The 264,450-nt window shown below is 49.2% G+C and overlaps 2 protein-coding genes across 4 annotated transcripts; one reads left to right on the top strand and one right to left on the bottom strand.

The window, feature by feature from the left end:
• The first annotated feature begins 28,054 nt into the window (after positions 1-28,054).
• Positions 28,055-35,766, top strand: PSMG4 (proteasome assembly chaperone 4). The gene is made up of 3 exons (XM_069493122.1): positions 28,055-28,361; positions 32,490-32,565; positions 35,584-35,766. Exons 1-3 carry the CDS (start codon positions 28,188-28,190, stop codon positions 35,703-35,705), a joined length of 372 nt encoding a protein of 123 aa, XP_069349223.1. The 5' UTR covers positions 28,055-28,187; the 3' UTR covers positions 35,706-35,766.
• Positions 35,767-36,986: 1,220 nt separating this feature from the next.
• SLC22A23 (solute carrier family 22 member 23) lies at positions 36,987-201,562 on the bottom strand. Of its 3 annotated transcripts, XM_069493639.1 has the most exons (11): positions 200,829-201,562; positions 166,433-166,536; positions 160,875-161,029; positions 85,783-85,951; positions 65,151-65,278; positions 57,104-57,206; positions 54,250-54,482; positions 52,858-52,890; positions 52,714-52,737; positions 51,603-51,726; positions 36,987-41,375 (listed from the first exon to the last, which is right to left on the bottom strand). In XM_069493639.1, the coding sequence occupies exons 1-11, from the start codon at positions 201,480-201,482 to the stop codon at positions 41,018-41,020; spliced, it is 2,085 nt and encodes a 694-aa protein (XP_069349740.1). In that variant the 5' UTR covers positions 201,483-201,562; the 3' UTR covers positions 36,987-41,017. The 3 variants fall into 3 exon arrangements, with proteins under 3 accessions (XP_069349740.1, XP_069349741.1, XP_069349742.1); XM_069493640.1 differs by lacking the exon at positions 52,714-52,737; XM_069493641.1 differs by lacking the exons at positions 36,987-41,375; positions 51,603-51,726; positions 52,714-52,737; ... (3 more) ...; positions 65,151-65,278; positions 85,783-85,951 and adding an exon at positions 156,237-156,325.
• Positions 201,563-264,450: the final 62,888 nt, after the last annotated feature.

Below are 264,450 nucleotides of genomic sequence, written 5' to 3'. Positions count from 1 at the left end.
AGCTCCGTATTCGAAGTGTGGGGAGGGGCGGTGGAGGGCTCCTGGGACCCACCAAGATCTGTGCTTTCTTAGCTTTGTCGCTCCCCGGGTTTACGTCCCGCTGCCCTCCCCCTTTCCTCGCAGGCTCTCCCTCCTCCGCACGGGAAGCAGCAGCGCGGGGCAGAGGGCCTCAGTGCTCTCGAATCAAGGGGGGTGCCTGGGTGGAAGCCTCAGAGCCCTTGTCCTTCGCAGCCGTGGGGCTCTGTAGGGACCAGCCAGCCCAAGTAACGAAAGACTGGAATAAGCAGAGACAATTCCCAGTCCCCAAGTGCAGCGCAGTGGGAACACCTACTCTTTGTTTCTCAGTAAGGCTGGGTGTTTTTCCCACTGCCGGAGGTCGTGAATTTGGGTTAGAATGACCTCAGTTCAGACTGAGAGTGCTGAGCTTTCACGCAAGAGATTTGCTTTCTTTGTCATACAAATTGGCAGAGAGAGTAGAACCCTGGCTTTCCAGGGCACCATTTCCCTTTTATACGCAGCCTCCCCTCCCCCACACTATCAATGATTTGTAAGGTTCTTAGACTGGTTGGGGGAGGGCAAGCGCAGGGAGTGCACACTCTGTGAATAAAAGGCATTTCACGGTGCTGAGCCACACTGGGTAGAAAGCAAGTAGAAGAGAAGAAGTACTCATAAATGGGAGAATTATAGAAGACTAAGACTGACAGTGTGCCCCTTGCAAGGTGCAGCCTGTGAAATCCACAAACTTATAAACAAATCCCTTATGAGATGAACGAGTACACACAGGAAGACAAGATGAGGGAGACATTTTAAGCTCAGCAGCAGACTGCTATAAAATCAGTGTGATTGTAGGGCTGTCCCTCTGCCTTAGAAACCATTCCGTGTCTCTGCAGCTCACCATTTCTTTTCAAAATCTGCTCTAGACCTTTGTTTGGCATTTAAGTAAAATCAAAATGTGTATTCAGGTGGATACAAACACATATACGTAGCAACACTCGCGCCTCTTAACTCCAGATGGCGGTGGTGATTGCCCACCAGCCTCACTGCAGACACAGGTTAGCTTCCCAGCAGAAACTCTTTTGGCTTGACATGACCAGCCTACTTTTAAGTGGCCACCAAATATTCGCAGTAGACTTTCAAGAAAATAAAATGTTAAGAGAACCTCTGGGAGAACTCACTGCCTTTTTCAAAATAACCCATAGAAAAGGAAACTTAACAAAAGGTTTACTCTTGCACACGCCCAAAAGAATTGAAAGCAGTGTCTCCAAGAGATGTGTATACATCTGTGTCCATAGCAGCATGATTCACAATAGCCAAAAGGTGGAAGCAACCCAAGTGCCCACTGATGGATGGATGTATAAACAAAATGTAGAGGCAAGGCGTGGTGGCTCGTGCCTGTAATCCTAGCACTTTGGGAGGCTGAGGTGGGAGGATCGCTTTAGCTCAGGAGTTGGAGACCAGCCCGAGCAAGAGCAAGACCCCATCCCTACTAAAAATAGAAAAAATTAGCCAGACTTGGTGGCACATCTATAGTTCCAGCTACTTGGGAGGCTGAGGCAGGAGGAACCCTTGAGCCCAGGAGTTTGAGGTTACTGTGAGCTAGGCTGCACTCTAACTTGGGAAATAGAGTGAGACTCAAAAAAAAAAAAATGTGGTATAGCCATACAATGGAATATTATTTAGCCTTAAAAAGGAAGGAAATTCTGATACATATACAATATGGATGAACTTTGAAAATATTAAGTGAAATAAGCCAGTCACAAAAAGATAAATAGTGTGTGATTCCACTTGACCACTTAGAGTGGTCAAATTCATAGAGACAGGAAGTAGAATGGTGGTTGCCAGGGGCTGAGGGAGAGGGAAAGGGGAGTTAGTATTTAATGGGTACAGAATTTCAGTTTTACAAGATGAAGAAAACTCTGGGGATGGATAGTGATTATGGTTGCATAATAATGTGAATGTACCTAATACCACCTGAACGATGAAAATGGTTAAGATGGTAAATTTTATGTATATTTTACACAATTAAAAAAAACTTTCTTTCCAAAAAAAATTAGTGTCTTAGTATCTCCTAAATATTGAGTGGCATTTTCCATCTTGGTGCTAATATAGTGCTCCAGGTTTCTTAAAAATAGATAGAGAGTAGATGGAGAGAGAGAGAGAGAGAGGAGTAGATATTGATTTTTTAAACCAATATTAACATCACCAATTATTGCTTCTTGGAGCTGGGCATGGTGGCCCAGCGTGGTGCCTGTAGTCCCAGCTACTCCAGAGGCTGAAGCGGGAGGATGGCTTGAGCCCAGGAGTTCAAGGCTACAGTCTGCAGTGAGCTATGATCATACCAGTGCACTCTAGCCTGGGCGACAGAGAAAGGCCCTGTCTCTAAGAAAAAAAAGTTATTGCTCCTTCCCCTGGCTAATTTACCATTGAAAGTGTTGAAAGTATTGTCAAAGATCAGAGATACGTAAACTATAACTTGGGTAAGGACGTTCCCTTGTTCATACATCTCCATCAGCTCACTTTCACTTATAGTGTGTGGTCCACATTCTTAGTATAGAATTTCAGTCTTTTAAATCTGGATGTGATCCACCTTTCCAATGTTATCTGCCACTCTTCTGGCTAGACACCGTGCATTCTAGGAGACATCAACCTGGCCACTGAGCTCCAAAATGGACATGGTCTCTGAAGCCTCTGGGTCTCTCTGCTCAGACTTTTCCATCTACCTGAAATGAGCCTCTCTTCTTCCGCTGGCAGCATCTCGCTCATTCTTCGTGATGCAGCTCACATACCTGTGATTGTCTGCCTCCTTGCCAGGAACAAGGAACGGCCTGTGCTCTGCTCCCCCAGTTTTCTTCACAGGGCCAGCACAGGTTCTGCATTTATTACATCAGACTTTTCATTGCACACCTCCACCAATAAAAGAAAAAGGAGGGTATACGTTCCCAAAATATGTATACTTATTTATTCATAAATTACATATATGCATTCTCACAAGCCAATATCTTAAGGCACAATATACTTAATAAGAAATGCATCATTAATGATGTCAGACATTAATCAATATTTCAAATAAACTTTTCTGTAACTTCTAATTTTATTTTGGCCAATATCTGGCCAGACTTGGGTTCTTCATGACTTTCTTACCTGGGAATGATCTTGATAAAGAGCTTATAGAAGGAGCAGAGTGTCAGCTTGGCCATTTCCTTTTTTTTTTTTTTTTGCATGTGTGTTTGCATCACGAATGTCATCTACATTTTGCAATCTCTTTGCTGTAGCCTTTTAAGCTGCTTGCCCAGTTGTGAGGGTCAGTGGAGCAAACACTAAATATTACTAATATACCAGGCAAACCTACTGCCAGTTCCTCCTTTAGGGACCTCTTTTTCCAGGAAACAATTCATGACACATGACCACAAGACGTAAGCATCCTGGAGAGCACATTAGCTGAAGTGTAATTTCTTTATATTTATATGAAATAAGAATAAACAGAACCTCTCAGAGTTTCTTCCCGTACTCCAAAGGATGCTCTTGCCTGCCCCATTCTGAGACCTCCCAAATAGATTAGAGTTAGTTCCATAGATGCCTCTGTTTTCTACCGATTTGTGATCCCTTGATGACGGGGACCCTGTCCTATTAGACTTCATATCTCACACATTGCCTGAAACTAAATACGGGCAAATAATAATGGAACTTGGGTCAATAAGATACCACAAATATATGGGAACTAAAGACAAAAAACCCCAGCTATTTCTAACTGGAAGCAGGAGCAGATTGTTCTGCAGGTAAGTACAAAGGAACCCTCTTCCTCTGTCTTCAACTCTCTTGTCTTGCCCAGGGCACATCCCATCCTCCCGAGACTGCAGCTCCAGTGGGATGGTGGACACTGTAGGGCCCGGAGGATACACCCTCCTCCAAAATTGTCTTTCAATTCCCTACAAGTAGCTACCCAATCCCTTTCTTGCATTTTCTCCCTCACTCATCTGTATTGGTAACACATGACTAAAATTTCTGGTTAAGACAGAATGGAAGGAGAGAAGGAAAGAATTTATTAGCAATCAGTATTGAATTACTACTCTGTGTCTTATTTTTTTGGCATGCAAATCCGGGGAGTTAAGCAGGCAGCTATTTTGGTAATGAGGTTTGGAGATGACAGAACAAACTGTCTTCTCCTCTTAGAAATTGCCCAAAGGAGGAGGAGAAACAAAAGCAAATCCCATTTTCAGGAAACCAGGGGAAAGATAAAACGGTATTGACTCCTTGGACCTCATTAATAAAGGATCTTTGGGCAACCAGAAAAAAGATTGAGTCACTTTTATAAAAGGGGTTTGGGGGTATCATGTTTGTTGCAGACTTTTCCAAAAAAAAAATTCAATGCTAGAAGACAGTAAAACAATTCCTATACCATTTTCAAGAAAAGTGTGCCCCAATATTTTTATATCCAGCTACATTGCCTTTGAATTTTAAAGGTAACATATATTTTTGAAAATGGAAAAACTCAAAAACTATTGTTTCTGTGAGTCCTTTTGAAGAAAAATTTAAGAAAGAACCCCAGAGAATGGAGAAATAAATGCTAGAATGCAAGTGCTGGAGGAAGGTTTGCACACGCTGGACCAGGCTGGCTGGCCTGGGAGCCAGGGAAGGGAAGAAGTGCGGCTGAATGTGACCTCGGTCAGATGCAGAAGGCCTGGGCTCAGAAGGCTCCACCCTGAGGAAGGATGCTCGAAACCCTCCTCCAAGGTGGCGGGTTGGGCTGCCAGGGCTCCGTCAGGCCCCGGGAACTGGAATGTCATCTTGCAGGGGATCAGTCGGCTGTTTGCCAGTTTGTTCTGGAAGCTCTTCCTGCCACAAAGCATAGAAGGCACCAAGGGACGGGACAGCAGACTGCACAGACGTTTGAAATACCATGGGTAAAAATGAACTCTTAAAAAATTGTGAGATTTTAGACAGAAGATCAAAGCAACAAAGACTTCTTCTCAGGAGCCCAGGGTGCAGAACTGTGTGTCTGAGGTGAGTGGGCTGAGGGTCCAAAGAAAGGAATCAGATTCCAGGAGAAAATAGCCCCTGACTTTGGCTGCTAAGTACAAATATCATGTAAAAGAAATAGGATAAGCTATCAGACAGCTAAAACTCTATGGGAAATTTCATGTTTTTATATAGAATTTTGTAAAAGTTTTAGAGGCAAAAATGTATCTTGATAAAGTTAAAAAAAAAGGATGAAGTCTAAATTTCACCAGACTTAAGAAAAAGTAACCAAATTTCAGAGGAGTAAGGAAGTTACCAGGAAAGACTAGTAGAGTAAAAAACACACTGAACTCAGTGAAATGCCAAAAGTATATGGGAAATCTTAGAAAGCTCTATAAGTAGCCCTTGCTCGCAGAGAAGGAAATTTTAAAAGAGCCGAGAGGCTGGGATCCATTCAGCTTTGCAACTTCACTTTTTCCTGGCTATCGCTATGGCAGAAAGGCGTAATTTTTTATTATTGTTACAGATGGCAAGTGCTGTTTAATTTGGGTTTGACAACATAATTTGGTTTTTTAAAATTTAAAATATTTTAAAAAGTTTTAAATCATTGCACTTTGCAGTTGAAGCAGAGGCAGATCACTGGAGTGAGTTGTGTTTTTTAAAGGGATGAATTTCTTCTTTATTATGTGCCTGGAGTTTAGCATATTTTATTACTAAAATTGATAAACATTTGACTAAATTATTGAGATACTATCATTAAATGTCCATTTTCCCCAATGCTGTGTTTTTAAAATTTTGTTTTTAATTTCAGATATTATGAGGGTATAAACGTTTTGGTTACATAAATTGCCTTTGCATTGCCCAAGTCAGAGCTACAAGTGTGCCCATCCCCCAGACAGCACACACCATACCGTTAGGTGTGGGTTTACCTATCCCACCCCCCCCCCCCCCCCGCCACCTGCCTGACACGGATGAATGTTACTTCCATATGTGCACGTAAGTTCTGATTGAATAGTGCCAATTTAATGGTGAGTACATGTGGTATTTGTTTTTCTATTCTTGTGATACTTCACTTAGAAGAATGGGCTCCAGCTCCATCCAGGATAATACAAGAGGTAGTTCACCATTTTTTTTATGGCTGAGTAGTACTCCATGGTATACATATACCACATTTTATTAGTCCACTCACTGGAGTGAGTTTTGTTTAAGAAATCAGAGAAAGGTAAGATGACGCACTGATAGACAAATATTTGCCAAATTCTTTGTTTTCTTCTTGTTTTCCTTCTCTTTCTTTCTTCTTCCTCTTCTTTTTTTTTTTTGAAATGGGGTGTCGCTCTCTCTGTGGCCCAGGCTGGAGTGTAACTTTAGCTCACAGCAACCTCGAACTCCTGGGCTCAAGTGATACTCCTGCCTCAGCCTCCCGAGTAGCTGGGACCACAGGTGTGCACCACCGTGCTCAACTCAAACTCCTTGTTTTCAATATAAACTGACTGATAAGGAGCCATTTAGGTGTGACATTCAGCTGAACTTCTGCTGGGAAACAAGTGAAAAAAACCTCACAGCAGAAAGTGGAGATCCTTAATGACCTCCGTGGAGAGAAATGCATGGTTCAGAAAAAGAAGCTGATTCAGGACTGGTGTAAGTGGGGAAAGAAATGACAGAAACTAGCAGCTGCAGAGGAAGTGAAACTTAGAAGCAGAGGGTGAGGAAAAGCAGAATGAATTACGACCAACAGAGAGACTTTACACAGCCCCACATTGCTCCTGGTGGTGAGAAAGCTCGAGACAGCTGGCCCACTGTTCTCGCTGGAGTGAAGGGTGAACTATGCCAGCCTGGGACAGAAATTAATACATTGACAGCTGGGTGCGGTGGCTCACGCCTGTAATCCTAGCACTCTGGGAGGCCGAGGCGGGTGGATCGTTTGAGCTCAGGAGTTCAAGACCAGCCTGAGCAAGAGTGAGACCCTGTTTCTACTAAAAATAGAAAGAAATTAGCTGGACAACTAAATATATACATATATATAGAAAAAATTAGCCGGGCATGGTGACACATGCCTGTAGTCCCAGCTACTCAGGAGGCTGAGGCAGGAGGATCCCTTGAGCCCAGGAGTTTGAGGTTGCTGTGAGCTAGGCTGACGCCACGGCACTCTAGCCCGGGCAACAGAGTGAGACTCTGTCTCAACAACAACAACAACAAAATAGAAAAGAAATTAATACAATGAAACCAGTGACTTCCAGAGTGAAACCCTCTTCACCAAGGCTCCCCTGCTCTGCCCACTGACACTGGAGGGACACACAAGCTCTGTCCAGTATCCACGTGGTCACCAGTCACTCCCATGGAGTCCACTTGGACACCTCCTCGCTGTGGGGCTTCCAGACCTCTGTACCTCCTTCAGCCCCTCATCCCTCTGGGCTCCTCTCCAGACCCAGAGAACATCGCGTATGTGAAGCAGGCGGTCCCGCGGAGCCAGGACCATGTCTCCTGGCCCTGGGGAGAGCTCAACCTTTAGAATCAGAAGCCCTCAATGGGCTCTGCCTCTGACCTGAGATTACCACTCCATCCTCATCCCATCCTCGCTCCAAAGGACTATTTGTCTACCTTTTGCAAGAGTCGAGAATGTCTTCACGCTCCATAGCTGCCCCTTCTCTCGTGGCTGCTCACAGGCGCTCCCAGACCTTCAGTGTGACAGTGGATGGACCACTGGAACATCCCTTATGCGTCAAATCCATTCCCGTTGTACCATTTTTTATTGCATTTTTTATTTGCGTAGGCTGACCTGAAATTGTGCATTTTGAGGCACAATGAAGACTGAAGATGAAGCCATCTGCAGTATTACCTGCCTATTTTATTTAGTGTAAACTCCAGTAACTAACAAATTATTTTAAACATTATGAAAACATTGTGAAAATGAAATACCTTTAATAGATATTTTTTAAGTTCAAAAATACTGTCAAGGTACTCCAAGATGGAGGCAGGAAGCTGCGCGGCCTCACTGTACTTGGAAGTGTCGTAAGGAGGTCCCCACCTCCACACCATAATCATTTCCTGGCGCAGGAATCAAGTGATCCGGAATGCTACCACCGGGACTTGTTCCTTTGTGCTACATGTGGCCTTTATCCTAGAAACCTATTTAATCATGTGTGTTCCTGAGTGCTGGCCTGTCAGTGCGCCCCAAGCTGCCGTGGTTCTAGGTGCTTTCCCTGGATGCACAGAGGGAAAAGTCCTGGTGGACCTTCCCAGGACCATGAGGGTGGCCACTGTCCCCCACACGTGGTGGGCCCTCGGGGCTTTGGAAAGTATTGTCTTACAGCCACGCACGCTTAGCTTCATCCTTGCAAACGGCATTAGAGGCCGTGGGATTCGTCAGCAAATGTTTACTGTGTGCCGAGCACTGTTCTAGGCATAGACAGACAGCAGTGGGCACATCAGACACAAATCTTTGTCCTCCTGGAATTAATGCTGCAGGTGATGTAAATTTACAGTTAGAAAAGTGTGATTCCTCAGGTCTGTAGTTTCTGACTTGTTATTTCTTCCTTATTTCCCTTTATTGGACTTTTTATCCTGGTTTTATTCTTTTCCATACCTTCCTCTTCTCTCTGCTAAATAGTGTGTGTGGTGAGACAGTAATTATAGGCTGTCGATGACTTTGATGACACTGTAATGAAAAGGTCTGTGATGACAGGTTAGACCAGGTGCCATCAAGGTTATCTGAGTCACACGACACTCAGTAATGACACTATTCCATCCCCAATCTGGCTTCCCTTCCCCTTTCTCCTGTTCTCTGAATGATTGTAGATTACCTGGTATAAGAAAATAAGTGACTGATTTGGGGAAAAAACAAAGAAACAAACTCTCAGCCTAAAAGTTGGTGTCTTTAGTCATTGTAGGATCATCACTATGGTGATCACTAAATCAAAAGACAAATTTTGTTGGAAAACCCAAATTAAACAGTGCTTGCCATCTGTGACAACAAAAAATTACTCTTTTATACCATAGCTGCAGCCAGGAAAAAATGAGGTGTCAGTGCCGAATGGATCCCAGCCTCTGGGCTCTTCCATGGGTCACCAAGAAATACTGCACAGGAGGACAAAGTGACGTATTTTCCCAGACATACTTATCCATGCCAAGTTAGCCGGCGGAGGTTTGGAAGGTAGGCCCTCTCTTAGGGGGCCAGTATTTTTACAGCGCAATTTGATTTTAGAACCCAGCAAGAGGCAGCTTAATTCACTCAGAGAGGAGTTGTCCTCCCAAATTTGCTTTCTCAGCCAGTCCCTGACTTGAGCTAAGAGGACTTGGACAGGCCACACCCCACCCTTGCCATCTGTGAGTTGCTTCCTTCTTTCTCACTCCATACAGGAGCTGTGAGAAGAGATGAGATAAGGCCACCAACGTGCTTTGAACTCTTCTGAGGCTGGCATCTGTGCACCCAGCCGGTTATTACGGTGATGGAGGTAACGCATCACAGGTGGATTAACGTGGTGTAGTTGCACCTTGGAACTTGACTTTCTTAAGATCGCATATCTTTTCATGCTCCTTGCCTGCGCAAGGTACATGGCATCGGAACAAAAAGTTGTCCATTAAGTCTTACGAGCTGTGATTTTTTCCTTTTCTTTCCATAATTGTCAGTCTTTAGTTACTGAGTGACTGACATGGCAATAAAAGGGCAAGTATGTTGCTTCCTCAGACCTGCAGTTCTGTCGCTGATGCTTCATTCTCCAGCCAGAGCACTTGCTGTTGTGGTCTTGGGCAGAAATGGAGCTTGGAAGTTGGGTATTTTTTTTTTTTCTTTTGTATTTGAAACTTGGAATCCTGGACTTACCATTCATTGATACTGATGACATTTAATGGGAGTCCAGTTTTCATGAAAAACATCAACCTTGCCACTTGATCACTGGCATTTAATGTCTGGGTCTCTCTCAGGTCGATGAAGCTGCCCAGTTGGTCTTGACTGGGTTGCTTTCCAGCTCTTTCTCATGGTATGACTGCAAGGACCCAGGCCTCGAATCCCTGGGGCTTGCTGCTTACATTCACAGCAAACCTTGCCTTTGTTTTGTTATGCCCTCAACTTTCCCCGTGGGGCTGATTTGGAAATGGCTCCATGAAGATGCATATGCCCCTTCTGCTGAAGACATTGTCCATGTGGGTGAGCTTTAGCCAGGGACATATGGGACCGTGCTCTCCACAAACACACTGCTTTGAATATGTTTGCCAGTTAAAGCACACAAAGGCTGTCCCTGACACATTGCACAATGGCGAGCTTGAGGTACCCTTATCTTATTTTCCTTGTGATCATGGTTCAAGTTCCATAACTATGACATTCCAGATTTCAGATATCTGACGTTCCCCTGCCACCACCTTTGTTTTAAATAATTTCCTATCTTTGACTTTTAAGTGTCATTTTGGGGTGGATGTTTTCATTTAAAATTGCTTCATCCTTCAGTTTCCCAACCCCAATATTATCTTCTGGTTTTTAGGTTCCTAAATATTTAAAATAGGCAACCACAGACTTTGTGACCATTCGATCTCTAAAGCCTTGGCTGTCACCTCCTTTGGCTTCCTGGTTGTTCTCTCCTCAGTACTCACTTATCTGACCTTCTTCCTCTCACTTTGCCCCCGCCCTCCCTTCTCACCGCCCTCCCATTTTGTAAATCTGTGCAGTTTCTCGAAAAATTATCTTTCAGTGTGGTACGTAAGCCTAGCCACGGAAAGCACGCCACACAAAACCCAGGCGAGACTGAGTGTAATCGCAGGCCCATTTCTCTGCCTTTGCCTGTGTGTGTGTGTGTGTGTGTGTGTGTGTGTGTAACAAGCAAGCCACACATGGTCATCTTCAGTTCTGCTTGTCCCCAGGCCTGTTTTCGGCCATGGAGCTGCCCTTCTAATCTTTTCCCTCCTTATTTGTGTGAAGTGTTTGTACTGTCTTTCCTTTTAATAAACCGTCACCCTAAATCATACTGCCATAAGGAATAAATATAAAACTTAATACCGTCATCCCACCATGCTTCTACACATAACTCAGCTCCCACCTTATTTAGTAAGTGATGGTGATTTCCACATTTCACAATGATTCCCACCAGCTCTGCCTTCCCGCACCCCACCCAGCATGTGCACTTCTCCCCGATTGGCCCACCCAGCTCCCAGCACACTTTCCGACACTCTCAGCATGCCATTCTGGTCAAACTCCAAGTCCTTTCTCCATCCATAAAAGGTGTCCTCGAGCTCTAAGAGAAACAGAGGTTGAAGCGTGGAGGCTGACGCTGACTTTGACTCTGGGACAGAATTGGCCTTGTCCCTTCCACATCACTCCCTAAGTTCTCTTCCTCTCTTCGCTTTGTCTCCTGGGACTCAGGAGCAATTTATTCTTGAATCGTCCCTTGTGTGATGCCAGAGAGTTTCCACTCCCTGGAGCGATGCCTGCAGTGAGCTGCCAGGCGGGGAGAGGACTGCCTCGCTCCTGCGCAGCAGGGCAGGGGTGAGCTCGAAAGGGCCCTAGGAAAAGGTGAGCTCTCAGAGCAGAGAACATTCTCGGGCAGAGCACTTCTATACCGGAAAGGCACTTGTGCAAGTTTTAGATCTGGAAACAAATCCCTGAAAGCTGCTCATGACTCTGCACGCCCGGATCGTCTTCATTCTAAAACCATAGTTAATTGTTTTTGGTAGATGATGTTCCCCGACTTTTAACTCATAATTAATAACCCACATAGTAAGAAACATTAGTCATACTTGGTACATATTTCTTAAATTTCTTAAATAATTTAAAGAGTTTCAGAAGTAGCATTGCTAAAATCTGGTTCTTCTTTGGGTGCTTTTTTGGGGCTTGGGTTTGTTTAGACTGAGAGAGGTCTTCAGTTACACCAATTTTTTCATGCTAACATTCACTCAACTATGGAACAGAAATGTTGACCCAGATCATGTATTATATCAGTAGATTCAGAACAGTTTTTAAAAGAAAATTTTGGCCCTGGTGGAGAGTATTCCTTGGACTAATCTCTGAGCAGGGGTTGTATGGCCTCCTCTTCAAATGTATAATGTTATTAGGATCCTTAATTTTTTCAAGAGAATGCCACTCAGCTCAAAAGACTAGTTAAAACACGTGGTTCATTTCTAATTGGCAGTATGGATTATACTTGTAATTACACTTATCATTTCGAACCTTAGCTGAAATACTATATAGGATTACCTGGAGGATGTGCAGCTCATTTGCTTCCCTAGATGTTCTAAAGTGAGCTAATCCAGAAGAGCAAAAAGCTATCAATATATTTAGACTAAATGGTATTGGTTCCTTTTGGGTCGCCTTTACTGAAGCGCTCTTTGTTTTATGTTCCCTTCCATTTGTACTAAGAAGAGAACAGTCGGAAACAGCCCTCTGAAAACTCATTGATATTTTTTTTTGAAAGGATGTTGTTGAGAACATTGTTAATTGCCCTCACATTTTCTTCTTTATGAAATCTTCAAAGAAACTTCACTGTAATTTTGGTAATAATTCAGTAACAGCAAATCAGTAATTATACTTCCTTTGAGCTATTGGTTTGTTGTTTTCTTACAGACACTGTGACTTTATCTAACTGATCAAATTTTTTATTTCACATTGACCATTAGAAAACTTAAAGCTAAAGCTATGATCTACTCATAGCAAGTTTTTAGATTTTTTTTTTTTAATTGAGACAGGGTCTTACTCTGTCACCCAGACTGGAGTTCAGTGGTGCAATCAGCTCCTTGCAACCTCCAGCTTCTGGGCTCAAGCAGTCCTCCCAGCTCAGCCTCCCGAATAGCTGAGACTACAGGCACCATCATGCCAAGCTATTATAATTATTTTCCTATCTTTTGGAGAGATGAGGTCTCACTATATTGCCCAGGCTGGTCTCGAACTGCTGGGCTCACTCAAGTGATCCTCCCACCTCAGCCTCCCGAAGTGCTAGGATTATAGGTGTGAGCCACCACACCCAGCCCAGAGTTCTATCTTACAATAGCCATCAGACCTGTTCCAATTTTTTTTTTTTAAGAGACAGGGTCTTGCTCTGTCACCCAGGCTGGAGTGCAGTGGCTCGATCATAGTTCACTGCAACCTTGAACTCCTGAGCTCAAGCAATACTCCTGCCTCAGCCTCCAGGGTAGTGGGGACTACAGGAGTGTACCACCACATCCAGCTTATTTTTTTTTTTTTTACTTTTTTGTGGAGATGAAGTCTTGCTATGTTGCCCAGGCTCGTCTCAAACTCCTGGACTCAAGCGATCCTTCCTCCTCAGCCTCTGAAGTGCTGAGATTACAGGCATAAGCCATCTCACCCAGCTCTGTTCCAATATTTTACCTATCTATTGTTCCTTTTTTTCATATTTCCTTATAGTTTATTTCATCATCCTGTATTTTACATATCCTGATAAGCCACTTAACCACTTATGCCCTTTTTGAAACAAGGCCTAAGAAAGTAAAAAATCAGTAAACACAGAGGACACCATCAAGAAAGTAAACAAACATCGTAAGAATGGGGAAAAATTTTTGCAAATTACATATCTGATAAGAAATTTGTATCTAGAATATATAAAGAACTTTTACATCAATAATAAAAAGAGATAATACAATTAAAAATGGACAAAGGTTTTGCATTGGCATTTCTCCAAGATGATATACAATGGCCAATAAGCACCTGAAAAGGTGCTCAATATCATTAGTCATCGTGGAAATGCAAATCAAAACCACAATGAGATGCCACCTCACACCCACTAGGATGGCTATAACCAAAATGACAGACAATAATGAGGATGAGGAGAAACTGGAGCCCTCATACACTACTGGGGAAAATGTGCAATGATGCAGCCACATTGGGAAACAGTGGCAGTGCCTCAGAGATTAAATACAGATTTGCCATACGACCCTACAATTCCACTCCATTTTTACCTAAAGAGAAATGAAAACATAGCTTGTCCAAGTCAAAACTTGTACACGAATATTCATAGCATCGCTAGTTATATTAGTAATAGCTAAAAGGTAAAACAACCCAAATGTCTGTCAGCTGTTTAGGCATAAAAAGGAAGGAATTGCTGAAAAAAAAGGTCGTCTGCCGGCCTCACTTTGAAGCCCACTTAGCCACAGCCCAGCTGCCCACTGAGAGAGGTGGAATCTCCCTGGGTCCCCAACGCGAATTCCTGGGAAAGTGATCCTGCCTGGCTCCCGTCCTGGGGCTGAGCGTGGAGTCTGCAGAGTCCACTGGATGGGCCCTTTGGGAGCCCATCGTGGTAAACGTGGGGGTGGAGAGAGGGGCCTTTTCCAGGAAAGTGTGTATGGGGGACAGACAAGGTTGGGGTGCAGGCGGGTGGATGCCAGGGGTAGGGAGCTTTCTGAGCACTGCAGAGTTTTCATTTCCAGCTGTGAGAAGACAATTCACCACACCATAAAGCCAGATTGTAGATCATTCAGCTTGTGCCTTTAACAGCTATCAGAGTTTAAAGATTCTACTGGGACTTTATGAGCCTCTTCTCTCTGCCCTCAGCCCTGTCTCAGCCATGCAGTTTGTAAAGATACAAGAGGAGTCGGTGAAGGTGCAGCCTCTCCTCTCCTGTTCCCTTCCGCTCTGCTGCAAGAATTTCCATGGCAGAGAGAGCCGGCTGGAGGCAGAATTCAGGCAGTGACTTGCTGCAGCCTCAGATGGGCTTTGCTCCAGGTACAGCGCCGCACCTGGGAGGGTGTGGGAGCTGTTTCCGTCACATAGTCAGCAAGTGTGTTGGGGCACGCACGATCACATTCAGAGGTGTTTTGTTGCTGCTGTTACTGGTGTTGATGTTATTGTTGTTGGACTAGAAACCCGACCTTCTAGAAGGCCCAGATGGAAGGGGCAAGCCGGGAGGGACATAAGAGAAGCAGTAGGTGACTGAGGTATGTTGTCACAACTTTCAACCAGAGGTGACCTTAAACACACTTCCAAGACAAACCTAGATTACGCTGTCAGGGGCCCAGGTGTTTGGCCAAGGGTTTTTCTTAGGATCTGGTCAGCTGGGAGCCTTTTGCTGAATTCAGCTCCACCCTTTTCCTCTGCACCTGCTGCCCTTCCTTACCTTGTTGCTGTCCCGATTCCTGAACGAGCTCCTAACCTGCTCCAGCCTGTGTCCCTGCCTTCTGGTCACCTTGTGGTTCCCAGGACTGACCTCTGTCCCCCTTTTCGTGCCTGTGTCCCCCACCTTGTCCATCTGACTCCTCATCCTCCAGTGCAGCTCTGCCCTCACCTCTTCCAGGAAGCCCTCCTGACAGCCCCATCTGCACTTGGCCAGCCTCCTAAGCCACATTTTATTTCCAGCACTTGCTGTGCTATGTTGTAGTTATTTGCTTGTCCATTTTTTTTTTCACTAAAAAGAGTTTCGTCTACTTCACTGTATTTTTGTATCCCCAGTGCCTGGCACACAGCAGGAGCTCAATAATTGCTTGTCGGATAAACATCTGCATGAAAAAGTAAAAAACTGCTTGGCAGCTCACCGTCTTCAGTATAAAACCAGGTACCGTTGTTAGACTCAGTGGGCATGATGGACACACTTTATGGAGTGAGGTTAGCCATAAAGAAGACATTTTTGGCCGGGTGCGATGGCTCATGCTTGTAATCCTAGTACTTTGGGAGGCCGAGGTGAGAGGATTGCTTGAAGCCAGGAATTTGAGACCAGCCTGAGCAAGAGTGAGACCTCATCTCTACAAAAAAATAATAGAACTATTAGCCAGGCATGGTGGCATGTGTCTGTAGTCCCAGCTATTTAGGAGGCTGAGGCAGGAGGATCACTTGAGCCCAGGAGTTTGAAGTTGTAGCGAGGTATGATGATGCCACTGCACTCTAGCCTGGGCGAGAGAGCAAGATTGTCTCAAAAAAATAAATACATCAAAAAGAAAGAAAGAAGACTTTTTTTGGTAAAGACACCTTAAAGTTTAGACTGAATGCTGAAGGGGCCAGATTAGATATGATCTGTGTCAAGGTCATGTGTAAAATAACTGCCTTTAAAGTTCCTGCTCTCTAATTCACTGTACAAATACATATACGAACACATATAAATAGATTCTTAAGCCATTGAAGTATAGATTTTAAAAAGTGCTCAGACCATAGGTGTCCAGGTCCATGAATGTCCTTGTGAACACTCCAGCATTCCAGAAGCCCCCACGGGGTTTTCCTCCCTATGCCCCACCTGTAAAGTAAGCCCTGCCTGGCCCTCTAGCCTGAGAGCTTAGTTCTGCTGGCTTTGGGACTTTATAGAAATGGAGTCTGACAGTCTGTGTTCTGTTGCGTCTTGCTTCTTTTGCCTAACTTTTTTTCTTATTTTTTAAATTTTAGCATATCACGGGGGTATAAATGTTTAGCTTACATAGATTGCCTTTGCCCCACCCGAGTCAGAGCTTCAAGCGTGTCCATCCCCTGCCTAACTTTCTTTCATATCTACCTACGCATCCCACGTACTCTTGGTTCCGTGAGATGCCGTGGAACTGTGGCTGGGGAACCGAGCAGTGTTTATGTCCTCTGTCTGCCTCCCCATTCCAGCTGAGGGGAGGCGGGGGGCGCCATTCTCCAGGGCATCTTTGTGTCTTCCCAGCCCTCGGACAGTGCCTGGCACACAGATGCTTCAGTCAATGTTTGCCGAGGGAGCCCAATAAATGGGCATTTTGTCACTGGGCCTTTTTATTTATTCCTTGGCTTACTCCCTGACTCCCCTTGAAAGACAGCTGCTTTCATCGACCGACCGAGTCTTTATTTATTCGGTGAATGTACTTGTTTTCAGTGCCAGGAAGGAAAAACAAGGACAGCAGTCGCCCCTCCCGGACAGCCACATTCTCGGCAAAGCAGCCTTCCTTTGTGCCAAGAACAGAACCGTCTGTAGCTGGATGGAGGCTCCTAGTCTGTTCGGACTCAAAAGACCCAGTGGCTGGGCTGCCGACAGGCCGTGATTCATGCAGCCGATGCGGCATTCTCGGAAAACCCCCGCAAGGTGCTGGACAACCAGCCTACCTGCCCCTCCCACCCACGCAGGCCTTTCAGATGAAGCTGCTTCTGCATCATGTGACGGGAGAGGGAGAGGGGAAGGGGGAGGGGAGGAGAGGGGAGGAGGAGGAGGCGGGAGCAGGAGCGGGAGAGGGAGAGGGAAACAGTCTTTTGTTCTGCCGCCCTCCATGATTGCGTATCTCAGGCAGGATGCTCTGAAGTCAGGCCGAGGAGTCTCATCAAACATCAAAAGATTTACCCAGAAGACAAGGTGGTCTTCACTGGGCACTGCTCTGGGCTCAGGGATATAAATTCCTTCTTTTGTGGGACAGCAGAGTGTGCCTTTGCTTATCCTTGGTGAGTCTCACTGCTCTGCACTCGTTACACGCGAGTTCCAGAACCTTCAGGTGACACCCTTCACAATCACACATATGTGCAGCCACATATTTCCCAACCCAAATAAGGGTACACGCCATCTGGGAAAGGATTCCCCCTTCCCATATGTATGAGTTTGCTCAGCTAAAAAGCATTAAGGAGGACAGGCATGGTGGCTCACACGTGTAATCCCAGCACTTTGGGAGGCTGAGGTGGGAGGATTGCTTGAGCCCATGAGTTAAAGACCAGCCAGGGAAGTATAGTTGATCTTGTCTCAACAAAAAAGTTGTAAATATTAGCTGGGTGTGGTGGCGCAGGGCTGTAGTCCCAGCTGCTGGGGAGGCTGAGGCAGGAGGATCACTTGAGCCCAGGAGTTCAAGGCTGCAGTGAGCTGTGATCACATCATTGTACTCTAGCCTGGGTGACAGGTCAAGACTCTAATCTCTTAAAAAAATAAAACAAAAAGCATAAACAACCACAAAATAAAATCAAATTGAGACGGACACTTAATTGAAATATTGAATCTTGGGATTGTATTGGGGATTCCAAGGTATCTCACAAGAAACCCAGAGTGAGAGGGCGGAACACAACTCCCACTGGCTTTGTTTGGTGACACAGCCCCAGGACTGCTGTCCACCCGCAGGGCCTGCTTGGGGGCTGACTCGGGGGAGGTGGTGACCACTGCGGGCATGTCATCTGGCCTTGTCTGGAAGCCTATGTGTCCTTTAAAGTCAGCTCCTTGGCTAGGGTGCCATAGCTCCCTTGTGGGTCCACACCTCCATCCCCCTCAGATGCCCATCTTCCAGCTGGGGACAGGAGGCTCTGCTGTGGGTGTGGGATCCAGGCTCAGCTCCACCCCTCAGAGACTCAGTGCCTCCCAGTGCTCATTTCCTTGTTTGAAAATGTGAGTCCTGGCCCCTCCCTCCTGGGGCTTCTGTGAGGCTCTTCAGTTATGTGACTACCGTACCCCATGGGCCCGCTGCCCGAGGGCTCTGCTCACACCTGTTTCCCTTTGCCCAGCGCACCCCCTTCCCTTCCTCCCACCTAACCGATCAGTCCCCCTATCCGAGGCCCAGCTACCTGCCCAGCCTGCAATGACTCTGACCCGCCTGGTGTTTCATGCCCTGCTCTCTGTTGCTGGTCATCGTTTTGTGTTTGCTGGTCCTGTCGCTGCAGCAAGTGGTCTGTGCCTTGAGAGCCAATCAAGTACTGTTCATAGATGGCTGCAGAGCTCAGTGGACGGGAAGTCTGCTGGTAGGGGCAGGGGTCTGCAAGGTGAGGACCACCTGCCCAGCCACACCTGTGTTGGAAACCCCTTTCTGGCTTTGCTGCACTCAGTCTGCAGCTCTTGTTGCTGCCCTTCCTAGAACAAGTGGGTGGAAAGCCAGGCTGACTGGGGAGGAATCTTTTCATTAATCGCTTGTGGTTCATCCAGAGCCAGAGGCCAGGGCTGGCCCTGTGTGTGGGGGCGGGGGGCAGGGGAGGGTAGAGCTGGGGCTCCTGCCGTCCCTGCCTCCACAGCAGCAGGGGTCTGGTGGAGTGAGGATGGAGGGTGCCCAGAGTCTAACCTCCGAGCTGTCCTCGGGGTAGGGGCTGTACTGAGGCTTCCTTGGTTAACAGAACTGTATTGACATTTTAAGAAGAGTTATAGAAAAAAATCCCATCGAGTTTGATTCTGCCCGTGAATCACAGTGATGTGAGGTTTCCATCCACTGGAAGCTTTTCCCTCTGGATCAAACAGATATGATTATCCTGTTTATCCTTCTGCACCAGGGCTGGATGGTGCTAGAACTTGGGCGGGGGTTCTTTTGTGTGAAATAGAAAGTGGCTGCTGGCCAAAGTGTTCTGTCTGTACTTGGGAAGAGTGAGGGGGACAGCTGGGACCAGGAGTTAAGGAAGACGCTGAGGCTGTCGGGCTGAACATCTGGAAGAATGCAGGTGCCGCGTTCTGAGATGGGAGGGCTGTGGGAAAGCAGGCTTGGTGGGGAACACCCGCAAGTTGGAAGTTTCTAGCACATTCAGATGGAGATGTCGGTAGGCAGCTGACTATATGCACTGGAGTTCAGGCAGGAGGTTGGCTCCAGAGACACAAGTCTGGAGGTCACCAGTGTGCATGGGCTGGGCAGAGCCCCCAGCGGGGGGGGGGGGGGGGGGGGACAGGGACGTTGAGCACTTCCACAGCAGAGGCAGGGCTATGACCAAGGGCCAGCTGAGGAGCCTGAGGAGGGGCCTGCGGCAGCAGGACAGAGTAGTGTCCTGCAAGTCCAATGCTGCAAGGAAGGGACTGAGACGTGGCCACAGCCAGGGTGTTGTGACGTTGGTGGGACCGTTTAGTGAGGTGTGGGGAAGAAAGCTGATATGACAGTTTAAGACAGAAAGGGAGAAGAGGAACTGGAGACAGCACACATAAAGCCTTTCCCAGGGGTTTTGCTGTAGAGGGAGGCAGACATGTGCGGGCTGGGGAGGTGATCAGAGTGAACGTGGAGTCAAAGGAGGATGTTTTTAAGATGGGAAAATATGTCTGTTCACCCACAGCAACAGTCTAGCAGAGAGGCGAAACTCACTGACACCAGAGAGAGGGTTAGCAATGGCTCGTGTAGTGCCTTTGAGAAGGTGAGGGATGGGAACTCACACCCGGGAGTGGGTTTTACCTTCCGACTGGAGCACAGACCGGTCACCTACAGTCACGGAGGCAGAAGGAGACATCGTGGGTTCTGTTGCAGATAGCTCGGTGGGTTTGCTGTAGGGACAGATTTGGAGCAGAATGTGAATTATTAATACCATATGCTCTTAAGATTAGAAAAGACTTAACATAGTTCGATCACTTGGGGTGGTGAACACAGCTTTGGGCACTATCTCTTGGCCCCAGGCCCTTAGGGTCTCCTCATGGAAAATCTGGAGAACCATTGCTCGGCAGATGTAGTAACTTGCAGTGAATCATAATTGTCATTATGGTGGCAGGGACAGCGGTGTTCCTCAAACATTCCATCTGCTCCCCACAACATCTGGCAGCTCCCCCTGCAGGTAGGAGGTTACAGGTGACCATTTCTGGCTAATGGGCTACTAGTGGATGTGCCGTGTTGCTTGTAGGTCAGGACATAAAAAGGCCGGGCCCAACACTCCAGCACCCTCTTCTGCTGCTCTGACCTGTGGTGTCAGGCGGTGGGGGCACCGTCAGCCTGGGTTCAGAGGGATGACATGAAGTAGAGTCCCCCACCTCACCCCCACCCCCCTGCTCCCACCCCAAACTACACATTCAGCATGAGCTACAAATAGTCTTTGTTCCATCAGAGCATTGACATTTCAGGGTTAAAATGTTACCATAGCATAACCCAGTCTGTTACTAACCCAAACACCATATTACCGACCATAGCATATAACCGAGTTTGGGTTCGATCTTGGATTAAAGGCCCAAGGATCTTGTCCATGAGTGACTCCACAGTGCTGTAGACATCCCAGAAGTTCTTATTAGAGCAAGTGTTACAGCGGGTGGTCCCGAGGACAAACTGAGCGGCACACGGCGAGTCGGAGAATCAAGGTTTATTTGCTGGTGGGCTCAGAGGAGTCTCGCCACCAAATTCTGAGCCCCATCTACCCGATTTTTCCCACTTTTATTAAGTTGGGGTGGTGTCTCAGGTGGCTAATGCCTGCCAGGTAATAGGTTAGTTTTTTGTTGATGCTCCAGGTAATAGGTTTAGTGTTATGCTGACGCGGGTCTTCTGTGAGGGGTGGGGGTCTCAGGTGGCTGCTGTGCCAAGTAATAAATAGATGGGGGTTTTCCTTAATTATGACTCACTGACGGCACCAGGAGCAACCCCAGGGACAGCTCCAAATGCAGACGGCAGCATCATAAACCCGGACTTGCTTCTCTATACCTGGAAGGAGGCTGACGGAAGTCGTCCCCACAGAGCAGTTTTCTTATCCATCATCTAAATCCCTGTAAATCTTGTTCCTAATGAAATTCACACCACAACCCACACTGGTGGCAGAAAGAGGAGAGGGATGAATCAAAACACCCAAGGCCAGCTTCCCCTTTCTCTTTAAACTGGCCTGTCACCTTCTGCTGCTGGCTGCTTCTGCATTCGTGGGCTGTGGGCTGCCCAGGGAACAGGACCCGCTGCTTCATCTGTGTTCTGCAATGGCAGAGCCTCCAGAAAAGACTGTCCCTGACCCAGGGCTCTGGTTAAGGGTAGGAATCCAAGGACTGAAAGCGAAATCAACTGTGCTCCCAGCCCGCTGCCTTCCCACCTGCCGCCCAGCGGCTCCCTGCAGAATTACACCCTCCGGCGTAGGGCAGGGTGGAACGGAGGGATCTTCTTACCAGTCTGCGCTCTTATCTGATCTTCACAGGGTATCAGCTCTGCAAGGCGCCTTGGGGACAATCTAAGCCAATCGTCTCAGTTTATAGCTAAGGTAGCAGAGACCTAGAATAAAGGCATAGGGCTAATAAGAGGTGGATCCAGGACCAGAGCCCAAGGCCCTGTGTACTCTTACTCAACCGTGCAATCAGGATTTGCGTTATGCCTGCCCTGCACGATGCAAAGGCTGAAGGTGAAAGAGCCTGTCGCTATCCTTAGCCGCTTCCTGGGAAGGCAGGTGGGCATGCAGGAAGGCATTCCGTGAAATGGTTATTCTACAAGAGGTAAAAATCCAGGCCGGGCAAAGCTGCAGCCGGCCTGCCTGCAGCCAGGGGAGGCTTCCCTAGGGGGTGGTGTTGGGGCGACCTTGAGGGCGAACAGGCTCTCAGGCAGGAGAGTCCAGGGCAGGCCCAGGCCCAGGAGCGCTGTGGGGGGTTCTGACGGCCTCTCAGAGTTCAGAACAACAATGAGTGTAAAGTCAGGAGGTGAGGGAAGGGGCAGACACGAAGCGGACTCATAGCTGCGCGTGTCTGCAAGGGTGTAGGGTTAGACATCACTGAAGGATTTTTTTATTAGAGGACATAGCATGATCAGATTTACTGGTTTGACAGATCTCTCTGGCAACAGTGAGTGAGAAAGACACACTGGAAGCCTGTGGAACAAGGAGACCAGTCGGATGCCGCGGCAGCAGTGCAGGCGGGAGCCCGCGGGCGTGTGTGGCCGCGGACGCGCAGCGCGGGGGAGCGGTGCGGGAGCGAGAGCAGGCCGCGCTGTTGCGCTACCGGAGAAGATTCCACGTTTGTGGTTTCGGAAAGGAGTGGGTGCTGCGCCTTCGCCGCTGTAGGTACAGTAAGGCAAGCGGGCCTGGGGGCGGGACGGGGGAGGGGCACGGTGGGGCCCAGGTGCTGCTGACAGTTGGTGGGGACGCCAGTAGGCAGCTGGGTGCGCCTGCAGCTCTGAGAGCAGGGCTGGGCTGTGGATGACCACTCTGGAGAACAGGTCAGAATCAGGCCATGGACGAAAGCGCACGGGGATGTACAAAGCGAGGTCAGAGCAGGACATGGAGGGAGCCTGACCCCAGCTGGGGTCCCCAGAAAGCAAATCGGGGAGAGTTGATTCTGAATATTTATTATATTTACTGAGGAGTATCCTTGGGCAGGGAGGGAAAGGGAGTGGGGTTGGGCAGAGGGAGAAGGGCAGGTGCCATGCAGGCCTCGAAGCCTCAGTGGACTGCACTGGAGCTCCAGAGCTGAATGGCTGTCAGAGTCGACCGCCCTGGGCCCAAGTGGGGTCTTTATGCCTTGTCTCCATCAGAAGCCCCTGCAGGCAGCACCCTTGGGCAAGGCAGTTCTCAGTAGCTCAATGAATCCCTACAGGGGATGTTGCTTGCAGGCCCCCAGGCTCCTATTTCCCTGGAGGGAGAATCTGCCCTTCTTTGGCTGGAGTTGCTGTTTCTTCCATTTACTGGCACAATTGGGCAAAGGAGTACCTGGTGGCACCCAAGTAGATCACCTGGATGCCAGCCGTTTTCCTCCCTGGCCCCACTAGGGGCCAACAGCCCTATCTCCTCCTGAAGACCAGGACGAATTTCCCCTACCAGGATGGTGACTCTTCTCAGCTCACTGAGCTCTGGGCACAAGGAGCCCAAAGTGCCCAGTGGCAGCCAAAGCTTATTGCTCAGTGAGACTTGTGCTGTGTCCCCTGGGAAATGGGACTCTGCTCCTTCAGTCCACAGTGCAGGTTGGGGGAGCACAAGTCCCGCAATTGGCCACTGGGAGCAATGGTGAATGGGCCCTTCCTGCTTCCACTACATTTCCCTGTCTCAACTAGTCTTCCCGCTGTAGACCAGCACTATAGAAGACGCTTCCATTCAGGGTGTACGCAGGTGCCTGGGGGTGGCTCCGTCCTCATACATATCATCTCCCAGCTGGCACTTCAGCTGTACCCTCAGTGGGCAGGCAGCTTCTGGGTGGTGCAGAGTAGGTGATATGGCCAGTGGGTCTTGTGGCCTGGGTCCCTCTCCACCTCTCTGGCTAACTCAGATGATGTTATGAGGGACCCCTGAAACACTTCCTTGCAGCCCCTAGCCCTGACCCTCTACCCAAGCCCAAGTTCAGCAGATAAACCTGCTTCTGGTTTTACAAAGAAAACAAGTGATCAGGCTTGATTCCTACAACTCCTCCTCCCTTTCCTCAAATCCTTATCTTCACTGGACCCCGTTCTTACCTCCTACATGCCCTGCTACACTGAGGGCTGCCCTCCTCCTCTGTCCACCTGCGCTCCAGCCATCCTCCGCAAGTCCTCGGCAATCTCCCTCATTAACTGTGATGGCATCTCCAAAGATGCTCAGATGTGCTGCTCATGTAGGGGTAAGGCAGAAAAGCAAGGTCAAGAGAGCCTAAGTGCAGCCCTTTTGACTGATACCAGACCCTAACCACCCTGAACAAGGAAGTCACCGGCAAGTCACCAGCCGGGACCACCGAGGACACCTTATAGACTGTCTGTGTTTACCTTTCTGTGACGGCAGTTTATGATTAAACTTTATGGCCTGATCTCAATACAATGCTGGTAATGTATGGGTTTTTGAACATTTAAAAATGTTAACATTCCCCTGCTCGGGGAAGGACCCTTACTCTGTCTGTAGAGTAGGATCTGTTGTCTGTCTCTGTCTCAATAAAACTAGTTCACTCACTCTTGAATTCATTCCCTCGTGAAGCCAAGAACCCACGAGTTCAGGGGGCTTTCCTCCCTTCATTGGGACACCCACTGCATCACTGCCAAGGTCTCCTTCAAGGAAAGACGTGCATGGTGTGAATATGAATTGAAGTTCTGAGCAGGAAAAACAAACCCAATTTCTCCTACTATGTTCTCACAACAGGTTGAGGGGTCAGCCCCACAAGATTGCCCCCACTCCCGATGCTGGTTGCAAGCCAAGTTATTTTGTCAGTGCTTCTGACTGACCAGCTGTAAATCAGGGTTCCCACAACTCCTCCTTGGCTTCAATTAATTTGCTGAAGTGGCTCACAGAACTCAGGACACAACTGTTTACAAAGCATACAGATGAAGAGATGCATGGGGTGGGGTATGGGGGAAGGGGCATGGAGCGTCCATGTCCTTCCTAGGTGGGCCACCCTCCAGGAATCTCTGTGTATTTAGCCATCTGGAAGCTCCCCAACCCTGGCCTTTTGGTTTTGATGGAGGCTTCATTGCAGAGGCATGATTGATTAAACCACTGGCCATTGGCAATCACCGGAGGTTGGGGAATGGGGCTGCAAGTCCAACCTCTATTCTTGTCTTGGTCTTTCTGGTGTCCAGCCCCCATCCTGTAGCTACCTAGGGGCTGCCAGCCACCAGTCAACTCATTATCATACAAAAGACACTCTTATTACTTTGAAGAATCCAAGGATTTTAGGAGTTGTATGCCTGGAGATGGGATGAAGACCAAATACTGTATATATTTCACAATATCAAAGACTCTTCATTAGTCATTAAGAAATGTAAATAAAAACCACAATGAGATACCACTGCATATCTCTTAGAATGGTTAAAATGAAAATGACTGACGGTATCAAGTAGTTGATATGGTCGTTGCTGTTTGACAAGGATGTGATGGACCTGGAACTCTCATATGTTTCTCCTGGGAATGTACAATGGTACAATCACTACGGAAAATAGTTTGTCAGGTTCTTAAAATGTTAAACATACAACTGGCATATGATACAGTCAATATTCCTAGGTATTTATCTACAAGAAATGAAAGCATATGTCCATACGCAGACTTACTTGTACACATGTTCAAGCAACTTTATCATGTTATAGGAGGCCATTATTTTGTACTAGGCTTCTGCACTAGGCATCAACAGACCAGATTAAAGTCAAATGGAAGCACCCATGTTAAAGTTCCCTGTCACCAAACCCAAACTAAGTTGTCATCTCATCCACCAATAAATCAGGAGAGAGATAACAGCCAATTTCCCAAACAGGCCAGTTTCAATCTTCAACGGCATGATAATGACATTCCCTTTGCTTTGGCCCTTACACAAAAGAAGTAGCCTGAAGTAACTTGATGTCAATCAGTTATTTTCTATTGTTCTGTCTCTCTGTACCCACCTTACAAGAAAGTACCTTTAAAACGACTAATACGTTCTTTCTTCTTTGCCGAGCTCTCTTCAACCCATCTCTGTCCATAAAGCCCACCTCCTCTGCTCAGCTCATTGGGACACTTACTGTATTTTATGGAAAGAAGTGTTGCCCGATTCTAGAATTGCAAATAAAGCCAGCTGAGATCTTTAAACTAAATTTGTTGTGATTTTTTTTTTCTTCTGGAAATTATCCCCCAAACTGGAAATAGCCCAAATGAGCATCAACACGTGCTGGGATGAACAGGCAGTGGTATAGCCATGTAGTGGAGCACTGCTTACAATACGAAGAAATGAACTACCGATACACACAGCATGGATGGGTCCCAAAATAATTATGGTGAATAAAAGAAGCCAGACGAGAAATAGTACAGACTGTGTGATTCTACTTATATAAAACTCTAGAAAATGCAAACTAATCTGTTGTGACAGAAAACAAATTAGTGGTGGTGGAGGCAGACAGGAGTGACGACTGTAAACTAAAATGACTATCCTAAGCCCCCCAACTGACTGAAACCAGAGAAACCTAAAAACTGAGTTCCTGGCCATGACTGGACAGATGGTTGGACGTGCCTCATTATACCCCCTCCCTTTTGGAGTTTAGATACAACAACTGACCAGTATTAATGTTAAAATAGATATTATGAGACTGACAAAACAGATTCTTTGTGGGAATAAGATACTAAATTATAAACAGGACCTAAGGCCATGCTAAGCAAGGGTTAAGTCACACCTGCAGGCCATCAATTTGCTTAACAGGTCACTTTGACCCCAGTATATTTGGGCTTGTTCTATGATTAGCAGACGTCCTTATCTTAACTTAAATATTCCTTTCTGCTAACTTCAGATTTCTAGACTAAATTTTGTTCTTTTAACCAACTATGAATTAAGGAATCTCTGAATCCACTTATGACCTATAAGTTCCTGCTTCAAGATACACCACCTTTTTGGGCCAAACCAATGTATACGTTCCATGAATTGATTTATGTCTTTGCTTATAACTCCTGCCTCCCTGAATGTATAAAACCAAACTGTAATTTGACTGCCTGGGGACCACTTACTCAAGGCCTCTTGGGTTTGTGTTTTCCCCAGGCTATAGTCACCCACATTGGCTAAGATTAAACCTCTTTAAAATATTTTACAGAGTTTGGTTTTCCCATTAACATTACAAAGGGGCATGAGGGGGTATTGGATGTGTTCACTATCTTGATTGTAACTATGGTGTCACAGGCTATATATGTGTCAAAACTTCAATTTGTACATTTTAAATATGTGTAGCTATTATATATTGATTATACTTTAATAAAGCTGTTAAAATACTGATCTGAAAATTAACTATATTATTGAATCATTGATAATTAGCAAATAGAACAAAACTATGAAAAAATACCCTCTTAAATTTCAATTTAGTCAACTTAGACCTATTAGAGATTTAAAAAGCAGGCCTCTTATAGTTTTGACTTAAACCCCTGAAGTCAGTTGTAACGTAACAGAACCTGACAAAACGGATCCTGCTTTTACCACATTCTCTCTTAACCCATTGAAGTCCTCCTCATGTCAAATCTGTAGTGTCTCGAAGTGATTAAAATTAAAGGGTCCCTGAGGAAGGATGATAATGGGACGATTCTTGGTGCTTCCCCTGTAATCTCTCATAATCCTTCCCACGTCTCCGAAAGGTACCCATTCTTATTTCCACTTTGCCTGAGGAAACTGAGTGTCAGAGACGGCAAGGGGTTAGCCCAAGGCTGTGCTTGGACGCGGCTGCAGCCGGGGTCCGGGTGGGGGCCTGACCCCGATTCAGTCCACGTAATTTTCCCTTTAAAGGCTTTCTCCCAATATCGTTGCCGCAATTAATTAAGGCTAGCTACGTTGAAGGCCTCCCTGGAGTTAAAAGGCTGCCAGGAGGAGGGATGACGGGAGGTGGCTGTTCTCAGAGTACTTAAGGAACTAGTTAAAAGTGCGCGTCTTTGTAGGGAGACGTGTCAAGGCGTGGGAGGACGCCGCGGTTAGCTCTAGCCCGTTAGTGCTGCTTGTCAATAACTGGGAACAAAGGGAGGGGGAGCTCTGGGCGCCCGTGGGCTCCCTGGGGTCATCGTGTCACTCCGCGAGTACGGCGGGTTTTCTTGGCGCGTCCAAAGCGGTGCAGGAGTGCGGGGAGAGGCGGCGGGACCGCCGGGGACCTCGAGGCCAGGCCCCGCCCACACGACGCGAAACCTGTAGCCGGCCCCGCCCGCCCTCCGGAACCGAAAGCGAAGGCCCCGCCCGCCCTCCGGAACCGAAAGCGAAGGCCCCGCCCGCTCTCCGGAACCGAAAGCGAAGGCGCGCTCCGCTTTTCGGCGCGCGCTCGCTTGGTGTGGGTCTCGGCGGCAGCGGGGCCCGGGCGGCCGGACACTGCGGCCGGGGTGGCCGGGCGGCATGGAGGGGCCGCTGGCCTCCGCGGCCGGGGACGTCTCCCTGCACAACTTCAGCGCCAGGCTGTGGGAGCAGCTCGTCCACTTCCACGTCATGCGGCTGACGGACTCGCTCTTCCTGTGGGTGGGCGCCACCCCGCACCTGCGCAACCTCGCCGTGGCCATGTGCAGCCGCTACGTGAGTGCCGGCCGGGCCGGCGGGGCCGGGGGCGGGCGGCAAGCTACCTCGGGGCGCTGGGGTCCCCCGCTGTCTCTCCCGGCTTCTCCCGAACTCTTCCTGTGATGTCGCAGGGAGCCTGCGCGTCCATGTCCGCTCCAGGAGCTGTGTGCGGCCGGGCAGGTGCGTGGCCCACGGGAGCCCCTCTCCCGGTCCGCTGGCCCTCGGCTGCCTCCTCCTCCGGGTCTCTGTAGGTTGGAGTGTCCTGGGGCTCCTCTTCTAGTCACACTCGCGCGCTGGCGGCACCATCTGCCTCTTAGCTTTCATGCCATCCGTTTTGACCACGCCGACATTTATCTACGTCTCCTGTACAGACAAGTTTCTCCAAAACTTGGGACACCTGCGTCTCCGCGTAGATGTCTGCTAGGCATCGCTCACTAGGCACATTCAGGAACAGCTCCCCACAGCCAGCCCATCTCTGTAGCGTACCTCCGTTCTCCTGGGTGCTCAGGGTCAGAGCCTCGCAGTCATTCTCAGTTCCTCTTTCTCTCAGGCTCCACATGCCTAATGTCAGCGAACTCGTAGGCACTGCTGTCTTGAAACATACAGAGATCCAGACCCCTCGCCCCCTTCACCCTGCCACCCTGGGCCAAGCCTGCAACCTTGTATCTCTCCTCTACTTGCTTCCCCTTTTGCAACCTGGATTAGTTTCCTAGGGCTGCTGTGACAAAGTGCCACAAACTGGGTGGCTTAAAACAACAGAGATTTATTCTCTCACGGTTTTGTAGGCCTGAAGTCTGAAATCAAGGTGTTGGCTGGCTTGGTTCCTTCTGGAGGCCCTGATGGAGAAACCATCCCGTGCGTCTCTCTTGGCTTATGATGGTTGCTGGCAGTCCTTGGTGGGCCTGGGCTTGTAGATGCATCTCTCCAGTCTCTGCCTGTGACATCACGTGGCTGTCTTCTCCCTGTGTGTCTGTGTCTCCTCTCTTCTCTCTCTTTTTTTAAATTTTATTTATTTATTTTAGGCTAGTCAAGTGGAGCAGTGGAAGTGGAGAAGGAACAGAGAACTCTGTAACTGGTTGTGATCTATCAGTTGTAAATGCCACTTGGACCAGCCTCTCTTCTTCTTAAAGGGTGTCAGATTAAGGGCCCACCCTACTTCAGTGTGACCTTATCCTACATCTTAATTACATCTGCGAAGACCCTATTTCCAAATAAGGTCAGGTTCACAGTACCCAGGGGTTAGGACTTCAACATATCTTTTTTGGGGACATAATTCAACCCACAACACTACCTTATAACCAGGGCAGCAGAGTGATAGTTTTAAGAATGAAGTCAGGTATTTTCATTCCTCTGCTCAAAACTTTTCATGAAATGAACTCAGAGCACAATCCCAAGACCCAGCAGTGACCTGCCAGGCCCTGTTGCCTCTTCGTGCTCCTCGCTGCTTACTGATAGCTGCGCTGGCCTCCTGGTGGCTTGAGCACTGCCACTCCGTGCAGTCGAGTGTTCCATGGGTTCTGTGAGGTTTGTCTGTTTCATGACCCTGACAAGCTGCTCGTTAAGTCCTTGGTGAATGAATGAGTGAGGCCCTTTCACCAACGGCTATTCCGAAGCTAGTCAGGCAGTGAGGACTGCGGGCACCGTGGGAAGTCATGCGGTGAGTCCTAGTTGTACACAACAGCACCCGGAAATGCCTAGGGAAGGAGGTAGAGTCTGTGTTCCTTTCTTTTCTTTTCTTCGGTGTTTTCTTTTCTGGAGGGTCCCAGCCTGTGGGCAGATGGCAATTTGAGGCCTTTCATTGGAGGAAGGGGGCGGCCTGGGGGGACCAGGGTGATGGGCAGGGCCATTGCTCTGGAGCCACCTCACATTCTGTCTTTCCTCATCTAGTAATAGACAGTGCTTGGGGGTTGGGGCTGTGGGCCACCTGGGGTCAGGACCGTGCACTAGGAAGACTTGGTGACACTTCCTTGAACTCCTTTCAGGCCCATTATGTGGAGCTGGTCTGGACTAGTAAGTTAGTAAGTAATCAAGCTCCTCATTGGACTGCTTTGGTGGTCTGACCACATCGTGGTTACAGCTCTCAGTGGGGTGTATTTTCTCAATTGGAAAGTCACACTGTACCAAGATCAGGCGGGAAAAGGGACAAGAGCCAGTCTTATGTTACCTGATCTGTCAGAAGTCCAGTCCCACTGTCTGGCCATATCGTGTGCCTGCGTGTTCCCTCCTGAGGCAGAGGGCCAAGTCATTTGGGAAAAGAGGTGCAGCCTTAGCTTCAGGCAGGAAACCCAAGGTTCCTGTGGCCTGTGTGTCGACCCTCTGTCTACTTTTATATTAATAGTAAAGTTTTACCAGAACACAACCATGCCCGTCCGTGCAGGCAGAGTCTGTGGCAGCTTTTGCACTTTGGTGTCAGGGTGGAGTAGTTGTAATAGAGACTTTGTGGCCCATAAAGCCTGAACTGTTTACTATCTGGCTCTTTCCAGGGAGATTGCCAGCCCATGTGTGGAGAATGGCACCAAAGGGTCTGTGAGGTCTCTTCCCTCTCCGTCTCCTAAACCTGCACGCGTGTGACAGGACCATAGAGATCAGAAACCACAAAACCCTGCTGCCCCTCTAGCCAGCCTGCCTTGGGTTGAGCAGGGATTTTTGGTGCCCAGAGAGGCTGCAGGATTAGATGACTAGATGATGCCAAGTGCCACCATCTTGAGGGAAGCTGGCCTGGGACCTGGGCTCCTGCCTGCTTGGACACCGTGGATGCTGTGGGGAGGGGAAGGTAGTGCTCCAGCTGTAGTGGAGCTATCTGGGCATGTGTCTGCTGGGAGACCAGAGTCTAGTGTGATTTGGGAAGTAATGAACTATTAAGGATAATATGATGGGGGTTAAAATTTTATTTTTGGTGGAAAAGGATAATGTTGGTAAGGTATATTTTCTTTTTCCAGGAGGTTTATCGGTAAATATTATGACCGTACAGCTAAATGTTGAACTTGGAATCTGTAAGCAGCAGGTTCATGAATTAAGATCATATTTTTGTATCTTTTTCAACAAAAAAGCATGCAGTTAATGCTTTCATCTTTCTCCTGTGTTTTTTTTTTTTTTTTTTTGATCTCCTATCTTTTATAGACCTGAACAGATTCTGTCTTGCCTGGCAATGGCTTTGAACCGTTAGGAGATGAGGAGCAGTCCCTTTGGTCTGTTTGGCACACGGCAGGCATGTGTTCAGTTCACTGGTCTCCACCAGGACAGGGTAGCGGGTACCAAACCCTAGAGCCTCTGTCGCTCTGTAAACCTTGCCACTTCCGGAGACTCCCGGCCCCCGTACCCAGGCTATTTCTCCTAGACGTCTGCTATTTTGATGAAAGCAATTTAGGCCATATTGCAAGTTAGTGGGTTTTTTCCTTTTAAGCTAGGCCTTTTCAATGTTGAGAGAGATCACTTCCAAAGTAATTGGGAGTAAGATTACTTCCAGATTTCAAAAGTGCCCCATTTATTTATCTTAACATCATTTATACTGCTTGTTTCTTTTTATTGCTTCTTACCAGAAGTGAGATTGGCCAAGTGTACTCAGAAATTGTTGTTTTCGCCATTTGGATGCTGGTGACTGGTGCCCTTTCTCAAAGTCACAGGGCACTTACCGACCTTAAAGCACCCCGGTGAGCTGCAGGGGACTGGAGCTGTGTGTTCCTCTGCAGGCTGGGATGAGGAGACCAGGCGTCCTGCCTTGGCTGTGGCTGCTGTGGCCTTGAGGCCCAGGGCACACAGACCCTGGGATTCGCTGTCTTTTCCTGTGGCTGTGATGATCTTGTTTGCTTCCCCCCTGGCTGTATGTTGCCCTTCCGCATGCTTTGGAGTTTCCGACACCAAAGTGAGCTCTTTATGTGAAATCAGCCTTAAAACTTATTAACAGCACTGTGGTTCCAGCATCAGGTGACTTCTCTTTGTCCCAGCTGTACTGACCTTATATGCATGGGGCGGGAGGGGGATCCACCTCTTGGCCGTTGGCAGATGCCAGCTCCTTTTTCCTTCAGCACCTGTGTCTGCCTTCTCAGGACCTGCCACTGCCACCCTTGTGAAGAATCGGAAGGTCAGCCGTGTGGCTGGCCCACTCCAGGTGGAGAAGCCACAGTGTACTCTTTGTTTTTCTTTCAGGACTCCATCCCTGTGTCCACCTCCCTCCTTGGAGACACTTCCGACACGACTTCTACTGGCCTTGCCCAGCGCCTAGGTATGTACCTGTGGCCAGCCAGGGAGCTCCACTGTGTAATGGATCCACGAGGCAAGTCGCTTCGGAAGCAAAGACTCTATATCAAATACAGTTACCTCATTACTGCTGCAAAGCACAGACCTTTGCACACTGTATCTTTACAGGGGCACATCTGTGCTCACGTGTCACCACCACTGTCTCAGGGTCGGCATGGTCCCAAGGGACTCCCATGTAATCCTTGGCTGTGTCCTTGCGTCAATAAGCTGATTTAGTTCCCTCCCGTAAGTGCATTACCTCCTCATGGGAGGAGAGAGTGAGTGATGCCCATAGCACTCCGTGGGCTCAAGGTAGCCTCCCAGGGAGTTGGTGCACCTGTGGAGCAGGTGTCACCACTATGCGGGAAGGTCCCTTCACTCACAGTGTGACACCCTTCAGGGCTTGCAAGGGAGACTGGCCTGGTCTGTGAATGTGGTGTAGATTGGGGGTTAAACAAAGACCATGAGGTTGAAGGCTCCATCCTTCTCACACGTCAGCGTACACTTCCTACAAATGCGCAGGTGGACAGGCAAGGATGGCACATGTTCTGCCTTCCCCAGCCCCGAGTGCCATGGCCAGTGTTTGGATGCCCCGAGACCACGAGCAGGAAGGCGGCCCTGCTTCCTGCTCGGTCCTCGTGTTCCCCAGTGGTCCCAGCTGCCTCCGTTCTGCAGTCAGTCACAGAGCCCCTCTGGGTCCTGGGCAGGGGATGTTCCTGATCCTCAACAAGCAGGAATCTCTGTCTCAGGCACCTGAGGCACACGGCAGAGGAAGGACACCAGCCAGCACAGGAGGCAGGGCGGGGCGGATTGTCACCAGCAGGCTGCCCCAGACTCACCGCACCCACGTCTGCACAGAGGTCAGCATTTTAGGGACTTGCAGGGTACTTTTTGTCTACCCTGGAATTAAGAAATACCTGACTAGTAAGTTATTTTGGTAACTTTATAAGGAAGAAATTTTAAATTTACAGAAAAGTTGCAAAGAATGTACAAAGAATTCCTGTTTAGCCTTTACCCAGATGTCCCAGTTTCTTTCCCTTTGTGTTTGTTATCATTTTTTTTCCTGAACCACATGAAAGTAAGTTGAAGACACAGTGCTCCTTTGTTTCTAAGTGCGGCACTGTGTGTCTGTCAGTGTGTGAGGGGTAACACACTTGTACCCAACAGGTTACTGTGTGCTCACGCCTGGTCAGGTGAAGGCGCAGGCCGGCGTTCATGTTTATGGAGGCAGAAAGCGGGTGGGCTTGCTGAGACACACTCCAGTAGAGAAGGACGGTGGGAGCTCGTCTGGCGAGTCATGAGTAGATTTTATGCCAGTAAGGGACAGTAGGCTCCAGAACGTCTATAAGGTGGAGACCTCATACCAGTTTGCTTGCAGAAGGTGGGCGGTTCTCAGTGGCTAGATGTCAGTGGTGTGTGGTGGCTGCCGGCATCTCTGCAGGGACTGGTGATGCACAGCACTCGGATCAGGAAGGCATCCAGCAAAGTCCTGTGCTGTGCCAGTTGTCTCGAGCCTGGGTCTGGGCCCTCCAGTTGAAAATGCTTTATTAATGCATTATAGTGAAAGGGGAGAGGTGTTCTGAAATAGTGTCGGAGGCAGAAGATGAAAGCAAGTTGGAAAAGAGAAGGCCTGGGAGCAGGGTAGGCTTCGGTGTGGACGAGGGGACCTGGCCGCATGTGGCTCTGGAGGGCAGAGCTGGGTCTGTGGGAGCTGATGCCAGTAGACACAGCTTTGCTTCCTAGAAATCCCATCTTAGCAATTAGAGCGATTAGAATTGTAGCGGGTCCCCTTGGGGGAGAGGGGACCTTCTTGCCCCTCAGAGAGAGCAGAGTGTGACCTGACAGTCTCTTCCTGGCCAGCCTTGGCAAGTCCCAGTGTGGGGTAGGGAACCTGCGGCCTTGGGGCCACATGTGGCCTTCTGGATCCTTGAGTGCAGCCTTTTGACTGAATCCAAATTTTACAGAACAAATCTTTTTAATAAAGGATTAATTCATATAGCTGAAAAACATGTCTCTGAGATTCTATCTACCCTTCCTTTGATTAACAAATGAAGCCCAAAGAGGTTTTGGGGCCATGGTAGGGCCTGGGCCGCTCCCTGGAGCCACTCTGCCCCCCGTAGTTCCTGGTGGTACTGCAGGTAAGACAGCAGCAACTGGGACGTAATTGTCACCTGGATGGAATCCGGTGGCCTGGTGTGCCCAGCCTTACCGCACCGCCCTTCTGCATTTTGGTTAAGAGGGTTGTGGGCCTGTGACGTCGGCTGGGGGTGGGGGGCCCCACACAGGTGCGGCCAGCAGTGAGCTGCTTTAGGATTTCTGCCCACTTGTCCTCAGGACATCCCCTTGCCCTTCAGATTCCGGCCATGTGACTCTACCTGAGTTTTGCACTTGGACCAACGCCCCTCAGCTATTATTGATTCTGTAGAAAGGGGCTAAAACTTAATTCAGTATCAGAAAATCACACGTGCGTATGTGGCATCCACATGTGTGTATGTGTATGTAATATATGTAAATGTGTAGAAATACAGGATTGCCTTTGGGCGGGAAGTGGAACTGGTAGAGTGGTGGTACTGAAGGAGAACTTTAATATTTTAAATACTTTAATATTATTGTGTTTTTAAAAGTTAAAAAAAAAAATACAGAAACACCAAAAAAACCCTCCATGTAGACTCAGACTTTAGTGTGTGGGTCACCAGGTGGGCTTGTTAACACAGAGTGCTGCCCAGACCCTGCCTTCCTGATTCGGGTCTGGAGGGGCCTAGGGGTCTGCATCTCTGACAGGTTGCAGGTGCTGCCACTGCTGTGGGGACCACACTTAGGAACCGCCGTTCTGGAGACGAGGACAGGGTCAGCAGCTGTCTTAAGGGTCAAAAATTGGAACTTCCTTCTCTCCCTACAACCCCGTTCTCTTTTTCCAGGCGTTTCCCAGCCATAGGTAGGTGTGAGGAACATAGGACCTGCAGCGTTTTGGTCACGGCTGTGTCAATGTATTTTTTCTTTTTAGCCAGGAAGACCAACAAACAGGTGTTTGTCAGCTACAACCTTCAAAACACAGACAGTAACTTCGCATTACTTGTAGAAAACAGGATCAAAGAAGAAATGGAAACTTTTCCAGAAAAGTTCTAGCTGAGTAGCAGAAGTGAGAATTTGTAACTTGTGTACAATATACATTTAAATAAATGGATTGGATTTCATTTTGCCATCAGCTTGCGTTCACGTTTTGTTTTTAAAGGGTTACTCTTGTGAGTTTTCCTTCTCACCAGCACGTAGGCCAGAAGGCCTGTGTTGATCACCTGGGGAGGAGGAAAGCCACGTGGGCAGTATACACGCCCTCATTTGACTGTCAGCGATAGAGAAAAGCAATGGAAATGGGATTTTTGTTGGGATTGAAGGCTATAATCTAATAATCCAAGAATTCAAATCAGTAATGACTCTGTTACGTTCATTCCCAGTTAGAATTAAGGCAGTAAGCCTTTATAAGTATGCTTTAGGTTTATGTGGTCCTGAGGCTTCTGTCTGCCTTGGGAATGGATGCATTTATTTCCTTCCCATTTCAGCTAAACTCTTCCTGCTGTGTTCTCCCTTGGGTAAACTTGTGGGCCCACCCTGTGCTGCCGACTACACTGTGCTCTTGGTGAAGTCTCAGACCTCTCTGGGCCTTGTGTCCTCGTCTGTGACATGGGAATAATCCCCATCTTGATGGGTTCTCGTTAGGACTGAGTGTGTGGAAATACTTTGCAAACTCTAAGTGCCGCGGCAGTTAGATGCTAATTATGGTTTTATCTCCTTGATTTTTATGAATTCAAAGACTTCATGTCCTTCTTGCTCTTCCTGTTACCATTTCATTATCTTCCCTTCACCTTTTTCTTTTCTCCCAAGTCCCAAGTATCTCAGGTACCTGTTTGGGTCATTTTTAATCCTTGGCCTTTTTCTTTCTACCACGTGAAGTGGATTCCAATCTTGGCCCTTCCCCAGAGGTTCACAGGGTCTGGCTTTGGCAGGGTTGAAAAGCTCGCCCAGTGCTTCTCTGCGGAGGCAAGGTTGAGGACCACTGGCAAAGAATTTTCTAGTCTTTGGGGTCCATCTGAACCCTTTAGTTGCTGGAGGCAGATAGCTTAGGGCCCTGAAACATGTTTCCTGCAGTGGCAGAGGTTTTTCGTGGAGGCAGGGGTGGCACTGAAGGAGGTGACGCCGGCTAGACGCAGGGGCCTTCAGCGGGGTATGTCTGGGTCCCAGGCTCTTCCTTCCTTTGCAGACGTCCCGCAAAGGAGGACTCGGCGGCACGATCACAGCTTACAAAGCAGAGTGGACACCTTTCTAGGAATAGAATAGTAAGTGACACAAAATCAGGGCTATGGAGAGAAGAGTTTGGTATAAATACTTTATTAAAGAAATATTGTCTCTTGGTTAAAAAATACTACATTAGCGAAGAGAGTTTTGGGCAGTCAGTCTTTCCTCACAGAGTCACAGTGTAAGACACTCGTTTCTTGACCTCTCTAGGAGCCTTCAGGCCACGGATCAGCAGAACATAAGTAAACAAGAGAAAAAACGCCTCTTAAATTGACTGATGACCCCTCCCCCATCTTTCAGGTGGTCTGAGAATGGCACTAAACATCCAGTCTCTGCCTCTGACTACCTTTTAAGACTAGGACTCTCACAACAGAGTGAGAGGCCACCCCCCGCCCCCCGCGGGGCAGTTGGGGACCCAGCTTGCAGAGGCAGTGAAAGCAGCGACGCGGCAAGGTCTGCATAAACATGGAGGGCTTTTGTTCCTCGTCGTCATGGTAGTGAAATGCCCTTCGTTGGAGACCGCCAGGTGAGGTAGGGAAGACATTCCAGAGGAAATCTGTTAATGGGGCAACACTTTTATTTCTGTACATTTACATACAAGTTTTCACCAGAGTTACAACAGATGTGACACCATGCAGACACGTAGCTGCGAACGACAGTTCAGAACTCAGTGTAAGCTTGTGCTATGAAGGAGCACCGTCAGAGGAGTCCCATCGACACGTACAGTAACACGGTTCTTCTAGTAAAACTCGACTGGTTGGGTTGCAGAAAGGACAGAGGGAAGTATTCCCTGCTAGACATAACACACCATACTGCTTTTCCAGAACACACACAGGACATTAAAGTGAGGTGGTATCTTTTTAAGATAAGAAGACAGAGTCGAGTGCGGCCCCCAGCACGTGTGCTGCCGCGGGGCTGGGTGATGTGAGGTCACACCTATGGCACTTCCAGTTCAGCGCTTCTGTTTGGCCCGGGAAGTCGTAGTGTCAGAGTGCAATACCTCCCTTGCTCGTGGCCAGACGAGCTTACCAGCCCGTTCTCCAGTTGCAGGTGACTTTACTCTTAGAATAAGAGAAAAACATTTAAAACTTTTTCCTAATTGTCTCTGGTGCTAATAATTAAGGTACTTTATAAGAGTAACTCATTTCTGGAAAAGAATAAAATGAACAAATATCCAGTTCTGTCTCGAGTGTTCACATTTGTGCATAACTTTTATTGAGAAGTCACAGCTCCCTGACAGGTTAGGCTAGCAGGGTGCAGGGGTGGGTGGAGGGGAGTAGCAGGGAGAACACCGCTTTCTGTGTTTCCCCGGGGCTGGGAGGGCTGAGCTGAAGCAGCAGGAGCCTGAGAAGTGTCTCCCTATTGACCTCGAAGGAGGCGGGACCGAGGGGCTCAAGCTCCACAGACTGGTGCCAGGGAGCTGGCGGCCACAGCAACCTCCCCCCGCCAGGAGCCAGGCAGCCGGGACGTGTGTCAGGCCTGGGTGTGCCTTGCTCCCTTGGGACTGGATTTCATGGGGCTCTGCCCACATTTTCTGCTTTGGCTACATTTCGTAAAGGTGTTCCTCAAGAGCTGCAGATATCCCTACGCCCAGGCGGCAGCAGAGCAGGAGCAGGCAGCCCCGAGAGGAGAGCTGTGGGACCCGCTTGCCGGCCGGGAGCTGTCATCTGCCGGCCGTTGGCAAGTCGGCCTCACGGCTGCTAGACTTTGCTCCCAAGAGCCCAGGCCTCACAGCTAGCTTCTCTTCTAGTCATTGAGATCGGTCCCGATTGCTGATGTGATGAGCCGTGTTTTTATTGTCATTTAAGGTGGAGATCAGAGACTGTGGACCAGAAGCTTGTGAGTGCCGTACCTTGCCCGCACCTTCGTAGAATTTCTGGCAGCACTCTACAGCTTCGATACATTTCTTTAAAAAGGTCTACATGACCAGTGTGAGGCCGCTCACAACTTGCATGACTTAACAAGGCCTGCAGTACAGTAAGTGGGTTGCAGGATGGCCTCGTGCTTGGGGGATGGGTGCGGACGCACACCTGTCCAGGTGCAGGCTCAGGGGCCTCGCTGGCTCCTTCCCACCTTCCCCAGCTGCCTACTGGCCTGGCCGCTGGATTTGTCCTATCCTGTACTTAATGGGTTTGCTGCCAAATGGCTTTGTAGCAAGTACTCTAAAAAAGGTAAAAGGTATCTCACAAGTTTGGCACAAGAAGGCTGCATGGATCTAAAGAAAGGCCTTGCAAAGGTGAATGCAAACTAGCATTGAAACATGGAACAAAAATGATTTAAAAAAAGAGACCAGGGAAGGTGAGGATGAGCTGGAGTTGGATCAGGTGGAGCTGGGGAGAGGCCGGCCAGAGAGCCTCCCTTCGCGGGCACTGGGCTTTGTGCAGGGCTCTGACGCCCCAGGTGTTGGTGGACGAGATAGCGTGGTTCAGCTGCTGGAAACACACCTGGCTGTGGGTCGTTTGCCCCTTACCATGTCTTTGTGAGTCAGTGGGCTCCTACCGACGTGTGACCCAGACGTGGAGGAGAGGCAGGCGATACAGCAAGCAGCAGACCAGGTGGGACGCTGCAAGGGGAGAAGGTCGACCCCTTTTCTGGCCCTTTGAATCGTAGCAACTCTCACCTAATTGCCTCACCCAAGCCTGAGACAGCGGTTTCCCCGGAAGGATACAACCTGCAGCGAAGATGCTCTTCATAAAGGGGCGAGGTGGACGATTCTAGTAAGAGGCCAGGTTGTCCAGGAAAGCTGCTGCGGAGTGGCGCCTGCGCACCAAGGAGGCTTGTTTCTTAGTGGCCCTGAGTGTCCTACAAGTTTCCTCTGAAAACACCAAGAGGAAGAAACCTTCGCTGTCTGGGGCAAAGTGAGGAACACCATGGAAACCTTGGAGAGTGGGCTGGGGGCTGACTTTGGTGAGTTATTGCTTTCTCTCCGTTTGCCTTGGTGCTCTCGAGAGGCTGGAGGTCGTGTGGACTCACCTGGGAGGAACCCCCACGCCTTGCGCAGGCCCCAGCTCTGTGCTGAGTGAGTGACAGGAAGCAGGGAGCAGACCGAGGAAGGCGTGGGGGACCAGCGCCCGCAGGTGCCCCCTGGCGTGACGTCGGTGGGAGCGACAGCCGTCCAAGCTGGTGATCTCCGTGGTGTGTGCTCGAAATGTGGGTGACGGGCCGTGCGTGGGAGAGCAGCCCTCCCTCCTGTGGACTGGCCTCCGTCATCGTGAGTTATTTTCCTGTTGTTTGGAAAGTAGCCACATTTTCAAGTAGTGCTGGCAAAAAAGCTGACTGTGAAAGAGGGGACTTTTCTGCTGGAGCCAAATCTGGGAAAGAGTAAAAACAAACATGTCTCAGACCTCAGCACATGTGCTAGTTGTGTATTTAACGAAGCAAACCTGGTGTCAGAAAGCTGTGGCGATGTTACCATTGATCATTTAAGATTCTGGTGAGATGTTTCAGCTTTTCCCCAAGAGCTTCCAGCATCAGGTACAAAGGATGATCCAGAAGATAAAACTAAGCTGGTTTTAATGATATCTGTGAGCTGCTTTCCCTCAACACATAGAACGGAAGCTCTTACTGTACAAACAGAAAGAAAGAAAGGCTTTAAAAAACCATACAGACTCTCGAAAGACCTAGTTCATTTACATTTTGCTGTCTAAAATGCAGTCCAGAGACGCTGCTCGATAGCGCCCTGTCTCTGCGCACAGGCAGGCAGCCGGGGCGGGCTCCAGGCGGCCGAGGTGACCTCTGGCTCCCGGGTGGCGGGCAAGGAGCAGCGTCCCGGCCTCCAGGGAGGAGACCGGCCCCTGTGGTGGCCGCTTCCAGCATGTCCCCTGGAGTGACTGCCTCTTGTTTCCAAAGGAGGTGGTTCCACTCTGTGATCAGCGAGAGGGAAAAGGAATAAAGTGCTTCTCGTAAAAATGACCAAAATAAATACAAATATTTAATGGCAGAAAAGAAAGTCATTGAAGGATTATTTCCAAAGAGTTTGTCTCAAGAGAATTTCCCCACACCAGTTGAAAGTCTCGCCACTGGCTGGCGGTGGCCACAGAGCTGGACTCTCCCACCCCGGCCACCGTTCGGTCCCTGGTCTGTAAACCTGTGCCCAAACCGCCCAAACCGTTGAGCCTCGGGGGCTCCCTGCGGGATGGCGCCACCAGCTACATGGCCTTCATGCCGTTGGCCGTGGCACCCTCGGGCAGCCCGTCGCCCGCAGCGGCCGCGTCGTGGAGGCCCGAGTAGTCCTTGAGCTCGGCGTTGGTGAGCAGCAGCGGCTGTTCGCCCTTCTTGTGAGGCAGCAGCGGCTGCCGCGTGTAGTGCTCCCCGTTGGAGATGTTCTCGGGCAGGTTCTGGTCCCTGCTCTCGGGCAGCAGGAGGATGCAGATGATGCAGATGAGCGTGCAGCAGGCAAAGATGATGTGGTGCAGGAAGTAGCCTTTCTGGTTGTGCAGCTCGATGATGGGCGCTGTCAGCATGCCGAAGCCCGCGCTGGCCAGCACCAGCCCCAGCCCGCCGCACCTGCAGGAGGAGGCACAGCGCACAGGGTCAGCGCCCTTTGGGTCCACCCTGGCGTGCAGAGTGCCACCCTGGAGGGCTCGGCAAGTTCATGTGGGACCGGGGAAGCCCCACCCCTGCAGGGCCCCGGTGCATGCCCCGTCTCAGATGTCTTAAGCTGAGCCCTGACGAAGGCAAGAAAAGCTTCATCTTTCTCTGCCACACCCCTTTTAATAAAAGGATTTGTTCCGCAAAATTTGCAGTCAGTCAAAAGGCCGCACTTAGAGACCTAGAGGGCCACATTTCACCTTAAGGCCGCAGGTTCCCCACCCCTGGAAGGGTAGTGAAGACACATCAGCACTAACAGAGACTGTCTCCTTGTCATAACTGGACAGATTGGAATATATATGCTAAAGCACAATAATTTCGTCACTGTGAGTTGATGTCCCATGTATCTCCTAAAATTGTTCTGCATACCCCCAGTGGAAACTGTCCCACCTCCAGGGATTGTGCCAGAAGTGTCCCCAGAATGAGGCTGTGCACTGAGAGGAACCCACTGCGGTACCGAGCTCAGGGAGCACCAAGCCCAGAGCACGAGTGGTTGTCTCTGCGCCTCTGCCCTGTGAGGAGCCTCCCAGGGCCCACAGGGCTCGGCAGACGCAGCACTTTAGAAACCCCTCGCAGCACTGGCCACTCTGCTTTGGCCTAAAGACACACTCCTGGGGCCAAGGTGCTCTGTGGCCACCGAGAAAGCAGTGCTGTGGCAGGCTGCAGTGGGACCGTGTGCTCGGGTTACAGGCCAGGCCAGAGGGGGCTGCCTGGTCCCCAGTTCTGGGGCCTCACTGACGGGGGACAGGTGGAGGTGGTCTTGTCTAGAGGAAGGGGGAGTGGAGTTGTTTGCCCAGCCCCCGAGCAGCCCGCAGGGTGGACAGGGAGGTGAACTTCAGTTGGTGTCAGGAAGAATCTCCTAAGGGAGCTGGCTCGAGTTAGGCAGCACCCTTAAGTGAGGAGACCTTTGTCCTTGGACTGCTGAGGCAGAGAGCGGCTGAAGGCAGGTCCCTGCAGTGGGTAGGAGGCAGGCATGTAACTCTACTTCTGACTAGTCTACGGTTCTCTTGGCTGGCACCGTAGGTGGCTTCTAACTCACCCAAAGACTGTCCTACAAGGTCACAAGATACAAGATCAACATTACAAAAGTCAATGCATGTCTACATGCTAGCAACAACCCAAAAATGAAATTAAGAAAATTCTACTCACAGTAACACCAAAAGAATAAAATGCTTAGAAATAAATAACAAGAGATACAAGACTTATATGCTGAAACTACAAAACATTGCTGAGAGAAATTTACAAAGATAAAACTAAATGGAGAGATGTTCCATGTTCAGAAATTGGAAGACTCAATGTTGTGAAGGGGTCAGTTCTTCCCAGATTGATCTATAGATTCAATACAATCTCTATCAGAAGCCAAGCTCATTTTCTTCTTCTTTTTTTTTTTTTTTGAGAAAGTGATAAGCTGATCCTAAAATTTACGTGGAAACGCAAAGGACCCAGAATAGCCAAAAACAATTTTTAGAAAGAACAAAACTGGAAGGCTGTCTTTCCAGTTTCAGAACTTACTGTAAAGCCAAAACTTACTGAAAGCCAGTGTGGTAGTGGTGTGTCAAAAGATCAGTGGAACAGAACAGCGAGTTTGGAAACAAACCTTCACGTTTATGGTGAACTGATTTTTGACAAAGGCAAATTCAATGGCGGGGAAAGGTACAGTCTTTTCAACAAGTGGTCCTGGGACAATAGGATATTCACTTGCAAAAGAATGAGGTTGGACTCTTGACATCACGTACAAAAATGAACTCAACATAGATCATAGAACCTAAATGTAAGAGCTAAAACTATAACAGTACTGGAAGAAAACATTAGAGAAAATCTGTGACCTCGGTTTAGGTAAAGATCTTTTACATATGACGTCAAAAGCAGGCTCTGTAGAAGAAAAATCTGATCAGTTGGACTTCATCAGAATTAACAACTTCTACACTTAAAGGCACGTACTTAAAGAAAAAGAAAAGCCATAGACTAGGAGAAAATTTTTGTGAAGCAATGTATCTGATAAAGGACTTAGATCCAGAATACATAAAAAAGTCTTAGGCTGGGTGCGGTGGCTCACGTCTGCAATCCTAGCACTCTGGGAGGCCAAGGCAGGCGGATTGTTTGAGCTCAGGAGTTCGAGACCAGCCTGAGTAAGAGCGAGACCCTGTCTCTACTACAAATAGAAAGAAATTACATGGACAGCTAAAAATATATATAGAAAAATTAGCCAGGCATGGTGGTGCATGCCTGTAGTCCCTGCTACTTGGGAGGCTGAGGCAGGAGGATCGCTTGAGCCCAGGAGTTTGAGGTTGCTGTGAGCTAGGCTGATACCACGGCACTCTAGCCCGGGCAACAGAGTGAGACTCTGTCTCAAAAAAAAAAAAAAAAAAAAAAAGCCTTACAATTCAAAGAGAAGACAGATAACCCAAGTAAAATTGGGCAAAGTGTCTGACAAACAGTTCTCTGAAGAAACGACAGAAACTGCAAACGTCCAACAAGATGAGAGAAGATGTGCAACGAGCTTAGTCATCGGAGACATGACAGCAAAGCCACAGTGAGGCAGCACTTCGCACCTGCGGGGAAGATGGCTCAAAGGGACAGAAAATCATAGGCAGGAGTATAAAATAGTGCAGCCACTTTGAAACACTGGTTGGCAGTGTCTTAAAAAATTAAACATAAACTTTTGTACAACCCAGCAATACTACTCCTATGAAACATGTGAAAAATACGTTCGTACAAAACCTTACAAGCAAATGCTCGTTGCAGCATTATGACTTGGAAACGATCCAAATGTGTATCGTATGTAATGGAATGTTACTCCTCTATAGAAACAAACGAGTTCAGGCAGGCTCCAACACAGATGGCTTTCGAACCCTGACGCTAGGGGATCGTATGTTTCCATTCATATGAAATGTCAAAAAGGCAAATCTACGGAGACAGGAGGCAGATCTGCGGTTGCCGAGGGCTGGGAGCAGGGACAAGAGCCCCACGGCAAAGGGGGACGGGGAGTTTTTGGGGTGCTGGAAAAGTTCTATGACTGGATTGTAGCAGTGGCTGCACAGCTTTCCACATTTGCTGAAAGTCATCGAATTGTTTGCTTAAAATGGATGAATTTTGTGGGGTGTGTAAGTTATGTCTCAACAAATCAGTTATAGAAAACCCTAAAACTTGCCACCGTGGGAAGGGGGCTGGGCTTTCTGCTGGCACAGATCTCGCAGCTTCCAGGCGGGCAGCCACCCAGAAGGGCCCTGCCTTTTCCTCCCAAGCCCCCAGGGCCGGCCGCGGGTCCTCTCCCACCGCCACGCGTGGCTGCCCCAGGGCCTCCGCCCTGCTCTTCCCACGGTGGGCCCGGGGCTGCTCAGGGCTTTGCTGTCAACAGGAGGGTGACAGAGAGTCCTGCCTTCAAGACCTGCGGCCCTGCCCCCACAGACCCTCTCAGACCAATCCTGGGGCTGGGGGGGAGACTGGACTGGAGGGGGACCCAGGCAGGGGTCCCCGGGAAGGGAGGACGGGGACAGGCATCCTGGGGCCCCCAGGTGGCCATCTTAAACTGGACATTCTGGTCTATGGGAACCACAGCAAGAATTATAGATTCACAACCCTTTTTCTCACAGAATGGAATGTAAGAACGATAATGGTGTGTGTGTGGGGACAACGGGTGGTCTCCCACCCCTGCTTGGTCATGTTTCTTAACAAAAAAATAGAAGACACTTCTCCCTCCCCTTAGACACAGCCCCCCACCTTTGTAGACTGCATTCAGCCGTCTGCGGCTGCACCAGGCCCAGGAGGGGAGGGGCTCCCCTGCCTGCAGGCCCAGGGCCGGTGGGCACAGGGCAGCCCCACCAGGCACACGGCCCTGCGGGACACTGTCGGGGCCTGGGGGTCGCCGGACTCCTCCCTTCCCCAGGCCCCTTCCCGTCCAGCTGCCTTAGTTCTCCTCTCCTAATTGGTACACGTCCCCCACTTAGACTTTGCCCACTATGCCAAAGCGGTTTCCTAGGACACAGAACTAACCGTGTCACTCGCCTGCCCAGAGCCCTTCGATGGCTCCTTCCTGCCTGCAGGTCCTGAGACCGCACCTTCCCTCCCGCTACTCCTGGCCTAGGGGACCCTCAGCTCACTCGGGCTCAGCCGCGCTCCCGCCAGGCCGTCTGGCTGGGGAGCTGCCTCACGCGTTTCCGGAGGGAGACATGCTCATCTTGGGGTCCCCATGCCAGGCATGATCCCCGCCACAGGGGCTTGATGGGTGTTTCTTTGATTAGATGACTGTTAAGACAGGGCCGGTTTGCCACGGGGCCTCCCAGCCTCGAGCAAACCCAGACATGTGGGACCAGCCCAAAGCGAGCTGCAAACGACTTCTACCACTCAGGAGGGGGCGCGCAGTGGCCGGGAGCACGAGTTCTGGAGCCAGCCGGAAACGTGGCTCCACCACCGACCAGCTTCACCTCTGGAAGCCTCAGCCTGTGCCCGTGAGTTGGGGGTGACAAAAGCTCTGACCTCCAAGTGCTGTGAAGGTTAAAGAGCTAACGTAGCCATTAATAGCACGGGGGCAGGAAGAGCCATGGGCTGGTTCCAGGGACTGGTGGTGTGGAGTGAGTGCTGGGGGTGGGCAGACAGCAGGGGCCACACCCGACTGCAGGAGGATGGCCAGGTGTGGGAGGAACTGGAGCTCAAGAAGCTCAAGAACTGGGAGGTGAGGAGGATGAGCCTCTCCCGTGGGCCCAACGCCTCCAGGCATGACATGGAGGCCCAAAGGTTGGCAGAGGGTGCCGCAGCCACTGCAGCCCTTCTTCCGCCTCCCCGGCCAACCCCGCGCTCGCTGAGCCCTGCAGACACTGCCTCCTCACCCTCTCGCTCACTAGGTCCTTTAAAATCTAGCCTCGCTCCCTCCAGGTGCACACTCAGTCCCTCCAGGGCCGCTGTGTGTGGCTCTGGGCCACTCCCTGCGAGTCCCCAGTCTGAGTCAGGGTTCAGAGTCCAGGCTGAGCAAGCTGCAGGTCCCAGCCAGCTGTGCCCACCCTCCCTCCCTCCTGGGTGCTCCCACCATATCCCCAGGACACTTTGCGATAGCCCAGAGACACTCCCGAGTTGCATGTCTGTGTGTCTCTAACAGACTTCAGAGGTTTTCAAGGCCAGGGCCAAGTTCTACTCAGGCTGCTCTCCCCAGCACCAGCACAGCCACCGCCTGAGACCACTGCGCACGTGCTTGGCGCTGCAGGCAGATTTCCAGGATGGCCCAGTGATGCCCACCTCCCAACACTCACACCTTTGTGCCTTGGGTGTGGGCTGGACCTCAGGGTACAGGGTACAAGTAACTTCCTTCTTACCGGTAAAATACAGCCACGGTGATGAGATGTCCCTTCCATGATCAGGTTACAAAAGACTGTGACTTCTAGCAGACTAGTGCTGGCTTTGATGAAGCAAGCTGCTATATTGACTTGGGCCGTGTGGCAGGGAACAGAGGTGGCTGCAAGGAACTGAGACCCTCAGTCCAACAGCCTGTGAAGAACTGGGTACTGCCCATCGCTGTCTGAGCTTGGTGGTGGGTCCTGTCCCAGTGGGTGGCAGCCTGGCAGGGACCCTGAGCAGGGGGCCCAGTGAGCCGTGCCCAGACCCCCGACCCACAGGAGCTATGAGATAATGAATGTGCGCTGCTTTAAGCCACTAGGTTTCAGGGCGATTTGTTATGGAGCAGCAGACAACTAACGCAGCCAGTGAGTGACAGAGTTCCCTAGCCGCGGAGGACGACAGCCAGCCACCTTTCCCCCAGGCTGTGGCAGTCACGGGCACTTTGTATTAGAAAGTCCTTGACCAAGGACCGATCTCAGCATCGTGCTGCGGGGCCCTCAGGCAGACAGGTGAGGGAGAGAGATGATCCTGCGGTGTCCCCAGATAACCATCCCTTCCCAGGCAGAGTCCCCGACCACCTTTCAGAGACACTCGCATCTTTCTGTCAGTGCTCTTTCTCATGCCTGTCGTCCTTACTAGTCTATGAGCCCTTTGAGGGTAAGAATTACTTTCCAGAACGTCAACAGGCACACACTATCTGTGCTTAATGAACACTGGATGCTTGCGGCTCACGCCGGCTGCCCAGGTAGGAAGGTCAGCTTGCCCAAGTGACTAGGACAGGTTAGATACAGACGATCACTACAGAGCAGTGACATCCGATCCATTGGTAAGATGAATAATGTGAACACCTAAGATAGCCCGTCAGTCCTGCTGATATACTTGGCCCCTTCAGGAAGCCACAGGCTGTTGCGAGCCTGGATCAGATGCCAGGAATAACGGACGCGTTTGCTTGGGGCCTTTGATACCAGTAAGACATCATTTCCCCCGAAACCTCCCTGGTTCCCCCCCGACACTCGATGACAAGCAGCGAGAGGGACTCCCTCGCTCGGGTGGGGCTGCTGCACAGGACGGCAGATGCAGACCTCGGGGAGGGCACGCGTGGAGCCGCTGCTGGAGGGCGAAAGTTACTCAGGTGGTGCCAGGTGAACTACGTCATATCCATCTACCGTGTCAGTCACGCCAAATGCAATGAAATACATATAATTCATAGCTTATTAGAAAAATACCTACATAGATCTATATGTGTGCATAATATGCAACATATGTACACATGCATATATAGTATGGGATATATCTTTATATAGTTCATTTCTTTACCCCCAAATGCAGGCTTTGTGCATTTTCTGCTTTTCTCCAGATTGCCACGAGAGGGCAGCACATGCCCACGTTGGCGAGTCAGGGACCCTCTGTTCACAGATAAAGAGTTGAAGGTCTGCTTCCACGTGCTTTAGGAGCACAGAAATTTTAATACCCACTGGATATCTTTATTTTACTAGTAATAAGATCTAAATAGGGGTGGGAAGACTGACGTACAGGCAGACTATTAGAAATAGCAAGCTTGAATTAAGAATTCCAGAACCTTCACATTGTTGTTAAATGTGTGAACGTCACCATCTAGCATTTAAACACAGGAAACAAACCTGTCGTTTTTCATTTCCTTTTTTATATTACTTAATTTGTCCTTACTACATGTCTGTGAAGTCAAAGATGAACAAATATTTGTACCAATTCTTTACAGAAATAAATGTGACTGCTAAGAATATCCAGATAGGAATAATGACGTCCACTGTCATTGACGGAGGCCGGGCCCTTGACACGTTCCCTCTCCCTCTGCCTCTCTGTTCACCACCACGGAACAAGGCAGGTGTGACTGGTCTATTTTAAGGCAAGGAAACTAAAGCTGCCGCACGACCCGCCCGAGGTCACACCGGGAGGTGGCCCCGGGGTCACGGCTGCTCCATGTCTCTCCTCCCTCCGCTGGCGCCAAGGCCCCAAGCCCCAGGCTCTTGGCCACTTGTCCTGCCCGGGGCTGTCCCCCATCCTGCACGGTTCCTCGGTGCGGCGATGTCACAGGTGCGGCCGCGTGGAATACGTACTGGCTTCTTGTCTGTTCTCTCACTGCTATCAAATGTTAGATTTTTTTTAAAGACATGCATTTTTAAAGAAGTTAAACAGGCTGGAAATGCCACATTAAACACGATTCATCTTGGCCCTCAGGGTGCCTACTCTCGAGGCAACATGAGAGCAGAGGACACACATCAGGACCCGGTTCAGGGAGGCCAGTCTGACTGGGACCTAGAAAGAGCTGGGCCACCGGCAAGGGACGGCAGAGGGCCCTGGGGCCCCTGGGAGGCATCATGTCGGACAGTGACACCAGCACCAGCACCTGCTTCCCCCCCACCCGTCCCCTTCCAGAGGGGACAGGAAGCCAGTGCAGGCCTCAGGGGCGCCCGCCTGCAGCTTCCAGGACAGTGGGCAGAAGATGTGATCTGCCACAGAGAAGGCACCAGCTTCTAGATCCACCCAGGACCCCAGGGCACTTCTGCCCACACCAAGGGCAGAGATGGGTGCTGTGGGACACAGGCAAAGCCAGCCACCTCCTGAAGTGTCAGCAGTGGATCTAAGCAGCAGCTATGCATCGGCTCATGAAGATGCCACCTGGACCGCGCCCAGGTGGGAGGCAGCGGCTCTCTGCACCATGAAGCCCGGGCAGAGTCTCACGAGACAATGTTTAGTTTACTCCGCTTCCCCGGGACAATGGATTTCCGCAAGCTTTTGTGCAGAAAAGTTCTTGTTTGTTACCAGTCCATCCTGGCATCTTAACCTTTGCTACTGTTCTTATTCGGAAGAATTGTTTTTAATACAGCATTGCAGAAAAAGCCTAGTTTTGCATTAAGCAAGATGGAGCTCACAGCCCCAGGCCGCCCAGGCTGGCTTAGCTTGGATTTATCTGTGTGAAGTGGGGGGATGGTAGGAAAGCCCATTTCCACCCGGGGGCTCCATGGGAATTGTGCCTGAGTGTATTCGCAAGGAAGAGCCCTGGCCTCCCGGCGCGGGTGAGAAGGGCTCACGGCAGGAAGAGTGATTCATCGGGGCACTAGACCTTCCTCCAGCCTGGCTGGGGGCCCCTTTGGACTCGGTTTCCTTTCATCCTCTGCAGGTACAAAAACATCACCAAGGGTCAAATACTTTTTCTAGTTTGTCATCTTGGCAAGCTGAATCTGAGAACGTATTTGTTGAATTTCTACCCCCAGATCTTTCCAGGTTTGCATCAAAGAGGAAAAGGACAACACATCTCCTTCAGTCTAGCTTGCTAAGCAAAATCTAACAAGGAATAATGAGGCCGCCTACTGCCAGAGTGCCAGAGCTGGGGGGTGCCCCCTGCCCCGAAATGTACAGAATCATGCAAAGGTCGTGGAGACGGGAAACGCCGGAGGTCTGACTGCGACTTCTACTCTATTGAAAAAAACCATTTTTGCTGTATTCTCGTATAAAGGAAGGAAATTTAACTACGTGAAGGAAAGACAGAATGAGTTGCTGTCTGCCTGAGCTATCTTTCAACTGCAAGGACCACGAAATAAGCTCTGGACTCATCTCTTCACTGTGGCTTATGCAGAAGGTAGAAACAGGACGAATTACTTGGCACTTAATTGCTTTTTTTTTCTTAAACACACAATACCTTGGCATTTTCTTATGGGAACCCAGTAGCTGCCAGGCTTGGCTTGCGTTATAGAAATGCAGTAGAATGAATCAAAGAGAGAACGTGTGAAGATGCTACTGTCAGCTTGAGCACGGGAAACGGGGAAAGGACAGAAGTCTGCGAGCTGCTGGCCTGTCCCCCACAGTCCCCCCGGCACCACGGGGGCTAAAACATCAGCCTTTGCACATCCGCCTCGGCGGGAACGGCCTCTCTGAAGCGGTCGTCATGCTGACTTCCAGGTTTAGCCTCACGGCTGAGTGACTGCCGCACTCACAATTTATATTTTACAAAAGCATGTGCATTAGAAATGCTAATGACATTCCTATAAAAAGCTCAGTGTGGCATATAAATCAAGATAAGCTCTTCAATAAGTCACAAACAATGTTAGGAAAATGACCTGACTGCAGCTGAGTGATGCCATCACATGGAGGCATGTCCTTTGTCACGCTACCATCGTAGTGACCATACCGGCTGTGTGGCATCCGTGAACCACCACCCAGCAACAGCACCAGGGAGGACTTAGCCTCACGTTACACACTAAAACAAAAGCCGCTACGCACCGGTCAGTCGCGGCCTTCAGGGAGGTGCGGACTGACGGCAGACGCAGTGACGGCCGGCTGTGCTGTGTCCCCACCTGGCCCGGCGCCCAGCACAGAGCGGGCTCCCAGACACGCTGCGATCTAGCCGGCTGGGCTTTCTCTCCGTGAGCCCTCCTTTGGATTAGTGACATCAACTTCTCAGGCCAGTAAAGGACAAGGCTCTTTCCACTTCCTTTTTGATTTTGAAACAGCTGTGTGACGAAGCCTCGCGGAGGCGCTGGCAGCACCGATCAGGCTGAAGCGGCCCGAGCGATCTGCTTACCCTCCCACTTCCCAGCCGCCGCCACATTTCCTGGACTCTGAAAAGCTCCGGGAGGGAGCCCGGGGTCAAGTTCTCACCTAACTCTCAGGTGCCTCGGGGTCAGGGCGAAGCGGCCATCTTGGCTGTGGGTCAGGAACCCCACGTGCCCAGCACGCTGCGCACCTGGTCCAGGAGCCAGGGCGGGCTGCGCGGCAGCCAGGGGCTCAGCTCCGAGTCCTGAGAAGAAACGCCCGTGGGCGCCTCCCGTCACTCACCTTATCACCGTGGGGGTGATCTCTGCACAGAAGAACACGCTGAGGCTCCCCACCGCGTGGGAGGCAAACATGCCCACGATGGAAAACGCGATGGAGAATTTGTCCTTGACACTGTCACTCATCCCTGAGGGAGAATGGGAAGAAGGGGCAGTGAGCGTGAGCAGAGGGAGAGAGGAAGCCAGGCCGGGTGGGAGGGAGGCCTGGGGCTACACCGAGCCGAGGGGCTCCGTCCTCCCCACTGCCTGGCTTGCAGCGCGTTTGGGTGTGCAGGTCCCTGGGGGGACTGGCAGCACCTCCGGGGCTGGGAGCCCACAGCCCCCCGGCACAAGGCGTTGTTGGGCTCCTGCCAGGCCCTCGTGTGTCGCGCATGCCCGAGCTCACAGCAGCCCCTGGGAGAGCTCCTCAGCCGCGGCCATGCCTGGCAGGAAGGCAGGCTGGCGTCCCCCGGGCCACAGCACATCCCTTTGCCTGGCCTCCGTGCTTGCTCCAGAGAGCCCCAGCTGCTTTAGCCTCAGGTTTGAGCAGTCCAGCACGGGGACAGGGTATCTGAGTCTGTGTTGATTTGAGGAACAAAAATCTCAAAAGCCCAAACAGAAGAATTTACGGGCCTGGAGGGAAAGTGCTCCACTGTCCAGCACCTTGTCAATGGCGCAAGGGCGCGACCTCGCAAGAAGGCGGCGTCTGGCGCAGTGCACAGGCATGCCATTGGGCCATTCAGCTGGGGCGCCGCTCAGCTCCCCCGGGGGCACGGGGACGGGCTTGGGGCAGGCCAGGCAGGTGTCACAGCAGCATGGAGGCATCGAGGTGCAGGGCAGCGGCTCTGCTGTCCCCTGAGGTCGGAGAGCAGCAAGCTGGCGAGAGTCACAGTGGGACAGCGGCTTCCCTGGCAGCCAGACAGCCAGGCCCAGCATGCCCCGGCCCTCTGATCGCGCCCAGGCACTGTCCAAGAGACAAACTGCGTCGGCGCTGGGCCAGGGCCCACGCTGACCGCTGGTGCCAGGGAAGGGGTGAAGGCATGCGAGCCAGGCTGTGCAGAGCGGGAAACACCAGGCGCCCCTTCTAGGGGCAAGAGGGAGTCAGGGAATACAAACGTATCCTTATAGTGTCCAACCTACGGCCAACTTCAGCTGCAATTCTGGGAGGGCAAGGAGGGGAGGAGAGAGAGGAGATGGAAACCACAAGTCTGTGAGTCTTTGTGAACACGCCCGCGGGGACGCAGTACGCGCTGGGACGCACAGGCTGTGTGGGGACCCACCTGAGTCTGGGTGCTGGCTGTACTTCCCGATCACTGGGCCCGCGGAAACATGGCACGACACAGGGAGAGAAGGCGAGAGGGGAGAGAGCACGTTAGGTATGGAGTTATTACAGCCTGTTCCCACGTGACTTGTTTCCAAGCAAACTCCCTTCCGTGTCTGGGTTGGCGCCAGCCGCCTGGGCAGTGGAATTCACACTGGACTAAACAAAGATCTTTTTGTTAGGAAGGGAGGCCTAAAACCCTTCTGGCCTCAGAGCCTGGGGAGAAAATGGAACCCTTCACAACAGAGACCCCAGCAGATCCAAACGGTACAAATTTCCTTGCACACAAAGCTATTCGAGGGTCACCGCTGGTCTGCGCTTAGGGAGCCCTGCAGGGTGGCCCCAGCAGGCGGCGTCTCTGCCCACCCCGGCTCTGGTCCTCGCAGCCACTGCCGTGTGCCCAGGGTTCTGTGGGGCTCCTGCTCGGGGCCTAGGAGGGTGCTGGTGACCCCAGCGCCGAGGCACCCTGCCCACCAGGGGCTCAGGGGTGGTGAGAAACAGACACCGTTTCTGTTATTGGCTACAGCTGAACGTCTCCCGGCAAGGTGTGGAATGCATAAGAACTTTGCCCAAGCTAGAAAAATTGTTCCCGAGTTTGAAACTAGCTATTCTATGATCCCGTCTGCATAGAAAGGCTGCTGTGGTCTGGGCTGTGACAGGACATTCATCAGTCTGGGGCTGACGGCCGGGGTTCACTTTCTCCGTGAAGGAGGGGAGGGCCCGGTGGCTTCGCTTTCCCCGCATCGTCCTGGGACCCTGCCTGGGCAGGGAAGGTGGCCCAGGGGTCCTGCTCGCTCGTGCTGTGCTCTGGGCCAGCCCGCAGACGCCACGGTGGCTTTCCACACACAAAGGCGGGGGTCTGTCGGTGAGGAGCTACACGGAGCATGCCGGGGGGCTAGACGGACCCTCTAGTTTTGCCTTAGGTTATTTTTAACCCTCACGGAGAAATTCTTTGGTCCGAGAGAGGCTGGTGAACTCGGGACCATCTGCTGAAGAGCAGTGTTCCAATGTGAGGGCGTCAGAACAGAGCTATTTCCCTCTTAACGTCACACGCAAGAAACAGTCCTTTGTTTTTCTTTGTCATGCGATGAATCACACGGAAATAGTCTGCCATCAGCAAAGTCAGGCCCACCAGGGCTCCGGGGAGTCAGGTGCAGCGGGGCAGGTGGGGGGGGAGGGGGCAGGCTGCACAGACGCTCTAGTTCAAGCCTGGTCCTCCCCAAGGCACTTGGTCCTCCCCAAGGCACTTTCTGCGAGCTGCTGATCTCGGAACGACCACTCGAGTCTCACCAGCCCTTTCAAACACCCTGCGGGGTTCGCCAGCTCCCCTCCCCGGCACCCGGCCACTCACGGTTGAGGAGCCCGAGCTGCAGGAGCGAGGCCAGGGCGGTGAGGATCATGAAGAGCAGCAGCCCGCCCCTGCGCCCCAGGAACCTGACCACCACGCACATGGCCAGGCAGGACGCCAGCGCGATGCTGGCCACGGTGTAGTAGTCGGCGTAGAAGTTCTCCAGGAGCGGCACTTTCACCTCATGGCCCATCATGCTCCTGGCGAAGCAGTGGTGGATCCCGAACCCCGTCAGCCTGTGGAGACACACGGAGAGGGCGGTGGGTGGGCTGCGCCGACTGGAGGGCCGCCCACCTCCTGGGGGCTCCCTGTGCCGGGTGACCAGGACACAGAGCAGCAGCTCAACGTGCCACAGAAACGCAAGCCGTTACCATGCACCGACCCGCCACAGGGCAAAACGCAAGAGAGAAGGCGTCAGAGAAGCGTGAGGCGCACGGCCCTCGTGGGGTCCACCTTCACGCTCTTCCGCCGTCGCCTTAGCAGAAAGGTGTGGGCACAAGAGTGATGGGGTCTTTTATCCAAATTCGACCTGTCACGGGAATCTAACATGTAAGATGAAGCACTCTCCATGTGCTCACTCAACCCCACGGCAGCACCGTGACAGCCACCGGCACAGCCATGTCACAGCCACGTCACAGATGGGCAGAAAGGCGTAGAGGGGCTCGAGGTTCTCAGTGGGTAAGTGACACCCGCGAAGACATGCAGCCTGTCTGGACCTCTGCCTCTCCGTCGGGCACTCAGGCTCTGGAAGGCTGGCGACCCCTCCAGAGAACCACGCGCTCCGCCCACGCCTGCCACCCTCGCCAGCGCGGCCTGCCAACGCCAGGCAGGAGTCAGGCCACTTGGTCTTCAGGAAACTTCGTCTCCGTTCTTAACTTCTCCCTGCGCCCTCCCCCTTCCCTGGGCCAAGCCTCTTCACTGCCCCACAGGAGCAGATAAACCTGCTGGGAACATGTGTCCACTCTGGAAAGCAGGACGGAAAATGTGCCCGAGCACGCGCTGGGAGGCTGCTGGTCCCCCGCCCGCGGGCATCTCCTGTCTGCAGGGTCCTGTCGGGGTGGCCGCGTGTGACGCCCTGGCTGTGCTGAGCGTGCTTGTTACGTCCCTGCTGGTGCACATCCCAGAGCTAAGAATTCCTCTCTGTGCCCTTTCGTGCTTCAGGGAAATCTAAGTACTTTTCATCCAACCTTGAGGATACATCAAGGTCAGCTGCAGCAGAGCCCGCCCTGCAGGAGGAAGCCGCCCCTCTGCCGGACGGGCGCCTCTCCACTGGGGAAGCACTCGGCACGGCCCCGCAACGCAGTGAGGACTCCACTCGGGGAGCCTGCGAGGGTCCAGATGAACCCCTCTTCCTCCCGGCCTGCTGAGACTGCAGGTCAGTTTCTACCTTTTTGTTCTGGTAGAAATGAAGCACTCTGACCTCAACAGGTAATTTGAAGATAGCAAAACCAGAGAGATTGATTCCCTCTGCCCCCGACAGGAGTCGTCCAAACGGAAACCTGCCGTCTTGTCTATGTCAGATCTTTGTGTCTGGAGCAGCCATTCAACTCCTAATCGTGCCCTCAGCCCAGCCAGTGTCTGCCCGTGCCCCAGCCTCGCGGGTGGGGAGGCAGGGCTGGGGGCCTGGGCCTGGCCCCCGTGCGGCTGTGGGGCCTGGGTCTCCTCATCTGTAGGGTGAGGCTGCACATTAGATCCAGGCCCTTCTATCACTTTGGCAGTAGAACCCTTTGCACCCATCCCAGATGCAATTCAGTCTGGAACCCCAACAGGAAGAGCTGATTACGTGGAGCAGCTTTGACAGAAACGGCCTCTCTCTTTACCTGGCAGTGGCCCTGAGACCTTCCACGAACACGTGCAATACCCCCGTGACCTCAACCCCAAGTGAGGGTAAAATCCCTTCCCTCCCCCACCTAGATGACTCCTGACCCTGGTCCACCTTGCGCCGTCAGGGAGGGCCAGGGTTATTGAGCTGTGAGACAGGAGCCACCTTCCAGACACACACTGAGCCCGTGACAGGGGCTGCCAAGGAGCTGCATGAGCGATGCCGCCCTGCAGGGCCCAGCAGGCCGCGTGACTGTGAGCAGCAGCAGGGGAGGGGCTTCTCGAGGACAGGGGCTCACCATCGGGTTCAGGCAGAGCCACTGCAGCCTGACCCACCACAACCCGAGACTGTCCTGGGGTCAGGCCTCTGGCCAGGCTGGGCTGCGGGTCTAGGGGGACAGGGCCTGCTGCAGGCAGAGGGCACAGCTACTCTGCAGCCTGGGTTGAGGGGCCGGCCGAGGCCTGTGGGCCTCAAATCCCCTCTCCCCAGGTAGGGCCTGCAAATTCCCACCTTGGAGCCTCCTCCCACTGTGCACCCGAGATGGTACAGGCATGGGTATCTTGGCTCCCTCTGGACTAAGTGAGAGGCACGTGGTGAGGAGGCCCTGTGCACGGGGCGTGCTCAGGCTGGGGTACACGAGACCATTGAGAGCCGCTCTCCTGACATGCAGAGAGGGTCTCCTTCCAAGGAGGTCTCTGTGTGACCCAGCTTGGCCTCCTGCCTTCTTCCTGCCCTTGCACTTGGGGCGTTCCTGCCCTGTGCAGCTCCCAGGCCAGGTGGCCAGCCGCTGCCCTGGGCTGGGGTGCCTGACCAGGGGTGCCAGCTGCTGAGGCTTCCTGGAGGGGGCCGATATCTCTAAGCCCACGTCCCCCTGCAGACCCACCGTTAGGAAGTTCCGACAGGGTCTATCACCCTCCCAGGGCCCTGCCCAGGCTGTGATTCCAAGTCCAGCTGTGGGGGGAGCGGGGCCTGTGGCCTCCCTGCTGCCTGCCCTTCCCGCCCTGCACCCCGCCAGCACGTGGCCCCCCAACTCACGAGTTCACACACAGGACCACGATGTTCTTCCACAGGTTCCGCGTCCCCACCACCTTCACGATGCAGACCTTCTTGGGCCTCCGGGACAGCTCCTTCTCCAGCTCTGCAGAGAAATAGAGCCGTGAGCCCGGGCAGGCGCAGCCACAGGCCTGGCTCCCCGACTCAGGCACCACGGAAAGGGGAGAAAGTCTTTTTTTTTTTTCCTTTAAGCCAGGGGACAGGGTCTGGGTTTCCAGGACAGAAATGTGCTCACAGGAGCCCGGCTCTGCGGTTCAGGTTCCCTACGATCCGGGGAGGGAGCTGAGGCACAGCGTCGCGGCAGTTTGCATCGCAAACCCTTGTTTTGGAACCAGGCAGGGTACACACAAATAAACAAACGGGGTAGACTCATTTCACTCTTGTCTGAGTGCAGAGCTAAATGATATTCCAGGTTCCTGAGGCCTGAGTAGGCCCCGGGCAAATCTAAACAAGCCTTCCTTTCCTTACAGAGTCTGCGCCCGTGTGGGAGAGCGGGTCTCTGATGTGTCCCTGAACCCTGCGGGGCAGGACTTACCCAGCCTGCAGCCACTTCTGATGGAACTGTCCTTAGAGCACATGAATCTTTGACAGACAGTAAGTAAATGAGTATGTACACGTATATACACACATATACACACATTCACATGTGTGTGTATATATACGAATGTTTTAGTTAACAGTCAAAAGTATCTGGGAGCAGAACCAGACAGACAATGTTCTGGCTCCAAGGGACGTGCCCAGCTGTGAAGTTGTGAGACCAAGTTTCTTATAAGGCTCAGACCAGCTCTGAAAGCCGCTCTGAGCGGAGTCCAGCAGCACTCCGGTGTCGCGGTAACCAGGCCAAGGAATGTACGGAAGTGCTGGTGTGGATTTGACAATTTCACAGGGAAGATCAAAACAAGGAAAGGCCCAGCCTCCAGCAGCTGTCTGCCTGCACATCTGGGACAGGAAGGCCACACTCTCAGCCCAGTCCCCTCCAGTCCCCTCTGTCCTCCTAGCCTGGCGTGTCCTCGTAGAATAATCCCTGACTGAAGAGTTAAAGAAAAAGGAGGGCCAGGCACGGTGGCTCACGCCTGCAATCCTAGTAATTTGGGAGGCCAAGGCGGGAGGATCGTCTGAGGCCAGGAGTTTGAGACCAGCCTGAGCAACATAGTGAGACCCTGTCTCCACCAATAAATAAATAAATAAATAAATAAATAATTGAGAACTCTTCAAGACTGTCAAGTCATGAGAAACGGGAGAGGCCAGGGAGAGTGAGGACTGACGCAGTCCTGGAGGGGCCCAGGCTGGGGAGAGTCATTCACAGGGTGCCCGTAAGGGCTGGAGTTTGGTTCGGAGCAGTGTTCCAGCGTCAGTTTCTTAGTTTTGACAAACATATGGCGGTGATATCAGATGTTAATGGGAGACACTGAGTGAGAGGCACATGGAAATTCTGTGTGATCTCAGCAACTTTCCTGTAAATCTAAAATTATTCTAAGATAAGATATTTATTTAAAATAAAAAAGCGGTGGCAGTGGGGAGCCTCGGCCTGCTGAGGAAGCCGTGAGTTCTTGGAGCCGTCCAGTGGCCTGGGGGGCTCCTGCCCCGGTGGCGGGGGCTGCGCAGCTCCCTCCCCCACCCCCTTCCTGCGATCCAATGGCAGGGGGGCCACAAACCTCACTCCTTATGGTTTGAAGGAAACACATGTTGCTTAACAACAGGGGTTTAGGAATTTTTTATTTAAACACAATTTTTTTGGACTCAGTATCACCAGCCAGGCCATAAAAGGGAGAAGGAAACCTTTCCTTTGTCTGAGTGACACTGTGCCTCCTGAGTTTCCAGAACTTTTCTGCCTTCCCATATTTCGGTGCAAGACTGAGGTCTCTGTGCGAGCCGGCGTGCTGGCATTCTGTCGGTCCACGGACCCTCTCAGGGCCTCTGAGGTCTCGTGGCCTCGAATTCCCTTCAGCAAAAGTAGGCTGATTTGACTTAGACATGTCTGTCTATGGTTAAAAGGACTAAATATTCTTAAGGACTTTGGAAATATTATGGTTAACAGAAAATCCTGGATACAATGATCTGAGTATTTTCCCTGTTATAAAACTAATCAGAAAGCAATTATAATAGCCACCCTTTCTCACCATGGAAATTTTCCAAGAAGAAAATTTAAATGTCCATTAGCCTATTTATGTAAGTTTAATGTCATTTTTTTTTTTAAAAAGAGGCTCAAATTTAACTTCTAATACTTATTGCATGTGAAATGTGATGTTAAAGAAGCTATAGCAATCGCATGATGACTTGAGTTTTTAAAATAACATTAAACCCTAGAGCCCAGTCTAAAGAATTGACTGCAGTCTACAGAGGTAACTGCATTATTCTAAATGGAATGAAATTAACCTTTCCAGGCCTATTGATAGGTTCTCAGGGACTCTGTTACTCACGTCACCAGCCCAGGACAACACCATGAAACTCCCGCAGCCCCAAGTCTGCTCCTGGATACATACAGTTGCCTCCTACAACAAGCTCTGCCTTGCAAGAAACATGATTTTGAGACCCCCTAAGGCAACTGAATCCAAGAGGCCTTTTTGCATCTCAAGTGGTCCCATGGAAATCTAGGGAGTTTTCTAAACTCCCCGTACATGGAAATGAAAGGAGCGACGGGGAGCCGGGCGGGTTGACCAGACCCGGGTCCCGGGACGACACCGCTGAGCACATCCGCCTCCCACGTCCCTTCCCAGATGCTTCAGCCCTCTTGACTCACAGCCGTTAGAAAAATTTCTGACCAGAAAACAAATAGAGCCTACTTAATGTTGATGGGCCAGGTATGTCTGACTCCGCCCTGGGCCCTGCTCCTTTGCATTTGCACGGATCCCTGTGGGGTCGGCCAAGGTCTGGGTGCCGTGGGGGCCTGAGCAGCCCAGGTGGAACCCACTTCTTGCTGGGCCCTCAGGAAAGCTGTGGACTTGCTCGGAGCCCAGCTTCCCTTCTGGCAGGCGGGGCAAGCGTGCTGCGAGGACCAAAGAACACGGCCAGGCATCCCAGAGCGTTCGGGGCGCGCAGCGAGCATGTGTCCCTCCAGCCCCGGGCCTGGCAGACTCAACACCTGCTGGCTTCCAGCCACCGACTGGGGGAGGGAGAGCTGGCCCTGCAGACCCCCTGGAAGGGGGGCACGGCCGCTCCGTACCTGCAGATCTGGGGGTGAGAGGACAGCGGTGGGAGAAGGCAGGACCGGGACCAGGCTTGGGAGGAGCAGAGGAGACACGCAGAGGAGAATGAGTTTGCGCGAGTGGGCATGGATAACCCGGCTTTGCTGCTGCCCTCGTGGACGACACTAGCGTGTTAGGGGTGAAGCCGCAAAGCATCAGTTACAGAGATGAAAACCAAGAAAAGACAAAAAGAGGAGGAGGACAGAAAGAGAAAGAGGAGGAAGAAGAGGAGGAGGAGAGCCTCTGTCTTTGCCACAGTCGCTGAAGGCTGCCAGGAAGCAGCTCTGAGGCCCCAGGCCGTGTGCGGACGTAGGGAAGCCGCCTGTTCCAGGCAGCCCTCGCCCCCCAGGGCCACTTAGAAGGGGGCGCCTGGTCACTGGAGTAAATGTGCTTTGAAAGTGAGTGTCCACAGAGACCTTATCATAAAGTCACCTCAGACACCGGTCTTCAGAAGCTAGCCACGTTTCTGACAACCAACCCGGCACTGCCGATTTCGGGTGCTGTCCCTGGAGGTCCAGCCTCCACCTGACGGGCTGCAGCCGTGGGCGTGGCAGTTGCATGCAGAGCAGTTAGGAGCAAGGACGCTGGGCCGCCCGCCTGTGTGCAAATCTTGGTTCTACCACTTAACGAGTGGCGTGACTTTGGGCAAGGTACCTAATGCTGGGGACGTTGAGGTGGCCTGATACACAGACTCTCTTGTCACCTCAGGTTCTGAACAGATTGGCAAGACAGACTTAGGCAGGTGAGTGCAAAACCCAAGCTCCATTACGGCTGAGGGCTGGGGGAGCCCCAGGCAGCCTGAGGCAGGGGCACCTGAATCATGCAGACTCACCTTGCGTCCCGGCAACTCGGCAGCAGGCTGGCTGGGGACAGAGGACACCTGCTCCCGCACCTGGTTCCTCCCCCGGGAGAGAAAGAGGGGAGCAAGTCTGCTCTCTCTCCCCTGGGGCTGGCTTGCCACTGAGTGCTCCTTTCCCACAAAGGGGACATGGGGAATCGCTGTTCCCCAACACTCGGTCTGTCCGGGCCCCTCTTCCCCGCTTACAGTAGGGAGAACGGGGCTCTTCCTCACAAGGCTCCGATGTGGGTTAAATGCACGTAGTGTTTTCTCCCCAGGCCTGGCAGAGTCACTGCCTGATGACTTGCTGCTTGTCTTACCACAGGCTGAGCATCCCAAATCCCAAAATCCAAAATGCTCCAACGAGTATTTCCTTTGAGCATCATGTTGGTACTCAAAAAATTTTGGATTTTGGAGCATTTTAGATTTCAGATTTGGCATACTCAAGTGATAAGTATAATGCAAATATTCCAAAATCTCCAAAATCTGAAATCCTAAACACTCTTGGTCCCATGGATTTTGGATAAGGGGATACTCAACCCGTATTACTAACAGCAAGGGGCTGAGTGTGGCTCTTGTTCAGGGCGTTCTTTCTGCAGTGGGCTACCGTCTACACGGCCACATCTGGAACCAGCACGGCTCCCACTCTGGCTATCAAGGTTTCAAATCTCGGGACTTACGACAGGGGCAGGAGAGCTGTTAGTACTTGGGCACGTCATGAGATGCTAAGGCTGCAAGACGGGCAGTGTGAGAGTCACACTCAGGAACACACTCATAAAGATTTAGCGGTACATGCTACTGAGAACATCAGACATGCCCCAAGGTAAACCAAGGATAGCTTTAAAAGAGGAAAGGAAACAGAAAATTTGAGAACATCGTGTTGTCCTCCAGCATAAACCCAAGGTTAGGATGCCTTGACAGGGCCATGAGTAACTGCCCCCCACACCTACAGCCAGGCCTGAGACACTCACCCACGCAGAGGTGATGCAACTAGCAATCCTAACCCTTGCTGCCTACAGGAGCCCTGGATTCATTTCCTCCATAAACATTCATGGAAGGTTTGCCATGAGCCCTGCGGGTCTCTCTGGAGCACAGCAGTGTCCGGATCTACAGACAGAGGCTCTGCCTTGCCGGCCTGGTAACTGCAGGGCGACAGGCACTGATAAGGAGTGCACACTCCCTTGTCGCAGCCGGGACGGGGGAAGCAAGGGGAGGTGCCGCAGCTGTAACGGTGCGTGACCGGAGGGCTGACCTGGTCTCCGAGGAGCTGGCCAAGGCAACAGTGGGAGCTGAGAGGACAGGCCCCTGCAGGAGGAGGAGGAGGATGGCCGTCCTGGGAGCCAAAGGAAAGCCAGGGTGTCTGGAGAGGTAGGCAGAGATCAGACATGGTGTCCGAGGCTGCCTAGGGGGTCTGGGGGTCCATCCAAAAGGCCCTGGGAGGACACTGAAGCATTTTTAGGCAGGTGGTGATGTGATCGGATCATATCTGATCTGGATGCAGAGGGGAAGGGACTGTAGGGAGGAGGAGCAGGGCAGGGAGACCAGTTAGCAGGTCAGCGAGCGAGCAGAGAGGCCACATGGCCCAGGCCAGGCGTTGGCTGGGCAGCCCGGTGTGGCCTGGGGAGGGAGAGTCCAAGCAGGAAAGCCAGTCTGGGCCAAGGAAGCTGGGGTGACGATGCAGCCCGGTGAACAGACCTGCTGCCCGCCCCCGAGTGAGCGGCAGTTTTGCCACGATGCTCCCATCAACGCCTCTGACAGATGGGAGGTGGCAGAGAGCCAGAGGCAGATGAGGAGGGTGTGCCCTGCTCCCTCCTCCCGGGGCTCCTGGGTGGAGGTGACGCCTCTCTCCGCTGCTGAGGCTGAGTCACACGTACCAACGACCTCTCACCCAGCTCCTGCCTGGGACCTCGTCGGAATAGAAATATGCACCAGCAAAACTCATAAGCAAAGAAATAAATTACAAAAAAGATTTAATACCACTTTCCAAAAATAGGAGGGAAATGAATCAGTGTAATTAGATGGAGAAAACAAGCTTTTCCCAGACAATATTTTAATGCGAAGGCAGCAGAGTGTGATGACTTAATCAGGGAAATGCCACAAACACATTGTGCTGTAAGACTGGAGAGCATTAACCTGCCGATGACGGAGGCCTGGGGGTGCGGGGACACTATCTGGATGTCCCAAAGGAGCAAACGTGGCCCCAAGGAGAAGCCTTGATTTGATGCTCCCTCCTCCCTGTATGGCAACGTCTGTGTCCCTCTCCAAGCGCTCTCTAGTCTCGCAGAGCAGCAGTGAAGCCACGTACGCTGGACTTCGTGGGGTCAAGTCCCAGCTCAGCTGCTTAGTAGCTGTGTGGCCTCTAAGGCGGGCCACTCAGACCCTCTGTGCCTCAGTTTCCTCGTCCACAGATGGGGACAGCTATAGCACCTCTCTCATAGGACTGTCCTGAATAAATGTGTTAATACGTGTAAAGCACGTAGGATTAAATATTAAACATGGTCAATATTGGCAGATCACTCAGAGAAGGGCCCAGCACATAAAGACCATGTGAGTGTGGTGCTGTTCGCCATCACTGCCCTGGCAAAGAGCCCTTTGCTAGCACCGCCCTCAGTGCTCTTCAGGGGCCCAGACCGGGCGTGGGTCCTCCTTTGTTCCAGTGAAGCAAGAGCTGCAGGGCTCTCTGGTAGACCGTGCCCTGCCGTCCTGACTCTAGGGTGGCGGGCACAGGTCGAGGCAGGGACGACGGCCGGGCCGAGCGGCAGCAGCACTGGGGAGCCTCTGCTGACACGGGGCCCCAGTCTCCTGCATCCAGAGTCTGATGAGAAGCCGTCTAGGCCCTGTGGGCTCCCCTGATCCGCGTTGCCCACACAGCCGTGAGCAGAGACCTACAGGACGCATCCTCCCACCTCGCTCAGGCCCCGCTCTCCTGTCCTCGGAGCCAGGCTCCCTGGCCACTCTGCCTGCGGCCACTGCCCACCACCCTCCAGCCCTCAGCCCCACCGTCTCACGCCTGCTGCCGCAGTGCACGTGTCGCTGTCCGCTGTCTGCTGGGCCCCGCCTGCCTGCCAGCTCCGTGGGACCACGGCTCTGCTGTTTTCTTCTCTGCTCTAGAACAGCACCTGGCGCACAGCACGCATTTAGTAAATAGCTGTTGGCTGAGCGAGTGAATTGGGACCACAAGAATTTCCCATCATGGGGGAAAGTGAGCATGTTCTCTCTCGGACGAGGCCTGGAGATTATGTTCCCAGGGAATTGATCACAGCAATCTATTTCTGGTCTTCAGGTGAGGGCAGCGGCTCAGAGCTTGGAATGGGTCTGCCAGTGATTTTCAAAAGGAGATCTGCACACAACTTGCACCAGAATCTCTTCTAGTGCTCATTATAAATGCAAATTCTCAGAGTTTACTCCAAATCTACTAGGTTAGAATCTCTGGGTGCCAGCGAGGGGCCCAGGAATGTGGATTTCCACGACTTCCTGGCGATGCTTCTGGCGGCCAGCTTGCAAGCCCTGCATACCACTGCACGAGAATACTCGACTTCTCCTGTCCTTCGTTACCCAACAAATACATCATGGCCAGAAACAGACAACAGCAACTCTCTGGAGGTCACTCTTGGGAAAAGAGAGGTCGAGAAGGCCACCCACACCCTGAGCCAGGGCTCTGGCAGCATTTAAACCTGGCAGGCGGTCACCTTGAGGAGCGGGTGTGGGTTAGGCTCATGCCTTGCTTCTGGATTCGGACAGGCGGCGTGGGGCACCGCAGTGGGCTGGACTTGACCATGAAAGGAGTCAACACCCAGAAAGTGGAGAGAATCTCAATTCACTCCCATAGCTGGACTCTAGCTGTCACGCTGCCCTAGTGTAGAAAGTGTGGTCACAGAAGAATAGGGCCATGAGCTAGGACAGTGGTTTGCTGCAACGGAACCAGCGCAGGTGTCAGGCAGCTGCTCTGTGAATCCTCCCGGAACCCAGGATGGGCTGGTGCTCCGGCCGCCGTCAGAGTACTCACCCGGCATCACACCCTTGATGTCGCTCTCGGGGCTCATGCAGTTCTTCTGTGTGAAGTGCAGGATCAGCCTCTTTGCAGACTCAAACTGCTGCGTAGCCATCAGCCACCGCAGGGACTCGGGGAATATCCTTCAAAGACAAAAGGGAATGGGTGAATGCCTCCCAATGCCACGGGGCACGGGGACCTTTGCAGGGAGTGGGGGGTGTCAGTCTCTGCCCAGGGGCCAGGAAGGGCTCAGCATGCTCATCGGCCCAGGAAGGGGAGTAAGACTGCGCACGCTGAAACATCTCCAGTTTTCTTCTAGAAAGTGTAGAAATTGAGACTTTAAACGTGTTTAACAGAAAGTTAAACATTGCAGGTTCTCACTCATATGTGGAAGCTTAAAAAAAGTTGATCTCACAGGGGTAAAAGGGAACAGAGGAACTAGGGGCTGGGGAGGGGAGGGGAGGGGTGATGGGGAGATTGGTTAAAGGATTCAAAATCGCAGCCAGATAGGAGGAAGAACTTCCCGGGTTCACAGCATGTAGGCGGCCAGGGTGGGTGATGATCTAGTTCCAAGTTTCGAATAGCTGGAAGTGGGGTATGGAGAGTGCCCAGCACAAAGAAGTGATACACGTTTGAGATGCTGGGTGTGTCACTGCCCTGATCTGATCGCTGCCTTGTACATATGGAAACATCACTATGCACCCCACGAACATCTGCAATTATTAGTGTTGTTTGGCAATTACAAAGTAAAAATAATAAAAATTTAAAAAATTGGCAGCTATGAGCAACAATCTACCAACTGTGTTAAGAAATCAATGTACTCCTTTCAAAATAACCATGGACTTCTAAAGCATGTATAAATAGTTCACTGAAGGCTGCTGTTTTTGTTGTCTTTTGTCACCAAAACAATAGTAATAGAATTATTTCAAGTGTGAAAAATGACCGCTGATCCGGTCGACCTGGACTCACTTTCCGTCTTTGAACACTTTCAGGCTCACCCTCGCGGGGCTTCCCTCTGAATGATTCCCATTGTGCTGCTAACTGCGCGTCACTTCCCCGAGAGGACACCACAACACAGCGGCTTTCAGCAATGGCATTTGTTTTTTTTTAAATAAAATCTCGTGAGGAGCCCCAATAGAAAAATAAGTCTAGTGTTTTATTATCAATTCATTTTGTAAATTTACATTTATGACAGTATTTACAAGTCACTCAAGAGAACAACGTGACGGTTAGGAGCGGCGGTTAGCGCACTGTCAGTGCCCGAGTAGTCGGTGTGTTAGCCTTGGTGGGGAAAGGGTCCCTGTCGTCACTCCCCGGCTCTGCTGAGCAGCCCAAACAGGCACAAGGGTAGCCGTGACCATGTGCCAATAACACCGTATTGCCAGACAGGCAGCAGAGCCCTGACCAGGAGAGACAAAGTGGAAATCAAAGTCTGGGTGACCGTCCTAGCCTCCTGTAGCCCTTAGCGTTCCAGTGACATCTGGATCTTATTTTGGTTATATGGGAGCAAGAAAATCATGATCGACACTGGTAAGAAGTTATTGCTCACTACCTAACATCTGCCTTGCTGGCCCAGGACGGTCTTTTAACCAAGTGAGTCCACAGATAGCAAAAGTATTAGTGGTGCTACAGTCTGCATGCTGCCCGCCCCATATGTTGGAACCTAATCCCCAGTGTGACAGTATATTAAGAGGCAGGGCCTTGAGGTGACTCAGTCCTGAGGACGGGATTAGTGCTCTTATGTAGGAGGTTGGAGGGGCTGCCCTGCTCCTTCCACCGTGTGAGCACACGTAGAAGGCACCGCCTACAAGGAATGGGCCCTCATTAGACACTGAATCTGCGACACCTTGATCTTGGACTTCCTAGCCTCCCCAACTGTGAGCAATAAATATCTATTATTGGCCGGGCACGGTGGCTAATGCCTGTAATCCTAGCACTCTGGGAGGCTGAGGCAGGAGGATCTCTTGAGCTCAGGAGTTCAAGACCAGCCTGAGCAAGAGCGAGACCTTGTCTCCACTAAAAATAAATAAATAAATAAATAAAAATGTCTATTATTTATAAGTTACCCAGTCTATGGTATTTTGTTATAGCAGCAGGAACAGACCGAAACAAGAGGTAAATCTTTATTTCAAAGTCACATCACTAGTGATATCTAATAACTACTGCTTTTTCCTTACCCATCTGAACAAAACTCAGGTTTCTACTTGCCTATACTGCATTTTACAGAAAGAGCTGGGCAGGTTCCCACTGAACTTGGTGGTACAAATTCAGATGGTCCGATCTGAATGTCAGCTCCCTCTGGGAGACGTGGGGGACTTCTGGGAGAGCTGGCATCCCTCCTCCTGCGCAGCGGTGTGGAGGCCCAGGAGGCCTGTGCGGCGTGGACGGAGGACTCGGCCGTCTCACGTGGGCGCCCCGGCCGGGGAGCCACAACATGCGCCTCAAATTGCAGGCACTGATTTTTTAAAAAATAATCAATGTTTGTTTTACTGGCCTCTAGCAATGAAAAACTAATTTTGAATAATATAATTCAAGCAAGCAGAAACACTCAGATACAAGGTAACAGATATTGTATAGATATTCACATTTTGCCATATTTCTTATCAGATCTTTGCTTTATAATGAAATAACCATTCATATTAAATGCCAACCCCCTATAGTTTAAGTTCTCATCTATATTATTTCCATCTTTCTGATGTATTTGTATTTAGTGTCTTTTTCTAATTTCTTAAGATCAATGTATATCATTAACATTAATTTTTCTCATATATGTATTCAAGACTTCAACATTTCATCTAAATATTATTTTAGCCATATCTGTGATTTGATTCTAAATATTTTATAATTTCTATTAGATTTTTTTCCCTTACCTATGGAAAAAATATAAATATATATAATCTGACAGCCCATGTGATTTTGTAGTTGGTCTCTGAAGTGCTTAAAATACAGTATACAACATGTGGAGGTTTGTGTCCTGTCAAAAAATTTTAAAATTATTTATATCGAATGTTGATGGAACTCCACGGCAGGAAACAGAGTTTGAGAATTAGGACCATGAATGGAGAGTAAGGACTGGAGAACAAAGGTGGGGCCGGGGGGAGCACCTTCCAGTGCCGGGACCGGGATCCCAGCAGCGGTGCCCGGGGCTGAGGGCACGGCGGTGGCACAGGGAACACGGCGTTCTCACTGCCGAGCTTTCCCACAGGGCGGGACGTCTGAGGCCTGGGTGGGAGGTGAGTGACAGCTCAGGGGACATGCAGAGCGACTCAGTTGGAGTAGTGTCCCTTTGTCTTCAAGGTGAGACCTGCGCTATGCAGACCAGGCGGACGTTTTTGTTACGGGAATCCCAGCGAGGGCGCAACTCCGCAGCTCCTGCTCCCCCTGGACGCGGAGCCCTCAGGAGAAGATTCTCTCCGCGCCCAGGTTTCAAAGCCACAGGCAGAGACCAGAGCGGCGGCGAATGGGCGGACAGGCCTCCGGGACGCTGCCCGCTCCCTGAGTGGACACTCACTCTCTAGCTCGTCATGTCACCGCCAGTCGGGTCTAAAGATGGCAGAGTTTGGATAGCAAACGGCTGACAACAAATGAACACCCCATGAGAAGTGACCACAGCAAGTGCCGTTCTAGCACAGCTTCAGCCCAGGCTTCAGGAAGGCGCTGTCTACAAAGGCACGGTCTGACCCTAGGATTGAAGAAGAGGGTGTGGGCCTCTTCTGGAGCTCCAGCTCTCCCTGGGTCACCGAATTAATTTTTTCTCATAGGTACTGAGCGTTATCACTACAAATCCATCTCAAACGGATACACTGCTGACCTCATGTCTTGTACAGGGAGATACACAGAGCACACACACACGCCCAGACTTAGGAGCTATCTGGATGGATGTGCAGTCTGGGGCACGCAGGGGGAGACCCTGGGCAGGCGGTCCAGGCTGGTCGGGGACACTGTGGAGAGGTGGCGCTCTGCCCAGCTGTTCTAGAAGATGAGCGGCGGAGGGGTCAGGCCTACGTGTTGTGTTCAGAGAGCTGCCTGCTGGTACCCCAGAATGCCGGGGACAGGATGAGAAGAGAAGAGAAGGGGAGGGGAGAGAGGCAGGCCCAGGCGGCGGGGGGTCCCCAGTGTTATGGAATCGGAGGAGAGCAGCCATGGGGCGGGGTGGACTGAAGCACAGAAACAGCTCTCCAGCGGAGCGGGGCACGAGATGTCGGGCTACCCTCGTCGCCACACGGCTTTGTCTCCCACGGCAGGCGGCACTGCAAACCTTCCCGCAACAGGGCTTATGGTCAGCGGGCACTGTTCTACCAGTCTCCCGCGTTTCCTTCTCTCAAGCTCGTTACGTGGTAGCACTGTTATTAAAATCGGGCAAAGAGAGTTCCAGCACACTGCTCAGGATCACACAGCTATTGCACGGTGGAGAGGGGACCTGAACCCAGCCTAACCCCCGGGTCCTCAGCCTCCGTGGACACGGCAGAGCAGCAAGCCCAAATTCCTAGGTGGCGCTCGGGGACTGGCGTTGGGAGCACTGCTCCAGCGGTGCCTCCTCAGGCATCCAGAACCACAGGCCCAAAGGTGCTTGCAGGGAATACTTAAATTTACGTCCTCTCCACAAACTTAAATTTGCTGCAGAGTCATAACAAACTCGTTGGGCTGTTGGCCTATAAGTGAGCCCAGAGAGGGTTGTTTTAGTTTGGATAATATGCAGTATGGCTGCATTATGGGAGCCTAATGAAATATCTCCTGACAAGTACATAATGTAATAATGCCATGCAAATTAAAAAGCCAGGCGGTGGCCCAGGACCTCAGAAGAATGGAGCTGAACCTCAGAGAAATTGATTATTTTTAACAAAAAATCAGAAAGCACAGGAGGTAGCTGGAGGCCAGGTCTGCCTGGTGCACTCTCACGAGTGGATGGCCACAAAACGACCTTGAGGGTGGCTTCTGCAAATAGTATAAAAGGTGACCAAGTATAAAAGTCACAGTGGCTCCCAGAGGCAGCTGTGGCCAGGATGGCAGAGCTTTTTGTTTTTTTCACATCTTTGTAGTTGTCAGTTATGACGACGCATCTATGAGGCCAGGGGAGAGGCACAAGCCAGGGGCGTCCCAGGCACGGGAAAAGGAAGTCAGTGCCCAGGGCAGACGGCTTGTCTGGACCCACAGGAGTGGAATGGGACGTTTCCAAGGATGCAATATTTAATTCTTTACAATGTGGTTGTTTGGTTATTATCTCCATCTAACAGATGAGAAACTCCGACAAATAAAGTTCAAGTATGATGCCTGGGATCACACAGCCATTCGTTGGCAGAGCTGGGACTTGAACCTGACAGTCTGACTCGAGAGATTTTCAGGCCGGGAACACCTAAAGGAGCTCAGCCGCCCCTGCTGACAAGCGATGGCTCGGAGCCGGCCAGGCACTGAGTGCGCAGGGCCCCTGCGGGAAGGGAGCGGGCAGACTCGAGGTCCCCACTGGCTCTGCTCAAGCCCGAACCCCATGCGGGGTGGAGGGGCCCGGCAAGGACAGAGAGCCCTGCCGCATGCAGGGTGGAGGGCCTTTTTCTCTTTGCTTCTAAAGAGCTGCTCAGGACAAGGACACTCCCTAGAGCAGAATGTTTGTGCTGAGGTCACCCAGGACCAGGAGGGAGCAGGCAGGGGCACTTCCGGGCTGTGTTTGCTCACGGTCCCCCAGGGGGAGAGGGACAGAGGCAGATCGTTGCCGTCCCACCAAGCACGTCTCACAGTCCCCGGGCGCAGTGCTGACACAGCCACGGAGGGGCCCGAGGATTTGCCCCCTAGTTTGTGCAGCACACTTGCCCATCTGGAAGCCCTCCCAACTGACGTCTGCTGATGGCCCGTGAGCATGCCGAGCGGGCAGCTGGCAAGACGCGCCGTGCCTGCCTGTGTGCGAGGCCCGTCGAGGCTGGGCACAAACCCAGCTCCAAACAGCACACCCAGGCAGCGGCCCTCACGGGCCTGGGTCTCAGCTCGACTCAATGCTGTCACCCACCTCGTCCCAGCAGAGCTTCTCTGGGGGCCATGGGCAGAGGCTCTCTGCTCCTGGTGACACGTCTAGCAGACCTCTCGCCAGAGAGGAACGAGGGCCTGGACCTCAGCCCTTTTCAGAAACATGCTCAGGATGGTTAGAAGGTCCACAATCCCTCATTCACAATTCTAGACTCAAAAAGCCTTTTCACTGAACTTGGCAATGATACCTGCACAGGCCTGAACTCCGTGGCGGCAGAACCTGGCAGGGACGTGAGCGTCTTTAGCCTCTGCTCATCTCTCCTCATGGTGCCCACAGACATGTCACTGCAGAACATTCATGTGCTGGGTGACAGTGTGGCCGCGGACCCCGATGGCAGTCAGCACGGTTTGGTATTTGGGTAGGTGATAGAGCTGCCTGCGGACGTGACCACGGCTTGAGCCAAGCCCGGGCTGGTGCAGGCCGTGCTGCGGGTGCCATGCATGGCTCCCTCGCGCCACCGTCCCAGCAACAGTGGGAGGCGGGGACCAGTGAGTTACAGTCGGAAAAACCAAGATCAAAGAGCTCAGCCATGAAATTAATGCTTATTTAAGCAAATCACAGATAAATTGGTTCTCTACTTAAAAATTAAAATATTACAGATTCCATCAATGGACGAATGGTCAAACAAGATGTGGTCTGTCCACACAGTGGGATATGATTCAGCCTCGAGAAGGAAGGAACTTCTGGCACAGGCCACAACGTAGGTGAGCCCAGAAGACATGACCGGCAGTGAGATAAGCCGGTCATAAAAGGACACACACTGTATGTTCCTACATGAGGAACTTGGAGGAGTCAAATCTGCAGAGACAGAAAGTAGGATGGGGCTGTCAGGGGCGGAGGGGAGGAAAGAATGGGGGTTCGTATTTAGTGGGGACAGAGTCTCAGTTTGGGAAGATGGACAAGTTCTGGAGACGGATGGTGGCGACGGCTGCTCAGCAGTGTGAGTGTGCTTAATGCCACTGAACTGCACACTTAAAAATGGCTAAAGTGGCAAATTTTACGTGTATTTTGCTGCAATTAAACTATTACAGAGAAGACGAAAGCCCTGCTGGACCTCTCACCGCATCCAGGTGGCCCAGTACTGCCCTCCCCGCTTCCTGTGCTCCCCCTGTGCCTCCCCCCCAGGGCTAACCTCTCCCTGCTGGGTGCACGCCCTTCCAAATTGCATTCCAGGCTTCCTCTGCTATAACACGCTACCCCCACGTTTCAGGGAAAAACACCAGTTTCACTCTCGAATATTCTCTTCCTTCTAGATTGTACGCATTTGCCCACCTGGTGCCCCAGAGACCATCCCCACCAGGTGCTGTGCACAGCGGCTCATATCTAAGGTCTTGGATAAAAGCACGTTAGCTTCCTACTTGTGAGCTGAGGACGCCAACGCAAGGTCCACTGAACCTCGCAGCAACCCAACGCCACTGGTTTCCAGCACGTACTTGGAACACAAAACCCAACATAGAAACACCATGCAGACTGACAGATCCTTACCCCGCGGTTCAACTAATCTAAAAAAAGCCAAGGATCAGTAATTAAGTGAAAGGGGTGGGAGGTTACACAGTCCATTCACTGAAAACACAGACTTGCTTCACAGAAGAGCACTCAGGGTCTTAACTCAGACAACTAACTCCAGGTGACAGAACTCCAGGCAACAAGCTATGGGCAGGGACCTCCGAGCAGAGTGGGCACCTGAGGGCAACGGGGACTGCGTCTGTGGCCAGACAGTGGCGGGACGATAGGCCAGTCGCACATGGCAGTCCAGGAATGGGGACACACAGGTGCTCCACCCTCCTCTGGGGGTGCAGAGAGCTCACATGCTGCTGTGACGCAGCCGCACCGGCTGCCACCGTCACAGCCCTTCACTCGCTCACCAGGGAAAGGCAAGGTTACAAAACAGAACTGCAGTCAGAGGGGATCTCGGGTTTGCACTTGACCCTGCCCCTCACTGTTCTGCAGGTGAACTGGGCGCCCTGCCAGGGCTGCGTGAATGGCAGAGGCAGGCCCGGAACCTGGGGCTTTAAACCCTGGACCAGGGGAACTTTGTCTACATCAGACCATGTTTACAGTATTGCTTAACCAAGCTGCGATCAAGCATTGGCTCTTAAAGAGTTATATGGGAAATTTATTTACGTGGAACTCTTTTTCCCAGTGGTATCACGTAAAAGATGTTACTGTATCAAGGCATAAAAATTCCTCTGCATTTTCTTAATGAACACAACTGCTCTGCTGCCCCTCAGAGCCGAGAAGGCAGTTGGGACGCAGGGCACCTGCGCTCTGTCCTCCGTGCCGCCACGCCCCGTGCGCCCCTCAGCCTAGGGTACCCTAGAGTCTAACAGCAGTGCCTGCTTCTGACGCACAACCCCACCCTCCTCTTTCCGGGAGGAGCCCGGCTAAGTCTTGAGCCCGCGTGATTTGCATTCTGCGGACCTGTTTTACATCCTAGTCCCTGCAACCTGCATATCACTCAGTGCAATCAGGCGTAAAACTCCATCCCGCGATCCTTCTGTCCTAGGAGGTTGATCATTTTTCCTCCATGTTTCAAAGTGAATTATTCCTCTAAGGAACTGGAGAACCTGACACAGACAAGTGTACCGAGCGGCTGCCTTCTTGCTGACTCGTTTAACACCCGCTCTGGTAAGATGCCGGCTTGGCAATTCTCCGCATGAGAAGCACATCTGTCCTCTTTTACACACTGCACTGGCACATTTACTCATAAAGAAAATACAAGAAGGAAGGAAGACTAACCTCTAATGCTTATTAAATTAATTTTACCCTCAAGGCACTCCTTTATTTGTGTTTCAAAGTATTTAGCTTTAGGCGACACCTGTGTACACAGGCACACCCTCCTGGCGGGGTTCCACGCGACATAACTCACGGGGTCGGCGTGTTCCGGGCACCGTCCACCTGCCAGGGACGGGCTCACGTGGAGATGAACCACACGGCGTCTGGGCCCCAGGGGCTCACTGTCTAGTTGGGGGAAAAGCATGTAAATTAATGAATGCCTGACAACGGGGGACTTCTGTCAAACAGGCCCCTCCGACACAGGGAGGGACGCACGGCCAGGACCGGAGGTGGGAGAAGGACGAGGGCTCCGTGGAGGGGGGTGTCCCTGCGTGGAGGCGAGGGGGGCTGGGGACGGTTTTAAGGGTGCTTCTGACCAAAAGAGGTGATTCTAGATGCTGACGCTCTGTGGTGTTACCAAGTATCAGAATGCTATGCGATTCTGAAGAGAGTATCAAAAAATTCAATTAAAGGCTACAGTTGAATTAGATAACAGTTGGGGAAATACTTCAGTTTCCGGTTCAAAGCTTTTACAAAAAATATAGGCTTGGATCCTGTACATAAGTTTCCACTTGGATTCCTTTTTATCTTTTTTTCTTTTTTTTAACTTTAGTTCTGTTTGGTGTTAAAAAAAAAATAAGGTGAGACGGTTTGATTCAGGATATGGCAAATGTATGAATTTGCTCTTTTAGAAAAATTCAAATTTATAATTCTCATTAAATTATAGGAAGATGGTGAAACCCTAAGGTTTTTCTAAGGCAAATGGACTCCTTGCAAATCTCTTGGTAGAAAAGTTCTTTTATAATTTAAATAACCATCCTACTAATTTATCTGTCATATAAGCTCAGAACTTTGTGTCTCTATTGTTTTTCAAAGTGATATATGCCTAGGCTCCATAATGCTACAAATTTCTGAAAAATTATGGAGAGTACTTATCAGGAACCCAGAGTTTGTCTATCAGTTTTGAAACCTTAGGCAAGTCCCTTATTCCTTTGGGCCTCAGTTTCCCCACATCCATAGACAAGGGGTGTGGAACGGCACCAAGGCCTTGCCTGGCTCCAATATTCTCTATTGAGATTTGGAGCTTCTGGTCGCGGCGGGCTCGTCCTGCAAGGCGAGAAGATGCTGGCTGAGGCAGCATGCTGGACACACAGGCTTCCGCTGCTGTAGGTTTTTGCCAGGCAGAATGAATGAAGTCAGGACCTAAAATGTCTTTGGAGCGAGCCCTTTCATAATCAACCAACTCTGAATTTACAACAATTGGGATAAATTTAAAATCTTCCTAATATTATAAGCAAGTGCATACTTGGACTTCAGCTAAAATACAGCTTCACTCACAATCTGTAACCCTGGATGTCGCTGGGTTAACTTCTCCACCTTCTGCCTCCTACTTTCTCCCTCCTCTGCTCCTTGCACTCATCCGTCTACCTAAGCCGTTATCAGGCTGTAGAAAAGATAAGGCACACAGGACGTTCGAATTATAGTGCTGTCGGGGAAATTAATCTGGCATTTTGCAAATGATAAAAGGAAGTGTGATGTTGCAAAAGCACGTGAGGGGCAAGTGGGCAGAGGAACGAAGTTCTCTGGTGCTTCTGCCTCTGATGCACTTGGTCAGCACCTCTGCACAGCAGCCCGTCCTGGAGTCCAGCTACCTCCCTCCCCGGAACTTCCCTCTGCCCACTGCCGGCTCCAACCCTGGATGCCAACAGGGCCTCATGGCCACAGCATCCACTCACAGTCAGGGTGGCTTCCCTGCTGGGCCTGCCCTGACCTCACGCCTGGCTCTCGCTGTCACCATACACGCCTCTCCCAACTCCAACCGAGTAAGTTATGACTCGTTAGCTGATTCCAATGGCTGAGTGAGGCCATTCTGATCGCCTGTCTAGGACTGCCACTCTTTTGGTACTGGCCGTGTACTTTGCCAAAGTCCCCAAGGCCAACCTGATGGGTGGCTGGGTACCCTGGTCTCACTCTATCCATCCACGTGCACATTTGCCAGCTGCAACCACCTGGCAGCCAGAGCCTGGTCACCAGAGGCCTGTCCACCTGGTTCCTGCCAGCTGCCAACAGCTCAGCCCTGCAGAGCACGTGCAGGGGCACGTCCACGCACGCACACGTGTGCACACACACATGCACGCGCTGGCTGTGCTCGGCCTGGTTTCTAGGCTGCACAGACCCTCAAGCTGGCTTGAAGCAAACCCAGTTTCCTGGGGTGGGGGCAGGGTGGTGAGATGGACCCCGGGGCACATTCTCAGCCCTCAGTAAGGGCAAAAGCTGGCACCGGGTGGGGACAGCAACACTGGCCTTCAGAGCAGAGGCTGGAAGCTCTGGTACGGTGAGGCTGTTCCACGACCACATTCCCTACCTTCACGGGCCTCTCTTCACTTCTTCTTGGAAGCAGGGGTGTTGACACGTGGATTCCTATTATTTCACACAATCTCTGTGCACTCAGAAGTTGAAAACAGGGCAGCCTCTTGCCTGAGGGCTCCCTAAAATTCCACGCCGTCAGCAAATCACAAAACACTGACTTGGAGAATATTTTGATCTCACTTTTAATTGCTCGATTTTTACAACTGAAATATGGGCTGCCATTGGTATTTTTACATTGCCTTTTGTCAGAGTATTGCCTAATCTTTCCCCAGTCTAGGTAGTCTGTAGGCAAATAGAACTTGCCTAAATTTTTTTCCTCTTTAAATTTCCTATATGTGCCCCCAAATTAACTATTTGATAACTTACAAAAATAATTGCCTATTTATTCACGCTCCCAGAGACTATATGCTTTTCTGACTCCTCTCTTTCACTCTGCCTTGAGGAAAGTGCTTCTGGTGACGTGACAGCTGGCATGACTGAGTCCAGGCTGCTCACGCCAGGGGCTCCCACAGCTCTTACCTCCCCTATAATAGAGTCTCTTGCACAATGTGGCTCTTGACCCCCTTTTTGATGGAGGAAGATGCTGTGTCTCTCAAGTATGTTTTGGCAAAAAAAAGAAAGTGGTTAATACCTGCTGGATTACATGTATATGAAAAATTTTAAAGGGTGTTTTAACATCATTCCAACAATGATAAGAAGCAAAATTCATTCATCCACTTAACAAATTTTTACTGACTCCCTATTAGGGTAGGTGCTGATCCCTTAATGATTTTAGAAATGAATGTGAAACAATATACTAAATAAAAAAGAGGGCATGAAGAACTCCCCTGAAGAGAAGCGAAGCTGTGCCAGGCACAACGCTGCTGGCGGCGCCCAGGGGACTCTCCCCGGCCTGGTGTTCCGGGTCCAAGGGGCCAGCAGCGAGCAGCGTGGTGTGTGTGGCTGGGCCGGGCAGCCAGTGGTCCCCATTCTGGCCCCGGGGTCCACCTGCTGGACTTTAGACCCCAGTCCCACTGCCCAGCTTCGGGGCCTTAGCAAGTCATCGACTCCCTCTGGGCCTCAGTTTCTTCATCTGTACCGGAGGCCATCCTAGTAGCTACTCCAGAGGGTCTTCGGAGGATTTAAGGAGCTAGGTTATACAAAGTGTTTAGCAAGGCTTAAGAAACAAATCCTCAAGAAAAGACAAAAAATCAGTATTATGCTGGCCAAAATATTTCTCCCATCCAAGTACTAACCAGACCCAACCCTGCTTGGCTTCCGAGAGTAAAATATTTCTAATGATATTCAACAGAGCCAAGAATTAGGACCATTTACATATTGGAATTGTTGGTAATTAAAAAAAAAACTATACGTTTATCTAATCTGAGGCCATTTAAATGTTTTTATAATGGCTTTCCTCTTCAAATTAAAAAAATTAAAACTCCTTTGAGCATGTACGTTTTTTCCTAAGGGTTTCTGCAAGACCAGCCTCTGGCCGCTTTCCTCCCCGGCGCCCTGCCGAGTGACCTCTGCTGCACGGCTTCTCTTTCCATCTGGGGAACCGGCTATTACTTACTCATCAAAGTTCCACAGTGCAGCTTGGTCTTTCACTACTTTCCTCACTATTCCCCTACGGCTTATTATCTTCTGCCGTCCCAGATGCCTTCGACGATCGTGCTGATTGCCGAGGGTGCTTTTCTCGCATCATGAGATTCTAGTTCACAATTCTCCGTCTTCGCACATCTCCAGTCTGTCTGCTGTGCTTTCTCCAAGGGGCTCACGTGAAACACCCACGTTAGGCGAGTCCAAGATGAGACTCTCGATTGTAGGTGTGCACTTTGGTAAAAGTCTTTGGAGAGAGTGCAAGCAAACTGCACCCACGTGCTCCCCCGAAGGGTTGGAGGGAGCGTTTGGGAGCAGAAAGCTCTGAGGGGAAACGCCCTCAGGTGTCTTAGCCGCGTGGGGGAGCCTGCCCTTCCCCTACCTGGAACAGGGCCATGACCGAAGACTCCAAAAGGTACCTGCACCCGTGCATGTCCCCACAGTGCAGATCCAATGGGGAGATCCAGGGCCACCTTTTTGTTTTAACTTTCTCTCATCCCCTCCAGGAGCACCTATGACTTCCGCTGTCCAAGAGGGTCAGGACGACATCTGTCTCCACGTAGGAATTCGACTGGCAGTCGGATTGCGCTGACTCTGCTAGGGCGGCATCTGTTTCATTCACCGCAGAACCCGAACCCTGTCACTTATGAGTGTGTGCCCTGCACAGCTGACTCAGAGGCTCTCCCGCGCCTTCCCGACACCTTTTTATCAAAGAACATCAGCCCTGTGTTCTGCAGGCTGGAAGTTCGGCTTGTTCTTCTCTAGTGGTAGCCTGATAGGTGACTGCTTCTCAGACTCAGGGCTCGCCAGCACCCTGGAGGGCTTCTTAGCACGCAGACCGCAGGGCCCCACCGTAATCCTCTCGTTCAGCAGAGGGGCCGGGCGGCTCTCAGAATTTGTGTTTCTAACAAGTTCCCAAGTGAGGCTGATGCACCGGCCCATGGACTGCACTTGGAGGACCACTGACATCTGAAAACCAGTTTCTAATGATTTTCCCACTCTTCTGAGTACTTTAGTGACGGTTTTTGATTCCTTGGTTTTGCCATCTAGAAACAGGAATAAACCTGGCAACCACCTGCTCCTTCGATCTAGGAAGATCTAAGGGATTCGAGAGTACTATGGTCCATGCATCCTCACACCAAAGACACTGGCAGCTGCTTTGAGAAAAGCACACCCCTAAAATTTTAAAATACACTTAAATCAGCAAACATCGCAGTGCATGGACCTGCCACAAAGGGGGCACATGTGTGACCTTTCCCTTCCTTGCTGAGCTGCTCCACAGGGGCAGGGCGGTGTCTGCCTTGTTTATGACGACACCTCGACATTCAGACAGCACTGACTGGAGCCCAGTGGGTGCTCACGCCACGGGCCGAGGGTCACACTGGGGAGCTCACGGAACTGGCAACGCAACTGTCCACCCGCCCAGGCCGGGCACGAAGCAGAGGCGCAAATATGTGAGCTGCCAGTGACAGTGTGCACTCGGCGCTGCTGCTTTACCCCGTGGGCACACAGCGATGGCACCAACACTGCGGCACGGCGGTGCTCACGTCTTCGTGACCTCTTCCTCTGCCCCACTTCGGATGGACAGCACAAGGCAGCCTCCTCCCGGTGTCACTCCTCGATAGCGACTCCCGGCAGGAAAACCGATGCCACCCTGTCCCACGTCTTACCTCCCTGATCTTCCACCCTGCCATCTTCCGAGAAGTTCTGACATAACAAGGACCTGGGCCTCTGAATGTAGTGACCAGGCTGTGCCTTCCACAAGGGCTCCCAACCAAGGAAGGCGATGTCATCAAGTCACGCACCCTGGTGCAGGCTGCGGCCACCCAGAAAGGGCGGCTTTCCCCAATTTGTACAATTTGAAAGCAGCGGCCCTTCCACCCAGCTCCCTCTCCCAATCTGGCACCACTTGCCCCCTGTCTTCCCAGCACATCTGCACAGAGTTCCTCCTAGAGGCCTCCTTCCGCCCGTGGTTTGGATCTTGAAACCCCATCCACCCCTCGTCTGTTTGCTGTGACCCTGCAAGAATTCCACATTTCTTCTGGAAAAAGGACCAGGTATGACTTCCTTCTAGATTAGCATTGCAGGTCTGCTGTTCTTTCCTAAGTGATAGTCATTATAAATGCCCAATAAAAACGACTGGACATACATTTGTTTCTTCCCAGCATCCCAGTGGCAGGCGTCTGTGTCCATCAGTGGAATTGCCAACCATTTTCGACAAGATTTACATTCAGGTGAAAAACACTCCCAAGCACTCCCTCTGCTCTTGCTTCCAGGCCAAGTGCCCAGGTTTGACTCTGCAAAGCACCCGGAACACGACCGCCCGAGTGAGCGCGCCCTTCCATTCTCTCCGGCTTCTGCAGCTCTTCCCTCACCTGAAGCCCACAGGAAAAGGACAGCGGTCCCACCTGGGCCTGGAAGGCAAACGTGTTATGAGCTCCCCCAGGCAGCTCATGTGATGACACTAGTCTTCCTTGGCTCCACTTGCTGGGGCACAAATCATTCATGTGTCACACCTTCCCGTCCCCAGAGACTACCTGCGCTCATTACACCCCCTGCCAAACCCCTGTCCAGTCTCTGGGTGCACCACACTGCTGCCGCTGCCAGTCCTTCCTGGCTGGTGACTCTACCTTTGGGGGCACTTCATGCCAGAACATTCCGTAACCCTGTAGCTGCAGAAGAATGGCATTTTAATCAGGCCTTTATATTTTCTGTATTTCCTGATGTTTTGACATCTGAGGCCTTGCTGATCCTGGAGAGAATGCCCGTCTCAGGATTAGCTAATTCCTAGAGAGAGTAACAGATCCACCTGCGAGTGCAGGTGTCACATGCAAGCCAACCGGTCCAGAGCGCACACCCCGACCACGTCCTGTATCAGGTTCTCACACTCTGAGCCACCAACCACCTACCCCAATCACCATGGGACCAGGACCAGGTATCAGACAACCAGGGACAGGCCCTCTGGCTCAGAGTCTGCTGACACTATCCAAACGGGCCAGCCCTGCCTCACCCCTTCCCTCCTGCAGAAACCACAATAAAGCCTCCTGCCCCCGTCTCCCCCGCCCTCTGCCTCCTGCCCGACCCTGGGGCTTCCCCATGTGGCCCTGTGTGGCGCACCCCCTCCTCTTGGGAACTTAATAAATGACATTTCCGATGGCTGCCATCTCCTGCTCTGTGGACCTCACTACACCTGGATAATAATAAATCCTACATCTTAAAACAGGCCATGGCTTCAAGTGAGTCTCTAGGCTCTGCTCAGCACCCCCCTTTCCCTCAGATGGAAACCCCCCTTCTCAAGGCAGGACAGGACTTTAGTTCCATCCCTCCTGGGCCTGCATGTGTCATAAAGCTCTGCTCTCCCCATCCTAGGAGATGGTCACTGCTTCCTCTGTCACCTTCGTGTGCCACATCCAATCCAGCAAGTCTCAGTGGCACCACTTGTAAAGCGTTTCTCAAATCAGATTCTGCAGGTGGCACCCTGCCCATCGCCCACACTCTGTCCCTTTGCCACACCGCAGATGACAGATCCTCTCAGAGCACGCACCGGAGTTATTCCTCTGCTTAAAACCTCCTAATGATAGCTTTGCAGAACAATCCCCTGGTGTTCAGGCCCACGGGGTCCAGCGTTCTGAGTCACCTGTCCCCACCTTTGTCCACCATGCTCCAGCCACTCCGGCCTTCTCCCTCCTCTTCCAGAAAGAGCCGAGTGGAGGCAGCTTTTGCCTAGGCTGTTTTGTTCCCATCTTCCTGGAACACTTTTCTGCCCAGAAATCTGTGTTAGTCGTCAAGACGACTGTCACCTCCTCAGAGGGGCCCCTCCTGCCCACTCTGCTTGTTACTCCCTGCCCTCTCTTCTCGGCTCCATTCCATGCAAGCATATGACCTGCTTGCTTACGGGCTCAAGTCTCTGTACTTCCTCCCACCCCCCACCACCCCCCGTAACGCCTTTTCCTCGCGAGGAGGGGCTTGCTCAGGTGCGTGTGCAGCATCCAGAATAGCACTGGCCTGGGGGACTAAGTCAACCAGCCCATTCACTTCTCTTTCCCTTGCTTTATTTTCTATAGTTCCTGAGACACAAACTCCCTGGTCTATAGTTTTTGGTCCTCATATTTCCCATGGGTCTGTGATTTTTGCCTGTGAGCTCATCTTTATTGAGAATTTTCTTCCACGTGAGTCTTGAATGCCGCTGTGGGAAGCTCTACTTTTGACCCTGAGGGGTCCAGTGAGCTTCACTGGTTCTGACATTGATGCTTTGGCCTCAGCGGAGGTTGGAATTAGGAACGCACGGCCACGTGTGGTGCCCCCTTCCAGGCTCCGATTGCTTCAGGGTGACTCTTTCTCTGCCCACGGTCCCAGGCAGTCAGCCAGCTTTGGGCTGAGTCCCTGTGGCAGGCTATGATTTTCTAGTCCTGTTGTCACAGACGGTTTTGACTCCTGGCTTGATTCAAGGAGCTCAGTTCTAACTGCATAAGAGGCTTGAGTGCTCAGCTCCAGTCCCCAGGGCTGGTGTTCAAACCCAAGCTCCTCGGGCTTCTTTCTGATTCAGATGCCCTGTGAGCTGCCTTGGTGTCTGTTCCTGCTGGAATTCTCCCCTTGGTCTGGTCCTGGGGAACTTCCCTTTGTTGTGCTGGAGCTCAGCGTTGCATTTTAAGAGATGTCATATTTTACCCAGCATTTGTGTGCGTGTGGGGGTCCCTGTCTGCTCGGTCCACCACTTTCACGGGAAGATCCCTTCTGGCCAGTCCCCACATTTTTGTCTTTCCTGCCTCTAACCCAAGAACCTGCCCCTCAGGGACTTGGCCCGTGCAGGTTGTTTCCTGTCCCTGTTAATGCCCACACTCCCACGCCTGCTCTCTAGAGTTACAGTGCTCCGAACTACGAACTGCGCTGCTGGGCGCCCGGGGTGCGTGCAGTACATACTTGCTCATTAAAGGACAGTGAGCGACTCAATATTTTGCCGCCAACAGCTGGTCATGCTGGCTGGTGCTGCAGCTCACCCCCTCGCCCCAGAAGCCACTTCATCCTGCCGAACGACAGAGCCACTGCAGCAGATGGGAGGAAGGGTGGAAACGAGGGAGAGGATAAAAAGGGTGGCAATTACTGGCTTTAAAGCCAATCATTCTAGCAGAGCCTTTCGGGGCTGGGAGGCAAAGGTGCGATACATTTCTCACCACCGATTTTTTTAACCTGCCCCATGACACCCAGACTCCTACATATATTACAAGGTGATATAACAATGATATAATAGTAGCCAATATTTAATACTTATGAGCACTTATAGACCAGACATGTGCTAAGCACCTTAAATAATATAAATATAAAAATAATTATGATTATCATAGCAGTTAATATACACATATTGTAATAGATGCCAGGCACTGTTCTAAGTGCTTCTCATGTTATTCGTTGACTCCTCCTAACCCCACTATTGACCATTATGACTCAGAGAGGTTAAGCAACTTGCCCTAGGTCACACAGCTTTTAAGCAGCAGAGCTCCAGGCCCTGTGCCCAGGCCTCCCTTCCACACTGCCCCCCGGTATATTATTTCAGTCTTCAGAACGACCCCTGAGATACGAACTCTATTGTGACCCACTTTTACAGATATGAGAAAACGGGGGCTCAGGGAGGCACGAAGCAGGCTGTGGAGGCGGCACAGCCAAGTGTGCGGCCATAAGCGGGCGGGCAGCGCCTCGGGACCTCCGTCCGCGCGTGCACACGTGTGCACACGCACATACTCCTTCAAGGCCCCTGGGTGCCTTTTCAAAAGCGAAACAATTTTGTTTTTAAATTTGTGTATTTTAAAGAATTTTTCTTAGGTTTTATTATGTATTTAAATAATGAACATCTTACCTCGCCTGTCATTAGACCTCAATATGCTTCTAAAATTTAAATTAAAACAAAAGATACTGGAAAAGCCCTGCTCTCTCCCACATGGGCCAGCCCTGCAGACCTGGAGCTGCTCTGGGAAGCCTGTCTCTGCCACTTTGTCCCCGTCAAGTGTCCTCCGACCTGGGACAGGCAGGAGCAGAGCCAGCGGGAGGGACACAATCCTGTCTGCCTGTCCAGGAGTGTGAGTCTCAGAGAGGCTGCCCCCCACCCTGCAGGCCTCCAGCCCCTCTCCCCGCCGGGAGTGCTCATGGAGGAGGCCGGGGCAGAGGTGGCTGGGGGACCCGCCCGGGCAGGCTGGCACAGAGGCCGAGGGAAGGCAGGGACCGGGGCAGGCGTGTGGTGAGAACGGGTGGCTTTAGGTCCAGGCTCTGATCCCAGCCAGGGGACTGCAGTTCTGTCCTCCGATGAGACACGAGGGCTGAACCGTTTACTGTTCGTGAAGTGCTTGCCATCTGTGCTGGGAACAGAGGAGAGCACAGAGCCAGCATTTGTTAGATAAATCAGTGCCTTTGGGTCCTGAAACAAGTGAAGCCCAGCGACACGTGACGAAGGGAGGGGACAGAGGGCTTCCTTCAAAGATAAAAGGGAGAGAGCGGCCGGCTCCATCCCGCTCTGGGGAACCATTTCTCATTCTCTGCCTCTTAAGACCCTGCTGGGGGAGAAGGTGTCCTGGAACATTCCTGGCTCCTGTGCTGCGGGAGGGGTGTGGGTGGCGACTGGGGCACAGGCCGGAGGCGCCTGGCAGAGGAGCTCAGTGCTGGCAGCTGCAGCTGCAGGGCGGCCTCCCTGGCCGGTGGCCTTTCCCCATCTGCTGCTGGCGGCTCCCCACGGCCGCCGAGGCTCCCACAACACAGTAAGGGTAAGCAGGAAGCCGGCTCCTGAGGAAAATGCACCTGCACCCTCCACTCGTGGCTGGATCTGCCACCCGCTGGGCTGGGCCAGTCCTATCGAGCTGGGACGCAGGTGCTTTCTGGCCTCCCTGCCACCTGCAAAAGGGAAGCTCAGCTCCGGTGAGCCCTCCAGGCAAGGGCATAACCGACTGCGTGGGCCAGAAGCTGGGTTTCCAGCGCAGACTCGACCACAGCAAAGCCGCGCAGCACGTGTAGCCCACCCCACAGGAGACCGCGCCGTGGGCAAAGCGGGGCGTCGGCACGGGGTGGTGTGGACGGAAAGGAGAGAAAGAAAAGAGTTATTTGTAAAAAGGTCAAACAATCATTCTTTTTCATAAATCTCTCTCTCCATAGAGCAGTGGTTTTCAACCTTAGCTGAACATTAATCCCCAGGGGAGTTTAAAAAAGTCCAGTTGCTCAGGTCAAACCCCCTATGTCAGTGTGTTTAGTTGCATTTTTTCCCAAAGTTAGCACAGCAAAAAATGAAAGTTACACACGGTTCTAAAAGTCTTGAGCAAGGGCGGGAAAACTATGTTCTGTAAAGGACCAGACAGTAACTATTTTCGGCTCTGTGGGCCACGCCGTCTCTGCTGCATCTGCGGGACTCGGCCGCTGTGGCATGGCAGCAGCCGCAGGCAACGTGTGCGCACAGGAGAGGGGACATGCGCAAGGAGAGGGGACGCGTTCCAGTAACACTTTCCCTACACAGTGGGCCGGATCTGGCCCACAGGCTGAAGCTTTCCCAGCCCTCACCTAGAAGAGATAAGGGAGCTTTTCTAAACCCTTTAGCATCTCCAAACTTCCCCCTCCCAATGCAAAACCACCACCCCACCCTGGCAAATGCACACATAAAAATTCACATCCAAATGCCTCTGTGGAGTGAGGCGTGAGGCCAGACGGACCAGGAGCAGGTGACCGGAGCTGGTGGAGGGCACGTGGGCTCATTCCACTCTGCTGCCTACTTCTGTGTATATTTTAACAGTTTCCAAGATAAAAAGTTAAAAGAATGAAATTTTTAAGAAGAGAGGAAAACCTGCTCAGAAAAAGCCACGAGCTGAAACGAGTGGGAGTCTGGGGACGGGGCCTGCGTCTGCCCGGGGCCGGGCACGTGCGCGGGATACTCACGACCAGTAGAGCAGCATGAGCAGGAAGGGGCAGATGATGAGGGCCTGCAGCACCTGCCAGTCCCGGCACAGGGCAGCCAGCCCGGGCATGAGGAACTGCCCCGCCATGGCCACGAAGCTCGCCACCATCGTGATCATGAACCGTTTTCCCGGCGGGCAGAGCTCTATTCCTAGAACACAGAAGCGACAAGAGAGAGATGAGGGCCCTGCCCGAAAGCCGGGCGGTCCTGGTGCACCAGGGCCAGTGCACCGCGCCACCAACCAAGAACCGAAATCGTTTTCACTTGCTGCCCAAGTCCAGAGCCCCGCGGGGTGTGCCGGTGTCTCACAGGCAAGGGCAGGGAGCAGGACCGCTGCCCAAGGCCACAGAGCAAGTCGGTGGCAAAAGGACCTTGGAAGCTCAGAAACCAGGAAATGCTGCTTCTTGTAGGGATAGAGTTTTGCACCCCCGACGTTTCCACTTCCTCTGCTCTGTGATGTCACCAAGCTTGCCATCCTCGCGTTTCTTCTCAGGGCCATCTGTGGCAGTGTCCTGTCCGTGACACTGTACCAGGGGACTCTCGACATCTGGACAGGACACCAGGCATGTCCCCCTACACACTCCCACCCGCCTGCACTGCCCACCCTCTGGTCCCGGCTCCAGGGCTCCCTGAGGACTCAGTTCCAGGCAACCGACTCACACTGGGACAGATGGAGCCGAGCCGCAGCTCATTTATTAAACAACACAAACACAGACAATGGCGCAGGCTCAGATCATACAGTGATCATCCAGCCAGAAAGCTCCCTCTCCATGGGGACTTCTGTGGCCCCCTGTCATATGTGCGTCCCTTTCTCTGTCCCTCTCCGGGCAGGGGCCACGTCTGAGTCATCTTCATAGCTCCACACAAAAAATCAGCGCCTATCTTCAACACATGCCCGCTGAACGCCGCAGGGAGACCTCCAGCCCTCCTGGTCTCACAGAGGGATCTGTTCTCTTCATTTCACCTCGAGTCAGAAAGACGGTCACAAGATTTTAATTGCTAGCACCCACGTGACAACTGGTATAGACCTACTACATGAATCCCTATAATAAAGATCCTTTACACTAGAAAATGCACCTGGGTTTCATATATTTTTCCCTCATAGTGCATGTAAATTTATTTGCTATTCTTCTACAATATGCAGTTTTCCCTAAAGTTTTCTAGCTTTTTAAATTTAATTTTTTATTTCAAAATATTTCAAAAATTACAAATGTTTTTGTTACATGGATAGTTTCTATAATGCTTCAGTCAGGGCTACAAGTGTGCTCATCACCCAAACAGTGTTCATTGTACTTGTTAGGAGCATTTTTTTACCCTCCCCACTTCCCCACCTGTCCTCTTCTTGATTTCCCGACGATTTTTACTTCTTTCTGTGCCCATGTGTGTCTATCAGCTTGCTTGCTTGTTTTAAAGTGTAGTAGGAAGAAGAAGGAGAGGAAGAAGGAGAAGGGAAGAAGGAAGAGTGGAAAGACCCTCGGGAAAGGACACTTTCCACGCTTTGGTGTCTGCACAAAGGTTCAGGCGGTGGCTTCGTGGATCACTAGCGACAGATCACCTGCTGGCTGTCCAGAGACCACAGCAAAGGCAGGGGGTCAGAAGGCAGTAGGAAGGAGAGCAGATGAGGAGGACAAGAGATAATTATGTGTGGCCACAAGGATACTGCCAGCCCTAACAAGGATAGGGCACTGTGCCAGCCAGTCCCTATGCTAGCTCATCGGCTAGAAACAAACCACAATGCCATCACAGTTTCCATTCCTGCTCCGCCACACACAAACAGGTCTCCATCACGGCCATCGATGAGCGAGGGAGAAACCAGGTCTCACTGACTACTGCTCATAAAGAGCTTTTCACCGTTTCATTAGGAAAACAGGATCAAACAGCTCACCCGTGGCCACTTGCTGCGATGTTGTTCCTTTCAGTACCAAAGGCCGGGCTCACTGAAAAGATCACTTCCTAGCAGGGCCTAGATCTGGCATTCTGCTCTTAAAAATGACAGAGAAAACAGGGTCTTTCTTAAGAAACGACGAACAGTTGTAGATTTTAGTTTTCACTTATTGATCACAAGGCATAGACTTGCTGCAACGGGAACCAGAAATCTGCATTAGCCTCAGCAAGTTGAGTGTTTGAAAGCGTGCCACAGGCCAGTATCAGAAAGGAAAATGTAGCATTTGGCCCCCAGGTAATCTTTAAGCAAAGAGAGAGAACGTGGAAATCGTGAGATGGTTTGCTGGTACAGCAGACCTCGCACGTTGCTTGTGGTTTTGCGCTTCCTCACCTCTCTTTAACTTAGTGACACAAGAAGTATGAACAGATCTGCAACTACACTTCCTTCTCCACAGTCCCCCTGTGGGATGTCTCCCTTCACAGACTAGTCTACACTGATGCACGTGAAGCTACTTGCCAGACCAGTGTCTATTGGCAGGTGACTGAGGATAAACGGTTCCTTGCTGGGCCAGGGACTCTACAGTCTGACTTCAGTCTCCCCTTGCTGCGAGTGAGTTGCTGTGCCGGGCACATCTCTAAGTTATTATTAAACTGTCATGGTTTTTCTTCCAAAGGTTCTCTCATTTCTCTCCTGTACACAAGCGGTCTGAGTGGCCCCCTAAGTCCTTGCTACCTGAAATGTGGTCCACGAATCTGCAGTGTCAGCATCACCTGGGAATGTGCTAGAAATGCTGCACCTCGGGCCCCACCCAGACCTACAGAATCAGCATCTGCATTTTTAAAATCTCCAGATGACCCTCGAGCAGCACTGCTCACTGTACTTCCCCAAAGCCATAAGCAGATCTTGCCTCCCAGATGTACCTACGGGAGCCGAAGAGGTGGAATCATTTTCTGATCTCTTCACTCCTTCTCTTTGTGCCAGGAATCCTAGCAGAGACTTTATTTCATCAGGGAGAAAATGCAGAGCCCTCCGGCAGATATCCAGTATTTTAGCACCTCCCCCGAGGCCATGGATACACATGGCGCCTTGACATAAGGACACAGGTGTGACCATTTGTAGATAAATTACTTTTTTGCCTTGACTCACCAGAAACTCTTTCCAAACTGCTCGAATCTAACTATGTTCTGAAAGTGGCTATAAAGATTTTTTTTTTAAAGCAATTATTAAGGAACTTCAGGTACTTTAGGTTTGCCATTAATCACAAGTTCCTTTGGAGAGATGAGGAATGAGTTTTCTGAAGTGGGAGAGGAAAGAACACATCAGAATGTTAAAGCCTTCAGTCCTGGCATCTGTCAGGAGGTGACAGGCTGCGGGTGGACCTCTCTGCGCAGTTCGCAAACAGGTGCAGTTGGCGCAGCGGCCCTCACACCTTCAAGGTGGTTCCAGCCACCTGACCAGTGCCACTGGCCCTGGTCTTGAAAGGCAGGGAATGCTGTCCCCAACCCAACTGCCCCCTCAGGGCCTGGCTACTGCGGAGGGTGAGTCACTTGCAGGCACCCATAGCACCTGTGGCCGACCCTGGCTGGCAGCTGTGTCCCAGCACTTCCTAGGGCCGATCTCCTTGCCAGTGGAGCCAACCCCACATCATCTCAGTAGATTTTCACTTAAGGGCAGCAAGACTCCTGATTATGTAAAACAATTAAGGGTCACAATAAGCTGTCATCTTAGGTGATGCATCAAAGATTCAAACATTAAAATACCTCACGTGTCCAGTGTGTAGTGCTTTCACTGCTATGGTTAAGAGACCAGACGCTGGGTCAGAGTGCCTGGGTTCAAATCCTGTCCCTGGTACCTATAAGCTGTGCCTTTGGTTCAGTCATTTAGGAGTTCTGTGCCTCAGTTTTGTTATCTTCAAAGTGGGGTGTTGTGAGCACAGCGGTTGTGCCTGAACACAAGTGCTGTGTGTTAGCATTTAGGGGTCATGATATCATGCATTAGACTTGGGTCCCATCCCCATGCATTATGTAAATGCAAATATTCCAAAATCTGAAATTGGAAACACTTCTGGTCCCAAGCATCTCAGAGTAACCTGTTTAGAGTAGTAAACATGAAATTCATTTATATTTCTTTAAAAAATTTTTTTTTTGTAGAGACAGGGTCTCACTATGTTGTCCAGGCTGCTCTCAAACTCCTGGCCTCAAGTGACCCTCCTGCCTTGGCCTCCCAAAGTGTTGGGATTACAGGTGTGAGCCACCACACCTGTCCACATTTGTATTTCATGTACACCTTATACACATAGCCTGAAGGTAACTTTATATAAGATTTTACTAATTTTGTACATGAAACAAAGTTTTGACTGTGATTTGACTGCAACCCATCACATGAGGTCAGGTGTAGAACTTTCCACTTGTGTTATCATTTAAGTGCTCAAAAAGTTTCAGATTTTGGAGCATTTTAGATTAGGAATGTTCAATCTGTGTAATAATAATTATTCCCAAGTCACTGTTTGGGCTCAGTTGACACAGTGAGACCCTGTCTCTTAAAAAATTAAAAAGAATTACTTTTCCACTAAAGCCTTAGTGGAGAAGGCTCATAAGCTGCTCCTGGCAGCTAGATACACTTTGTCGATCAGCAGAGAAATTACGGAAGGCTGTGAGAACGAAGCAGCATGTAATTAAGACTGCACTGAGGCATCTGGTCAGTAAATACACAGGGGCCAGACCAGCACAGCCTGAGTGCGCAGGTGCAGGGCAGCCCCGAGGCTCTGTTGGAAACGTGGCATTGTTCGGAGGCTGCGACTCTGGGCAGATTTGCTTTTCCTAAGTTTGCAGATTCTTACAAATTTTCTGGAGGAAAAGAAAATTGTGCTGCCCAGAGCGGTCACCTCAGGTGGCAGAGGAGGAAGGCCCGAGGGAGGGAGGCCTCAGAGCCCAAGTGTCACCCCCCCGCACAGCAGCCGTTCCTCGGGAGGAGGGTGTGAAGGTGAGCCTGACGTGCCCACGAGGCCACGGTGCCGGGTATTCAGTCCAGCCCTGGCCTCGGGTTGCTGCGGAGATATGTGATAGATGTGAGTAAAGCCCACAATCTGTTGGCTTTCATAAGAGAGATCATTCTAGATGATTTGGGTAGGCCTGACCTACTCCGTTGAAAGACCTTGGAAACAGAGTTGAGGCTTCCTTGAGGAAGAAGAAAAAATTCTACGATTGTGTGAGCCAATTCCTTGCAGAAAATCTGTTAGTATATATCTCCTGCTGGTTCCGTTGCTCTGGTTGAACGCTGACTCTGCAGGTAGGGCATCCTGCCCTCACGCTGGGTCCCAGGGGCCTCCCACAGGCCTGTCTCAGAAGCTGCCCCCTCGGCTTCCTTACAGTGTTGGGAACTGTCACTCCCCGCGGCATCCTGTCCCTGCTTCCCTCCCCAGGCCAGTCTGGCCCAGGGTCCCAGCCCCACAGGGCACTGCCAGGCTCAAGGGGCGTCTGAGTCAAAGCACCGGGGCACGTAGGGAGGGAGCCGGGGGGAGCACACAGCTCCGTGCTGGCCTTGGCCGGCAGAGCCCACCCCTGGCTTCCTTGTCTGAGGTACTTGCCCACTAGAAATACCAGTTAGAGAACAAAGTTTTAGTGTTCTCCTTCCAACTCCCGCACCCCCGACAAACACACACACTTACCCACCTGTTCACTGGGTTTGGTAATAATAAATACTTAAATTAAAAAAATCTTTCGGAACCAGCCTTAAAAAAAATATGTTTCATCCTCCCATAATATATATACATGACTAAAACAAAACACTTATTCTTTCTCAAATGCCTTTTAAAAAACTCTGAATGCTTGGTGAGGTGGGAGAAAGACATATTTTCTTGGGATTGCTAAGTGTTCCCGGCTTCTGAGAAATGAGTCTATAGGATTTTTCTGGATCGCAGTTGGCGAGTAACAAAGGAATACATTGAGTTGACTGGCGACATTTAAACTAGAGAACCGGGAATCCCCAGAACGGCCGTGCTGGGAGCCAGATACGCCCGGCCAGGCCAGGCCGAGGGACAGACATGGCCTGACTGCCGGGTTAAATTCCTCCCCTGCCTCTTCCAGGCTGTGTGGACTTGCTCAACCTCTCTGTGCTTCTGTTTCCTGGTGTGTAAAGTAGGTAACAGTCGGGCCACCCCAGACGGGAGTCGTGAGGGAGCTCGCATGGAGCAGTCGTGTCTGGCTCACGCCTCGTGGGCACAGAAGGCTCCTTATTTGTCGCTGTCCTTACAGATTTGAGGTTGAGTGTTGGGGTGGGTGGATGTTGCTAATAGATTAACTCCAGCGATTCGAGTTCTTCCGTTTGGGACCTAAACCATGCTGTGTTTTAGGCAAAACTTGGTCAAAATGCACTCATGTAATACAGTGTACAGGATTCTTAAGTCTTACGGCGTCTGCTACCCAGGGACAGCTGGCCAGGCTACTTGGAGAGAAGAGTGTCCTCCGGGGAAGGGTGGAGGCTGTGAGGGCAGAGCTGCTGGTGGCAAGGCCCCCAAGCGCCCCTTGCTCCTGCCCCCATGTCTCCCTCTGCGGGGCTTCGTGTTGGTCAGGAGGCCACACCCAGTCCCTGTCCTCCCCTCAGTGAGTCACACGGGGGATCCCGAGGAAAGCGGGAGAGGTCTGAGTACCCAGCCTCTCAGGAGAGAAGGCGCACACGACTCCTGATGAGTTTAGCAAGGACTGAGAAACATTCTTGACGGCGCATCTACTTCCAAAGCCCTTTATGAGAAAAGCCAGCCCTTGCGACTTCCCGCCTGCGCAGCCCCCGGTCACTGTGGCTGGGCCCACGACAGGCAGAGTGTGCACAGCTCACCGGCAGAGGGAGGCAAGATGGGCTAGGGAAAGGACAGCGTCTCCCCAAACTGTGCAAATTAAACACGATTCTTGGAACAGGCCCTCAGAATGAGAAATCCATCAAAACAGAGGCCACCGCTGAATGGCTCAGCTGTCCCCTCCCCAGGCCGAGCCTTCACTAAGGCCAGCTGGGCCACTGGGACTGGGGGCTTGGAGACCTAACTGCAGAGCCCAGGCCCAAGGACACACAGGATTCACAGAGGCTGCTTTTCCAAACCTACTGTCCTTAAATATGGACCACTCCCCTCCTCTCCTCCATGACTGAAGAAACCAGAAGTCTATCTCAACCAGTGGAGGACGAATGTGGAAAGGAAGGGGCTGCAGATGCCATCTGCCTTGCTGGGCACTGGCTTCCTCCATCCTCACCTGGAGGCCCCCATGTCTCCCCTCGAAGGCAGCCCCATCATCCTGGATCCCTCCCAGCCTCCCCAGCAGGGCAGAGAACTCCAGGGAGCACCTTTCCTCTTTCCTGCCACTCCCCAAACAGGCCTGGACGTGGACATACCACCCAATAATTACTACCTGGGCAAGGACGCAAGGCCCCCAGCATCCTGGAAAATAGACCCTGGGACATGAGATTGTGCAATTCCTTATTATAGCAAGAGGGCCTGAAATTGCAAGTCATGGAGACCCAAACAGCATTTGAGGGTATGACTATAAAAGGTGGCCATTATCATAACAGTTCCACACCTTCCCCCCACCATGGAAGACTTCCTGTTTCCGCTTAACTTAGGCCCTGCCAACCCAAAGGAATGGCCGAAAGAATTTGGAAGAGTGGTTTTCTCCATTTAGAAAAACAGAAAATAAAAATCAGGGGAATTTTAAGTTTTTCCTACAAATCACATTCAGTGCCTGCCAGGAATGTAGACATGAACATTTAAATGCTCAAGTGCAGAAGTACTGAATTAATTACCAATTGAATACCTGTTATGTCTCTGGTACTAGGCCAAGTAACCGTTCCCGCTTGCTGTGAGCCAAACGCTTTGGCGGGTTATTTTCCATGCATTAAACTCATTTTGTCTGCACAACTCTGCATCATGTACATACTGTTTTTAATGCTCATTTTACACAAGAGGACCCTGAAACTCAGAATGATTAAGTGACTTGTCCAAGATCCCACAGCTAAGGAAGAAACAAGGTAGGTGTTGAAGCCAGGATCCCCCATACTAGCCCACATCTCTGCCGCGGGCAGATGCTGTCTTCAGATGGAGCTCCCGGTGGCTACCGCCCCTCGCCGCGCCCCACCGGAATCTCAGCTCATGGGGGCAAGGGCTTCTTAGGCTTTGTTCCTCGCTGCTCCTTAGAGCCTAGGACTGTGGCTGGCACACACCCGGGGCTCAGATAGTTGTTGAATGAATAAACATAGTACAGTTTCTTCCCCTCTAGTTCAGATACTTTACCTGTGTCCCCCTTTCTTAGATTTCCGTAACAGAATCAATTCTAGTCATGGTGAAAGAGGCCAGTCAGTGAATCGGTACAGCCAGGCTACCGTCTTCCACGGGAACTTATCAAAGTCCACATCATGGTCTACATATTCATATGCCGATAATTATATGAGGAAATACCAACCATAAAACTCAACATGAGCCATAAAGTTCAATTTCCTTTCCAGATAATAAGTTATTTCCACCACCTACTTCTTTTCTTTAAAACTAACATTACAATGACTCAAACGAGGAACAGAGATTTAAATGCTCAGCAATTTCTTCTATTTAAAAACAATGACCGATATTCCACAGCACATGCTTAAGAATTTAAATTAATGACACTTTTAGTTTCCTAATATTTAATAAGAGGAGAAAAATCCAAGGAGAGAAGTGACTTGAACCATCAGAACAGCCTCACGTCCACCCGAATTCTTGCAGTTCGTGCCTGCTGGGCATCTGCAAGCCGAGTGAAGGAGTAGAGGAGACCGGGTGGTTTTAGGGTCAAGACCACAGTTTAGAAATTACCATCCAGTTTTCCAGCAACCGGTTCCAAAGTTAACAATTTCCAATCCTCGATTCCTGTGGCGCTATCCGTTCTATGGCTGCGTCACTCAATGACTGAGCGTGCATGCACAGGCATATCACGCATCTGAGCACACACGGCCTCACAGGCCTTCACACTCAAAGCCTCCGAGGAGTGTGGCCAAACGGAACAGCCCTAAAGTCCTCCCAACTCTGCCCCATAGCAACATGCGCTTAGCTCCCCAGCTGTCAGAGGGCGGGGAGGATTGCCTGGCTTTTATTTCTCATCATCAGCGTTATCGTCATTGCTGTTATTTTATGAGCTTGGCAAACAATCAGGATATTACGGGGCTGGGCTTATGGAAATAGAATATATCTCAACACCAGTTCATAGTGTCATTACCGTGTAACATCTAGTAATTGTCAACCCATTTCACTCTGGCACAGGGAAAAATTATTAGCAACTTCGTTTTTCCAAGCAGGGCTTTTCTTTTTTCTCCTCTCACCTTCCCAGTTCTCTTGAATCTGCATTTAAAAAAAAACAAAAAACTTTCCTTTTGAAAGTTCATACATTCACAAAGAAGAGAGAATGGTGTGTGTGTCCCCATTTATCATCCGCTAGGTCAGCGATTATCAATATCTTGCCCCTGTTGGCTCTTCTGCCTCTTTCTCTCTTCCCTGTAACATTTTAAACCAAATTCCTGACATCTTGTCATTTCACTTCTAAATACAAACATCTCTCTAAAAAAGGACATTTTCTTATATAAATACAATATTATCATCGCATCTAACAAAATCAACAATTCTTTAATATCATTAAATAACCAGTCTGTGTTCAATTTACTCCCTTAAGAAAAATTTATTTATAGTTTTTTTTTAAAATCAGGATCCAAACAAGATTCACATATTCTATACCTCTTAAGTCTCCTTCAGTCCAGAACTGCCCCCTCTCCCTCCCCGCATGCCCGTTCCCCGGGGCCCTGCCTTATTGAAGGAGCAAGATGGGTTCTGGTCTGTGACTACTTGCCCACGGCGTTGTTAACTCGCTCCTTCATGCCCTGTTTTAACCTCTACACTGCGAGTTCGACCTGACAGTCTGATTAGAGTTGGGTTCAAGGTGTTTGGTGACAATATTGCATAGGTGGCACCTGAGCCTCGTGTCCAGGAGGACACCACGCTGCATGGGACTGAGACTGCTCCGCGTTCCCCAGCAGTGGCCCCTCCGCCTCCCACCCCAGAGTTGTTCACCAACATCTTCCCTGTTGGTTTCAGCATCCTGTGCTGATAAATGCCTTTAATGATGATTTTGTCTGGGAGTGCAAATGGTGATTTGATTTTCTAATTTCATCCTTCACTGTGTATTGTTTTCACCCTGAATTACTTTGTAAAGAAGAACCTACAGTCACCCACAAGGGCCATGTCCTTCCTCTGAAACACAGTCGATTCAGAAGGGGCAGCACCTATAATCGCAGTCACTCTGGGTAACTTCACATAGCATATCCCCCCTCCAAGGGCTCCCGTCCCGCTCACAGCAAAAGCCAAGATTCCACAGTGACTCGAGAACTCACGCCATTTCCCCTACTCCCATGTCCCTCAGACCGTACCATCGGCCACGACCCCCCATTTCACCCACGCTGGCCTCCCTGCTGCTCCTCAGACCCAGGGAACATACCCCACTTCTGGGCTGTGCACTTCCTCTCTGTCCCCAGTACCTGGAATGTCCTCCCCAGAGACACGGCTCCCTCCTCCCTTTCTCAGGTCTCTGCCCAAGCACCACCTTGCCTGGAAGCTTTGTCTCCACGACCCCATAGCCAATGGCAATCCCTCCCCCTCTCACTTCCCCATGTTCTTATCACATAGGGGAGAATGTCTCCAGAACAGCAGTTCCAAGTATGGTTCCAAACCTGCAGCAGCCGCCTCACCTGGGGCCATGTCAAAAACACAGGTTCCAGGCCCTTCCCAGATCTACTGAATCAGAAACTGGGCCTGGGTCCAGCAATCTGCGCCAACAAGCCGTGCCGTGATTCCGATGCAGGCTCCGGTGGAAGAGCCGCTGCAGTGCGCTTTACAAATACTACGCCACTGAATCCTCCTAACAACCCGATCAGGTAGGTCCTATTGTATCATCCCATTTTAGAGGTGACAAAACACAGATTTCTGGGCACCACCCCCAGAGTTTCTCAATCGGGACAGAGGTCTGGGGCAGGGACCTGGGTCTGCATGTCTAACAGTTCCCAGGTGATGCTGCTGCTGGTTCAGGGAACGCCCTTCGGAGACCAGTGTTCTGAACACTGCAGGTAGAGTTTGACACATCTTGACCCCCAGGTGCCATACTTAATTTTCCCTTTGTAGCATTAGCATATTAAAAATAAAACAAAGCTGCTTCAGAGCTTCTAGCACCTGTTGGCCTCTCAGCCTTGGAGTAACCAGATGTTTGCTTTTTATCATTGCCAGACATGTGACTTTTTTTTTTCCCCACTGAAAAAATATTTCTTCCAACGCCCAGAGGGCAAGGCAGGCAGAGCATTAGAGACCTGGAGTTGTAAAGAAATTCAAAATTTCTAAGCCCATTTCGGATGAAAGGCGGCTCAGGGAACACCCACCAGGGCTGGCAGAGTCAAGTGCCAGGCAGATGGGGGACGTGAACTGGCCCGCTGTGTGGGCGGAGCCTGTGGCACGTTGCCCGGGCTCGCCCAGTTTAAAGCCTTTAAATTCAATTAGAAAATAAAACACCGTCTGGGTCACACAAAAACATGCCTGGGGTCAGGGTCTTACGGCAGGCCACCAGGCTGCTGCGCGGATCCTCGCCCAAACTGCTCATTTCATCCGGGGGAAAATAAGGTCACAGAGTTAGCTGGTAGAAAAGCAAATTGTGATTTCTACGCCTGGGGTTCTCCGGCCTCCCCGCATTGCCTTTGGAGAATACAAGTCCCTAGGATTGCCTTTGACTTTTTGTAAAAATGGAAATTACAATAAAAACAAAAATATAAAACTTGATGGGACATACCGCAGTTAAAATTAGCTTCCACCTCCTCTACCAAATCAGAAAACCCCCTTGTGCTATATATCCAGCCTAACAGCACCAGCCCACGAAACAAAGGGTCAGCCAGGCCAGCAACGAGAAAGGGGCAGGCTCCGACGGAACCGGTCCGTAGCGGGAACGCGCTGGCCGGCAGGAGCATAAGTGGTTTTCTTCCCGCCCCAAGGGAAATGGTGCGTCCTCAGCAGCAGCGGAAGGTTCTGAGACATTCTAAGGTTTGGCACCATCTTGTTTTTGACAGCACTTGTTCAACACAGTGTCTGCCTTTGAGCTTCCTGCACGTGAGGACTGGGCTGCGAGGACTTTGACACTATGGAGCTCTAGTTCTCAGCCACGTCCTGCACGGGGAATGTGGAGACCACATTCTCCCTGAGTCCCGGACTCCGTGGTGAGCTCCTCTCGCCCACGTGTCCAGGTGCGGACTAGCCTCAGCGCGCCTGGCTCTCAAGTCCCATGTGGGGGCTCCACAGGTCACACTGGGTGCATCGCTGCGTGCATAGCGTGGGCTCAGTGAGTAGATGCCATGTAACACTTTTATGACATCCAAGTAATAAAATACTCCCCTGCACAGCGACTCTGCTTACTCACAGCTGTGTGGCCTTCCAGCAGCACTTGACCTCTTAAAACTGTAGGTACTTTGAAGATGATCATGTATATTTCTTTCTTCCCTTCTGGAAGTAGGGGGCTTTTCTCCCCTGGGGGGCAGGTCCATCCATCCCTGTATGTGCTTATAAATGAGCTGACTCAAATCTGCACTGAAGTTACAGAAAATGCACACACAGAGATTTGCACCTCACCCAGCGCAGCAGTTAAGCAAATGTTTCCCAGAATCGTGGGAGGCCGGGAGTCAGAACTCACTGACTCACTGACTCCGGGCAGTTGGAAGAATCGCCACACCCACATTATTTTCACCTGGACTGCTACAGTCACCTCGGATGGGGGTTTTCACTGCCAAAGCTTTTCCTTTAATTCATGGGCCACGCTGCTACAGGTTACTGCCCCTAAAGCGCAGCTCCGTTCTGTTTCCGCACTGCTAAAAATGCTAAGTCCAGGGTCTGAGAACACCAGCCCTGGTCTCCGTGATTGTGTCCCAGCCCGCCTTCCCTTCTCACGCAACTCCACGCTCCCCACAGCAGCAAGCTCCCCGAGAAGGGAGACCCGGTTCCCTCGTCTGTGTCTTTCTTAAAGTCTACTTTCGTATCCAGCACTTATCAGATGCTCAATTTACATGTGCTGAATTAAAACCACACAAACAATTTCCAGGGGAGCTAACAAATTAAAAAATGACTGTAGCTTTTTTTTAAACACACTTACACAAGGGCACGAGGGTCCGTCACGAACATAGGCTCTGAGGACTCTGCACCAAAGGAGAATGCAGTGAGTCCCTCAGAGCTGCCCCAACCGCAGGAGAGCTGGTCGCCTGTCTGTGGGAGCAGATCCCCACCCCACAGCCCACCAGAGCTCTCCGGGACATCTGCTGCCTAAGACAGAAGTGCCATGTACAGAGTTGCCCATGGTGCTGATGGGGACGCAGTTATCATTCAGGGAGGGCTTGCAGGTGCCAGGCACTGGACATGGTGCCTTTTATTTTTATTCTTGGAGGGAACCTATGAGGGAGGTAATTACGATCCTTTTTTTTTATAGATGAGATGGACAGGCTTTGATGGGTTCAGTAACTCACCTAGGTTTATATTTAGCTGGGCCAGGCGCTTCACACACATCTCATTTAAATTTTATTTGCATGACTGCCTCCATGGTAGGTGTCAATGTTTTTTTTTTTTTTTTTTCCAACCTGCCCTGTCCCACCCCTGCTGCTAACATTCTGATTTGAAGCTCAGGAAGTCTAATTCACTGACTCCCATGAACACAGCTAGTCAAGGGAAGAGCCAGATTTCAAGCCCAGGAGTCCGGGGTGCCCCAGGGGGGAAGGTAACAGGAGGCCGAGGGGATAGGAACCTGGGTGAGTATTTCCTACGGACTAGTTTGGACAGAGGGCCCAGTGTGCGAGAGAGGTGTGGCAAGGCCCCAGGCCTGCCCGGCCTCAGTGACCCATGAACACTCCCTCTGGTTCTTAGTTTCCTCATTTGTAAAAGGAATGTTGGACAAGATTACAATGTTGTGAAGAGGATCAGAGTATGTCACCCTGAAACATGCCACTTTATTTTGAGTTGAGGGCAACTGAGAAACAGCAGACACAGGTAAAGCTCTCTACCCTCTACCTTGCTGCCTGCTTTCCTTTCGCAAAGGTGTCCCCTCCATCCTCGCCCTCCTCCCATCTGGGGAATAGGAGACTAGGTGACTGCTGTCACCGGGGACGGTACCAACTCGAATCTGCATAAACAAACCTCAGTGAAGTAACCCTTATCTTCCACTAGTTCCCCATATATTTGCCTTCCCACAATTTACTGTCCCTAGAAACCCAAACCTTTGCCTTTGTCTTGTTCTTTCTCAACAAATTTACTACTGTTTGTTAAAATGGTATATGAGCTCTCAGGCTTAACTGCTTCTTTGGGTTTTCACTTCTTTTTCTGTGAGATGTCCCTCTACATGTAAAAATTAAAACATTGACATTAAATAAAATTAGCATGCCCTTTTCTCCTGTTAGTCTATCTTTAGTCGGTTTAATTTGCAGGGTTCCAGGTACTGAACCAAAGAGGGTAGAGGAGAAAGTTTTTCCTTCCCTACAGTTAGTTGCACCCTTAGAATTGTAACATTTTACAATTATGTGATAATTTTTGTAATGAAAATAATGCTGTTAGAGAATTAAAAGCCTGTACAAAATTAAGAATGGTAGCACTCAGATGAGTTCGGTCTTGTCTGAGGATGCTGCCCGTCCCAGTCCGGAGCCTCCGCTCCACCGCGAGTGGCCGGGTGGCCGGGTGGGGAGTGCCGGCCCTGCAGCGGGGCTGGGCATTCAGGAGGGCCCAGCACAGAGAGCGAGAGGAGGGGGAGGTGCCAGATGAAGGGGTGGAGGGTGGAGAGAGCCCCTCAGCACAGAGAAGGGCAGGTGGAGGGGAGGGAATGGCCAGTCTTTCCTTAGGGGACGCCACGGCTCTATGGCTGTGATTCCCAGGGCAACAAAAACCCACGTCCACCTCCTTTCTGCCAATTGGGGTTTCTGTACCCTTTAAAACTCTTCCCCCAACTTTGGTAAGAAGAAAAACAAGTGCTCCCCACTCTCCCCCCACCCCACCCCGGTGAACCCCCACCACGCGCACAGGCCTGTGATGGGGACGGGGTGATCCGCCTGCAGAGACTGTGTGGAGCTTTGCATAAAGCGTTTTGCTCTCTGTTCAGTCCCGGGTTCAGCGGGTTCCCAAAGCCCAGCCCCGGCCCTCGGGGGCGACAGCCTCAGCTTTCCAATTCATAAACACTTGAGCATATCTGAGCCTCCTTATGCTGATGTGTGAAATTAAAACTGTGCCTATGCGGATACACCTTCCCTCATCGTCCCTGCCCTCTGGGGCAGTGTTTCCCAGCCTGGAAGGCTCCCCCAGAGACGGCGCCATCTGGAGACAAGGCCTGCACAGGGCAGTCCCGGGCAGGGGCTTTGAAACTGGGAGGCATTCCCGTGTGCTGATTGCCAGCTATATGGCATCCTGTGACTCTTATGAAATGAGGACAGGCACTCACTATCTGGAAAAACTGGTTCTGAGAGTTAAAGAAAACAATGATGTGAGGCCTTGAAACAGCACATTAATGTGCTCATTCGGGGACATGGCTGAAGAGCCCACGGGCTGGCCTGGGGACCCATTCACAACCACAACAGAGTCTATGATGACAAATTGCTCCTTTAGTTTCAGGTGACCAGGATATAAATGAACTTTTGTAAAAGTTTATAACTCTTGCAAACTGTTGGGGACTTTTTGCATGGGAATGGCAACTTGCAAAATGACCAATTTCTAACCACAGTGTAAGGAAGGACCTTTCTAAATGATCCTTTGTGTGAAGGCCAAGAACGATTTTCAAGGTCCCCTGTGAAAAAGTGGGAGACAATGGCCATAGCAAATTTATGAAGTGACAGAGCAGCAATCCTTATGGAAAATAGACGGGGCTACGGGAAAGGGCGGCCCATGGTGTGCTGGAGACGTGAGAACCGAGAGACTGTCCCAAGGGACCTGTGGTTTTTGATGGGATCGGTCTAGAAGGGATACATTTAGCATTTGGGAAAACAGAAATGGAGGCAATACAGTTTAGAGTAACTCTATCGAATATTTAAAAGAATCATGTCTTCACACTACGTTCCTTCTTTAAGGATCAAGTTGAACGTGAGGAGCCTATCTCTCACGTTCTGTGTACATGTGTGTTGGTGTCACCATCACACATGCACACTGCGACCTGTCGTGAAGTCAGGGATCACACGGCTTCTGCGAGTTCTCGGCTGTGATGGAAACACATTCACAAGTGCAGAACTTGACAAAGAGAAATAAATACTCCTCATGCCGAGGCTTGTGAGAGGCTGAGAGATGCTCTCAGAGGCCCTTTTGAGGTTCAGTGGAAAGAGTTTCTCAGAAAGCATTCCCAGGTGTCAGGGTGAGAGGGAAAATGCTACTAAATATGAAGGATCGAAACGTTAGAAAAGTCATGCCATTGAAACACAATTCTTGTTGCTATTGTCGAAAAGACATTATTCTAAAAGCTTAACTTTTATAGAGTGCAAGGGGCTGTTTCAAGGTGAACTTTAGAGGACACACTTGAAACTCATTTTTAGTAAGACAAATGTCAGACCTCACTGGAAAGCTCCTGGAGTAGATTGGTTTTGTTTTCTCTTTCTCTCTCTCTCTCTCTTTCTCCCCCAACCCCTCTGGGTCCAGAGCATGAACACACACAAAAAATCATAGTATTACATTGCTCCATTTAGGATGTGACTCTGCAGTTACTGACTAATCATTGCTATAGTACTAGGTGACATTCCAATGTAAATGCTGTCATGCCAAACCACCCCAGGCATGGGGGGACGTTCAGCAGGCACTTCTGCCTTCCACACAGTTGACAGAGAGAACCAGGCAGGAGAGAAGAAGGCACAGGAGCAATTCATTTATCATCCATGGTGATCACAGCTTCCCCGTCAAGTGTGGGGGTGGGGCGGGGGGGGGGGGGAGCTGGAAGGTGGTAGAACACAAGCCGAAAATAATTCCAGGCCAGGCCTGCTTGCTCCACACTTGGTTTGGGAAAAATAAAATAAAATTCAGATGATGTGCTTAAGGTAAAATAAATAATTAACGTAAAGTCTTTAAAAGAAAAGTTAACAGATTTTTAAACAAAAATCATATAACTTAAATCTTTTTGCACTTCTCCCATTTCCTAAACAAATCCTAGGGACCAAGTGATTAAATATATTTCAGTTCGTGGATAAGAGGAAGCAGTCTGTTCAGTAGTGCTAAGAAGATAATCCAAGTTTAGTAACTCCTAGCATTTTGTTTCTCTAGGTACATAATATGGGTTTAAATTCTAGGTGTGTCTCTGTGAAAACTCATTTTCAGTTATCATTTTGTTTCAAGATGGAAGCCTGAATTTCGAATCAAACACAATCTGGTTTGATATTTTACGTATATGTGTCTCCTTAACATAATTTTACTCCTTCAAAAAGTCATTATGTGGCCAGCAAGTTGAGATAAAGTAAAATTGAAAGGAACACCTTATTTCATTTAAGCAACCAAATACTAAAAATTGAAATTCATCATGGAGTCCGGCCCCAGAAACTATGAAAATGAGGCTATCCGGGCTCATCTCCTCCTCCCCCAAATACTCGCGTGCTTTTTTCTATTCCTGTCTGCAGACGTCCCTGAAAGCAGTGTCGCAAAGTGTGGCTTCCTCCACCCTCTGCATGGGACTCCCCTGGGCCCTATGCCCAGGCCCATAGAAACAGGTGCTTTCGGGATGGACCCCAGGAAGCCAAGTTTAACAGGGAGACTCTGATGCACGGCAAAGCCTGGAAACCTTTTCCATCAAGTGTCAGCAAAATTGCTGGGATTCTTCATCTGCCTCAAACCACCATTGTACAAATAAAACCTTCACATTAGTGTGGAGGAGGAAAAACTTTTCCTCTGCCCTCTCAGGTTCAGTGTTTGGGGCCTGTGAATTAAACTGACCAAGGACAGACTGGCAAGAGAAGTGACAGGGTTTATTCACATACATATGCCTGCAGGAGCTCACAAAGACAGTGGCTCAAAGAAGAGGTTAGAATTTGGGGCTTTATATACCATCTTAACAGAGGGAAGGGGTTAGAGGTTTAAGGGACAACAAATGGTGGGAAATGACTGAGCAATGGGGGAAATAATGAAAGGTAAGGTTTCTTTTAGTAAAGTATGTTTGTGCAATTTCCCATCCTGGCACCACATTCTCATCTTCGGTGACAGGAGTGTGACTCTTTGGTAGGGGAAACCTCCCTTCAAGGGGGATTTCAAAAGAACAGTTGAATTCTTTTGGAAGGCTCTGCTTCTAGCTAGATGAGGGCAGTGCAGACAAAGCCTCTTCCTGCATCTGTTGGTTCTCAAACACCTTCAGCCCAAAAGCATCCTTATGCCAGAGAGCCCGGTGGCATATTCTGGATACTTCATCGGCTAACACAGTCACCTGCCCCTCTGTGTTTATCCCTAACCACACGCTTGCCACGTAAGCAAGTGCTATTCCATTTGTCAGGGTGGCCCTGAGAGGCTGCTTACCTAACAGGCCTCAGGTCATATGGTTTATAGTATCCAGGGCTTGAATTCGGATCTTCTGATTTTAAATACCAGATTTATCCTTCAAAAACAAAGCAAACACTTCCCCCACCAACACACACACACACACACACACAGACACACACACACACACACACACACACGCACATCCCCATCATCTAGACAGGATGTCTTCCTTTTAGACATATTTTTTCAATAAGATTAGCACCATTTATCACCATGACCATGAATGAAACTGGCCCTTAATAAGCCAAGCTTGCCAAGGGGGGCTTGCTCCAGGGTTTGCTGAGACATAATCAAACACCCAGCAACCACCCAAGTGTCAAAGGACCACAGGCTGCTCTTGAATTGTCCATCCACTTCCAAACATAATGATGATGATTGACGACCTTGGGGAGCAGGCTGTGGCTAAACCTAGACAAGAGCTAATCACTGTCCAACACTGGTGCCTGCTAGAGAGCAGTCCACACACACACACACACACACACACACACACACGAATCTGGAAAAGGACAAGACAGAATGCACAAGACGGTAGAAGAAGGAACTTAAAATTCTATAAATATTTAGAATATTTGCCTTCAGTGAATTTTAGACTTGATTCATTCATCCCTAAGTTAGAAAATCTTTTAAGAGGATTTTTGCTAAGAGAATGGTACATGAATTAGAATATACAGACTAGGCTGTGTGTATACAGATAGCCCTGGAGAATATCTTCATTTATCCAGTTTTTTCTTCCAGAACTACACTGTCCAATATAGTTAGGTTATGGTTATTTAAATTTAAACAAATTAAAATTAGGTACAATTAAAAATTCAGTTCTTCAGTTGCACTAGCCATATTTCAAGTGCTCTGTTGGACGGAACTGATCTAGAATCTGATGTTCAAGTATCGAAATGAAGACATTTTCCCAGAATTCTCAAGAATATGTAAGTAAGAAGGAAGAGAAAACTGAAACTAAAAAACAATTTTTTAAAAATTATGTAATATTTCACACATTGAAAAAGTATAAGAAATAAATAGAGAACACGTGTGGACTAAATATTCAGCTGGGGCAAATCTCTACATGTGTTCTATTTTCTTCCCTTCTCCTCCTCCTTCGTTAGTGGGTATAAGAAAACGCAACAGAAATAGTGGAAGCTCTATAAGATCCCTTTAATGAGTCTAATAAATGCTCTATTGAAAAGTTCCAAGGACAAAAGTGACAGACACCATTGTGAAGTCAAGAACCTGGGCTCTGCAGCCAGACAGCCTGGGTTCTAAGTTTCCTGGAAAACTGAAAGCAATTCTAAAATGTTTGGGGAGTCCACTTGCTCAAGGCCTCTTGGGCGTGGCTCCGGGTAAAAAAAAAATAAATAAAAAATAAAATGTTTGGAATTCCTTTGAAGGTTAAAGTGAAACTAATTTGAATGCATAGAATGATGCACAAAGATTTTTCATCTAAAGGGAGAAATGGAGAGCATGTCTTGAAAGAACCACTTCCAAATTTTAAGCATATTAAAATAAGTAAGCGTTAGGCAATCACAACTCCTTCAAGATCACCTTTTGGTTCTTATGATTTCAGAAACAAGTTTCTTGCAAATTATCCACCTGCTTCCTCCTTATGATGCAGTAACAGTGCTTCTGGATACAGACGTAAACACAGGAGAAAACTGTTTTCTTGGCAGCGCTGGGAGCCTTCGATGAGGGGACCAGCTCCCTGGTCTTGGTGAATTGCTCAATAAATTTTAAATATCAGGAAACAGGTGGACTCCTTACAGTGCAAGCTTCCTTTATACAAAGAAAGTGGCTATTTATTGTCCAATACTTGACTAGACAAAAGACCTATTACTAAGGCTGTAATAAACATGTCCCTCTGTCTGAACGCTAAGAACATCTGGCTCTGTCAGAATTCCTTACACCCGTTCATCTTCGTGTCACTCCTACTATGTTGTTGAAACCAGCAGACTTCTGGCCATAAGGATTTGGGGAATTAGCACATGGAGGTATTTCGATGGGTACAGAGATTCAAATGACTAAGAAGCAAATGCAAAGACATGTATGACTTGTGTATAGTCTGTCTGCATTCACGCCTCTAAGGAGGCATTTTAAGTTCTAGAGAATCAGTTGCTTACATTTCTAAAACATGGTGCCGTTTGCAGGACAAGGGAGGATAAGAGAGAAACAGGGGGCTTGTATTTATACAGAACCAAGCTGGCATGCTCTGTAGGTCCAATGCTTGCTGACTACCTAATACATTTCTATTATTACATAAAAGCAGTTCTGCCCCAAATCATCATATAGTAAAACATATGCCTACCTGATGCTAAAGAGATTTTTTTGTTGTTTCTGTTTTTGTTTTATATTTATAACCTGCCGTACACACAGCCAAGCCCATTCTCTGTGTCATCTGCCGTGGGCTTCCTTGGTGAAGAATACACCAAGTGACGTGGTACTCTTGCTGGCTGTCAGCTGTTTCACTGCTCCTACAGGGCTTCCACTTCCGCATTTAAAATGTTCCACTTACAACCTATGGGTGATCCAGCCTGGTCGCACTGAAACTTCTCCCCACTCGAACTGCGCAAAGCTCAGACAAGCTCCTGTCCTTTGGAGGGCACTGACCTCTCCACTGTGGGTGATGCCAGCTTGATGCGCCAGTGTGGTCTCCCACCATGTCCCAGCTCAGCATCTCTGCTGACCTGCTCATGTGCTTCCGCCACCTCTAGAACCCAGCACTGCATATCTCAAACTAAACTCACCACTGCCCCTCCGCACACAGAAGTTAGCCCTTCCACCAACTTCTTTATGTCTGCTAATGGCCTATGCATTCCCTCGGTCGCCCCAGGTTGAGAGCTGGGGTATCTGACCCCTTGCATCCCTGCACGGACACAGTCCCCGGATCCAGCAAACCTCCTCCTTACAAATTCTCCCAGTGCTGACTGGCCTCCCCATTTCCACTGCTCTGCTCCAGGCCGGGCAGGGTCCCCTCTACATCTGCCACCACACTGCTTACAAGGTCATTCCTAACCAAGCCAGAGCCTCGTGAGCTCCTTCTGTTGGCAGCCCACCCCTACGCCACCACATCCAAGTCCTTGGCTGGAATTCCAGAGCCTCCAGCTACTCTCCAGCTGCACCCTCCCGCCACCACTTCCTTGTAGTCACAGGAGCCGAGTGTACCCCTTATCGCCCCTCCAACACACCTTCACTTGACTCTGTCATGCCTTTGTGCAGCTTGGTCCTCCTGTTAGGAATATTCTGCCCTCGCTGACGCCCGGGATGAATTCTAACCTAGGACCCAGCGAAGCTATCTTGGGTGAGGACATACATATGACACACAGCATGTTGCCCCAGTAGCATTTAAGGAACAATACACACACTTTAACTTTTCAAATTAAACAAAGATACCATAAGGGTTTTTCCCACAATCATCGTGGGAAATTTCTGAAAATACAGAAATATCTATTAAGGGAATTACCAATAACCCAAATACTCGGCATTCATATTTTAGTATCTTTTCTCCCAATCTGTTAAAGAGTTATTTTTTTAAATTGGTTATCAGCTGGCTTTTGTTATTTAGCATTACACTGTGCACATTTCTCCAAGCCATTAAGTATCCCCCTGTGTGGCTACACGATTTATGTAGCCCATGCTTCACTCATCCCATGCTTCACTGTCGGACATCCAGTTGCTTTCCACTTCATATAGTTCCATTATCATATACACACACACACACACACACACACGTATCTATTTCCCAAAGGACCCAAACCTTCTTGTGGGCCAGGGCCTTTTCTCACACCTCCTCTTAACCCCCAGGGATTGAATAAGGAGCTGACACAGAGCAGGCTCTGGGTAAGTACTGGTTGACTTGAGCAACTTACTTCCTAAAGTCTGCGCTTCATTAACACTTACTTCTATAAACAGTAACAGGACTGTAAAGTGAGTGTGGACTTTAATGACAACAGAAATAGCCATTTATTCCACTGGGTAATGGGAAGCAGGACCCAACCATGTCACGGACTCCCAAATGCCCTGGATCTCTGTTTGGGTCTCTTGTGTCTCCCAACCTGCTTCTCCTGGTCTGCGCCTCTCAGGAAGCAGCATCTGCCTCCCTCACAGCTCATGTTGGACTTGGACACCTTGTGGTTCTTCCCAACCCTGCCCTCATCCTCTTGATCTGATCCCTTGCAGAGTCTGGTCATCCTCTCCCCCTACAACTCATTTGCAGTCTGTCTCCTCTTTCTCTCTTCCTGTCCCCACCCTGGTCTGGTCTGCTCTGCTATCACCTCTTGCCTGGACAGCTGCAATGGCTTCCTTGTGTTCTTCCCACTTCCCAATTTCCCAGCTACACTTTAGCCAGGATAATCTTTTTAGGACACAAATCTGATATTATCTCATTATTCCTCTAATCCCCACCAGAGACTCTCGTTTTATCCATAAGACTCCAAAGTCTTTGGTGTGACACACGAGGTCCTATATGGTCTGCCCTGCTCTCCTCAGGCTGCGGCCAAGAGCCCTTCATCCTACTGCTCAAAGGTCAAGCTCTTCCCAGCTTCAGGAAGTGTGAGGCTGATGCCCCAGCCGGGATGCTCTTCTCCTGTCTTTCTCCTGCCCAGGCCTCCAGGTCTCTGCATGGGTGATGCGTCCTCATGGAGGCTTTTTGTCTCCACTCCTTCACCTAACTCAGGTCTCCCCATGCTCCATCAGATCACCTGAGATTCCTCCCTCATAGCACTTGTCCCAACTTGGTGGGGCAGGGGGTGTCACACTTAGGTGATTATCTGCACGCCATCTATCTCCTGCCCTGGACCTAAGGCTCTAGGAGGAAAGAGACTTTATTTTTGTCTTCTTTAATCCCATATTTCTAATCTTCAGTGCCTGCACGTTACATGGCTCCATGCTTGTGGAAAGAAGGAAGGAAAGGAAGAAGGGGGCGGGGGGGAGGACACTGGTTTCTGATTACTGCCTGGAATGACTACTTCAACTTACGGGGTCCTGCTTCTGGACCAAAGCCTAAGGGCCACCTTTCCTGGAGCAGGGGCTGTATTTTCTACAAGCTCCCAGATTTTCTTCTTACCTCTGCAAAGGTGTGCTTTGGTTGATTTGTGGCCATCTGCTTAGAGTGACAATAGCAATCTGCATTGTATTCATCTTCCTCTCAGATTCTGTATGTAGCAAGGCCACTGCCTGGTCACTAGGCTCCTGTCTGTGCATCTAAACAAGCACACACCACGGGACGCGTCGTGGATGGATCGATGCAGCCTGCCATTCTGCACTAATTAATCTGGCCCTCACATGAGAGTCCACCACGTTCCAGACACTGAGCCCAGCGTGGTACCCTGCCCATCTCCCGGGACCCGCCCCAGCCAGCACCTGGGGCCGGGTGCTTCACCCCAGGCTCTGCTCACTCATCCTAAGATCCACCTAGGAAAATGTGCAGGGAAGATGGGGTTTCCCATGTTCCATCTGCAGACAGTCACCGAATTTTACAGCAGGTCCTCCATCCTGAGGAGACAAGCCCTTTCCAACCAACTATGGGTCAGAAGTCACCATGACCAGAGCCAGGGCAGGGCAGGGCAGAGGTGACTCGCATAATTTAGTCTTTGTTCTGGAGGGGAGTCAACTGATAGTCTCTTCTCCTCCACCTGTTTCCTCAGCCTTGGTCACCACCCTGGAAATAGAAGCCAATCTTTCATTATCCCTTCAGAAGGATAAACAGTTTCTCCCTCTGGGTAAACAAGAAAGCCACGGAGCCTCCTCTAAGTAGGGTGGTAAGGAAGGGTCACGCTCCCCTGCTTCCGCCCTCGAGGACAGCTGCCTTTTCTCCAAATAGCCAGGAGACGGGGGCTTCCCACTGAGGCCAGCTGCCCCTGGGCCGCTTCTCCCAGCTCTTTGCTCCTCCCTAGGAGGCTGCAGAGCCCTCGAGGAGCCCACCCTCAGCCACCACGTGGGGGCCTCAGGCTGGCCAGTGGGAAGCCCAAACACCTTCCTCCCCACGCACGGGCACCTAAGAGTCTATCTCTTTCTCCCTCCCCATCGCTATCCCCCAAATTGGCCCCCACCACCAAAACACAAAGCCAAATCCTGCAGCAGCCCTGTGCCCCTGGAGTTTCAGGAACCTCTCTAAGATGTGGATCACCCACGGGGCATCCCCTGCAGGCCCTGAATTATGGTACTTTTCACACCTTTCTCCTCCTCTTCCTCCTCCTCCTGTGGCCTGGCTTGCAGTGAGGCTGTCACGGTGGGCACGAGATGTTTTTATCAGATTAAAATGCATCACCCCGGCCGGGCGCGGTGGCTCACGCCTGTAATCCTAGCACTCTGGGAGGCCGAGGTGGGCGGATCGTTTGAGCTCAGAAGTTCGAGACCAGCCTGAGCAAGAGCGAGACCCCATCTCTACTAAAAATAGAAAGAAATTATATGGACAGCTAAAAATATATATAGAAAAAAAATTAGCCGGGCATGGTGGTGCATGCCTGTAGTCCCAGCTACTCGGGAGGCTGAGACAGGAGGATCGCTTGAGCTCAGGAGTTTGAGGTTGCTGTAAGCTAGGCTAATGCCACGGCACTCACTCTAGCCTGGGCAACAGAGTGAGACTCTGTCTCAAAAAAAAAAAAATGCATCACCCCTCTTCCCACACACTATTGTGTTTCTGTTTGGTGAAGAATATTGATTACCCAACCAACCAAGTGCTTTAAATATCACTGAGTCTGGGGAGGTGGAAGAGCAGAGGGGAGGAGATGCATTCTTTGAACTACTTAGAAATAGGCCACACATGAAAGCAGGAAATTCATATTGAGTGGGCAGTGCCCTGAGCAACCTAATATCTTCGGGATACACATTTGCTTATTGCTCCCACACGCCCTGATCACAGAGCTGGGAGAGAGAGCCTGTGCTAGGGGTCTTGACTCCTTTGACACAGCAAGGAAGACGACCACAGTCACCTCTGTCCCCTCTTGTTGGCTAACAACATTCACACTCCATTGATTCTTAGTCTTTGTGTCTTTGAGGCACATACAGGTCCAGGAATGAGGAGGGCCATGGTTGATACAGAATTCTTCCTAAGTCCTGGACAGCACAGTGACATAGGACAGACACACACACAGGCTCCAAAAGCTTCATGAAACAATACTTAACTCTTATTATATGTGATGCACTAAATTCTACTTTTTTTCTTTAAAAATGCTGGGTGGGACCTACCAAATGGACTTTATAGCCCTTACCCCAACCCCTAGCGTGCTATGAACTGCAGTTTTAAGAAGCTGCTCTAACATAGGGTCAGAAAACTATGACCCTTCGGCCAAATCCCAAATCCCTGGGGCTGCCTGTTTTTGTGCAGCCCACTGCCTGTTTTTATTCAGCTTGTGAGCTAACAATGGTTTTGACTTGACTTTCCCCCCTAGAAACTGTGCCAGCGTAAGTTTTGACATTTTAAAATGGTTCAAAACATCCAAAAGAAGAATAATACTTCTCGTGTGAAATTCTATGAAATTAAAATTTTAGCGTCTACAAACAACACTTTATTGGAACACGGCCACACTCGTCCATCTCTGGATTGTGATGGCGACTGTGGTGCCGGCACAGTGGCGTCCAGTGGCTGCAACAGAGACCGTATGGCCGGCATGGCCCAAAGCATGTCCATGCTGCCCCTTACAGAACATGTGACCACATCTGTCCCGAAGCTCTGGTAGCCGCAAACTGGATTATCTGATCAACTTGGCGAACTGGCTGTCAGAGCTAGGATATTTTAGTTTTACTTCAGCTTCCAACAGGAAAATCCGCACTCACTTACTAACTGTAAATAGTGATTTCTATTATGAGAGCAGATTCCTCAAGGGAGGCTGGGTTACCCCCACGTCAGACAGAGGACAGGATCAGAGCCTCTTGCGGGTGGCTGTCCCCTCTGCCGCTCACTCCCGCATTCTGAGGGAATAGTCTAGTATCATTAAAGGGTACTTTAATTTTCTATGTTCTCTTACCTAGGCTTTTAATTTGTGGTGCAAGAGATTTTTCAAAAACCGTCCCTTTTGAATTTACTGATAATCCTGAGCCTGCATTTCCTCTGCGAGAAAGGCTGATTTGAACAAATTCCACTTAAAATTCAAGAAACCAACGTGAGATGAAAAGTACCCTCTGAATGGCTGCAAACAAAGACCTCATAAAAGGCTAATGCCATTTGTATAGAATTACAGGAAAGAAAGTAAGAGCTGGACAGCCCCCGAGCTTTTGTGAGGCTCACACGGGATGGAAAAGAAATCTCCCATTAGCATTCTAGCCGACGACGCTCTTTGTCCGGCGTAATTGGAGTACGGTGGAAAACGCCTGGCGATCCAGCCTCTTGGGGTGGACAGCGGGGGCGGGGGTGGGGGGAGAAGGACAGGGGAAGGGGGAAGGAACCCGATGCTGTCAGCTCCTGTGGCACAAAGACAGATCTTGAGGTTTTCTGGGGGTGGGGGTGGCTGAGAGCCGGGCAGGGAACACAAACCCGGGGGTTGCCCTGAGCGCCAGGCCAGGCGGGCGCTCGGCCAGCAAGTGCTGCATGGCCAGGACGAGTGAGCAGCTGTCGGGCCAAATGGCCGCCCTCGCTGTGGCCTGCCCGCTCATGCCTGCTCTGGAAGCCCCTTAACTCTGGGCCTCTCTTGGCTTTAGCCTCAGAACGTACCATCGGCCACTGTGAAGACTCGGTAGCACGGCTCCTCCCCCACCGCACACGGCACCACCGGGTGGGCCTCACACAGGCCGTATTTCTGCGGTCCGGTACCAAAAGTGTCCCCAGGGAGACTTGTTGCTTCCTTTGGACTGAGCCAGGAAACGTGGGTTCTAATGCATTCTTGTCGGACACACATGCCCCCAGATGAGAAGTGAGGAGAACAGGGCCAAGGCCTGCAGCGAGCGCCATGCAGACAGGGGCCACCGTGAGGCAGACGGAGCGTCGCTGTGCCCAGCACACAGGAGCGCAGGGAGGGAGGCTCCAGGCGGCCCAAGGCCCACATGGCAAGGCTGCTCCCTTTCTGAAATCTGAGTCCAGGGCAAAGCACCCAGCCTCCCCTCCCTGGGCAGCGGGTGGCAGAGGCCAAGGGCACAGCCAAGCCCATCAGGACCACCCCCAGAGAAGGGAGGGAGGAGCAGGGCAGGTTGTATAATAGGAGATGTGTGAGCATGTCTTGTCCTGCTGCTCTGACAGGGAAAACCACACACATGGACATGCCCAGACACGCAGATGTGCACATACACACTCACACAGTCGCAGACACACACAGACACACTGACACGCACACAGACATACAGAGAGGGACAGAGCACATGCCATGCTTCCGCCGTAACAATGGTTTAAAACAAAAAGGAAAGAAAACCTGCTGAAAGGGTTTAATTTCTCCGGGCTCTATTCTCCATCTCATTCTTGCGTTTCCATCAGAAACCTGCTACTGGGACTCACCTGAGCCATGGAAAATGGACTCACTCAGGTCCTTAAGTCATATTCTCACAGTACATGAAAATTGCCCAGTTTCTGTGACCTCTGAGGATCGTTAGTGTTGCTTACCAGTGTTCAAACAGAAAAAATAATACAGTTCTGTCAGTAATCTGCGTGCGACTGTGGCAAGAAGGAACGGCACATAGTAAAAGACAGCAGGAGTAACAGTGTGGAAACAGACTCCGCGTAACTCGGGATCGTGCCAAGAGCCCTGCGAGCCCCGGAGGCCGCCAGACAGCCCCACACCCTTCCCGCTGCTGACGGAGCCCCCGGAGACCAGCTTCGCCCCCACAGAACTTGGCCGCGGAGGAACAAGGTGTAAGTCTCACTCCAGAGTGGAGGCGCAGAGCACAATCACTGTGCAGGTACGGACTGGTCCCTACCTCGCCAGGTGCAGAGCCACCAGTGTTCTGCTTCATCTAGAATCACATATAAGCCTTGTTACTTCCCTGTTCAAAAGAATAATTTTTTATTCTTGGAGATTTTGAAAAAAAGACAGAAGAAGGCCACAGAAAGCACACAATTGGGGTCTTTCCCTGGCTGCCTCAACCGAAACCTGGTTCTCCGGTATTTGAACAAAAACTCTGTTAGATTTCCTACCGTGGCCAGAGCCCAGATTGAGAGATGCCTCCGTTCTCCCGGTTGCTACTCTCACCCTCCTCTGTGGTGTTTAGTTTGAACAACTTCGCGTGTCTTCTCAACAGCTTGCTCAAGCAGTTTCGTTTCAGGCCTGGGTCACACCCAACAGACAGCACTGAGACCTTGGCGCTGGGTGACATCATGCTGCTCTGATTCAGGTGTTTCTTATGCGTTACAAAATCACAAGTACACGAACATCAGGAAAGGAGCTCAGCCAAAAACCAGAAGACTAGGGCTACTGGGATTTTTGTTCTCAAATCACCAAATCAGTCAAGTGCTGCTTCCCCATGGGGCGGCTGTGCCCTCTTCTTCCCCTCACCGAAGCTCTGATGTGGCTCTTTCTGTCCCTTACACTGCCACCCAAATGTACTTGCGATTTCTGGCTTCCAGGGTCACTGTTCCGGAGGGCTCCCCCATCAGGGTGCCAGCCCCTCCCCCGCCCCTCCACAGCCAGAGTTTCCCAGGATCCCAGTTCTGGCCCAGAGCATGATGGCATCAAAGAAGCCACATGCAGAGGCTTCTTCCAAATTCAAGGCCATCCACTTTCCCAGGTCTCCCATGGGCGGTGGGGGTGTGGGGGGGCTGCTGCTTTGTTTTTTCTAGGAAGATGCTGGAGAAACACACTATTCCTTGAGCAGGGTGACAGAATCCTCTGATGTGTGCCCTGGAGTGACAGGGAGCCAAACCCCCTTTCTGATCAGGTAAACCTCCTTGGCAGACTTGAATGGACTGTGGGAATTTCAGTGATGATCAGAGAACGTATTCTCTCCTTAGAGTTGGCACCGCCAAGAGCCACATGAAAGGCTCGGGGAAACTTCCAAGCCAGAAACACATGCCAGCTCACACACAGACCCACAGCACGATCCATCCCCTGCCCACGGGTAGGCAGGCACCACATGGGCAGGGACACTCCTTTCAAGACACCTGAGCAGTAAAACAGGAAATGCACATTTACTGAGGGGTGACCAACTGAGGGCACTCAAAGACTTTTCCTTCTCTTGCCTCATTTTCCTTTATAAGAGGTGGGTTTGGTGAACAAAAGGAAATCTCAGAGAGATTCAGATTCTCCTCCCACGTCCCCACTGCACTTAGCACGGGCCTCCATCTCAGCGACCACTGTCCTGCGGTCAGATCCACAGTTAGAGCAGGCCGCGTGCCGCCACGGCAAGACGGTGTCTTTCCACCCTTAGAGCCCAGCACCCAGCAAGCACTCTATAACTGATGGATGAACCTTTAGTAGTCAGTGAACTAATGAATGAACTGAAACATGGTCTCTGCTTTTCAGTAGATGCCACAATAAGAGTATTAGGGAAAAGTCAAGGGCTTGGAGGGCTGTTCTAGATTCCAGTTATCAACACCATCTCTAATGTTTTACTAATCAATCAAGTAATTAGTGAATGTCTACAATGGGGAAGGTACTCTACTGGGCCAAGTGACCATGTAATTAGCAGCTGAATCTCATAATTCAATGTTATCTTCCTAATTAATCTTTGTCCTTCCATGTCAATTAAGAAGGTGGCCTCATTAGTTCATGGGTAGGCAACGCAACGGAATAGACAAAGTGCTCGTCTGAGGGCCAGAGAGTTACAGCGTCAACTTGCCCCTAGAAACATGAAGCATTCAGATATCTATGTGTTGTACCTTTTCCTTTAAACAGGCAACAGGAAAAACGGTGAGGCTCCTATGATCGAGTTTCCAAAAACACAAACAAAAAACTAGTGTGCTGCTCTACATGACAGTATTCAAATTCTTATCTTTGGGTTCCCATACTCCACCCACTTGGAAATGGTTCCCTGTCTTTGTGGTTATTTTCCTCCCTGATTAAAAAAAATAAGCTCCCTCCAAATACTACTTAGCAGCTCTCAAATAAGATGAATAGAAGGGCCTTGGTACCATCAGTTTCCTCACCTTCGAACAGAAAATCAGAAATAAGAATATCAGAGGAAAGAGAATGACATATTATGCACAGTAAGAAGCCTTTGAACTCAAAAGACAGGAGGATGACAAGTATGCTGTTCATCGGTTTCGCATACCCTGTTCTTGGCAACATAGCAACCCTTCTCTAGTAAAAAAAAATACATGTATACATATATGTGTATATATAATTTTTTGCCCTCTTACCATTTGTATAAGAAAGAGAAAGAGACCAGGAGGTGGCTGGGCAGAGCAAGGTTATTGTTCTTCTGAGTTGGGATTTGATCTGGGCCTTGTAGCCCAGGCCCAGTGCCAGCCCTCCTCACAGGCTCAGAGCTAGGCCATCAGGTGCCTGCTCTGTCCGCTTTGTGCCTTCCAAAATTTGATTCCAACAGGCAGGAAACAGACCACATTGTTTTCTGGCTCAGCTACTATCTCCTTTGCTGTGTCTTAAGGCATGGGCCAAGGGACCCTAAGGCCTCGTTCAAGCCTGAGCAAACCCCAGCTGTCAAAGCAGACATTCCTTCTACCCACACCAACGGAGAGGAATCTCCCAGCGTAATGCTGAGTTATTAAAAAAAGAAAAAAGGAAGTTCACAGGAACAAATACAGTATGATACCATTGTATAAAGTTTTTAAGAGATGAAACGGTATAATGCAGTGTCACTGTATGGGGACAAGCGCCATTTGTGGTAAAACTGAAAGAAATTCACGGGGATGAGGAACAGCATATAGGGGCAGTGGAGACTTCTGGAGAGAAGAGGGGAGGGGGGAGGGCGGCGGGCGGGAGGGTTGGGCTGCATTAATAGGGCTTTGTTCCCAGTCTGAGTGGTGGACACATGGGATGTCAGAAATATTTCCTAGTTAACGACCACGGGAGCCACCAAAGCACGCATGCTGCCTCCGAGTCTCTCCCGCAGCATGCCGGCCCTCGGGACCAGGACTCCTGGCTGCCGAAAACATTCAGGAGGAAATGGCGAGCGACTCAGCAGCCGACAGAATTGGATCATACAACAGTGTCTTAAGCCAACCCTGAAGTCTGCAAGGTTAAAGGGCCACGCCCCCACCTTGGAGACGGCAGTGACCTTCTCTAAGGGGAAGGGGAAAGCCCGGAGGAGTGATTTTGGCACTCTTTCACTTCCGCGTTTGCCTCTGAGAATGAAGCTGGCCCTAAACTCAGCCACTCCTCCCTACTCTCCTGCTGGCTTCCCTGTCGCACTGGGCAAATCTTCAGCTCAAGGGACAGGAGTGTTTATTTTAGAGCCGCGCCCACTGGCCAGGGCACCATCGGTGCGGAGCATTTCTTCCTGAGCTGGAGTTTTGCTGTAACCGTCTTCTCCCTCCTCATCAGCTCAGCAGGGAAGGTGGGCCCGCCTGGACCTCCGGGTCTTGAAATTTGCATGGACATATCACCAAACATCCACGATACGGTGCGTGATCACGCCCAAGCCCTTCAACACATTTGTAGATGTGTTACCTCATGTGCCCTCACCAAATCCTATAAGTAAGGACATCAAATATCATCCCCATTTCCAAGATGGGAATGGCACCTTCGAAGGTCAGTTCACAGACCCAGTGATGCAAGTGGTGCAGGCTTCTAGATCCCAGCTGCCGCGGTTGGCTCCAAATGCTATGGCAACCTGGGCCACGCAGACAATTTTTAAGCAGTAAACCTGGCGATACAGCCTGGAGGAGAGAACCAGCACAGAATAAACTGGAAACAAGGCAGGTGCCGTATGGAAAGCTCAGGGTCACTGCAGCGCCCACAGCACATTCCCAGAGTCTCCAGCCTGGCGCATTGCAATGGCCACGGGAATATTTATCATTGTTTTTGACAAACAAACCCTCCCATACCTTAAACAAAGGTCAAGTGCACTGTAACACTCCCAGAGCAAACAGCCAGCTGGAGGACTCATCATGGCCTCTGTAAAGTCTTTGCTAGTAATTATCCACACAGCTTTCTTAATTTCTAATTGTTGTAACTGCAGGTGTGGCTCAGCAACAGTTATGCCCCTATCAGTTCCCCTACAGCATGAGAAAGCAATTTCAAATACAGAGCAGTGTGCTCTTCCTCGCTTTCTACCTGCCCGACAGGCCGAGATCTCAACTACGTCTAAAACTGAACTCCCTCTACCGTGTTTACCTCATTCTGAACAGCACATCAAAAAGACACCAAAAGTACGTCATAAAAGAAATTTAGAATTAACTTTCTAGTTATCAAGTAAAAGCTCCTTGGGTTTAGGAGCTGTGTCCTTATTCAACATCTCATGCCCACAGAAGATGCTGAATAATGACCAGTAATGGAAACAGAAGGACACTGTGAGTAACAAACGCAAGCATTCACTTACTCAGCAAGGACTCTGCAGGAGCACATGCCAGGAGAGATGCCAAGATGAATAAGCCACACTGCTGGCCTCAGGGGCTCACAGTCCTTGGAAGAGACACAAGACAGGTATGATCCCTGCTGCAGGAACGCAAAGGAAGGGACAAGATCCTCGGAGGACTTGCCAAGGAAGCAGCGTTTGAATTTGGCCCTAAGGGAGAAGCAGGGCTGTCCTGCCACGTGGGCGGTGCAAGAGGGAAGGGCAGTGGGAAGAGAGTTGTCACCAGAGATGACCAAGGAGGCCTGTGCAGAAGAGGCTGAGACAGGCTAGGTTCTCGGCATCAAAAATTCCCCAGGCTGTGGAGAAATAAAAACCTTTCCACACTGTTGATGGAAATGCAAAAGGTGTAGTGATCACGGAAAACAGTATAGATGTTCCTCAAAAAATTAAAAAACAGAACTGCCATATGATCCAGTGATTCCACTTCTCGATGTTTTTCCAAAAGAACTGAAATCGGGATCTGGAAGAGCTGAGCACTCTGGAAGAGCAGCACTATTCACAGCAGCCAGGCCACGGACACAGCCCCGGCATCCACTGACGGATGAACGGATACACGGAATGTGGTAAAAACATACAACGGAATATTATTCAGCTTAAAAAGGAATGCAATTCTGACACATACTGCAATGCGAATAAACTTTGAGGACATGATGCTAAGCGAAATAGGCCGGTTACAGAAGGACAAATACTGCATGATACCACTTACATGAGGTATTTAAAAATAGGTAGAACCATAGAATCAAAGAAGGGGACCGTGGTTGCAGGGGCTGGGGGAGGGGACATGGGAGCTGCTAATCAACCAGTGTAGAGTTTCAGCCGAGTGGGGCAGTGAGCTCCAGAGAGCTGCCGTGCGACACTGCACCCACAGTCGACAGCCCTGTGTTGCACACTTGAAAAGCCACTAAGAGGGCAGATCTCATGTTTGTGTTCTTACCACAACACAGGAAAACCTAAAATAAAATGTTCCCAGGAGAGTTTCTGTTTCATCAACCAAGGAAAACACCAGAAGGGGCTGGAGAGGAAGCAGGAAGCAGGGACTGGCCACCACGAGACTTCGCCATTCCAGAGGGAAGCCCTGATTCTCCTTGGCGAGGTGTTTGGGTGCGCATCTGCTTTCTGTCACCCAGCGCTATGTGAGCTGCCACCCACCACGTTTCCACGTCAGTGTGCTCCCCAGATACCCAGTCACATCTCAGGCATTCAGGATGAAAGGGAGAACAGGGAGCCGGAAGTATACAATCGCTAAAAGGAAAACTCCTTTGTCAGTTTAGTGCAATATGGAGACAGGCCAGAGACAACACAGGTCACATCCAGAATCACAGATCGTTTCAACTGAAGGATGGACGCTGAGAAGGGGAAGTGAGGAACACGCCGGTTAACGCTCATTTCATTCTGGGACAATTTTGCTAGAATGAGCACCACTGGGAGCTCACGGCTCTCAGGCAGACCGCAGACGCTGCTAAGCTACGCTGGCTGGTGTTGGCATAGTCATCCTTCATCATCGAGAGGCTCTTCTCAGGCCACACACGTAAATGTCCATCTGAATAAGTATCTTGAGTGCAAACTTAAAACAAAATGGAAACCAAAGAGGATACACAAATAGCCAATAAGCATGTGGAAAGACACTCAACATCACTAATCATCAGGGAAATGCAAATCAAAATTACAATGAGGTAACACTTCAGATCCATTAGGATGTTATTAAAAAAAAAAAACCACAGAAAATAACAAGTGTGGGCAAGAATGTAGACAACTAGAACAGAACCCTTGTGTACTGCTGGTGGGAATGTAAAATGGTGCAGCCAACTGTGGAAAACAGTATGGTGGTTCCTCAAAAAATTAAACATAGAATTACAACATGATCCAGCAATCCCACTTTGGGGTATATACCTAAAAGAAGTGAAAGCAGGAACTAGAAAAGGTATTTGTATACATCTATAATCACAGTATCATTACTTACAACAGCCAAAAGGTGGAGGCAAGCCGAGTGTCCATCAACAGACAAACGGATAAACAAAATGCGAGAACACATGCAATGGAATATTACCAGGCCTTAAAAAGCAAGGAAATTCTGACACATACCACAATACGGATGGAACTGGAAGACATTATGCTAAGTGAATAAGCCAGTCACAAAGGGCAAATATGATTTCACTTAAATGAGGTTCCTAGAGTAGGCAAATTCATGGTAACGGGAAAGTAGAGTGGTGGCTACCAGGGGCTGGGGGAGGGGCAATGGGGAGTTGGGGTTTAATGGGGACAGAGTTTCAGTTTGGGAAGATGGAAAGAGTTCTGGAGAGGGATGGTGGTTGTGGCTGTACAACAATGTGAATGTACTTAATGCCACTGAATTTTATAATTAAAAATAGTTAAAATGATAAATTTTATGTTATCTTTATTTCACCATGATAAAAAATTGACCCCCTTCGGGAAAAAAAAAAAAAAAGAAAACTCAAACAAAATAGAAAACAAGTAGCATTTGCCTCTGGGAGCTCTGCTGCCCATCTGCGTCCCCTGCCCCACCCTAGGTCCTCATACTCGGGAGGATCAGACAAGCTCAGTCACCAAAAGGTGGAAGTGATTCACAGAGCTCATTGCGTCACCATTCTCAGGGGTCACATCTCCTATGTGGCTTAAAATAGAGGACGGCATTCTCACGGTCAGATTTCAAGCCATGGCTCAACAGCAGAGGGGGGTTGTTTCGGGGCCTTTGCTTGTGCCTAAGATTAACCTTGATGACCTTACTCCACACATCTCCACATTTCTGTCATTCCCATGTTAATTGCTCATCTAAGCCCCAGCCGTCTTAGTTACTTAGGAAACAAAGAGGTCCATGAGCCGGCCTGAGCCCCTAAGGGGCCCTCAGTGATGTAGCTGAGACAGATGAGTCGACGCCCCCTACGCAGGTGGGCTCCTCTGGCAGAGACCTGTCAGGATCAAGGCAGGCCTTCCTCAGGCACGGATGCTGGGGTGGGAGGGTGGCAGCGGGGCCAGCAGGTGCTGAGGTTAGTAAGAGGCTTGAGCACCTGCAGCTGCAGAGGGCCTGGAGAAGACAGGAGACTAGGTTCAGGCCACAGAAAGTGTCCTGGATTTTACATTCCCATTGTTTCCCATACATTGTCTGTTTATAGCCTCCAAATTGTGCTATACCCCAAGTTAAACTGCTCAAATGACTTAGGACCCCAACCAGCTGCAACTTAGATCAGGGCTTCCCTCCCAAAGGAGCCCTGCAGCAGTGACACACAGAGCACACCCTCCAGACTGCCTTTCTACCTCCAAAAAAGAGAAAAAGGTGCTTCAAGAGAGAGGCTGCTGGGACCCCAACCCCAGCACTTATGTCACTTTGTAGCTTAGTTGGGCAGATTCCATCTGTGGCGATGACTATTCTCCCGCATCCTGCCCCCACCCAAGAGCTGTCCTCCCTCAGGACCCAGCCGCCTCAAGCAGCATCAGACGGCCAGGTAAGGACTGGGATGTCTCAGGGAGACAGGCATCTCAAGTTCAGCAGCTGGGACAGGCCACATAGACTGGGGTCCCGAGACGGTGGTGACCCGCCTGCCACTGGTTCCATTTCCACAACTCTGGGGTTTGGGCCTCTAGACTTAAACTTCTGTCCCCAGGTTCATGGTGGGCCAGACCCGTGTGTCTTTCTTCATTCTGTCTGAAAGCAGACTCAAAAGTACAGTCTTAGTGGAAAAGAAAGAAAGAAAGAAAAAGCGCAGTCTTGACAACAGCAAGCCCTGTGGTCGCCAAGAAAAACTGCTCGATGGGATTATTACCCAATATTGTTTCCTGTAAAATTACATTGTTGGGGCAAGAAGAAACACAGGCCATTTCAATAGATCACAAAGGCATTTGTGCCATAAGCACTTATAAAGTGGGAAATATGTGCCCATTCCATGCTGGTAACTAGGACGACAAAGACACAGTCCCTACCCTGGGGGAATTACATCAGACACACACAGTACTGCGAGCCACACAGCACAGGTGCGCCCACGGGCAGGCCAGGGCTCCACAGGGGCCACAGAAACGCCAAGGAAACACGTCAGGACCATTCCACACGCTTTTCTTGGAGACTCATTTGCTTATCAGCAAATTAAAGGCTCTGTGAGATTCTCTACTGAAAAAAAGTTATTAGCTTAAAGTATACTTTAAAAAATAAAATTTAGTATGCAATTGAATCAGGAATGGAAACACCTACCAAGGAAACCCTTTCCTGGCCCACATGGTTGTTAAAGATGCAAAGGCCATGATCTTTCTGGGGTCTCTCTGTGGACTGGGGCTCCGTGGGATCAGGATTAATGAGCACGGTGAAGCCTCCCTCCACCTTTTCAGGAAGGCGGTATCGGCTGGCGGAAGCCCCCAGTCGAGCGCCTGCAGCCCCGCCTCCCCACTGAGCGGTGCGTGCGGCAGGAGCCCCGCCTCTCCCCCGGGAGGAAGGCTGCGGGTCCCAGAGCACGCAGATCCCGGGGCCCAGGACAGGAACCATGGATTGAATGTGGACATTACGGACCATCAAATAAAGATTTTGAGGGCCAAGGGAATGGGGCGGTGGGGACAGGGGAAAGTTCCGTGCCAGCTTCTGCGCCTTCCCCTTTCCTCGCGTGTGTGGCTGAAATATTACACAGGCTCAGCCGATCAGCAGCCTTTCGACTCGAGACGGCCCGGCGGCCGAGGAAGCGCGTTCTGATCTGCATCCGCGCTTGACTCGCTAGGCGCTCAGCAGGCCCGGTGTCCTGTCCCGCCCGAGCACCCTGCTCAGCCCGCTTCCTCGGTCGCTGGCAGGCCGGCCCCTGTGCCTACAGCAGGTGACATCCCTGCCTAAGAGCGTCTACCCAGGGCCCTTGGTTGTGCCGCCAGCACTGCCCTGTAGCCCACGCGTGTCAGAAACGGGCTCTCCACTCACCTAGGATGTCAGGCACAGCGCGCCCAGGCAGTGGCATGTTTTTTGTGGCTTACGTTCTTGCCATCTCAAAACCAAACCAAATGCAGAAGCAGATGCATCTCCCCTGCACCGGTCAGTTCCCTCTTCCTGCAGCCCTGGCCAGCCTGTCCTCACCTAGCACAGCAGCCTGGATGGGCTTGGGCAGCGCAGTCCGAGAGCCACCAGGACCAGACAGCCGGCAGTGGCCCAAGGGGCTCTGCCAGCGTCCAGGCCTCCGGCCAAACCAGGATGTAAGACAGGGGCCTCGACCTTCCTCCTCAGCAAAGACACAGGCTGAGGAGAGGCGGGGAGGGGGCAGGGGAGTGGACAAGAAAGGAATAGGCAGGAATATGGCTCATGGCTCAGTCCCAGCTCATGGACTGGCTGTCTCACCTTGATGGGACAGCCTGGGGCCTGCAGAGAGCCCCCAGCCCAGCGTGGGCATCGGCAGCCTCAGCACTGAGGGGCCTACCTGCAGTTCTCCAGAAGGCACCACTTCAGAAAGGAAAGTGCACGGGACCCCAAGGTCGGTCCTTGCTCTGACCACCCCCTGCCCCAGGGAGAAAGAAGGGTGCTTTGCTGGGGTTGGTGGCAGGAGCCACCCGTCCTGGCCTCTGCTCGGCCCTCCACAGGATGGTCACTCCAGTGCCCTGCCCCCTGCCTGGCACTGTCAGGGGCACATGCTCTACATTCTGAGAGGACACAGGACACGAGGCAGAGCCAGGGACCGGCTGACCCCACAGGCATTAGCCACCTCTGGGCATTGCAAAGGGCATGAAGGATATTCTGGTCTAGTTGGTGGCCCAGACAGGTGCTGACTTGATCCGGCTGGCCTGTGTAAAACCCTGGCGTGCCCTGACATCTGCGTATCTCTCTGCCTTTCTGCTCTCCTGGGGCACTTTCATGAGCCTCCTTGGGTTGGGACAAGGTAAGAGACAGACAGAAAAGAAAGCTAATATCCAATCTGCACACAAATATGCAATCCTGTCTTGCTTAGAAATGAACACCAAGTGCCCTTACAGTGCCACCAAACACTTGTATGGTTTTACAGTGCACAGAAACCTCTCCACGCATACGAATGCACCTGATTCCCGCAGTGACCAGGGGAGGCCAAATAGAGTTCCCATTTTATGCTTTACAGTAAATTACCCAAGCTTACACAGCTAATAACGTCCTGACATGAGGGCCAGAATCCAAGTTTTCCAATTCTTAGGACAAGGATTTTTTTTTATATTTGTTCCCTCTTTAAAAAAATTTTTTTTTACCTTCTTAAAGAAAAAGTGAGGTCACACCTGGCCCAGGCTCCCTGCACACACTGCATGATGAGGTCACATAGGGGGCATCTAAATTCAACACAGAAGGGAGGGAGGGCGTCAGGAGGCGACCCTACTGCCGGGTTTTGAGGGCCAGTGTGAAGTCAACAGCAGGAGCTGCTGGAGGGAGAACTCACTCCTGGCTGCGGCAGCCCTGCAGGAGCAGGGAGACCCCGCCTGCCCCTCCTGGGCGTGCGCCGCAGCACAGGGCGTGCAGGGCAGGGGTCGGGGGTGCCCGCCGTCTGGGATGTGTGGGCTGAGACTTGGAAGCTGGCACGAGGACAGTCAGAGTCACTGAGAGGACAGGAAGCAGAAGAGTAATGACACGGGTTTGGGTTTCCAAAGGTGGCCCTGGCAGTGGAGTGGAGAGGGGGTTGGGGGGAAGGTGCAGGGGACCCCAGGAGCCAAGCTAAAGGATGGAGACAATGAGGCACAAGTGCCTGCCCCAGCTCCAGACGGACGTGACCTCTGGTTCCTTGCTCTGGTTTGGGAAAACGCAGGGGGGACCACCAGGAAGCTGTCTTGGCATGCTGCTTTGACAACAGGATCGGGCTTCCTAAACATAGCGGCTTTAGATCCGGTCTCATCAGTCACTAAATACTTGCTGAGCCCACCACGTGCCTGGTGCTGTTCAGGTGCTGGCGCATGTGCCCTTGGGCAGCACACGTTCTCCATTTAATAGTGTTTCTGGCGAAGAATTTAACACTAAAGAACATCTGTAACTGTGGGAACTATCCATCTGGGATTTTCCAGGATAATACCATTCAAAAAATATTCTTTTCTGTTGTGATCATAGACAAGGGTTGTGTCATGTGTTCAGTTTTTTTTTCCTAAAATTTTTAAAATATTAAGAAAAATAGTCATCATGTCCATAATGCAAACATCCTTATCCTTAAGTCTACTGGGAATATCAGAGGCAGAAGGAAAAGGGAAACCAGAAAATTTTATTTTCTAAACACATATTAATTTGTTAGCCAAAGACATTTTGGTTTCTTATCCTTGTATTCACTTAATTGCTCTCTGGTCGCTTTAACTGGCCACAGTGATGACGCGATATTGGAGTGCAGATGGCATCGCAATGGCAGGAGAAATGGCCCGAGGGCCTTGGGTGTCTGAGTCAGAAACGGAAGGTTGGGAGGCACGAATCCACCACCGCAGGGCCGTAGGGCCTTGGGCCACCTTGTGAGACCGTATTCCCCTCTGTTAAGTGGTGTCAAATGTCTGAGGCGCAGTGCTGTGAGGGAGATGGGCTATTGCGTGCTCAGCGCCTACTATAGCTCCTGACGCAACAAACTATTACTTTATTATTACCCCCAGCAGTGTACGCACACTAACTTTTCCTGAGTTCTTTGCTCCACAAGATATCTCACGTGGAAAATACTTCTGCACAATCTATAAAATTGCTGAAGTCCACAAAACTTGCTCAGACCTCTCCCATAAGCAAAATGCCAGCCCAAAATATCAGTCGCAGAGAGCTACTAAAGCACAGAGCTTAGTATTTCACCTCCCAAGCTCCTCCCCAGCAGAAGGCGCCACGAACCCTAGACAGGAGGGATTTCAGTGACAGTGGGGCAGACCTAGTTTAAGCAAGTGGCCTCTGTCCGCCACCCCCATCCTCTAATCAAAATTAAAACTTTGTTGAGATTTTTCAGTGTTACTCAACTCACCTCCCTGAAATTGGTTTCCTCCAGAAGGAAAGGGCAGGGGATTAGCACCGTCGCAGGCGGTGAGCAGGTGAACAGGACTTTGCTTACATGCAAACGCGGCAATCGATCATTCCAGGTGCGCCACCAACTCCTGAGAAGGTGCCTTCTGCCTCCACCACACATCAGTTAGCAAACCTTTAGAGCAAGTGCATGTGTATCTCAAAGGAAACGCTCTTTCCCATGGAGCTTCCTGCTTCCCTGAGGTTACAGCTGTATCAGTGGCAAGAGCACCAGTCTCATGGCCTTTAGAAGGTCAAAGCACATTTCCAAAACAGTCCAGAAATCAAAGTTTTAAGGCAGGATGAAGGATCAGCCTGGTACTGTTAGTTGGATATTCAAAGCCTTGTCCTTTGGTCGCCATTGGAAATATCTATTTCTTTTTTCACTGCTTGATGGAAATGTCTATTTCTACACGCCATCATGTTGGGCATTAGTGAGCCAGGCATTTTGGCACCTACAGGGTGTCCTCCCATTGCCCCAGAACGAGGCCTCCACAGTGCCTGCAGATGGCTCTGCAGTCATCTCACTCCTTAACTGCTCCCCAAAAGCCAGTGCAGGCACATGGCGCCCGGGCTAGGACGGACAGCACCTGGATCTCAGAGCGTGGGGAGACAGGGTCAGGCATCCACTATGTGGCTTTGCAGTACGGGCTTATAACCATCCCCAGAAGAAAACACTCCTGTTCCCATCTCACAGATGAGGAAACTGAGGCTCAGAGAGGTGAGTTAGGTTGCCCAAAGTCACACAGCCAGTAGTGGTAGTAGAAGGGCCTAGAGTGAATCCTAGGTGAGGTTTTCTAGTGGCTTCTGTGTTGAAGAACTCCTATGTGTCAGCCATTAAAGATTAGTCCCATGAAACAGAAAGGGGATTAGATTCACTCCCGTCCCCACCAGTGCACCCAATGACCCTGTCTTTTCTCCTGCTTAGGGCGGGGCAAACGCCGGCACTGGACTCTGCGCTGTTCTCGCAGGGCTGAGTCACGTTTCCTGCCACGTCCCACTGTGCTGCCTCACCCTCGTCCAGAGGCCCCGGGGCTCAGCATCTTCACCAGAGACTGACAGGGCTGTCACCTCTCACTGGTCTTGAGTGAGGTCCAGGTGGCCGAGGCAGAGGGAAAGATGGGCAGCCCTTGGGCTGGGAAGTCAAACTACTCACTTGCCACCCTTTTGAGCAAAAGGTATTTTCTGGAAACAAGGCTTGTTTGAACCCTTGGTTCTGCAGGACAAAGGACTTGGTGGCATCTACATCTTGGAAACATGCTCCCCTCTCTGCCCCTCACACGTGTGTTGTCCACACGGTCCCAGGTTGGCAACGGTGCGAGTCACGCTTCCCCTCAAGGCCTCGCCCTGTGCTCAACCCAGGCTGCTCCGTGGCCACCTACTTTCAGCCTGGCATGGAGATCCAGGGATGGATAGCCATGAATTTTCTGGAATTTTATGTGAAAATTTGTGTGTGTGCATGGGTGCACATGCGTGTGTCAGAAATACGCATTTTTCCAGGGGAAGGACCCATAGCTTTCATCAAATTCTGGAAGGGGTCTCTGACCCAGAAATATTCAGAGGATTCAGAAGTACTACTTTAAAAGGAGCTTTCATTTCTGTCAAATTGGCCAACTTTCAACATAAAGTGGGTCAGAGTGGTTACAAGTTGAAAAAAGTCAAGGGTGGGCAATTTAATCTGTAAGATTTCAGGGAAATGAAAACAAATCCTCCAATGTACTAAGTTATGCCAAAGGATTCCAACAGGACAGGGAATTGCTAGCTGTGAAAGGGGTGGAGGACCAGACTAAGGAGAACAGGGCAGGGGAGCAAGGATTAGTGCAGATGCCAAATAGGAGAGGAGCCCGAACAGGCCGGGCAGCAACGGCCTGTTTCCAAGATGCACGTCGCTCGGAAGCTGGGTTCCATATGCAGCTTGTTTAGGCTGCACACCAGTTCCTATTTTTACTTAAACCTATGGAAAGAGATGTGTATATGGCACAGAAAAACCTGCTGACACACCAGAATTGCTCAGAGTGATGAGCTAATTAAAATTCTATGGTCTTTCCCAGAGATGGCTCTATTTTTAACCTAATTCTAACTGTCACTAGGGTGTGAGGTTTATATTTTTTCTACTAAAATAATTTTTTCCTTCTTAATATTCCCATGAATAATTTAGCCTACCTGATAATTCCTCCAGTCTCCTTCAAGCATTTCCTCTAAAGACATGCAGATATTTCCAGGCAGAAGGGGACAGGACAAAGGGTAAAAACCGTGAATTCTTGTGCCCCACCCACCAGGGCCCCTAATTAAATCTAAGCATTCAAAAAAATAAATAAATAAATAAAACAAATGGTGACACAAAACAGACTGTAGCCCTGGCATTCTAAAAATCATCATCACCTCCCCGTAATTTTTCTCCACTTATGTGTTCTAGTCAGTATCTGTGTCCACAAATGTTTTCTAAAAGTTCATGGGTAACTTATTAGAAATAATGGTATAAATGTCTGTTTAAGTTCTCAACTAGAAGCCACAATTTTTAGGGGCCCTGGATTAGCTCACACAAATGTTTTAACCAAAAAATTATTGAGGTGGTTCATGCTTACAATGTGTGCATGCACATGTGTGTATAACCACAACATGGCTTCAATATTAGAAACGGCTTTCAATAGATCTCTTTTCTTTTTCTTTTTCTTTTTTTCAGCCTGTTCTGCTGCCCAGGCTGAAGTGCAGTGGTGCAATCATAGCTCACTGTAACCTCGAACTCCTGGGCTCAAGGGACCCTCCTGTCTCAGCCTCCTGAGTAGCTGGGACTACAGGAGCTGGCCATCATGCCTGGCACATTTTTTAAATACTTTTTTGTAGAGATGGGGTCTCACTATGCCCAGGCTGGCTGTCAAGTCTTGAACTCCTGGTCCCAAGTGATCCTTTTGCCTCAGCCTTCCAAAGTGCTGGGATTCCAGGCATGAGTCATCTCGCTTGGTCTCAATAAATCTTAACCATTAATTTTTTTTCTTGTGAAAATTTCCCATATGTATATCTCCATATTCAAGAGAAAAAAATACAAACTTAGTACATTGTAACCATAATTAATATTTGTTGAGCATCACAACTTTTCTTTTAGGAGAAAGAGGCAAATTATAAGAAAATAGAGCCAATTTTATCAGGATGCCTGTTAGAAAATGGGCCCTAACAGACTCTGCTGAACTTCATTGAATATATACTTCCCTTTAAAAAAAATGTCTGGTTGGGAATTTCTTTTCCCCTAAATTTATGTTTTTCATTGATTTTCTTTATAAAACTAAAAGGGTTATATTAGCCATATATAGGAAGGCAAAACAAATCTTTTAAGAATTATGCTTTTGTGGGAAATGACTTAAAGGGAAATTATTTTTAACAATAAAATTAAAATGCTTAAAACAAGTTTTGGAGAGCCCTGAGTATGGGTCCTTGGGGAACTTCGAGTCTCACCAGGAGAGCGGGGATGCATGGGGCCTCCCAAGGGCCGGCTCTTGGTTCTAACGTTGTGCGAAGCACACAGGTGTGGAAAGCAGAGCTTTCCCCCACAGGAGCAGTAAGCTCCAGACAGAGCCCCCGGGAGAGCTGGCAATGGCCAGCCATGCTGGCCTCGGGCTGCTGCAGCTGCAAAGGCACACGTGGCTCCCCAAGCTGCTGCCAGGAGGCCTGAGGGGCAGCTCCTGCCCGTCCCCTTCAGCACACAGTGGTGCGAGCTCCTCTCGCCTGACTGTGGGCCCATGTGCCCAAGGCTGGCTCAAACTCCAAGTTGAGCAAGGCCCACAATGACCTTGAGTGGGCCTATGCTTGCTTACCTTGTAAACATTCAAATGCAGGCAGAACATCGATTGTGGTTTGGTTTCAATAAGATAAATTGATCTCTTGAAACCAACAGGGCTTTCAAAGCCAGGACGTCACGACTCACTTCTCTGCAGACACGCTGAGGGGTCTCTGACAGCTGAGCCCCACTGCCACCTGCACCTGGTCCCACCACGGCACAGTGGGCTTCCAGGGGCTGATAAGCAGGGAACTATTAAGTGCTCAATTTCCTGAAAACATCTCGTACCTGAGATTTATTTACCCATTCAGCTGCTCCTGGCAACATGGCCTTATTCTTCAGGAATCACTTTATTTTATTTACTCTCCAAGAGATACTGCAACACAAATAGGAACTTATTTCAAAAAGTGTCTTGGAGAGCCTCTGTAACCGGCTTTCCTCTCCTTGAGCTGACGGGCGCTTTAATTTAATGTTGATCCGGTGCCATGGTAACCAGCATGGCTTGAGATTTACTTCTCAGACTTAGCAGCAATTACAGAAAGTCAATTTAGAAACACTTATTGAGTGCCTACCAAGTGATAAAAAGGTGAATGAGACATTCCCTTTCCTCAAAAGGGCCCAAGTCAGAGTGCCAAGGATTAGACTAGAAAGTGGCAAACTTTTCTAGAAAACAGCCCAATGGCAACTATTGTAGGTGTTTTGGGCTATGTGGTTTTTGCCACTATAGAGCAAAAGCCACCATAGACTCTCACTGAAAGAATGAGCAAAGCTGTGTCCCAACAAAACTTTATTTATGGACATTGAATATTAAATTTCTTAAATCTTTATATGTCACGAAATATTAATCTTTTGCTTTTTTTCAACTGTTGAAAGATGTACAAAGCTTTCATAGCTCACAGACCATATAAAAACAGGCAGCTGTCCACTGTGGCCAGTCAGAGGTGCTGAGACTCCTGGCTAGACCCTCCGGTCTGCCCCTCACCTGCTCTGTGGGTGGACATGAGTTGCCTGAACTTCCTGAGGCTCAGTTTACTCATCTGTAAAATGGGGATGAGAATCTGTGTCTTGTGGGTTTTAAGAATTAGATACCAAAACAAAGAAAACACTAAATGTTAGCTGATCTTCTTCCCTGTTGATGATGATGACATTGACCTTGATGCCAGCAATAACAACTAACCTTCCTGAACATTTATTTCCTGCCAGGCATTGTGTTAAGTGCTAAGTACTTTTTATAGTATTTTATGTAATCTAAGATGCCATCGATTTTAAGATGAACCATCATTGAATGTACCACCAAGGAAGAAAAAGCCGCCAGTTAAGCTCTGACACATCATCAATTGTAAGAGCCTGACTCACGAATGCTAAAATGTGTGTGTGGGTGGGCAGGGGGCGCTGCATGTTAGAATCAATACAATCTCTCATCTCCTTTAATCCCACAACCACCCCAGGAGGTAAGTACTAGTATCATCCCTCTTTACAGACGAGGAAACTGAGAAACAGTTTCTAGTCTGCACTCAGGAAGCGTCCGTGCTGAGATTTTGAACCTGGGCAGCCTGGTCCAGAACCTGAGCTCTGCCTCGAGGGCGCCGAATCCTGGGCGGAGCTGGGACACTGGGAGCTGAACTGAAGGCACGGAAGTGCGGCGCCTCGGGGACACGCAGCAGGCCAGTCGGGCGTCACGTCCCTCTGGTGTTGCAAAGCAGGGTGTGAATGCGGTAACAGGAGACGGGGATTCGAAAAGGTGGAATAAAAACGGAAAGTTGCACTGACACCTGGGCACGCAGGCTCCTCCCGAGGCGGCGCCGGCAGGAAGGACGGAGTGACGCTAAGAGCACATGACATGGACAGAGCGGGGCATGAGGAGGAGGCCGGGGAGGCAGCTCTGATGCTTAAGCTCTACTTTCTCGAGTGACAGCAATGTGTGTGGGTGGCATCCAGCGAGCTTTCCCAGTGGGGGAGAGTGAACACACCCTGTGTGACTCCACTGCCACACGCTCTGGGGAGCTTGGGCCTGGTTTCCTCCGGACTTTGTCCCATCTGCCTTTTCCCTCTGCTGGTTTTGCTCTGTGTCCTTTTGCGTAATAATTCATAGCCATGAATGTAACTGTATGCTGAGCGCTGTGAGTCCTCCTAGTAAATCAGCCAACCTGGGGTGGTCGGGGCCCCTGACATAGCCAACCCAGCCAGCTCATTCTGGAACACTGTTCTCTTCAGCGGTGCTGTGGGAGAAATAGGGAGGTCTGGGGAGAGGGAGGCCCCTTACTGTTCTGATCCTGAATCACAGGTGCAGCAGAAGCCAGGCCGCGGGTCACCCGTCCCTCCAGCACCCATTACGCGCCCAGGGGTGGTAGCACTGCGATCGCTGCCCTTCAGAGCCTCACGGTCAAGTGAAGGAGGCAGCAGTGGAGACGATGATGACGACGGTGAGAATGTGAACATCTGTCTGGGGCCTCCTGTGTGGCAGGCACCGTCGCGAGCACGAGAACGTTAACGCTCGCAATCCTCACGGCAGCCCTGGGGCGGGGCCTGTTGCCGTCTCCATCTTTACAGCTACAGATGAGGCAAAGGAACTGCCCAGGGTCACACGGCTGGTTACAGCACCACGTCCCACTACACCACACGACTTCTCTCTGGACAAGAGGTAGGCCTGAACTCGTTTAGACACAGGCCCAACTTTACCTACATCTTTTTTTTTTTTTAAATAGAATTTATTACATGCTGTCCAGCACCAGAATGATTTGTGTGCAAATTTTAATGCCTGTGCCAGGCTCCAGCCTGTGAATCTTTAGGTCCCTTCACAGCGCTGTGCACACAGTCGGCGGCTGGTGCCAGCTGGGCGCAGGAGAATAACCACCTGGCTGGGCGCTCAGCACCGTCTAGAGCCGTAACGATAGGCTGCAGGAACACACAGACTCCGAGGCGGATCTCAAAGGGAAATTCTGGATAGATGGAAAGGAAAATGGGCATTTTATGCGGCAGTAGTAACATGAGCAAAGTGCCTGAGCCCGCGATGACCGTGATGAGTGGAGGGGCCAGGAGAAGGCTGGCTGGAATAGAGGGTGGAATCAAACGCTGATGCCCCTGAAGTGACAAGTGAAAAGTCTGAAAGCAACGGCCGCCAGGGAGAAAGAAAGTGATCACGACAAAAGTAGTGACTTGAAAAGATGAATCCAGGGACAGAAAGCAGGGAAGGCTTAGGAGGGCCGGGGCCCTGGAGCAGGGTGAGCAGGTGACAAGCTGCTGCCAGGGTCCCAGCACGATGTCAGCCGGCACAGCCAGCACAGCGGACAGGCCCGGCCCAGACCGGAGGCAGCTTCAGTGCTAGATCTGTCCAAGTGAGACTGTGGAAAATGATCTCACACATTTCTCCCCACTTTGTCCTTTTAGGATTCTCATAGATTTGGGTTAGAACTAGGGTGGTGGCTGTGGTTTTTAAGAACCATTTCTAAAAAGGAAATTGACGGGCTCTGGTATCTAATTAATAGCGGCAGGAGGCTTTAAAGGGTGAGTGGAGAAAACCGAATGAATATTGGTGCTAATGGTGGGAGTTAGGAAGCCTGGGAAGAAAATTTAAAGATTCTTTACTTCACACAAACATTATGCATAAAGGAAAATAATCACTTCAATAGCTATGAGAAGTAAGACTTTAAACGACAATAAGCTACAGGAAAAAAGAAAAATAAGCAGAAAAAAATTAAAAACAAGCCCAAGAAAAAACTGAATCAGTTGATAGTTGGTTTATCCACCCCTATTCATCATTTAACATTTTCAGTGCTCCCGGCTTCAAAACAAACCACCCCCTGTCAAAATATTGCTTATAAAACTGCCATCGAGTTGGATGAATTCTCACGATTATCTGAGCAGATTCAGTGTTTGGAAATGGGACATCAGCTACTGACCCTCAGGAAGCTAATTGCTTTTCAATATATTCAGCACAGTTACCCCTTCAACTAAACCATTCGCTTACCACGGCGGCAGTGCACTACAGTGAGCTCTATTGCCAGAATCAATACAGGCCAGTGGGCTAGTGCTGAGGCTATCTCTGTGGGCAGAGATATGAGTTCTGGGGAGAAACTGCTCGATCTATTTTCAGCAGATGTAATCTACTGCTTTGTGTATAGTCCCTCTCCCCAGGGAGGGGATTTAAAGCCTCTAATGTGTATATCTGTATCGAATATCCAAGGCTGGTATTAAATACGACAGTATAAGCACTTCTGCAATTGGCCCCCCTCCAGTTAATTATCTTGCCTTGGACACATATACTAGGTCACTGCTGGCAAGGGCCAATTTCTGGTTTAATGGGGCAGAAAGAAGAAGTCCGGATATGAATGTCTGTCAACTGTCTCTATTCTTATTAAAACATTCCCCTTAGAGGAAAACACATGCCTATTCTGTTTACTTGAAGTTGACTTTTAAGTAGTGGGTAAACTAGGAATTTTGATAGTAGAAATAAATTCATTTGATGCAATGTATATTTCAATTCCATTTCTGGCAGGCATTAGGAAGCTTCTTCAATATTTCATCTTTGAATATTTTATAGCTATGTGCATTTCTTGGGAAAAGCACATTGCCTTTAGGGCAAGGGAGATCCTGAGGATTTCATTAAACAACTGTGCCAGTAAGAGCATATCGGCAAACACTGGTTTCAGAATACAAAGGTTGATTGTGCAATCATTTCAAAGCTGCTTCCATTAGTGGGAAACCAGACCAAAGACTGGACACCCAGCCGCCGCCTGCCTCTTCATGTTGCTGTCTGATTTGAGCAACTCATCTGACTACTGCTGTGCCTTGGCCAAGAGGCCAGTGCTAAATCACTGAGTGAAGGAAATCTTCCTGCTGCCCTCTCGTAAGCTGCCCTTTCTGAGCCGGGTTAGAGTCCCTACCAGCCACCACCCCCCGATCCTGTAGCTCCCATTTCAGCCACTCTGTGCCTCTTTTACCCTAGAATGTGCCTTCTTGTCCCTTTGCCAGACCAAATACCTCCCTCCCGAGCCCTCCCTTCCACAGGAAGACTTCCCTATCTCTCAAAGCTCATGCTGTTCTTTCCCTTCTCCTAAACTTCCAATGATTTTCAGCCACCCTGCATCAAATCCTTAATTCATTCATTTAGTTTGCAAATATTTTCATTCCTATTAAATACTGTTCAGTGTATTTAGGCACAGTTTCTTGTTTTAGATCATTTGGACAAAGATCCGTGGGACACACGTTTATTTACCTTGTAGACTAGCGGAGAGAGAAGGCATCACATAAGAAAAGCAAGAGTGAGGTCGTGCAGGGGCTCAGGGCAGTGGGGCTGGTCCCTAGCTTGGGGGTGGGGGACAGGGGAGAAGATCTGTCAAGAAAAGGGCCTTCTGAGTTGGCCTGACGAGACACTGACATAATTTGGATATGTGAATGGCAGACAGAGGACAAAGGGCATTTCGGACGGAGGGAAGGGTACAGATGAGGGCGGGGGTAAAAGGTTGCGTGGAGCAGGTTAGCGGAGGGAACGCGGATGGAGACGTGGGGGTTGATGTGGAGAGAGCCCACCTACTGCCTGGCCTCCCGCAGGCCTCCCGGGCCCTTCCTTCTGGGGTGGCCCCCGGTTGCGCCTGAACAGCGCAGCGACCGAGTGCCCACGCTTCCCCCCAGTCTGTGAGCGCCCTGAGGGCAGGGGCCGCCTTTCACGGCCGTAAGGCCAGTCAGCTCCCGCGAGGCTGCAGAGACCCTGTGACCCTCACAGTCTCCCGCTGAACACGGTCAGGACGCAGGGCCAGAGTGACGCGGGCTGTGCCAGGAAGGACATTGCACGGCTGAGCGTGGCGTTGGGCCAGGCAGAGGGCAGCCGCAGGAAAACCGGTGAGGACACTGTTGGCAACATCCAAGCAGGATGGAGTGAACCCAGCACAGTGGCCTGGGAGGGGAGTGTGTGCCTCACATGGGAGTCTCATCTCCTCCAGAGAACGTCGCTCCTGAGCCGATGGGGTCCCTTCCATGGCCTGGCGGCCACCGCAGGAACAGAACATCAGCAGTTCTGCCGACTGGCGAGGCTGCAGTTGCGCAGCTGCTGGGAGTGATTCCTCCAGGGAGCAAGACACGCACCCCAGGAGCCCCGGGTGCCCGACAGGCCGGGCAGCATCGCTGTGGAATCTGTTTACCTGGAAACTGGCAGCGACAGCACATGCCTAAGATACTCGTGACTAATTCCTACATGCCCTTGACTCCTCCTTTAACATTTAATATTTTCCACAGCTCCTGACACTTTGTACTTGTTGCTCAGCTGGCCTGGGATCCGTTCCCCCTAGCTGAGGCCACGCTCGTCAGGTGGGTGCGCTGTGAGGCCAGGTCAGCATGGCCAAGAGTCCACCAGGCATGAGCAGTGAGAACCTGGACAGTTCGCCCAGGAATAAAAGGCTGAAAGGACATGGCAACCTTGGCCCTCGTCTCAGCACTTGCACCCGCAGGACGCGGCCATCACTGCTGTTGCTGCTTCAGCGATAGGTGCCACTTCCCCTTGAAAAGCTGTTTTTCCCCTGTTTTGTATATTTCCTATCTGACAGTTGTGATGTCCCCTCACCACCTGAAGGGCACTAGATGGCTACTCAGGAGGTCCAGACACCATCTGTGTGGCCTTTGGTCTCTTAACCTCTCGCAGTGTCAGATTTGAACACGGAGGAGGAGCCGCACTGTGGCGCAGGCCGTACGTCGAGGCTCAAGCAAAGCCGTCCTCACAGGACAGCCTGGCTGGGCCCCTGCCGGCCCGTGCTCTCCATGGGGCAGGCCTGGCGCCCTGACAAGCTCCGCAGGGATGCTCCCCCACCCCTAGCCGGCCTCTGAGGCAAGTTGAGTCCACCGGAGCAGCCGTGCTAAAACGTCCTTCTCCTCCACCAAAGGGCCTTCGGCTTTCCCTACCAAACATGCTCTTTCCTGTTCGCAAAGTAATTTTAAAACCTGCCCGATTGGAAGTTCTTTGAGGGAATGGTCTACATCTTTAATAACAATCTATAGACTCTGAAAATCACCAAATGCTCTCCAAGAAAGTTCAGGGTGTGCTCTCAGCCTCAAGGACGAAGCTGATCTCTTCGGCTATGGGTCGCTGTCACAGAACTAAAGAACACCACGCAGCAAAAGTCGAGCCACCACGCAGCTTTCTACTTGCAGGCCTGGGGTGCGGGATGGGGTGGGAGGGGGAGGATGGACAGCATTTTCCCCTTGGTTTTGGAAAGTTTAGCTTAAGTGACAGAGAAAGGCAAGCACAGCTTTTGGGCACTGGAATGCTGCCATTTTCCTTTCCCCAGTACTGAAATTCCCCCACTAAGTCTACCCTTGTTTCATATCACCTTGAAAACAAATTGAAAACCAACTCTGGAATATATGCTTAAGCAGAAACGTATGCAATTCAAACAGAAGTCATGCAGCTGGGGTGGGCAGCTGACCCTGAGACCGCCTGAGGACACTCAACACGCCTCCCTCGGCTCCCAGCAGAAGCTTCAGAGGGTTCCTGCGGTTTCATTCTTGGGAGATGAATAACGTTTCCCCAGTATCAGGGATCTCAGGATAGGACCAATTTAAATCTTCGGAGAGAAAGAGTGAGAGAGAAAGAGAGTGTGTGGGGGTGGGGTGGGGTGGGGGGTGGAGGATGAGAACATGACAAGGGATGAAAGGTATAGAAATCCCAGATGATACCTGTTTAGGACATAATAGAAAACGGGTTCTAAGCCAGAGCAGTGCTTGATATCAGAACAATACCGACTCTAGCAGGGGTGAATGGTTTGCCTAAACTCAACAAGTTGAGCAGGTTTTAGAAATGTTTAGATGAAAGTTTCAAACTAAAAGGAATCAGTTTGAGCAAAGCGAAAAATACTTTTGAATATGACACCTCCACTAATCTATCCTATAATATCTGGCATAGTTGGGTAAGAGATACGCCCTTTCCATAAAGCTATGGCACTGGTCTGTGGCCTGTTAGGGACCGGGCTGCAAAGCTCTGCTGTGCCCCACCTCCCCCACCCTGATCCGTGGTAAAGTTGTCTTCCATGGAACTTAGGGAACGGGGAGGGGTGTGGGGGGGGCCCCCCCCCGGGGTGCACAGCAGAAGGTGAGCAGCAGGCAGGCAGAAGCTTCATCTGTGATTACAGCTGCTCCCCATCACTCGAATCACTGCCTGAGCTCCACTACCTGCCACCATCCATGGAAAAATCATTTTCCATGAAACCAGTCAAACTGGTGCCAAAAAGGTTGGGGCCTGTTGCTATAAAGAGCTATTTCAAACCACAATAATAAGCAATTGCAAGAAGAATATTCAAGGGAATAACTAATTTGGATGCATCAAGTAATAGTATTTACATACATTTGAGTGGCCTAATAATGGCCTGACCAATGAATCAAATGTTTCTTGACATTATCATGAGACTAGCTATTTTGGCAGATTTAAATCAACATATACAAAATCTTATGAAACTGGACTCTATTTTGGAACCTATTTATTGTCTAAAAAACTCTATACACTCAAGGTCAACACTAACATTCTTTTATGCTATTACTAACTCATATCAAGTCATAAAAAAGTGGTATAAACAAGCTGTTTGGAAGGACAAGAGAAAATTGCAGTGGGTTTGTGTACCAGCCACAGGTACACAATTTGTCTCTTACAAATCTGAGACTTAACACATCAAAAGTTTGTTTCTTGTTCACAGCACAAGCCATTGAGTTTTGGGCAGCGGGCTCTGCTCATCATTCAGCAGGTTGAAGGTGCAGCTGCCACTGCAACTGTTGCTGGCAGATGTGCAGGAGGCCTAGGGGGTTTCTCACAGGTAACTACACACCCCAGTCCAGAGGGCACAGGTCACTTCCACTCACAGCTCATTGGCCAGGACTAGTCGCATGAACCTGCCCAACCTCAAGGGAAATACTGGCAAAAAGTACCGATGTTGTCCATGCTTCATTACCTGGAGTTGAGTCTTCAACCTTTCAAAAGTGTTTCAAAGACACATCATGTGAAGTCACTGACCCCATTTCCTGGGTGCTTTGTGTTCTCAGAAAAATGGCTGATGTCTCTAGACCACCTTGATCAGAGCCTGAGAACCACTACTGGGACTGACCGCAGTCCCTTGCAGTGGTTGTCTCTGTCGGGCATGGGGCACAGCCCTGCCTTAGCAGGGTCTACCTGGCCATTCACCACGGCACCCACGCCGCGGGGGAGCCTCAGCTGCCTTCACTTTCACACCCTGATCTTGCCCAGGGACCTCTCACCAGGACAGCTCGTCTATTCTGCCATAGCTTGGACATGATCAACTACAGGACAGCAGAATAGGACTGACTGTGGTGAGGGGTTTCAGGACCAGTCCTCAATAAAAAGGTACCAACAGCCAACAGTGGGGACTCTCCAGCCAGGCATGCTGTGCTCTTAATCCTGGACCTACCCACTTCAATAATGAGAAGACCAAGACTGACCCAGATCCTGATCCATCTGCCCCAAGCTCGTGCTCTTTCCCTGCCGTGTCCCACCTCACTCACTCGATGTCATGACCACAGGGGGGTCCACTTTAACATGAGGAGAAAGACTCAGCAAGGGTCAGTCCTCCTCTTGTACTTAGAGCTCTTCAAAGATGCTGCTCTGCTCAATTCAACAAAGATAAGTCAACATTTTCTCCACGCGAATCCATTCTGCGTGCTCCCCAGAGTGACAGGTTTGAGCCGTCAGTTCTCGGTACACACAGCCAGCTAGGCTCACACCTCAGATGCTGGAGATGAATCAGGGAAGAACGAGTCGGGATGAAAGACAGTGAGATGAATATGACTAAACTGTGTCCCAGCCTGGCACAGATTTGAAACCCCAAACTTAGAGTAGTATTTTCATTCACAGCTTTGTAATGTAGTCTATAATGCATAAGATATTGACCTTTAAGATGCATTTTGGCCCTAGCCTGAAAATTGCTACCTTGACTTTTGGTTTTGTTTTTGTTGTTGTTGTTTTTTTGTTTTTTTGAGACAGAGTCTCACTCTGTTGCCCTGGCTAGAGTGCAGTGGCATCATACCTCATTGCAACCTCAAACTCCTGGGCTCAAGCAATCCTCCCACCTCGGCCTCCCAGAGTGCTGGGATTACAGGTGAGAGCCACAGTACCCGGCCACTACCTTGACTTTTATTTTGCTTTACGGCCTTATGAGGTGCCATGAGCCCAGCTCTACCTTTGTCTGTACCAGGCTTAGGGAGACCCCCTGGACTCTGTGATCAAGGTTTCCTGTCTCTGACCCAGTAGTAATCTTGTCCTCCCTTCCAACTAGGTGAGTCATCCAGAGCAGAGATTGGCAAACTATAGCCTGTGGGCCAAATTTGGCCCACTGCCTGTTCTTATAAATAAAGTTTTATTGGAACATCCATTTGTTTACATATAATCTATGGCTGCTTTCATGCTACAGTGGCAGAGTTGAGTAGTTGTGACAAAAAACATATGGTCTGCGAAGCTTAAAATATTTTTACCATCTGGGACATTACATAAAAAGTTCGCTGAGGCCTGGTCTGGAGTACAGTGACAAGGGAAGGTGTAGGGAGGGAAGAGCTCTTGCCAGACAAGCGTGGTACTGCTGCTGATTACTGATGGGACGATGGCATGGTAACCCCCTGGCTACTCACAGGCAGACCGCAGACCAAAATTTCATTTAGCAAATATTTTCATTTCATGTCAGATCCTGGGGCACGACAAATGAGCAAGATAAACTCTATTTGCCCTTTCAGAGTTTAAAATTGTGTGTCCAGGTGAAGACGAGGGGTAAGGGAACACGAAGGAATCGAGAGATATGGAAAAGCAATGACAGCCCAAATAAAAACAGTGGCATATTGAGGCCACAGAGAAACAAATGAATTCTAAAGCTATGAGGATCGACACCGATGGCATCTCAGGAATAATGCAAGCGAAATAAAGTATAAAGGGGAACACACACTTACTAAAAGTGCAAAAATGTGCAAAACTAAATGATATATTGTTTATGGGTACTAACAGATGAGGTAAAGTTACAAAGAAAAGTATAAAGGGAGTGAGTAACACACAGTTCAGGCTCGTTGTTATTCTGAGGGTGGGGCTGGGGAGGGACACTCAGGGTACTTCAAAGGCACAAAAGCAGGGTGGTGAGCCCACAAATGTACACGGCGCCAGGACCCTATATCTAACGTATATCTCGTTAGCATTTCCGTATCTACTCCCCAGTTAATAAAATAAAATTAGACAATTTTGAATGTGGACTCAATGGAATGGGTGCTGATTCTGCCACTGCGGCAGCAGAGACTGCTGTGGGCACAGAGAGGAGGGGCCTCTAACTCCTATGCCGGGGGGGGGGGGTGGCAAAGGAAGATCCCTAGAAAATGTGGCACACACATCACTTAAGGACCTCACGAGCAAATTTCACCCTGAGAAAAAGTCACAGGAGAGTGGTCTAGCAAAAGTCCGGTGATGACACAGATTGCAAGGTTTCCAAGGAACTGAAATGAACTCAGTAAAAGGAGCAGAGCAAGTGAGGTGGGCGGAGGAGGAGGCTGAGAGGCCCTGCTGGGGCCCCCCTGTGCGCTGGACAAGCCACAGGAAAGACTTTATTCCAAAAGCAATGAAAGCCTCTGACAGATTTAGGGTCTGGAACAAAGTGACACGATCAGAGTTGCTGTTCTAAAAGATTCTTCTGGCTGTGAAAACATCAGCTTCTTCTACTATCCCCAAGTCCCCTCAGGTGTCTGCTGGGTTGACCTGCGGCCGAGAGGCACACCACCACTACCAGGGAGACCCGACTGGTGCCGGGCCACACTGACGCAAGGCTTCTCCGACCCAGCAGAGGCTTGGAGACTACAGGCTGCTATAAGCAGGAGGAAAAAATTCAGTGTAAACTGATTTTTTTGTACAACAAATGAAATATCTGTGCACTAGGAGAGCTTGCAATTGTAAAGACATTCCTCAGTGAATCTTTGCACGGCAGTTGCTCCTTCTCTAAATTAAAGAAACTTGTATCATAAGTGAACTTTATAAAAACAGATTTTTTTTTTTTTTTTTTTTTTGAGACAGAGTCTCACTCTGTTGCCCAGGCTAGAGTGAGTGCCGTGGCGTCAGCCTAGCTCACAGCAACCTCAAACTCCTGAGCTCAAGCGATCCTCCTGTCTCAGCCTCCCGAGTAGCTGGGACTACAGGCATGCACCACCATGCCCGGCTAATTTTTTCTCTCTATATATATTTTTTAGCTGTCCATATAATTTCTTTCTATTTTTAGTAGAGATGGGGTCTCGCTCTTGCTCAGGCTGGTCTCGAACTCCTGAGCTCAAATGATCCGCCCACCTCGGCCTCCCAGAGTGCTAGGATTACAGGCGTGAGCCACCGCGCCCGGCCTAAAAACAGATTTTAATCTGTGACACTCACTTTAAACAAGCACTTCTGTGTAAAAAATACTTTTTAATCCTTTAAAAGTATAGATAAGTAAAAACTATGAATGTTATAAATATTTTATAAATACTTCTAAATCCTATCAGTGGAAAAATCACTTAAAAAACACATTTCCTGGCAGCAAGAGTAAACATGGAGATAACGATGCTACAAAGGAAACAAAACATGAAATGGTGCTACCTTCTGGGTTCATCATTACACCACCTAGCTTGAACCTGAACCTTAATTACCAAATAATTAGCACTTTCGCTGCTTACGGTTACTTCTATTTTTAAAAGTGTTAATGAAAACTTTTATTTATTAATTCTTGTAGTCAGTTAAACCAGAACCTCAAAGATAGTCCCCCTAAAATACAGTGATTTTACAAGGCCTCCAAACCATATGATCCAGCATCTCCACTCCTGGGTATGTCCCCCAAAAGAACTGAAAGCAGGAACTCAAAATGACATTTGTACACCCGTGTTCCTAGAGGCATTATTTGCAATAGCTGGAATGTGGAAGCGACCTAGTGTGTGTGGGTACACAAAGTGTAGTATATATTAACACATAGTATAGAATATGATTCAGTCTTAAAAAGCAAGGAAATTCTGACACATGCTACAACATGGATGAACCTGGACATTATGCTAAGTGAATAAGCCACTTACAGAAGGACAAATAAGATTCCACTTACATAAGGATCCCAGAATAGGCAAACTCACAGAAATGGAAGGTAGAGTGGTGGCTGCCAGGGCTGGGGGAGGGAGGAACGGGGAGTTGGTGTTTCATGGGGACAGAGTCTCAGTTTGGGAAGATGAGAAAGTTCTGGAGACGGAGGTGGTGATGACTGCACAATGATGTGAATGAATTTAACTCCACGAACTACACACGGAACACACTGACTACCACACTAGAAACAACAATGTTTCCCTGGGGCCATGGTGTTTTATTATGAAAATAGAATAAAAACTTCAAAAACAAAATGATGCCTTCTAACGTAATGAAAAATGTTATTTTTATTGCTTTCTGTGAGTTACATGCACCTCACGTGGCACTAGAATCAATTTTTTTTAATTTATTTCAGCATATTATAGGGGTACAATAGAATAAATTTTTACACTGCACGCCAATTGGGTTGTATGTGACTCATGATATACTTACTGGGTTTGTTTCGGACAATTGAGTCTTCATATGCTTCATGAGGCCCTGAGCTCAAAATTAGCGTGAGTTAAATACAACTCACATGGCAGTTAATGTGTTAAAAATGGTTAAGATGGTAAATTTTATGGCCTGTGTATTTTACCACAATAATAAAAAAAGTTTTCAAAACACGAGTGTCTTAACTGAACCACACAACTGACAAGTTTATTACAGACTGGCCACGTCCCTCACTGTTGGGCCTAACCATCTTAGTCCCCTTAAAAGTCTGTAGGTTCCTAGGGGAAGTCCTCTGAGGTCACAGCCTGGGCTCACTGCCAGCCATGCCTGACCAGCGCTCAGACATCCCTGCCCACAAACACATGTGCCTGCAACTGGCCCATAGGAAAAACAAAAACTCCGTGTCCTCAAAACAAACAACATTCCTGAGAGAGGACTTTGTTGCCAGGACAGAGAGATGTATTAGAGCTGGAATGCTGCAAAGGGAAATTTGGTCATCTCATTTTTTTTCAGCTCATATTCTATATAGAATATCCACAGAATAGTCCATTAGGCTGCCAAGATGCCGCACCAAGTGGCCCAGCTCCGAACTCAAGCAGGATGTTGCCAGATTCCAGGAGTCTCACTCTAAATGGCACAGTTCTCAAATTCCCACTAAACACTCCTCCCTCCGGTCACTGAAGAGGAGATTTCAATGGGTTTTAAAAACTAACCCCCTTCCATAGTCCTCCCAGGGCTTTAATTACAAGATGGATTTATTAAATGACCCAGCTGGACATCAGCTAGAGATGTCACAAGGAAGCCACCATGCCGTGGCCCTGACAGCACACCATGCGGAGTTTAGAAATAAAAGGGGAGGGAAGGTGAGAAAGGGAGGCAGAAGAGGACGTTGTGGGTGGCGGGGGCCCAAGCAGGCTCTCCAGGAAGGCAGACAAGTCTCAGCTCTGCAAACAAGAAAAAGGGAAAATTCGCTCCTTCTGCATATTCCCTACACAAAGTCATATACACAAAGCCAAACACCGGGAATTCTGTAGGTGGGCACCAGAACTCGTTTTCCTCTTCCTCCCAGAGAAGCTAGCCTGTTTGGAAAATGGGGGGAGGGCTCCAAATAAAAGCAGCCGCCAGGAGGCTCATGGTTCTTCTAAGGCAGCCTTGTTCTTGGACCCACAGAGGAGACTGGCACGGCCAGGCTCTGAGACTGCCTGTTCCTCAGTAGCCGTGCCAAGTGTTGTCAGGACAGCCGAGAGCTCAGAGTGGCCTTCCAGGGCCAGCCCTCTTGCTCAGCAGATGAAGAAGGCGAGTCCAGGACTGCTGCCCACAGCTCAGTCACCCGGGAGGGGCAGGAGCGGCAGTGGGATCTGGGTCTCCCACCCAGGGCACCGGAAGGACACCTGGCACATCCACACACTGCACTGCTCACACAGGGACCTGGTGGCCACACAAAGAATGAGGACATGCTTCTACATGGGACGGGCACCCTAAAGAGATGGGGGACAGGCCTTTCTCTGGCTCATCATTGAAACCAGCATTTAGCCTTTAAAATCAACAACAATAACACACACACACACACACACACACACAGAGGCCCCTCTCCTCCAACCACACCCAGTTCTTTACCTTAGTTTCTCTTTAAAACCTCATCAACCTTTTTAAAAAAAACATATGCATTTGAAAGAGGCACTGCTAGCAGAGGGGTGAAGAATTAAACAGCAGGTTCCTGGCAACACAGGTCTCTGCCCTTTGTTCCTGGGAGTCCCTTCAATGAACAAAAGGTAAGCGACTCACTCCTAAGGGACAGAGTGGGGAAAGGGAGCATGGTGACTGTAGAAGGAGAGATTGGGCAGACACCATCTTGGCTGACGAAGGTGAGCTTTGCTATCAGGGCCCCCGATACACATGATGAGCCGGTGGTGCTCTTCCCCAAAATGGGTAGCCCCAGTCTGATCAAGAGAAAGTATCAGACAGACCCACTCGGAGGGACATTCTGCAAGAGACCGGCCCTGCACAGTACTGTCCTCGCCAGTGTCCAGGTCACGAGAGACAAGACTGAGGAACTATCACAGATTGGAGGAGACCAAGGAGATGTGACAACCAAATGCAATACAGTATCCTGGAATACAAAAGGTGTTAGAGGAAAAGCTGGTGAAGTCCAGATAAAAGTCCTCGGTTTGCATAGCCGTTGTGCCGCAACGTCAGTTTCGCAGTTTGGATAACCATAGCATGAGCACGTGAGATGCTCACATCAGGGGAGGTGGGTTTACAGAAAGTCTCTGCACTACCTTCAGCCCTCTCCCCTAAGTCTGAAATTATTTCAAAATGTTTTTAAAATGCAACTAAAAAGTAAGTATATTGTCTTACACTCAAACAGCTACAGAAACTTGGGAGTTGTGGGCTTCTCTGATTAAATTCTCTCGGGGTGGTGCTGGCAGGAAAGGAGAAGTTGTCCTGGGCACAACCCAAAGCTGGAAAGTTTTGGTGGTCCACCAGTCCATGCCACTCCTTTGGGGGACTCTTACTACCTGAAAGAGAAGCCCAACAAGGCACCCCTGGCAAATGCAGTTTTTCTTACCAGTTGCTCTAAAATCAAATCAAAACCTGACGCAGTCTACGTCTAAGAAGACAGATCATCTTTCCAGCTCCTGACTTGGTATCATTTTGTAAGTGATCAAAAGGGCTTGCTGACCAAAAGCAGGGAGAGGTTAAGCCCTCCCCAGAAACACGGAAGGGAGTCATTCAACAAACGAATGAAGGAAATTCATCCAACAAATACATTCAGTGCTTGGAGACGTGAGACTCAATCGTTCAGTTGAAGGTTCTGGTGTCACAGAGCTCATATGTGTGTCCCCACGGGAAAAACACAACAAATTAAAACAGTGAAAGCGTATGTAGATCACATCCACCAGCATGGCGGCTATCACAAAACAAAACCAAAAATAACAAGTGTTGACGAAGATGCGGAGAAATTGGAACCCTCTATGCACTGTTAGTGGGAATCTAAAACAGTGGTAGCTGCTGTGGAAGACAGTGTGGTGGCTCCTCAAAAATACAAAAATGAAATCACCATGTGATCCAGCAATCCCACTTCTGGAAAGGAACGGAAAGCAGACCTCAAAAAGATACTTGTACACTCAAGTTCGTAGCAGCATTATTCACAATAGCTAAAACGTGACAGCAACTCAAGTGTCCATCAACAGACACATGGATGAGCAAAACGTGGTCTGTACGTAGAAAGGGACATGATTCAGCCCTAAAAAGGAAGGAAATTCTGACACAGGCTACAATGTGGATGAACTTTAAAGACAGTATGATCAGTGAAATAAATCAGTCACAAAAGGACAAATAGTATCATGATGCCACTTGTATGAGGCACCGAGGTGTCAGATTCATAGAGACAAAGAGCAGATGGTGGTTGCCAGGGGCTGGAGGGGGATGGGGAGTTAGTGTTTAATGGGGACAAGGTTTCAGTTTTGCAAGATGAAAAAGTTCTGGGATGGATGGTGGTGGTGGCTACACAACAACTTGAATGTGCTTAACATTATTAAACTGTGCACTTAAAAATTGTTAAGACAGAAAATTTAACGTTATGTGTTTTCTACCATAATTGAAACTTAAGGGTACGCGGAGAATTAGAGCAGGAGGCTGTGGAAGGAGAAGCGAGCCGGTAAACTCTGAGTGGGCAGCGGGGGCCGCTCTCAGCAGGGAGACGGGGCGGAGGGCACCCTGGCGTCTTGCCCTCTCCTGTTCCACTGCCCCGCTCACCACGTTTTCAGCCGCTTTCCCACAGTCCCCCATTGGGTGCTGGAGCCACGCATGGCCATCTGGCCTGGGGCCGTGCAGGAGAAAGTACGGGGACGTGGCTGTGCTTCCTGACTTGCCAAAGGATCAGATTCAACGCGTGCAAAGCAGGCATGAGAGGACAGTGCTGGTGTCTGCACTTCACATTGTTCCCAGCTGCCTGGAATCCACCCGCACAGCGCCGTATCTGTCAGTGCGGAACACCCTGCTGGAACCCATCTCAGAGATCTGCTCTCGTTGTTGTCTTTTTGCCAACTTTGCAAAGCTGATGCACCCATCCTCAAAAATTAATGCTCAGCCAGGCAAAGGATGGGTTAAACTCTGAAAGTGACATCATCGCTTTGCATTTCAAAAAATGGCCTGGTTTGAGGTGAGGGGCAGACTTCTCCTGGGGGCACAGCGCTAGGCCAGGTGCCACCCTCTGTCTGTGGGCTGGTCTGGAGCAGCGGCCAGCTGTGAGCCCGGCTCAGGGACAGGGGCGGGGCCCTTTCCACAACTCTGGGTCCACACTAACCCTCAGGTCCAGGGATGCCTAGGAGGAAAAGGTACTGAAGAAAGAAAGGCAGGATTACCTGGAAATTTTACAAACACTCAGCCACCTCGAGTAATTGGCCTCAAATCACAGAATACCTTCCATCAGATTTTAAAAGATGCCCCTCGCCCGCTAAGAATGCGAAGATAGCTATATTCTGCATCCCTCTTCCCTGCCCCACTCCTCTTTCCTCCCTCCCCAAAGTCTCACCAAGTCTTGGAGCAAACCTCACACGTGAAAGTTAAGAATTCCCTTCACGTCTGCAGGGACCTCAGTCCACAGGATTTCCCATGAGGAGCCGTCTGTGGCCAGAGGGGGCCCAGTGCTCCTAGGGGCCCAGAGTTCCAGGGTGCACTCCGGGCCTACCTGCAGGTTTAAACGCCATCTACGGAAAGCCTAATGCTCAGACGTACACACTGGGGCCACCTGGGCTCCATGTCACCATCAGTCTGCTTCCTGTGCCCAAAGCTGGCCGTCGTGCAGCATTCCGGAGGCGGTGAGTGTAAGTGGGTGCCCCGTGAGGCTATGGAATGTACGGGACCATGTTTCTTTCTTTCCGAAACACCATATCCAGCTCCCGCAGGCTTAAATGACATGCTGCCTACCTGCCAGACCACGGCTTGCAGGATCGAAGCCAAGGACTCCAGCGCTAGAGCCGCGTCCTGCCTGGAGCCCCACGCGATGATCTGAGTGAACCGGGACGCTGACTGCTGACGTCGGCGCCACTCTTGGTGAAGTGCACAGATGGAAGGCAGCGAAGCCGCACCCTGACTCTTTCCAGAGATGCAAAATTTCTCAAACTTACCAAAAAGCCCCTGATGAGAGGATATAAGATCAGCTCCGTCCCTGCTCTCGTGGAGCTACATGAAGGTAACAGCAGGGCCTCAGGGGTGGTCCGTGCACAGTGCCGGTCCGCGCACAGTGCCGGGGTGGGGAGAAAGGGGGAGAGGAGCCCCACGTGATCATTCGTTATCGCCACCCCCATCAGCGCCCATTAAAATGTGATTTGCTCACAAATGTTATTCTGATTGGTATTAATCAATCACCAGTTGTAAAATATGGTTGAGCAATCCGTTTTGAATCCAACCATGTTGGCATCCAGCCCAAATCCATCCGGGTCTCCAGGCTTCTGTGGGAAACCTCAGCAAACTCCCTCTCCTTTTCAAAACCACCAGCGCGACACTGGTTGTCCTGCTTCCCCATCTCTAACGTGGGAACTGGACTTCCAGCTTTAACATGATACCCTCACACACACGTATTTATTCTGTAACACTGCTGCAGAGACTGCCGTCACGCTCCGTGCACCCATTCAATTCACTCATCCAACTAGCACCCAGGCACCCACTAAATGCCAGGTTCAAATCTGGGCGTGAAGAACAAGGACGATGAGGTCTCTGCTGTCATGGCATTTACTCTAGAGTGGGTGAGGGGCATTCAGGGGATGCAAATACGCAAATAAAGATATTTTAAGTAGCAGGGTGAGTCTAAAGAAATTATTTGAGTACTGATTAGACTATGTAGCCTGAGAAAGCATCACAAGTGTAACCTGAACAGAAACCACAGCGATAAGACACAGCCAGGCCTGCAGAGGTCTGGGGTGGAGCCTTTCAGGCAGAGGGCAAAGTGAGTACCTACGACCTGGGGAACCCGTCAGCCGAGAGGTCAGTTAGGCTGGAATGCGGTGCCCGATCAGCAGTGTCAGACCGTGAAGAATCCCACGGGCTGCGGTGAGGAGCTTGGAGTGTGCAATGGAAGCCATTGGGCAAAGGCCACCAGCTTCCCCCCAGACCCATGCTCCCTTCTTCCTACAGGCTGTGCCTGCACAAAGTGAGACTACGTTCCCCAGCCACCCTTGCAGTTGGAAGTGGGCAGGTGACTGAGTTGTGGCCAGCAGGATGTAAGAAGTGGTACCTATGCCTTCTAAGCAGTGACCTCAATGAGAAAGAGTGTTCCCTCCTCCTTCCCACCTCTCTGCCGGCTGGATTAGCACGACAGAAGGGGCCTGGGCTCCCCATGTCATGACCTGACACAGCAGCCCAGACTGACTATACTGATGGTAGAAATAAACTCTCTCTTTCTTGCTTTGCTTTTCAATGCTTCACAAATGCGGCTCTTGTTAACTACTACAGAGGGTTCGAAGTAGGAGAGCGTAAGGTCTGATTCACACTGCGGGAATATCACCCAGGTTAGAGGTGAAGAGTCAGCCTAGAGGTTTGAGTGGGAGGCGGAATGGCAGTCAGGAAGCCGCTGCAGTTAGCTGTCCAGGCAAGGAGTGAAGAAGAGTTGCTTCAGGGGGTTGCAGTGGAGGCAGAGAGAAATCGAAGGACCCAGAATATAATTTGGAGGAAGAGCTGAGAGGACTTGCTCATCAAGGGAGAGAGAGAAGAAAGAAGGATGACTTTTACACAATTTGGGCTTGAGCCACTGCACGGATGATGGTTCTACTGACTGAGATTGGAGAGAGTAGGGGGAATAGCTCTGAGGGGGTAGAAGGAAGCGGGGCTCTGTTTTGGCCACACTGAACTTGAAATGCCAAGTGGCATATCCGTGAGGCAGTTGGATATATGAGTCTGGGATTCAGCAGGGAGGTCAGAGTTGGTGACAGAAATCCGGGAATCTCTGGCATATGATGTTGGTTTAATGCCATGTTTTTCCAGCACAGCAGACATGAAGAAAGCATAGATGGAGAGATGCTGGGAGCCTCAGATCCCACTTTCTGAGGGATCGCAGAGGGAGGACTAAAACCAAGCAGATGTGGTGTCGTGAAAGCAAGGAAGAGGGCGTGGTCAAGCGGGGCCAGATGCTGCTGAGACGCCAAGTTAAGAGGAGAGAAAATTACGGTGTCTTGGCAGCGTGGAGGGTGGGTCATCTCACCAAGAGCACTTGCAGCAGCGCGGGGGGTCCTGAGAGCCTGAGGAGACTGAGGAAAGGGTGGGAAACGAGGCCCTCGGGACAAGCTCGGGGCTCGTGCTTTGGGGAGGTTTCGCTGCGAGGGGAGAATGAGGCTGCTGGCTCTGAGGCTACTTGCTGCCTGAATGGGGCTGCCCGACATAGTGCCACCAGCCACATGTGTCACTGAAATTTAAATTAAGTTAATTAAAATGAACAAATGGTGTCCCTCAGTCACTGTGGCCACATGTGCCCTGCGTGGACCACTGCGCAGCGCAGGTAGAGACGTTGCCACAGTGGCTGCAAGCTCCCCCGACGGCTCTGCCGGAACAGCCCCCCAGGTTCCTCCTTAGCTCGCCTTGCCTGGTAGGATGATGTGAGAGAGAGAATCGAAACACGTTTACCCGTTTGATTTTACTTTTTCTCTTATAACATAGACGTGTGACAAACATCGGTCTCACCCTGTGCCCGGATTCTTCAGGTTCACGTTGATAAGCTGTTTATAGTAACTTTCAGCACCTGAAGCGACCTGAGGTCTGCGTACCTTCTCAGGGGTCATTATCCCCAGGTCTTCAGTTGTTCCTTCGTCCAGAGTTGCCTCCTCAGCCTTTGGGAAGGGGGCGGGAACGGACGACGGCCTGTCGGCACCGTGAGGGCGCAGCTCTCTGCCCTTCTCTCCACGCAGACACCGAGAATGAAAAAGCCACCGCGCAAACACTCGCCTGCACCGTCACGAGGTGGGAAGGGAAAATGCCAGAAAGGAGAGCTCGGAAAAACAGCAGAAAAGCAATCACCCCCTGAAGAGAACATGAAATAAGACCCTGCCGTGACCCCACAAAGGAAATGGAAAATAAGATCCAAGCAGGAATGGGTCAGAGAACACCACTGTGTTTTCGGGTAACGATTACAAAGGCATATTGCAGCGCCAGGACCACGGCCTGGACTCCACGGGTGGCGCATCCTGTAATTCAGTTACATCCTTTCTTTCAGAGACAAGGTTCGTGTGTCACAGAGCAGGAGATGCTCCCCGACCGCTCTGGGCTCACAGGGGAGTTCTCCCAGTAATTCCTGCATGTGGTCAGCAGGCTCTGCACACACGGGACTCGAGGAGCCCAAGTAAAACGTGAGGAAACAGAACAATAATTCCGAAGAAGGCCATCTTTTCAGGGGCAAAACTGCCAAGAAGAGGAATGTTTGGGTCAATTTCATTTATAGGAAATGCAGATTTGGATGATTACTTCTCCACTTAACTTTTCCCAGGGGGGCCTTCTGCATCAAAGAGAAAATTACTGGGTTGAGCCTGTTAAGCTGCACAAACTAGGACTGTTCTATGGCAGCCCATGGGATAAGAAGGGCATGACCCCCACGATCATCTCCCTCCAACACAAACCTTTCTCCCTCAGAAAGCTGGCAGCGTGGGGGCTGGGCAAGGGAGGCCAGAGAAGGGCCCTGGGCCACAGAGGGACGTGGCTGCCATCAGGGTTTGGCTTTCACCCTGCGGGCAGCGGGAAGCAGGTCACGTCTTCACCTGCCGCCTGTCGGTCTCGGCATCGTGATCTCACACAGAGAGCAAAGCTGCACCGCGAACGCAGCTCAGTCGTACACCTGAATAGCCAGGCATGGAGTCATGCGAATACAATGTTTCAGGTGACTTCAAGGAAAAATAATCATTACTGACTTGCCTTCCAATTCAATCTTTTCTACCCAATAATAATAAATATTTACTACTCTGAAAAAGTTGTTTTCTTGCACAGCATTGGGAATATATCACTAAATTGTGCATACATAAAAACGACTGAAATGGTAAATTGTATTTTATGTGTATTTTACCACAGTAAAAAAAAAAAAAGTAACTTTCTTTCTTAAATACTTGACATAAGGACAAGATGGTACTCTTCTCAAGCATACATGAATTAAAACCCATGCTTGAAATAATTCATATTACATTGAAAAACAGAACCGAAGTCGATCTTGCCAGTTACCTCTGTGCTGCTACACTGTCACTGGCCTCTGCCTTGGGTCCCTGGTGACCAGCCTGCTCTGGCTTTCCACTGACCACCCAGGCATTCCTCCCTGTCCTCAGCTGGTTCTTTTACCCGCAACCAGTGGTTCTCCCGCTACGCAGTCCCTCGGTGATCTTCGCTATTCTGGTAGCCTTCGGCTGCCACCTTTACACTGAGAACACACAGACCTTGCTCCCGAACTTCTGAATAACAAGTCACCTATAAAATCAATCCCCTCAAGTACCCTAAGGCACCATCAACTCACCACATCTGAAACAGAAGTCATCATTCTCCTGCCAAACTCGTGAGAGGAAGGGAGTAGTCAGTAGCTTTAATCTCCATGGGATTTGGAATCAGAACGCCTGGGCTGATTCCCTTGCCCACCATACCCAGAGTGCACCAGGCTCCAGCCAGGACCCGATCCCCACAGTACCCAAGGTGCACCAGGCTCCAGCCAGGCCCCGATCCCCACAGTACCCAGGGTGCACCAGGCTCCAGCCAGGCCCTGATCCCCACAGTACCCAGGGTGCACCAGGCTCCAGCCAGGCCCTGATCCCCACAGTACCCAGGGTGCACCAGGCTCCAGCCAGGCCCTGATCCCCACAGTACCCAGGGTGCACCAGGCTCCAGCCAGGCCCTGATCCCCACAGTACCCACGGTGCCCCAGGCTCCAGCCACGGCCTGATCCCCACAGTACTCAGGGTGCATCAGGCTCCTCCAGCATCTGAGCACCCACGGCATACTGTAAACACCTATTCTTCCTGACCCCCCAAAAACTTACAGCTCAGGAGTCTCTTTCTGATGCCCTGAGTCCAATCAGAGCCTATCCCTGTATCTTTACTCACTCAATTCTGAGTGTGCTAGAGGGCAGGAACGTACGATTGCCTCTGTGTCTTCAACACTCGACAGTGGCCAGGGTTTAGTACGTAATCAAGGTAACAAACCATTGATCCTCTGGCACCTGGTGGGCCCTCAAATGTTTGTCAAGCAGATGAGCAAAGGAGAGAGTTTTCTTATGTTTCCATGTGGATCACCAAAAAACAAAACTTAAACTATGTGAAGCAGAGCTTATCTGGCATGGCATGCTGATCTGAGTAACACAGTCACTGATAACAGAGCTCCGTGGCTCTGCACTGTGTGAGTTATATTTCTCTCTGTGTTCTCAGCCAAGACCCTGTCTCCTCACTAACAGTGACTCTTGGCAAACCAGCAATGATTTTGCTTTCCACAAGATACACGCTTGGATGTTTTCAAGAAGCCTAGTGTTCTTTACTTGCTTTCAAGGTGACTGATTTATTTCTTCTTTTTATTTTCTTCTAAGAATTTAAAAAAACAAAACCAAAAACCAAAGTCAGTCCAATATTGCTCTCTTACGTTCCCGAACCCTCTCTTCCAGTCAGCCTAGCTTTCTGCTTCAGGTCCCATCCTGTCTTCACAGGTGGGACAAGAACGTCGCAGGGAGCGTGATAGGGTTCCAGCAGGCAAATGTGGCAGGACAGGAGAAGGGAGGGAGCAAGAAAGGGTTTCCCAGCAGGGGCCACCAAGGGCAAGATTGTTGACAAGAGGGCAGGGTCTGGAGCCCTGGAGAAAGGGACGCTGTTAACCATTAATCCTACCCTAGCACTTCCCCTCTTCTCAGATCACCTTTGTGGACACTTGGTGTGGCAGCCACACAGACAGCGAGGACGGAAGTCCAACAACTCGAGTGGTTAAGTGTGCACTCGAGAGGGGGCAGCTGGGGGGCCAGGCACCCACGGCTTCACCACCTCCCTGCCCCCTGTGAAATCTTCCACAGCGCAAGAGGCTAATGGTTAGGCTAAGAATTCAAAAGGAGAGAGAAGCTCAGAGAGATCAAGCAATCTGTACCGGTCAGCCAGTCAACTGTGGAGTCCACAGTACAGCTTGGACCTCTTGACTTCCAGATCTTTCCACCTCTCCTTTTAGTGTAGCGAACAGCTTTGTTTTAAACAAGGCACACATGCACCACAAAAATTCCAGTCTGAGGAAAACCTAGTCCTTAAGGATATGCACAGTTTCATGACATTTCTCACGGCGTGGAAACGCATCCAAATACTCTAATTTTAAAACACCCAGATATCTCTAAATATTTATTGTTTTTCTCTCTGATTTTGAGACAGGTCTACCTTCACCAAGTTCAAAACACCCAAAGAAATATGCACTTTGAAGCCCATCTGTATATTTAGGCAATATCTACACATTTTCTTGCACTAACTTCTGGACAGAAGATGAGGCCAATGGGTCTCAGTGATGCTACTGGTCACCTATTCTTTCTCTCATGCCCTACTGGCATTTGCATTTTTTTCAGAGAAAAGCCTACTTTTAAAAAGTCCAAGTTTTGGATAACATGTAAGTAAGGACAGAGAGAAAGGTTTGAATAATTTTTATTTGAAGGACTGGTACAACTTTGAGAAAAATTAGTACTTGTGGCTCCCTATTGGGCAACTCACCGCTTCAGTCTCAGACCAGTAACCAGTGGCCCTAACCGGCCACCACAGTGTCCCCACCTCCCGAGGTACTGAACTCACTCCCCAGGGGCTTCTACTCCCACTCACTATTCCAGGGTGAGGCCGGGAGCTCCGATTGCTCGGAGGTGGGACTGGGGGGAGACAGGCGGGGAGAGGGCAAATGCCCCCTTACTTTTTTGCTTATAAATTTACTCCTCTGCTTTTCACAGTTTGCCTGCAGGGTTAGTCATGTGTTTCCAGTGAGGAAAACGACCAACAGAGAGACCTCAAACTGCTCTGATGTCCCAGGCATGCCTGTCTGAACCTGGATAAAACCAAAAATCTTTTGAAGCCTTAAAAAAATAAAATAAAATGGTTTGTCAAAGGCCTTCAGTAAACTCTGACTCATTTCCTAGGTGGAAAAAGTCTTGTCAGTGGCGCCAGTCCCGCCTTTCGCCCCAGGGCTTGCTGCCACCGGAAGGCCCAGGATCTGAGGAAGGGGAGTGGAGAGAAAGCAACCAGCCAAGCTTATGTTCACGTGAAATCTTCCCTTCACCCAAACGCAATGCAAATGTTTCTCCCAGAAGTCAGCCTCAAAGTAGTGGAAGCCACTCCTACGTGACATGGGCAATCTCCACTCTGTGCATTCCACAGCTGAACAATCTCTGTTCTCTTCATTCCACACTTCAGCAAGTAGTCATGGGGCCATTTAGTTCAGTCAATTTTCTTTGTATGTATAGCATAGTGGTGATGCTTAGCAATCCTGTTGACTGAAATATGTTGCAAGGGATATTAGTTCAGAGAAACATCAAAGTATAAAAATATGTGAGAGAATGAGAAAGAAAAAGTTATTCTATACCAGCACATTAGAAATTACTCAACCACTTCCAAGAGAGCCTAAGACCATTAGCGTCATGAGAGGAGAGCACCCGCCTAGAGCAGACGCAAGTTTTCTCCGAGTCTATTTACCAGTTAAGTCAAGACTTGGCTTCTAATTTTGCAAAGTAATCCATAAGTTGGTCAGCTGTAAAATTTCTCTTGCCTCCTTTACACATGATCCCTTGATCATGTGTAAAATTCATCCAATTATTTAGGCTGTCTGGGTTTAAGGAGAATTATTATACTAAGAACATCTCTGAGAAAATTGTTCCTTGTTGATAGGGGGAAAAAGTTACTTTCATTTGCCCACAGTAATGACGGTTTGGTCTCTGTCAGCAAAAGGTATTATTCATTCTTTCAAACAGGGAAAGTGCGGTTGGAGGAGGTTGTTAGAGGTGGGGAGGGAAAAGGTAGAATCAAATGAGGAGAGAAACTAAAAAACAGTATTTATATTAAAAAATGTATTTCTCTCCCACAGGGCTTACTACATCCAACATCAAATCAACTTAAAAAATAATAATCTCTCATTGGCTTTATTTGGAGAAAGACACTTCTTAATGCTGTGTGTTTGTGTTGTCTGTGATCTTACGACTCCTGGCTGGGAAAAGGATCACACCACAGCAGTCATGTCTGCCCACACTGAGAAGTGACTAGTCTTTGATAAGACTTTATTTTCACAAACAAACGGGGAAATGTGATCTACTACTTCTTTTCTTGGTCTGTGTCCCTTGTCTAGTGAAGTTTTTTTTGTTTTGTTTTGTTTTTTCACCACGTGTGTGTGTGTGTGTGTGTGTGTGTATGTTTGTGTCTAGAGGTAAAGATTAAATTAAGCCACTAATACAGCCCAATGCATTTAACTATTTCAGTGTCTTGCGATGGGCTCAGGGGCTGCTCCTGTGGCCCTGTGTAAACCCATTCAGCTTGGCTTGTTCTGTCTTGCTCTTGCCAACACGCACTCCACTTCCAGGTAAAGACTCTTTGGGAAGATGCCAATAATCTCTACTTTATGTCCTAATTACACAACCACTTCTTCCTTTGGCAACTTGAAGGAAACAAAAATGTAAAGGGTAGAATATTTAACCAGAATGTACCTTAGAAAAAAGCCAGAGCAGGGAAAAATAAAAACCTCCCAAAACCTTAAGTAGCCTTGCAAATAAAGCAGAAAACTTTCCCAAGTCAGCAGCATTTCTCAAAAGGAAGAGTCCACCCTTATGGCAAGCTACACAAGAAACTGAAACTGCAAAAATCATTACTTTCCCAACTTACATTGCCAAGCACCTGCAAGGCTAAAAAAAGCACGATATCTAGTTCTGTTCTGAGAAAATACAGGCCTTTCCAGCAGATGCATTAAGTGAAATAAAAACCTTATGGTTGAAGGGGGAAGAAAAGTTGGGGCCATTAAAAATATAACTTCCAAATAATCAATGCCCCAAAGTTTTAAACTTCTCTTTAGAGTCAAAAAGTATTTCAACCCGGTGACCCAGCTTATCAATTTCTTCAAGAAAACAAATTTCCAAGCACTACCTAAGCACATATACTACTTGTATATAAAGGGCTACCAAGTACACTAATTTGGACATTTAGTCATCCTGTCTTATTCACTGGGAGTTCCTTTCTTAACTTCCTGTCACCAGCCACTGTCTTCTCCCAAGACTGCCACATGTGCAGAGACACGGGCCAGCCCGCCCAGCCCACCCATATCCTGCCCCAGTCCCACCTGCCCACTACAGCTTTATTTCCTTTTTGCGATTCTCTTTTGCCGAACTTGGCTCTTCTGCCATCTCTCAATCAAATCCCCCAACTTTCAATGTTTAGATATTATCTCAGCAAACTCCAAGTTGTCACTCACATCCTTTTGCTTTATTTTAATTGTGCTACCCCAGATACTTTATTAGGTCAGACAGTGGTCACAGGTTGATACCCAAACATTGTCACTACAATGGCCTTTGTCATGATGTTTGATTTGTAGGCCCCATCTAAGAAAATATGACCACTTATTTATGCCTCGCTTCATTGCAGAAACAATTTAAAGCTGCTTACACAAATACATACAACAAAATAACACAAGTTATGGAGATAGAAAAATGGGACAAAAGAGGAATTAAAGTAGGAAAGTTAAGATGAAACTAGGAGTGAGGTCAGAATTGAAGGCTTGTGTGGTCAGGCCCACACATGAATCACTTACATCAGTGGTGGAAAACTTATGGCCCACTGGCCAAATCTGGTCCACCACCTGTTTCTATAAATAAAGTTTTGCTGGAATACAGCCATGTCTGCTTATTTACGTATTATTTATGGCCACTTTCATGCTATAAAGGCAGAGTGGAGTAGCTGCAACAGCCTAAGACATTTACTACCCAGAAAAATTTCCAAATGCCTGGGTCATACAATTCCATGCCTAGGAGGTAAAAGCAATGCAGTTTCCTAGGATAGGCACACTCTTTGTACGGTTCTGAAGTAGAAGAGAACTTTCTACTATAAAGAGCTCACTATGTAATCAAATGAAAAAACATCCTCAGACTCATTATTTACAGTAAATACAGCAATAGGTTTCACAGGGCCAATATCATGATATCACAATGCAAGTCAGTCAAATAATTCTATGTGAGGCTGAAACAATGCCACTCAGGTACAATTCACTCCTGGTATGGCTTAATTCAGGGATAGCCCCTCTAGATGGCGAATGACAGCTACATGTGCAGCCCTTCCCTCCCCTCCTTCCTTAATACTGGCAGACATGGCTAATGGATCAAGGAGTTCTCTTCTGCTGAGCCCCCATGTGTCCTCAGAAGTCTTCTCCCAGTTCTCTGGCAGCCTCAACCAATCATCAGCAGTTGGCAGACAAGATAAAACCAATATGCCAACTTTGCAGTAAGGCAATTTTCCATGAACACGCTCTCACCTGGGGGTGATGAGGTTGAGGTTATACTCTCTGCAGAGCCCTTAAAGCACAGCTATTGTATTTTGTCAAAGTGCAGAGCCGTCCCTATCAATGGCTGTCCATGTGGAAGGACAGGACTGCCACCCTCCCAAGAGAGCCAGAGTCTGGCACGGACGGCTGCCTGGGGAGAAGCCCCTAGCATTCCCAGCACTCCTGCACATGTGTGGGCAACAGCCATCTCCTCTGCGCAGACAGACAGGGGTCAGGGCCACAAAATGGCACGGGCATTTTGTCTGGGAACGTTCAAGTCCAATACCCATGTTATTTGTTCTAAGAAACAAACAAACCCCCAAACATCCAACACCTAGACCCGCCAATCTTGTCACACACATGTTCCTAAGTGATAAGGGTTCCAAAATAAATGCAAATAAACTGGAAAAGATGATCTCTAAGAAATTACAATCTAACTAATGTTGGAGGAGGATGACAAACTGCAGACTATGGATTCAGAAGAACATACCTGTAGCTATTTTCTATACCTGTGTTTCTTCCCTGTGGCTACAAAACTATGTCATAAATTGATTACATTTCTAGTGGAACAAAAATTTTAGCTATCTAAAAGAAGTCTTTAATATGCATATTTAAGAGAATTATAATTATTCTTATTTTATCACACTGGAAATTGCTACTTAACCTGTACCTAACTCCCATGTTGTCAAAGGAAAGAAAAAGACAAAACCTATCACAACCCATCTTCCAGTATTCCCAACAGATCTTTCTACAAGGTGATTAAAAAGTATACAACTAGTAAATAAATAAAACATCTATGCCTAAAACTTTCCTTCTCATGGGCTTATGGTTGTGTTCTAGAAAACACCAACTACAAAAAAGTGAAACATAACCATATTGGACAGCAGAGTTAATGTGGCCAACAAACATGACAGATTAATGGAAGAAATTTCTCTTCATCCTAAAAAGAGCAAATACTACCAAATCTTGCCATTTATTCTTCTAGTATCAATGCTTAGGGTTCAGTTCCAGACCACTTAAGGTCACATGGAGGCGCATGAGAATGTGGAAAATTTGGACTCTGTATGGGCTTAGGGAAAAGAAAAAAAGGAGAAAAACTCTTAAAGAGTCAATGAAAACGCTAAGTCCAGAGCGCATGGTAACAGGTACTTGGCATGTTCTCCTGGAACCATGTACAGAGATACCCAATTATGCACTGGATAGAAGGGCACAGAATGTCAACGCAGAAAATTCTGGAAGAAAGCAAAAGCTGCTCCAAGCCAGCAATGGGCTGGCCGCCACTTCTCCAAGCAATTACACAACCTTCTAGGTCCTTTGATGTGCACTGAACCCAATCTGGAGATCGGGATTGCGTAAACGTTGTGTGGCATTGCCTGAAAAGGCTCTTTCACAACAACTCTTCAAAGTTTGTGCTTCCAAAAGATTGCCATCCCAAACAAGCAGCATGCACAATACCTTTCCCAGAACCTCGCAGGTAATAATACTTTAGCTAATTTTTTTCAAGAGCATTTATGAAGGTTCCTACTTACGTAGTGCATACAGCGTGAGAATTATTCCGGCCAGGCAAAATCCTTCAAAGAACCTGAGTGTGCTGAACATCGTCACGTTCACTGATAGTGCCACAGTCAGTCCAAAGATCAGAATGAAGATGATAGAAAACAGTAGCACAGGCCGCCGGCCGACCCTGCATACGGAGAGGGAAAAAGTCAGGAATTGTTATGAAATAAGACAGTGATGTCAGCTGCTGAAACCCAGTATCCAGCAGGCACTCAATATATGCTGAATAAGTACTACTTTGAAAGTCTTCATACCAGACCCACTACATTAGATCATAGAATACTGCGGGTATTCTATGGGTAGAAAGGCCCTCAGGGAGATTTAGCCCAACCCTCTGCTCTAATTCTGGAGACAAGGACCAGAGATCAACCAGCCATGAACATAATTCCTGTTGCTGAGTCTATTTCTGAGTATCTACAGGGATAATTCAAGGCAAGGGGAACAAAATCAATAATAACGTCCCAAATGTGAACCTTGATGCACTCGCATAAAATGTCTTGGGAACTCGCTGCCCTTTGGAACGGAGCGAAAGTCCACATGGCCCTGAGCAAAGTGGCCTTCTGTCCTTTCTCTGGGTGGTCAGCTAAGTCAGGGACCTGATTCTATGCACAGCCTCAACAGCTGGGGCCAAGCCTCCTGCCAATTGTTTCAGCTACATGACAAGAAGTAATTTTTAAGGGATCACACACTAAGATAAGAGAGCTTGAACTTTAAAAACCCGGCGCGGACCTGATGGTGAACTAACAGTGAAGCCCACAGAGCAAGGGGTTGGACGGAGGGTGCCCAGGCCCTGCGTTTCTGGCAAGGGCCACAGACGGGCTAAATTCAGTTTACGGAGCTGGCCGGAGTCAGACCGGTGACCACTAGGGGGCGCTGTGCTTCTAGGGGTGGCTGGGAGGACTGGCGGGTGGTCCTTGGGAAAGGGAAGGTCACCAGTCACCCATCCTCCCACGCTAACTTTCCATCTTTCCCCTCATTACCTCATTAGGAATAAAACTGCAACAATAACTCTCCATCAAACACCCAGCTTGGTCTAAAAGGATAACTCACAGCAAACCGGGGCAGAGTGGATGTTATTAATACTTGTCCAGAGAAAAAAGGGGAAAACATCCAGACCTAGTAAACCAACACCACAAAGGGCAGCTGACTGGCTTGAACTGTCCTAGATATGGTTATTACAAGGCATCTACATACAAGCAACATGCCCAGAAAAGGCAAACATACAGAACCAGAAAGATTTGAGGCTGCCCAGGGCTGGGGGTAAGAATGCGGAATGACCAGTCATGGGCACATTTCCGTCATCCTTTTAGGGTGATTAGAAGGCCTTAAACTTGGGGCGTGGTGATGGCTGGATAACTCCGTGAATTGAAGTGTGCACTTACAGCGTGTGAGTTTTATGGTGCTTAAGTTATCTGTTAATTAAACTGCCATAAAAAGGCATGGCCTCACCCTCTCAAGGATTGGAGGTTATTTTAAGAAAATTCATGGAAAGGAAGAACAAAGCAGAATTTCACTCAGAACTTTTTAAGGTTCCAACCATCCGCATCAGTCACTCTGGTTTAGTGAAATGAGGCCAAGGCTACGATCCCGCTGCTAATGTAAGTCAGTTACCCCGTCCAGAGGTTTTAGCTGTTACTGCCTCTGACTGGGGCTGGGCCCTGGAGCCCTCTCCAGGAAAGACCGTGTAGATGATTTTGTCCAAACCCAACTCATTTACAGAAGTAAACTTAAAATATAGCTTAGTCATTCTCCCAAAATGAAGGAAAACAAAATCTAACTTAACCATTTTTAGTTCCCTTTACTTGCCTCGTCTGTACGGTGGGAATGAGCACCCTCCCTCGCGGAGCTGTCGGGATCACTCACTGAAACGGATGACGGGCAGGCACTAAGCCGAGACCTCAGTGTTCCAGGCCCCACTCCTGCCTGCGTTTCTACATTCCTAATGCCCACCAAACACGGTCTGCCCTGTTCCGATACTTTAAAAAAGATGCTGGATTTTTCTTTAAATCTTGTAGAAACTATCCTAAATCCCTCCCTCCCAAATGACTGCTAGAATCAGTGAGTAAAACTTATCATTGTGGACTATAGGGCAAACATGGTCTTTGAAGTCAGAGCGTCCTGGTTTGAATCCGGGCTTACTACTTCTGAGCTATGTGACCTTGGGAATGGCCAAGCCTGCTCTGGGGAGCCAGCTAATGCCCACCTGATAGGCCTGTGGACAGCTGTGGACAGGTGTGGGCATCGGCAAGTGCTTCAGCGAGCATTCGGTACACATCAGTTACTAGCATGGAGTTTTGGTAAGAACTGGCCCCCAGAGCAGGACCCTCTCAGTGATGACTAATAAAACCACATTCCTGTCTGTAAGGTAGAAGACTTTATCACTGAGGATCTGTGTGGGCAGAATAATGGCCCTCAACGATGTCCCTATCCTAATCCTCAGAACCTGTGATATTTCACCTTTCATCATAAAAGGAATTCTGCAGAAGTGATTAAGCTTAAGGACCTCGAGATGAGGTGACTTTCCAGGGAGGTCCAATCTAATGACAAGGAGAACCTCCCTGGCTGCAGAGAACCAGAGGAAAAGCAGCATGAGGCCTCGACTCGCCACTGCTGGCTCTGAGTGTGGAGGAAGGGGCTGCAAGCCGTGGATGCTGGCAGCTTCCAGGAGCTGGAAAAAGCAGGGAAACTGATGATCTCCCAGAGCCTCCAGAAAGGAATGCAGCTTTGCCGACACCCTGATTTTAGCCCAGGAGACCTTTGTTGGAGCTGTGAACCACGGAACTATAAGATAGTTAATTTGTGTTGTAGAAGCCACCAAGCATGTAGCAATTTGGTAGAGCAGGAGAACTGATACAGGGTTTCAACAGGAAACAAGAGGTCCCACTCAAATGAAGTGACTGGAGGAGACTGTAATAAAGGGACTATTTACAAAAGAGTGCGCAGGCTGTGCGAGAACCCAGGAGGCAAGGGGCTCCATCTTGCAGCTCCTACAGCAGGGAGCGTGGAGGGAAGGAGGGTCCGGGGCCCCAGAGAGAGAGATGCGGTGTGGAAGGGTCCAGACAGAAGGCAGCTGGCCTTCTGGCCCTGCAGAGACCAAGCTGGGAGGAAAATGCCCAGCCTCACCCTCCTGTCCCCTGGGGATCTTCTTACCCCTGGCTGTGCTCGGCCAGGAACTAGAGGGCAAGGGGACCTCCAGGGCAGCCCACCGGGGCCAGCTGCCCAGGGCGGCTGGACAAGGCTGAGAGAGCTGCCACCGCGGCAGACGCAGTGAAAGGGGGCGCATCCGCGGGAGACACTGGCCAGCAGCCCTCTCAGACATCTGAACAGATTCTATAATGATACCCAGTGCAAATCCCCAAACAAAATTTGGTGCTAAAAAGTCACTTTTCAGAGAAAGAAGTGTACCACTTAAATGTTATCCTATGCTGACTGCAGTCGTAGAAGGCCTACCGTGTGACTTGATCAACTTCCCCATGCAGCTATGAAACGAGCCAACAGCTGTGAGGTCTGGAGTTCCCTTTAAATGGGTTTATTTCCTTTTAAGCAAGGCTTAAGTAGGGAGCAAAATGCCAAAAACAAGGTTGGAAAACACCAAACTTTCAAACTGAAACGGAGGCCTGCTCAGAATGTTGAAACATCCACCACCTCGAGCAGCCTGCCCTGACTCCCGGGAACCGCCCCTCGCCCATCTGACGTGCACCCTGGGAAAAGCCACTGCAGGGAAGGGGACTTGCGGTGTCAGACTTCTGCCTACTTGCAGAGCAAGACCCAAACTCTCTCACCCTCTGTCCCCAGGCCTGGTGTGTGATCAGGGAGGCCACACTGCATGTATGTGCAAGAGTAAGTCACAAACAACCTTTAAACAATTTAAACCTTTACAGACTGATTCACTAAAAGTCCATATTTACTTTCCTGTTAGGTCAGTTATTGAAAAGGACACTAAAACTTCAGTCAAGCCTGCATTTTTTGAAAGAAGGTGACATGGATTATATTAGTGTACCTTCCTCACCTTTTTCAACGCAGACTTCTGGGAAATGGTATCTTTTAGACCAGTAGAGCTCATGTTGAAATCCTATGAACTCATGTTTTTATTTAAAGAAAATAAACAAACCCTAAGCACCCCCCCCCAGGGGGCTCAGCATCGGTCTCCAGAGGTCACTGACTGCTTCTCTGTTACTGTCCACAGGGAACGTGTCCACAAGCAGCATTTACAGTCATGAGGAGGCAGACTCCGAGCACACAGGAAGTCACGCTGTCTGTTAGTGCAAGGAACTCCCAAACAGACGCCAGTTTTGGGAAGGAAATTTCCACAACTTTAAATGGTCTCAGCACCCTCTGCTTTGACCCCCAGGCTCTTGCCTAGGCCAGTGTTCTGCACGGGTGCAGAGGGCATCACAAAGACCTGCAGAATTTGTTCCTTAACACTCACAGCCCTTATTATGCCATTGGGCCCAGGAGGCCATGATTGACCAAAAAAAAAAAAAAAATTCCTTTAAAGATAAAAGAATGCAAGTTGGGGAACAGTTATACCATGCCTCTCTCCTGAGCAGTTCCATTACTGGAAAAACCTGTCAATATTGTGCAATTGCCTCCCTGCTCAGACACGTCACCGCTGCTGCCCTCGTGACCACAGAATGCCTGACACAAAAGCACCTGGGTGGACAGGCAGCTCTGGAGCCATGTGGCTGAGTGTGGAGTCCCAGCTCCCCGGCTTAAAGCTCGGTGAACTCGGGGATTTTACTTCAACTTCTGTGCTTTGGATTTTCAACCATAAACCAGAGGTAATAATAACACCTACCTAATAGGGCTGTTGTGAGGGTATTTTAATGTATGGCAATAGCACAGTGCCTGGTTCATAGTTCAGGAAGTGTAGCTGCTAGTGTTGTCGTCATCGTTATCAACCTTAATGTCTCCCCTACCAGCTTCCCCTCCCAGGCTCCATCCCGCCAACCTCATTGCTGCATCCTGAGCCACACGCTTTGCTCCAGGCACCCAGACACCCTCAGCCACCAAGACAGGGCATATTCATTCTCACCTGTGGCCACCGCCCTTCCCCTGCCTGCAGAGCTCAGCCACTATCTCTCAAAGTCAGCTCCCCATGGACCCTGAGGTGCCAATCACCACCATCTTGCTCATTCATGTGAGGCAAAGGGCGCTACCCACCCCCCCATGTTTAAATGCCTCTTCTGGATCCACCCCCCAGCGCCCGAGTCCTGCACACAAGTCCTCAAGCCCTTCCTAACTAAACCTCGATGTCAGTAGCAAGCAGGGCTGCAGGCCGGTTCTGCTAGGTTCTAGCAGCTAGAGAGCTGATATGAATTTAAATTCTCACTTCCAGATGGTCTGTTAGGAGCATGGGCCAATTCTTTGAGCTCCGCACTGTCCAGAGCTTTAGCTTTCTGCTCGGGCACCGACACCAGGGCACAGAAAAGACTCAGCAGCAGTAAACTAACACTGACCACTCCCCTTTCGCCAGCAAACGTGTGCTGTGGCTTGCAAAGGTTGGTGCAGCAGGCCTGTGGGTACTCACCAGTCGGCAATGCATCCAGTTATTAGGTAGCCAAAGATTAATCCAACCAGTAAGGAGAACTTAGCGATATGGACCTTCCAGGCATTATCACACACAAGATCCCACTAGAGAGGGGCAAACAGAAAATAAATCAGAGAGACATACACAGAGCGAGTCATACTCAATCACAAGGACAATACAATAGCGCTGTAAGGACCATGGCACCGTTGCCAGTACCATGTCACATATGCCATTAAGTCTCTTCCATGTTTTTGAAAATCCAATGAGAAATATAATTTGCCCACAAAAGGAAATGTAATGTTTTAGTCCGTGGCAGGTTATAAAAGCCTGCAAGGAGAGATGTGTGAAGTCCGGGCACGTGCGTTCTTCCATCCCAGCCACCACGGGGAACGTAAAGGGAGGCAGGCATAGGGGAGCGGGTGGGGAGCCCGGGCGTCCCTGGGACCAGCACCCCAGCACCCCACACGGCTGCTCCCTTGGCCGGGGCTGCGGGCCACTCACAACTTTCTGCATGGGGATTGTAACCACCTGAGATGAAAACCAATTTTTGCGGTTTCATCCCCAAACACTCCCCGAACTTTGTAAATCATCTTAAAAATAAAAGCAAGAGTTAATAGTGAACATTGAAATATGAGCTTAAATCATTCTTATTCATTCCTTGGAAATGTCCCTTGTGTTTTCCTATATTTCCCTGTAAAGCTATCTGCTGTACTTGGAGAGAAAGCTGATCAATTAGTATTAATTAATACAACACTCACACTATTTTTTACAATGAAGTTTTATTCTTTAATAAGAAAAATGAAAACAATCCTGTCGTTTTTTTCCCTCCATTTGCAGGAGAGAAACCTGTGTTTGTTCCCTCTAAGTGACGTGTGTCCAGGTGTGGACACAGCACTCCAGTCCACACGCGGCTGCCATCTGGGCCAGAGGTGCAAATACACGGGGTCCCGCGCCCAGGCTGCGAGGCCTACAGGGTGGCTCTGCTGCTCTGTGCTGCCACCCACCGTCAGGGCACAGACACCCTTCTTCCACCGGAGAGAAGTGGCTAAAGCTCCAGCTCTGGGGCTCTCAAGTTCAGGTCGGTGGAGACCAGGGGTGGGGTCGGGGTGAGCAGCAGCTGGAGAGAGGCACACAAGGTAGGGGATTTGGGGATGCCAGAGTGGGAGATGTTCTGGAAGCAGAGACAGCATGGGTGGTCATGGGGTATATGGAAGGTATTGGGCTGAGCCCTGATCTCAGCCCTGTCTTCTTAGATGTCTTGCCCGGCCCCTTGGCTGCCTCTCTGCAGACCCAGAGTGTAACGCAGAGGATGCTCAGAGGGCATCGTAAGCTCAGGTCCTGCCTCCTGTTTTCAAACTGCTGGAAAGTCCACAGCTGTGGGTTTCGGTGTCAGTGGGATTTGGGAAGAACCGAGCTCTGCGTCATGGATGCAGAGTGGGAAGGCGCTGCCTGCCGCGTTGCTCCCACTCCTGCCCTGGGCTCCTTGAGACGCGCACCTGCTCACGGATGCCCCCAAGGCAGGTCCGACCTTCCAGAGACCTGAGGAGAGTGACTTACTCTGCTACCGCATCTGCTTCCAACACCAGGCTCAGGAAAAAAAGGGAACAAGGGAACGTGAGCACAGACGGCATGAGGACATCATCAATAAAGGATGGTGTGGGATTTGTCATCGAGGAGGTTTATTCACATTTCGGGAGAAGGCACTGCTGGCTGCACAGAGTTTTATTAAGAATTCAGATACAGGAGTCCTTCAGAGGGTTAACTTCCTCCTAGGACACTCTAGTGTCCTCAGCATGTGGCCAACAGCATCAGCACCGCCTGGGAACTAGTTAGAAATGACAAATTCTTGGGCCCCATCCCAGACGCACAGAATGCGAACTTCTGCAGGCAAGCGCAGCAGTGTAGTCTAACGAGCCCTTCAGGTGATTCTGAGAACCACCGGCCAACTCTGCCCTGCCTTCTCCCTGCCACTTTGAAGACAATGAATGAGCTTCATGTCCTGGGCTAGGGTTCAAACCATCAACTCCCGGGAGCAGGGAGAAGCTAAAATACTGTGTGAACCATACACAAGGCTCCTTGCTACTATTCTGAACTGCAAATGCAGGATTGTAAAGCTAGGTGATGAGTTAAGTGGGCTTTTGGAGGCAAGCCTGGAAAATGAACATTCACGTATGTGCCATCTCTCGAAGAAAATGTATTTTTAATAATAGGTACCTTTTAGGGTGCAGCCTATTTCTAGCTTCAGGAATGCACGTTGTGCTTCAAGATGTGAGCTGCAACATCATAACTAGCAGTGGGTGTACATTCTGTTTCCCAGCTCGGTTTATACACTCCAGGAGAGGAGGTGCTCACAACACCTGCAACCCTCTGTCTCCCAACCACAGCACACGTGCGGGCGCCTCTGCCCAGCACATTCTTGGCAAGAGGAGGGTGCCCCAACTGCAGGTGGCTGCTGGGGAGAAGGGCACCAGCTGCTGTCTCAATGGCAGAGAATTATCTGAAACACTTTCATGTCTCCACCAAGACTTCCCATTGATGAGTTTACTTGAGGTTAAGTGATGCAAATGAGTACATTATGCTTGTATGAGATGGCCAGGAGACAAAAGAGATTTTAATAAAAGTGTTCAGGGGAGCGGAGGAACTTGCCAAAGCTGTTGTGAGTTCAGCCACCTGAGCAATTGCTAGACCTGGCCTTGGGCAGCCATGACCCAATTTAGTTGCTACCTAATGAGATGTTCAGCAGTCACCTGAATGCCACCCCTATCCATTAACAATGCCAGAGTGGAAGATGAAAACTGCAGAGAGAGACTGAATGCTCACACAGCTGGTAGGGAAAGGAAGCCTGCTCAGAAGTATTTGCTGGCAATATGGTTCTCAGCCATGTTGCCAGCAGTGGGGGGCAGGGGCCAGGGAACCCCCTGGGGGCAGGGGCCAGGGGCCAGGGCAAGGCAGCTGCCTGGCGCTTTAAACCCTCCTCAACTAGGCACAAGGATGGACAGCTTCTCTGAATCAACAAGCAAACAACTCGGGCTCTAGGCCCAGCAAACTCACCGAGATAAGGGTCACTCCTGCCAGGGGACCCACGTGAACAACACCCTTGCCACCTGGAGGCCCCTCCGGGAGACACTGCCGTTCAGTGTGCTGGGGCGGGGGGCGGGGGGGGGGGGTGCTGGGGAGTCCCCTGAGCTGACACCCTTGTTTGACTTCTACTTCCGGTATTGACAGAAATGTAGCAGGAAAAGAAAGTATGTCCAGACATAGTACAGCCTCCTGAAGAATTTCACAAGTATGAGGAAGCCTTGAGACCAGCTGGCCCTCAAAATTTGTTCACATTGCTGGAGATAAGATACGGCATTTTGTCATTTCACTAAGCATTGTTTAAAGCAATTAAAAATTTTTAAGATTTAAAAAATCTGACAGGAGTAATGCTCCTAAAAAGTACAAAAATATGACTTAATGTAATGAATTAAAAAAAAATTTTTTTTTTGAGACAGGGTCCCACTACATTGCCCAGGCTGGTCTTGAACACCTAGGCTCAAGTGATCCTCCTGCCTTGGCCTCTGGAGTTGCTGGGACTATAGGCATGCACCACTGTGCCCAGCTTGGTTTTGTTTCTGACACTACCCTTGTCACCTCCCTCTTCTTACCACCTCCTTCCCCATCAAATCAGTCACCAAGACCAGCAGATTCTGCTGCTCAGCATATCCCGAATATACCCCCCTGCTCCGCTGCCCCTACGGACAATCTGACTTACAGGGCGTGTTCCTGTAGTGTGGGCTGGAAGGCTGAAAACAACACTTCCAGGCTCCTGAATAGCTACGGTTTCAAATGCGATTTCAGTGCTGCCAATCAGGTGCACACCCCAAAATAACTTTGAGTGTGCAACCTAGTTCTAATTTCTGGGATGACTTGAATCAGGAAGGATGTTAAGAGGGGAGGAAGTGGGATATCCATTTGGCTGGTCAGATCTGGCAGGGGTTGGGTGGTCCTGGAGCCAACAGTTCCGGAGGTGGCTGAGGAGGTGTGATCTTGGAGCTAGAGGTTGGCACAGAGACTTCCTGATTTCCCAGCCTCGTAACGGAGACGCAGTTCCCTGGCCAGGCTAGTTCTCCGTACAGCTGCTCCAGCAACTCAGAAAGCACAACTTCCCTGCATTCAACCCCTAGCGCCTGAAATACCCAGACTGATTTCTGTTATTTGCAAACTGAATCCCATTCCCTGATTAAATTTCCTTGGGTTGGAGTTTGCAGGGAGTGCAGAGAACAAGCTGGGACCAGGTCACTCTCGTGAACCAATACCAGAGTCTCCCTGCCTTAACTCCAGCCTCCTTCAAATCCATTCCCTAGAGAACAATGACAACAATCCTTTAATTAAGCATGTTAACACTTCATCAGCAGGTTTAACAAGATCATAAAAGCGCTAAAGTCATGGCCCCATTTCATAATCCTAGGCTTGCTCTCCTTGCCATTGTTCCGAGATCAGGAGGTTCTATGGTGATGCCTTGTGGAGCCTGCATGGAGCTATGACTACACGGTGAGATTAAAATGTGCCTATGCTTTGCACGCTACATATTAGTTGCTTCGTGTTCTGCTAAAAAAGAAAAAAGAAAGAAAGGTAGAGGTCACAGGAAACCTGGTAGACTGTTTTGGTACTTATATATTTTATGGATAAGCTAAAATAAATGCAATTTATATTATTTTAAAAGGAATAATCGAATTGATTGACTTGTCAGAGTGGAGAAATATTCTTCAAGGAAACTAATGAAATTTCTAAAGAAGATGGAAAATAAGTGAGAAATAAGGAAGATAATCATTTTCAACAGTAATAAATACTATGGTAAAATAAAATGTGAAACAAGAACCCAAAAAATTGGAACAAAATAGATCACTTGTCTGATTTTGAAGTGCAGACAGAATCTCCAAAGATAAAAACTAAAGGAAAAAGAAACTACCTAAGAAAAAGACTGGCAGAACTTGAAACAGTTTAACCGTTACACTTTATTATTAATTTTATTTATTATTTAAAACTTCTATGCATCAAAAATACCATAAACAAAATTACAAAGACCTAAATTTGTGAAATCTATCCATAGGGTTTACTTTTAATGAGTATTTACATATTGGTATATTACTAGAAATAGGTAACGTACTCAGAAAATTGACAAAATAACAAATTCAAAGAGTTAAAAAAGGAAACTCAGGAAATGTTTGATTCCACTAAAGAAAATCAAAATACAATATTTTGTTTTTAAAAAATTTTTTTTAAAAAAATTTCTGTAGATGTAGTAGAAACAAAGAGGTATAAAATCTGTGCAAGGAGTATAAACCAGACACTGTCTTTCTGGAAGACAATTTGGCAATATGCAGCACATTGCTTTAAATAGTGTCCACCTTTTATACACCAGCAAGTCCCTTTCTTGGAACTTTTTCCCAAGGAAATCATCACAGACACCCACAGAGGTCCCTATGCAATGATGGTCACTGGTTGTAACTCATAGCAGACAATAAGAGCCCAACTACATGTTAATGATACGATACAGCCATTGACAAGTTTGCTCTTGAAAATGAATGACTGAGAGAATGCTCATGACACAATGGTATGACAAAGCAGTGAGTAGATGTTTGCGTATGCAAGAAAAATTAGAAGGTATTCCAAAATATTTTAAGTGATTATCTCCATAGAGTAGAATTAAGACTGAATTTTACTTTCAATTTTATACTTTTCTTGACTTTTCCAAACTTTCTACAATTAATCCAGAAACCTTGAAATGAGAGAAAAAATACAGGTATTACTAAAAATAATGTAAAGTCTCACAGTGGTAGTGATGATGATGAGGGTAAGACAAAATCATTAAAAAGCAAACCAAAAAAGGAAAAACCTTTTCACCTTTTGAGGAAAATGTATTTTAAGACAATCTTATAAATCAGGCCTAGAGGAAGCTTGTTTTGAAAGTGGCTTGGAACAAACCATATCTTCAAAGCCCAAAGTTCATGTGTGTTCATGCTCGCTGACTAAAGCAAACAGTGCTTTTTAGGGAACTGAAGGAACATTTTCCCCAAAGTTTCATCTTTTGTAGTGGAGATCACATGTGAGCTTGTTCCATCAGCAAACCATGAGGGTTTTTGCCAATCACTGTGCAAGCTATCTGTGCTAACTGTGAGAGTAGCTGTTGAGATAAAAGGAAATACTTTTATGAGTTCAGCACTACAAAGAGGATAATATTGCTTAAAATTTCAAAAGCTTAAATAAAACAAATTCCTGATTGGGTGGAAGGAATTTAGAAAAATGTAGGGTCAGCATTTCCCCCCCCCCCCCCCAAATAGAGCTTCAGCAGCCTCTCATGGACCAGTGTTTTACATACTGTGGATTTGCTGTGCTCAGCATTTAACCGAAGACAAGAGAAATGGCCCGAACACACATACACATAGTCCGCCCTGGAAGATTACTCACAGACGGACAAAAGAAGTAGCCTCCATATGCTAGGCTGATGAAGTACATTCGCTACAATTAGTTTCTGAACATTTAGGTAGCCTATGCTAGCCCATGTTTTTCCATATTTTTAATCTAGCAGTATACAGATTTTTCTTTTCCTAAAAGATTCCATCAAAATTCAAGATATACTGCATGATTTGAAAACCTCAAATTACTCTCTCCTCTTTGCCTGTAAACTCATCCTCCAATTTTAGGAGGTTCACTGTCAACAGTAGCCAACACAACTGCCAATTAGAGTTGGCCCCCTTACAAGCTTCCTTAAATGACATAATGAACATCCTTGCCAGGTACTCTGGGGAAATGTTTTTTTGAGTTTCATTTCTCTGGTTTTCGTTAATTGCTGTTCGAATTGCTCTTCAACTTTTTTTTTTTTCCTACCTTAGTGCCAAAATAATAACCGTGGCACACTGACAGAAACAGGGGTAGTGCAAACCTGTTGCACGCCTGTCCCTGCTACACGGAACATATACCTCCACCAGTAAACCTGCATTCCCAGCCTCTTGCAGCATTAGAGCTGGTCGAATTCTTAAACTTCGTGTAGTCTTTTTTAATTTTAGATTCATTCTAACCTTTAAGCAAGGATCTATCTTTTGTCTTTTTTTCCTTCAAATCACTCTCACTGCCTGCTTCCTTCTGCACCACGCAGCCTTCCCAGTGGAAGAGAAATGGAAACAGGTTCATTTAGTGACACTGGGGCTTTCCCAGTTCTCACTGAATTTGACTATTTTTAGAGGGCTAGAGAACTTCTCTCTACAAAAATTCAGACGGGAAACAGAAAAATAACCACCTGAACACACCCTCAGTTGAGTTGATGTAGGATTATCTCTGAGAGAACAATAAAATGAGTCTCTTTTACTTTTTCTTTTTACTTGGTTTATTTTACTTTTCTTAAAAGAAATAAAGATGTGTACCTTTCTAAGCTGAGGTTTGCATTATTTTGTTGTTGTTGTTTTAGTTGTTGAGACAGAATCTTGTTCTGTTGCCCGGGCTAGAGTGCCACGGCATCATCGTAGCTCACAGCAACCTCAACTTCTGGGCTCAAGCCATGCTCCTGCCTCAGCCTCCCGAGTAGCTGGGACTACAGGTGCACACCACCATGCTCGGCTAATTTTTTCTATTTTTAGTAGAGACAGGGTCTCACTCTTGCTCAGGCTGGTCTTGAATTCCTCAGCTCACGCGATCCTCCCACCTCAGTCTCCCAGAGTGCTAGGATTACGGGCGAGAGCCACCACGCCCAGCCTGAGGTTTGCATTATTGAATGTTCTTACTCATTTGGTACAGTGCCCTCTGTGGCATTTGGGGAAGTTGAATAGATACCTACAAGGTAGCAGAGATTATTAATAAGCAATGCCCTTATATCAACCCAAACCTTGAAGAGTCTTTCCAAATTCTGCAATGTATACTTTACTAATAGCCCTTACCAACTGCCTCTAAGAAAGGAAGTTATAGTAAGCCCTATATATTAAAAAGACCCATTAGAAAACAAGAAAGAAAAGAAAGAAAGAGAGAGAGAGGGAGAAGAAAGAGAGAGAGAAGGAGGGAGGGAGGGAGGAACCCCACAGAGTCCTAAGCATTGAAAGGAGGTAACTATTAATGCTCTAAGTGACATCAACATATAGGCTTCTAGCACATTAATTTATATTGAATAACCTGAAGACTGTAAACTTGAGAAATTCAAGAGTTGTTCCATGTGTTACTAGAAGTATCTGCTAGTATAATATGGTGCATGAACAAAACTGGACTACCACACTAACACTTAAGATATCCCCACTCATTCTGGAAAAGAGCCAGGGGTGGGGAACTTCTGATGGGAATCCTTGGAATGGAGAGAACTTGAGGTGGAAGGAAAATCATCTTTCACTTGCTGAAAACAAATGCCTGTACAGCCTCCCTGCCCTAACATGACCCTGTTGGGCTCCCTCTATGGCCTGAGTCACCCATCACGTCCTACACACGAGCCCACCCTCCAGCTGCCTCCCTCACCACTCCCTGCTCCAACACCTGCCATGACCCGGCCACGCCAGGGCACTGGCCAGCACCCACAGGGGCCCTGTGTCTGCATTGCTCTTCTGTGCCCCACAATACCATCGCTCCCCATCCAGACTTTTCTGGCACAGCACCTTCTTCAAAAGATAAGACTCACTGCAACCAAAATTACTTAATACCCTGTATCACCTGTCGGTCCACATATGGCCAACTTCCATGTTTCTATCAAGTTTAATAAACTCAGCTCAGGGGGTCTCCTGTCCCCTTGGCTGGGTCAGGTGCTCCTTCTCTGTGCTTCTCTAGCATCTTGTACTCAGGATGAACACCCAGACTATCTACTGCACCATCTTACAATCGCCTGTTTACAAGCCTTTCTTCCACTAGCTCAGGGGTCGGCAACCTAGAATCTACAGGCCAAACATGGCCCTGCTGCCTGGTTTTGTAAATAAAGTTTTTTTGACACCCAGCCACACTTCTTTATTCATGTACTCAATTATGGCTGCTTGTGCATTACAACACCAGAGGTGAGTAGTTGCAACAGAGACCACACAGACCATAAAGCCAAAACTACTTCCTACTTGGCCCTTTATAGGAAAGGTTTGCTCACTCCTGCACTAGACTACAAGTTCCTTGAGGGAAGGGACCATGTCTTATTTCTCTATGCCACTTAGTACCTAAGCCAAGGCCAGGAATGAGGGAGGTACAAAGCGGTATTGTCACGCTGGAACTACCACTCCCAGAAGTCCGATGTTCTTTGCGCTTGCTTGCATTCACTGTGCATGCTATTTACCTTCTTACTCCTTTTTTCCTTATGATTATTTTTACAAATATAATTTAATTTAAATAATTAATATATAATTATTGGCCTGGAGCGGTGGCTCACACATGTAATCCTAGCACTCTGGAAGGCTGAGGCAGGAGGATCACTCGAGGTCAGAAATTCAAGACCAGCCTAAGCAAGAGTGAGACCCCGTCTCTACTAAAAATAGAAAAAATTAGCCGGGCGTGGTGGTGTGCACCTGTAGTCCCAGCTACTTGGGAGGCTGAGGCAGGAGCATGGCTTGAGCCCAGGAGTTGAGGTTGCTGTGAGCTATGATGACACCACTACACTCTACCCAGGGTGACAGAGTGAGACTCTGTCTCAAAAAAAAAAAAAAAAAATTAATACATAATTATTATGAAAATTTATATAGGCAACTCAGTTTTTAAATGTTTCCGCCAAACTTTTCACTATTAGTAATATTCCCCCAGGGAAAGATATTTCTAATTTTATTAGAAAGGCCAATAGAAAATTAGGTATATAAGAAACTTATTTAAAACAATAAATAATTCACTCTTAATAGAACAAATCTGTTACATAAATTAAGCATTGTTCTAGGAGAAGAGAGGAAACTAGCTTCGTTAAGTGTCTACCATGTGGAAGGCACTCTGCCAGCTGCTTTGACTGAGCTCCCACTGAGTGAGCCACCACAACAGTCCTGTCACATGTGCATTACTGCAGTGTACCCATTTTAAGGATGAAGAAACTGAGGCAAGAGAGGTGAAGCAACTAGTTCAAGATCAAATGGCTCTTAAATAGATTATAAATCCATATCTAATTTCCCCCAATAAACTCAAAGAAACAGCCCTAGTTCATGCAAATAAAGACAATTCTCTGGTTTATATCAACTTGTTATAGGTTATAGCATTTGTCTTGCCAAGTGTTCAATACACTTCACATACATGGAAGCAAAGTGTCGTAGTGGAAATAGGACAGGTTTAGGTGTTATTTCATTGTTATGGTGATGAAACAAAAATACTTTGTGAAGCAGGTATTTGATAAATGGCAGCTATTAAAAATAATAATATCAGCCAGGCGTGGTGGTTCACGCCTGTAATCCTAGCACTCTGGGAGGCCAAGGCAGGAGGATCACTCGAGGTCAGAAGTTCAAGACCAGCCTGAGCAAGAGCGAGACCCCGTCTCTGCTAAAAATAGAAACAAATTAGCTGGATAACTAAATATATATATAGAAAAAAATTAGCTGGGCATGGTGGCCCATGCCTGTAGTCCCAGCTACTCGGGAGGCTGAGGCAGGAGGATTGCTCGAGCCCAGGAGATGAGGTTGCTGTGAGCTAGGCTGACGCCACGGCACTCTAGCCCGGGCAATAGACTGAGACTCTGTCTCACAAAAAATAATGATAATAATAATAATATCACAGAACCTTATTTTTCATAGAAATGCTGGAAAGGTTATGGTCAACCTCTTAATTTTAAAAATGAGGAGACTGAAGCCCAGAGAGGTGAAGTGAGTTGGTCCAGATAAGAAAAGCTAGCACCCAAGCCAGACACCAGCAGAGCCCAGGTTTCCTTGGTCGCAGCTGCTACACACCAGGCTGCCGCAGAAAACGTCATTTTTGTTTTTTGACGTCAGGCTGATCTGATGCACAGGGATTCGTGACACCCCCCGGAAACTTCACAAGTCAATTACTGCTGAGCCAGAACAACTCCTAACCCGATGGCCAGTCTATCGGCACTACCTTCATTGCAGTCCAAAACCCTAACAACACGGAAGGATTAAAGAAAATTAACTCAACATTTTAGTTGAGACCAACTCTTAGGCTTCCTGCCAAATAGTCATCTTTTTTATAACGTATGAATAAGCGTAGTTGGGAAGCTAAACCAGTTTTTCTTCTGTTTCAACACTGATCTAATCATCTTGAAAAGGACATGAATGTCCTTTTAGGTGTCCATTAAGGTGAAATGATCTCTTCAAACAAGGTTGTTTATTTTCCCTAGCGTGGTTCACGCTGGAAGCCAGTGCAACTGTGAGTCTAAATGACCACTTTTTCCATGAAGACAGCCAATGCCAACCTGCAGAAAACAAGTCACACAAAGCCTGAGTCTACACCCAGCCCACACTGTGCCCCAAAGTTAGTCAACCCAACAGACTGAGCATAATTTTTCAAGTTTTTACCTATTTGGTCTTTGTCCTCACTGCACTTGGGCTGGGCTACCACTGACCACTATCTGTGAGGAGGAGCAGCAGGCGGGAAACAAGAGACTAAAGGCGTGGGATTTAGAGACCGAAATGGGGTCTGAGTTGGAGGACCTGCTGGGAATCACGGCAGAAGCTCAGATTCTGGACCCGATTAACCCCGAGTTCTGGTTCTAGTTCTGCCTCGTGGCCATCCTCTGACCCCGAGCGAGTTTTTTCACCTCACGAGGGCTCAGCTTCAACATTTATGACGCAGAAGTCACAAAACCTATACTATAGGGTTGTTGTAAGAGTCAAAAGTAACAACAGGAACGTGCCTGGTGCAGCCATGGCACAAGGTGATTATTCCTCATTAATTCTGTCAGTTAAGCAGGTCCTTGGGGGCTTATGTCTGTTGGTAAGTAACATTTGAATCTGACAGTAATAAAACTACTTCAAAAAGGGTTTTGATTATTTAGAGTCTGAGTTATTCATTTTAGCCTCAGCCCTAACTGACCCAAATTAAGGGGTATTTTACTAGTTTTACATCCCGTCTGCAGAGCCAGCACCAGAATAGAAAGTGGGCCAGGCGCACAGAGGATGCTCTCCAGGGAGCAGCTGTATCTGCAGCTGGGAGGGGCTGCGAGGAGAACCGGGCCCAGTCCCACAGGGGGCTCGACTACACTTTCAAGTGCTTCCACGGATCCCAGGATGCGGCGACCTTCACTTTGACCTCCCCAGCCGCATCCTGAGAATAGCAACACAGCTTCATTTCCAACACTTCCTGCAATCGTTCCTTAAATATACTATTTCTCTGACCAAAAGGGGGAAAAAAAAAGTAAGATGGTTCTCAAAAGCTTACAACACTATTATACCCAAAAGTGTGTTTATATTTTTTTCCCTTCAACTAACTATTAATCTCCTAAGGACACCGTGCTGAATTGGCAGCATGCCAGCAGAACGTGACTGTGCAGTCCGGCTCCTGCCGGCCAGCCTCGGCGCTCAGGTCGGGAGAGGAAGATGGGTTAGCTGCGCACGAGGTGGGGGCCGGCAGGGAAGGGCCCCTCACCTCCCACTTGGGTGCCGCTGGCATCCCGACCACAGCTGGCTGAGAAACAGCTCTCCAGGAGCTGATAAAGCCTCAAAGCATCCTTAAGCCAAAGCCCGGACTGTCCCCCCGAGGACTGCTGCTGGCTACCCCGGGGCTCACTGGGGCCTCTCTGGACGTGTATGGGACAGTGAAAGTAACGCAGAATGTGTGTGACAATTCGAACCTCAACAAGAGGACAGAGAAAGGGACACAGAGACCCCCCCACCATGCCACAGTCCTGCCTGCCCTCCTCACCACTCCCGGCTGGGCAGAGTGCTGCCGTGTTTTTCATACTGGTGACAGGCCTGGGATGGACAGCTCTAGGGAAGACGTCCTGCTGCTGCTAATGGATTTGGAGTTACAGGACTTGGAGGATGTGAACTTGTTGGGGGAAACTCCAGAGATGAACATGATAAGGCCTTTCGGTTGCAGTATTAACTGCAATCAGTGTTTGGAGTTTCATGGGTTTGGCCTTGCTTAACAAGCTAGGCACCTGAATTCCACCCCAGCCCTTCCAAAATGATACTCTCCATTAACGACCCACACAACAGGGCAGCCTTGACAAAGCTCAGCACAGAATGATCAAGCTGACCCTTTCAGCACTCCCCACTTCTTTATTCTCTCTCTCAAAGGCAAACAGGAAGCAAAAGACGAGGTAAAAAGATTAAATAAATGTTCCATAAAGGAAACCCTTCACAACTGGACTATCCTCCCTGTGTAGCTGAATTGTTAAGGTGCGTTCACTTCTAAGTCAGCAGCTTCAGAGGTTTCTGAAGGCAGCATGCCCGATAGGGCATCAGCAGGCGTTCACCTAAAAATGGGAATCACTGGCTAAACAATTTGCAATAACATTGAGTTAAACACAGTTAAACTGTTGTCTCCTTTTTAGGACTTCTCAGAGCCTTTAATATGTTAATGAGATCCTGAATCCTGAAAAGAGGGCTTTCTGTGACATTTTCCAAACTTATTTGGGTTTGGAAACGCTCTCCCCACGATACTTTCAAGGACATATCTTCAGACAACAGAATGAATGAGAGAGATGTTGCCATGTATATTCTGTTTGTCCTTCCTGACCTAATATATGAACATAATGCAAATATAACACATGGAAATTCTGGGATTTTAAGGCTGGCGCAAAACAGTCCTGCCACCTCTGACAATCCACATGAAGGGAGGGAGAGGTATTTGTGTGCATCAAAGGATGTTCAAAATAACCAGATGTTCAAAACAACCTTTGACCAAAGAAAACAAAAATGATAACTATTTTCCTCTGTCTTCTCAAGAGATTATACTGCTGCTTGGTAAGACACGGACAAACATTAAATACTCTACGGAAATGACCTGCAAGTGGTCAACCACAACGACAACAACAAGAAAACAATCAACTCTGTAAAATTCTGCTCCCTTGAAAAGAAACATAACTGCACGGCATGTCCCCATCTCTCTGCAGAAGGACAATTGCTCAATTGGCCCAAGTCCAGTGGTGATTATGTAGTGTGCGGGCAATTATTTATACTACCTTATTTTTTTAAAAAGTAATCTATATACCCAAAAAAAAGCAGAAGCAGGGAAGTAGAAAGATATTTGCACACCCAAGTTCATAGCAGCATTATTCACAATAGCCAAGGGTAGAAGCAGCCCAGGGGTGTCCCTCGATGGGTGAGTAGACAGACAAAATGTGGTATATACACACATGGATTATGTAGCCTTGAACAGGAAGGAAATCCTGATACGTATGCAACAAGGATAAACCTTGAAGACATTTTGCTAAGTGAAATAAGCCAGGCATGTATGATTCGACTCATATGGGGTTCCTAGAGAGTCGACTTCATAGGGACAGAAAGCAGAATGGAGGTTGTCAAGGGCTGGGGGGTGGGGGATGGGGACTTATTGATTAATGGCGACAAAGTTTCAGTTTGGGAAGGTGAAAAATTTCTGAAGATGGATGGTGGTGATGGTTGCACAACAATGTGAATATACTTTAATGCCACTGAACTGCACACTTAAAAATGGTTAAAATAGTAAATTTTATATTATATATATTTTACAACAAAAATTTTTTTAAAAATGTGTATCTTCAGGAAATGAGTTAGTGCCCTGATTAACTTAAATACAGATGGTAAAGTGCCTTGACAAGAACCCCAAACTAAGACCTTAGCAGAAAGCACTGCCTCCGGCCTGTTGTCAGTCCTGTGGATTATATTCTCAAGAAAATCTTCCCCACGGTACAGACCTCTTTGTCCAACATCTTGTCTCCATTAGAGCAAGGTGCCCTTTCTCCCCAGCTTGCCCGTGGGTGGAAGGTTTGAGGGACATTACTCTCCAGGAGGAAGGTGACCAGACTGTCCCACCTCACACTGTCACCCACTCCCCTCGACTTCTCACTTGTTCAATCAAGGCAGGCCGCCCCAAGCTCTTGGGTCCGGCCTCATGTAAATAGGTTTTCTCCTTTTGTGTCACCTCCCAATACCCAGCATCATAGACCAGGGCTCACTGAATGCTGCAGACTGGTGGCACCGTTTCAGTACCTAGTGACTATTTGTTTGTCACCTACTGAGTGCCAGACCCCAAGGAAATAACAGTGCTGAAAGTGCTGGCCTTGCTCTGGAGTTCAGAGTCGAGGGGTGGAGAACGGGGCACGAACATGACAATGACAACACTGAGAAATGACGCGCTGTGATAGCAGCCGTACAGAGGTGCTGTGACACCACCCGGGGGCCCTGTGCAGCTTCGGAAGGCCAGGAGGGAAAGCCGTGGCGGGGAGGTGACAGGACAGTTATTGTGCTGGAAAAACCCAGCACGTGTGAAGGTTTAGACGTGGGGGGTGGGGGTGAGGGGGGCTTCGAGGAGGGAGCCCTGCACTGGGACTGGACACTGAGTTAGGACAGGTGTGGGGGCAGATCCCTGCGTCCCGCGTTACAGAGTTGAACTTTTATCAAGACTAGCTTTGAGATGCAATTAAAATGTTAACTAAAATCAAACCTTATTTGGGGCTTTTGGTTGCTACTGCTGTGGTTAGAAATATCCTGATCAAGGATCACAGCCTTTCAGAAGGGGACCAAATTCCTGACCCTGCCAGGGGACAGAGGAAGGGAGCAAGGAAGAGAGGGACTGGGAGGGTTGCTGAAGGTCCAGCCTTTCTAAAGATGCCACCCGTGGGGTGGGCGGGTGTGAAGTGTGCAGGCCACTGCTCCATCCTTATTAGCAGGGTTAGGTGTGGAGGAGCCTAGAAAGGAGTAGGGCTAATCCTATCAGCCATTTGCACTTTAGTGTGAACCGCTTTCATCTTAGTTAAGATTAGCTACCCAGATGTTTTGAAAGTAGGAATAGAGAGGAAATTTTGAGAAAGCAGCCATTTGAGAGGACCTAGGAAACACTCCTAAATGAGGAGATATCGAATAGCCTGGGACAAGATGGTGCCAAGGGAGGGGTACTGAATGTGAGCATGCAGAGCAACCAGCTGTGTCCACGGCTCTGTCTGCTGGCCACGGGCCACAAAGACTGTCATTTGCCAGAGCTGATCTCAGTTGTGTCCTGTGACCTTCCATACTTTTTGCTTTGGAGGTCTAGAGCTAACGGTAGGGAAACTACAGGCAGTTGTATAATGCACTGTAGTCACTGGTTGCATGACTATCCTCTAGACTCCGCTGGGAGCTCCTTGCAGAAAAGGACTCATTAAATGCACATCTCAAAGCACACCCTCTGCTCAGCAGGAACCTTCACATCATCCTTTCAGTAACCCCATGAAGCCTTATGCTAAGCAAGCCCCTGAGCTTCCTGAGCGCTAAGGTGGCAGCGCCGGATTCAAACCCGGTTCGTCTGCATCTGAGCCCAGCGCTCCTCACTGGCGTCTCCTCCTTGATCTTCAGTCACTGCGCACCTGCGGCAGGAAAGCTCCTCTCTGCACGGTGAACACTGGCTCCTTCCCCAACCACGCAGGCTTTGAGGCAAGGCGGGCTGTGAGACTGTGAAAAACACTAAGTTTAAAATAATTTTTTAATGTTTTTCCTTTCCCAAATCCTGAGACAGCTTTTGCAAAACCCAAGGAACCAACCTTCTTTGCTGCTGTCCATAACTGCTCCTCAGCTCACTGTAGACCTAAACAGAGGGAGAACTTGCAGGAATACGTCTCCCTCTCTTTCTCCTTGGGCTCAGTAATTGCAACAGGCATCATGACAAATGCGTCATTTATGCTGAACGTCTGGGGGCCTCCGACCTCTAAACTGTTACCCTAATAAAAGTGCACCATCAGTTGTCTAACCTGCTTTGACAGGAATGCAGCTTGTCTGGGGCTGACGCAGGAGCACAAGCACAGACACGCTTCCTGACAAAGTGCAGAGTGGCTCGCGGGCTGGGGCTCTGTGAGGACCCTGCGAGCAGCACCCGGCTTTGGTGTGCTTCAGCACGGTGGGCACGCTCGCCTGCGGTTCACTGCCCCCTTCAGGCTTTTAGACAGGAGAGAAGAAACTGGGAGGGCTGGGCCCCCTCTCTCACTGACTCATCCCTGTTGGGAGACGCTCCCCTGTTGCCTCCTGAACCTACCGAGGGGAACACACAGGGTCCCGCAGGGCAGGCTTCCTCGCCTTTGCTTCCCTACCAATGGGGCTGTGCAGCTCTTCGCATCAGCTGTGGCTGGGTGACAGCAGGTGTCCATCTGTTTTGTTGGGGGTTTTGGCCAAAGGGCTCTCAGACCCCTGTGCTGTCTGCCCTTATAAGGCTTACAGAAAGGGAAGATGGGAAGTCCCCATCGAGCCGCACATGCAGGAGATGGCACAGAGAGGCAGAGGCCTGGCTGCCCAAAGCCACTCTCACGCGCCACAGCGATGGGATCAAACTCCCTCAGAACAGCTGCTAAGTCACCCTGGGTCACACGCAGCAGCTGACTGGTAGTGCCACCCCCGGGGGGCTTCTCCCTGCCCACAGGGCACCACTGCCCTTCCCACGGCCTCCTCATCAGCCCCGGGGAATGAGTCCCGAGCAATGTGGGGCCACAGCTGTCTCGGGCCAGGGATCCCTGCTCCTTAGAGATGGTACCCTCTCCCCACCCCCCATCACTCCTGCTTCCTACTCTCAGAAAGAAAAGAGAAAGAAGGAAAGTTGCCTAGCTTGTGGACAAGCCAAGACTTCTCACTGGCTGCCCTGATTCTGCCAATCAACTTCTAAATATCACAACTGAGGGGCAGTGAAGAGTGGAAAAGACTAACAATATTCCGTTTACAATGTGCACAGCAGTCTGTGCGTAATAGCCACACACCAGAAACGACCCAGTGTCCATCAGTGGTAGCAAGAAACCAGTGCAGTACGTGCACACGGTGGAACACTGCCCACGACAAACGGAGCCGACTAGCAGCACGCACAGGATGAATCTCAAAGGTGATGCTGACCAGAAAGACTACGGACTGCATGATTCCACTCATGACCTTCTCGAGTAGGCAAAACCAAGCTATGGTGATAAAAAGTAAAACAGTGGTTGCCTGAGGCGGGCGTTGATTGCAAGTGAGCAGGAGGGAATTCACTGGGGTGAGGGAAATACTTTTATTTAGGTGCTGGCTAGTAGGCCTATATATGAGTTGAAATGCACTAAACTATGCACATAAAATCTGTGCATTTTACTATGGGTAACTTATACTTCTCTTTAAAGAAATCTGGGAAATCGTTTTCAATGAGCCCCCAAAGACAGGACAGAAATAAATATCTGATGGATGGGGAGGGGTGCGTCAGTTTCTCCCTCCCTCCAGCAGCACTGGGGGCAGGCGGTGAGGAAAGGAGTGGCAGGGGTGCGGCCGCCCGGCCCGGCCAGGATAACCCCAGTACCGGCACCAGCCTGGGGGAGTGAAGGCTTTTGTTCCTACCTGCCCCTCTGCTTAGGAAGTGGCTCTCTGGGCCAAGAGCACAGTTGCTATTTCAAGGCCTGAGATTCCTAACAGATGTGGTTATGGGCTGTCAGTTCAGAACAAGAGCCTTACTGTCACTGTATCAAAAGTAAGCCGAGCAGTCCCGATCCGTCTCTGCGCCTCCACAGAAACCTGAGCAGGGCACCCAGGGCAGTAACCGGTTGGGAAAGAGCTGCTGGGAGCGGAGAGCCCATTCTGGAAGTCCTGGGATTCACACCACTGGGCTCAAATCTCAGCTCACTGCTTAGCTGGGTCGTAAGCCACAGAGAGGCCCCCTTCTCAGGGGGCTGTCGTCAGGACTCAGCCTCGGCACCTATAAAACACCCAGCCCAGCAAGCCTGTCCCAGCCAACTCTTCCTCCTCTCCCTCCCCTCCTCCCTCCTCCTGCCTTCTCCCCTGCCCGCTCCCACTCCCTCTCCCTCTCCCGTACCTGTGCCCCACATGCCCACCCTTGCCCAGCCATCTCGCTTCTCTACAGTGGCAGGATCTGCCCCTCCCTCTACCACCTGGGCAGCACCTCGGCAGCCCCCCCCCCATGGAAGTTCCAGCAGCACCTTCCTTGCATATTGATAATTTTACTACAGACAAAACTCCATGCAAAGCCCTCTTTTTGCAGAATTGATGTGAGAACAGAATCACCCATGTTCCAGAGACACAAACCTCTGGGAACAGACTCTGAGAGGGGTTGGACCGCGCCCACCTTCTCCCCAACAAGACAGGCTGGAGTCTGAACTCCAGGACCTCAAAATGTGACCAGTTTGGAAACAGGGTTTTTACAGAGGTGATTAAGTGAAAGTGAGATCTTTTAGTGGGGGCCCTAATCCAATCCGACTGGTGTTCTTATAAGAGGAGATGAGGACACAGACACACACACACAGAGTGTGGGCACAGGGAGAAGACGGCTGTCGACCAGCCAAGGAGAGAGGCCTCAGGAGGAGCCAACCCTGCTGACACCTTGATCTTGGACTTCTAGCCTCCAGGACCCTAAAGATGTAACTGTAAAGATGCCACCCAGGCGGTGGCATCTGTTACACAGCCCAAGCTAATACAGCATGAAAACGAAGCCAGTGCTTAGGAAGTTCTGGAAGAGAGAGAGAGAAAGAACCAGAGATTGAGGACCATCCTATCCCTGGACTTCCAGAAATAGCATTTGAGTTTCTCAGTTTGATGTGGGGTTTTCCGCTATCTGCAGCATCCTAACTGACCCCACACTCTAAATCCTTCAGGCATTGTGCCGTCCTCTCCTCCCAGCCCCATCCCAGGACCCACGTCCCAGCATTCACATTCCCAGCTCAGGCTCTTCCCCATCTCCATCCTTCCGCCCAGCACCTGTCCCCCTGCCCATCTCTGCAGACGCCTGGACTCGTCCTCCCATCTCCTGCAGCTCCCGGCACCGTGCTGCGTGCACGGTAGCAGCTTGTTAAACACCTGAGCATGACACGCTGCTCTGGGCTTGCCTTGTGTGGCATTTTCCCTGCATATATTTTAACCATGAGATTAGGCCACCACGTTTGCTATACAGAGTCAAACAGATCGTGAAGGAAAGATTGCTGTGTGTCATCGTACCCCATGCTTAAGGAGACATGCCTTTAATTTCAAAGTCTTTAAATTCCCTGGTAACTTCCACCAATAAAAGGTTATTTCAGTGTCCCAAAAATTGCCATCGGAAATGAGATTCATCACCGAAGTTGAAGTTTGTCCCTCACTACTCTCCTAAGACTCTGCCCCAAAGAACTAGTCGTATAAATGGTGAGAAACGAGAAGGTGAATGAGAAAGAGCTAAACAGAGAAACCACGCTATGCTTACATCGCAGCTCCATTCGAACACAGTACCAGCACCTAAGACCAAAAAAAAAAAAAAAAACCCCATTGGTGATATCCATTTTTTACAAGTTGTTTCTTATGGACTTCCCAGAAAAAGATTAAAAATAAATCTTCTATTAAAAAGAGAAAAAACCCTACTCTGGAACTTACTAGATTTGATGACTCCACAAACATAGCCCCAGAAACCGAACCTCGGACAGCACCGTGGAAACGCATCGCCTGCTCGCACCCCAGCCTGGCCGGACAGTCTCTAGCTGAAGCATCTTTGCTTGAAAGCAGCTTCTGAGAGTCAGACACACGCGCTACCCTGTGCAGAACACTCGACAACGTCCCACCTGCTGCGGGCACAGCGAGGGACACCAAGAACGTCAAGCACGTTCAGAAAGGAAAACAATGCTACTGGGTCCAGGGCCAGGGACTGGGATGGGCAGGCCATGCTGCGACCATCTAAGGAGGGGCTGGTCCTGCTGGAAAGGGTAGTCCCAGGGCCAACAGTCCCGCTAACCCCTGGCACACCTACTTTCAGAGGTGGCAAGCCTGTGAGGTGCCTGTCCTCAGCACAGGTAGGAGAGGCTGCGCTGGGACTACCTGGGCTCACTGCTCGGCCCCAGGAGGGAGCCAGCCCGCTCTGTTACTGCGCAAATGTAAACAGTGCTCACGTCTGGTTCTGGCCACCAGCGCTTGATGTCTGTGTCCCGCGGGAGAGCTTGAGTTTCCTGCTGCTGACAACACTGTAAAACCACCTTAATGGGAATTAATTATGGAGAAGGCTAGTCTGAATTAGAGATATTTTGAAAATAAATACTTTTTACTTCCAAATAAATGTTTCCTTTTCCCGTAATAAACCGTTATTCTAAGTGGAGGTTCAAAGGACTTACTTTAAGGAGTGACTTGGGCCATTAGCGACATTCATTCGTACATAAATATGCTACGGCTGTTTTTGCAAATGTGCTTCCCGAGGCAGGCTGAACACACCCGCTAAACTTTGTGTATGCCATTAACGAGCTCAGCAAGCCCTTTCTTCACAGAGGGCGGGGAACTCTGGCTGCCACATGGGCATTCCTGCAGGATGAACACCCTCCTCCCCGCAGGCCCCCCAGGCCCTGGCCTGAACCCTTGCACCCTGCTGTGGAGTAGAGAGAACAGGGGTCTCACTGTCCCGCCCACGGGCCAGGCTGTCTGCTGGGTGTAAGCAGAAAATGCAACAGACATTGTTATTAGCCTAGATCAACCAGCCTTTCTCAAACTTGGAACAGAGGGGGCCAGAGGGCTCTTTGTCAGGGGACCGCCCTGTGCACTGCAGGGCGCTGAGACCCATACCCTGGCCTCCAGCCCGGGGCCGCCCACAAGCCCCTCCCCCATCAAAAGGTTGTGACAACCACAAAACATCTCCAGACATTGCCAAATGGCCTCTGGGGCACAATCATACCACATGGAAATCATCCTGAGAACTTTTTAAAACAATGGATGCCTGGGTCCCACAGGTAGTTCCAAAAGTTCCCCAGGTGACTCTAATCTAAGTGCTCTGGAGCCCCACCCTCAAACTAGACTCAGAGAGCCCCATTCAATTTGAAGAAAAGACTTAAAGTTCTGAAAAACCGTGGCTTAGAGACTAATCTACTTTAGCCCAGTAATAATTCAAGTTTGATTAGTTGCTATTTCAGAGGAACTACATCACACTTGTTAGTCTTCAATAGCTCACTTAGAAATCTGACTTTAGGTCTGAGCTGACATATGACTCTGGCCTCTTCTACTCTGGTCATCCTAGAATTAAATCACCTGACCTCACCCAGAAGGAGCAACAGCCCCCACCACCTCCTTTCTGGCACCTACTGCGTCCAGGTGCTGAGGACGTAGGAAAGGTGCTGGTGACCAGAACAGCAGCGGTGAGGGATGGGAGTAAAGGAATAAGAGGCCAAAAAGGCTTGAAGGGGGCCACAGGATGCAGGGTGGACGCCAGAAGAGCATGTGCAAAGGCAGAGCGCTGTTGAGGAAATAAATCGGTGGGTGGAACACAGGATCCACATGAGGACATAGGGGATGGAGGCAGGAAACCCACCACCTGGGCTCAGTTCCATACTAAAGGCCAAGGAGAGCTGAGAAGGGTTTGAAGCAGGGGAGTTATAAGAGCTGCCCAGCTGCAATGGCCCAGCACCAAAACACGGGGATCCGGGGGTGTGGATGAGATCAGAGGTCAGATGAGAGGCCCAGTCTAGCAGATAACCAAACACACAGGTCTAGGGCTTCGAGGAAATATCCCAGGGGCAGACACAGATCAGAACGGCCCTACTCAGGGTATGTCTTGGAACTTTGGTGTCAGGGGCTGAACTGTCCCCCCAAAGCTCATACGTTGATGTCCTAACCCATGTTTTGAGGTTAGGCCTTTTATAGAGGTGACAAAGGTAAAATGAGGTCATTAGGGTGAGCCCTAATCCAATATGACCAGTGTCCTCATAAGAAGAGGAGATGAGGACATAGACACACAAAGAGATGACCATGTGAGGACACAGGGAGAAGACGGCCATCTATAAACCAAGGAGAGCCAAGGAGAGCGGCCCAGGAGAAACCAACCCTGCTGACACCCTGATCTTGCACTTCCAGCCTCCCGAACAGTGAGGAAGTAAATCTGTTTAAGGCGCCCACTCTGTGCTCCTTTGTGACAGCGGCCCAGGCCAACTGAAACCCCGAGCAGTCCCGTGGATCTGGCATGAGGCGCCTGACAGCCATCTGCAGCAGAAGGTGCTGGGCCAGGGTGGGGCCCACCCAAGGCAGGGACACTGGGCGGAGCTGGTGCCTCCCAGGAGTGGGACACCCCAAGAGGGAAAGGGCTGTGGCCCCCGAAGGGTCACGGCCACATTTTGTAAAAGGGGCTTGTCAAGGGGTGGTTTTCAAGAGGCACTAAGTGACGCGGGTGTGTCTTGGGAGGTCGGCACCCCCAGGGCTGGCTTGAGGGGGCTACGGACGGACCCTTCCGGTAGACACGTGCCCAGGGCCAGGATGAGGAACACTTCTCTCCTGGGTCTCTCCCTATCAAGTCCTAAAGTCTCTTTCTTCTACCATTCCCCTGTTTAAAAACCTCAGGAGACTCATTGTCTACTGGGAGGGGGGAAAAAACAAGCTCATGCCCAAGGACTGGCTCTATGGCCCTGTGAGGTCAGGACCCACGTCCTCCTCCAGGCCACACCCTGTCTGCACCTGGCACATGTTCCTCCCCAGCCTTCGTCAGCTCCTCTGCAGAAGAGGTCCTTTCTCAATCCTTTCTATCTGCCAAAACCCCACCCCTCTTTGGGGACAGCTCAAATGCCACAGGCCCCTGGGCTTCCCTGCCGGCCATATGGTGGCAGCCCCTCTGAACCCCTGTACTTCATCCTGCTCTCAGGCCAGGGCATCTCACCTGCCCTCCCAGGGCATGTTCTCTTCTGCACCCCACACCCCCAGCTCCTGGGCTGGCCCCAGCTTGGCCATGCTGTGCCTGGGATGCCTGGTTTACCACTTGTCTCCGGCTACACCTTGAGCTCCTTCTCCAGGGCAGAGACAACCGTTCACTTGTCTGTAACACCTGCCCAGGGTGGATGTTCTAAGAGGAAGCCTGGGGTAGACACCACACAAGTGGCTGCACCATCAGCTCTGACGGGGAGGGGAGGGATGGAGAGATTGCCTGGAACTGTCTTCAACAAGGAGGACAACACCTGAGTTCACAGCAGCACATTCACGATAGCCAAGGGGTGGAAGCAGCCCAAGTGTCCACCGATGGGTGAATGATAAACACATGGTACATCCATACAATGGAATATTTTCCAGCCTTAAGAAGGAAGGAAATTCTGACACATGCTATAACATGGATGAACCTTGAGGACATTACACCTAGTGACATAAGCCAGTCACAAAAAGGCAAATACTGTATGATCCCACTTACGCGGGGTACCTGGAGTAGTCAAATCCACAGAGACAGAAAGTAGAACAGGGGTTCCCAGGGGCTGGGGACTGGGAGGGATGGAGAGGTGGTGTTTAATGGCTACAGAGTTCTAGTTTAGGAAGATGAAAGTTCTGGAGATGGATGGTGCTGATGCACAACGATGTGGATGTACTTAACACTATGGAACTGTGTACTTATAAATGGCTAAGATGATAAATTTTATTGTGTGTATATTTTTATCACAATTACACACAAAAACAATTTTTTCGAAGTAGGAAAAAGACTGCTTACTGCAAATGCTCACGTATATCCATTTGAGCACAGTGGAGCTCCTCAGTAAGTGACAATCAAGGGTGCCTAATTTGTAAGGCAACTTATAAACACACACAAAAAGCAGCTTTTAATCTAATCTGGGAGGAAACACTCTATAATGCAAATTATGATGCTGAGTGCATAACCCATCCATAATTTAATATGACCACTGGGATGCCTGTGGTTGTTTTATGCCAGCATCATCTCCTTTGCACTTATTTTAAAAATGATACTAACAAATAAAATGTGACTGTTAGCCAGTAGGATTAAATTATATAAAGGACTGCCCCTCCCTTTCCCACTTTACAAGAAAAAAAAAAAAGCCTGATAAGCACTCAACTAGCATTCCTATGACTTAACATCCTTAACCACACATCCCTATGACTCAGCTCTTTGTTCCTCTGTCTGATAAGTAAACCGACCACCTCACTCCAAGAGAGCAGTGTTTTCAAACGTAAGGCGGCTCTGTGGCTCCTTCATGCCGTTGCACACCTCGAGCTAACCAAACACTCCAAGCAAAGTTCGTTAGGGCTTTGTGAAGCTGTTCCCCGGCAAAAGCAGTCCCTCAAAAAATATGTTTCGCTTTTCACCAAAAGAAACCTAGAAAAAGGTACAAAATACAAGAAAGGTGCAGAGAGGCAGAGGAGATATTGAAAAATAAGGAAGCAGACAGGGAAAGGCTCAGGGAACAGTGCTCAGCTTTGCAGTGGTGATAGCCGGATTTGGCAACAGGGGCTCTGCATTTTCATTTTGCACTGAGCCCTGCAAATGACGTAGCTGGTCCTGACTAGAAGAAAGGTTTGGAAAGCAAGAGACTGGCTGGCTGTGGGTGAAGGCAGGGGTGTGAATAACAATTGGCAACACCGTGTCAGTGACCGCTGACTGGCTCTTTCCAAGCTCACTGGGCGATCTGGAGCTAATATCTAAGGATACTTTGACTTGTTCCTAGAAAGGAAGCCTCAAGAGATGTGTTCCTGCCAATGTCACACTTAAGCTTAACTTGCCAGGTGAGTTATATCCTGAGCCTCTGGGAAGGAAAAGAATACTTGGTTTAAAGTATTAAATGGTTACATCATCAATACTCAATTCTTCTCAGTTAATTGCCAGAGAGATCTGCCCATAACCCCTTCCACCCCAAGAACAGCCAGTCCCACGTCCTGTGGAATGGTTTGAAGGGGTCCCCCGGCACTCAGCAACCGCACCCCCTGCTCTGAAATCTCCCTTTCTCCAGCCCTGAGCTGGGCCTCAGATTTGCACCCAGGAAGCAGGAGTTGGGCAGAGAGACGCTGACCTCCTGTGTTGGCTGCAGCTTGGTCAGGGACTACATGAGCGAAGGCATTAGACAAAGCCAGCCTGAAGCAGGGACAGAGCCCACTCTCGAGAACGGGCTGAGAAGATGTGGCTTCAAGAGGAACTACAGTGGCAGCAGCGCTCCTGAAAGATACCCCCACCCCACTCCGTGCTCTCAGATCCCACTCTCCACCCCCTGGCCTGCATCCTTCCGATAAAATTCTTTTGTATTGTTAATGTAATTTAAGATGTGTTTTTGTTACCTGTAACCAAAAGAGGCACAGAGAGGGCAGACAGAATACCCTGTGCAAACACAATGTGCTGGGGAGTCCCGCAGTGTTCTCCTCCAGCGACCCACTTCATACAACCAATAACTACGTCCCCTTTCCTAGAAATATAGGCACCTGTCAATCTCTAGGTCACTCATTTAGAGAGGATCTGCCCACCGATAATGACCAGCACTGAGTAAATATTGAGCAAAAGAAACAACAAAACAACTAAACCCCACCTGCAAAAGATCAAAGTTCTTAGAATACTGAGGTCAAAGTCAATGGCAGCCCATAAACGCTCAGCTCCAGGTGGGAAGGGTCCCTGGCCCTTTCTGTGGTTTTCACCTCTTTCTGAAGTTTGCTCTCCGAGCCCTGCTCAAGGTTACCCTCACTCCTCTTTAAAATTCCACCCTCTCTGATCTGTGTTTTCGCCCAGCACAGCAGAGCCAGACTGAAACACGTGTAGCTTATTCTCCACTAAATGGCAGAAGCTGGGGTTTCCAGGTGAGGCAGTGCAGACGGAGCAGTCAGTGAGGACCGGGCAGAGCCCCGCTCTCCTGCCCTCAGGGCTGTGGCCACCTTCCTTTCGGATCCTGGCCTCTCTCTGAGCCCCGTAGCCAGGTGAGCTGTTGTGTTTTGAGACTGGAACTCCACAAACACAGAAACCCCGAGATGGGGGTCTCTGGCTGGGCTCCTAGGTGCCCCTGGAGGTAGCAGTGTGTGAAGGGCACACCTGGTTCCCCACGCGTCCTCAGTTTCTGAGTGAAGGCTGCTGACAACCGGGAACTTCCAAGGACTAAAATACCCTTCCAGGTGTGGCCTCTCGGCTCCTCCCCATCTGAGCACTTCTCAGGTGACTCATTCAGGTCATGCTCACCCACCTAGGGGAGGGAAACAGGCACCTGAGCTTTCCCAGGTGTCTGCTGTTTGCCGGGCATGTGGGGGCAGGTGGGCGCTTCCCAGTGAGGCAGCACTGACCACACACGACCGTGAGGAATCAGGTTAAGTGACGTTCCCAAAGATGGACCCCTAACGAGGGGCAGCGTCAGGGCCGCACCTCCCACCTGCGAACTAAAAAGCTCTTGTCTTTCATGACATCAAGGTCAGGTGAGTTCAGATATTTACAGTGTTGACTTGCAGGTGAAAGACTTCCAATGAGGAGACAGATACACATCATTTCAGCCAAGGTACAGGGAGTGCTAGGAGGAGGGGACAGCCTGAGGGCAGGAGAGTGAGGACTGAGCTGACCTGAGGAAGAACAGGAACCAACAGATTAAAGAAGGAGGGAAGGGCGTTCCGGGCAAGTGGAACAGCCTGAGCAAAGCACCAAGGCAGTAAAAGGCTGGGCTAGGCACTACCCACACAAGAGGTCCCCTATGACAAGGGGGCGGCAGGGGAGGAGTAGAAGGGCACGTGGGACTCAGGCCTGAGGGCGCCCTTGCCGGGGTCCGCAGTTCACTGGGCAGTGATGGGGAGCCCCAGGGACTGGGAGCCGTGGGAGGCTTTACGCAGAGGAGTGATGTGGATGGGTTTCCCTCTTATTTTGTGTCTCTGGGGCCTGTGGTTTTAAGAGCAGCAAGATGAGGCAGGGGGCTGGTTATGGGGCTAGGAAGACAGAGATCAGAGCAATCTGCCTAGAGAGGTGGTCTGCAGAGGCCCACCCACACCAAGCCACAGTATAACCACAGCTCACCATACTGTAGCCCAGACATACAGTCATGACCTTTCTCAAGCACAACTGGGGGTCATCTCCCATAGGCTGGTGAAAGAACAAGTCGCAGATAAGGGATGGGAGCCCCTGCTAGCGCTTCCCGGCCCCTCTAGAGCCAGCAGAAGCCAAGCTGGCTCCAGCACACCACCAGTTTGTGGCAACACCAGGACTAACATCACGAAGTCCAACATGTTTCTAAATGACACCAACTTTTGGCTCAATCCTACCTTGGACTAAAGGCCCCCCAAAATTGTGCCTTACAATAACTACTAAGAATAACAACAACAAAAACAAAAGAGGTTTGAGGCTAGTTCAGAACAAGAAAATGAAGAAGAAAAGGGAGAAGAATTAAATTTTAGGTCATTGTTACGAGCAAGTCAAAGCATTTCATTGTTATGAAATGCTGGTTATATCCTCTGACCTCTCTATTTCTCTTTCTAGCAATTTATCCATTTAATAGTTCAATAAATGCAAAACAGATACCTGCAACACCAAAATAAAGAAGTAATGAGATCATAAGAATATACAAGAAAACATGGGCATTTCCCCCCTAATATTTCAGGAGTATGGAAGCTCTAAATCTAACAAAACCCAGAAACCATAAAGAATAGATTAATTCATTTGACCCTATCCAAACCAAAAGTTTCTGCATAACAAAAACACCATAAACAAAATCAAAAGGCAAACCAACTAGGAGAAAAGATTTACAAGACATCCAAAAAGGTTACTTTTCTTTATGTATAAAGTGTTCCTTAAATCAGTAAGAAAGTAATGCTCCCCCAACATATACACAAACATAAAAGCAAAGGACATGAAGAGACAGTTCAAAGAAAAGGAAATACAAATAGCTCAAAAACTTTCAAAAAGATGTTTAACTTCCCTCATAATAAGAGAAGTACAAATCACAAGAACCAAATATAATTTCTTACACATCTGACTAGCAAACATTTAAAAGTATGATAACCCCCCAGGTCAGGGAGGGCGTGGGGAACAGGACCACACACGTCATCAGTGGCAGTGTCTCTTTAGAGAGCACTCTGACAATATCCACCAGAACGAAAACGCAGTCTATTCCCACTTCCAAGCATTTCTTGCACACGTGCAAATGTTCATGCATGCCGGGACCTCATTACACATTGTGTATATGATAGCAAAGGCTGGAAACAAACCCAATGCCTTTTCAGTAGGTGACTGGTTAATTATGGCCCAGTCAGACAATGGAATGCTATGTGGACATTTAGAAAGAATGAGTATGTCTACATACTGATGCACCATCTCCAGCATAAGTGAAACAGCAGCAAAGAACAGTGTATATAATATGCTACTGTTTCTGAGAGAAAATGCATAAATGAAAATAGAATATTTCTGAAAAGATAAATAAGAAACTGGTAACCGTGGTTGTTTCTGAAGAGGGAAACGGGGCAGAGACAGCAGTATACTTTTGCTGTATGCTTTCTGCACCATGTACATGCATTGCCTACTACAGTCAATTCTTAGAAGTAGATATGCATAAAGATGTTCACTGTTGTGTTGTACATACTAGACAAAAGCTACCACTGGGGTGACTTCATGGTAGTCAATTTAGTATTAGGAAAAGAATTTAAGAAATTTTAGTAAATCAGCAAGAATATCATGCATTTAAAATGTTTCTGAAGACTTGAACAAATGCTTTTGATATGGTGTCAAGAAAAAATATTAGATTTCATTAAATGAACACTTTGGAACTGTAAAAATATGTACATGTGTAGAACATTTTAAAAGTGAAAACTGGCCAGGGGCAATGGATCATGCCTGTAGTCCCAGTACTTTGGGAGGCCAAGGTGGGAGGATTGCTGAGGCCAGAAGTTTGAGAACAGACTGGACAACATATCAAGACCCTTTTCTTACAAAAAGCCAAAAAAAATTAACGGGGTGTGGTGGGTTGGGCCTGTAGTTCTAGCTACTTGGGAGGTTGAGGCAGGAGGACAGCTTGAGCCCAAGTTCAAGGTTATATTGAGCTATGATGACACCACTGCACTCTAACTTGGGTGACAGAGTGAGACTCTGTCTCTCTAAAAAAAAAAAAAAGAAAACTGGTGAAAGCTAGTTCTTAGGCTAGGATCATAGAACTGTGGGCTATTTTTTTAAGTACAACTAGTGTAATTATTTTTAGTCTTAATTAAATTATACTGGAGTCACTTTAAATAACTTCTAGTCTTTAGCCCTAGAAAAAGCATACAAATTACTTCCCAGGATATTTAAATAATTTTCAGGATACAGTTCAGAAATCTTTGTGAATTCATGAGAATAGAAGAAATAGTATCGGAAGACTGGAGATGGCCAAACATCCTAAACTTCAAACACAGAAAAAATATGAGGCTTGGAAAGTTTGGCTGCATTGATTATTGGCAAAACTCTAGCGATTATTCAGGAGAGTGGTGAGCATTAGAAACCAACAAGGATGCACTCAGAACAATGCAGGGTAAACCATGTAAATTATTTTTAAGTCTGCGGAGTTGGGGTTTTTTTAACCTTGACTAAAATCTCAAATGTATCTGAGCATCTGGGCTGCACAGGAGATGCTGTGGAAGACAGAAGCCAGGTGAGCAGGCACCACACCTGCTCCTTCTCATCATCGCCCTGCAACCTGCTCTCTATCGGACTCTGACGGAATCTGTTTGATTTTTCTTTTCAGGAAGACACTGACAATACCTTTCAACAGAGCTGAGAGATAAATGACAAAGCTACAAAACTCACCATGAAGTAGAATACGGATGGTCTCTGACCTACAGTGGTTTAACTTAACAATTTTTCCACTTTACGATGGTGCGGAAGTATACCTTGAGTAACCATACAACCATTCTGTTTTTCACTGTCGGTACAGTGTTCGGTAAATTGCACGAGATATTCAACACACTGTCATAAAATAGGCTTTGTGTTAGATGATTATGCCCAACTGTAGGCTAACGTAAGTGCTCTGAGCATGTTTAAGGTAGGCTAGACTATGCTATGATGTTCAGCAGGTTAGGCATATTAAATGCATTTTTTACTTATAATATTTTCAATTTATAATGGGTTTATCTGGACATAACCCAATCATAAGTTGAGGAGAATCGGTACCTGGTTCCTGTGCAGACAACCTAGCCCACACCTAGCAAAAAGTGTGTTTGCTAATTTAATATCCATGATATCGATTGGTGTTAAGACTGGCCTTGGGTTATTATTCTTAATCAAAAGAAATAAAGTATGTGGAAATGTTCTGAAAACTACAAAGGACTGCACAAGAGAAAGGCAGTGTTATTGTTATGATTTTGAAGGCAATGCAGATTCTGGGATGCAAATTCTGGTATGGATAACAAATGCCAAGGACCAAGGCAAAAAACAAAAACAAAAAGGATCCCGACGAGAGAAATATAAAAACTCAAAAACTATTAAGATGAAACTTCTGTTGCATGCCACACTGCACGAGCCTAAAGATCAAGAAAGCCCTGACTTACTATGATCCCAGGAAGATGATGTGGTGGGTTTGGTGACTGTGGTCTGGAGACAGAAGTAAGCCGTGTCTACTAAAAGTCTTAAGGCATCAACTGTAGGCTCCAGTAGGGGAAGGACAGAATCCACCTGCCCCCTCTTTGGATGAGAACACACAGGGTTGTGTTCTGGGTGTCATGCTTGAGAGACACACTAGCCAAGCAGAGTAATCAGTGAAGCAAAGTTTGGCACATATGGAAGAGCTGAAGTACCGTAAATTTTTCAGCCAGGAAAGAAACTTATTGAAAGTGCATAAATGAATAAAAACAATCATTCTGAGAAGCAAGCTGTACAAACAGGCATGAGATAACCTGAGTTTTCTTCACCAAAAAAGTGTGTCTCTCTGCGAGGCAGAGTAACTATAGGATAAGTCGGCTGTCTGGCTAACAGAGCACTCACGATCCGCTCAAGTGTTCCAACTGAGGATGGGTGACTGCGTGTCAGAGACATTCAGGAGGGGACAGAGGCTTGTCAGCACCAAGACCCTTTTAACTGTGATAACCTGGGCTTCTAACTGGCTTGGCAGTTTCGCGGGTGTAGGCAGGTGCTAGGACAGCCGCAGCTAAATGAGAAGAGGCCAAGAACTGTGCTTAGCAGCTCTTCTGTCTCCCCCTCCCGACCTAGCACCCAGGGACAGAACAGGGCATAGACTGTAGGGGCAACACATGCTAAAGGATACATGCTGAACGATTAAGACACTGTGTGAGGCTTGTTTGCAAGGGGAAGATTGTGGTGTGGAGCAGGGAAGAGGGTACAAGAAGCAACTTCTCAGACCCTGAACTTTGATCCACAGTCAGAAGGTGAAACCTTCTTCCCCTTCTGCTTCTACTTGGGGACAAAGCTGACAAGCATGTGACCCCTAGAACTCCTGTGCTCATCATAGTATACGTTCCACATTTGTACATCTGATACAGTATCCAATGTACACAGCCGGCATAGGAAAAAGTCTGCCTTCAAACCCCAATGTGCCAAAATGTGCTTGAAAAGCTCTTTAAAGCATTTGTTATGTGCTTAAAACAGAGAACACTGTGGAAGGCAGTCCTTTATTTAGATCTTTTTTATCTGTGAAAATCATTATGTCCCTTGTAGTCTTTATTGTTTAAAAAAATGTGTCTCTAATTATTGTTCCTAGGCCTTCCCCTCTCAGTCTCGCCAGGTAACTGCAACATGTCATCAAGCACCGCCAAAAACATGCCACGCACATTAGTGCTGTCTGCGCCCCTTTTGAGTGCTAATTTAGAAAAACTATCCCGCTCTCCAATATGCCTCCTTGGTCTCTTTTCAAGAACTATTTTTGTTCTCTCCTCCCACCATGCATGGGAGAGTGTGAATAGCCGTTTCCTGGGTCCCCACCGCTAAGGTAATGAAGGATAGTCTACCCCACCTCCTAACTTTCAAGTTCACCCCCCCTTTCACTGCAGGACAGACCACTCTTTACACACGCTCACTTTCATCCATGCTCTTCCTCTGCTCTAGAATGGGGCTTAGCACACTTGCAAATGTTGCCAAATCCTCAGTCTGCCAGACACGCATAGTGATTTAAATAGTCATTGTTCTTAATTTTTCTGTGCTGCTAAACCAAAAAGAAATAGTGCCCTCCATGAATGGAAAACAGTCACAGAAACACCTTTGGAAAAGAGAGGCCCTCTGGGGTAGGGGAGTCAAAGTGAGCCAAGCTATAAGGATCTCCCTATTACCTTGGAGCTAAACCAGACAGTTCCCACAGGACAGAGCATTTCTGGCCAGGTTGGGGCAAGATTAAAACAAAGGTTATGATGATGTAAGAGTTTCATCTTACACATTCATGAGCTACAACTGTTTACCAACACATATTTAGGGGGTGGGAATACATACACATTGGCTATTATACACTATGAATTTCATTCTCACATTCAGACAAAGCATTTAAGCCCAGAATTGTCCAGAAAATGGGGGGCGGGGGCAGTCTACATTTACTTTGAAATGTGAATTACTTAAAACACAGAAGAGGCAAAAACAAATTGCTTGACGAGCTGGCATATGATGTCTCTTGTATGTTAAGAAAGTCATAAAATTATAGCTGTGCCTGCGGCCTCAAGGCCACACGTGGCCCTCCAGATCCAAAGGACTTGTTAAAAGGATTTGTTCTGTAAAATATGGATTTGGTCAAAGGCCGCACTCAAGGATCCAGAAGGCCACATGCGCCCCACCCCTGGTAGGGCACTGATTGTCCACCGTTGTCCATCCTCTGTGTTTAGGCCTCCACACATCTCTCACAAAACACTCCTGACACATTTCACACAGTGCAATGCCTCTGCTAGGGGAGCCACCTGCACTCAGGGGACAAAAGTGATGTCCAGCTGAAGCTACTCAGAGCAACTGCTGTGCAAGAGCAGTGGTGGCCCCAGAATATTCTCAGTGTCCTTCCTATACTCCAGTGATGTTTACTAAAGTCCTTAGAAAACACTGGAGGGAACACTGGGGTGACAAAGTCTAAAGTCAAATATCTTTACAGAGAAGGGGGGCATATTTCCAAAAGCTCTTTGCTTCTCTGGCTATCATTTCAGTTCTTTAGTCCAAACCCAGCGCAGGATGTCTGAGGTCTGCCAGAAAGAGGACGATCTCGGAATAGGACGCTATTTTCATGGATAGCTATTTCTTTGTGGGAGACACAGAGACAACTAACCAGGCAGGAGGACAGCGCCTGTTCTTGGCTCCAGCTGGCAGACCTTGCAGGAGGCGAGTCCTCCAGAGCCGGCTGGGGACAGGTCAGCGGCCTCACCCGGGCAGGCGGGGGAGAGTTGTTGAGTCTTTTTAGGGGGAGGGGCGCTCTTCCCATAGGTGTACTAGGACAGGAGTTTGGGTGCAAACTAGGAAAGGCTATGGTGTTCCCGGAGAGCGGGGGTGTAGTGTCATTGCAGAAGGCGGCAAAAAACCCTCGCTTGACACCTAAGTAAACGCACCTTGTTTGGGGGACGAAGAAAATTAAGCCCATGCGGGATGCATGTACACACAGATTACTACCACTTTGGGGACTTCAGGTCCCCCGCCCGCTCAGGCTAGGACGTCGGTCTGCATGGAGAGGGACGGAGGGAAGGGTGGAGGCGATCGGGGTGGGGTGCGGGAGCTCGCGAGAAGGACACGGGGCCGGGGCGGTCGCAGCCCTTACCTTGCTGACCACGTTCTGGACAAGGCCGGTGCGGATGCCATAGTCCCATGCGTGGCAGTCGCAGTTGGAGGCGTTGTCCCCCTTGTCGGGAGGGGATGGCAGGGGTGGCGTGTCGCCCCCGTCGGCGCCACTGCTGTTGCTTCGGTTGCCCGGGGACCCCCAGGCTGCAGTGGAGAAGGGGGTGGTCGGGGGGCTGGTCCAGTTGCCCACGTCGCCCCACCTGCCGGTGGCGGTGACTCCAGCCAGCTCGGCGCCTTTGCCGGCCCCGCGGCACCAGAAGTTGGGCTGGTCCAGGAGGAACGAGTCCGAGAACTGGCTGAAGCCGATGAACAGCGCCGGGATCCAGGTGAGTAGCACGAGGGTCTTCTGGTAGCCCCCGCCCAAGCCCCCGAGGAAAGGCAGCACCGACCCGTCGTAGTCCAGCAACAAGAGGCTCGGGGCCGCCGCCACCGAGCAGCAGCTCGAGTGCGGGCCGCCGCCGGGATGCAGTGGGGGCAGCGGCTGGATCTCCGCGCCGCCGCCTGAGCCAGCGCGTCCCCCGAGGGGCGCCGAGGCCGCTGCGTCCCCGGGCGGCAGGGAGCCGTTCTCCTCGGCCGGGGCCGGCTGCCGCCCGGGCCCGCCGCCCGCCGCCTCGCGCCGCCGGTCTATCGCCATGGCCCGGGCCCGCGGCGCCCGCAGAGGCGCATAGAGCGCGGCGGAGGCTCCGCGGGCGCCCGGGGCAGAGCGTGCCGGGCCGGGCGCCCGCTGCCGCCGCCGCCGAGGAGGGCCCGCGGCTACAGAGAGAGCGCTCGGGGCTCCCGGTGCGTCAGGCCGCCCCCATCTCACCCGCCGGACCCCGCGCCCCGGGCGCTGCGGCCCCGCTCGGGCGCCGGGCAGAGGCCGGCCGGGCCCTCAGCTGCCGCGGCTCATCGGCTCCGCGGCCCGGGCGCCGGCGGCCAAGCCCGCCGCTCTCCTCTGCTCCGCACCAGCCGCGAGTGGCGGAGGAGCGGGCGCCGCGCCCGGCCCGCGCCCTTGCCGGCGGCTCGGGGCCCTGCGGGTGGCGGTGCCGGCGCCGGCGTGCGGGTGGCGCGGGCAGCGGCCGCCGCTCCCGCGGTGCCCGGGATGTATTTATCGGACTTCGGGCGCCTCCCGGAAACCGCGAGCTCGGCACCCAGCCTGCCGAGCCGGCCGCGCTCTCAGGCTCCTGGAGCCTCCCTCCTCCTCCTCCCCCTCCCTGCCCCCCGGCCCGCCCCCTCTCCCCCCCGCCGAGGTGGAGGTAACCGCGGCACCTGCTGCGCTCGGCTCCTGCGCGCGAGCGCCCCCTCCAGCCCGGACGTGCCGCGGCCGCCTGGGATCCACGGGAGGAGGGCGGGGGAAACGGGACACCCGGGGCCCGCCTGGCCGGAGGAGCCCTTGCCGGTCCCGGCTCCTCGCCGGGCGGGGCGAGGGAGGAGGAGGCGCGCGGAGCAGGGGCGCGGGTCAGCGGGGGTTCCCGGGGGAGTGGGCGCGCGCTGGGAGCGTGTGGACAGGGTCGTCCTCGAAGCTCGGCTCCCGCAGCAGCGCAGGACCCCCACCCAACCCGCGTGTGTCGGGTCTCCGTGACCTCTGTCGCTTTAGAGGTGTCCAGCCGCCCAGCTGCCCGCACCCCACTCCCAGTCCCGAGCCCGAGGGTCTCCGGCCTTCCGGAACAACCCTCTGGCCTATTTCGAGGCTCAGATAAGGTTGATTTTTGTGTCGGCGGAGCGGGGTCAAGGAGGCGCATTTGCCAATTTCAGGTCTCCAGTCTCCCGCAGCGTCAGGTCACCCGAGACAGACTGCAGCACCCACTCCCAAATCGCCATTTCCTCCCCCACTCCAAAGTGAATGCTATATAAGCACAATGCTAGAAGGATGTATCTCCAACCCAAGTTATATATACACATTATAAACGTGATGGCATTCCCCAGCCCCTCCCCAAGATCTTGAATTCACGTTTGGAACGCCTTGTGCACAGGCGCACACATCTACACTCTCGCACAAGAAGACAAACCTCTCCCTCCTCTCCCCTGCTCCAGCGCCAGCCGTGCCCAGCCAGCGCTATATAAATAACACCAGCCCTGCGGCAAACGGCTGCATTAGCATATTTCCTCCTGCACCCAGCGCCCGGCCCCAGTGAGAATTACGCGGAACCTTTCACCCCAGCGTCCGTACATGCTGGAGAGATTTCATATTCTGAGAAGTTTATTAATGGAAGTCTTAAATGGAGCAATCCATTTCTAGTCTTATTTGGGGCAAAAAGGAAACGTGAAAGAAATGCTTTTGCTTTCCAAAAGAATATACTCTAAGCTACATATACTGAGTGTATTCTTTTGCATTTCAATTATTTGCTCAGCTAACCGCTGTATAATTTAGTGGAATAAATTTTTAACCTGCAGTTCAATGTTATGGGCAACATGTGCTTACTGCATAACACGCTGGCACATGCGAGAGAACTGTTTCTGAAGGCTCCCAGTGGGTCAGGCGCGGGGGACAGGAGAGGCTGTAGACTTTCCTGCACCCTGAGAAGGGCAGATTAGATAACAATGGGCGGAAGGGGCCCAAAAGGGCTGTAAAAAAAACAACAAACCTCTGAGAAATGGGTCTCAAAACCTGCACATATTTAACGAGCTTTTGGGGTGATCTTGCATATTGTGTATGAGCTAAGATTTTTTCCAACTTCACAGTATTTATTAGCTAAACTTTTCCTTCCTTCTTCTCCCCTCATTTGAAGAGATAATACATGTTAAATGCTGACCCAAGGCCTAAGGTAGAGTAAGTGTTCAATGAATGTTAGCCATTTATTATTATCCCTACTCTGGCTGTTTTATACAATCTGCATTTCTCCTTCTGAATTTAAATAAAACTTTACAGATTTCATTTATTTCGTCTACAGCAGCTGAGTTTTCTAGACGAGGTCTGCTTTGTGTTTAGCTGTGCCTTGTTTGCCCATGGTCACAAGGACCCATTCATTTTCTTATTTAAGAGAGAGAGAGAGAGACTGGATCTGACTATGTTGCCCAGGCTGGTGTCAAACTCCCAGCTTCAAAAGATCCTCCCAACTCAGCCTCCAAGGTAGCTGGGATTACAGGGATGAGTCACCAGCTGGCTCATATAACTCACTGGAAAAACAAGCATTGCCATTGACCGTAATGACCATTCCAATCAGAATAACAATCATAGTGAACTTTTCAGAATTAGCTTTCAAATTCACACTCTCACTCAGTCCTCACATTCAGTGCCCGAAGAGGTGGGCTTTCTAGACTAAGCAGTAAGGATTAGGTGACTGAGTACCAGATCAAAGAGTTGGCCCCCACCAGAGCCAAACAGCTGGTTTTGAACCCAGATATTCTGACGGGACATTCCAGGGTTCCTCCATTTCATCATACAGGGGCTGATTACAAAACCATAGGAAAGAGTTTAAAAAGATATTTGTTAATGTGTATTTTCAGGTGGGAGAAGCTGTGGCCTCGGGAAAGGAGCTTCATTGTGAAGAGGTTGTAAGTCTTTGTTCCCAAAATATAATTAAAAATCCTCAAATAGTATATTCTCAGCATTTGGGGACACACTGGAAAATGGTACCGTCTAAAACTGAAGCTAAAAGGAATCAACATAAAATGTTTGGAATTAACCATATGCAGCACTGACCCAGGCATTGTAATTAAGTTGTTGATTAGATTAGCAGTTTCTCTAAATCCCTCTTGGATTGACATTTGCACCAAATCTAGTCAAGAAGATCAAAATGTAACTAATTTAAAATAAACTGGCTTCGATTTCTTAAAACATACAACGAGTGACCTTATAACAGGAACAAAAGGAGTAAAGAGGAAGAATTTGACACTCTGACAGTCTCTGGGGTGAGATTTTAGGTCCACCAGCTAGTATAGGGAAGCCAACCAGACACCTGCTATCAAATAACCCTTTCTAACTTTCTGTGTGGTAGTTATCATTACCTGCTATTTTTCTTGTTTATTTATTTACTACTTCGCACCTCTATAATGTGTAAGCACCTGAGTACCTTGTACCCAGCTGCATCCCTGGAGCCAAAACAGTAGCTGGCACATGCAAGATACTCATTACCTATTTGCTGAATAAATAATGTACAGTTATCACTTGACAATACTATCTATTAAGATCATACAACTCTGTTTACTTTGATTCTTAAGTCACCAAGCAACATTTTTGTATTTATTTAATCTCTCAGATATAATGCTCAGATCAGCCAACATGACAATTCAAATGAATTTGGTAACTATGTTTCTTATTGTAAGCTATTGTGGTTACTGGGTTAGCTCCCAAAATGAACTTCTTGTGGGCAGTACTGGCTTGCAGATGGTGGCTTGTAGGCCAAATGCAGCTCACAGACCATAGGCAATGTTTTCAGAAAAATAACTGCTAACGTTTCAAAATTGGGAGATAGAGCATTTAGGAGGAAAAATGTGTTTTGGGTTTCTCTTAACATCGCAGAAGTCCTGGTCCTTTTGTGTCCCCATGTTTGTGGGCCATATTTTCTTGGAAGGCAACAAATTGGGTAGGTGCTCTCCATCTTGCCTGCATCCCTGCCTGGTGCACACTGCTCATGAATGTGATTTGGCCCTTGGAAGCATCTGAGTTTGTGACCCTAAATTTATGTTGGCATTCTGGATTCACTGATCTCTATCAATAAGCTGAGTCATTCTCTTTTCCTTTAAAAGCATGTTAAATAATGTACCAGTTTATAATTTCCTGAAATTGAGAAAGTAAAGAAATGAAAGTCATAACCTAATCACCAATACACTAGAACAATTTTATTTCCTTGGAGATAACAGTAGAAAAAAATTTTAGCTTACCTTTAAAGTTGATGGAAACCTAATTTTAAATCCTCCACAATCCTGTAAAAGTTAATTCTGAGGAATTGGTGTCAGGGTTGATTAACTTTAAATGTATAAGTCATACAAAATGGATTTCACATGGGTTTTACTTGTATATTCATGTTCTTTACACCTGAATTATAGATATATCACATTTGGAATATCACGTGTCTTTCTTTTTGCTTACTGTAGCCTGATTTCTTCTATTCATATAATTCTTTGAAAAGTAGGTTATCTTGATTTTTGGAGGGTGGGAGAAAGTGATTGAAATTACTTCCAACTCTAGTTGTGTATACTTGAATATTATTTTATATCACCCTTTGACTTTTGGAATGTCAACTCTGACTCTTTAACAAGGAATTTGACATTTACAAAACCTATCATAAATGAAAATGAAAAAGCTACTTTTGTTCAGTGGCAGAAATAATAAAAACATCACATAGTCTATCCGAAGGAAAGCTCAAGGTAATTTGCTTGAGAAAAACTACCTAGTTTTTCTAAAAAAAACTATCCAGTACAAGCCAAATTTATCTTTTCTGATCAAAAGGCCAAGTGTAAATAGCTGAAGATAAGACTTCCATGCAAAAAGCTACTCCATTGTAAATGTGATTGATAGGGCCCAGTCACTTTCAAAGTTTGGTCAAAATTTAATTTTGAACTCTTTTACTGAGTTAAAAACAATTGATAAAACAAATTGATCTAGAACTGGATGTTGGCTTTTGTTGGCTAAAATATCACAGATGTCACTTTTGCCTTATTGTACTTAAGGATGATCTTTGTGACACACACACATAAGAAAAAAGGACAGAATGCCAAGACTTAAAAGTGAACATCATGTGTTTCATCCCAGCATGGAAATAGCCTCTTCTGTTTGATGAGAATCATCCTAAAATTTGCACAGGAACTTTAGGTTACATGGACACTGGGCTTTGGCAATGGGTGTGAAATCTCCAGGGTGTCATCAGCAGAAGGGTTTGTAGGGAGAACAATTAAGAAACAAGTGTTTAGAGGCAAGAACTTTCACTTCCTAAGACAGATAAAATCATGCTCTTTAGATAGCCCCTTTCCTGCTCATTCTAAGTGGAGATGAAGGAAAACTCACAGCTGAATGGTCTGAGTCTTCTCTTAGCCAAATCTAAAGCCATTAAACGGATTTCCTTCAGTGACTAGGAGGTAGAGGGCGCCGGGAGGAATGAATACTCCTAAAGGAGCTAGATTAGACCCAGCATACACTTTCTGAGGCAAGATGCTTTGACCAAGACTCTTTTTAGACAATTTTTTTTTCCTTAATAAGGTTAGTTTGAATTTATAACTATTAGTCCTAAAGGACTTTTCATATTTTAAAAAGCTGGCTGTGTATGTATATTATTTTCAGTCTACGTTGTGGGCCATCTCAGAGGGCTTTGAATTAAGATTTATAGTTTCTATAACAAAAAATATAAACGTCTGGATGAAGTCACTAAACCATTTTTCTAAGTTAACAGTATTTTAAGTTTTTGAATTTTGAACTTTTTCTATTTATAAGGTGATTTAACGCCCTAATGTCAACGAGCACACCTCGCACACAGATAGCAGTTTCTAATACCATTCTCCAGTGAAAGGAAGCGGGGCTCCTTGGAGAAATGGCTGGGGCAGGAAACACGCAAGATGATCCTGGCATGTGTAGCACCAGAGAGGAAGTGCTGAACACTCCCCCGCCGCGCACACACACACAGTTGTGGGAGTGTGTCAAAGGGACATGGGAGCCAACTGGAAGAGCTCCCAGAGGCCAAAGCTGGAACAATTTGCGCAATAAAATAAAGTGCTGTTGAATAACAAAGCAAAGTATAAAATAACTGTGTCCATACTGATAAACATAAATGATTGAATAAACACATGGGTAAGAAGAGACAAATCTTCCATGCATAAGGATTTCAAATAAATTATGTAGCTACGCTGCTCTCAAGGAGGTAGAGCATAACTTCCCACCTCTTCAGTGTGGGCTGCACACAGTGACTTCCTTCCAAAGAGCAGAGTATGGAAAGGAGGAAAAAAAAAAAGCAACCCAGTGAGGCTTAGTGGAAAAACCTGGTCTTCATTCCCTCAGTCAGGTGATCAAGGTTGACAACAGCAGTGATGAATGGTGTTGAGAGTCTGTACCCTTGACGAGATGTGATGAAAATGGCACTTTACGTCTGTGATCTTTCTCCTCCAACCTCATAACCTGGTCTAATTATGAGAAAACATCACACAAATCCCAACTGATGAACATTCCATGAAATACCTGAGCAGTACTCAGAACTGTCCAGGTGATCAAAAACAAGGAAAGTCTGAGCCCTTGTCACAGCCGAGAGGAGCCTAAGGAGACAGAAGGACTAAATGTGACATGTGTCCTGAATGGGAGCCTGCGGCAGGAAAAGGGCATTTAGATAGAAACTAAGAAAATCTGAGTAGAGATGGACCTCAGTGAGCAACGATGTATCAATATTGGTTTATTAATTTTAACAAATGTATCAGGCTCATGTAAGATGTTAATAATACGGAAAACTGGGTGTGAGGTATATTGCAACTCTCTGTTAGTATCTTTATAATTCTTTTTATAAGTCTAAAACTACTCTAACATAAAAGGTTTACTTTTTAAATGTGACTTAACACTCTTTTAAACATTAATATTTCATTTTTGGCTCTAAATCAGTAATTTCTCTCTGTGTAGATTTTTAAATCTATGAGAATATTTTTAATCAAGTAAAGACTTAATGGTTTGGAACCCAAAATTGATGGGGGAGCAGAAAAAAATATAAATAATTGAAAAATAAATTTTAATAAAATCTTGCTACAGTAACTGATTTTAAAAAATACTGCAAAGGTCAAAAGGCACCAATGTCAGCAAAATTCCGGGCTGTGAACCAGGCTGTGGTCTAAGAGGCCAGCAAGGCCGGGCGGACCCTGAGCTCTATCTGCAGGACACGGTGACTGTAACGTTGTTAAAATCCTGCAGTTCTGTTTGTGTTTACATGTTTGCAGCCCATCTCCTTTTCATCATCAACCTGGAAATGCATTTAAACCGAGTTTTACTTTGGTTTCTTGGGACTTGTTCTCCTGCCTTGGTAACTCCCATAATGGTTCCGTTTCTTTGAAGTTAACACAGAACCTTTGGGGAGCTGCAACATGCGTGTGTCTGGAATAAGCAGCTGCCTTCGGGTAAGGCAGCCACGCAGGCTGCAGCCTCAGGTGAACGGTCTTTGACAGGGTCTTTTTATCAGCCAGAAAATGCTGGGAATGTAAATCTAAGGCCATTCAAGGAAAATTCCATTTTCTAGTATGTGTCCCTAAAGGACAGGGCCCCTGATTTATCTTTCTCCTTAGCTCTGCTGCTGGTCACAGGGCCTGGCACTCAATAAATATTTGCTGAATGGAGGAACGAAGGAAGAATGGGATGCTGTATGGGATTTTGCCGGGGGGAGAAGGTGAACAGTATATTCCCAGTTGAAAGAACAGCAGGCATGAAAACTCGAAGGAAGGAAGGAGAAGTGCATGTTTGGAAAAGGGTGAAGGATCTTTGTGGGCAGTCAGTGTGGCATTTCCATAGCATGATTTGTAGTATTTATAGAGTAAGAGTGGATGATGCTATTTTAAGTATAAACATTATAAGTTTTATAAGGAAGTTAAGAAAACCCTAGGGAAAAACTTCAAACAAGAAACCTTTATTGAGGTGTAGTTTATATATACACATCTTAAATGGACAGTTTGATGTTGTATACATTTGTGAAGCCATCTCCTCAATCAAGATACAAAACATTTCACTCAGCCCAAAAAAGATCTGTTGTGCCTCTTTGCAACCAATCCCGACCCCACACACCACCCTAGGCAACCACAGGTCTGCTTTCTCACACTACAGATTGGTTTTTCCTGTTCTAGAATTTTGAATAAATGGAGCTAGGCAGCTCATACTGTCTTGTGTCTGGCTTCTTTCCCTAGCGTGACACTGTGAGGTTTGCCCGGGCTGTCACTGTGTCAACATTTCACTCCTCAGCCCTGAGTAGTGTTCTGCTTTATGCAGATGCCACAACTTAACCATTTTCCTGCTAATGGGCATTTTGGTTACTTCCATCTCGGAGCCACTAAGAATCTTCATATAGAGTTCTTTGTGTAGACGTCTGTTTTCATTTCTGTTGGGTAAATACCTAGGAGTAGAATTGGGGGGTTGTATGGTAAGTCGTATCTCACTTTTTGAAAATGATACCTTGTGGGTCTCCAATCCACAAAATTGTCCTACGGCTGCTGTTAGAACAATGAACACAGGGCTGGATAGGGCACTGTCTAAGCTGGCTCAGAACAGTTCACATTCTTATGAAATTAGAATAATGCTCGTATTCTCTGAGGACACAAGTGACAATGGGGAGATGGCACAGTATGCTGGTGAGTCTGAAGCTAAAGGGAATACTTGTGTCTGAAAGGTAACTAATTTTAGACAACATAGCAAGTTGGTTCTTATACTTGCTTACATAGCAAGGAATCTATAGGAAATTGCCCATAGTGTGAGTGCATCAGTGTTTTTATCCACATGCAAATTATAGAAAACCCAAGGCTAACTGGCTTACGCAGTTAATGAACTTGATTAGCCCATGTAACGCAAAGGAACAAGATTTTCCATTTACACAGCCCAGCGTTATGTGACTGGGATGCAGGAGCTTCAGAGCCCTCCTGGCCACGGTGACTATAGGGCTGACATCAGAGCTTTTTCCACGTTCCCTCAGGGCTCTCGTAACTATTTTTGTTTGCAGGTCTGGGGACTGGGGAAGGAGGCCAGCTTCCGGATCTTTTAGTTCCATCTGCCCCCAACTTTAGCCTTTTCTTCAAAGCATTGCTCTTTTATTACTAGAGCCGATTTGCCAAGACAGCAGGAAGTACCTGGGTGTTGCCTTCCCCCTTAATCTGGGACAGGTGAGTATGGGACAACAAAAGCCCCAACTCTGTGGCCTGCTTTCTTGCACATGAAACCCCATTTTGGGGTCTGCTTCGAGGGACCAAAGCCTACAGTTTCAAGCCCAAAGAAACACTTAGCAGGACCTAGTGGGAAAAGCAGAGCATCTAAAGTCAGACTGATTTGTTGCCCAGACCTCACAACCTTCCGATGTGCGACCCTGAACAAGTCACATTGTTTCTGCCCGACTTACTTTTCCCCATCATAAAATGGGAATCCTCACCACACCTGCCTTACTCCCCCCCACACAAGTCTGGGCGAGAAACAAATGAGATCACGTGGACAAAGGGGACTTGCAACTGTAAACAGTTCAGTATCATCGAGGTGCTATCAGAAGTGGTCATCTGGACCCCAACCACCCCAGCTGTCTATGTGGAGCTTATCCAATTCTTCGGCACCACAAACCTGGGGTCAGATTGCAACATCAATCAAACAGAGAAAAGAGGTTGGATCCCCAGCGGACATTTCATTCCATTAGCTCTGCTAAATAATTCTACGGTAAAGCAAGATAGACACAGAGCTTGAGTTTGCTGCCTGTGGTCAGACTTCCTGGTAGCAGATGTTTGCCAGCCCAGACCTCTGTGCATTGTCCTGAATGCCCCGTGATTGTCCTGCATCCCCTGTGGCCACACCTTGCCCAGGGGCAGGAGATCCGGCCCTCCATGTTGTCCACTAGGCTAAATGGCATCACGGGTGGAGGATTGCCACCCCCTGGGCGGTGTTGTATCCACCCCCTAAAGCCCCTATGACAACAGCCCCCATTCTTATCCACTGGGCAGCTCTAAGGCTGGGTCTGGGCCCCGCCTCCACCCGCTGCCCTGTCTTGCTGCAAACATGTAGCTCTGCATCTTGGACAGAACCAGAAACGTGACACATTCCTAATAGCCTTAATAATACTCACAACTACGGTTTTCTGGGTGCTTCATCACCTTTGCATATATATCACCTCACTTAAAGTAGCCTGCACACCTACGAGAGAAGTATCATTGCACCATTTTGGAGATGAGGACATGAAGCTTAAAAGACGTTAAGTAACTTGCCTGAGGTCACACAGTATCAGAACCAGGATTCCAAACAGAAACTCAGACTCATCTCATGCCAACGCTCAGGAGTTTCATCTCCAGCAGGACAGGGCTCGGCAAAGCAGGGAATCTCTGCCAGGCCTTCCTGATTGGGTTGGGTGGGTGTCCGTCTCCGACAGGGCGCAGCCCCAGTCAGGTGGATGGCTGCATGAATGGCTGTGGCCCCTTCCTCTCCCTGTCCTCTCAGCAGAGTCGTGACCCGCCTTTGCTTCTGGAACTGGTTTTCCTCTCTGCCCCAACACCAGTGACCCTGGGAAACCCCAAATTGCCTCCCTTCAGGAGAATGTCCTCTTCCATCTCCTTGAGCCAGTAGCCAGGAGGTCATCCACGGTGTCCTCCCTGGAGACATCTCTGAGCCTTTAAGCGCTCTGGAAATTGTTTACCTGGCCAGGAGGATCATTTCAGTGAACAAAACAGGCCCCTAGATGGTGAGGGCCTCTCATAAAGTTGCCCGACTCCCTTTGGTTTAGGCTCATACATTCTCCTGATGCAAAGCCTCTTAAGTATAAAATTCTGTAACTTCCACTTTTGTCTTCATTGTGTGAGATGTTCCAAAAATCCTGCCGTCGGAAATAGAACTCACTAGAAGTTCAGGTGAGCTACTCCAGCCCCTCCCCTTTCATTTGACCCCAGCATTATTTGAGGCCTTCTAGGAGTTCACCATCTGTCCCTGGAGCTAGTGTGGGAGTCGGAGGGGCCACGATAGCCCTGGGGATGCCGAGGGACCCTCTCTGCACAAGGACCCAATAAAGGACAATTCAGACTGTCTCGTGTGAGTCTTCTATGTTTCTACCTTTTTTCTACCCCACCTAGTTCATTTAAAAGTGATCTTAATGCCTCACATCAGATGAGACTTTCATGTATAGAAATAGGTATTTTAAACAAGCAGGCCTGAACCTGTACAGACAAATTTCTCCTCTTCAGCAGAGGACAATAGACTTAGGAGAAAGGTGCTGCTATTGTGCACGCCCTTCCGGCTCTCTTTCCCTGGAATTGCACTGCGAGTCTGTGGCACATTTCTTTTGAATATTCTCAATTGTGAAAATTTTTTTTATGCCCTTGACTTTAAAAAGAAGTGTCTAAAAGTCAATTGAAACCAAGTTTAGTGATTAAACCGAGAAATGCCATCTGGGGTTTAAAATGACCCGTGACTATAAAATGAGAAGGATTTCTTTTATTGTTGTTCAGGTGGCTCTGATGGTAATTACGTTCTTCGGAGGCACATGAAGCCCGTCCTGTTGACAAGGCGGTGCAGAGCGGGTCTTGCTGTGAAAGCCGAGCTGTCTCCTCTATGCAGCTTTAAAGCACTCTCCCTTTTTGATCTTCGCTGAGCATTTATCCTTCGCATTTTCATTTAATGAGAGTAATGGCGAGTCCAGATCCCAATAGGAGTCGGTAAAGAGTTTAAATCAGTCCTTGCACATACGTCCGCTCCATAAACGGACATTTTACATTTGCTTTGGCTCTGCTAGGCCTCCGAGCTTTCTAAGGGTGGGAAGGTAAAAGGATCGGAGAACAAAGTCAAAACAGCATCCTGTTCCTGTGGGCTCTCTCTTCTCCACTTTTTATTCCCCACCCCTTCAAAGGAGCACAGGTGGGCTGGGTGCCCAGTTCCTGTTCCCGGCTCATTAGATGTCACGGTGTGAAGCCCTGCTGGGCCCGATTTTGGCAAGTTTCTGCACGGACACACCTTTATCAGTAGTTTGATAGTGCCCTTCAGTTGCCTCAGATTAAGGTGCTAATCCCTCCGTCACTTAAGGAAAATAATTTAGGAGGCTCCTCTTCTTCCTCCTATTACCAAGCCCTGCCCCACAGCCTCTCGACTCTGTCCCCAAGTCTCTGCTCTTCCCCTTCAACTTCGATTCCTCAGCTTCTGAACTGTCTGCAGCGGAGTTCAACCTGGCTGTTTGATGTTGCCTGTTGCTTACAGAGGCCTGTTTGGCCTGAAGCCTAGGTGTGAACTCATGCTAATTAAGGCCTTTATGTAGCTTTGCAAATAGTCACTTGTACTTATGCCCAGAGCAAGGGCTATGTTTGTTTCATCCAGTTTTAATAGCTGCCTGAAGGTCCAGTGGTGCTTTGTCAAAATCTATGACAGAGGACGCAGCTTGTTCAGGGCGGAGCTTGCTTGGGTATTTGCCTGCCCACCGGATAGGTGCTATCCAGGCACCTATCCCACCGCTTCCAGGGCAAAGCGACATTAACAATGGCCCCCTTTCTCAGGCAGGAGAGTGTGGTTTTTGAGTGATAGCAAATAGTGAAGCTCCGTGTAGCCTCTAGCCATCTACGGTGAGGTGAGCCCCTCATTTTCTGGGAGAGAAAACTAAGGCCCGGGGGAAATGTCTTCCTTTGACCTAAATCCAGTAGTTCATTAGAGGCCAACCTAGGATGAGTGCGCAGTTCTGGTTCCTAGTCAATACCTGCTCCATCCTGCCTCCCTGGAAACCCAATTTGTGCAGAGCACCTTATGATCAGCAATGAAACTACTGATGCAATCAGCTGGGCATTTTCCCCTCGTGCACAGATGATGGGTTTACATGGTCATTCTCCAACTTCATCTCTCTAGAAACAAATAACTTAAATGTATTGAAATGGCTTTTCCCTGAGTCCCCGGCCAGGAAATGTTAAGCTCTCTGAGGGCCCAGATGTGTATCTTTCATATCTCGCACCTAGTAAATGGTGCTAAGGAAGGCTTAGCATGCAGTAAATGCTGACTGCAGGAAACAGGGCGGCCACCCACTGAGGGCTAAATCCACTCCCCTGTTAGCTAACCAACTGATTTAGTTAACCAGCCACAAGTTGAGGCAAATTCCATCACTGGAAGCTAATTTTTCACTGCTAGTATTGTGATGCCGTTGGTTTATTTTGAAAACATCAGTATAATCTTTAAATTAAAATCCAATATAAAAATGTGACTCATTCAAAATTCCTCTTTATCTCCAGTGAGTCCCAAAGAGAGAAGTAATTCTTCTGGTAAGACTAGCCTCTCTTATGGGTACTGCCCTGCTTGGAATTTCTAAGCCTTTTCCAAAATTTCTAAGTCTTTTTCAATCCACCTGTGACCTCAGCACCCAGCGTCTAGGAAGTGCGTACTCACGTCCCTGAGGCATCATTTCACGAACACCTGAGAGCTCCGCACAGGCAAGGTGGCACGCAGCCCAGGCTCCCGTGACACGGCGCTAGTTCTGACTCGGGTGCCGCTCGGGGGCTGGGCAGGGGGTGGGCCTCGGGGCTGAGGGAAGGAAGACGTTACAGCAGACTCTTCTTTCTGGCGACATAATTACAATGCTAGGCTAACAAAAGTGAAAGAGCTTTGCAGAGTTAAAAACGGTGCAAATACTCATTGTTAGTATCATGGTGATTATCATCATATGCAGTGACTTGCAGTTCCAGTGACTGAGCGTGGAGGGGAGGAGGGGAAACGACCACTGCTCCAAGGTGACGTTCCTCCCCAAGGGATTGGTCACTCACTGAAACAGTGTGGACAGTTGAAGTTCTTTTATTTTTAGGCAAATGAGTTTGGGGAAATATGACCTGATGATCAACCTAATGCAGATATCTCCTCCCAGCCCTTGATTCCAGTGGATGTTAGTTGTTTATTGGTACTTGTTTATTAAGCTTAAACCGTGTGCTAGTTGGATGGTGCTTGTAAATAGAATAAAATATTTCTGCTGCTTTTCTAACTGCTACCAAGGTGCTTTTTATGTATCTTAAGAAAAGCAAAAAAAAAAAGAAGCCATTCAATAAAATACTGTTTGGTCCAAGTGACTTAGGATGGGGCTGGCTGCTCACTCAGGCCATGCCCTCCTCCACGATCTCCTCTGACCAGTAAGTGTGGATTCTAGAGGTAAGTTCCTGTCTTCTACACCCATAGGTGGAAACTGTGGGGCTAATTAAAAGAGAACACCTTAGACTGTGAGTCAACAATGGTGAGAGTTTTTAAGGTGGTCTTGATTGTTGGAATTGTTTTCACAGCAAGAAGAATGAAGTTGCCACATCCACTGACACATCTTTGTTCATACGACACAGTAACAAAACTCTAGAACAATGTAAGGCAAAGGTATCAGACATGGGCTTGTTGACTTCAGTGCAGACACTGTTTGCTTGGCGTTTGTGGATACCCAATTATATACAACTAATTAGGTGCATTTGTCCAGGGAGAAGGTCCACATCTTCCATTCGGCTTTCAAATGGGGCCAAGAGTCCTTGAAAGACTAAGAGTTCCTGAAGTGCAGGATTTTTTACATCAATTTACTAAGATATGCCATAAAAACATAGCTCTTCGCTACAAAATTTTAAACATGCACATTTTAAATAAATGCCAGTAATTTTAAAATGAATTTATTTTAGATTCAGAACTTTAAAAAGATGGTAAGAAATTAATCTAAATTAATTTTAATTAATATTAAAGTGCTCCAGAATCAGAAACTCCGTTCCCTGGATGAACATTTTTAGTGTAGATGATGGCCTTACCAGTGTCTTAAAAACATGGGTTCTCATTTATTCATAAAACATCCATTGAACTTACGCCATATGCTGTGCATTGTGATAGGACGACCTCTGAAAGGTTAATGGGACTAATAAGGAACTCATGGTCCAGGTAGCAGCCGACGACAATGCTGCATGTCTTGGTAAAAGTAGGTATGTGGCATACAGACGGCTCCTGCCCTAGACAGGGCTTCATAGCAAACTGAGAGCCAGCAATCCTTGAACTGCAGCCAGGCAGGGCTTTGGGAGACATCTAGGTAACGGGGGCAGTGAACAGGAGGGACTGAGACAGAAGAGCCTTTTGTGGAGTCTGCCCAGATTTTAATGCGCATAGGAGTCGCCTGGGCTCATTACAATGCAGATTCTGACTCTGCAGGGCTGGGTAGGGCCTGAGAATCCACATTGATTTCCAAGAAGCTGCCTGGCAATGAGGCTATTGGCAGACCTCACTTTGGGTAGCGAGGGAGCATAGGAGAGGGGGTCTAACAGGCCATTCAGGGACCTGTCAGTAGCTTAGGCTGGCTTGAAAAGGAAATTGGGGTTACCTTGTTCCACGCACTTGGAAGAATCTCTCTCGCTCTGTAATGTTTCAAACATGCAGAAGCGTTCAGAGATGAATGCAACAGTGTGCTGTCTGGATTTTACAGCCACGATCTCTAACCACTCCTCCGTCCTCCAGCCCCGCTCTTCCGTGGTGGCACCCTGCTGTGACACAGGTGTGCAGCCTCTCCCCGGGCTTCCTGTGCTTCCACACGTGTGGGCGCATAACCACTCCTTAGTAGCCTTTGGTATTTCTTACAAATAATGCTGTGTACGGCCTTCTGCAACTTACATTTAACTCAGTTCTATGTTTTTAAGATTCATCCCATTCGATACTCAGAGATCTGGTATATTTATTTTGAACTGCTATTTCTGCATTATTTCCATGTCTATGAATTTATTACAGTTTATTCACCCATTTACCTATTGGTGAAGAGGTAGGTTATTTTTCTTTGTTCATTCTCAAAAACAATGATCTGCAGGGATTTTTACGTATCCTGGATACTCACCCTCTGTCAGTTACATGCGTCACAAATATGGTCCCCCAGCCTGTGACTTGTTTTGTTGTTGTTGATGATATTGGTTTTAATATATTAAATTTTAATGTAGTCCAATTTGTCAATCTTTCTCAATTGTGGTTTATGCTTCTCTTGTTTAAAAAATCATGTAAAGATGTGTTCTGTAACTCAGCGTTTTGCAAATAGGAATCAGTTGAGAAGATTTAATACAACACTGTTCCAAATTGATGGGCACACATGGGCACAGAAGGAAGTAAAAATTGTTGGAAATCAGGAAGGGGGAGGAGGGGAGGGCTAAAAACCTACCTAACAGGTATAATGAACAATACTCATGTGATGGGCACACTTACAATGACTAAAGCATTATAAAGCTACGCATATAACAAAAACATTTGCACCCCCTTAATATTTTGAAATAAAAAAATAATTTAAAAAAGACAACATTGTAGGTAAACTTGATTATAGTTTTCTTAATTATTTTCTTTACTACATGTACAAGGACGTCTGTTTCCATAGATGTGGGCTTGTTTCATCCCTGCTTCTCTAAAGGACTGGTAAATTGTCTAGGTAGAAATAGAGGCAAGTGGATCATCTCCTGGTTCTTAAGTGCACTGTCCACTTCCGGAGTCTTTGACTGGTGCTCGCTGAGAGGGCGGAGGGCTCGCTAACTCCCTGGGAGGTTTCTTGGGGATTCTCAACAACGGCAGGTGGACTCACTCCCAGGAGCGTGAGACCCTTCCAGTGGCTGGGCTGCCTCCTATGGGATCTAGCGAGATTGTTTGTGGGGATCCGTTATTCTGTGCCAAGGTTCTTTGGTGCTCCCCGCTTCTTGTGCACTTTTCTTCTGCTCCGCATGTTGCGGAACAGACTCTCCTTATCCCCAAAGGTGTGCCTGGAGGCCTTTGTGAGTCCCCGTCGTCACTTCCCTGGGTATCCGTCTTTCGCCTTCCTTCCCAGCACTTGCATTAGTAATTGCCTTTACTTTCACAGTTTTTTCCACACAGACACTTTGGAAAAACATTCTGAGCTTTTGATGGGAGGCATTTATGTACTGGGCTAAATATTTGGGTGGCAGAGTCGATGTATTAATAGAATTTCCTTTAGGTTACCTGTCCTTTGAGCTGGGTTCTTCACCTCTGTGTCCTTTGTGCACCCCACTCCTGGGGGCCTGGAGCCTTCTCTCCCTTCCCTCCATCAGAGGCCACTGCTGTTCCCAGCAGGAACGCATCCCATCCCTCCTACGTGTTGTCATCTGACACCTCCCCAGCAGCCCCCCTCATTTGTGCCTTAAAGTCTTTGGCAACTGCCCATTGTCTTCAGCACTGTGAGTGTTTTTCTGGTGACTTTGGTGTTCACGTGGCTGACCCAGCTGATGTTCCGACCTCTCGGTTCCTTGACTTCCTCAGCTCCAGTGAACTCCCCTCCACTCCACAGGAACCCTCTCCCGCAGCCACGACTCTGTTAATCAGCTCAGGCTGCCATAACAAAATACCATCAACTAGGTTCTTGAAAAACAGAAATTTATTTTCTCCCAGCTCTGCAGGCTGAAAGTTCAAGATCAGGGTGGGAAGCACAGTCAGATTCTGGCGAGGGCTCCCTTCCTGGCTTCCAGACAGCTGCCTTCTTACTGTGTCCTCACATATCTGGGAGTGGGAGGGTCTTCTAGCTCTCTCCCTTTTCTTATAATGCTACAGTCCTATTGTATTAGGGTGGCACCTTTATGCCCTCATTTAACCTTAATTACCTCCTAAAAAGCCAGATACAGTCAGATTAGGGGTTAGGACCTCAACATACAAATTTTGGGGGGAGGGACACAATTCAGTCTACAGCATTCCATCACTTGGCCTCCCAAAATTTATGTCCTTATCTCATGTAAAATATATTCATCCCATCCCAACAGCTCCAAAAGTCTTGACTCATTCCAGCACCAACTCTAAAGTCTAAAGTCTTATCTAAATCAGATATGGGTGAGACTTGTAGCATGATTTATCTTGAGGCAAAATTCCTCTACAGCTGTGAGCCCTTGAAATCAAACAGGTTATGTACTTCCAAAATACAATGGAGGGGAAGGCATAGGATGGACATTCCCATTCTAAAAGGGAGAAATCAGAAAAAAAGAAAGGGACAACGGATCCCAAGCAAGTTCAAAACCTAGCTGGGAAAATTCCATTAGATTTTTTTTTTTTTTATTTCATTTCATCTTATTATGGGGGATACAGAATTTGAGGTTACATACATTGCCCATATACCGCCTTTCCCCCCAAGTCAAAGCTCCGGGCGTGTCCGTTCCCCAAACAGTGCGTGTTGCACCCATCATGTAGGTATATATCTTAAGGCTCTAGAATAATTCTCCTTAGTTTGTGCCTTGCCTTGCAGACCCACTGGAATAGTGGGCTGGCAGAGGCATCTGTAATATAGATAGGCTAAGAATTTTCCAATCTTCAAGTTCTGGTTCCTTTTTGCTTAACAATTCCTTTTCCAATTCACCTCTCTCCTTTCACATTTTACTACAAGCAGTAAGGAGAAAACAAGCAATGCTTTGCTTAGAAACCCCCTTAGCTAAATATCCAATTTCATTGCTTGCAAGATACAGTTCAACAAAACACTAGAACACAGTTCACCCAAGTTCTTTGCCACTTTATAACAAGGATCACTTTTCCTCCAGTTTCCAATAACATGTTCCTCATTTCCATCTGTGACCTTGCCAGTTTGCCCTTACTGTCCACATTTCTAGCAAGTACCTCAAAATGCTTCCAGCCTCCACCCATTACCGAGTTGTACAGCCACTTCCACGTGTTTAGGCATTTGTAACAGGAGCACCCCTCCTTCTGGTACCAAAATCTGTATTAGTCACCTCGGGCTGCCATCACAAAATACCACACTGGGGGCTTAAACAACGGAAGTTAATTTTCTCCCAGTTCTGGAGGATGGAAGTTCAAGACCAGAGTGCCAGAATGGTTGGGTTCTAGTGGGAACCATTTTCCTGGCTTGCAGATGGCCACCTTCTCGCCGTGTCCTCACATGGCAGAGAGAAAAAGAGAGAAGGGAGAGGGGAGAGGGGAGGGAAAGAGGGAGAGAGACTGAGAGACTTTCTCTTATTAATATAAGACCACAATCCTATCATATTAAGGCTACACACTTATGACCTCATTTAATCTTAACTACCTCCTAAAGACCCTGTCTCTAGATACAATCACTTTGGGAGTTAGGGCTCCAGCATAGGAATTTGGGGTCACAATTTAGTCCATAGTAATACCCTAACCCCATTGTTACCCCAAACTCCACGACTGAACATCCGGTCTCTGAACACAGTCTCGTTCCTTCCAGACCACCCACCCAGTTACTCCCACCTCACCTGTCTTCCCCATTCCTGGGGTTTTCAGCAGTTCAACTCCTCTAAGCACCTGTGGTTTTTTTAACCACCTCCTTCCTGATGGCTGTTTCTTGGCTCTCTGACCTAGACTCTGTGGCTCACCACTTTCGCAAAATCTGGCTAACATCCCCAAGCCCACTGTTTTCTTCTAATCTTCCCTGCCCGACCCTCCCCAAACCCTATCCCTGCATCAGTCTTATTCTTCCCCTTGTGCTCCCAACCTGAGGCCCCCAAGCTCTGCTGCAGAGAAGCGTTCCACAGTGCAGGTGGGTGTTAGCACAGGTTCACGGTCAGCTGAGCCATTGCTGCCACCTGGTAGCCTTTGGTATTTCCAAAGTCGATGTCTGCTTCCCATTTCCCCACAGCATCGAATCTCCACCATTTCCCCTTTGACTTTCTGAGTGGGGCTCCGGCTGCACACACGATGACAGCTCCTGTGGGCTGGCTCCTCAGGCCTCCTGCTCCCCACCCCCACCCCACCCCCGCTGCCACTATCCCTAGCCCTCGTCCCTCTGGCCCCGGGGAATGGTATCAACTTCCCACTGTTGCCAAACTCTGAGAACCCCTATGTCCTTCCAACAACAATTCGCCACTTCTCTGACACCAGCTGGGGGTCTTACAATTCAATTCAATCCTGACACTAACGAAGTTAGTGCAGATCCCATAGGTTAAGGGCCCTGTCCCACAAGACTGCCCCACTTCAGATACCAGTCGCAAGCCCCAGGCCTCCAGGTGACCCACATTTCTGTCCAACTTGGCTATAACTTCAGGGGTTCCCACGGCCCCACCTTAGGTTCCATAATTCACTAGAACAACCCGAAGTACTCAGGGAAGCTCTACACTCACAGCTACTGTCTTTGTATAAAGGATGCGACTCAGGAACAGCCAAAGGAAGAGAGGCATCGGGGAAGGTCTAGAAGGGGCCCTAAGTGCAGGCACTTCTGTCCCCACGGAGTTGGGGGTGTGCCAACCAGGAAGCTCCCCTGGGCCTCATTTTTCAGAGTTTTGTGAAAGTTTTATTACTTAGACATGATTGATTAAAGCATCGGCCTTCGGGGACGGAAATCAGTCTCCAGCCCCTCGCACATCTCCAGACGTCAGGGGTGGGTCTGAAAATGCCAGCCCTCTAAGCATATTGCTTGCTCTGACTACCAGCGCCTACCCTAAATTTATCTAGCCCCCCCCATCATTAGCATAAATTTAGATATGGTCAAAAGAGCTTGTTATGAATAATAAAATACACTCCTATCACTCAGGAAATTCTGAGGGTTTTAGGAGCTCTTGCCAGGAACAGAGGACAAAGACGAAATACCTATTTGTAAACTTATACCACAAGCCCCAGTCGCTTCCCCTGACCCTACCCACACTTTTTCAGGTGGATCGTCTGCCTGGCATTTGTTTCTGGCTATGACACACTGACCATCCTCTGTGCCCAGGTGCACCTGCCATCGCCGCTTCCCATGTACCTGCTTGTGTTCCTCACTAAAGCGTAGGCTCCTGGAGGCAGGAACGTGTCCTGTGCACTCCTGTGGCCCCACCATCCTAGCCCAGTGTCTGGCCCACAGTGGTCGTCAGGAATGTGTTCGGTGGACTAGTGAATGGCTCCATCTCTTATTCTGGGCGTGTATTCATTCAGCACCTCACTGGAGAGACTGCCCCAGGTGCTGGGCGAACAGAGAGAGGTGCCACAGTCACTGCTAGGCCCTGATACCTGTACACGCCTTGCTAGGGAGACGGAAGGACCACCCAGGTGGAGCTCCATTCCTGCCACAGCCTGGACTTGCCTCGCAGACCCTGAGATGGCCTTGGCACTGACTGACCCAACCCTGGCTCTGGGCCGGGGATACCCTTTGCCACTCCTGCCTGCCACACTCCAGAGAACTTTTTAGCCTCTCTTCTAGGATCAACAGTTTATTTGATCCTGAACGTTTCTGGGGTAGAAAGCTACTGGGGAGACTCCCCAATGGGTGAAGACAGAAATTCTCTGCAGACTTTTCGCTCTGCCTGAGGGGCGAGGGAGTGGAGACAAGGGGCTCCAGCTCTGCCTGGTTCAAATCCCGCCTCCGCACACCTGGGCAGGCCACTTAACTCGGTTTGCACTTGTCTCAGTTTCTGCTTCTGTGAAATGGGGGTGATAACCATAATCGCCTCTCAGAATTGATTTGAGGAGCAAACGAATACTTGTGGCATGCCGTAAAGATGCAATAAACATAAACTGCTATTAATATTACTCCTCCTCCTTTATGACATTCCTTTATGGGGAAAACCAAGAAGATATATCTACATATTCATGAAGGAATCCTGGAGAGACATAGCAGAAACTACCACCTAGGGGGTAGGAGAATGACTTTTCAACGTACAGATGTTTAAATCAAATTTTTTCACTTGTTTTCAGTTTTGAACCATGTGTATCTATTTTAAAAACCACTTCTCTGTTGTATCTGACAGATACGAAATCTCTCCCCTGTAGATATGGATAATTATCTGAACGACACACACATGTGTGCACGCACACACACTCTCACGCCCCTCACCTCTGTCCCTGCTCACTGCACGTGGGTCACAGTACACATCTCCAGGGGCTTGTCCTGTGACCTCACTGTTGATCTGGGCTGAGCTAGAAGACAAGCATTTGAATTAATGGTCCATGTCTGAGTCAGGGCAGGACTCATCCCATTGGCAATGTCCTATTTATGTGAACTTGTATTTCCATCAACGATGACAATGAAAAACAAATATTAAAGCAGGGCCTGGATTTAAAATGCTTCGAATACATTATATTGCATGAATTCGTAGAGGTTTTTAAACCAGACTGATCAGGCATTTGAAAATTGTTTATCTTAAATGGCTCTTTGTAATGTACAAGGGCATTAAAAATGACCGTGAATTATGTTGACTTCATGTTTTACATCAGAAAATAGGAAGCATCACAATTCCTGTTCGGGGTGAGGGCATTTTTCTAATCCCATAATTAGCGCTCCTAGCGTTCGAAATAGCATCTTATTCCAGTCTTTCGAATAGCCACCTCTTTAAAAAGCCAGCTAGTGTATGTGTTCACAGACATAAAGACCAAAATAACTCAAGTGGTGCGGGCTCTGGTACCCTTAGGTGACGAGATATGGAGAAAGGAAGGGAATGAGGAAGACACTCTGGCATCTGTGGTCCTGGGGGCTTGGCAGCTTCCCTCCCTGTTCACCTGTGCTGTCATCCCACGCACAGCCCTGACTGCGTGGGAGATTCGGTGCCAGGCTTTCGTGGCAAAGAGAATAGTAAGAGGTGCTCGTCCTCCAGGAGTTGGTTGTCTAGTGAGAGGGACAGTATTATCATGTTTTTCTGGGACGACACGGGAAGTGCCAAATGGCAGAATGAAAACAGTGCTACTGGACCGTGCAGAAGCGAGATGAATGTAAACCTGGGTAAACCTGCTTGTAACTATCGATTTGTTACCTATCTTAAGTATTTGTCTCATCTGAGGAGGGCGTGGAGGCCTCCTGTTCTATTTGCTCTGTGATTCAAGGTATGGTGCTTGAGGTGCGCTGTCTGGCGACACTCCTTAGCAATGCACGCGTGCGCCTGTGGCATTCGCCCAGCAAGCATTCATTCGGTGTAAGGCACTACGCTAGTTTCCGTGAATGCTGACGGCTGACGGGGGGTAATTTGGGGTTTAATCATTAAACAGGGCTTACTGCCTTCTGACGTTACGGCTCCATGTCCTTGGCCAGTAATCCCCACCCTGGAGAGCAGTGGCAGGGTTACTGGAAGCCTGGAAAAGGCGAAAGGAAGAGCGCAGTGACTCACTAGCAGAGCCCCAGGCAGTCTGGGCTAGGGATCAGATATTGCTGTCATCCTGTCCCCCACCCCATGCCCGTGGCAGACACTGCCCCCCAATCAGGCGTTTGTCCACACTGAGGCTGCAGACAGCCCAGAATCCTTTGCAACACACTGTGGCTATCCTGGGTCTCTATTCTAACACAGTGGCCATGAGGGAGAACACTACCCCTCCCGTGCTTGAGAGCGGGCCGGAGACCAGCAAGAAGGGTGTGTGCAGAGGGAGAAGGAGGGAGTCTTTGCTTGTTTGACTCTTAGACCACTTAGGGGGTCCTGGAAGGCTGTGACCAGGGCACTAAAATGCCTCCACATTCATGGCTGGAGTTAACCCTTCGCACAACTCCGAAAACAGGTCACGTTTTCTGCCACGACAAGACAGACCTGTTGTGTTTAATGGCTTCCCCAAAAGGCAGGGCTAGGCTGGGAGCGCAGTTGGCCTGTCTGAGGCCCATTACCAATTCCATGACGTCGCAGCTGCCCAAACAGAGGGCCATGGGATATGTGCCCTGTACCTGCCATGGTAGAGTGTGTAAGTAAATGCCACACGTATTCTTCCTGGGCTTTACTCACACACATTGGGCTGGGGCGATACTGGGCTCAGTGCAGATTCCCTCCAACCCAGCGTGAGTAAGTCTCAGTGAACCCTGGATACACCCAAGGGGAGCTCCTTCTGAACGCCCTTCCAGCAGCTGAACCTTAGCAGAACCCCAACCAGGTGTGTTTGGAGGCCACCGGGTCAGAATCAGCTGGGAGCTTGTTGGCAGCGCAGATCATGGGCCCTTGCACTAGACCCCTCGAACCAAAATCTGAAGGGCCTGGGAACCTGCATTTAAAAAGCTCTCCAGGAGGAGGATGTGGCAAGACTGGAACCCTGTGCACTGCTGGTGGGAATGTGAAATGGGGGGACCTCTGTGGAAAACAGCCTGGCGGGTCCTCAAAAAATCAAACACAGAATCACTATGTGAGCCAGTAATTCCATTTGTGGTTATATACCCAGAAGAATTGCAAGCGAGGTCTTGAAGAGGTATTTGTACACTCATGTTCATAGCAGCGTTATTTACAATAGTCAAAAGGTGGAAGCAACCCACACAGCCATCAATGATGAGTGGATAGACAGAATGTGGTCTATACACACAATGGAATATTATTAAGCCTTATGAAAGAAGGAAATTCTGACACATGCTTTCACATGGATGAACCTTGAGGACATTACGCTAAGTGAAGGAAGCCAGTCGCAAAAGGACACATACTGTGTGAGTCCACTGCTAGGAAGCACCCAGAGTAGTCAAATTCATGGGGACAGACAGTAGAGCAGTGGTCAGCAGGGGGTGAGGGAGAGGGAGAAACGGAGAGTTAGTGTTTCATGAATGGAGCTTCAGTTTCGGAAGATGAAAAGAGTTCTGGAAATGGTGGTGGTGATGGTTGTGCAACAATGTGAATGTTCTTAATGTTCCTGAAGTGTACACTTAAAAATGGTTAAAATGGTAAATTTTACATTATGCATATTTTACCATAATTTAGAAAATAATAAAATATTTTTTTAAAAAGAAAGAAAAAAAGCTCTCCAACTAATTCTCATGCCACTGAAGTTTGACCTCAACTTTTTACCCCTTACCTCTCATGGCCCTAAAGTCTGTCTTGTCTTTCCATCCAATCTGTGACCAAATCTTGTCATTCTCACCTCGGAGTTTTTCCTCCTTCCTCGTCCCACCTTGTGCCTGCCACGCTCCTCTCTGGTTGGTGGCCCTGCAGCCTCTGGTCTGGTTCCTATTCTGCTGCTGAGCAAGTTGATTTCTCCAGAGTACTGGCCTGACGCTCGACATAGCAAGGCTCCACATCCCCCGTCAACTGGCACTGCCCCAGCCAGTTGGCCTGATCGACCAGGAGTCTGAGCAATGCCCCCGTCTTTGTGGTCCCCTAAGACACCATGCTCTTTCTCATCTCTGCACCTGTGCTCCACAATCACCCTCACAACCATGCTTCCCCGTGTCATACTCCATCTGCTCAAGTCCCAAACCCACCTTGTTTATCTATTCCTGTCCCCAGGCATCTTCCTGTCCCTGGACTGCTGTACCTTTAAGCATCCAAAACATCACACGGTGAAGCATCTGGCTGCTCTCCTCAGCATTACTCTTGCTGCCCCATAAAAGGAGAAAACTGCTTCCCAATGTGGACCATTTTGTGTTTCTTTTGTTATCTCCTGCAGTGGGACCTAGCAGAGTCCTCAACTCCCAGTAGATATTCAACAGCTAGTAGCTGCTTGATATGAATAGATTTCAACTCAGGCATCTGGGCTGAGCGAATACCAGGTTACTAATCAGTTTCCAACACATCCACTGTGCTCCTTTAAATCTATTCCGGGTATGCCATCCTGGCCCTAGGGTGTCTGCCTGTGGCAAAAATGTGCTAGGTCTCCTCATTTTGAAAAAGGCAACTTTCAGGGTCACTTGAGGGCAAGGCTGGGAGCACAGCGGGGGGTGGGGCAGGACTGCGTGGGAAGCAGCTGAAATGTGTGAGACAGAGGAAGTGCTGGCAACAAGGACTCTTCAGTCATCTTACGAAGAAACGCCGCTCTGTGGAAAGGCAGCTTGGGTTCCTGACTCTCTGAGCTCAGGGCTGGGCAGGGGGGTAGGTGCTGGGCTGCTGGAGCCCAGACTATCTCCAGCGAGAAGAGTGAGGGTCAGGGTCCAAGACACCTCCCTGTCCTGCCCCTCATGGCCATCACCTCTCACCCCTCCTGCCCTCCCTCCTGCGGAAGCCACTCCAATCTGGGCAGATGAAGGAATCTGAAAAATCAGAGGGCATGCCTCTGGCTAGAGAGCAGGACTGCCCACTTCTCTATGGCCTGGTGCTCATCCATCAGACACTTGCTGAGCTCCTGTGTGTGCCAGGCCCTGTGCTGGGCACAGGGCACAGCAGCCAGCAAGCCACACAAGCCCTGCCCTGCTGGGGCTCCTGTTGAGTCCCTCACACCTGTGATGACCTGTGTGCCCGGCACCGTGCTGCACACTGCAGTCTTTGATGGAGCCAGCACACGCTTTACAAGAGGGGACTGTGGTCAGGGAGAGAGAGCCGTGTGTGGGCACTGGCAATGCAACGTGTGACATGCATACTAAGTCGTGTGAGCTTGATGCTCATATCTCATCAGCTTAGACAAACAAGAAGTAAAACTCAACAGGAAAATATTTTGTTTTTATTTATTTACTTTTTCAATTTGTATATGATTTTTTCAAAAACTTTCTTTACAATATCATTGAAATAACATTTTTCTATTTTACCCAATCTCAACTTCTTGCCTTCACTGCCAACACTGTAGGTCTACACAGGCTGATCCTCTCATAGGTATATTTGATGATTTCCAAGCACCTGGTCTTGGGAGTGTCCTATTGGGTCACAGTCCCCAGAGGACTGGTAGAGGAGAGGCCTTTCCCACCAGACACTCTTGTTCTGTTAAAGCACCATTAACAACTGTGCGACTATGTGCTGTCCCGTGGAGATTACAGGTGGTGTACAGGTGGGAGCTAACTCTCGCTTTGAGCACTGTTCAATGAATTTTTGGAAAATAAGTGCATTTCTCTGTTCTAAATAAGACTATAGCTCATTCTCAACCCCCTCCCCCCATACTTTCTGGAAAGGATTGTCTCACAAAGTACTAAAAATGACCTCATCCTATTGTTATTTGAAGAAAAAAAGACTTGTCTGTCCACAAATATTTTCCCACCATTGAAACTGGTGGTTGAAATTCCCACATAAGGGTCATTTTGTAACAGGTGTTCCTGTTACAATGCACATCTATGGCCTGTGGGAAGGTTCCCTGAAAGCAATGGTAGAATCGCACGGGGAGCTTTTTAAAAATTCTGCCCCCGACCCCAGCTAAATCAGGGGGTCTGGGAGGTGAGAGTATGGTGACTTTTGTACAGCTCCCAGGGTGGTTCCAGTGTGCTATAAGGGTTGAGAACAGCTGCCTCAAGTTCATGGGACCAAGGAAACACTGAGAATGGCTCAGTCCTTCACGTCATGAAGTCTTCCTCAGGGGCTTGGGGCCAGGAGAGCTCCTGTCCCTCACTAGTCACGGTGTGACTCATGCACCGGCAATATCAGCGCCATCATCCTCTGGCCATTTGTTTTAAAAATGCAGAATCCTAGGGCCCAGCCCAGACCTGCAAATCGGAAGCTGCATTGGATCAGGGCCCCCTGAGGACGCATGGGCACACGGAATCCAAAAGAGGCTGTCCCATGCTGTCTTTCCGTGCCTGCCACGGGTGTCTGCTGATGGCTCCACATCATGGGTTGAATTGTGTCCCTCGAAATTTATATGTGGAAGTCCTAACCCCCCGTGCCTCAGAGTCTGACCTCGTTGGAGATAAGATCTTTTCAGAGAGAATCAAGTTACAGTGAGGTAACTAGGGTGACCCCTGACCCAATAGGACTGGTGTCCTTATACAAATGGGCAATTTGGACAGAGATAGGCACACAGGGAGAAGGCCGTGTGAACAGGAAGATGGCCGCCTACACGCCAAGGAGAGAGGCCGGAATAGATTCTTCTCCCAGTCCTCAAAGGCACGCTCCTCCACCAGTCCCTTCACCTTGGATTTCTAGCCTACAGAACCATGAGACAACTTTCTGTTGTTCATGCCACTCAGTTTGTGGTCGTCATTACGACCACAGGAAACTACGATGCTCACACCGTCTTAGTTTACTGCCCAGCTCCCTAAGAAAGGACCAGAATGTGCTCATCAGCCACCGTGGTCCCTGACCTGCAGTCACTGCTGCCGCCCTAGAGAGGGGCTGCGCCGGGTGGGAGCACAGCACTATTGCCATGGGCTGTGGGCGGGGCAGCTCTCTCTGGAAGGAGGAGGACTCCCTGGAAGGGCCACAGAAGACTTCTCATGCAGTCCCTTGGTCTTGAGCACCCAGCACATGGTATGGGGTGCTGTGGGAACTAAATACTCTTTTTTAAAAGATTATTTATTTACTTTTTTATTAAGAGACAGAGCCTCTCTGTGTGGCCCAGGCTGGAGCGCGGTGTCTATTCACAGGTGCGAGCCGACTGCTGACACGCACAGGAGCTCTGACCTGCTCCGTTTCCTACCTTGGTGTGTGTCTGTGTCCTAAACTCCTCCTCTTATAAGGATACCAGTCTGATTGGATAAGGGTTCATCCCAATGAGCTCATTTAATATTAATTACCTCTTTGAGTTAGGGCTGCAACATACGAATTTGGGGTGGGGGCACAACTCAGCTCACAACAGAGAGTCCTACAGGGAAGCAGAGAGTGCTGGAGGGTGTCCTGTGGGCACATGTAGGGCACTCAGCAGGTGCAAGGAGGGACTGGTGGGCATTGCTGGGTGAGGGCAACAGTCTCAGAACCCCTTATTGGCCAAGTCTTCACAAAGCAGTGACTACTCCCGTGGGCACAGGGAGGGCTGGGACTTGGTGAGGCTTCCGAACCATGAGTTGGGAAAGAGCCTTGTGGCGGGAAGTGCAAGGAGTGGTGGCTCGTGCCTCTTGTTCCCTATAAAAGCTGGGGGCAGAGATGAGTGGCAGCCATCAGAGGCTCCTCTTACCAGGAAGGGATGTTAGCCAGGGACCTTCTGGGTCTGTCCTCCACGAGAGGAGGGAGGTTACTAGAACTCAGGGCCCTGCATGCCAAGGTACTGCTTTCCCTGTAGGAACTTCCTGCCACACTGGGCTTTCTAAGAACGTGCCCTTCCGAGACCCTGGAAGACAATGAAACGTTGGTTGGCTGATCCTGGGAGGGTTGTGGCAAACTGGCACGAGCCCTGGCTTGGCAGCGCCCTGGAAGCCTGCCTGCCCACTCTGCTTTGTTGGATCCTCTGGGGGGGCTCTGGTCCTCATGGTTTCTGCACCCCCATCTCTCCAACCCCCAGCACTTTCACAGGCTCAGATTTCAGCTTCATCCCATGCCAGCTGGCTAACTTTGGGCAGGTGACTTAGCCTTCCTAAGCTCAGTTTTCCTTACCTGGAAAATGGGACCACACCACCTGCCCCAGAGGGCTGCCCTACAGAATATGTGAGATGCTTTCACAGCGCCTGGCTCAGCCCTCTTCCCTGTCCTTCCTCCGTAGCCATGGGGAGGTGGGAAATATGCCAGAAAGAGACAAGGGACATCCAGGACTAGGTAACACCCAGTCAGCTCTGCGGTGTTCTCTGGTGTGCGGGACTCGCAAGCTTGTTACCTCTGACTGTTAAAAAAGGAGAGACTGCGTGTGGTCTATGGCCCAGGAACATCCAAAGGGCTTCCAGTAAGCTACAGAAGTCACTTCATCTTTATTACAAAAAGGAACGTTGAGAGTCAGCTGGCCAACCCCGCTATCCTCCGGATGAGGAACTGAAGCCCAGGTATGATTGACTTGTCTTAGTCTCTCAGAAAACAGTTGGCAGAGCTGAGCAGGGTATGTGGGTTCACATAAGAGACATTCAGCAGAGCAGCTTTGCTTACTCAGAGCCAGAAAGGAGTCAGGGAACAAACCACAAAACATTTAAACGTGTATCAGTATAAGCTAATACTTGTACACGGTCCTTACCATGTGCCAGGCATATTCGAAGTGTTTTATCCATATTAACGCAGTCAGTTCTTATCACAATCCTATGAAGCAGGTGGTACTATGAAGTCTGACCATTATTATTAATACCATTGTAAAGATGAGGAAACTGAGGCATCAGTAGGGAATTGCGCAGGTCACAGTGAGTGGTGGAGGTAGGATCTGGTCGGAGGTGGTCTGACTTTCAGAGTCTGTGTTCCTAATGAGTATGGTTTTCTGTTTCATAACCAGTGGTTTTCAGGAGTAGGCCCTGGACCCGCAAACCCAGCGTCACCTGGTGCTGTGGTGTGAATGACAGTGTCCCCTCCAGAATGCCTGTTGATGGAACTTAATCCCCGGTGCAACATATTAGGAGGCATGGCCTTTGGGAGGTGATTAAGGCATGGGGGCTCCACCCTGAGATTCGCACCCTTATAATAAAAAGGTTGTGGACTGAAGGGAAGTCTCTCTTGCCCTCTGCCTTCCACCATGGGAGGATGCCGTGTTCCCCCCTGCAGAGGATGCAGGAACAAGGCGACATCTTGGAAGCACAGAGCAGCCCTCACCAGACACCGATGCTGCCAGTACCTTGATCTTGGTCTTCTCAGCCTCTAGAACCACAAGGAATAAATTTCTATTGTTTATAAATCACCAGTCTGTGGTATTCTGTTAGAGCAGCAAAACTGGACTAAAACACTTAGGAACTTGTTAGAAATGCAAGTCACTAGGCTGACCCAGACCTGCCAGGGTGGGGCTCGGTAGGTCGTGTTACAGAGCCCTTCAAGTGATTCTTACGCAGGTTCAAGGCTGAGATTCCTCCTTCAGTATGTGCCTTTCTTTCCCTTCTCCCCTCAGAGGACCTCTGCTGGAGGTGGAGAAAAAGGTTAGAAAGATCCATTAGCAGGACTCTGGGACGTCTCCTCCAGGACACATTCAGATCACTGCTGCTGAATTTTAATGGGTGCAGGAAATGATCTGGGCTGGGAAGGTGCCATATTGGTGTTTGGTTCATTTCTTTCTGTAGAAGTAAATTTGGGGCTTATTTATATTTTTCCTTTTTCTCCCTTGTCTAAGTACCTAGCACAGATGGACCATTGATAATCAATAAGCTTTTATGGTGCCCCTAAATGACTTGTTTCTGCACAAAGATAGCCTGAAAGCAAATAGATCACTGATGGGGAGAGGCTTCCTGGATGGAGACTGCAGTTTTTGGCACGATAAGCTAGTGAAATACTCAAAACCTGGACTGCTTTAATGTTAGCTTCCCTTCCTTCCTTCCTTTACTCCCTCCCTCCCTCCTTTCCTTCCTTCCTTTCTTCCAACTTCTTTCCTTCCTTTCTTCTCTTCTTCCTTGCTTCCTTCCTCCCTCCCTTCCTTCCTGCTCTCCCTCCCTCCTTCCTTCCCTTCCCTTCCCTTCCCTTCCTTTCCCTTCCTTCCTTCCTTTCTTCCTTCTCTTCCTCCTTGCTCCCTCCCTCCCTCCCTCCCTTTCGCCATTTGTAAAAGCAACATTCCAATTCCATTATCATTTTTTAAATGACTTTAATATAACACTTGGCACTAACTTGGGGGATTAGCCTTAAGGGCAGAAATGACAACTTGAATCAGAAAACAGAAGAAAACAAAACAAAACAACCCAAAAGCAGAATAAGGGAAAGATGGTACCAGTGCTAGCTAGTTGGCTTATCAAGGATTTAACTCTTTTTTTTTTTTTTTTGTCTTCCCAGCAACCAGGAAAACAAATTTGCCCTGTAGAATGACCATTGCGTATGAGTGAACTTTGGTGTCTATTGGGAAAATTGACACCTGAAATGTACAAAGTCAAGTAACCAATTCGGGGCCTTCTGGGGAAGTAGGCTGACTCACAGTAAAACTGGAGAAGCTGTTTCTGGCTTAGGGGAGATGCCCCAGCAGGCAGAGTTAAGGAAATTTGCTGAGAGTGACAAATGGAGCCATATTCAATAAGTAGGTCCGGAATCAGAAGTAGGAGGGAGACCTGCAAGCACAATGAATTTGGATGGACAGAAAAGGAAATTTGCTTTTTTTTACCCTCGAATTTATTATCTCTCTCCTTAAGATCTTCATTACTCCTTTAAGAATAGTTGATAAGATGTTAGCTGCAGCATCTTGACAAAGAGAAAGATACTTGTGGCATAGCTAAGCAAGTTGGACTATTTTATATTAATTGCTGAGGTAAGGGGAGGGACAAATGGGAAATCTTTGCTTTCTTGATTTGAGAAAGCCTTAAATAAATCTAGCCCACTGAAATATAAAATCTTTCCAGGTGGAGGTTTCATTGGACCTACTTCCATAAATATATATATATATATATATATATAAAAGAAAACAAATAGCTATTTGAAATCATCACATCTGCTTTTTAAGGAGGAGGGACTCTTTTAAAGGACATGTTAGCGAGTAAACACAAAATGTTGTGCTATTAGTGGAAGAGCCTTCCCTTTATTTCAGCTGAGTGTTTTGATTTTGGATTTGCAGATGAAAGCTCAGAGCTTAATTTGGGCACAAGAGCTGGAATAGCCAAATAGTAGCTCTACGCTATGGCTTGAATGTTTGTGTTCCCTCCGAGATACATGTTAAAACTTAATCCCTAATGCAACAGTATTGTATGATAATAACAGGTGGGGCCTTTAGAGGTGATTAGGCCATGAGGGTTCTGCCCTCACGGATGGAGGGAACTTACAAAAGGGCTGGAGGGAACTAGTTAGGATTTTTGGCCTTCTGTCCCTTCTGCCATGTGAGGTCAAGGTGCCCGTGCCCTCCAGAGGAAGCAGCAATGAAGACACCATCTTGGAAGCAGAGATGGGGCCCTCAGCAGACACCAAGCCTGCTGGCACCTTGACCTTGGACTTCCCAGCCTCCAGAACTGTAAGCAACATAATTATGCTGTTGATAAACTACTGGTATAAGATATTTCATTATAGCAGCACAAACAGACTAAGACACTCTACAACATAGAATGGGAAGAATTTTGAGTTCCTGGCAACAACTGAAGAGGAAGGAATGTGGCTAAACGAGCGAAGAGATGCGATGAGAAGAGCAGGTGGCCGGTGAGGCTGGGGCAGGAGTGCTGGTGGGCAATGCCTGGTCCGCGAGAGGCAGAAGGGGCTTTAGAAATGGGAGCGTTGGCTTTATTCTGGCGGAATTCCCTCCCTCTTCACAAATCTTCAGGAAATACGCTGTGGACACAAAGGTCTTGCCAGAGTGGTGTTTCTCTGATAACTCTTAATAGCAAGAGGAGGCAGGCACCCACAGGTAGGTGGACGCTGGGCCCAGCAGGGGCTGATTCCCAGGGCGGGGGACACCCGCAGGCTGACCCCCCTGGCGAGCACAGGCGCTCAGGACCAGATGTGACCATGGGAAACCCTGGGCCGGTGCAGCCTGCGATGAGTTCTGGGACAGGTATTCAGGCCAGTGCAATCTACAGATTAAGGTCATAGCTCCACCAGCTGCTGTGGGTTACGAATGAGTGAAAAATGTCGTAACTGGTGCAATATTCTCCACATACCACGCCTGTGAGCAACATTTGTAACCTGTTGCCAACCTTGTTCGTGTCACGATAGTGTTATACAGAAGTAATAGTACGTGGAAGGGCAACATTATTTTGTAGGTATGGATTAGTAAAACGAGGTGGAAAAATGTTGAATTCAAATGAGCTTTAGGTAATGACTCCCTATGTGACTTCCCGCAAGCCCCTGTGCTCCCTTAGCTGCGGTTTTCTTAGTGGAAAAATAGGAGTAATATTAATATAATATATTGATACATAATATTAATACATTAATACCTCCAAGAATTATCAGAAAAACGCACACGTGAAAGAACGTGAAAGTGTTTTGAGCTAGGAGGGAGAGATTAAGGTAATAGCATGTTGAAATGCCACTCTTCCTATTTTCTCAGTTCTTGTCCCGAAACCAGAAAAGCCAAAGAAAGGCGCAGACGAAAGCAAAGTCAAACAGACACACACACACACACACACACACACACACACGGATAAGGTCGTCTGAGCCGAGCCAGTCCGCAGGAGGAGGAATTTGCTTCTGCTCTGCCATTTCTGCGCATCTGCACCGCCTGCCCTGTGCGGGGGAGCAGAGGGGCTGAGAGAGGAGGAGAGGGCTGGGGGAGCCGTGTGCTCGCCCTCCCCTCCCGGCGGAAGGAGATGTGCTTCTCCTCCATATCGGGGCGGGCCAGGGGCACGTTAAGAGAACTACTTGGAGAGAGGGTGTTAGTCCCCAGCGCTGGAAGGGCACAGACACCAGTGTCCGAGAAGGTCTCCAGGCCAGGCCTGCCTGGAGCTGCCTATGGCGGCGGAGTGAAGAGGGAGCTGTGTTTGTTTCCAACCGTGGCAGGGCCAGGCTGTGCGGGGACACATGGGCAGTGGAGAAAGTGGCCCGGCATGATCTGTTCTGCTGGGAGAGGCAGAGTCTAAGTGGGCTCTGCCAGGCACAGGGGCATGGCCTGGGAGGAGAGGCCACCAATGAGACACTGTGCATTGTGACACGTCCTCTCTCCCTGCTCCCTACTCTGGGGATCGGACAGGGCTTTGTAGTGGAGAGAGTTGGGGACTGAGGCTGAGAAATGGCCGAGAGGCTGTCCACGCCCAACGCCTTCCCCCGCGGGTTTCTCAGCCCTCCTCGGATGAAGCTGGGAGGCAGCAAAAGGCTGAATTTGGATGACAGGAAAGACTCAATTTAGATCCAACTAGACTAGAGTAACAGATCGGGAGCTGACTGTTGTTGAAAAGATTGCTTATTATCAGAGTTCCCAAGGGGAAGGGGCATGCCATGCCATGGGGGCCACACAGGGCACCAGGTGCAGTCAGGGCAGAAGGAGAGGAGCAGGCAAAGCCTTTGCTGTGGTTTTCCAGGGAAGGGATGGGTAAGGCAGGGCCAGCAGGCATAGGATGGGCCAGTTTGGGTAACTTGGGCAGGCTCCAGGGCATAGCGCTGTCTCTACTTGTCTGGTACCTGGCCCTGCAGTGTGATGGCCCAAACATGGAGGTGAGTGGGGCTTGGGGGTCTGGGCTCTGGATTGGTCTGTACTTGAACAGCATGGCCCTGGGGGGAAGATGCCCCCTGAGAAAGGAGGTGGGTGCGATGAGGGAGGCAGGAGGCCCAGGCAGGGAGACACGGGCATGTTATTGGGGTGTCCAGAACAAGATGTGTCCAGCATCTGCAAGCAGGGTAGGTGTGAAAGCATCAAGATTACAGAGGCTAGGACCATAGTTAATATAAAAGCTGAATCACCTCTGGAACTTTTAGCCATAAGAAGTCTAGGAAGTGTAGTTTTTCAGCATTTTAGCCTCTGCAGCATAGGAAGTCAAAACAGAAGAAAATGGCATCAACGCTGAGCAAACCAGTTTACCACCAAACACAGCGAAATCTCATGTCCACAAATACACACAAACACAGAAATTAAAGGTCAAGAGCAAACACTCCAGCCATTCTGATATTTTCTTCCTCCCCTGCAATGGATCCTTCTCCAGGCCTCTCTGTGGAAGCCACTGTTTAAGATCAGTAATAAAAGCCACAGGGTAACACCTGTGTTAGGACAGCCTCACACGCTGCAGACATTAAGCCACCTGGACCCAAATGCAGCTTCGTGAGGCGAGCCTGCCAGATGCCATCCTCAATTCCTAAATGAGGAAACTGAGGCCCAGAGAGGGTAAGCAACTCACCCACCATCACATGGGAAGTTAGCAACCACCTGCAACTTGAGTTCTGGTGTCTCTTTGGCCACACATCATAGAGTTGCACATATATTCTAGAAGAATCTGGAAAAAAAATTGTGGTCTTTATCTGGGTTCTAATAATTGTGTATATCTTTGATTCTTTTTCAGCTCTAGACCAAAAGCTGGGTAAATGTTTAGGAAGAAAACATCTTTTGGATTTCAGGTAAAATGTTCTCTAATGCTGTCGTGCCGGGACGTCCACTGGACCGGAAGGGGCCGTGAGGGCGGGCTGTCCTCGCACCTCGTACCTGTCCAGTGTCAGCAGGCTCCTGGAGAGAGGGTGGCCTTTTCTGATTTTTGTCATAAAGCAGCCACAGTAAAAAATGTCACTACTGCATACTGAGTCAGAGCTGTGGAAACATATAATGTGCAGAGCTTTAAAATTTTTTAAGTCATGTGAGTAAATTCCAAAATAGAAAACATAGAATAGGTTTGGTTCTGTGCTGTGTAGCCTGTTTCTAAATAAATCACATGTTTTGAAAAAAATGCTCCATAGAGATTAAAAAAAGAACAATTTGAAAGACACCCTTAGGGAACTCAGTGACTCAGACTGCAGACAAATAAATTACACCGTTGGTTCAGACTAATTCTATGTGAGCTCTTCTAAAAAAATTATGCAAACAAATGTGAAGAGTTACTTAGAGTTTAATTGGTTTAATGTATTAATCACCATGTTGCAAAACCAGGGTACTAAATGTGAACTAGAAATAAAATCCTAAGCCCTCTGCTAACTGAATGGGCTGCTCTTGGCCCAGGGGGCCCCAGAAACACCTTAAAACTGAGTTCCCAGCCATGATGGGAGGAAGGAATAAAGCACAATGACATGCGTATGATTTCCCTTCATAAATATTCATGACTCTCCCTTAGCGTGTTGAATATGTATATCTGACCATCCAGCTCAGTGTAAAGTCTTGCTCCCTTGGCCCCTCTGAAGTACATGTGCCTGGCTTCGGGGGGCTCTGCTTCCCAGCCTGCTGGGATGGCCACCCAGCAGGTTGCTACCTTTTATGAGAAATAAAAAAAAATATATACTTTTTCCAAAGTACAAACCTTGTTAATTTTTTTAGTTAACATAAGCTAGCAATTTAATTATCTCCCAATTCCTATGCAGCAATGAGTAGTCCTACTTCACTGAGACCTTTGTGTCACTAGCGAAACCAAATGCTTACTTTTTGCACTAAATGTTTACTTTTGCACCATCAAATTGGGAAAGAAACAGACAGATTAACTGGGAATCAGCTGGAAGGATTATAACTAGCCTGACTATAACTAACCCACAGGGACACAGCGGGTTGTCTTGTATGCTTCGTGTTTATGTGGAGAAGTCCAGGTCACCCCCAAAAGAAATTTGTTTTTAAAAGGGAGAGGAATCCGACAGGGTAGTCTACCTGCCTCCAAGGTTACGGAGCTGTGGCCGGTGCCAGTACAATATAACCTTAGAATAACATGAGGCAGGAGAACGAGATACTTCCTAGTCAACTAAAAATGTGTTCTGTAGATCACTAATCTTTGCTGGATCCTAGGCAAGAAACAAAGAATCTTAAAAATCTTTTCCATGGCCTTTTTTCTACAATGCATTAGAGTTTAGGTTTTCATTTGAGGCTCCCTGCAAGGTTCACCATCCTTCCTACAGGAGCAGAGAGAAAACAAAAAGCAAGCATCTCAAGCCTAGGCTTTGATGTGTGGTGCGCACACACATTTTCTGTCAGCAGCTGGTGGACTATCCTTTGGATGGATTAAGAAAGAGCTTTAAAAAACAAAGAGACAAACAAAAGATGTCATTCCATTGTCCTCCATCTTGCTAGTTTCTGATAAGGGGTCTCTTGCCTTTGTCTCTCTAAGTGGTGTGTTTTCTTCTCTCTGGCTCTTTTTAAAGATGTTTTCCTTGTTATTTGTTTTCAGAAATTTGATTATGAAGTGCCCTGATGAGGTTCTCTTTGAGTTTATGCTATGTGCTTAGGCTGCTTGTTCAGTGCCTTCCATCTGTGGATTTATAATTTTTATAAAATTTGGGACACTTTCAGGCCAAGCCCCCCTGCTCCCCCAAGAAGAGGATGTGAGCTTTAGGGTCAGCAAGACTCCAACTTAGGTTCAAACCGGAGTTATCAGTGGGATCTTAGGGAAGTTACTTAAATGTTCTGAGTCTTGGTTTTCTCACTGGTAAAATGAGGGTAATAATACCTACCTTGTAGGGCAACCATAGGCCTAAATAATCCAGGTGAAGGTGGCAAGATACAATTCTGCAGTATTGGCCAATTTCTCCCCAAACATGTGCTCCTTGCTCACCACCATTCCTATCACCTTTGCTCTCTCTTCTCTAGAAGCACATATTGCTGCAGAGATAGAAAACACTTAACATCTCAGCTTTTGAGCTCCAAATAGGAGTCCTTCCTGTTCTTAAATATTTTACTGATATGTGAGATAAATAACATGCACAAACCACAGTGTACAACTTGACTATGAAATACATGAATTGCTAAACTGAGAGTACCACAAAATACCCAACACAATGTATATGAAAACACCCTCGCCAAGGCACATCGCTGAAATGTTAAAACATCAGTGACAAGAGGAGATCCTAAAATCTGCCAGAGAGGGGGGAAGAAAAAGTTCACATCCAAAGGCAAAAGAATCCAAATTTTATAGGGGCTTCTCAGAAACCAAAATGAAGGCCAGGGATCCAGGGGAAATGATTCTTCACCTAAGAAATTATCCATCCAGAGGCAGGGAAAGACATTTTTTAGAGGTACATGGTTTAAAAATATCTACCTCTCATGTATACTTTCTTGTGAGTTATTAGAGGATGTGCTACCAAAATAAAGGGGTGCACTGAGAGCGAGGAAGATCAGGGTTCCAGAGAACAGCAGGCAAAACCAGAGAGAAATGAAGGACATGCCCACTGTGCGGCTGTGTGGGGACGAGCATGCTCTCAGCAGCAGGACGGAGAGTTTAGGAGAGAAGTATCCTAGAAACAAAAATGGTAGGTAGACAATAATATTCTGAGGGCTTTTATAATTCTGTTGAAGATTTTAGGAAGAATTAACACACCAAGCAAACAAAAAAAAATGATTAGCTTCAAAAATGATAACTATTAATAAAAAAAATTAAAAAGAAGCATAAGGAATGAATTAAATCACAGTTCCTGGTCATGATAAGGTAAGTGCAGACTACTGATCCAGCCAGTGCAGGAAAGCTGGCGGGGCCGAGGCGATGCAAGGAGCCTAATGCCCGTTTTCTGTAACTGGGAGCCAGTGGATAATGTCTACGATTGATGAACCAAGAAATAATAGTCTAATGACATTATTTAGAATTACAGGTATAAATACTGGAATAGCTAAGAGTTAAAGGTGCCATTTTTCAACCCAGGCCTTGTAGTTCTATTTGATTTTAATTATATAAATATATTTCTTTGATAATTTTTAAAAAGAAACTGCCAAGAAAAAGGAAACTAAGAGATGATAGTTGTAAGAGGAAAGGCTTTTGATTTGCAAGAGTATGAACTTGAGAACTGAAGAAGGTTGCTGTCTGGGGGTGTAGCTGTATGTTGGCGCCGTAACGATGTGTTAGAGAGCATCGAGGGCTAGCGGCTCACCTGCCCACTGGAAGGAGACCAACGTCTGAGACAGCTGGTGCAGCCGGCGGGCCAGAGGGTTAGGTCCTGGTGTGGGTCAACTCCACCTTGCCCCTCCCTCTTTTCACTTGGCAAACCAAGCCGCTGGTGGGAAAGGATATTAAATAATTGAAACCTCAGAAATGTTTGGGAATTTCCGAGTCTGGGACCTTGTGCTCCACTTCCCAGGAGAAGTCTGAGATCACAGCAAACCTTGTAGATAGGACCCCTGTCATGGTGTGGCAGCACCAGAGAACACATGGTGGCCGTGCGGCCAGGGTACCGAGGGCTCCCAAGAACCCGCCCATACCCCGTGGCTCCAAGGGGCACAGGAGGACATTCTAAAACTTCACTCACCCCGAAATCAGGAGGTAAAAACCAACTCCCAAATCTCAGTGGCTGCAAACAGTAAGTCTGCGACGTGTCCACCTTGTCTCTGCCTCGCGTTGTCCACATCCATGGACCCAGGGGGATGGACACACCACCATATGCCTGAGACACGGGGAAGGACTCAGCTTATTGATAGAGATCAGTGAATCCAGAATGACACACATCACTGCTGCTCACGTTTCATCAGCCAAAACGTTCTTCCAGCCTCCAAGGCATGGGAAGTGCAATCTCCCCATGGACCCAGAAGACCAGACAGGTGGAAGTGAACCCGAGAGAGAGTTTGTGAAGTGACAGGGGCCTCGAGACTGGGGAGAGGAAGATGAGAGTGCACAGACCTACCACGTGAGATGATGCAAGGCCCTCGGGCTTCTCGGGCGATGCCAGTGGGGATTTATTCTAGCTCCCAAGGAGAAGCTGCTCCCCAGTGTGCACGGAGGCAAGGCAGGAGATGGCCTTGACCAGACCCTTGTCCCCAAAACTGAAGGCTGTGTGTGTCACTCAGAACTTAGATGTGTGCTCGGGGAGAAAGAGCCAACACTGAATTGATTGCATTTCACATGAAATGACTGAGAAATCCTGGGAGTCATTACAGTTAAGATTTTGCCTCTGAGCAGAATGCAGGCTCAAGGTAGAGATGAAATGGACTTAAAGAGAAGTGAACACAGGGCCTTTCTTGCACACTGAGGCAGTGCCCTGTGACATTGGTACCTGCTCTATATGCAAACGCCCCAGCCTGTGCCTGGCAGGGAGCAGAGGTCCGACGGATGGTCACTACCACTGTTCTCCATTCCTTCTCTGTTCTAACGTCTGGTTCTTGCTCCACAGCTTCCAGGATGAGGATTCAAGATACAATATCCAGGGCTTTGTGGGGAGGAGGCCATGCTTGGAAGAACGCTTCTGCTGTTCGAGCCATAAAGCTGGGAGGTCCTGTGAGACCCCAGTCGTCCATACCCCATGAGGGGGTCGTGCTGAGCACCACCTGCGTGTCTGGTTCCATCACGCTGACAGACACGTCTACCACTGCAGGCTCAGAAGTATCACGTATGTGATCTCACCTAATCTCCCAAGTGAAAACTATGATGCCTGCCTCACGTCTGTTTTCTAAACTCGCAATGAGACATTGAGAAATGGTGTTTCCCCTCAGTCTCGGGTTTGGGAAAGGGTGGTAGGAGATGAATGAAGAGGGCTCCTTGTGGGGCAGCTGGCTCTGGTCCTGCCTGCTGCCTGGGGGTGGCCTTGGGTGAACCCTTGTTGCCTCTGGGCCTCGATTTGCTCATCTGCAACATGAGTGGACAAGTGGATTGGACTGACGGTCTCCCAAGGTCCCTTCTGTTTTTAACATTCAGATCATTTGTGATCATGGAAGCCAAGGGAAAGGGAGGCAAAGTGGACGAGGAAAAGGAAGTGAGAAAGGAGAAAAGGGAGGGGAGAAGCTGAACAGAGAAGGAGAACGAGAAGGAGTAGAAACGGGAAGAGAGAGAACACCCAGCGTTGCATTTGTTGAGAATCAGGTACGTGCCTTGACATTTCGTGTCCTTAATGGAGGTTTATTAAATGACGGAGCCACAGCAGAGCGAAGAGCCCTCAGCAATGCCTCTCAAAATAGAAGTCTCGGTATTTATTCAGAAGACAGTAATTTCATTTTCCAGGGAGAATTTTCAGTAAAAGGGTTGACATGGGCAATTAAATTCTTACTTTTCAATGTATCTGCCTAAAAGCTATAAAAATAATAACAATGTCTTGTATTTCCTATGAGCCAGCAGTTTCTAAGGATGTGTATTACCTAACTCAGTCCTCATAACAGCATTATGCAGTGAGTCCCGCTAAAATCCCCAGGTGCTGTGGACACACACTGCAGCTCGGGGAGCTTGGCCATTAGTCTAGCAAGAAGCACCGAGGTCTGTTTTATTCCCAAGGCTGCGACTCCCGGGGCATTCCACTGCGAATGAATCATGGGTTTATTTAGACAGTTCCTTAGACGTGGACACTTGGGCGGTTTCCAAGTGTTTAGTATCACAAACAATGCTGCAGTGAATAATCTTGTCATATGTCAGTTCATACTTGTCAGATATAATCCCAGAGTGGGGTCGCTGTGTCGCAGGGCATGTATTTGGCGTTTTGATGACGAGTGCCGTTGGTAGGGGCTGCACTACTCTGCAGTCCCACTGAGAATGAGCACGGTGCCTGCTTCCCGAGTGCCTAGCCAACTGAGCATCTTGTCGAACTTTCGGAGTTTTCCCCATCTGATCAAGGAAAAATTGTATCCTGGTGTAGTTTTAATTTTTCATGGCTCTGATTATGAGTGCTTGCAAGTATTTCAGACCATTTGGTGAACTTTCCATGACGTTTGCCCATTTTTCTCTTGATTTTGTGGTCTATTTTTCATTTCTGGGAGCTAGTCACATGTTTTGGAGAAGCCCTTTTCTGTGTCATGAGCTATACATATTTCCCGTAGTTTTTGTCTTTTTTCTTTGTATTCTGCTTTGGTTTTTGTTTTCTATGCGGATTTTAAAAAAATTTATATTCACAATTATTAATCTTTCCTTTATGGCTTTTGGCTTTTGAAACAGAGTTAGATATGCCAGTCTACTCCAAGGTTATTACATCAATCAGGGCCTCAGTGGGAAGCAAATGGCACTCAGATTAGGATAATTCAAGAGGGGTTCATGTACAAAGGGACCAATTACATAAATCCTACAAGGGCTTATTGCAAGAGTGTGGGCAAGTTTTAGGGGACTCCCATGGGGTGGTGCAGGAATCAGAACCTAGCAGCAAGAGAGGTGTCATCACCCCTAGGCTCCCGGGACAGGATGACAGAGAAGTTATTGCAGCCTGGAAGGAGGGAGAATTGTGAAGACCAGGCTGCCCAGAGGAGAGTGGGGCATCTGTCAGGAGAAACAGACCTGTAGGAGGAGCCCAGAAAGTTAAGTTCTCTGTCCTCATTCCCCTGTTTCACTCCCATGTCTTGTCCCAACTCCCCATGGGCCCCACACAGGGTGGTATCCAGGGCTTTGCATGCAGGAGAGAGGGTCTGAACTATGTGGGGCTGGGGGCATTGGAAGAGATCCATGTCTTCTGGTAGAACTTCTGTGGTTTTCCTTTTTGCATGTGAAACTTTGATCCTCCAGAGTTTATCTTGATGCACTATGTGTAGTAGGGCTTCAGCTTTGCTTTTCCCCAAGGGCTACCCATTGCTCCAGGGCTAACGTCCACCTTTACCCACTGATGACAGTATCCATATTTATCTATCAATTTCCCGTGTACACTAGGGTCTATTTCTAGACTTTCTCTTCTGTTCCATCCGGCTACCTCTCTACTCATGGGTCATTCTGTACTAATTACCACGACCTCCTGACAGGTTTTAACAACTGGGGAGACCAATCCCTTTTCATTTTTCTTCTATTTTAGAGTTTTCTTGGGCTATGCTTGCTTGTTTACTTTGAATGCATCTGCTTGTCTGCTTCTGAAGGAAGGAAATTTGTTAGGAAATTTTGGGAGACTGTGTTAAATTTATACATTTATTTATGGAAGACTCAAATCTTTAAAACATAGTTGATTTCTTTAAAATAATTTAAGGAAAGAAGTTGACTTCTTCTTTAAAACAATGATGTGTGAAGAAACCTGGCAGACTGCACCTTACCGAGTGAGAGAAGTTATCATTCCCAAGAACGGGACTGCTGTGGTTTGAACATATGCACCCTTCAAACTGCAGGTGCTGAAACCTAATCACCAAGGCGATGGTATTAGAAGGCGGGGCCTCTGATCCGGCGGAGGTTCCGTCCTCGGGAGTGAGATGCCTTATAAAAGGGCTGGAGGGAAGCAGCTGGGCTTTTCTGCCTTTCTGTCCCTTCTGCCAAGTGAGGACACAGTGCTTGTCGCCTCTTGGAAACTGAGGCTGGGTGCTCACCTGACACCAAAACTGCTGGCACCTTGATCCTGGACTTTCAGCTTCTAGGGCTGTAAGAAATAAATTTCTGTTCTTTATAAATTATCCAGTGTCAGGTATTTTGTTTAGCAGCACAAATGGACTAGCGTAGGGGGCTCCTGAAGGGGTTGTCTGAGGACATGTCACTCAGTAGGATTTCAGACAAAAATGTATAACCTAAATCTAATCATGAGAACATGTTATATTAATACAAAATTAAACTGGGGACATTCTCTGAAAGAAGGGGCCTGTACTCTTCAAAAATTTCAGTATCTTTAAGTACAAGGAAAGACTGAAGTCCTCCTCCAGGTCAAAGGAGACAGAGGAGGTGTGGAACTATATGCATTGCGCTTAGATCCTGGATCAGGGAAATACATCCACAAAGGGCATTAATGGGCAATTGATGAAAATTGACTACGGACTGCAGATTATATCATAGTACTCTATCAATGCTAAATTACCTAAATTTGATCATTGTGCTCTGGTTATATAAGAATTCTTCTTCTTACAAAATTCATGCTGAGATATTTAAGGGCAAGGGGCATGGTGCCTGCCATTAACTTTTAAATAGTTCAGAAAAATAATAATATGCACATAAGTTTTGAAGGCAATAATAAGGCAAATGTGGCAAAATGTTAATAACAATCTGGGTGAAGAATATATAGAAGTTCTTGATATTATTCTTGCAACTCTTTTGTAAATTTAAAAGTATTCATGAGGAAAGCTAAAACAAAAGGAAGTTTAGGTGAGTAAATAGGGTGAAGAAATGTTAAAAGGTAGGAAACTCCTTCCTACTTTTAGCCAATTTGAACTTGATTTTGCCTTTTAACACATTGTCCCCAAACCCAGAAGAATATCAATCCATTAATTAATCCACAGAAGTCGATATTATTTTTGATTCCTTTAATTAATCTCCATTATTTTGGTGGCACACAGGCAGCCATGGCCACGGGTCCCTTCTTCCTGCAGCGGGCCCAATCGGCGGTTTCACTGGCGTTCGCCGCGTGCTGAGCTCGAGAACGTGCCAGGAACAGAGCTTCCTCCTGGGATTTGGGTTTTCCTAGAGTCGGTGACTAGAAAATGATATTTTGGTTTTTAAAACCAACAGGAAATCTCCCCACAGCTCTTCCTAGGGCCGCCCTCCCCGGGAGGTGCCTCGGGCCAGCATCGTGTCGTGCGCTCGTGCGCAAGGGCCTCCTCAGAACAAGCTCACGTGGAGGTCCCGTCACTACGCCCACTGGACAGACGTGGGAAGTGAACTCCTCCTCCCCGGGCCGGCGGTCCCCGGGGGACTCCAAGCTGGCTGGCTGCTCCCACAGCCTGCCCTGCCTCGGTGCGCGGGGCTGCGTGCACCTCAGGGGGGCGCAGCCGGGGCCTCCAGCAGGATGCCGCAGGAAAACTGGGAGGAACAACTGCTAATCCTAGGAAAGAATGACTCCTCCCCTTCCAAAGTGCACATCTATGCTCCTGGTAACCAGTGCCCCAGGGGGGCGAGGAAACCGGCCTCTGGGAGTCTGGGAGGAGGGTTTGTACACGAGTTGTGTGTGCTCCAGGAAAGGATGCACGAACAAACCGCATGGATCCAGAGGAACACTGAGGGTCAGGGACAAAGGAAACAGATGCTTTTTGTCAAACACAGAATCACTGAGGGGTGGGAGCAGGAAGGGGCAGCAGAGGGTGCTGCAGGCGGACGGGGACCAGGTGGGGAGAGGAGGGGCTCCCTCCCGGGCCAGCAGTCTGGGAGCCTCTGATGAACGAAGTGCTGAATTTCCTGACTGTCCTTCTGGTGTGCTTTGTGTTTGCGTGTGCACACATGTGTGTGCATGCCTGTGCGTGCGTGCCTGTGCATGCATGTGTGTAACAGAGCCAGAGAGAGAGAGAGGGAGAGAGAGAGAGATTAAGACTGAGGCTCACCTTGATTACCTATTGATGCCAGGGTTATAAGTGGATCCTACTAGGTTACTAATCCCCAAATCTTGGCAGAGCCAGATTAAGGAGTGGCCTAGCCACACAGCAATTGCCCAAAGTGCCTCTCACCATGGGCCACTGCAATGGACACTGTGCTCCACCCGGGTCTTGTGGCTCCTTCTTCTTGTTCCTGTGTGCCCAAGTCCTGGTGCTATGGTTTGGATATTTGTCCCCTCCAGGCCTTGTGTTGAAATTGTATCCCCATGGCTGGTGTTTGGGTCGTGGGCATGGATCCCTCACGAATAGATGAGTCCCCTCCCCTGGGCGTGAGGGAGTTCTTGCCCCCGAGAGCTGGTGGTGAAGAGCCGAGCACCTCCCCTCCTTGCTTCCTCTCTCGCCACGTGACCTCGGCACACGCTGGCCCCTCTTCACCTCCTGCCGGGAGTGGCAGCGGCTGAGCCTCACCGGCAGCGGTGCTGGTGCCGTGCAGTTAGTCCAGCCTGCAGAACCATGAGCCAAATAAACCTCTTTTCTTTATAAGTTACCAGCCTCAGATATTGCTTTCTAGCAACATAAAATGGATGAAAACACCTGGCACCCTTGTGCTTTGTTTCTGACGGCCAGCACCTACGTCCTGACCATGCTTGGGCACCTGCAGCCACCGAGCCTTCACTCACGGAGCTCTGAAGGTACCTGCGAGTGACAGCCCCTCAGGACTGCCCTTGGCAATGACTAATTGGTTGGAGGAGTATGATAGCCCAGGTCCCTTGCTTTGACATGGGATGAACTCCAAGTAGGTGTGATTTTCACCGCGGGGCCTCTGCATCCTGCTGTGCTATCCCGGATGCTTTGTTAATTTCCCCAGCATAACCCGCCTCCGTAAGCCACTTGCACACACATCCTGCTCTCAGGAGCTGCTGCTATGGAGCCGGACCTAAGACGCCCACCACCATAGTCCTAGCAATGTGATGAGGAAAAGAAAAGTGACATTCATCTACCTGGACGTGGCCCAGGGAGATCACCCGATGTGGTTGGACACTGGCTTTGGAGTGAGGGGTGAGACCTCCCCACTTTGCTAAGCTGGCTAGAGTGCCTTCTCAGGGGAGCAGGTGCACTTCCCCGTGGGCTCTGTTGTTTTCAGATCAAGATGCAGAAATGGAGGGCCTGCGTGGAATCGCTGGGGACAATGGCAGTGGTGGAGCCCTGGCTGGAGGGGCAGGAGGAGGAAGCTGGGAGTGCCCTCACTCCTCCCTAAACAGGTATGAATAGTGTAAAATTTCACACAAGGGTGCCGTATGTGTCCAGCTGACTCTGAGGAAGACACAGGGAAGGAAGAAGCTGCCAGCAGTGGGGTGCTCTGCTTTAAGGTCCCTGTGTGTGGCACTGAGGTGTCCCTGAAGGAGGAGATGCTGCAGGGGCAGGATCCTCATGTGGGGGTCCCGCTGCTACCTACATTTGCCAGATGTGAGAAGTGAACTCATCCTCCCCCGGCAGGTGGCTGGACGGTGGAACCAGAGGTGAGTCTCCATGGCTTGTGTGGGACAAGTCCCACCGGGGTGGCTCGGGTGGGCCACAATCTTTCATCAGGAAGTCTGAGAAGTTTGCGAGCTTCCAAGTCAGGAGCCAGCCCCTCCACACCAGCCACCTGTCAACTCTGTCTTTGAAGGCTGGGTTTTGGTGGCACTTCTGTGTCAGGAGCAAATTAACTCAAGTCGGGGGTCTAACAACTGCCATAACGATGAGCCCCAGCTAACTCTACGGCAGAGAGCAGTCACCAAGTTTATGAATTGCCCGTCTGTGTAGACCTCAGCTGTCAAGAGTAAGGGTCAGCTTGCCTGTAGGAGACACGTGTCATCCCATGTGACAGCATTGGACGAGCTCCCAGGCTGCAGGTACCTGAGGAGCAAGGCCTGCCCCCCGCCCTGGCCCTGACCGGGCTTCCCGCGCAGTAGGGGGTCCTGAGCGGTGTCCTCCCCCGCGGTAGAAGGCAGGCTCTGGAGCTGCTGAGCACCGGAGAGGCGTGAAGGGGAGGACGAGGGCCACTCCCACCACGCAGGCGCGAGGGAGGCACCTGCAGTGGGGACGCAGCAGAGGCGGAGGCTGAATGGCAGCGTGGTGTTGAGCCCTCCGGTGATCACGGTACCGACGTCATAGGGCTGTTGTGGAAATTAAAGGTCATGACGCATGCCAAGTGTTCGGAGGAGTAGCCCAGAAAAAGATCATATTGTGTGTTGCTATTATATAACACACACACACATATAGAATTTTGTACACCACTCTAATTGTTATGTATTAGTATTTAGTAATGAATAACAATACATTATTAGATTACAATATATTATATCAATATTATATGTAAGTATAATTATATTATTATAATATATGTAATATATTGTCTAATAATTTATTATTACATACATATTTGATATTATTAAACTTTAATTTATAGTGTTAAGTTAAGGTATCAGTGTATTAAATATGTCAAACTGAATATTACCATCTATTAGCATACTATACACTCTTCACAATGCACAGTGTGTGTTATTGCGAGCCAGGGTCTCGTGGCGGGATTGCTCCAGGTCTGTTTCAGGAGAGGGAGCAGTCAGGCCGCCATGTGCAGCGTGTGCAAGGACGGAGTGCGAGGGAGCGTGGGAGGGAGGTTCAGGGTGACACTGGCAGGGCCTTGGAGGAGTTTGAGCTGCATTCCGTAGATGATGGGGACATGTCCATTCACTCAGGAGCAAGTGCTGAGCGCTTCCTAGAAGCCAGCACGTGCCAGGTACAGGAGGTGTGGCCAGGAGTGACACGGGCCCCGCCCTGGTAGAGGCTACCAATCCAGGTGGCGCAGACCTTGTCGACTGCCCCCGTCCCCAAGAGCCTTGCAGAAGGCAAGTGAGTGCACAGCAAGCTGGGGCCTGGCAGCAGGGGAGGGGTCTCAGAGAAGCTCATTGCTCAAGCTGAGGCTGAAGGGAAGGCTTTAGGTAGGTGCAAGGTGTGGGTGGCTCCTGCACAGGTTTCCCACCCAAAAATGGCTCATGTGACCATTGGGGGAGAGGGAGTGTTCCTGGGGCAAACTGGAAAATGGCCGGCTTGGGCCTGGGGAGCTGGGATGGAGGTGCCAGGGAGCAGGGAAAGGGGTCCAGTACCACGTTCAAGTGCACTGATGAGGAGCCAGGCGGCCAGCACAGAGGCTTGGAGTGTCCAGGGGGAGCCTTGCTGCGGACGTGACCGGCCGCTTCTGGGAAGGGCCCTGGAAGATGGGGGGGTCCTACCCTGTGGGTCCAGGGAGCCTGGAACATGGAGGGGGCATGTTGGCAGCCACTGGGACCTGTGGTTGTGAATGGAGAGAGGCAGGGCTTCAGGGCAGGGTGTTCAGCAAACCTGACACCAGGAAAGCAAGAAAGCTGGGCATCAAAGGCAACTCCAAGGTTCTGGGCAGAGTGACAGGGAAGAAAATGTCATTTCAAAGATGGGAGGTACATCTTAGGAAAAGGCCAACTTTTATTTAATTAGTTCCTGTGTTAGCATTTGAAAGTTGACCAAGCTTGTTTTCCTGGTGTGAAATCCAGGACTCTCTCTCCTCTCTGCTCTCCCCAGCTCCCTTCCTCCGCTCCAGCCGCCCCCAACTCCCCCCACCCCCAGTCCTTCACGCCATCCAGAGGAGCTGAATTAATGGGTGCTGAGAGAGCTAGTCTTTCTGCAGAGATTTCCACAAGGTCTAAATAGATCTTTTTAGAGAGATCATTTTGCTTTTTGTCCCAAATATGCAGAATGCTATATTGCTCATTACCGCTTCAAAATCTTCCCATGTGAGGTCCTTTTTTTCTGTCCTCTGCTACTGAGCTGTAATAGAGTGGCACTTTGAGAGCCTAATCCCTGTAATCCCCCCGGAATTGCCTATTGTGGAGCTCTGTCCTGGCCTCTCCTGCGTCTATCCCTGGCTTACCCCGAGCGCCTGGCTGCGGTGCAACTCCGTCACTGCCAAGTGGAAGTGGAGTTTCCATTCCTGGACAAGTGTCTCTATTGGTGTGGCTGTCAGCGACTGGTGCAGACCACAGGCCTTGCAGAGCGAAATAATTGACAGCATCAGAAATCCGGACGGTACACTCAAGCCTGCCCTTCAAGGAAGCAAGAAAATAGCCTAGGACCAGCCCCTGGAACCCTGCCCACCCACGTGACCTTGGGGCCATAACCCGTCCTAGGTGTCCCTGTCTCCTCCTTGGAGAGGGAAATTGAGCGCAGTGGTCTCTGAGGTCCAGTCAGCTGGAAACCTCTGCCACTGGAAGGCCAGGAAAGAATGCCAATGAATATTTATTGGTTTTCACCCCCAGCCATTGGTTCACAGAGTTAGGTAATGAAGCCAAACCGTGACACGCCGAACACTGCCCGGGGTTCGGCCGTCCTCCCTGTGCCACTGGCTCCAGACCCAGCCCTTCAGCAGCTGCTTCTTGACCCTTACAAGGGACAGTGCTATTCAGTGCACCCTTCCACTGGTGGTCCCGTAGGACCCCAAGCCTGTGCTATGCCTCTCTGTGACTCCCAGGGTGGCAGGACACAGGAGAGGACCCAAATGACATCCGGGGAAGAGGAAAAAGGAAACTGCGGCCAAAATGAGCCAAAGCCAAAGTCCACCAAGTGGCATTTCTGGCCAGAGGGACCACTTGGCCCACGATGAGCTCTGCATTGGCAGAGGGGCGCCAAGCCCGGCCTGCAGCCGTGACGGGGCAGAATGCTGACCACTCCGGGTGCAAATGAGAGAGAGGGACAGCGGGAGGGAGACATGCACAACAGGCAGACGCAGAGAAAGAGGCAGGAGGCATAGGGCCCCGATTTTCCTTCCCAAGAGCCTGTTCGTAGGAGCTGAGGCCAGTCGCCCACGCGCACGCTGTTTTTCATTTAAGCCCGAGTCACTGCTGCTGCGTTCCAAATGGCTGCAGGTGAGCCGGCACCAGCAGGGCAGGGGCGGGGTGTAGCTGACCACGAGGGACACACCTGTGAGCGCCTGTCAGCGGCAGCATTTGTGCCTCTCTGAGCTGGCTACGCTCACCAGCATCAATCACGTCCTCCGCAGGGGCAGGGGCTGCGCCCAGGACGCTGACACACATCACCCTTGGCTGTCCACCAGCAGGTTCCCTCGTCTAAGGCTGAAATTACTATTTTGTCTGAGAATATGACTTTAAAGCAGGGGGTTCAAAATACATTCCGGAAAGAAAGAAGGGATTCATTTTCCCCTTGGGTGCAGGGTCAGCTCATCTGAGGACAGCGGTGCCCTTTCCTCCTCAGCTATGTCTGGAATTCCTCTCCCAGAGTTAGACTGTTGTGTGTGAAAGAGAAACGAAAAAATGTAGCCCTGGAATATTGAACACCACATAACTCAACTGGCATGAAGTTCTGGAGGGCAGGATCTGGACACATCTGCTCTATGTAATTAGCAACAAAATACTCCAATTTCGCAAACATTTATTAAGTAGCAACTATGTGCCAGGCCCACTGCTGGAGTTTCAGATCTGACCGAGATTGGCGTAGGCACATGCTTTCTGATGATTTTGGTGCTTGTCAGGGAGGAAGTTAGTGTTATAATTGCTCAATTGAACAACTTCTTAAGTAGTCACTGTAGTCTCTAAAAGAATAAAAATCATTACATTTAAATTTTACTTATTTTGTAAAAAAACAAAAATAAACTGAAGTTGCTGAGGCTTAAATAAATGTTTCTTTGCCAAAAAGGAGATTATTTCTCTAAGGATAAGAAAAGCGATTACTGGTAACATTAACAGTTGGGATTTTATATATGCATGTGCACACACAGATGCAATTTGTGTCTCAATTTTAGAGCGTATCAATTGTCTCCTTCCGAAGAAAGATGAGGATATCAGCATTCTCACACTGCTTTCATTCCCCTCTTTATTCCTCTCAATTTTAGGAAGTTATGTTATTGTTGGTTGGATTAAGTCTCCCAAAAAGATGTGCTCAAATTCTAACTGCTAGTACCTGGGAATGTGATCTTACTTGGAAATAGAGTCTTTGCGAGCGCAATTGAGTTAAGACAAGGTCATACTGGATTCGGTGGGCCCTAAACCAGCAACTGATGTCCTCAGAAGACGAGGGAAATTTGGACGCAGATACACAGAAGAAAGAAAGCAATGTGAAGACAAAAGCAGAGACTTTAGACAAAGGCAGAGGCAGAAAACTTGTAGTGATGCATCTACAAGCCCAGGAGCACCAAGAATTGCTGGCAGCTGCCGGAAGCGGGAGAGAGGCTCGGAACAGAGTCTCCCTCCGAGCACCCAGAAGGAACCACCCTAGCCAACACCTTGAGCTCAGACTTCCAGCCTCAAGGACTATAAACTGCTGTTGGCTAAATCTACCCCCTTTGTGGTGCTTTGTTACGGCAGCTGTAGGAAACTAATATAGTTATTTTCACATTGTCTACATTTACGTTACTGTAATCACAGTCCGTTTGGTAACCATAATTCTTATTGGTGTGTAACATGCTGTATATTTCAATAGATTTGTTGTTCCCCACCTGTTTCTTTAAGTCTGCAGTCTCTCTTTACCCCTCCGTCCCTTCTTTCCTCCCTCCCTTTGTACTGAATATTTGCACAGTTGCTCAGCCATTCTTTGCATCTGACACATGCTCCAGTAGCTCTCTCCAGACATTCTGCTTGCTCCGAGTCAGGACCATAGCTCGACATTGCTTCTCCCTTCTCTGAGGCCCAGCCGCTTCTCCCCGTGAGCAGTGTGAGACTGTTTCCCTTTCTGTTGCATAGCGCATGGCAAAGGTAGAGGGAGAGAATTCGGTGGCCACGGCCTGCTATACTTGCTGGACGACCTGGACTTTCTTTCATGAGTCGACATTTTTTTACACATCTAGTGCCGAGACTTGCCTTGCCTCGCTGAAAGGCTGACTCCACTCCCGTGGGCAGGCTCCAGGGTTTCGGATCACTTCCGTAAGGCGCCATTTCCAGACACGACGTCCCCCCTGCCCTGTTTCACCCATCTGTCTTTCACAACTGATTCCGTGGCCCCCGTCAGGGAGCGGAGAGGGAGGGAGAGAACATGTGCTCCTCTCAGCTTGACCCTCAGGGGCTTGAGGGCCACCAGCATGGCTTGGGGGCGGGAGGGGGCCCGGCCTCTGTGCCCCACTCTAGAATCTCATGCTTCTTTCCTTGGCTTGTGGCTTCTGAAATGTGCTTTTTTGGGCTGTACTCTTTCCCTCCTTGGTTGCCATTGGAACACCCTTCGTGACTGGAACGCTAGGCCGCTGGAGCTGGAGGTCTCTCAGGATCGGTCTGCACCTTCCTTGTGTGCGTTACAGGCGCCGTGACGTGGAGGTGGAAGGAGTGGGCGAGGGAGAGGGAGTTGTGGGTGGTGCCCAGAGTGGGCACACGGGCTACGGGACATGGCCAGGACCACACTGCCCTGTGTGGGCACCTGCGAGCCTGAGCCGGGCGAGCCCCACACACCTCCCCAGATGAGCGGCTCAGGGCTGCCGGGACTGCCGGCGGCACAGACGGGTGGGGGCTGGGTCAGGCAGCGGCCGTGGCCTTCATCCTCAGACTGGTCTAGCTGTGCGAGCTGTTTTGTTTATCCCTGTGCAGCAGTCTCCATACGTCCCCTTTTCCCCGTGAGTTTTATCCACTCACTCTTACCAGATATGCCCTTCTGGAGATGAGTTTTTAAAAAGACTCCAAAATGAGTTGGGTGGGTGCTGTGGAGGCCCTGCCGTCACCAATACCACCATTCGCTCATCACAGCAGACCTCCCGGGCCCAGAGCCACCTGCCCGTCCCTCTCTTGTTATCCTTGCACAGCCTGGTGACACAGCACACAGGTGTTTATCCTCCTGTTTGGGTCACATGTATGGAAATACAGGCACGAAAGAGGTGACTGTTTACCAGGGGACACTTGACACCTGAACAACCCAACAGCCCCACCCAGGAATCACCTTGCGCACCGAGAGTCTCGAGCCCGTGGCCTCCCGTTGCAGCCTGCACTGCCCGCCACCCCCGCAGGCCCAGCAAAGCGAGGGAGCAGGGAGCACGTCTCTCGCAAAGCAACGAAGTGTTTGAGTGGTTATGGGTTTTACATGCAGTTCCAGTGACCAGGAGAGTGGTTACTCTTGTTCACAGTGTTTCCCAGGGAAATAGCTTCTGACTTAAAACTCAAGCCCTTTCCTCCCTGATGTGCTCATAGGCCACATCCTGCACAGGCCTCGGGGGAACTGCCGAACACAGACGTGCTGCTGTGTGCGCCACACCGTGGGCTCACGGACAGCAGGGACTTATCTTGGTATCTCCCGGCCCCTGCCATCCTGTCTTGAACACACGAGGTGCTTAACACATACTTGTTGAACTGACCTGGATCAATTCACTCATAGTCGAAGAATAATGGGTGGATATTACTGAGCAAATTCCAAATAAATTTCAAAGGCAATTCCGAAAGGAAAGTGTTTTAATGGACGAAATTGAATAAATGCACACTAGCTCTGATAAAGGCTTAACACAACAGTGGTTATCCTGCGATGACAGTGGAGTCTGGGGTGGGTCCACGGTGTCCCTCTTCCAACAGTGACTCAGGTCTGGGCTGCTTCTGTCATGGTACCACCCACAGGTGGTCATCTTCTGAGTCAAATGTGAATTATGGCGGTTCTAACTTCAATTGAAACTGTCTTGTGTCTTACAAGAAAACACTAGATTCACAATGCAAATGTTGATTTAAAATGATTATATTTATATTAGATCAGAGAAGCCTAATTAAAAAGCATCATTACATTCCAAATTACCTTCATCAAGTCATTTGATTCTTCAAAAATGTATTAAATAGTTATCAGGCATTGAGCACTGTGCTAGACAACATGTAGAATGCAAAAGAAGTAGAAGGTATTGCCCATGAAAGTTAATGCTCTGTCTGGGCAGATAAACATAGAGAGTGATAGTAAGTAAAAAGAGGGGTTCTTGGTCGGGGTAAGTCTCCTGTGGGACCCTAGGGGAGGGAATCTAACAGGGTCCTGGTGTGATTGGGAAGCCCCCCACGGTGAAGACACCTGGCGAGAACTAAAGGATCTATAGAATTTTCCAGGCAGAGCAGGCTGGGGCGGGGCTCCTGTAGAGAGAACAGCATGGGAAAAGGCCCTGCAGCAGAGAGCATGACAAATCCAGAGATCTGCAAACTAGTTTCCTATGGCTGGGCCCTGTGGGTGGAGAGGTGAGGCCGGCAGGAGAGGTAGCAGGTGCCTGTCCCGAAGGCCTTAGAAGAAGCGCAGCCAGGCGCTGGGGCTTCCTCTTCCTCGGCGACGCCCTAACCTACTCACTAGGGCCACATTCCACCCTTCCTCCAGGTGGGGACTGTGTGTCTAGGACACCAACCCCGGTCTTGACCATCTGTCTGGCATGAAAGCGATCAATTGTCCCAGGCACGGTGTTTCAGAGAGAGACGCTAACACATTTCTCTGATGTTCATAAAAAGCCAAGCCACGGAACTGGGGGAACAGATTTGCCATACACATAACTGTTAAGGATTAGCAACCAAAGGACATAAAGAATACCACAAACCAATGAGAAATAACTCAGCAGATAGATTAGGAGAAGCCTGCAACAGGTATTTCACAGAAGCAGCACTGTGGGTGGCCAGCAACGCCCATCAGGGAGCAGGAAGATGCACACTGAGCCGCAGGGGTTAGGACGTTCTCACTCCTGGGCTACGTGCTTGCTTATTAAGGGACTTCGAAGACCAGCAGGCCTTTCTGATCCAAAGGGATGGCACTCAGTGACATTTCCTGTCTCGTATCAAGTTAGCAGAGGAGACATTTTGGGCAGAAAGACCCTTACTTTTCAAACCTCATGGAGTGAGAGACACTACCTCCTTTTCTTGTAAAGGAGGCACAGGCTGCATGTTTGGCTAAACAAAGTACTTCATTTAGCTCAGTCCTGGTCTCCACATAACAACTACTGCAGCCGCGGGTCCCTGGGAGCAGCACCCTGAAGCTGTCACCATAGTGGGTCCCAACCTCACTGCAGCCTCAGCCCATGCAGACTCATCTTATTTCTCGCCCACTGTATCTTGTACCCCATATTCCAGTCACAGAAAACAATTCAAGCCCTCCAAATAGGCCAGGATGCTTTAAGCCTCTAAACTTTAGCAAATATTTCCTACTCTGCCTGGAATGCCCCTTTCCACCTCATCCTCTGGAAAACTCCTACTCATCCTTCAAGACCCAACTAAAATGTTCTCTCTATGACTCATTCACCCAGGCAGTATTAGTGTGGCCCTTCCTGTGTGCTCCTATTGCACATAAAACAATACTCTCCTATTGCCACACTCATCCTGCTGTGTTGTGACTGTTACACATGATTTGTTCTCCGCCCCTGACTCTCAAGTGTGGATCCCTGAGGGTGGGCCTTGTGTCTCTGCACCTCAGCTCAGGACGGTGCCTGACCTAGGAGGAGTGGATGAATGAATATCCTCTTACACGAAAATGAACATCCACAGATTCTCCGAGTATTTTCAGATGGTCGGATAACCTGTGAGGCAATGGGCATGCAAGAAATGGTCTGGACAGACTGCAGGGCTGGGTTCACGACCTCTGGGCTGTCATTAACTGCACATTGATTCCCCACCGGCTAGGTCACGCAGACGCTTAACTGGAATTTTGCAGGAAAAAAAATAGCACAGAGTGTTTCAGCACGAGCTCTTCACTTTACCTTTCAGATCTCTTAGGAAACGCTTTTACTTAAGGCACAAAGTTTGACATTCCGAGAAGAGCGTACAGGTTCCTGTTAAATCCTAAGTGGATCTGGGAACATAATTACGTTCTGGGAGGAAGAAGCAGGTGGACTGTGGTCTCAGGCCTGGTGTGTTACAGGAAAGGGCGGCCCTGACGCTCTTATCTCACCTTTTTCCACGGTGACGAGGGAGCCCGTTTCCAACGCAGGTTGTGGAGAGAGGGCAGCAGCTCTGATCCGTAATGGGACGCTCCCTGCAAGCTGCCTTTACCCCCACAGGGCATTGAAACCATCACAGTCCTCATCACCTGGGGTTATTCAGTGGCAGAACATTCTCCGGTGGTGGTGGTCACATTACATGGACATTCTTTCAGACTCTGCAGGGCATGGGAGGCGAACAGGGAATCAACGCCACTCGAAAGTGAAAACCAAACAGCAGGCAGCTGAGATCTCGGGAAGTGCTGGGGGTGTCAAGCAGGGCAGTGCCCTGCAGCCAGCTGGAAGGGGCTTGTGGTAAAGTTGTCAAGCTGCTGGGCCCATCTGGAACAAGTGGCCCAGAGCACCGGAGAACAGATGCACTGTTGGAAAGAGGTGACAGTGAAAGTCCTGAGTCCAGGGCCACTGTACACAATTCCCCCCGTTGTTCACTGCACAACCCTAGGGGGCGCCATTCACTTAGACTACATGGGGGATGGTGTCGCTGGGGCTGTACCGTGCACAGCCTGCAGAATGACATGTAGCTCTGGAGTTCTGCTTCCCTGAGGCACACAAGCTTCCCTGTGCCACTGCGGCAAACTGCATTTCAGTGGGAGCCCGTAGGCCAGAGTTATTATGCTTGGAACCAAGTGACCGAGGGGGAGGCGGTGAGCCCAGCGAGGCAGGCAGAGGCCTCCTGTCCTCCGGGCACCCCAGCGCCAGCTGAATGGCAGGGTGGTGACGGAGACGGTCATCTCCGAGTCAGAGACCTGGATCTGAACTGCTCCCCATGTGTTGCTGCAGCGACACCCCTGGCTTCTGCCTGTCACCACTCAGCCCACCAGGACTGCGGCCCAGGGGGCCCCGTCAGCTTGCGCCTCAAGAGTGTCCTGCAGGACTCCTTGCTTCCTGCCCTGGAGAGGTAATGCCAGGCCGGAAGCTGGTGCAGATACGCCCTCCTCCAGTTGCACAATTCTGGGGACACACTGCCTCACCTCAGATGCCCTTGTGTTGACGTACATCTGTTTCCCTGTCCCACTTTCCCTGTCCCCGACTCCCACTTCCTGGAATCCACTCCCAAGTTACCTACTCGTACCCGAGTCTGTCTCAGGCTCTGCCTTGTGGGGAGCCCAGACTCAGAACGTTACCTTAGTTACCTGCAACTTACTTACCTATGCCTCAGTTTTCTCAGCTGTGTTATGGGTGTGTGTGTGTCACTCATGGGCACTTCACAGAGTGACTGAGGCTGACTGAGGTAATACCTGTAACACATTTCACACAGGTGCGGCCGTGGTGAGTCTTCCAGCCGTGTTATTAAGGTTGGTGCAACAGTAATTGCGGTTTTAGCATTGGTGAAATTTGCCTTTGACAGAGGAATACATTCTTAAATAAATGTGGTTATGTTATACATCATTTTAATGTGCATTTCTCACTTTACATTTTTTTGCTAATGACTTGTTACTTGCTATTTATTTTAGACGATGAAAATGATGTTAGACAAAAAGCAAATTCGAGAGAGTTTCTTATTCGAGTTCAAAATGGGTGGTACAGCAGCAGAGACAACTCACAACATCAACAATGCATTTGGCCCAGGAACTGCTAACGAGAACGTACAGCGCAGCGGTGGTTCAAGAAGTTTTGCAAAGGAGACGAGAGCCTTGAAGATGAGGAGCGCAGTGGCGGCCATCGGAAGTTTACAACAACAAATTGAGAGCAATCATCCAAGCTGATCCTCTTACAACTACAGGAGAAGTTGCCAAAGAACTCAACGTTGACCATTCTATGTCGTTCAGCATTTGAAACAAATTGGAAAGGTGAAAAACCTCAATAACTGGGTGCCTCATGAGCTGACAAAAATAAAAAAAATCATCATTTTGAAGTGTCATCTTCTCTTATGGTACGCAAAAAAAAAAAAAAAAAAGAACCATTTCTCAATTGGATTATGATGTGAGATGAAAAGTGGGTTTCATATGACAACCAGTGATGACCAGCTCAGTGGCTGGACCGAGAAGCAGCTCCAAAGCACTTCCCAAAGCCAACTTACACCAAAAACAGGTCATGATCACTGTGTGGTGGTTCTGCTGCCAATCTGATCCACCACAGCTTTCTGAGTCCCGGCGAAACCATTGCATCTGAGAAGTCTGCTCAGCAAATCGATGAGATGCACCGAAAACTGCAACGCCTGCAGCCGGCGTTGGTCAACAGAAAGGGCCCAATTCTTCTCCTCCACGACAACACCCGGCTGCATGTAGCACAACCAACGCTTCAAAAGTTGAAAGAATTGGGCTACGAAGTTTTGCTTCATCCGCCATATTCACCTGACCTCTGGCCAACCCACTACCACTTCTTCAAGCATCTCGACAACTTTTTGCAGGGAAAACGCTTCCACAACCAGCAGGATGCAGAAAATGCTTTCCAAGAGCTCCTCGAATCCCGAAGCACAAATTTTTATGTTACAAGAATAAACTTATTTCTCATTGGCAAAAATGTATTGATTGTAATGGTTCAATTTTGATTAATAAAGATGTGTTTGAGGCTAGTTATAATGACTTAAAATTCATGGTCTGGAACTGCAGTTACTTTTGCACCAGCCTAATAGCTACTGCTGTTTGGGAGGATGCATGCTTCCCTGACACCTGACATTGTTACTGCCGTTTTATATTCCTAATACCTCTACTATTTTGATGATCTGAGACCATCCATGGAGAAAAACACCCTCGGCAAAAAACAAGAATGGAGTCTTGGTCAACAGGAAATAGGCCAACAGCGAAACAGATTTAAAAATTGCAAAAGCGCACTTGTGGGTACTAGTTAACACTTTGAAATTAACACCCCAACACAAGACACTACTGTGACAGTGTCTGGTGTAAATGGGTGATGTCCTGTCCTTCCCACTCGGTAAAACCTCTTCCTGAACTTGGTAATGATGGACTTGTACCCAGTGCTTGTGCTTTTTGCCCATAGAAGTCAAACAGGGACTCTGTTATCTTTGCACCAACAGATCATTGTTGTCCTGTTGATGCTGACATCACCTCACCTGGGGGAGGCGTGTGAGGAATGGGGACGAGAATGCCACTGTGTGTCTGCGTTGCCTGAGACATTGGCCCAACTCTTTCTTGAGGCTATTGGCCACACAATTCCTTCCAGCCCATGCCGGCCCTCACTGCCCTGCTGAAGAGGGCTGCTCACATCATAGAATAAAGCCTGCAGAGGGCAAGATTCTCTAGAGGGAATTTGGATACCCACCCTGGTTCGCACCTTCCTCCATGTGCCACGGGCAAGGGGGGGACACGCGGGCCCTGCTGCAGGGACTCGCCCAGCTCTGAGCTGTGAGCGAGCAGCCAGGCACTGACGTCAACTGCTCCTAGCTCGTCCAGGCCTCCAGGAGCCCCTAGCTAAGGGACTTGCTTTGCACCTGTGAGCTCATGCAGCTGGCCTGGGGACACTGCACCAGGTAAGACTTTATATCCTTTTGTTTTTTTAAGGTGAATGAAACCTTTTACGTCCCCCAGGGAGCATGCAGATTCCCAGATGAGGGGATTCTCAGTGCCCTGGGAGATTTACTTCCGAGGATCTTAAGGAGGTGACAGTTGCTATGGTTATCTGGATAACGCAGACAAAGGAAGCCCTAAGGTAGGGGAGCGAGGAAATTGGGCAGCGCCTCAATTCCCACCGTGGAGCCCTCGCTGATAAACATCTTTCCTCGTTTTGGAGTCAGACCTTTCTATGCTGGGATCTAGACCAGGGGACAGCCAACTTTGTGCACAAAGAGCTAGATAGTAAATATTTTAGGCTTCGTGGCCCATGGTCTCTGTTACAAAAACACAACTCTGTAGTTGCAGCTCCAAAGCAGCCATAGATGATACATAAGCCAATGGGCATGGCTGTGTTCCAATAAAACTTTATTTGCAAAAACAGGCTGTGGGCTGGGTTTGGTCTATGATGAGAAACCAAACTATAGGGGCCTACCGTTTGTTGATTCCTGATTAAGATCATGACATTTGGCCGGGCACCATAGCTCACGCCTGTAATCCTAGCACCCTGGGAGAATGATGGGGAGAGGATTGCTTGAGGTCAGGCGTTCAAGACCAGCCTGAGCAAGAATGAGACCTTGTCTCTAATAAAAATAGAAAAAATTAGCCGGGCATGGTGGTGTGTGCCTGCAGTCCCAGTTACTCGGAAGGCTGAGGCAGGAGGATCCCTTGAGCCTAGGAGTTTGAGGTTGCTGTGAGGTAGGCTGATGACATGGGTCTCTAGCCCAGGCAGCAGAGTGAGACTCTTGTTTCAAAACAAAAACAAAAACAAAAACAACAACAACAACAACATGACATACACAGTCATGTACCACATAAAGATGTTTTGGTCAACAGTGGATTGCATGTACAATGGTGGTCCCCTAAGATTATAATGCTGTATTTTTACTGTACCTGTTGTATGTTTAGATGTGCTGACAGACACAAGTATTCACCATCACTGTACAGTTGTCTACAGTGTTCAGCACGGTAACCGGCTGCGCAGGTGTGTGGCCTGGGAGCTACGGGCTGGCGCCGTGTGCAGCAGGCTGCGCCATCTGGGTGTGTAAGAGCACTCTGTGATGCTCACTCAGCAAAATCGCCTGATGACATATTTCTCGGAACATATTCCTGTCATGAAGCCACACAGGACTTCTCTTAGAAAGTTTTCAGTCTTGGAAACAGCCTGCAAAATATAGGAGAGATGCCTCCCGGACCCTTCGCTCGCTAGGCTGAGACACGCAGTGATCTCACGGCAGCTGAGCGCTTCTCAGGAGCGCTGGGGCTCCATAGATCTTGCACGTAGCACATCACCATCTGCCTCTGAGCAGAGGATATTTCAGATCAATCATTTCCAGTGCCTGGCGGGCCCCAAGTACCTCTTCTGTTTGCCTCCATGAGGAAGTGATTCGGAGCTGCTGCTCTCAGTCAGTAAGCGTCTCATTAATATTTTCCCAAACGCCGTCAAGACTGCCCGGGTTCCAATCCTGGCTCTGCCTCTCAGCAGTGGCGTAGCCTTCCTTGCATTCCTCTCCATTTTTCCATTTCCTCCTCTGTCAAATGGAAAACAGTTAATAATACTTACCTTGTGGGGTTGTGGTGAGAGTAATGAGTTGATACAGGCGGCTGGTGCTCAGGAAGTGTTTGCCCCTCGCTCGAATGTCAGTCCTCATGCAGGGACTGTCTGCTCTGTCACTGTGTCCTCAAAGCCGAGAACAAAGGGGGCACAAAGTGATTACTTGTGAGCACAATGCCCTTTGCTGGGGCCACTGTTTCCATCCTCACCCTCACTACTGTCCCCTGCCCTGCTCCGCTGCAAGTCTCCACTCTGCCTCCTCCGCCTCTCCCCACCTCTCCTGGGAACATCCTCGTGCATCAAGACTGTCAATCCTAAAGAAACTTCCATCTGGTGGAGCTAAGAAGGCAAACACACGCTATACTAACATGCTCATTAGCATTTCGAGGGCACTCTGCAGGCTGCCATATCCTTTATTTGATTTAATGTTCGCAACATCCCAGTGAAGCAGGTAATTATCATCTCTATAGGACTGAAGCTTAGGGAGGAATGCAAACAGAATGAGCACTGTATGTGGTACTCAAATGGGAGTAACTTCTTTCAGACACATCTTCTTATTGAATCTTCCCAATGGTCATTCATTCTTTCAACAGATTTTTGTTAAGCACCTACTGTGCTCCGAGCGCTATTAGATTTATTATGGGAATTAACCCAGGCAATTACCGAGGCTGAGAAGTCTCATGATCTGCTGTCTATAAGCTGGAGAACCGGGAAAGCTGATTCTGAGAACCAGGGGGCCATAGGTGTAGTCTTGGAGTCCAAAGGGCAAAGAACCAGGATGTCTGAGGACAGGAGAAGATGGATATTTTGGCTCCAGAAGAGAGAGAGGGATTCACTCTCCTGCTTTTTGTTCTTCTGGGCCTTGGGAGTATTGGATGATGGCCGCCAACACTGGTGAGGGTGGATCTTTGCTCTGTCTGTTGATTCAAATGCTAATCTCTTCCAGAAACACCCTCACAGACACACCCAGGGATAGTGTTTTACCAGCTATCTGGGCTTCCCTTGGCCCAGTCAAGTTGGCACCTAAAATTACCCGTCACATCTCTGCTGGGTGCTGGGGGTAAAATGGTGAACAAGGCGGGCACAGTTCCTCCCTGTATGCAGCTGCCAGCCAGGTCAGCGGAGGACACAGGGAAATGAAGGCCTAGATGGTGTCATTTGAGGCATGAGGCATGAGGGCAGAGATGGGCTCTCCATCCAGATGTGTGAGGTCAGGGAAGGCGTCCTGGAGGAGGTAACGCCAGGGCTCTGGCTGGAGGGAAGAGCAAGAATTAGCCGCGCTGTGCAGGGAGGACAGCTGAAGAGGGGAAAAGGGACCATCCAAGTGAAGGAACCAGCATGAATTTAAGAGACAGAAGAGAAGTGTTGAGTCCTGAAGCACTGAATGCCAGGTGGTGGGGAGGAGAGCGGAGCCTCGCAGCACCAGGACAGCCACTGAAATGGGGCTGAACTTCGTCCTAAGGGTGGTGGAGAGAAGTGACATCATAATATTGCATGTGAAGAGATGTCCATCTACTTGCTCTGCAGAAACAGGATTTGGGGGTTGGGGATATCGTCGGGGCACCTTGTGCATCAGTCCAGGTGAGAGACGATGGCGGTCGGAACGAGGCTGATCCCAATAGAGGTGGGGACAGGTGCGTGCCTTCAAGACTCAGCAGCTAAAAGGGATGGACAGTAACAAGCTGACGTTGACGATCAGCTCTGTTTTTCAGATGAAGGGCATGTGTGTTGGAGGCTGGGAAGGTGGCGGGCCGTGCAGGGGGCCAAGCTGGGATTCCGGGTCAGAGGAGCCCTGGGGGATGCAGGGCAGAAGGGTGGGCGGTGGTGACCCGTGGTGATCGTGAGGGGCAATGAGGTCAGACT

This window comes from Eulemur rufifrons, chromosome 18 (assembly GCF_041146395.1).
Source record: "Eulemur rufifrons isolate Redbay chromosome 18, OSU_ERuf_1, whole genome shotgun sequence".
NCBI lineage: Eukaryota > Metazoa > Chordata > Mammalia > Primates > Lemuridae > Eulemur > Eulemur rufifrons.
The sequence above is the reverse complement of the archived record's forward strand: the minus strand, read 5'-3'. Positions and strand labels throughout refer to the sequence as shown.

Excerpts from the sequence above, each read along its gene's own strand:
- PSMG4 (XM_069493122.1), top strand. The coding sequence starts at position 28,188 with ATGGAGGGGCCGCTGGCCTCCGCGGCCGGGGACGTCTCCCTGCACAAC. Across the intron at positions 28,362-32,489 it reads TGGCCATGTGCAGCCGCTAC|GACTCCATCCCTGTGTCCAC; the intron begins GTGAGTGCCGGC and ends TTTTTCTTTCAG. Across the intron at positions 32,566-35,583 it reads TGGCCTTGCCCAGCGCCTAG|CCAGGAAGACCAACAAACAG; the intron begins GTATGTACCTGT and ends TTTTCTTTTTAG.
- SLC22A23 (XM_069493639.1), bottom strand. The coding sequence starts at position 201,482 with ATGGCGATAGACCGGCGGCGCGAGGCGGCGGGCGGCGGGCCCGGGCGG. Across the intron at positions 54,483-57,103 it reads GTGGTCCTGTGTGTGAACTC|GCTGACGGGGTTCGGGATCC; the intron begins GTGAGTTGGGGG and ends GTGTCTCCACAG. Across the intron at positions 52,891-54,249 it reads GCAGCTCGGGCTCCTCAACC|TGATCGGGAAGTACAGCCAG; the intron begins GTGAGTGGCCGG and ends CCGCGGGCCCAG.